We start from the raw sequence: 228,942 nt of genomic DNA on the forward strand, positions 1-228,942 counted from the left end.
CCATACACACCCCAGGAGCTAGGGCTGGAGCAGAGCTGGAGGCAGAGCAGGGCAGGGTGACACTCCTTCCCGCCCCTACCTTCCCCCCCCCCCCCCCCGGGGGGTTGGCTCAGGCCCCGCTGAATGTTCCTCCATGCCCTACTTGGGGACCACTCCTATGAGTGGAACAATAAAAATGTAGCACTAACCCACAAAGGAAGTCCAACCTTTGCCCCACCCTGATCCCAGCTGCACTGGTAACTCGGGGCTGTCTTCGCTGCAGAACTAAATCAGGTGATCAGGCTGACTGGGAGCGGTCACACTGCAAAGCCATGCATGTGTTTGTGTCCTCACTGGTGCGCTCACCCATGTGTTGCTAGGATTTCTAGGGGCGCACCCCCGGCTCTTTGTGCTGCAGTACATGGAGCTGCTTGATGATTTTCCCAGTGGAAACTGGCAGAATGTCTGTGTCCTGGCCGTGCAGAGGGAATTATGGGAAGGCACTGGAGAGGACTGTCTCCTCCATGCAGCGTGGGCAGGGTGCTAGCATGAGAAAAAGCCTCTCTCGGACTTTAGCCTCCAGCCCCAGCTAGCATGGGCTGAAAACACTCGGGTGCTGGGGTTTTGTGTGGACAGGAGGGCCATGGTTGGGGTGACACCACAGTAAAAGCCTGAGTGAGCTCTGCCATGAAGGCATAATACCTCTAATGGTGTGTCTAGCTTACATATATGCCTACCTGCCTTCGGAGCATAACCATGATCTTTGTTTGCGTTTCACTGAGAGGCGGCTCACACCTTATTTCCTTGAAGTTGGCAATATTAGAAGTACAGAGTAGATCAGCTTGGAATCACCCCTCTCCTAAGAGAGCAAGCAGCACAGCCTGTGTCTTTTATAATTCCCTGGCGGCAGAGGCTGTAGAAGTCTAAGCAAAATCCACTGCGGGGCCTGCTACGGGGGTAAGTTGTAACTAGTGACGCTTCAGCCTGTACTCAATAGGCATTAGATCTGGAATGACAACTGTATCTCAAGAGTGATGAGGTGGCTTCTCCCTTTTGACTCCTAGTCCAGCGTCCTATGCACTAAACCTTGCTGCCTTCTACAGTTAATATTGTTAGAGATGCTGTAATGTGTAGAGTCTACTCAAAAAAGTGTCTGTAAAAACAGGCCCTACTACCTTGATAGCCCTGATCCTTGGGTGTACCCAGGCTGAGCAGCTGCCAGTTGCCTCTCTGTTTAACAGAAGGCTCTGCAGAGCCACCATGGTTGTGGGGGGGGAAAGAGCTAGATTTTCTTCTGGTTCCCACCTCCCCCTCATTAATTGCTCACCAAGTTCTGATTGCAGGATCTGCATCCTGGGTGATGCACAGCGAGGTCGCACCTAGTGTGCCTTTCGTATCCCAGCGTGTTTGCTGGGGCTGCCAGTTAGAAAACACAGGACTGTACATCTGTATGCAGCAAGCGGGGCAGACCTCTGCCTGTGTCAGTGTCTGTCACATTCCTGCATGTAAAACTCAATTTGACAAATTATTGCAACAGTCCAGGGGCCCCTTCTACACTCAGAGCAGCTGGATTAGAAAAGGATCCTTAGACTCTCTCTCTAGCCTGGACCACTGTGTCCATCTGAATAGGCTGTCATGGTGTGAGTGCTACCACCATCCTAACGAGGATAGCTAACGAGAGGAAAGAGCTGATGTTAGCAAAGCTGTACGCTGGAGCATCTCCTTGACTGTAGAAACTCCCACCTCCCATCCCATGCATGAGTGAATGGGCCTCACTTCCTCTCCTGCCATTCACCATCACAGGGGTCACCTCCCCCTACCCCCTTTACAAACGTACAATGACCCTGCTGTTGCCATGGCGCCAGTTCCTTACAGGGAAAAGCCCAGTCCAGGTCAGGGGGAAAATGTATCCACTGTTGCTCTTAGTGTGGTAAACAGCTGGAAATAAGGCAAACCACCATCAGCCAATTCTCCATCGTCCACAGATCAGAGTGTCGTGGGACCAGCCAATTCTCCATCCTTAGATCACAGCTGGGACCTGCCTCTGTCATGCAGATGCCCCTAGAAAGTTCTTCCTTTCTCTAACATACATGTAATGTGGCCACAAGGTGGCATTGCCTTCCTGCCTCTTAGACTTCTTGTGGCTGGCGTCTGGGCTGCATTGTGTGATGTGGATTTCCTGGCTGTAAACATGGGTGGAAGTAATTACTGTTTATTTTGGCAACATTTAAAACAAAAGGACCCTTGATTCTCCGTTAGCTACTGAACCTCCCAGGTGAAAGTAAGAACAGAAGACTGGTCAGAGTGGGTCAGATCAATGGTGGTCCTAGCCCCGTAGCCTGTCTTCTGACAGTAGCCGGCACACAACAGGAGTGCACAGAACGGCAATTTATCGAGTGCTCCATCCCCTGGCATCCAGTCCCAGCGTCTGGCCGTGAGAGATTCAGGGACACCCGGAGCATTGGATTGCATCCTGGCCCATCTTGGCTAATAGCCAAGTAGCTGACTCTCACTGATGTTTGTACAGTGCCTAGCACGATCGGGCACTGCTCATGGTTGGCCTCTTTGCACTCCCACAATGAGAACATCAGATCATCAGAGATGAGCTAGGTCGTTCCAATGGGCATGTTTTTCAGGATGTGCTTTTCTTTCCCATGACAGTACTTTCTGCATCTCCTACCTCGCCTCATTGTTGCAGGCTGGTCTAATCCATGGGGACCCACAAAACCATTTTCAAAGCGGGGTGCCCAAACTGAGGCTCCTAAATCTGTATTTAGAGAAGTGACCTGATTATTTTTTCCAGAGGCACTCAGCCCACCCCGATTGCAATGCAGTCAAACAGGAGCGGAGGGTGCTCAGCACCTGTGTAAAACCTGCTCACTTCCACTGTTTGCCTAAATACAGGCTCTAGGTGCCTCATTCCAGTCTCCCAGCTTTAAAAGCTTTTGTCCTGGTTTCCAGAGGGGCTGAGTACTTCCAGCTCTCATCACAGGCTGGAACGAGGGGTCTATAGGCGCTGCTGCACCCCCTGCCTGGAAGTGGTTTCCATCGTATACAGGCTTCACAGTTTGGTTCAAGGGCGCTCAGCCCCAGTTGCTGGCAATCATGCAAGGGTCAGATGATGTGGGGGGAGGATCAGACAATAATTTAATAGATGTTGAGATTCAAAAAGTTAGTTTCATAACTGTTAAAACACGAATGGTCAGCAAAGGAACTATCCTTAAATCAAACCCTATGAAGTTCTCAAGCAGCAATTTTCTTTCTTGGCCTAGCTGCATATTTCACTGAGGGATTGAAAATAATTTCTGTTGGACTGTGGGTGGACGGTAGAACTGACGTTTACCAGTAAAAAATCGAATCCTTCCAAGCTTGGGTGTAGGCAACGGACAAATCCAGCGTCCAAGCCTGAACGCAGCCGGGCCCCTTCCCAGTGGGACACATGATCCATGCCATGGAAAGGCCAGGCTGGGCAGCTGTTTTCTGTGATAAGTAAAGCTACAGACGGCTTGAGTATACATTTATTCTTGTAGAAAGTATCTGCAGGGGAAGCGCGGAGCACTGGGCTGAGAGATCTGGGTTCCAAACCCAGTGTTGTCGTCTATGTGACCCACACGCACTTCCTTTCTCTCTGCCTCAGTTTCTCCTTCTTGCCCTTTCCCTGTCTTGTCTTTTTAGGGCAGGGTGTTTGCAAGGTGGCTGGGGCTCTGCCCTTGGTTGGAACTTGCTGTACCACCACTAATAATCCTGTTTTTGAAAAGGAGCTGGCTGATTTCAGCCCCAGTTGTGTTTACAGCCCTTTTCCCCTGGCAAGGGGCTTGCAGCTCTCTGGCCTAGATTCTCCCTCGCTGCTTCAGTGGAATTGCACCACTGATGAACTGGACGTTGACCAAGCCTCTGATGGAGATAAAAACTGTTCTCCCTGTGTCCAGAGGGGACAGCAGAGGCCATGAGACGGTCAGAGGGTGGCAGGGCCAAAGCCAGGAACTCCGCTAACCTGTTCCTCACGCTGTGTAGCAGGGGAATGCTGATGAAACCGACCTCCAAATGCTTTGTGAGCGTGGCTCCGGAGCATCAAAGCCTGGTCACCCAGTGATCTCCAGGGGCTATCCAGATTATTAGTCCAGACCCAGCTAATTAGCCCAGCCCCAGCCCCAAGAACAAGCACAGGTGGCCCCTGCAGGCTGTGCCCCAACGGAACAAACCCCCATGTGTTTGGAGGGGGAGAAGCTGCCCTGCTCATGGCTCACCCCCGAGGTCAGACTGCAGCAGGCCCGGGCACCAGCCCACCTCCGAGGTGCAGGCAACGTGATCTCATTCTACAGGGCCCAGCTCTCCAGTACCTGAGTTGTGCTGCCTGACCAAGGGAAATAAAAGGACCCTAAAGAATGAGCCGACCCCTTCCTGGTTTCTGGTCTGGTCCCAGCTGGAGAAATGACTCTGTGGGCCAGAGGGGATTTTGCAAGGACCTCTGAGGAGCTGGGCAAAGGAGGGTACACAGCCGGCACCGAGGAGGCAGCAAAGCAGGGAAGTGGGACTAGGAGAGGAGGGAAGGCTGGAAAGGTTGGGGGGGGGGGGGGGGAGCGAAGGGAGAAAGGAGTCTGGCTGCTCAGCACCTCTGATGATCAGGCCCCTTGTTCAGGTGTCTAAATGTGTAACGGGCAGCCTCAGCGTGCGCTCTGGTGTCTGAGAATTGTGGCCTAAGTGACTTGCCCAAGGTCCCGCAGTGAGTCGGTGGCAGAGCCAGGAACAGAAACCAGATCGTCTCAGTCTCCCGCTCTCACAATAGAAATGTTACTAGAACCTCTTAGCACAAGCCAACCTCCAGCTATTGGGGGCATAGAGAGATTATCCCATCGCTGCCTCGGCCAGGGGATCTTCTGGCGTGGGCTGCTCGGGGCCACAGCTTGTCTGGACCAGGGCCGTGTGGCCGTTCCTGTGCTGCTCTGGGGCTGCAGAGAGATCTCTGGCCTAGCTGAAGTAGGAGGCCTGATCCGGCGTGTGGAACGGTGCCTTCTGGCCTTGAAATCTCTGGTCCCAACGGACTTGTCGCAGCCTGGCTGGGAATGCGGTGGAGCAGATTTTCTGGGTCTAGCAGGAACAGAGGCTCAGACCTACAGAATTGTATCCCCTGCCCCGTTCCCAACCTCAGCCAAAGGTCAGCGTGAGCTTTAAGCTGTGTCGGGGGTGGAGGGGAGCCAGGTCAGGTGCTGATGCGTTTTATCTGAACTGGGACCAGTTGCTGACCACTCCCATTTAATTCCACTGCACTGGTAATTGCTCAGCACCTCTGCAACAACAGGCCCAGGGAGTCGGGAAGAACAAGGGCTAACGAGGTGCTCCCAGCTCCTCTCATCAGCCGGGAGAGCCAGAACCGCTTGCCCCGAGTGAGGAGGATGCCTGCAGAATGGGGTTGCAGGGTGAAGCTCTGTCTCAGCTTTCCTGGTCCCCCTTCCCAGGCGAGGGCATCCCAGCCCTGAGCTGGAGGTTGATGAGCCTTGTGGGTGTGTGAACGATGCAGGACGGACGGGGGCCTTTAGGAATCAGCTGCAGTAGGGCAGCTCTCCTTGCCTGGTCACCAGCTGCTGCTGGGGAGCCTGCCTTGTGGCCAGCCTTCCAGCCACACAGCCACAGGTGCTGCAGCGCCGGCCCCAGAAAGAGAGTTTGTGTCTGGTGTCCTGTGGGAGCTCGGCTCTCACACAGGCAGCCTTGAATAAATTCCTCCCCGGGTGGGCGCAGAGCCAAGAGCGAGCCCACGGCGCTGGAATGCAGGAGCAGGGGGCACGCCTGCTTGCTGCATGGACGGTCTCTGTTTCCTGGTCTCTCCCGCTCTCTCTCTCACATATACTGGGGCAGACTCAGGGGCAGCCTGGCCGCCCGGCAGCCCTGACATTCCCCTTCCTCTCACGAGCCACGGTGTGAGCAGCTATTCTGTGCAGGCTGTGCGATGAAGGCTCCTTGTCAGGACTGGAGTGAAGGACTGAGTCCCCCTCTCCCTCCAGCGCAAGGGCAACGTTCAAGCCCAAGGCTCTGTTCTTCCTGGCTCTGCCACTGCTCTGCTGACTGACCTCGAGCAAGTCACTTCACCTCGCTGTCTCTCTGTTTCCTCCCCCGCCCTTTGTCCGTCTTGTCTCTGTAGATTGTGAACTCTTTGGGGACAGGAACTGCCTCTTACTACATGGCTGTCGAGCGCCCGGCACACTGGGGCCCCAATCTTGGTAGGGCCCTTTTTCGGACAAAGGTGCTAAGAACTGGCCGTTGCTCAGTGAGGAGAAACGCGGGTTGCCTGGAGGGCAGGGCCTGGACTTGACCCAGCAGGTCCCTTCCCGGCCTGTGGGAAATGACCTGCTCCAGTGTCTGCTATTATGAGGGTCTTACGTTATGTATATTACAGCAACACCCAGAGGCCCTGTAGCTACATCACCCCAGCTCACCAGCACTTCACAGACCATCCCATCAGCCTCTGCAGAATTTAAACGTTCATTAGAAAAGGCCGATAAGCATCTAGCCCTTCTGCGTGTGGAGGAAGGCCATGCTCTCTTACTGAGTCTGCAAACTGCCCTCATTCAGCTCAAGGAGATGTTAAAACTGAATCCTGCTGATTGATATTGAAATGCATCCTTAACTGTGGCACTGCTGATCCTTTTAGCAGACAGGCTCAGCTGGTCTAGAGCTGAGGGGGCAGATTTGGGGATTGGGGGGTGGAGCCTGAGTAAAGTATTTGGGGATTGTGGGTGGAGCCTGAGTAAAGTACCACCTGCCTGTTTCTTGTTACAATCTGAGCCTTGGCATCCACAATTTTCCATCACTTTCTCATGTACCAAGTGCTGAGTAATACCAGAACCATAAGACAAGACAGGACCGCGACAGAGCATCTAGTCCAGTCCCCTGAACTCAAGGCAGGACTAACTAAAAACTAGACCACTCCTGACAGATGTTTGTCTAACCTGTTCTTAAAAACCTCATAAACTATAAGGTCAGAAGGGACCATTATGATCATCTAGTCTGACCTCCTGCACGACACAGGCCACAGACCCTCACCCACCCACTCCTGTCATAGACCCCTGACCTGTGACTGAGTTATTAAAGTCCCCAGATCCTGGTTTAAAGATTTCAGGGTACAGAGAACCCACCAGCCAGTGAGCCGTGCCCCATGCTGCAGAGGAAGGTGAAAAAGGTGAAGCGATGGAGATGTTACAATGTGCGAGGACTCCATGTTTCGAACACTAACCTGGCTCTTTAATGAGGCCTGGGCAGCACCACACAGTTAGGCTGACATCAGGCAGTTTACGGTGACCTCAGTCTGTCGGCAGCTACGCTACAGGGGCATGCCCGCTGATGTGTCGCCCGCTATAGCGACTTAATAACGCCGCCTCCGTGATAGGCATAGCGGTTCGGTCGATCACGTAGCTAGGGTGACGCAGTGTCTGTGTAGACGCTGCATTACTTACATCGCCTGTTGGTGGCCCTGATAGCCAGAGCCAAAATGTGAACTAACAGCTGGCGTGAAACTAACAAGGATGTCAATTTCACCGCTGGTAGGTTCCCTGCTGTGAAACTGAGCCCAGGGCTGGGCTGTCAGCTTGAGGGAAGGGGGAGGGGAAGCTCCAGCTGTGAGCTCCGCACAGCTGTCTGGGCCCCACACTCTGGCTGTCAGTGCCCCACCATGCCCCACTTCAGTTGGTGCAAGCACTCCTAGTGAGGACACGCACCACCGGCAGGAGCGTAGCATGGACACCAACAGCCGATTTTACTGCTGCCATGGCTGTAGGTCAACCTAATTGAAGTCGACCTAATTTTCTAGTGTAGACAAGCCCCTAAGAGAATTATTTAGAGATGCTGCAAATGCAGCCAGCATTCCAGCCATGTGGAGGCAGACTGACTGCCTGGTGCCTCCTTCAAATGCATCCCTCCTGCAACCTGTGCTCCTCCCTCCAAGTTCCAGGTAGGTTGCTACAATCACTATGTAGTGGGCATGCTGCAGAAACCTAGACAGACTAGACCCCGAGCAAAACGATGGTAAAAGCAGGTGCTGGGGCTGTCTGGTGTAGTCACTGAAGGGCCTACTTATGCACTGGACAGGACTTCAGGCTCTCTGAAAATCCTTGCAGATACAGCACAGACCAATCCCACCGAGTCACTAGTCTACCAGCCCAGCAGCGGCTATTTTTTGCCGGCTGTTCAATTCTTTCACTGGCTACTCACTAAGCAGCTTTGGCGGCACAGGCTTAGCAAGCAATGCATTCACGGCACCTAGAACAACCAATGCCCACTCATGCGATGGCTGCCAGAAAAAACTTGGCACGTTGTTATGCTGGGAAAGGGGGTGGGAGGGGGAAATCGATCTCTGTGTTGGTTAACCGCAGCGGCACTTCCTCAAATATTGACTCGGTCGATTTCACACCACAAGGGAGGCGTGCGACCCACAGCTCCATGGAAAAATGCTTTCTTTTTTCCTCGTCTGTGCCAGCCTGGCTGCCAGTGCAGCCGGGCTGAGGGCATGGAGCAGAAAGATGTCAGACCCCGCTAGGGCAGGAGAGGTCTAGGAAGAGCAGCTCTGCAGCTGAACACAACCCAGGGTGGCGTACAGTGGCTTTGGATGGTGCTGATGTTAAGGAACGGAGCAGAGAGAGGAATTGTTTAGCATGGGCTGGGGGGTGCAGCTAGGCGGCAGTGGGCTGAAGCTGAGTGAAGAGGTGTATTCTGTTCAGGTTCTTCTAGTGAGTCCATCCCCGGGGTATCTGCGTGTCAGTCCTAGGCTGCAGATCAGGGGACGTGCACGCTGCGAGGCTATGCGAGAGCCTCCCAAGGGAAAGGGATTGGAGCCCAGTCGAATGAATAATGAATGCGAGCGGGCAGAACAGTGGAGGTCATGCTCTAAGGAGCGGACCTCCAGGGGAGTTGGGCCAGGGGCTGAATGGTCCCGTGGCGTGTGCCCCTCACAATGGATGGGTCTGCCTAGAAGGGTCTCGGATTAGACTGAGGCAGTGACACAAGCCAGAGGACCGTGGGCACAGAGAATTTTGTTGCAGGACTCCAGCTCTGTGCCCCTCCCTGCAATGGGCTCCCGGGGCTCCAGGATAACCTGGGTGGCCCCTTGGAAAGAGAGAAACACTCGTGCTTATGTTGCATTCAAGGTATTTATTTATTGGCAGCTGCAGTGTTGGGTGTTTGTCTTTAATGTTGGCAGCCTTCTGGCAAACGGCCGGCCTGTCATAAAGTTCTCAAATCAGCCAGCGGGTGGATCTGATTGTGTAGCACTGCCTTCCCCTCACCCCGTGCAACCATGGTCCCTCCAGCGGCCGGCTCGGCCCAGAGTCACTGCCCCGAGGGGATTGCCCCAGATATTCCGTCTCCCTTCGCTTTATTTTCCTCTGATAGACCAAACTCTGCTCGTAATGGCACCGGTGCCAGCCGGTCAGTGGAGCGACTCCAGCTTTAACGTAGTCAGTGTAACCGAGATCAGGCCCTGGCCCTCATGTCCTCATTCTGCCCCCGTGGCCCACGGAAATCAACGTCCTCCCCTGGCTGTTTGTGTCTCTGTTTGTGCTAAGCCTGTAGGCAGGGCTTGTGCTATTAACTTCCCAGGAACCACAGTCTTTTATGCTGTTCTTCTTTCCCGGCAGAGCCAGTCCCAGCAGATCCGGCTCCCTTTTTCTCTCCTTACAAGTGCCCTGATCCCCTCCCACAGTGACTTTTGTTCCTTTCCCCCCCTCCCCTCCCAGCCCCTCCTGGATCCTTAGACTCAATACGCAAAGGAGGGAGCCTTCCTGAGACGTGCCATGGCAGCAGGCCACGTTCCTCTTGCAGCCGCCCAGCTGGCTTTGCCAAGGCTCTGCTTCAGGATCGGAGGGCGATGGGTTTTCCATCCCCCACCTCCTCCCACGCCTTCGGACGAAGTGGGGGCACTCAAGCTCTGCTCCGGCCCTCAGTCTTCAGGGTGGAGGCTGCACCGCCTGCGGAACTCCTGCCCGTGTTCGTGGATCCATTTGTTTGCCACTGTAAGAGAGGAGGGGGACGTGCATTGAGCGAGGGCGGCGCCGGGCCCATTAAACGGGAGAGAATCACAGAGGGTGGTGGTGGAGGAGAAGCTAAGCCAGGCAGCCCATCTTCCTGCTGCTGGAGGGGTCACACCCTGCAGCGTACGGGGAAGGGGGAGTGGTCAGTGCTAAGCCAGGCGTTCATGCTAGTCCTGGCTCAGATACCGACTCGGGGCAAGCGTCCCACCTTGCTCAGGGCCGGCTCTGCAAGGGCTCTGTCCCCAGCAGGCTGAGCCGTTTTTGCAAATCTGGCCATTTAGTTGGGTGGTGCTGAGCCTTTCAGAAAATTCTGGCCTGACGTGCTGCCTGCCTCAGTTTCCCCATTTCTACAGTGGCGAGTGTGACAGAGACACGAGGAAGGGCCGCATACCCTCCTGAGTCAGCCACCCACTCGCCAAAGAGGGCAGCAGGAGAACTCCCCGATGAGCAGGTTATTCCACAATCACTCCCACAGGCATTTGTTTTAACCTCGTCTCCTGACGCAGCTGGTTGTAGCCAGCAGCCGGGACGGGCCACTGGGAAAGTACGTGGAGATCCACACAGGACTTGGGCTACCTCTGGCCATGGAGCTGTTGCCGCTCGGGCTCTGAAGCCTGGGGAGACGGGTAGGCTTCAGGGCCGGAGTGGCAATTCTACCCAGCTCTCCGAGGGCGGGAGGCTACGACGCGGGAGCCCCAGTCCATCAACCCAGCGGGCGCTGAGGGTCACTGCCGCTTGCTGTGTGGAGCCGCTGAGCGGGATCGGGCCAGGCAGGAGCCGGCAGCACGGCTCTAATGCGTGGTGGGTGCTGTGGAGCCGACGGGCGACGCGCTTGGTGGCCATAGAAAGCAGATCTGGAGCTGGGAATCCCTCCTGTGACACCACAGGCCTGCTCCCCCCAGGGTCTTTCCTAACCGGAGAACAAGGCCCACAGGAGCGGAAGGGACCTGCTGCGTCCCTGGCGCCAGCCCCCTGCTAGTGCTAACCAGCTGTGGGAGGAGCTCGCTCACTCGCGCCATCTCGGCTTTTGTTTAGCCCCCAGACTAGCTTTATTTTTAAAGCCGCCCGCCCCTTATCCCCCTTTGAAGGACATTCATTACTATGGCACCAATAACTGTCACGGGGCTGGGCAGAGCCTGGGCTGGCCCCAGGCAGATAATCAGCAACCCCTGGCATTTTCCCAGCACGTGCCCCTGGGCCATCACCAGGCACTTAATGAGTCATGAATGAACCCTCGGCCAGCTCCTCTGTCACCAGGTAGGATTAGTGCTGCAGCTGGGGAAACTGAGGCACAGCGGGGCAGTGAAGGGACTCGTCCAAAGTCACAGACACAGTGGGGACTAGATCCGCCCCCAAGGAGTCCTGACTCCCATCCCCCTCTTCTCTAACCACTAGACATTGCTGCCAAATGGAATAAAGGTCATTTCTGTGAGGGTTTGCCATTGAAACCAGCCCACTTCTGTACGCGATACAAACTTGCCTGTTAGCCAGCACCCAGAGGCACCGAGGCAGGGCCAGCTGCCCATTGGACTGAACACCTGGTGATGCTCTGCTTCGACCAGCCTCGGTCCATTCAGAACGACGCCTCCTGCCACCCAGTGGTGCGGCTTTCCTTGCTGACAGGAGGTGGGGGGAGGGCAGGAAGTGCTTGGGAGTGAGCATGTCCTGGGTGGAACCTGCGGGTGGGCGCAGCAGCTGGATCTTGCCAGGGCTATCATGGCCTAGCGGCAGCACTGACACAGCCCGTGGCAGGCTTGTCTGTCCTGCGTGCTTGGTCTGGGACATCCCGCAGGGGGCTGGAGTCAGGGCAGTCAAAGCGAAACTCCAGAGCGCTGCAATACAGCCCCCCAGCCGAACACGCCTGCTGCATGGCGCCCCGGCACATGGGGGACTGAGGGGCGCACCTGCGCGCTAACGCCAGGAGGGGCTGCAGGCAGCTTCCTTGCAGCGACTGCGTTTGTGCAGCACCTGACGCACTGGGCCCCGAGCCTGGCCAGCGCATTGGAGCGCTGCCGCAATACACACGACTCATCAGAAAAGCCCAAGGTCACAGAGGGAGACCCCCCGATCCCCTGCCATCTAGCCAAGCACTCAGACCACCCCTCCCTCTCTAAGGTGCACAAGAAGAGGCACCATCCCCCTTTTCAACCTCCACCGTAACGGCCCAGCCTCCAACTCTTGCATTTTCCACTGCTGTTTTCAGCATCTCCCCAGCTCTCTGTTCTAGTGGGATCCAAGCCCAGGATGCGCGGGGAGGACTTCCATTCCATTAGCACCGCTGTGGGGGGCGGTAGCAGGGCCCACCCTGCCCGCTGATGGGGAGTGAGGGGCCGGGAGGGGCGACAGCTGTCTGCTCTCTAACCTGTTACCACCATCCCACAGGTCTCTGACACGCCTCTCCAGCGCTGCCAGTGGAGCCAGTGCCAGGGCCAAAATTGCTGGACCGTCTGCATTGCCTGGCTTTACAAGCTGGCTCTTGGGCCCAGGCCTCCCGGCCCTGTCTGCGCTCTGGACAGCCTCCCCCGTCCCCAGGGCTGCAGCATGGAAAAAAATTGCTGGACAGAAAATCAGACAAGTGCTAATAACCAGCCAGCTCCTCTGGCCTAGAGTGAATCCTTGTACTACATGTCAGAGTGTGGGGAATGCGCCTCAGTTGTGTTCCTACACCCAGGGGACTGGCCTGAAAACCCATGGCAGCATATTCACATTGCTTTTGCTGGCCCATTTGAAGGAAGCATGCTCCTTGTGGTTGCGGACGCCCGCTCTAAATGGCCAGAAGACTCTGTAATGCCGTCCACTGCTGCTGAAATTACGATCCAAAAACGGTGTGAAATCTTTAGTCGTTTCGGTCTGCCAGAACAACTTGTGAGAGACAACGGCCCGCAGTTCGGCTCTCAGGCGTTTGAAAAAGTTATGAAAGCCAATGGGATACATCATGTCACTGCTGCACCAATGGATGAGCTGAAAGGTTTGTGCAGCCCATGAAACAAGATCTGCAAGGGGACATGCGTCCATTCAAAAGCATCTCGACACCTTCTTACTATCCTACAGAAACACGCCTCATGCTACAACCAAAGCCTCCCCGGCCTTTCTAATGATGGGACGACAGCTGCGCACTTGCTTTGATCTGCTGACACCCGCCAAAGCCCGACAAATTGTGCAACGTCACCAGCAAAACCAAGTCATTAGACGTGCACACAGAGCAAAAGACCGAATCTTTAGTGCTGGCCAGCCTGGCCTAGGTCGGAACGATGCTTCTGCAGCTAAATGGGTCCCTGCTACAGTCATGGCCCAAACAGGACCTGTTTCCGACACTCTCCAGACTGGCGAGGATCTCACCTGGCGGCGTCATGTTGATGGGGTGGTGCCAGGTCATACGTGTCCCAAGGACACATCTCCAGTTGAGCTGCCTGACCTCACCATTACAGGTGAGCTATCGAGTCGAGCGTCACCCGTCCCTGACTCCCCTTCTCCATCCACCGCTGCAGCCGAAACAGCCCCTCCCGTTCAAGCGGACACAACAGCCTCACCTGTTTGAGCTACGAGGCCTGAGCCCATCATTAGACCTGCACCAATAACACCTTCCGGTGCAAGAACACCAGAAGTCAGCCATAATCCACCTACAGAGAGAGATGGCCTCCTCGACGGCAGGATCTTTAGCTAGGGCAACCTCACGTTACGGGGCAGAATAATCCCCGGGGCTTAGCCGGAAAATGAGGCAGTGTATTCCCTCATTCCCTAGGTTAGTGATTGTTCTGTTCAATGGGCGTTTTCATTAACGGGGGAGGAATATGTTGTGTATTTTGTGTCTTGCTTAATTGCCTAGGTTGCTGTAACAACAGAGCTTAGCTTGTTGCCATAGCAATGGAGTTAGACTATTAGGGGATAGCTCAGCCAGTCCTGGCTGGTTTTAGTGTAGTTCAATACAGACTTGTCCTGGGTTTGCGTCTCTCTGTGCTCCGTGCTGCTTTCTCTCGGAATACAAGTACTCTCCAGGGATTTAACGTAACAACGGGCATACACGGTAAACCAGCCAGGCAGCAGTCTAGACGCATGCCTGCGGCGTGGGCCAAAGGCCACGCGTGGGAATCAGGGGCGCTGTATGCTAGTCTTGGCTCTTCATTGATACCATGTGGGTCCCTGCACAAGTCATGTCACTGCTCCATGCCTCAGTTTCCCCACCTGTAAAACGAGGATGAGGTCCGCCTTTGTAAAGTGCTTTAGGAGCCTTGAATCCCTAAATACTACCATGGGGGGGGGAGGGGCGTATTTGATTGTGATCTCTGGGTGTTGTGAGCCTGTCAGCTCTCAAAAGCTAAGTAACATCACTTTGGTACACTATGTGGATGGGAAACCTCCATCAACAACTAGAGCAAAGACGTGGTAATCCAGTAGGTGCTGCTCACTGTCTGTCTAGAGCTTTTGGATGAAGTGTAACACCAAGGTCCTGACCACGTGTGGCTGTTAAAGATCTTGTCGCTTTTTACATGAGTCAAGGTGTGCGCGCCAAATTCTACGTCTGGACATTACCCCCCCACCCGCTTTCCTAAATTCCCCCCGGCATGTCAGGCAGATACAGTATTCACCGCTTCCTGCCATGCAGCACTGCTGTGAACACTTAAACAGCTGCCAGGCTTCACCCCAGAGGTGGCTGCATTTTAGAAGGGGCGAAGTGATGTCTGAGTAACCCCCATGTCGACATCACTTTTTGCAAAGTGCCGGCACTTCTGGTGTGGTGGGTGCTCTCAAAGGGCAGAGCCTTATTCGTGATTTGAAGGTGTCTCTCGTCCGCTGCCTGCTCCCTCTGGCTTGTAGCTATTTTGGCGTTGCTGCCCCATCGCATCAGTACTTCCTTCCTGTTCTAGCACTCCCACCCTGGGCAGACCGGCTCGATGCCCTCTGCCAGGCCAGCCCCTGCCCGCGTCACACTCCATCCGGGTTTCACAGAAGAGCACCTGACCCGGGAGGCTAGCAGACCGGGCATTGCGACGATCTCCGGCGTCTCTTACCCCACTTGTCTCCCACCAGGACTGGGCAGCCCGCGTGGAGGGTATCCTCGTTCCCGGCTCCATTCCTGTGAAGGTTCCACCAAAACAGAGCTGCATTCTGGAAACGAGACAAGACACCTGCTGGGTCTGCAGCTCATCCACAGCCCCACGGTACATTCTGCCCCCAGGATGGCCACTGTCACACACACATACATGCACTGAAATGACCTGTTTGTGTCTGTGGTGCCTAAGGTACATGCTAGTTTCATTGCTCAGGAAAAAAAAGTTGGTGACGGAGCAGTTTATTTTATACACACCCTTATGATTCAGCCTGTTCCCATTGCACTGCAGGGGACCTCGACAATTGCTTTGAAAAGTTTGCAAACTGCCACTGCCATTTAGCACTCCCTGGGAACAGAGACCCCATAGCACAATGGGGCAACAGCTGTCTTGTGGCTAAAGCACTGAACCGTGTGTCAGGAGACCTGGCTCGGCCATGAACTCGTCCTGTGCTCTCGGGCAAATCACCTCTGCGGCCTCAGTTTCCCTATGTGTAAAATGGTGATAATAACGCTACTTCCCAGGAGTGCTTGGGGCTTAATTTGTAAAGGATTTTGAGATCCTGTGGTGAAAGAATCATAGAAGATGAGGGTTGGAAGGGACCTCAGGAGGTCAGCCTGCTCAAAGCAGGACCAACCCCCAACTAAAGGTGCAATGTTATTTAAACATTACCTAATCCACACACCAGCCCTGCAAGGGAAGGATTATCAGCTCCCTTTTACAGATGAGGCAGAGAGATCGAATGAAATTCAGACAAAATTCATCCTGGCTTCCTCAGGCACTTAATGAACTAGCTGAAGCAATCTCGGAACCCTTAGCAATTATCTTCAAGCACTCCTGGAACACGGTGAGGTCCCAGAGGACTGGAGAAGGGCAAATGTAGTGCCTGTGTTTAAAAAGGGGAACAAAGAGGACCCAGGGAATGATAGACCACTCAGCCTAACTTCGATACTTGGAAAGATACTGGTGCAAATTATTAAGCAATCAGTTTGTGAGCACCTGGTGGATAAAAGCATGGATTTATCCAGCCCAAAACATGCCAAACCAACCCCATTTCCTTCTTTGACAGGGTTACTGGCCTAGTGGACAGGAAGGAAGCAGTAGACGTGATATATCTTTAGTTCAGTAAGGCCTTTGACACAGTCCCACATGACAGTCTCAGAAGCAACCTAGGGAAATTTGGTCCACATGAAATTACAATGAGGTAGGTGCACAGCTGGTTGAAAGGCCATCCTCAAAGAGTCGTTATCAATCGTTACTGTCAAAATGGAACGGCGTCGCTACAGTGGGTCCCGCACGGATCGGTGTTTGTTTGTTCAGTGCATTTCAATATTTCCTTTAATGACTTGGATAATTAAGTGGAGAATATGTGTATAAAATGTGCAGGTGACTCCAGGCTAGGAACGGATGCATGCATGCCGGACAGGATTCGAATTTAAAATGCCCTTGACAAATTAGAAAATTGGTCTGAAATCAACCAGAAGAAATTCAGTTAATGATAATGCAAAGTGCTCCACTTGGGAAGGAAGAAAACCAAATGCGGAGCTACAAAACGGGGAATCAAATGCAGGGCTGCAAACCGGTCTTGGTGGTAGTCCTGTTGAGAAGGCTCTGGGGCTCAGACTGGATTACAAATTGAATATAAATCAACAGCGTGCTGCAGTTGCAAAAAAGGCTGCTCTCATTTTGGGGTGTTTTAACAGGAATGTCACATGTAAAAGACGGGAGATAACTGTACCACTCTACTTAGCCCTGGGGAGACCTCAGCTGGGTACTCTGTCCAGTTCTGGGCACCACACTTTAGGAAAGACGTGGATAAACTGGTGAGCCCAGAGGAGGGCAACAAAAATGATCAAAGGTTTAGAAAACCTGACCTACGAGGAAAGGTTAAAAGAACTGGGCATGTTTAGTCTTGAGCCAAGAAGCCTGAGAGGGGACCTGATAAAAGTCTGCCAATCTGTTCAAAGCTGCTATAAAGAGAACGGGGCTCGATTGTTCTCTGTGCTCACTGAAGGTCGAACAAGAAGTAATGGGCTTAATCTGCAGCAAGGGAGATTTAGGAAAAACGTTCTATGTAGAAGGGCAGTTAAGCGCTGGAAAAGGTTCCCAAGGGAGGCTGTGGAATACCCGTCACTGGAGGTTTTTAAGAAAAAGATTGAACAAACACCTCTCGGGGCTGGCCTAGGCTTACTTGTCCCTGTCTCAGCGCAGGGGGCTGGACTTGATGACTCTGATTCTAAGATTAAGTGATTTGCCCAAAGCCCCAGGACAGTGGTTTTCAACCTTTTTTCATTTGCAGACCCCTAAACAATTTTGAACGGCGGTGGGGACCCCTTTGGAAATCTTAGACACTGTCTGCAGATGCAGACCGCAGGTTGAAAACCACTGCCCTAAGAAACGGGGGGTAGCACTGGTATTAGGCCCCCCAGATCCCCACTCCCAGGTCTGTGCTCAGACCACATTTCTCCTCCAAAATATGTCTGATAACCCAGTTCAGAGTCCCTCCAGAATGTATCTCATCCTGCCTCCTCCCCAACAGGTGGCACTGAGTGGGAACTGTTCCTACAAGACAGTGATGGGGACCGGGTAGTGACTCTGCCCGCATTACACGGTGCATCTAATTTTGGAAGCAGACTCTGCGGTCTTGTGATCTGAGCAATGCATTCTCATAGGGCCAGGATCTCACTGACGCCAGGGTCCCTGAAGGCCCCTTTGTGCAGGCAGAGTGGGCTAAAGGGCTCCGTGGAAAGGAGGATCAGCGCCAATTAAAACCCCAAACTGTGAGAAACTCACCTGGCTGGCGGCTTCTCAGCCTGGGTTCAAGCAAACACATCCAGATTGCAAGGCCAAACCTGCCCCCCTGCCCCTGCCCAAGTGTCAGGAGAGACCAGCTCCAGAGGGGAACTTTGCAGCTCACCCCCAGCTATACAATGGGCTGAACCAAGCCACCAGATCCAAAGCTTTGGATACGGTCTCCCACAGTATTCTTGCCAGTCAGTTACAGACGTATGGGTTGGAGGAATGGACTGTAAGGTGGATAGAGAGCTGGCTAGATCATTGAGCTCAACGGCTAGTGATCAATGGCTCGATGTCTAATTGGCAGCCGATAACAAGCGGAGTGCCCCAGGGGTCAGTTTTGTTCAACATCTTCATTAATGATCTGGAGGATGGGGTGGATTTCACCCTCAGCAAGTTTGCAGATGACACTAAGATAGGGGGTAGATACGCTGGAGGGCAGGGATAGGATACAGAGTGATCTAGACAAATTGGAGGATTGGGCCAAAAGAAATCTGATGAGATTCAACAAGGACAAGTGCAGAGTCCTGCACTTAGGACGGAAGAATCCCATGCACTGCTACAGACTGGGGACCGACGGTTCTGCAGAAAAGGACCTGGGGGTTACAGTGAACAAGAAGCTGGATATGAGTCAGCAGTGTGCCCTGATTGCCAAGAAGGCTACTGGCATATTGGGCTGCATTAGTAGGAGCATTGCCAGCAGATCGCGGGAAGTGATTGTTCCCCTGTATTCAGCACTGGTGAGGCCACATCTGGAGTACTGTGTCCAGTTTTGGGCCTCCCACTATATGAAGGATGTGGACAAATTGGAGAGAGTCCAGTGGAGGGCAATGAAAATGATGAGGGGACTGGAGCACATGACTTACGAGGAGAGGCTGAGGGAACTAGGCTTGTTTAGTCTGCAGAAGAGAAGTAGGAAGGAGGATTTGATAGCAGCCTTTAACTACCTGAAGGGGGGTTCCAGGGAGGATGGGGCTAGGCTGTTCTCAGTGGTGGCAGATGACAGAACTAGGAGCAATGGTCTCAAGTTGCAGTGGGGGAGGTCTAGGCTGGATATTAGGAAAAACATTTTTCCCTAGGCGGGTGGTGAAGCACTGGAAGGGTTACCTAGGGGGGTGCTGGAATCTCCATCTTTAGAGGTTTTTAAGCTGCGGCTTGACAAAGCCCTGGCTGGGATGATTTAGTTGGGGTTGGTTCTGCTTTAAGCAGGGGCTGGACTAGATACCTCCTCATCTTCTATGATTCTGTGATCTAGCCACTCCTGATCTCCGGGGAAGTTTGGCTTGGGACTGGCGTGGCTCCTGCCCGGAGGAGGGTAGCTGTTTGGGGAGAGCTCCCCTGTGTGTCTGCGGGGGTGTGTGTGTGTGTGTGTGTGTGTGTGTGTGTCAGACACTGAGCTCCAGCCAAACTTTGTGGGATGCAAACCATTCTGAACAAGCCAAAGCTGCGCCCAGCTCCGTGTGCCATGCTCTACCTGGGACACCCCTGCGCTGGCACCTGTCTCTCTGGGAACAGGCTGTTGTTTGACACAGTCTGGGCCTAGGACATGACTGCAGTTCCCGTTGTCCAGCCAGAACAGCAGCATCCCCAGCCAGGCACTTGCTAGCGTGTTCGACAGTCTAACAGTGGATGTCCCACGGGAGGGAGCGTCCACGGCGGCCCCACTGGGATATGTTCTCTATGGAAATGGCAGGCCGGAATTCATGGTGCAGTGACCTCAGGGCATGGATGGCCCTGCCCAGCCGTGTCGGAGAGACTGTATTTCCGGAGATACACCGCCACTCACCTTGACCACAGGCACGCTGAAGTTGGCATAGATAAAGGCCGTGGACCCGCCGGCTTCCACCGAGCTCAGCTGAAAAACAAGGTTAGGGCCCACAGTGATGCTGCGCGATGCTCCTTCCCAGGGAGGCGCGTGACCCGGGAGGCTGGTTTTTTTCACAGGGGGAAAACTGAGGCACGGAGCAACTCTCTGATTTGCTGGAGCTCACCCTGCATGACTCTGCCCCTCCCTGCTTGTCTGTTCGTGTCTTTTATTGCCTCGCTCCCTGCTGTGCCACTGCTGCCTTTAAGCCAGTGTGTTGGCTTCTCTCGCAGACTTCTCTGTATTTTTTTTAACACTGCCTGGCTCACGCTCCCGGAGCTAACTCGGATCACAGTGCACATAACCTGCAAGGGCAGATTTAGGCTGCTGTGAGCTGCTAAATGGTGCATTTGTACCAACCCTGGGCCCAGGTTCTGCAGAATCTGAGCTTTCATTAGACATTTCATTAGCTTTCATATGTCCAGCCCAGAAGTCCCCAAACTTGGGAGGGGGAAGGGCAAAGAGGAACAGTCAGGGTGTGTGGCAGGGCCCGGGACAGCCCCCACAGGGAGCAGGGAGGGAGTGCCACCCAACCCCACCCTGAGCTCTGCTCTGGCCCTGCCCCTAGCTGTGGCCCCTGGCTCGGCCGTTGCTGCTCACCTCGACCCACAGCTCCCGGCCGTGGCCTCCAGGGTCTCTGGTCTCCATGGACCCCAGGGCCCCTGGCTGCCCACAGCTCTACACCCACCCTCAGCCCCCGGCCCTGACCACAGCCCCCTGACCGTGGCCCTGCTCCCAGCCCCAGCTGGGGGAAGAGTGGTGGGGTGTGGACAGGACAAGGGGGGCATGCGGTAAAAAGGTTGGGGACCACTAGTCTAGCCCTACTGAGAGGGAAGAAAACCTCCTGCATGTGATCTGATGGGGGGCTGTATCCCAGAGCTCAGAGAGGTGTGGACTGCCTTAATCCATCTCAATGAGGTGTTAACCCTGAACCCTAATGACTGCCTGAAACATTATTAACTCTTTCACTGCTGATAATTTTAATCAGAAACATCCAGCTGGTCTGGGATTGAGGACAGAGCTTGCCTAGAGCAGATTTGCTCTTAGCCTGACCCCTTCAGCTGGGAATAGAAACCAGGAGGCTCTCTGCTCTAACCACTAGTCCACAACACATCTTATAGCCTGACATAGTTGCAGGCGGCAGTTCAGCTTAGCGTGATCGATGGTCCCTGCGAACGTTATGCCGAGGCATCTTTTAACCACCCTTCACGCTCACTGAGAAACAAAAGCCTGCCCAGACCCCAGCTGGCAGGGAATACTCACATAGATCATGACCGTGGCCAATCTGTTACCCGCCTTCATTCTGTAAAGGGGACTCTTTCTCGACTGCATCAAAAGAGAACAGTTGTTCGTTCATGGATCCAGCCCCGGCGCACTATTCATTACAGAGCTCACCTTTACCAGCTCTATGGGACAGGGCTTTGTGCTCAAAGGAACCCCTTTGAAGCAGTTCAGGCCAAAAATAGTCAAAGCATATGCACTGGATTCTGTTCTATTTACCATCCCCGACATCAAGGCCTCACGTGCAAGTCTTTCCCACAATGGAAGCAATGAATGTGGAGCAGATTCCGATCTAAGTGACACTCGTGTTAATCAGGAGTCACTCCACTGAAATCAGCAGTCACCCAGGTATAGGACAGGTGCAAGTGAGATCAGAACCCAGCCTGTTGTTTAATACGTGGAGAACTGGCTTTAAAATGCCAATTCTTTTTCACTGGAAATGTGAAAAATGTTCATTATTTCAAAGTTTCCCATGGAAACGTTTTGTCGTTTTCACTGAAGTGCCCCAGGCCAAAACCGGGATATTTTCCAGTAAAATGTTTCAGTTTAAAAACACTGATTTTTTTTTTTTTTTTACCCCCAGCCAAGGATTTGTTTTATTGAAAAAAATTCCCCGTTCCATTTTTTCAACAAAAAGCCTACAAAAGACCCATCCGGCCTCCTGTCCTGTGGGTGGCAGATTCCTTCATGAGAACAAGGCCAATTGGAATATGTTACAGGAAATTCCAGCCCATAGCAGGTCCTCCACATGGGGGAGGGGAAAGGGTACTCTTTACCGGGGCCCGGAGGCTCTGGGGGGCCCAGCCCAGGCTGCAACCTCCATTGCCCCCATTACGGGAGGGGGCCCGTGTTAAAAGTTTGTACTGGGACTGAAAAAATTAGGTTTGGGCCCTGGCCCTAAGGCACCACTGATTACAGGTGATCTGGGCAGTGATGCCTCTTTGTCCAGCTTCTCTGTCACACCAAGAGACCTTGGAGTTCCAGAAGTGAAGTATTTTTTAAGTCAGGTGAAAAGGATCTTCAAAAGAATCCCCTGAAATAAACAGACTTATCAGTGTGATAGCCCCGGGGCGGTACTGAAACACTTGAAACTGCTATGTGACCCTGTGAGCCCCAACAAAGGCCGAGGGAAAGACTCCCATTGACTTCAGTAATCATTGGATCAGGCTCTATGTGAAAATCACCCTGCACCGGCGCTCCAGATTGTGCTCCTGTGTCACTGGCTTTGTTACTTACAGTGGCGTGGTCAAAATGAGGCTCGTAGTGTCCGCCTAGCCCATAATTCACCACCTGCAGGTACTCGGCATAGGGCGGCCGGACGTTCAAGCCAGTCAGGGCCGCAATCCTCTGATCCAATGACACGATCACTGGGTCGACGGTGTCTTTCAGCCAGGCACTGGAACGCACAGCAGACAGGATCAGAGGGTTCCTCCCAAACAGCTGGCAGCGGGAACCTGACACGTGGAATCTATTCTCAACGCCCCGTGAGCCAGAGTCACCCAGCCACGTCAGTCGAGTTCCACCAGGGGAAAGCTCCACGGGAAAGAATTGGGCCCCACATTTGTAAGGTACAGTAGGGTTGGGGTTATTATCCTTATGGGACAGAGAGGGAAACTGAGGCACAGAGAGGAAAAGAGCCAGATTTTTGAAAAGGGAAAATCCACTTGTGTGCATGCGCCTCATTCGCACGTGCAATAAGACCATGATCTACGGCCCACTGAAGTCAATGGGCGTCTTTTCACTGACGCGAATGGGCTTCAGGCCAGGCTCCAAGGACCAGACTTGTAAAGGTATTAGGCACCTATCTGCATCGTTGGGCGCCTAAATACCTTTACAAATCTAGTGCTAGGTGACTTGTCCAAGCTCACACAGTGAGCAGAGCCGGGAAAAAAACCCAGGTCTCCTGTTCCTGAAACAAAATCAGCCTCCCACCTGCCTACAAGATGCTGCTTGTGGCTGAATCCCTCACTCAGAGGCAGGTGCATGGCAGAGGGCTCAGCTGTTTTTTGAAGGTTGACATATAAAATGGATCCAGCAAAGAGATCTTCAGTTTTCTGGAGGTGGTTTCACTCCCTGCAGCCCTGGAAGCTGAGGGCTCTGCCTGGAGTATTTATGTACAAGGGCTTTGCCTTGTAATGGTCCTGCAGGCAGCATGGTTTGGATTAGAGCATGGAAACCTTATTCTTCTACCAAAGCTGTTTGTTGACATTGGCTCCGCTGTCATCCAGCCTTTCAGAGAGTTTCAGAATCTAATCCTCTGCCAGATGCTGTTCTCCGCTTTAGCTAGCCACCCACCAGAACCGGCACCCTGGATCCAAACTCTGCGGGGTGGAGGGAAATCTAAACCCAAATAGAAATTCCACACACGGCCCTATTTTATTGTTATTATATGACAGTTGTCAGTGCCTCATTGTGCTAGGCGCTGTACATGCTCACATTGTCAGCGAGCTCCAGATCCTCAAAGCCACTTCAGCACTAATTGCCTTTGATTCCAATGGGAGTGCAGTGCCCAGATACCTTTGAGGATCTGAGCCACAGTCCCTGCCCCAAAGAGCTTACAATAGGAATAGAGAAAACAGGCAGAAGGGGGGGGAAAAGGAAGGCATATTGCATCCCCATTTTACAGAAGGACAACTGAGGCTCAGAGAGGTTAGGTTACGTCTACACTGCAATAAAAGACACTTGTGAGCTACAGCAACCCAGCCATCCAAAGAGAGAATATTGCAAAGGCATCAGGCTCCCCCCCCCCAGCACTCCTGCCGTTCCCAAAGGCTCTGTGCCAACGCTGTTAAGATAGAAGAATGCCCATGTTGGAGCTGGCACCAGTTTAGCTAACTTGCAAATTCTGAGCCCAGACCGAGCCCCAGGCTGAACTACATAAACACCAAGGCTGCTGCCTCTGCAGCCGCTTTTGGTTTTCAGGGATGTGCAGAAAAGCGGGAGCGGCCTGACGATCATGAAGGGGCCAGAAAGTAAATCATCTCTCATCTCAACGGCTGCTTCTTGCCAATGGCCGTGAACTGCTGCCCGGGAGTGGAGTCACATTACACAGCTCGGGCGAGTCATCAGGGCAGAATGTGGCAGCAGGAGCTCGCCATAAGGAACACATCATCTGCTGGCTAACATGTAACTGAATCCCGCCCAGCCAGACGCCCGAAGAGCCTCATTTGCTGGATTGTTTTTTCACCGGCGTGATTTTCAGAGTCGTTACGAGGTTTGTAGAGAAACCAGGTTCACACCCGGAACATTAAACCTGGAGACAAGGCTCATCTTCCCTTTTACATCGGATCTTTATAGTGACCAATGTCGCCTGCTGGTTCGAGCAGGGGCTTAGGCGTTAGAATGGTTGGGTTTAGTTTTCCCTCTGCCACTCACTTACTGTGTCACCTTGGACAAGGCTCTGTGCCTCAGTTTACCCCATCTGTATGACAGCAGTAATTATACTAATTACTATGAGTAATTATACTAATTATACTAATACTAATTATACTAATACCTCTTTGCAGAGGTGATGGCTAGTGAATGTTCACGAAGGGCTTTCAGATGCTCAGAGGGGAAGCGCTGGGTATCTCAGTAGGGGTTTCTCAATCAGATGCTGTCTGCAATGGCAGTGAGTTCATCTGGCTAGGGGATCAAGGTCATTGTCTTTTCAATTAATGTATCTAGTTATCATTTTCTTCTCCCCATGTTTTAACCCTCCCCTCCCTTTTCTGGGTGCTGTCATGACAAACACCTTCTCGTTGGCAATGGGGTGATTTCTGCCAGTGCCCCTTCTGCCTTCTTTAGCAGCCCCCCGGAGTGGCGGGAGTTAAGAGTCCGCCCTCTCCTGCTGGCTGTGGGCCTGGGCGTGGAATTCCAGCGTTAAATGGGGTGTCTCGGGATGACGCTGCGAGGTTGCACCGTCTGGTAAGCCTGGAAATATTTACTGGGATGGCTGCAAATCCACACTGCTCTGGGCCTGGCTTCTGGATTTAACTCTTTCCTCCTGTGCAGGGAGCCGGAGTAACTGGTGGAACAATCCTTTCTGTCTCAGCGAAGCTTCCCTGAAGCTTCCCCAGAGCGTGATCGTCCAGAGTTCCAGCCGCTCATTCTCACAGAGCTGCAGACTGAAAAGCCGGTAACTGCGGGGGAGTCCAGAGACCAGATAAGGGATGTACAGCCCCGCACGCCCTGCGCTATCTCTGCTTGAGCGATAAAAATAGACGTGACGCCGCCGCCGTGGGAGGGGCTAGCCACCCTGAATACGTCCCTAGGGTCTCAGACAGGACCCTGCTCGAGGCAGCTAGCCCGTCCTGCTGCTCGCGCAGCCACACTCTATTTTTAGCATGCTAGCTCGATCGGATCTAGCGCGGGTCTGGCTCCTCGAGCTGGGAAGTGCCCCTCCAGCCCCAGTGTAGACGCACTCTGGGAGACAAACGTTCCCAGCTCCCAGTGTGAGGTGACTTCAGGGGTCTCGGTCCCTTCCATTGTTACCCCAGCATGTTTCCTGGCAGGCAGTCTAAGCCTGATTCCCTCCTTGCGTACGCTGAGGTCAATCGGGCGTGACTCCTGGACGGAGTTTACACTGGGCAAGCGAGATGCAAAGCAAGCCTCCTGTGTGAATTTGGGCACAAACGTAATTCCTCAGCTGGACAAAAGAGGGCAATCGTCCTTCCCTTGGTCATCCTATCCCTTGTCGATCTGTAAGATCTTCAGGGCAGGGGTGCTCTCTCCTGGGTGTGTCTACACTGCAATCTGGGATGCGACTGCAGCACATGGAGCCAGAGCTTGGGTGCCCATAGCCATGTCGCCGCAGCGGCACGGACTAGCTGCTCAGACACAGCGAGCTGGGCACACACTTGGGCAGCTAACCCGCGCGGCTGCAGCTTCATTGCTAGGGGTAACGGAGCTAGCCAGCTGCAGTCCCCCCATCGCGGTGGAGACGTGCCCTGTGTGTTCGTACAGCACCTAGCACAATGGGACTCTGGTCTAGTTGGGGCCTCTAGGCCGGACCTGCTGTCATATGATTAATAATAAGACGGGTCAGAAGGCATAGCAGGGAAACCCTTTCACCTGGGCCACCACAGCAAGGGAGTTCAACCCGGCATGGAATTCCAGCTGGGAGAGCCCTGGCAAACGACCACCGGGGCCGGGGGTGGGTTAATTACCTCTTACTGATCCGGTATTCAGCTTTCTGCTGCTCCTCTCCTGAGGCAACCACCGATCTCTGCAGCTGAGCGGCAGGGAGACAAGAGATAAGAAGAGAATGTAACCAACAGGGAAGCTGCAGCCGCAGCCCTCCGGCGGAGGCAGGCTTGTGCACTCCCGGCTGGATTAAGGCCGGCGCTGTGGATCTGTGGAGTCGGGCCCTGTGTCAGGATGGGGCCCATAAAGTCAGGGTCCAAGCTGGGGCGCTATTACCCAGCCCGTGACGGCAGGGCACCGACAGGGCCCCCGCATGGGAGGGGAAAAGGATACATTTTACTGGGGCCCGGAGGCTCTGGGGGTTATTGGCTGGCAGCGTCGCCCCGCAGGTTCTCTCCCCACTGATGGGCCGATCCAGCTGGCTGCTAGCTGAGTTGTAACAGGAACAGGCCTGCCTGTAACGGGGCCGACTCTGCGAGGTCCCACAGCCTCGCAGAGACCATCACACACCAGCAACGGGAGCGGGAGGAGAGCGGGGCCCAGCAACAGCCGCAGGACGGCAGCTGCGCTGACGACTCGTCGGCCCTGGATTCAGTTACTAAGCTCCACACGGACCAGTTTGCTCTGTTACCAAGGCACCAGATCCTCCTCCGGGGAGCCTGCCCAGGAAGCTAAATGTCTGTGGTTCACTTCAGAATAAACCGTTTAAACTCAGGGCTGCCGAGCCGGCTGGGTCTGTCCCTCTCTCTTTGTTACCTCTCCAGAGAGCGGCTTCTTGCTTTGGTTCCCCTGGCTGGGGCATAACTCGCCCCTAGCCCCCTGCCCTTCCAAGGAACCAGCCGCCCGACCATCTCACCCCCCGCTGTACGATCACTAGCGAATTTCCAGCCCCGTTCCACGCGGGGACCCAGCAATCGGTGCAGACAGCCAGGCCGAAAACGGGTTAGGCCGGCCGGTCGTTCATGTGTCTCAAATGGCTCCTGGGGTCAGGAACTTAGCTAGATTCATAGATCATAAGGCCAGCGAGGACCACAGAGCTCCCCTAGTCTGGCCTCCTGCAGGAGAGCTCTGGGCCGCTCGCACGCTTGTCTCTTCCACCAACCGACCTCGGGCCCATAAAAGATATCACCTCTCCCCACCGTGTCTCTCTGCTCCAACATGGCTACAGCCACCTTAGAACTTCCCTGACACAATTCCTGGCTGATCTTCTCCAAAAACACCCCGTCTTGAAACAGCTTTCATCTGCTCCCGTCCGCTGCGTGGCTGGGACCCAGGTCCTTCGGCCTGGAAGGAACCAGCTCCTGCCACTCAAAGCTAAAATCCCATCACAGGGGGCAGGTGGAGCTGGGGGCTGGAGTCACAAAGGCCTGACCAGGCGCTAAACTATCTCGGGAGGATCTTTAGATGTGTGGTTTGGGGTCGGCCCCATCTCTATCTGTCAAGAGACTCCCATTTGTCTGCATTCAGCTCGGCTCCCCCTTGCCCTGGAAAGGTGGCTCTGGCAGCCGCTAGGCGATGGATGGGTGTTTCTCCGACCCACACAGCTGCGTGAGTACATGTGTGCATCAGGTCTGCTACAAAGAGCCTCGTCTGATGAACTCACCCAGGGAGCTGCGAGCCCCTTAATCTTCTCCGCCTCCAGGTCGCTGACGAAGTCGTGGTACAAGGCTACGTATGGATGCAATCGGATCAGCTCTCTTTTCACCGGCTGGAGGACCAGGTACGGGCTGTCGTTCGTCTCGTACGAGCAGCGGAGGGCTGGGATCTGATACTGGGTGGGCTGAAAGGAAACCAGCCCCAGGAACGGGTGACGGGATGGCTGAAGACTCCAGCTTACAGGGGACTGGAACCTCACCTAGTGCTGGTGAAAGGTGCCGCATGCCCCCTCTTTCCCAGCGTGATTGCACCTAGGATTTGCAAAGAGCTTCCCCCGCAGTGCTGACGAGGCAGGAGAGGGGATCCCGGGGGCTGGCAATGGGTCACAGAGCCATTGAGCGCTGGGAATACTGGTTCAAACCTGAGCTTGCCCGACAGAGCCCCACAGCTGCTATTACGTGATGGCTAACTGGGGACCTGCTGGACCTCCCGCCAGTTCCTAGCCTGACAGCCACCGGCCGGGCTGACGGCAGAGACCGAGCTGGCGACCCGCAGCACTGAAAGGAACGAGTCTCCACCAGAGCCAGGCTCCGGCGCTGGGGGTTGTACCGGGCACAGAGGGAAGCACGCAACAAACCCTGCCCAGTAGGTTACATTACTGTGTCGCCGCACCCTCCACCACCTCTGGCTGCCTCCGCCAGGCCGGAACGGGCAATGAGAACCAGCTGACCCCGCTCACCGGGCAGGCGTGAGGCACATGCCACGGCTGCCCTGGGCAAGAGGGCTTTAGTGTCCGCAGCTGGGAAGCCCGTCTGGTTCACCGTCGCCCCGTATGCCGGCTCAAGGCTCCATACCTGCGATCCCAGAGTCTGGCACAGCTCTTCATAGAGGTCTCGGGTCTGCAGGTGAGTCACATTTGGTCTCTGGAGGCCCACCTGGGCCTTGGCGCGCTCTGGATTTTCCATCAGGAGCCTTTCATACTTCAGGACGTTCCTCGCGACTCTTTTGTTGCTGGGATCTATCGGGAAAGAACAACAGTCCCATTACCCCAGCTGTCAGCAGGTGGCTTCGGATGGCGCTTCGATACACGGGGACCGGTTTACTCCAGGAACACCGGCGCCATTAACTGAATTCCCCTGTCAACTTTCACAGCGTTTTAACAGCTATTTCCATGTCCCGCTCTGTGCCTATCTGCTGAAATACAAATAAAATCAGCATGCAGTGGTGTTGTAGCTGTGTCGGTCCCAGGATATTAGAGTGACAAGAGGGTGACACAGTATTTCTTATTGGACCAACGTCTGTCTCATTCACCGAATAAAATCGGAGCAGACTGTAACTAATCCCACTCGAACAATTGACCAAGGGTCAGGGTGGATTCTTGCAGCCTTCAAGTCAAGACTGGATGTCTTTTTAAAAGGCATCAGCTCGCTCGAACACAAGATATGGGCTTGACGCAGGCATGACGGGGCGATGTTCTCTGGCCTGGGCTACGCAGGAGATCAGATTAGATAAGTGGGCCTCAAACTTTCCGTTGGCGACCCCTTTCACACCACAAGCCTCTGAGGGCGGCCCCTGCCCCCCTTACAAGTTAAAACCATGCTTTTTTATATTTAACGCTATTTTAAATGCTGGAGGTGGAGCAGGCTGGGCTGACAGCCAGAGCTCCATCAAGTGCGGGGCTGATAGCTCGCGACCCCCATGTAATAACCTCGTGACCTCTCAGGGGGTCATGCCCCCGTTTGAGAACCCCTGATTTCTCTCCTTAATTAAAATCTGGGAATAATCCACACTCACCAAGGGATTAATCATGGGTGTCAGCGTGCTGTCCCCCCGGCCAAACTGAATTTCATGGTGAGAGTAGGGCTAGAACTCAGCTTCCCTGGCTCAAAAAAACCCCACCCCTGCCATTTAAGCTAAAGCAGCGCCTCTGCCAGAGAACTCTATGGGGCAGTTCTAATTCTAGCCAGTAGGGGTCAGTGGTGGGCGCACACAGAGCGAGATAGAGAGGCCACTAGAAAGGCCACAAGATAGAGAGGCTCACCGACTCAGCTAGCAATATTCAGGCACCTAGAAAAGTGTGTAACCACTAGATACGCACGAGAGCCAGGCCGACAAATCCTTGTGGCCTGATCAGCAGCCTGGGTGAAGGCCCTTTGTACCACTCCAGTGGTGCAAAGAGAATGAACGTTGCCCTCATCGGGCAGCTGAGGATTCCCTGGGGACTGGGCCAAACCCATGCACGGCAGCCAGGCTGGTATGACAGGATAGTGTAGCTGGCCTACGGTAAAGCGACCCTGGGGCTGCTCCAAATTGCACCTGGAGCCAGTTTAGTCCTGGCTGCCCCAGAATCGGGGGAGGGCTGGATTGCACCCCTCCCACCTCAGTGGTGGCGCGCGTGAGGCTCAGCCCAGCTGGTCTATTAACCTGTCGCTTATTTAGCACCGCGATTACGGAGCTGTACAGCCTCCTGTGTGAGAAAGGGATGAGTCTACATACCGTAGTGAAGAAATTCTCTGGAGAGGCTTAATGCATAAGAAACGTTTCCTGCCTAGGGGGGAGAGAGAGAGAGAGGAAACGTGGGCATCCTTGGTACGATGGGGGTACCCTGAACATTTGCTCGAGCCAGGACCCCCTCTGCCCTGCTCCGATCTGGCTCCCATCATGCACCACAGAACTGGGCACAAGCTGGCAACCCTCAGGCATAAACGCAGCCAGATCGGCTGCAGGGATCACCCCCATCATCAGTCCTGGAACCGCACGCACAGGGCTGGATTGACAGCTTACGTACCCCTCGGCACAGCATCTTCAGCACCCCCTCGCCTTCAGCTGACCTTCAGGTTTTCCACGGGGGGGGGGGAGGTGATGGGGGAGAGAGAGAGGGTGGCCAGGCCAGCTCCATGGGGGAGATGGAGTGGGAAGGGAAAGGGGCTGGGTCGACCAGCTTGGCCAGCTCCAGGCAGGGGGAAATATGCTTCTGGTGTGGCCAGGGCCTCCGCAGAAAGAAGGGGAGCAGGGCCAGCGTTCCAGCACTCCCGCGGGGCCCCAAAATTGGCCGGGGCCCCTAGGCACGGGCCCCGTTGGCTCGTGCGGTAATCCACCACTGTTTAGGCACTCCTAGATCGCCAGCACCCCTAGGCAAGTGCCTACTGTGGCTAATTGGAAATCCGGCCCTGCACACGCACCGGGGGCTGCAGACAAGCACACGCAGTCTTTCCGGAGTTCTGATTCCGCTCTGAGCGTCACGTCTCAGGCAGATTTCGGGTCTTAACAGCGCCGCGTCTGAGCCAAAGCCCACTGAAATCAGGCTTCGGATCAGGTCCTGTGAGCGCACGCACACAGCGCAGTGGGGAAGGCGGGGAAGACACGTCCCCTCGGAGCCCCACCAGCTTTGATTGGTGGTTGGGCGCCATCGGAACCTGCCCCATGGCGGCTGGCACCGGGTTATTCTGGCCACACCCCTCCCCCAGCCAGCAGCGCCCACTTCTGCAGCAGTGTCGCCTGGCTGCAGGTCCTTGCCGGCACCTTGCGTCATCACCACAATGCACCATCCTGGAAGCCCAAGACCTGCATTACACCAGCAAGAGTCATCTTATCCTGGCCTGGATCAAGCTCAGCGTAGAGACAGCTAGACAGCAGTAGCTGGAAGGGGGGCGAGGGAGGCAGGCTGCCCCTGGGATGGAGTATTTGAGGCTGAGTCATTCGGGCTGGCCAGGAAGGGTGAGATGCCCCAGGCCCCAGCAGCTTGCGGCTGGACGTTTGATCGGCTGCAGTTACTGGAGCAGGGCTGGGGAGGGATTTGAAGAGACGCAGTTGATGGCTTAGAGGCTCAAAGACAGCGTCTGCGCTGGCTGCCGGGACAATAGGACGCCAGCGGAAGGGGCGTCCGTCCAAGCATGGTAACGCGCCGATTGTCCAGCTGGAGGCGCCTAAGCAAAACGATCGCGGCCCCCATGCAGGCTGGGAAATGAATGAGCTGAAACAAGAGTTTTGTTACTGGAGGAAACGGGGGTTAGGAGGGTTGGCTGGCAGACAAAGGGGCATGGGCTGACTCTGGCTGGATGGTAGCTTGTTACTGAGTGGGACGAGGGGCCCCTTGGGGTCGGTGGTGCGGGGATATGAGCTTGTGACTGACGCACAAATAAGCAAAGCCATGGGAGATGGGCCTGGGCTGCAGCGCGCAGTTTGGGGAGACCAGATCCGGCTTTCATTTCACCCCCTATAAAGATAGGAGCCATCTGCAAAATTCAGGCCCAGATCTGCGTTTGGAACCCCCCCAAATCCCTGGGACCAGACTCTCCCCTGGGCGATGGCTGCGCTGTGCTGTGTTGCGGGTGCAAAGGGTCCTGGACTGGTGTAATCTGCAGACACAGAGCTAATGTAGCAGTTTCTACACGACCTGCTCCCACGGGCTGGAATAAGAGGGTGTGGCCAGGAAAAAGGAGGCGTGGCTAGGGTGCCCTGGCATGAACTCTGACTGTGCACAAGTGGCCCAGGGTAAGGAGAACACAGAGGTGGCTCTAAGACAAGACTAACCTCCGTGTCTGTGCTGTACTGTGCATGCCACAGCGCAGGAGCTCGCTCAGTGCAATCTGGGACGCAGGGGAAGGTCGTTCCCCCAGACTTGCCTTGAAATAGGAAAAAGCCAGGTGGTCCAGCGCGTCCTCCAGGCTGCCTTCGTCCTCTGTGTTCCAGGCCCCGTAGGAGACGCGGAAGAGGCTGACGGCTTCCTCCAGCCACGCGATGGAGTGGTAGTAATCTTCCATGTCATACGCCACCTGCAAGGAGGCAGACGAGACGCCACCGCCAACGTGGCATTACTGAAGGCTGGAGCAGGGCAGGGAGCGGTGGGGATGGGTGGAGGGGAAGAAAAACACATCCAGGAGCCAGTCTGTGCCCTAACATGACCGTGGTGGGGGATCGTGTTGAAACCCAGTTTGGTCTCAATGCTGCAGCGAAGCAAAGCTCAGCCTGAAGTCAATGGGCAAATGCCTCCATCCTATCTATCTTATTGTCACGTGTATTCCAGGAGCCCCAGGTGAGAGCAGGGCCCCATTGTGCAAGGTGCTGTACAGACCCATAGTCAGAGGCAGCCCCTGTCCTGTAGAACTTGCAATTTACATGGACAAGCCAGGCAAAGGCAGTACTGGTACTTCCTGAGAGGCAGTGTGGCCTAGTGAATAGAGCACTGGACTGGGACGTAGGAAGACTTTTGAGTTGTATTTCCAGGTCTGTCGCTCGATGTTGCGCACACTGCTCTGTGCCTCAGTTTCCCCAGGTGTGAAATGGGGATAATGTTACTGCTCTCCTTTGTAAAGCACTTTGAACTCTTCCGAGGCAGCGCGCTAGATAAAAACGAGGTATTATTGTTTGGCCATGCTTTTATACATAGCGGGACAGGCAAGTTAAGTGACTTGCCCAGTATCACGCAGGAAACCTGGGGGCCTCGCTAACACTTGAACCCCCATCTCCTGAGCACCCGTCTGGTGCCTTAACCACATGAGCCAGCCTTCTCTTCCCAGCGCCGGTTTGGCCTGTCGCTAAACGTCTTAGCACCACTGCTTGCAATGGGACTAGTGGCTGAGTAAGACACGCAGGATGGGACCGCCCTCAGTCATTTCTTTGCCTGTGAATGTGGGAGCCCCTTTCCCATTACAGCAACTGTTGCTGTGGGCATAACTCAGGCTACATCACTGCTGCGGCTAAGCCAGTTAACAATAATTGCATGAAGTGACCTTTCCATCCAGGTGAAGGACTGTCAGAGGCTAAGCACGGCTTGCTGTAAATCGAGTGACTTGAAATCCCACAGCGGCAGAGCTGTAGCACTTCCGCGGAGCCGCTACCTATGCGGACAGGAGGGGCTCTCCGGTTGGTGTAGGTAATCCACCTCTCTGGGAGGCAATAGGTAGCTTGACAGGAGAATTCTGCCATTGACCGGGGGTTCAGTGGGCATAGCTAAATGTCTCAGGGGTGTGGATTTTTCACACGCCGAGGGAGGTAGCTATGCTGATGTAAGTTACCGGCATAGATCAGCCCCTCCTGTTACAGTCTCCCTCCTGTAATTTCCCTCCTTTGCTCTCTTGCTTTTTTAAGAAGTATTTTGGGGGGTGTTGAGATTTGAACCATTTTCCATGTGCAAAACAACATGGAACATTTTACAAAGGGGCTATCAGGAGGGTTTATACAGTATCTGGTATGGCCAGCCCCCGGCGTTCCAAAATCAGGAGTCTGGCTACAAAAAACTACAATATAATCTTAAAAATAATGAGATTTGAAAAGTAACACACTTGGGATCCTTTTTGATAGGCCTTCTGGGTTTTGACCGGTTCAGGGGTCACATTTCCACCCTCTCCTTGGCAGGCGAGCTGGAAGGCTTCCGGAGGGCTGGAAACTTACGTTGTTAAATGAAAGCTGAGATTTTTCACATCGCACAACATGACTGCCAGAACTGGGACTGATCAAAAGGCAACAGCTGGCAACAGCGTTTGAGATTTCTTGTCCTAAGAAGTGGTAGGGTTTTGCAGTGACATTCCACTGATTACTATTCACCAGGGTAAATGTATTTGTCCATTACTTTGTCTTTTCTATGCTGATCCTTCATGTACAGTCTAGTGGTTAGAGCTGGGGGTTGGGTGCATGTACTCAAGGATCTATTGGCTCTGCCAATGACTTGCTGTGTGTCCTTGGCATAGTCACTGGATGCCTCAGTTGCATTCTTTTAAGATAGGGACAGTGACACTTTACCCAATTCACAGGGGTGATATTAATTTTTTTTTTTTTTTTGTATTTTCATAGTGTCTAAGAGCCTCAGGCATGACCCAAGACCCCATTGATCCAGGTGCTGTACAAAGGTCAATTGCCCCTCCAAAGAGCTCCCATCTAAGCAAAAGTCAAGAAGACATAACGCCGAAACAATGAGACAGTATTGGCCAGCATGACAGGCAGTGGTCTCAGCACACCCAGAGTCTAGGCAAGTTGGGAGGCTTAATTAACTGATCATAAAGTGCATTGTGATAGCCAAACAATCGCCTTTTGCCCTAAATCGATTGACGTGACGTGAAGTGAAGGGAAGTTGGTGTGTGTGTGGGGGGGGGGGAGGGGGGGAAGGGAAGAGAGAAGAAATCAGGAAATCTAGTTATGTCTCTGCTGCCCCAATTCTTCCCTTTACAGGCAGTGAGAAAAACCTGTTCTCCAGGATATAACTGACCTCCCAGAATGCTGTAATTAATCAGAGGGAGAGCGCGGGACCAGACGCCTCCTCGCCTGGTGTGACTGCATGAAACAGGATCGCGGCGCTCGCTATCCCTGTCTGCAAGGAATGTCTAAGAGATGAGTCAGAAAGGATTTCTTCTGCAGTATTTGAGGCAAGAAATCTCCAGTTTAATTTCTTATCACTATAACTTCATGATGTCCCCAAATGATCATGGTCACGTGTGTGTGTGTGTGTGTGTGTGTGTGTGTGTGTGTGTGTGTGTGTGTGTGTGTGTGTGTGTGAGAGAGAGAGAGAGAGAGAGAGAAATAAAAATAAATAAATCTATCTATCTATCAGCAATACATGAGGCATGGTGTGGTATAAAAGAGGCTTGATCGCCCCTTGTTTGGAATTTCAGGTTACTCATCGGTGGTATTATTTTTTGTATCCCTCCGCCTACTAGACCAGGCTTCCTTAGTATCATGAATCCAACTTCACTGGCCTCAGAAGAAGAGAAAGTAGTGCCTCCTAACATCTCAGAAACCATTACAAATTTGAGTTTGAACCTCTAGGTGAGTTTTAACCAATCACGTAGTAGATCTCCTTGATGTGGTCTAGATGAAATTAGCGTATGGTGGGTGCACAACTGTTTGAAAAACTGTACTCAGAGAGTAATAATCAGTGATTTGCTATCAAATTGGAAAGGTGTATCTGGTGGGGTCCCACAAGGGTCAGTTCTGGATCTGGTACTATTCAAAATTTTCATTAATGACTTTCATAATGGAGTCAGTAATGGAAAGTACTTCATAATGGAAAGTAGTGTATGCTTATAAAATTTGCAGATGACACCATGCTGGAGGGGTTGCAAGCACTTTGGAGGACAGATTTAAAATTCAAACTGACCTTGACAAATTGAAGAATTGGTCTGAATTCAACAAGATGAAATTCAGTAAAGACAAGTGCAAAGTACTTCACTTAGGAAAGAGAAAACGCACAACTGCAAAACGGGGAATAACTGTCTCGGTGGTGGAACTGCTCAAAAGGATCTGGGGGTTGTAGTGGGCCACAAACTGAATATGAGTTGTCAATGTGATGCAGCTGCATAAAAGGCTAATAGGATGCTGAGGTGTATTAAGAGGAGTGTTGTACGTAAGACACAGGAGGTAATTGTCCTGCTCTACTCAGCCCTGGTGAGGTCCCAGCTGGAGTATTGTATCCAATTCTGGGTCCTACAATTTTGGAAGGATGTGGACAAATTGGAAAGAGTCCAGACGAAAGCAACAGAAACAATGAAAGGTTTAGAAACCCTAAGCTGTGAGGAAAGATTAAAAAAAACTCGGCCTGGTTAGTATCGAGAAAAGAAGGCTGAAGGGCAACCTGATAACAATCTTCAAATCTGCTCAGGGCTGTTATAAAGAGGATGGTGATCAATTGTTTTCCATGTCCACTGAAGGTAGAAGAAGAAGTAAGGGGCTTAATTTTCAGCAAGGGAGATTTAGGTTTGATATTAGGAAAAACTCTCTAACTCGAAGGGCAGTGGAACTCTGGAATGGGTTCCAAGGAAGGTGTGGAGTCTCCATCATTTGGAAGCTTTTAAAAACAAGATGGACAAACACCTGCCAGGGATGGTCTATGTTTACTTGGCCCTGCCACAGCGCAGGGGGCTGGACTGAGGACGTCTTGAGGTCCCTTCCAGCCCCACGTGTCTATGATTCTATATTACCAATGCAAAGCTCTGCTTTCTGGCTGGCTCCTTGTCAACAAACTAGTTTGTTTGCAGACCTCACCCCCTCTTCAGAAAGTTAATAATGCTTGGTGCTTCCCTAGCGTTCTCCATCCCTGAGTCTCTGTGCACTTTACAAACATTCAGGCATGGTCGGTCAGCCCTGCCAGGCAAGGACGATTGTCCTCGCTCCTGATCGGGGCCGTTTTAAGACCTTCGTAGGGCCTAGGCACACTTGTCTTCGTAGGCCCCCCCGATTGAAATAACTCATTTGATTTTAAGCTATTAATAAATAGTTTTTTAAATAAAAATAAAAAATTATATAGAAATTTTTTTTCCGTAGGCCCTGAAAGTTTCTTAGCTCCTAGGCACTGTGCCTATTGTGCCTAATGGATAATACGGCCCTGCTCCTGATGCTGTGTCTGGTGCTTCTTCGGGGTAAGACTAGAGAGAGGCCTCGAGGTTTCTGACAGAGGTTTCTGACTTCAGTTTGGGTGCCTGAGTTCAGGCCCCCAGCTCCATTCGGGGCAGCTCAGATGGGAACCTGCTACCACACACTAGCTTAGCGATCAGAGCTGGGAACTGGAGCTCCCTGGGATGCTGTATTTGGTGCAAAGGGTGAAAGGACCCCCTGAAAGTGGCATGTGCTGTGTGGGTGGCAGGCCCTTTATCTAAATCGCATGTGGAGCCTTTCGGTGCAAGCCTGGCTGTGGATCTGTGACAGCGTAACCCAAACACGGCAGCGGCAGAGCATCGTATCCATCCTGGCACATTGACAAGGGACTTAACCCCCTTCTGTCACCGTGCTTGCATGCTGGTCCCAATACTTCCTTTGCCTGCCTTCTGCTGATGCGGCATCTCTTGCGACCAGCCCCTGCTGCTCGATGAGGTGTGCTCTAGGGGGACTTCCACCATAGGGGGGTCTGTTGGGGATGGGACAGGAGAAGGCTGGGGCCTGTGGATCCAGGACAAGGCAGCTGTATTGGGCCTACTGCAGCAGGCCGGCAGCAGAAGCAGCTGCTGGCAGGCAGGGGAAAGGATTCCACCCACCCATTCCCCACAGGGTCACCACCCATCCCTAACTGGGCAGGACAGTCCCAAAATGTGCATGTCAAGTCCCGGTCCCAGGCTGAATGACTCCAGGGCAGCATTCGTCCCAGATTCCCTGCGGCGCTGCTCTGCACCTGCCCACAGCTCAGGGACAGCACCAGCCTCTTCCTGGTGTAGGGGGGCTGAGGTAGGCCTTAGCCTCCCCTTGCCATGAGGCCCCGCCCCTTGCTCCTCCTCTTCCCCCTGAAGCCCCGCCCACCTGGCCAGGCTGGAAGCGAGAGTCGGGCTATAGTAAGAGCTTGGGCTCTTGGGAGGGTCCAGGGCTCCCCATAGCGTCCTGGGCTCCCTCGGCAGCTCTTGCCATGGGCCAGATCCGGCTTCCAGCATGGCCAGGGGTGGGATCTCAGGGGGAAGAGGCGGAGCAGGGGGGCGGGGCTCCTGCCTGTGTCCCGAACTCCCCAGCATACAGTCCAGTCACTGCAGTCGTGTGCTGGGGAGACGACTGAGCTGGGAGATAGGTTTAGCACAGACCTGGACAGAACTAGTCCATCAAGGGGCACTGAGTGGATCAAGGGACAATCACTTAATTGGCATCGTCTGGGCCTGAAAAGGCTCAGGGCCTACACACAATACAGACACGCGGTATCCTAGGCCAGCTTAGTGCATGTGACCATGTCTCCCCCTAGTGGCTGACCCCAGTGGTGACAAAGCCTCCGACTTCCCGTGGAAGAGAGCTCTTTAGGGCTTGTCCTGAGGTCTGTGAGTTCAATCCCCACGGCGGCCAGTACAGCTAACGCGATTAAACTGACCACTGAATTTGTGGCCAGGAAGCAAATTTCCTCCAGGGCCCATTGACAATGAGCCCGATGGGAGGGAATTTCATCCTGTGTTGGCTGCACTGCGTAGGGATCAGGTGGACAGGTCCTGTCCCATCAGCTGAGGAGGGACAGGGCACTGATGGACCTGGGTGTCTCCAGGGTCGTCATGATAACCAGAACAGCGGCCGCTCTTACTAAGCCACAGGGACTTCAAGCCTCTGGGGTCCGCGCCGCCACCAGCCTTCATGAGACGTGTAACCCACCTTAATGCAGCCTGGCTCGTTGTCCCCCTCTAGTGGCAGGGGTTCGTCCCTGCAGATGACTCCACTGGAGACTCTGTTTCATGCAGGTTGAGCGACAGCCCAGTAACCCCCTGGCCCATGCTCCAGCAACCCCCTGGCCCACACTCCCGCAGAGCTCACCCCGTGACCCCCCCCCTCACCTTGCCGATGAGGAAGCAGTCATCGGCAGAGAGCGAGACGAGCTGCCCGGGACTGTATATTTCGGGGAGGTCCGTGCCGCTGGCTCTGTGGAACACCCCTTTCACCAGCCCCTTCACGCTCAGAGCGTAGACGTCCTGCAGCCTCATCAGAGCCCGCGCTGCTCCTTCCAAGTCCTCGAACTCGGGCAGGTCTTTCTCCACCTTCTGGTAGTCATTCTTGAGTGCTGTAATGTCAGGGATGGGGGGAGGGAGTCAGCCGGGCTGCGGAGAAGGGAACGCCAGTGCCCCGAGAAGCGCTTACATGGGCTGGGACTAAGGAGGGGTTCATGGATCCTACAATAGAGAAGGGGCTGCCCCTTATACACCACCCGAAAGTACTTCAGTGCCACACAGATGGGGCCTTCCCCTTGCTGGCCCATCCATGGATACCCCTAGACTAGCTGGACTCTTGCCCCCGGCTCCCAGTCCTCTCTATCCGCCATCTCGGACTCTCCCCTATTGTCTCCTCTTATTCCCTTCTCATTTCCTCTCTTCGCCTTGCTCTCCTGCCTTGCCATCACCTTTCTACCCCTCCCCCCTCATTTCCCACCATCCCCTCTTCCCGTCTGTCCCTTCCCACTTGCAATCCCTCCTTCTACCCCCTCCTTTCAGCCCCCCTCGTTCTCGCTCCATGGTGATGGATCCAGGCCCAGGTGACGCCAGCTGAGGTTCTAGCCCCAACCCCCAGTTCCTCTGGACGCACGGAGGGAGATTCACGAAGGCCTTTTGGCGCCTAACCCCCATTGGGATCAATGGGAATGAGGCGCTTAAATGCCTCCGTGAATCTCACCCATCGCGCTCATCTGCTGACTCAAGCCGGTCCAGCGCTCTGGGTGCTTGGCCGCCGTGGGCTCAATGCCATCCCCTCTCCGGTACCTTGGGTGTTTTCACCGGCCTCCGTGCTGTACACCACATTCAGCCAATCAGACTGCAGCCTCTTGATCAGCGTGTAGGCGAGTAACGGGTTCGCCGCGGAGGCCCCAGCTCCGTGGTGCAAGCCCTGCACCTTGTTGTAAAACCTGGAAGGCATGAGCAGGGCGGTCCCTCACAGACACTGCAACCATCCAGCACAGCCCACGGCCGGGGGTTGGGCCATGGGCTGGGGAAGACAGACTCCATGGCAGTGAGATCTGGAAGCAGCCTCACTTGAAACCAGGTTGGGCAAAGCAGGGATCAGGTAGGCAGCACCTGCCCCCTCAGCTGCAGGTGGGGCAGGGCACTGATGTATCTGGGTGTCTCTAGTAGGATAACAAGACCAGAGCTTACTTTTACTAAGCCCCGGAGAATACAGTGCATAGGGGGAACGAGCTGTCCAGGGCTAAGCTAACATCTCTAAAGACTTCCATTCCCCTGGCCCCCTCTGCTTGAGTTCAGATCAGACCCACTCAGAAATGCAAGGAGTAGAAGGGGACACTTAGAATCCTAGAAGATGAGCGTTGGAAGGGATCTCAGGAGGTATCTAGTCCAACCTCCTGCTCAAAGCGGGACCAACACTGACTAAACCATCCCAGCCAGGGCTTTGTCAAGTCACACCTTAAAAACCTCTAAGGATGGAGATTCCACCACCTCCCTAGGTAACCCAATCCAGTGCTTCACCACCCTCCTAAGGAAAAAGCTTTTCCTAATATCCAACCTAGACCTCCCCCACTGCAACTTGAGACCGTTGCTCCTTGTTCTGTCATCTACCACCACTGAGAACAGCTTAGCTCCATCCTCTCTGGAACCTCCTTTCAGGTAGTTGAAGGCTGCTCACGTGAGCTTGTAATGCCTGGTTCTTTGTCTTTTTCATGGGCATATCAGCAGTTGCAATGGCCCGTTCCATTGTCTGGCTCACAGACCCAAGCCAGACCTCACTGCTTTGACTCCAGCTTCCATCTAACCTCAGATTTTCTGTTGTGCTCAGGTCCTTTAGCAACTGAGCAGGGAAAAAGCACATGGTGCTTAACCATCTTGACTCATCCCAGATGTTGGTCATGTGACCAGTCCTCATATAGAGATATTTTCCACTGACCTCATTATTAGACTCCTCAGCTCACATCCAGATGCTGAGATTATGTCTCCCTGCAGCAAATGCCTCTGAATCAGGAGTCACATGTTGAACCTGAAGCCTGACTCCTCCATAAGCAACAATGGCTGGAGAGTGTCACCTGGCCAGTCAGAGGGGCCAGAAGGAGCCCCTCCTCCAGGTGTGCATACTGTTAAATGTTGGGCTGGTACAAAATCTGAACCTGGAACTGGGAATGTTACAAAAGGCCCCTGTCATTATAATGGGGTGAACCAGAGCCCCAGAGCCAAACTCCCTTTGTGGTTGAAATCTAGATCCACATTTTGCAGCTTGCGCCCTTCTCTAGTCAAATGCAAATAAGCAACACGTATGTCCCCTACTGAGATATCTCGCATGCTGTTGTTATATACTACTGTTCCTAGAGGCCCCAGAGAAGATCAGCACTGCATTCGCTAGGCATTATACATACACATAGTCAGACAGCCCACAGAAAGAGCCAAAGAATAAATGGGAGACTTCCGCAATCTATTCATGGCCAATTTACAATGAGAGGGAAAACCTGTAGAAAAATATGCACTGTGAGTGGATTGCTCAGCTCTAATTTCTACACTATATTGCTTACCTCCTACGGTGCTCGGAGCTGTACAAGTCAGAGAGAGAGAGAGGAAAAGATCCATGAAAGCCTCAGGTGCTAAAGAGAACAGGAATGTATTTAAAATGATGCAAGCCCATGTCCGATCAAAAGCTTCTTAGGCAGATACCTCTGGCAATGTCTTTTGTAAGTGAGACAGCTGATTAGAGTATCTTTTACTGCATCTATGTTTTCCCTGGGTGGAAGGTAGGCACAGATGTAACACAAGGAAGCAACAGTTCAAGAAATAACAGAGTAAGTAAGAGTATGTTCTCTGGTCCTTAGCTGAGCAAACCTACCACTGATGTCTGTGTAAGTTTTGCCTCAATAAGAACTGTATTGAAATTAAACAAAGACCTCAAGATCCTGGCCCATATTCATAACTTCCATTCCAGGCTCTGGTTCTCCTTTCACACGAATTTGGTGCAATTTGTCCATGGAGTTACTCCTGATTTTGACTAATGCAATTCAGCAAGGTACATGCGCACACGTGGAAGGGAGCTTCGAACAAGTGAGAAGTCAGTGCCATTGGAGGTGATGGGAATGTTCCTGTGGTTAAGGTGCCTTGCTGAATGAGGCTCTTAGGGTTTGTCTACACGGAGCAGCAATGCGGACTGTGGGGTCTGATTTCTAAAGCGCATTCATACCCCTAGAGCTCACATTGCTGCTCCATGTAGACTGGCCTTAGTGTTTTTCATCCCAATGATAATTATAACAAACCAGACAGTAATAATTGCCTGAGAATCAGTTCTCTGTCTGACGATGAACCAATTCTCCTCTACTCCCTGGGCACTGAACTTCCAGTTTATAAGTGATTGCAATCCTGAGGCCCAGATCAGGCAAACTCCTACTGAAGCACCATCGTCCTCACGTCATTATTCGTTTTTATTTAAGGCTGGGATTTTCCCAAGAGCGTAACGACATAGGCGCCTAACTCCCATTGAGTTCCAGTGCAACCTGGGTACCTGAGCCCAGATCCTCAAAGGTAGTTAGGTGCCTAACTCCTGTAGACTCCCTGCAGGAGCCTGGCCTAACTCTGTCCATGGGCAAAACTCCCTTTGACACCAACAAGCCAGATTTTGATTCTTTAACTCCCAGTGGTGGGAAATTACTCCACTGAAGTTCAGGGGCGTTTTGTAGTCTCCACTCTGGTCCAATAAGAGAAGTGTCTAGGCCTCAGTCTTACCCCTGCCGAAAAGCACTGCTAGGACCCAGAAGTAAGTTCTACTCAGTGTGAGCAAGGCCTGCAGGATCCGGCCCTGGGCATGGACTGGGGAATGACCTCAGACCGCGGTTCTTCAACGGCGGCTCCGCCCAAGGAAGGACTGAGTTAAGATCTTGGGATTTGTCCCAGTAGTTGGATCTAGTCTGCTTACGGGTGTACCTCGGTTAGAGATGGAAAGGCTAGTCGGGGTCATTGGCTTTATCCCACTGGGGCCATGAGACAGATGCTCAGCACATTACTTAAGGGGCTACTGGAAGGCGCACGGGCCCCGATCCACACAGGTATTTAGGTGCCCAACTCCCACTGGAATCCCTTTGAGGAACTGACCCTGGGATCCTGCAGAGATGAGTGCGTGACAAGAGGCTGTATGGAGCTGAACAGAACTTCATTTCAACCCACCGCTCAGTCGCAAAGCGCCGTTCACGCCAGCTGACTCTGAGGTTTAATTCGGGCCCAATAGTTCCCCCCGCCCCAGCAGCTGGGAAGAAGCTTTTCTAGCCCTTCCCTTTTCAACACCAGCCTTTCGCTGGGCACGGCTTGCTGAGATCCCCACAGACGAGCTGCCATTTCCTGATCTTCAGGAAGAACTCCTGCCCCGACTCACAGTGGAACCTGGCCGCCGGGCTCGGGGGCTAACGTACCCCCCACGGGAGCACGCGACTCATCTGCAAGCCAGCTTCACTCAGCTGCTGGCAAATGGCACTGAATTAAGCACGTGTAACGCCCTGCGGCCACATGCATTGTCATCGTTACGTATAGTCCAAAGGCCCCATTGTGCTGTATAGACAGGGGAGCAGACATGGCCCGTGCCCCAGATGCCAGCAGGACTAGAATCCAGGCCCCAACTGCACAAGCCCTCACCTCGTGTGAATCACCCTCACCGTCAGTATCACGGACCAGAGCTAGCGGTGACGACAAGCGACTTCTACGGCTCTTCTGAGGTCTTCTGAGGTCTTGCAACACTGGAGATCTGCCCCAGTTCCAGCCACTATTGCGACCCCAAGTGTAGACCCTGCCGCTATGAACCATCATTTGCATTGACCGCTGAGCTCGTAGTGGTGCAAATCATTTCTACCCTGGGGGTTCACACTAGTGCAGTTACACCAGTGGCTGGCTCGCATGGGCTGAAAGCCCCAGTGCAGACAAGGCCCAGGTGTTACTTAAAGTCAATCAATCTATGCTGATTTAGACCAGCTGAAGATCTGAACATGGCATTTTGGCCACAAGGGCTAATGCAATCCTCAGCATTTAGCACTGGTACGGTCACTGCTGGAATTCTGTGTCCAGCCCTCATGTCCACACTTTAAGAATGATTTTAATAGATAGGAGGGGTGCTAGAGAAGAGAAGGTTAAGGATTGACTGTGATTACAGTCTAGAAGTACCTACCTGGGGAATAGAAATTTGATAATAGAGGGCTGTTCTTTGATCTAGCAGACAAAGGTATAACAAGATCCAAAGGCTGGAAGGGGAAGCGAGACAAATTTAGTCTAGAAATAAGGCCAAAATAATAATAATAATAATAATAATTAACATGGAGGGTAATTAACCCTTGTCACAACTTATCGAGGGTTGTGGTGCATTCTCACATCACTGGTAAATTTTAAATTAAGATTGGATTTTCTTCTGAAAGAAGGAATTATTTAGGAATTATCTAGGAATTATTTTGGGGACATTGCATGGCCTGTGTTAGACAGGTCAGATTAGCTGATCACAATGGTCCGTTCTGGCTTTGGAATCTATGACTCACAGAGCACATTTGAAAAGAGCTACTTGCTAACTCATGATTTTATCCCCCATCTCACGATATGTGGGGTTTGTCTAAAAGCCCCAGCTCCTGACGTAACGGGATCAGGAGAGAATCTGTCTTTTTATTTTAATATAACCTTCTAGCTCTCATGCTTGCAGAGAAAAGCTTGAAAATACATCCGCTAAAGGGTCAAATAAATGTACTGGTTCTGAGCCAGTCTCATGGTTATTTTTGGCGGGGAGGAGGAGAGGCAGATTCATGAGCTTTGAATGGCTGGGGTTGGCAATCCTGGAGCTGGGAAAGTCTCCAGGTGCACACGAATATCCTGGCTCTGACAAAACAACGGGAGTCCGGTAGCACCTTAAAGACTAACAAATTTCTGTGGGCATAAGCTTTCGTGGGCTGCAACCCGCTTCGTCAGATGCATCCACGAAAGCTTATGCCCGCAGAAATTTGTTAGTCTTTAAGGTGCTACAGGACTCTCATTGTTTTTGTTGTATACAGACTAACACGGCTACCCCTCTGGAACTGTCTCTGACACTGGCCAACATCAGATTCTCAGAGGAAGGGGTAAAAACACCACAGCAGCAGCTGTGGGATAATTTGCCTCCTGTCTCTTGGCTTATGCCCCGAAGCATAAGGTTTAATATCCCTTCCACCACATTTTTGTTATCATGAATTAGGATAATTTGGGAGATCCGTGTTATCCCCCTGTCTGGAGCTGCAGATCTGAGCCCGCTGCCAATATGACAGCTTTTGAGTTTGTTATTTCACGTGTGCGGTTCCTCTGAATGAGGCGTTTTAGAGCAATAATTATGAGGGATTTAGTCATGTTTGTCATTGGTGGGTGTTGTTGTATTTGGTGGCACAGTCCTGCAGCTCCCAATGCCGCTCCACGTCTGTTCCAAATAATGCCACAAGGTTCATCTCTAAGGAAATACATCGTTCATGAAATGTGCTTTTGTTTCCAGCTGTGTCTGACATTTAACTGCTCCATACAGGAAACCGCAGACCGGCTGAATGCTGCATTGTTGGAATTTGAGGCTTTCCAACATGAAGCCTCAGGCTGAAGGGCTGATGTGGTGGGACGGGGACTCCTTCTTAGTTAGCAAAGAAAGGAAAGGTTTATTGCAAAAGGCTCAGACTCAGGGTTTCCTGGGCAAAGATTTCTTCTGTACGAAGGACAACTTGGAAAGTTTCTAGACCTGATTCTCTGTTCACCTTCCACCAGTTTTACATTGGTGTAACTTCAGTGACTTGACTGGAGTCATTCTGCATTTACACCAGTGTAGATGAGACCAGGGCCATCCAAACAGGTCCTTGGGCACAGCTTTGGCCCTGATTGCAGTGGCATTGCCTTGCTTACACCAGAAATAGACTTGGCCCTTAGCCTGTATAGCCAGTCACCCCCTTTGCCACTGTCAATACAGGGGCACTGCTGCTGCCTCCTGTCCTGTCCAGCTGGGTCTGTGCAGCTGCATTGTAATGCTGGGCAACAAACACGACAGCCATGACATCTAGTTCATCCAGTTAGCCTTGTAGTCCACGTACACACACACAATCCCTGATGTGCACGCACACACAAACACAGGGTCAGTCACACTCCCCCTACATATGCATGCTGCACACACACTAATCCTAATGCATCTACACCCCCGTTCACTTGCACAAACACAAAAGCGGGCACACATTAATCCATGTACTCACTGGCACACTTACACGGGCCACTCATAGGCTCACACGTAGTGTACATACATCCATACATGGACAACCACACACTGAAGTACTGTCAGACCAGAGCCCATGAGTCTCGAACCCTGTGTAAGGTAAAAGAAGGCTTTGTTCCAGTGAAGGGCAGACGCAGGGAAAAGTTCCAGCACTGGGCTCGGTGAGGCATTTTGCAGGACGAAGTATGTCTACCCAGAGCCAGCCCCCCAGCCTGGGCAGACCGACGCATGCTGGCCGGGGTTAGCTAAAACAGCAATGGGGATGTTGCAGCACAGCGGCCTTGGCTAGCCGCCCGCATACAAACCTGCCTGACCCCTGGCTCTGCACTCAGGTGGTATAACCTGCTCAGCCGCCTGCATCGCAACGGCCACGTGTGGCAGCTCAAACAGAGCTAGGGCGTGTCTGTCTACCCTGGCCGGGAGGCATGTGCCCAGCTGCAGTGTAGACACACACACAGACACGGTACCTCCATCAGCTAATAATACAGCCCGAAGCCCTTCCGTAATGGGGTGCAGCCTGGGGTGTGGATCCTGCTGGGATCATATCTCCTGCTCAGCATATCCTGCTGGCATATCTCGCTTTATCAATCCCCTGCAACTGCAGGGGGGGTCGGCCATCGGCGGCACCTCGGCCTCGCCCGTTCTCGCCCTGCTGTGGCATGCAGTTTAGTCTCCCGAGGGCTGAAATGTTTTATTCTGATTAAAGTCCCAGGTTTCACACCGGGATATCTGGGCAAAACGTAATGGCCTGTGACAGACAGGAGGTCAGACCAGATGATCTAATGGTCCCTTCTGGCCGTAAACTCTGTGAAACTGAGACACCCTAAATCCGACGGGCAACAAGTAACTGTCTAGTACCCCCTAGTGGATAATTGCAGCATGCACCTATGCATGGAGGGACAACCAGGACAGGCAGGGAGTGCTGTTTGCCAGAGGCTGGGCATGGCAGACCGGCTGGATCACTGGATGGTTGCTTGTTCTGTTCATTCCCTCTGAAGCACCTGGCATTGGCCAGGTCAGAAGACAGGATGCTGGGCTAGATGGACCATTGATCTGATCCACTATGGCCGTTCTTATGTACCCCCACACTTGAACTCACACACACAGACGGTTCCTGAGCGCACACACTCATTCACTTGCACACAGGTATTCTTGCACACACACACACGGTCCTGGGCACGCACACCCACTCGCTTACTTGCACACAGGTATTCTTGCTCGCATCCAGACCTGTGCATGCGTGCCCTCGTTCACACACACTCAGGTGCACTCCCCACCTGGGAACCCTCTGACCGTGAGCAGGGACCATCCTTCTGGAGTGTTTGGAAAGGATCTAGCACAGAGCAGGTGCTACTGCAAACTAGCATTAATAATAATAATAATAATAACAGGTAGAGTGGATACAAACATTTGGATCTGCATCCAATCCGCAAAGACGGTAAACAATACAGCTGCATCCGCATCCGCAGAGGTAGATATCCGTGGCTGTGCAGGGCTCTCATAACCGGCACACGTGCGTTCACTCCCCCACATATGCACCCATTTTAGAAATCAAAGCCCAAAGGTCCCCTTTGCTAGCACGTCCCTGACGGGGTGGTCCCATGATGGCTAGCTAATCGAACAGCTGCAGGTGAGACAGAATCATGATTCTACAAAGCCCACCCTCCGCTCTGTGTTTTAGTGATTTATTTAAAATGTGCCTCCCCGGACGTTCGCTAGGCCCTTACACAAATTATCTGCAGAGACGCAAACCAAACACAATGCTGCTTTTCGCACCGCCCGTTTCGAATAACCCGCCTGCCTTGCTAAAAAGAGTGTGGGGTAAAGGCCCGGATCATCAACAGCCAAAGGGAGCCAGGTGCCTAAATTCAGTGGGAGTTGGGCTTTTGAAAATCCCAGCCCATAAGCTCTTTGGGGGCCAGGACCGTCTTCTGTTCTGTTTGTACAGCCCCTAGCACAATAAATGGGGTCCAGCTGTCCTGCCATTGAAGTGACTGGAGTTGCACTGGAGGCTAATAGAGATGGGGAGGGCAGGGAGAGGGAGTGGATTCGGGTCCCTTCCGCAAGGCCAGAGACTTTGCCCAGCCATGCTCAGTAACCAGGGGGCAGAGGGGACCCGGCAGCGGGGAAGTCCAGGCCTCTTTGCCCTGGCTGCAGCCCCTGGGGGTCTCTAACCTCGCCCCAGGGCAGCACCCAGCAGCCTGCCCGAGCCCTGCCTGATCCAGTCTTTGCCGGAGCCGGGTCCCCAGGCGAGCCGGGCTCAGGGGTGCAGAATCCGGGTGCGGCTCCGGCTGCAGACCCCGCAGAACGTGTCTGTTGGGGGGTGTCTGGATCGGGGCGCGCCAGCCTGGTGGGGGGTGGGGATCCCAGTGCGCGCCCTGCGCGCCGGGTGGCCCGGCTCGGACCCTCCTCGGGCTCCTGGCGCTGCGCCCCCGGGGCCCCCGGCCCACTTACCTCCGCAGGTCCCGCAGCCGGCGGCTCTCCTCCTCCAGGTAGGCGCCCAGCCGCTGCAGCAGCCGCCGCTCGGTGGCCAGCGCCTGCTGGATGCTGTGCACGGAGCTGTAGGTCTCGCCCTGCGCCCGGCGCAGGCCGCCCAGCCACAGAGCCAGCGCGGCCACCTCCGCCAAGCGCATCGCTGCGGCGCCGGGCTGGGGAGGCAGGGCTCCGGCTCCGGCTCCTCCTGGGCAAGGATCCGACGGACCCCCACGTCCGTGCGGGGCCCGGCTCCGGGATCTCCCTCTTCCAGCGTCCGGGTGTCCCCCCTGCCCGTCCTCGGCGCTGCGCCTTGGCTGGGAGAGCCCTTAGGGGGGCGGGAGGGGCTGGGAAACGTCCCGCTGTCTCTGGCTGCTGCGGGGCGGCTCCGGGTGATCAGCTGGCGGCTGGGATTGAGACGGGGGCGGGGGTGGGGAGCCCGGGCAGGATCAAATCTCCGGAGCGCAGGGGTTCGGTCCCAGGACTCTAGCTGGGGCTGGATTGATCCCACCCCCGGACCCGAGGGTTGCCCGCAGCTTCCTCTGGAGTGGTGGGTCACCGCTGGAAGCAGGGATCTGGCCCAGGTGGGCGGACTGGGGAAATTGCGGGTCTAAACCCGGCCCCTTCCCCAGCTGTTGCGCGTATCTTGTGAGTGAAGCCTGCTGGATTCCCCCGGTTGGAAGGCACTAAAGTCACGGAGGATGTTGTTATTGCAGGGGCTGGGTCCCATTTCCCTGGCCTCCTGCTGCTCGAGGCAAGGAGAAGCTCCCCCAGGGAGCTGGCTGGGTGCTCTGAGCTTCTCTTTTCTGTGCTGTGAGCTAGAAGCTAGGAGAGATCCCGGTGTATTTAAGAGCCACCCTCTAGGTTAGATGGGACAGCCTAATCCGGCAACTGACTGATCTTTGACTACTGGTGGTAGATATGCCAATGGCCGGTGAAGGGATGTTAGATGCGGTGGGTTCTGTGTTACTGCAGAGAATTCTTTCCTGGGTGTCTGGCTCATGAGTCTTGCCCACATGCTCCGGGTTTAACTGATCGCCATATCTGGGGTCATTGGCGTGCGCAGCACATTTAATTAGGGTGTGCACCCAGGCATTCAGGAAATCCTTAGGAGAGGTGTCAAACTGAACTCCGCTGGCGGGCAATATTTGAATTACCCGCTGGGGGAATTCTTGCTCCGTCCAAGTCTCCGCCAAAAAAAGACGCGAGACAGGGAATTTTGGCGGCACATCGGAAAGCCGCGCAGCTCCGTCCGCCGTAAAACCTCGCGCCCACCACACTTTCAGTGGCGGCTTTAAACTGGCACCAAGTTCAACATAACAAAGATTCGTGGGCAGGAGAAAAAGGGTATGTACGATTCACCTGCATTAGGGTGTGCATGGGCACACACGGCACAGCCCGTGCGCACACCTATATTTGGGGTCAGGAAGGAGTTCTCCGCTAGAGCACATTGGCAGAGGCTCTGGGTTTTTTTTTCACTTTCCTCTGCAACATGGGGCATGGGTCACTGGCTGGTGGATTCTCTGTACCTTGAAGTCTTTAAACCATGATTTGAGGACTTCAGTAACTCAGCCATAGGTCAGGGATCTGTTACAGGAATGGGTGGGTGAGGTTCCGTGGACTGTGTTGTGCAGGAGGTCAGACTAGATGATCATAATGGTCCCTTCTGACTGTAAAGTCTATGAGAACATAAGAACAACCATGCTGGGTCAGACCAATGGTCTATCTAGCCCAGAATCCCATCTTCCAACAGTGGCCAGATGCGGCAGAGGAAATGAACAGTTGTATTAATTTAGATGGAATATATGGGCCAACGGTGTTAACGTAACCTTGTTACTGTCCAACCTTAAACAGTGTTAAATAAGGTTCAGGATTTGATGATAACCGTCCTTTTGGGGAAAAGAGAAGACGTTAGTGGAGATGAGCTGGAGTCGTTGTTGGTGTTGCTCTCGTTAAAGTCCAATCCTGTTTCATTTTTGGAGATTCATCTAAACTGCAGCTGGTCAGGGTGGTGAGGTCATCTGGATCCCCCTCTCTGGCCCAGTCTGGCCAGGACATCTTTCAGGATTAGGACAAAGAAGGCCCATGGTCTCAGGAGATTGCAGGGTTGGCAGTCATTGTGATGAAGATTGCTCCAGTAGCCTCCATCTGTTCTTCCCTCTCTCCCCACCCCCAAGGTCTCTTTCTTTGAGGACTCCAAAAGGATATGGTGGGTGGAATAGCCTATCTCCTCATTGTTTTGTCCACCAATGATTTGCACCTAATATATCACACACCAACTTTCATTCATTAATTTCCGGTTCCACATCTTCAGTTTTTACGGAGCATGATTTTAACACGATCCTCGAGTTATATCAGGAGGCCTTTCTGTTTGGACTAATTCAGTGGTGCTGTCTCATTTTCGTACCTTTTCCCATCAGCACAGGTTAGTGTAGGCCAGTGTCACAGCTCGTGAACTTTCCCGTACATCTTACAGCTGAGCCCATTGATAGGCCCACTTATCACAACAGGGTCTCGATCCCCAAAAGTATTTAGGTGCCTAATTCCCATTGAGATCAATGGGAGTCTAAATACCTTTGAGGTTCTGGATCTAAAAGACTAGCCCCATGCGACTATCCCCGTCCCCACGACCAACGTTTGCCAGAAGCTGGGGATGGCTGACGGGATGGGTCACTTGATGGTTTACCTGTTCTGTTCATTCCCTCTGAAGCACCTGGCATTGGCCACTGTCGGAAGACAGGACGCTGGGCTAGATGGACCATTGGTCTGACGCAGTATGGCCGCTCTTCTCTTCTCTTGGATGTAAAGAGGATAGCTGCAGATTTGCAGGACTCTACCCATGCAGCTGTGGCCGAAGACAGACAACGTCACATCACTGATGACTGCCCTCACACCAGGTGGATGGTGGTCTGAGGACGTTGCACGTTGCCGATGAGGCTGGTGCAAACTGGCTTGGCAAGCTCCGTATCCAGCACAAAGAAATGCTCCAGGCCATGCCCCCTCCTGCTGGGCATGCTGCTGCCATGCCCTCTGTGTGTGGGCTAGTCCTGCTTTACACCACACAGAGAGTCCTCAGCTTCCCAGCTAGGGCAATTTATGGCTCCTTGGTCCCACCCTTTCCCTTTGTGGCTACTGCACATGCTTTTCCCCTTCCCTGGAGACTCAATTCATGCCCAGGCTTGAAATTAAGGAGTTAAAACCATAGGCTGGAAAAATGAATTAAAACTTCTTGACAGTGAGTCTCTCAGGCTGCAGAATAGCCTCCTCCAGGAAGTGGCATGATCCCCATTGCTTGGGACATTTCAAACAGGACAAAGCAAATGGGTGGAGTATTAACCACAGGGAACAATCCTGCACCAGCAGAGGGATGGACTAGCTAATCTAGCTGGTCTTTTCCAGCTCCATCTTCTGTCATCTCTGACTGCACAGGATAAGTGCATTGGCTGGATGTTTCTGCCAAAATAACCAGCTGTGAAATGGTCGTTGTAATTGTCATCATTAGTCTCCAGGGTGAACAGCCTAGTGAGATGAATGGGCGTAGACCACATCCATTAGCGTGAGTTTCAGGCTGTGTGCAGACTCCTGCAAACCACAGTGAATCAATCTACTCTCAGTTCCTATTTGTGTGGTTACCTTAAGGCTAGAAAAGTTTAGATTACAGAGTCCAATTCTGTAGCTAGGGCTGGATTCCCCTGTCATGGAAAGACAAAATTCATGGGCCTTTGCTGCTGTTCTACTCCTGGACTTCTATTGTTTTATTAATGTCTCCCCAATGCTGGACTGGACAGATACTGTCTTTTTGTTGTGTTTTTGTACAGCACCTAGCACAAAGTGGTCTTGGTTCATGACTAGAGCTCCTAAGACAACGATGATAATTATAATTAATAATAATAATAATGTAGAGGAATCACATTAACAATGTAGTAATAACAGCTTGTTTTACCCCATCTAGGACTATTTTCTTTTTTGTCCCTCTGCCTAATTATGCACGGCATACATATTATTCTCTCCAGTGATTCATTTTAATTGTGCTTCATGGGTGAAAAGTTACAGTATGTGGTTGACAATAAATCTATTAATTCAATCTCAGAATCTCAATCTCGCTGAGTCCTCTAGTTCTCCTATGCCACTAGGACAAGCTACTGAACTGAAGACAGGAAATGGGAAAAATTTGGTATTTCTCAGTCTATAAATTATCACTGAGTATTTTTCCTCTCATGTGTGTAGGATGCTGTCACCATAACTGCCATGATATAGCGAGTCACTGATCTTCTTAAACAGCAGGAGTTTATTAAGAGAAACAATTACAAATTACAGACCTGAATAAATAGGCTTCCACACAGCTTGATTTCCAGCTTTGTCTGCTTCGTTTACCACGGCCATACTCAGGGCCAGCTCTTCAGCTGCTCATTGGCGCTATGTTGATTTCAGCTGATGGACAAATCTAAGGACAAGTCTCCATCCTTCGAGGTTTTTAAGGCCCGGCTTGACAAAGCCCTGGCTGGGATGATTTAGTTGGGGTTGATCCTACTTTGAGTAGGGGGTTGGACTAGATACCTCCCGAGGTCCCTTCTAACCCTCATCTTCTATGATTCTATGATCTTGAACTCTGTATACCTCCTACAGAGATATTTAGTGGCTGAGTAATATGTTGCAAGTAGACATACCATAGCAGTAACATAAAGCATTCTGGATGACATCATGCTTTTCCCAGTGGAGCCTTCCATGTCTTTTATGAAGCTGTGAGAATCCTCCCTCATCTCCTCCTTCCTCCATGTAGTTTAACACCTTCAAGGTCTTCATTGTTAGAATATAGATATTAAGGCCTGCCTGTAAAGGCCTATGATTGTTTATGTATATTCTTATCTCTTAGCTACTTATAGGTATAGAAACAAAGAATCAAAATCACAGGCTGCCTGTGTATGGGCCTTCTCTCACTGTGACAGTCTGAGGCCTTGTACTTTGGCTTAGCAAAAACAAGTAGCAAAGCCATTGACTGGGAAGCGTGCGGTCACATCTGCACGTTCCAAACAAATTACATTAAAATAAGGCAATACCAGGCTGTTGAGAAGGCGAGCCAGTCTAACGCCTCCAGATAAAGGAAAGATCCTGGAATATTTAAAGACAACTTCGTTTGCTAGCACTCTGTCTGGTTTTTAAACACTCGTCAGCAGTTGTGGTTGTAGAATCTACACTTCGTATTGTTTGGTCATAATGGTACCCACGGTTCTATAATTTCTGTCGGATTCTTTGATTGTTTCTGTCTGTTGCATAGCTAACTGTAATCAGTTAAGGTGGTGGGGTATGATTGGTTAGAGAATCATGTTACAATATGTTAGGATTGGTTAAAGAATTATCTTGTAATATTTTAAAGAAAGTGATTGGTTAATATACACTATAAAAACTGAGGTCAAACAGGAAGTCAGGGGGAAGAAGGAAAATTACTGGTGTGAAGAATTGGGATTCTTGCTTGATAACCCCAATAAACCCAGGGTATTGCCTGCTGCTAGTCTCGACTTCTGCTTCTGTCAGTGAACCAAGAACTGAGGGAGGGGGCCCTAATACTCATCATGGCCACAAATCTTCCAGCAGAGAGACCTTGGCCAGATCTCCCTTCAGAGCTCCACCAGGCCACTCTTTAACGGTCTGGTGCTGAACGGTGAAAGGAGAAGCAGTGTGGCCTAGTGGGTCGAGCACTGGATTGGGACTCAGGAGCCCTCGGGTCTATTCTCAGTTCTGCTGGTGACCTTGGGCAAGTCATTTCGCCTCTCTGTACCTCAGTTTTCCCAGCTGTAAAATGGGAATAAAGTGCTATCTGCTCTACTGATGAAAAGCACCGTATTAAAGCTATGGATAAGGCCCTACTTAATTTGCAATATTGCAGATCCTGCTATATTAGGTTTTCATTGCAATTTTGACAGCAGCAGCCCAGCCACGCCCGGGGCTGACAGCAAGAGCCCCCTGGGGCAGCTGACAGAGGGAGCCCCTTCTGTCTGCCCTGGGCTCGGCAGAGCTCCTGCTGTCAGCTTTTTCAAATTACCATCAATAATAAGGGTCCATTATGACTTTTCTGCCCTTTTCCATGTCTTGTCCACAACTCAGCCACAATTATACGACAATCTTCCTGTGATTTAAGCAGGGCCTTAGCTAGGGATTATTCTTACTACAATCCTCTCGCATCCTGGCCCGGGGCTGAAGGAATTTCAACTCACTGGAGGCAAGAGCAATTTCAAGGCCCCTTTTCAGCAGGAGACAGGGAAGAGGAACTGGCCTGGCTGAGCAGATCCACACCCCACCCTACCAGGGGAGGAGATGCCAGATCTGCAGATCCAAGCACAGAACCTTTCCTTCCCCCTGGGTGTCCAGGGAATGATCTCGGCAGCAGTCTGCTCGCTCTGGCCCACCGGCAGTTGCATCATACATGATGCCGGCTACAGGGCCAGATCTCCTGTGCAGTTCAGGGCACCCCAACCACCTACTGCTGTGGGAGCAGGGGGTGCTCAGCACGTCTCAGGATCTGGCCCATCGACTTGTGTGGCAGTTGCAAGGTTTGGCCCTAGCGGCCCTCCCAGGCTCTGTGGGTCACTGGATGCCGCCAGGGGGCTCTTCGTTGGCTTTCAAGAAGACCAATGGGCCCATCTAGTGGACAGCGGGCAAACAACCACCACAACTGCAGGAGGAATCTGACGTCCCAGCTTACTCAGAGCTGCACCGTTTGTACCGTTGGTCGTGGGGACGGGGATAGTCGCATGGGGCTAGTCTTTTAGATCCGGAACCTCAAAGGTATTTAGACTCCCATTGATCTCAATGGGAATTAGGCACCTAAATACTTTTGGGGATCGAGACCCTGTTGTGATAAGTGGGTCTATCAATGGGCTCCGGTTGCGAGTTCAGCTGTAAGACGTACGGGAAAGTTCACGAGCTGTGACACTGGCCTACACTAACCCGTGCTGATGGGAAAAGGTACGAAAATGAGACAGCACCACTGAATTAGTCCAAACAGAAAGGCCTCCTGATATAACTCGAGGACCGTGTTAAAATCATGGTTGGTAAAAACTGAAGATGTGGAACTGGAAATTAATGAACAAAAAATGGGTGTGTGTCAACCTCACAATCTCCTGAGACTATGGCCTTCTTTGTCCTAATCCTGAAAGATGTCCTGGCCAGACTGGGCCAGAGAGCGGGATCCAGATGACCTCACCACCCTGACCAGCTGCAGTTTAGCTGAATCGCCCCCAAAAATGAAATAGGATCGGACTTTAACGAGAGCACACCAACAACGACCCCAGCTCATCTCCACTAACTTCTTCTCTTTTCCCCAAAAGAAAGGTTATCATAATCAGTGAAGATCCGCTCAGTCGATCCAGAAAGCGACGTATTAAGACCACCTTCTCAAGTGGCGTAGCGCTGTGTCGAGGGGAACGTGATTCCCGTTGGTGCACTGCAGTGAAGACGGCGCGCAGAACAGAAGCAGAGAAGTCGACGGGAGTTACGCAAGTTTTTTGCGTAGTTTGCGTAACTCCGGTCAACTGCCGCTGAATCTCCGAGGTAAGTGAAGACAGGCCCTGAGTTTGTAATCCTGCCTGAGTGAGTTCTCCAGTCATCCAGATGGTCTTCCAGGGAAAACAATTTCTAATATGAAAACAAGCAGAAAGAAAACCTTTTAAAGCAAATAGACTCCGCCCAAGCTCTCTTTATCCATCATAAAGAAGGGCCCAAACCCATTTTCTCCCCTGCTTAAGAAGTCACATTTAAAACCAAGATTGTCTTTGACCTTTCTGCATTCATCGACGTCCTCCAGCAGTGTTTGCTTGTCCAGGGCAGCAGCTGACGGGTTAAATACACAACAGCCGCTCTCATGACTGTGCAGGGTGGCAGTCACAAGACTGGAGAGATGCTGACGTTCTCACCATTTCCATCTCTGGCTGGACAAACTCTAAGCACACAATGACAATGAATGCTGCCTAATGCCCTGGGCTGGGCTGCAGTCAGCTTCATTCAGACAAAACAAACCAGAGCTCCATGGGGATTTGCAGGAAGGACTGACCCAGAGGCTTGGTCGACACTTACCTCCGCGATGCGGCGGTAGTCGACGGGAGTTAATACGCAAAGAACTTGCGTAACTCCCGTTGATCACTGTGCTTCTCTTCTGCGCGCCGTCTTCACAGCACCGCGCCGATGGGAACGCAGCGCTACGCCACTGGCGGAGGTGGATTAATAACGTCGACTTCGGGATCGACTGAGCGGGGCTTCACAGACCGCTCAGTCAATCCAGAGAAGTCGATCTGATGGCGGCGACTTTGCCACCGTCAATGTAGACCAAGCCAGAGTCTGTGGGACAGATTTTCCTTTCCAGCTGACCTCAGAGACAGAGAGGCAAGGCCAAGGCAGTTCAAAACTCCCTTTGCTTCTCCCTGATGCACCATCTAGGGCTTCTCTTACATCAGGGATATTCCCCGGTGCTCCGTTTTGTCGGCTCTACGGCCTTTTTGCGCCAGCAGGGAACCAAATCAAAGGAAATACAAAAACAAGCGGTGTGTGTTGTTGCCATTGCTCCTGAATCTCAGCACACAGAGCAGCAGACACGTCAGTGCCACGTGTGCATGTGTTTGAAGCGCCATTGCATTGAGCAAGCTGCTGCGTGGCTGTAGGAAAACATACTTGCCGTCCAAACAGTGACATGTCCCTAGAGATTGTCTACAATTAAGACTGCTGAGTTTAGGAGGTGAGCCTGAAAGCAGGGGGGGGGGAGGGGTGTCTCTTCTCAGGGTAGATAATATGGGAGCTAATGCACATTTTCTGCGCCATAGGAGCTATTCTAAACCACATTGCATACAATATCCTTCCACCCAAGGAACACAAAGCACTTCACAAGCATTAATAGATGCAGCTTCCTCTCAGCAACCCTGATTAATGGAGGAAAGAGACACACAGAGCTTGCGTGATTTGCCTGAGGCCATGCAGGGAGGCGGTGGCAGAGTCAGGAGCAGAACACAGACCTCCTGACTTTCCTGTGCCTTCACCACAAGCCCATCACTCCGCTGCCAGCGACACAGGCTGCACTCTGTGTATGCCTTGTACAGGGAATGATACGCTCTCCCGCCATGTAGCACCTCCCTCCGCACTGTAAATGGCCCGCTGCAGTGAATGAACAGCTTCCAGGTACGGAATCTGGATTAATGGGGTACCTTTGTGGAGCGAGAAACAGCCTGATTTTCTAGGCTTTCCTGGCCAGGGACACATGGAGTTTTCGTGGTTTCCCCTTTTAGGCATGACTGATACACCTGGGGTAGGCATGGCACTTTTACTCACAGTTCATAGACAGTGATTGTCACTAGACTCTTTACAAGTGTCTTTGCAAATAACCAACGTTATCACACTATTTCCTGTCATCTATTTCATTGACAAAGGCAAAATGGCAATGGCTTGTTTGGTTCTTCATATCTTTCTACTGTGGGAGTAGCCAAGGGTGTTATGTTCACAGCATACATACAGAGCTGTTAGAAGGTTGCAGTGTAACTCGACTTTGTTACCTAGACTCCAGAACCCTAACACACAAGAGCCAAAACCAGAGAGAGACAAAACAGGCTGCTCCCAAAAACCTGAGAGGCACAGTTCACCCTGCCTTGCTCCAGGCTGGCTCGTTTGCAGACAGACTGCTGAAGACCCCAGATCACACACTTCCCTATGGAGCCCCCAGCCTGCATGCAGGACCAGGAAACTCCTTAAGACGTAAAGTGATAGCTTGTGACTTTAACATGGTTTTAAATATGCTACCGCTATGACCCAGGCAGGATAAGAGCTGCTCAACCTCCATGTGTGTGTGTGTGTGTGTGTGTGTGTGTGTCGTCTGTCAATAACAGGATTGGGCCACGGATCACGCAGGGGCAGGTAAGGAGCTCTCCAGCAGAAGGCTAAATGCCCTGGGACCCAGAAAGGGTCAGCCCCAGTGGACATCCGTTCTCTTGGAGCAGGTAAGATTCCACCTCCTCGCCCCTTCCTTTCCTCCTGGTAGAGTGGCCGGCAGTTACTGGGCTACCTGCCCCTCTGATGCCTCCTGGGCTCTTCGATGCACCCCCTCAGGTCTCAAGCTGTCACCTCTCTCTGGGTGGACTCGCGGTTCTTCACTCTTAGACCAGGCCTTGGAATGCAAGCCCCTGGGATCCACCGTGATGACCTCAGGAGGCCTGAATTAGCTTCTGTGCCTGCAGTTCCGTCCCCTCTAGGAGCAATGACAGAGCAAAATCAGTAACCCGGCAGCCTCCTTAAAGCCTAGGATTTAGAACCAAAGCATTTAAGAGAAAATGGGTTTATTGTGTTACGATCTGTCCATACGCCTGCCTGCCTCTCCCTACAGCTTGCCCTTCCCTTGCTCAGGAAACACCCAACTCCTTCAGCCGCCCTCTGCAGAGCTTGTCCCCCTGGTAGCTCCTGGCAAATCACCCTTTCCACTCCAGAGTGGAACTTTTTCACTGCGCAGAGCCCTTTGATCTGTCAGTTCCCAGCACTAGCAGGACAGCAGTGTCACATTAGCCGGGAAGTAGGCCATTGTCCTGTGATTGCCCCCCAAGGTTTGCTGGGTGGTTGCTGCTCTATAGCTCGTGTGTGGTTTTCCTGTTCACTCTTAGCGGCCCCCCCCCCCCTTTGGCTAGATCAATGCATTCCTACGGAAAAGACACATACCCCAGACCCAATAACTTCCCTCACTGACCAGTACCCTCCAGTGTTCAGGACGCAATTACACCGGTGTGCTTGGATTGCCACCGAGCATCTCCGCCCCCATCACCGTGGCACTGGGATCACATTCTGGTCCCACCGGCACGGCCGGATGCTGACAAACGGGAGGGAGTTTAGAGGAAATGGTGAGGTGGTGAGAGGATAGACTGAAGGCACCGTACACATATGTGTACAGCACCTAGGGGTGGGCCATGCCCTTAACAGACACGAGCCGAAAGAGCCTGCAGTCTAACCTGGGTTGATCTAATACAGCAGAGACTCGATTCTCCCGTCACTTACCCCAGTGTCAAGCAGGAGTAAGTCTGCTGATGCCACTGCTGTAAAACTGGTGCAAATGGCCGGAGACTCAATCTCAAGGTCTCTCCTTTCTCTTGCTGCTTTCCCTCCCAGCAGAGCAGGTTTCACGGCTCTGCTGCTATTTTGCCCAGAACAAAGGCTTTCCAGCCAACAAAGAGCTTAGCAATCTTAAATGTGATGTCTAACCCCCCCAAATCAAGGCCTGGATCATGACATAGCTGCTCGTAGCCCTTTGTTAGCACGACCGTGCCAAACTCCACCCCTGTGCTGCTAGGCACTGAACCGATAAATACAGGCTAGCTGGTTAGAATCAACAGAAAATCAACATCCCAAAAGCCAAGCTCCATCATGAATGCCCTGGGCCTAGCGTTTCTCCTGCTTCTGGCACTGACAGGAACCATCAGTAAGTATCCCTCAAAAGAGATGGGTCCCCCCTCACTCCCAACTACTCAGACTGCTATAGTTTCTAAATCTGTGGGAAGGTACGTTCATGGCTTGGTAAGGGTGCGAGTGAAGCGTGTGTGCATGGGAGAATCCAAAGCGAAAGGACTACACAGCATTGTAACCCTGTTGCAGCCTCTGGGTCTTTTGCTAGCATTGTTCTGGGAAGGAAGCCTGCCTCTGTGAAAGCAGCTAGGGAGAGCAGACTCAGAAATTTGGAGGAAGACCAACAGGGTTGGTTTGTTTTTCATGCTTCAGGAAAATTGCTTTGGGGGAAGGGAGATTGTTCCACTGGGTCAAATTCTGCTCTTGTTTCCATCTATGTAAATCCACGGAAGTCAGGGGAGTTACCTGGAACTTACACCAGTACAACTGAGAGCAGAATACGGCCCACTTATGAACAGCACCTCCTGGGAACCGTGGCAAACCCAGACCAGGGAGTCTTAACTAAACTGGGAGCTCGCAGAGACACACTCCACTTGGTCCAGAACTAGAAAGAAATGGGCCCAAATTCATCCCTGGGGTCACTCAACTGACTCGTGAAGTCAGTGGGTGTGACACCATTGCTGAAGTTATTCCTGGAGCTCTCACCTCACCTGGCATGAAAAGGCTTGTAAACTAGAGGAAGGGCACCCAAGTGCTCTGACAATAGCGGCACTTGGGGCCAGGGGAAAAATGACAAGTCATCATTCAGACCCTGGCAACAGCAGCAGAGAAGGCCCCGGGCATTGTGTGCTAATCACTGGGATTGCACTGGGCTGACGCAGAGTCAGCTGAGGCAGAGACACTGAGTTAGCCTTTCCATCCTGCACCTACGCCACCATCGTCTGCAGCAGCAGCTTCCGGAGGAGGGGAAGGCACCAGAGCCGCTGCTCCCAGGCAGTTGAGTCTGTCTGTCTATCCACTCTATTGATGATCCCAAAAGTTAGGAAACTCTTCAGTTTGTGCAATCACGCCCTTGGTCTTGGACCATTCCAAGCTCTCAAATAGCTTTTCCTGTCTGCTTCAGACTTTCCAGAAAACCCTACCCTGGCATGAGATCAGCCTGTGACATTTCAGACAGATTGTTCTAGGTTTGGCGAAATAAGAGAGTTTGACATGTGTGCGTGTGGAAATGAGGTTTGTAAGCCGGCCAGAGGCTACAGGCCCATGCCAGGGGCCCCAGCTCCTCGAGTCAGAATCTCTGGCTTTTAAAAGGACCTCATGGATTCAAAGCCAAGGTTGAGATTGTGGGCCCAGGGTAACTGGGGGCTGCTGCAGGGTCGACTAAGGAAAGCTGGAGCGGGTGGAGTGCTAAGGAGCATTTATTCGGTTACGGGAGCCCCGAGTTAATTCCTTTACAACTTTTTAGCTAAAATAACATGTAAACACACACACTTCTACAGCGCCCCACAAAACCCCGATTTGGTGACATCAATGGTTATACAATGAATATTAATGCTATGGGAGGCATATAATTACACCCGCCCCTGTTTGTTACTTACCACGTAACCTGCCTGGCATGTGCATTTTCGCCATGAAGTTGGCTATCTTGACAGCAGGAATGACCATAAATCTCCTTAATGAACCAACCGTGAGGGAAGAACAAGGGGGGGGAGATATCCCGAGTTTTCTCTAACAGGCGTGCTGTCTGAGAAAGCATTTCTTATCACCTTCTTTGTCCAGATGGTGAGGGGAGGAATAGAAGGGGGGGGACATTATAACCCCGTTACCATGGTACCTATCGGACAGGTCATTTTGCCCTGCTTCAGCATTTGATTCCCTCCCCCCCCCACTCCAAAACTAGGGAGTTGCTGTGATCAGCGCATGATTATTGCTTGTGTAGTACATGGCCTTTTTAGCCCAAGCCAGGAGTCCCACGGAGGACAATTCGTGTCCAAAGCCTGGGCTCAATTCCCAGCCCCCCAGGAATATGGCCCATCGCTGACATCCTTTGTCCCCGTACCCACAGGGCCTGCCTGAGTCTGCAGACAGCCTGAAACGGTAGCACCAGGAGGTGTGACCTGCCCCATTCGTCTTATTGCTGAAATCTTCAGCCACCTCCTCAAGAAGGGGCTGGGCCTGGGGTTGGGGTGGGACCATGAGGGAGGGGCGGGGCCATGGCATTCCCCTGTGGGGGGAGGGGGTGCCCTGGATTGCTTTAATTCAGCCCTGTGTATAATGAAAGGGTCGATTCAACCTCTGGAGCTGCTAGAAGCTGGGACTGGATGACAGAGGCTGGCTCACTTCAAATTGCCCTGTTCTGTTCATTCCCTCTGATGCACCTGGCACTGGCCAGCCTCAGAGACAGGATACTGGGCTGGCTGGACCGTTGGTTTGACCCAGCACAGGCGTTCTGATGCTCTTATGCAGAGGCACGTTACTCTAGTTTAATGGTGTAGACGAGGGCTGTTGCCACCATATAGCTACTGAAGGAGAAGAGATCGGCTGAAGCTGTGAGTATAAGTGGTGGGAAGGGAATGGGTCTGGGGTTACATGCCTGACAATTGAGAGCGTTTATAGTGCATTTTGGTGGTAGGTCTCCAAGCACTTTACAAAGGAGGTTGGTATCCTTATCTCCGTTCTGCAGATGGGGAAACTGAGGCACAGAGCAGTGAGGTGACTTGATCAAGATCACCCAGCGAGTGAGCAGGAGCCGGAATGAGAAACAGAGGCCAGGAAAGGAAGGATGATTCGGTGATTACAGCACTAGACTGGGATTCAAGAGACCTGGGTTCAGTTCCTAGCTCTGCCACAGATAACCTGTGTGACCTCGGTCAAATCACTTAAACTCTCAGAGCCTCAGTGCCCCAGATGTAAAACAAGAATAATAAAACTTCCATCCTCTGTCTGCCTTGGCTGGCTAGACAAGGACCTTTACTGTGTGTCTGTACAGGCCTGGCACACGTGGCCCTGATCGTGGTTAGAGCTGCCAGGTTTTACTCTAATGGGAACTGGTTGGGAATTTTGTGATGAAATGGATATTCCCAGCAAAATGCGGATGAGCTGAAACCAAAACGTTTTGCAGAAAAGAGTCTGTTTCGATCCCTTTTTTTACTTGAAAAAATTGAAGGGGAAAAAAAAGGTCAAAAGAAAACGTTTAATCTTTTACCGTTCACAGCATTTTTTTGGGGGGGATTTCAACTCTTTGTCCTCATTCAGGGTGGGAAATTATTTAAAAAATTGTCACGGGACGAGAAATCCATTTCCCACCCAGCTCTACAAATCACAACCCAGTTCTCTAGCCACCGCGGCCCTCTGCCTCCCTGTGATACGGTAATGGCTGCCGCTTAAAACTCGAGGCTCAATCTGTTCAAGGGGCCAGGTGTCCTCAATAAGGGGCTGATCCAAAACCCACTGAAGTCAAGGGGTCACTTGCCACTGAGCAGACCCTCAGTGCATCCCAGTCATTGGACTGAAGCGTCCCATAATATGGTCTACTCAAAGGGACCAGCTCCTCGGCGACAAGCTCCCATGGACACAAGCTCCAGGCTATCCCGAGCGCTTCCTTCAGCTGCTGCTTTCTCTCTGCCCAGGGGCCCAGGAAGTCGCCCCCCTGACCACCTTGACCTGCGCCAACCGGAGAGGGTACTGCCGCCGCTTCTGCCTTGCTCACGAGGTGTACGTAGGCCACCATGGCTGCCCACGACACTACAGGTAAAAAATGTGCGGCGCGGCCCAGCTCCTCCTGGCCCGGGAGCGGCCCCCTGCTTGTGGGAGTCGGAAAAAACACCCCGGTTGGAGACCAAAGGGCAGGGGTGTGTGGGACGAGGGACGGGGGAACGCTGTCTTGCTGCCTGTGATCTGTACTGGCCCAACGGCCTCTGAGTGCACGTGTGATGGCCACCATCGTGGCTGGCCCACCGGGGATCGAGCTGGGCGCCTCCACAAGAACAAGCACACAGGGCTTGAGCAAGAGAACCAGGCTTCAGTAGCGGTCAGAAGCAGGCTCAGATCCTCTGCAGAGCAGCAGAGCAGTTTCAGGGTAGCTACACAACTAGAGGGTAGCCTCCTCTCGGTGGTCCACTCCAAGAGTGCCCAGTGAAGGCTCAGGCCTCCAGCCGTCACCTGTCTCTGGGCAGGGACCCTTCTGACGGCGGGGTTCAAGACTGCACAGCCCTCGCCGTACTCTGTGAGGCTCCCAGCAAGCCAATCTGCCTAAGGGCCGACACCCAGGCCGTGCTTTCTCTCCAAGCATACGCTCCGCAGTTGCAAACTACCACCCAGCTTTTTCTCAGCAGAGTGTATTTATTCTTCAGGTAAAAGCATGTCGGAGAAAACCTATAAAAAACAATCCGTTCCTACATGCTTACTGAATGCTCCAGAAGTCACCCATCAATCTTATGGGGCCCTGGCAGACCACCGTCTTTCCAACCCCTTCAGCAAGGACTGGGGGTCCCTGAGCCCAAAGATCCTGTTCGTTCGCTAAATGAAAAGGAAGGCTCCTGAGTCTGTTTAAACCCAGCCCTTTCTACTCAGCTTCCTGAAAACAAGTAAAGCCAGTCCCTCCCCTTATCCCCTGGCTGGTTTGGGGGTTGACCAGCCCCAAACCAGCCGTGGGATTTGCATTAATTGCCCTGAGTTATTTCAGGAACACACAACACACACCACTTGTATTGGCACATAGGGTCATGAATATGCTACACCTCATTGGCCCAGCTCAATCGAGTGGCTTTTTGAGATTTTCAGGCTTTCGGTGTTAAATACAAAACGGTCCCCAAAGATACTGCAGGTGGTTGCCAGAACCGTCACAAGGGGGGACCCATAAAACACAAGCAGCAGTGGGCTAGATAAGCAAGAGCTGTTCTTTTATTTCCAGATGCTGCATGCCAAAGGTCTACCTCGTGGAACGGACCCAGTCTAGAAGTGCCACCTAGAAGACACCTAGGTGGGTGCCATGTTTTTCCTCTACTCTCTGGTTGGGTTTGTGCCTCCGCCTTCCAGCAAGTGACACGTCACGCTGTAGCCAGGTTATTCTGCCATTCTCAATCCGAAGATTTGGGCCTGCTCCAACTCCCATTGACTTGAATGGGAGTCGGCTCATGCCCAAGAACTTGGTTCTGCCACCCTCGCTCCCCTGGGGCAGTCTCATTCGTTGCGAAGGACTGCTCCATGGGCGGACGGCTGGGCCAAACGGGGACGTCAAGGTTTAGTCGACTCTTCACTGACTTCAATGAGAAGCTGCATTTATTAATCTATCTGCCAGTAGCTCTGGTCAAGGCTCCAATGTGCTAGGCGCTGTCCAAACAGGCAGTGAAAGACCATCCCTGCCCCAAAGATCTTACAGTCTTTTGCTTAAAAACCTGCTGATATGACAAGGGACTGTTTTATTAGCATTAGGTTAACAATCAGGTTAGCCAGAGATGGGTGACTGTATATTTTCCACGTTCCTCGCAGAGGTTAAGAGACATGAGACAGACGAGTCATACCTTTGTCCTGCACATCGATCACTCAGACAGCTTTTAGGAAGGGTTCACGATGTAGGTTTGGGCTCAGATTCTGATGGGCTGTAAATCTGGAGTAACTCCACTCAAGACTTCAGAGGTGTTACTCTGCATTTGCACAGGGGTGGATGAGATCAGAATCTGGCCCTTCAGACAGACACAGAAAGATGTAGACATGGCATAGCTGAAAATACTGTAAAAAACGAAACCAAAACACAGCTGGTAGGAAAACAGCCGGTGCTGGGAGAGAAGGAAACAGGAAGAACTCTGGGGCCATCATCCATTCACACAGGTGGAAAGAGGAGAAGAGTCTGGGTAATGGGTAGACATGAGTTATCGAAGGACTAGACTAGAAAACACTCTTCACGGGAGAAAGTCAATTTTGATTAAATTTGGGGATTTTCCCACTGATTTGAAACGTCTTGTGCTGCCATGTACAAACATTTCATTTCAATCAAAAATGTTGACATTTTGATATTTCCAAATTGAGGATTTTTAAACTTTTTCATTCCACAACTATTTCAATAGTTCAACCTTTTTGTCCCAAATGGCAAAATATCAGAATTTTCCATGGATGGAGAATCCGTTTTCCAAACAGCTCTTAGAATCATAGAAGATTAACGTTGAAAGGGCCCTCAGGAGGTCATCTAGTCCAACCCCCTGTTCAGAGTAGGACCAACCCCAACTAAACCATCCCAGCCAGGGCTTTGTCACGCCGCAGCTCTAAAAATGGAGATTCCACCACCTCCCTAGGTAACCCATTCCAGTGCTTCACCTCCCTCCTAGTGCAAAAGTTTTTCCTAATATCCAACCTAGATCTCCCCCACTGCAACTTGAGACCATTGCTCCTAGTTCTGTCATCTGCCACCACTGAGAACAGCCTAGCTCCATCCTCCCTGGAACCCCCTTTCAGGTAGTTGAAGGCCACTATTAAATCCCTCCTCATTCTTCTCTTCTGCAGGCTAAACAAGTCTAGTTCCCTCAGCCTCTCCTCGTTAGTCATGTTCTCTAGCTCCCTAATCATTTTTGTTGCCCTCTGCTGGACTCTTTCCAATTTGTCTACATTCTTTTTGTAGTGGAAGGTCCAAAATTTGACACAATACTCCAAATGAGGCCTCATCAGTGCCGAATAGTGGGGAATAATCACTTCCCTCGATCTGCTGGCAATGCTCCTACTAATGCAGCCCAATATGCTATTAGCCTTCTTGGCAACCAGGGCACACTGCTGACTCAGATCCAGCTTCTTGTGCACTGTAACCCCCAGGTCCTTTTCTGCAGAACTGCTGCCTAGGCAGCCAGTCCCCAGTCTGTAGCTGTGCATGGGATTCTTCCATCCTAAGTGCAGGACTCTGCACTTGTCCTTGTTGAATCTCATCAGATTTATTTTGACCCAATCCTCTAATTTGTTTAGGTCACTCTGTATCCTATCCCTGCCCTCCAGGGTATCTACCACTCCCCCCAGCTTAGTGTCATCTGCAAACTTGCTGAGGGTGCAATCTACCCCATCCTCCAGATCATTAATGAAGATGTTGAACAAAACTGGACCCAGCACCAATCCCTGGGGCACTCCGCTTGTGACCGGCTGCCAGCTAGACATGGAGCCATTGATCACTGATGATTGACCCCGCTGATTTAGCCAGCTTTCCATTCATCTTATACTCCATTCCTCCAACCCTTATTTCTTTAACTTGCTATAAGAATATTGTGGGAGACCATATCAAAAACTTTGCTAAAGTCAGGGTATATCACGTCCACCGCTTTCCCCACATCCACAGAGCCAGTCACCTTGTCATAGAAGGCAATCAGGTTGATCAGGCATGACTTGCCCTTGATGAATCCATGCCGACTGTTCCTGATCATCTTCCTCTTTTCCAAGTGCCTCAAAATAGATTCCTTGAGGACATGCTCCATGATTTTTCCAGGGACTGAGGTGAGGCTGACCGGTCTGTAGTTCCCCAGATCCTCCTCCTTCCCTTTTTTGAAGATGGGCACTAGATTTGCCTTTTTCCAGTCATCCACAAGATGGGCTCTGTCCGCACAACTAGAACTGAGCCAACGGAGCCCATCAAAAGAATAAAGGTTGTAGGGTAGCTGGAACATAACCCTGTCCCCTGTTACTGATCCAGTGCGTTGGACTGTCCAGGATTGTAATAAATTTTGTGCCATTTCATGGGCCTCAGGCACTGATGTACCTCAGTCCCTCCTGTTCTCTGCCTGTAGCATACAATAATTTAAGCTCCTGATGGCTGTACTGCTTTGATCTAATTCTGGCTGTTGGTCTTGGGGTGGGGGTGGCTGAGTGGTGTTTAGTGCCTGTGATAGATAGGAGGTCAGAGAGATGATCTGACGGTCCCCTCCGGCCTTAAACTCCAGTTCTGGGGCTTGGTTAGGTTCTGTTGCCACTAAAACTGTGTAAATGGTCAGTAGTGGTCGGGGTTGTGGCTGGTTGCAGTGATGATCCTGCTCTCATTTACCCCCGAGCACAATCCCCAGCAAAGTCAATAAGGGTTGTGTAGGTTTCAGACACAGAATGGGACTACACATATGTATTGTGTGTCAGATCCTGGTCTCACGTACGCTGGTGTAGATCAGGGGTAACTCCACTGATGTCCATGAAGCGACAGCAGGGCAAATCCAGAGTCCATGTGCACAGAATCTAGCCCTGCATGGCTTGTAAAATGGCTTTGGACTGTCACGCTAGGCAAGCAGAATCGCTCCCACCGTGTCCAGCTGCATTGTGCCTCCAAGCGTGCATGCTCACGGCTCCCTTCTTTTGTCTGTTTGCTTGGTTTGCAGCCAGATGCTGAGGCAGCACTGACGCCATCCTCAACTCAAAGCACGCCTGACCTGGCTTAATGGGGTGGGGAGAGGGGCCGTGCAGCGGGGGGGCTGCCTTCTGCTCTGCTGAGCTTGGAAGACTGTCTAAAATAGTACTCACTGCACAGCCGAACCGGGAGTGAACCAGTCCCGCCCTCCAAATAAAAAACATCAAGCTACGTGAGGGTGTGTGTGTTTCCTTGCTCTCCTGGGAGCTTAAGTATTTGGCACGATTGTCGAAACAGGGTGAAAGACTCGGGAACAAAGAGTTAGAGCGCATTAAGGGGGGTGGGGACTAGAACTCTCAGCCTCCCGCGCCAAAAGGCTCTGTTAACAGCACAGCCTGACGCGACTGAACAACTCCTATTCCATCCAGTAGCCGGCAATAAAGATACACACATGCTAGCCAGTTCACGACACCCCAAGACCTTTGAGGAGTTCCTAGCAATCTCACCCCCAGAGGGCAGCAGGTAAGTCGCATTAGCCCCATTTTAGAGATAAGGCAGAAAGGGTTAGAAATGTCAGGATGCTGGTTTTGCTGGAGGACTCTTGGGAGGTCTGAGATGTGGACTGAGATCTTTTTGAGTCCTTCATTGAAAGGCCAGAGCGCCGCATCTTTAACAAAGGGAACGTTTCTCCTTCTAGCATCTCAGGCAGTTGAGTTAAGGGGTGATTAACAAAACCGAAAACCAGGCTGAATAAAAACCATTGCCCCTCTCGCTCTATTTCATGCCACTGGGATGTCAGGAAATCGACGAGGTTCTCCAGTTGCCCACAGCAGTTCACCACGCCAGCTAGGATGGTACGGGGAGTTGGAGGCAGCTGGGAACAGAGAGATATCAGCTGGAAGGCCCAAAAGTCTGACTCAGGAGGGGATTGCCAAATTTGTTTGAACCAATCCTCCCCTAGCCCTGGCTGGAAGCATTTACTCAGTCCTCACTCATTTACGGCTGCGTTAGAGGTTGTGATTTTCAGCCCTTAAATACACAGCTACTGAGGCCCTATCTCTGCTAGGAGACAGCTGTGTCCTGCTGCCACACTCCTCCAGGTGACACAGCTGAATCTCCCCTTCTTCCTGCTCTGCCACTTGGGGAACAGGAGACAAGCAGGACTGAGAACAGCACAACTGAAGGGAGTTGGATCACCTGCCTGGCAGCTTTAGCTCAAGCCGTCTTGCTCCAGCACCAATCATCTAGTTCCACGTAGCCCAGTCCCCACGGCGAATCAGCCGAAGAGCCAGAACTAGAAATGCTCTGACCCCAGAACAGCCCTGCCTTCCAACATAGCAGCTGCCACGGTGCAGCAGATAAACACACAAGCCCACCACGCAAACGAAACAGGCATCAGCAGAGAGTTTTATTCAGACTCATTCTTTTGGAGATCAGTGATGTAACTGCAGAGTTGTACAGTACTTGGGGCCTTTGGTTTTATAGTTCCAGTCTCAAGCAGTATCTTTGCACGACGCAGCACAGCATTCAAATAGAGACCGAGCCATCACTGTAGAGAGATTCCCGTTACTGGCACAAATGCAGGAGGGTGCTTTGTTAAAAGAACATCTGTTATTAGCACTGCACAGTGCAACTCTGGCCTGCAGTTTCTGTGTTCAGTGGGGTTGGGAAACGATGTGTTGCTTTCATCAGATAACAGCCAGCTCAAGCTACACCACCCCTTCCTCCTCTTTTGCAAGGGAGGGCTTGATTCTGCAGTGGCTCACACAGGCATTCAAAGCACCATGGGCCTGACGTTAATGGGGTGCAGATCAAGCCCTCTTTATGGAGAAGAATTTAACAGGAGGGCATGGTCCGTATTTTAGGTACAAAGAGGCTGTACATTTAGTTAATTGAAGGAGATAAGGAATTAATGAAACCAGCACAGCCTACACAGACTCACGCAGAGGAAGTTCCTTGCTAACAAAACATGGCCATGCCCAGAGAGAGGAAATGGAAACACCAGCAACGAGCCACATGCCCCTGCCACTTCAGCAAAAAGGATTTAATGCCTTTTGACGACAGGCTGTGGTAGTTGCTTGGACCAACCACTGGAGAGTGACATGGCTGCATCCGCTCAGCCAGTGAAAGGCCAGTCATCAGGCTGTGTTTCTAAAATGAAAGGACAGTTCAGTGCATACAAATAGCTTGTGTACACTGCTGCAGATGAACAGCTCCCCAGTACAGGAACAGAACTCACAGCCCTCTACTCCAAGAAGCACAGGCTGTTACCACTTCAGCGGAAAGCAATTCTTTTAGGTGTGGCTGTCGTAGGACTCAGGGCAATACACTTGCACACGTGTGATTCCATACAGCAGAAGGCAGCGGTGGAGGAAGGACATAAGAATTTTGGCACAGGGCGGCGATGCATCCACCCTGGCGAACCAGCGGTCACGGCGCCACAGAAATGATTACACTCAGCCACTGAACCAGCATCTGCCCGTTATTGATTTAACCAGACATCACTGGGTCAAGCAGAATCTGGGTCTATATTCACTGGCACCCTCCAGCTGCTTTGTGCAGCTGGAAACATGCAAAGTGGCCCGTGGGGAATGAGTGAATCTAGCCCTTTAAATTCTGCAGCCATTCTCTTGTTGGAAGTTGTTTCATGCAGGTACCACAGATGATGCAGTGACCAGTCAGTGCCACTCCAGAACTTGTGCCAGTTGCTACAGTTAGAGAACGGATATAAAAATAGGAAACAAGTCAATTCACCATCATCCAGAGGATCTAAAGGGATTTTCATAGAGCAGCAAAGACCCCGGAGGGACTGATTTCAAAATAATTGGCCTGATTTTCATCTTGTTTGCATCTGGGATCTCCATCAGCTTCAACGAAACGATGCCTCATATACACCAGAGCAGGTGAGATCAGAATCAGGCCTGCTAGCTCACCCAGGCAGATCTGGGGCTAGGTCCTAGAAATGCATGCAACTTTACTCGTGTGAGGAATCCGTTGAAGTCAGTGGCACTACTCATATGAATGGAGTTAAAGAGGTGGGTACGCGTTTGCAGGTTCTGCCTCTGTGAGGGCTAGATATGGACTGTTTTGCTAAGTGCCGACTAAGGTGAGGGAGGACAACTAAGGTAATTGCTTATCAACATACATAGTGTTATTACTTATTGATATTCCAGTAGCACCAAGACGCCCTAACTTGAGATCTGGGCCCCATTTGTTGTACAGATGCCTAGTAAGAGACAGGCCAGGCCCCAAACAGCTGACAGTCTATTTAGACAGGACAAAGGGGGGGAGGGGAAGCTTGTTGGCCAGTGATAAGGGCCACAGGAACAGGATGACTCAGAGGTGGAGTGTGTAGCGACCGCGACATTATTCGAAGCAGGGCGTCCACTCGTTCCATCTCCCAGTGGCAGAGAGTGAGCCCTGAGTCCAGGCAAGGTGTGTACATATACACCCATTTACATGCATCTTGGCCCTCCCTGAGGAAGGTATGTGCCCCTGTATTTTTACCTTATAAGGTCTTGTCCTATACATGCACTTAGACCGCCCCTAATATTATTTACCTTTTTACGCTGACACTCTGGGCTTGGGTTCCTTTCCACTGCATGTTTATGGTTAGGGCACTTGCCTTGGCCTCCAGCAGGACTGTTGCCTGTGGCTAGATATTGGTACATCCACTACCCCTGTCACTGGCCTACAAAACTGAGGCACAGAGAGGCAAAGTGACTTGCCCAAGGTCACCCAGGAATTCAGTAGCAGAGTCAGGAATGGAACCCAGGTCCCTGTCTACCACCACAGACACTAGACCACAGAGCTTATAATAACTATTTTCAGAAGGGAGAGACACAGGTTAATATAGAGTCTCTAGCACACTAATAACAGCAGCAATTCTGCACACCTTGGAGGTGACGTGCATAGACATGATGGAGAGTAGTACTGGCATCTGCCTCAAAGCGGGTGTCTGCTTCCCCCCTCCCCCCCAGGGCAGACGTGATGCTGTGGAGTCGATTTATTAAGGGAGGGATGTGTATGCTCCTGGAGCAGTATCCAGAGCGAACAGAGACAACTCACTCGCCCACACACCAGATACACCGGGACTCTCCCAAGGAGACAAAATGCTGAAGAACTTCTCCAGCTGACACTGCAAAGAGAGCTTTAAGGAAGCTGGTTGGAGTGTTCCCCAAACAGAGACTTGGCCAAGGTGCTAACCTACTATTCCTGCTAACATGGGATATTTTGTGACCACCTAAGATAGCACCCTCAGCAGCACAGAGCTCACAGCAGAAATCTTGCTGCCCCTTTCTCTGCCCCCAGAGCAAGTTTTTTTGTTTCAGTGCAATTCTTAATGGACAGGAGCCTGCATGAGAGAGACGAGGTGGCTGAGGTATTTTCTCACATCGCTGGAGTGACATACTTTTTGCTGGCATAAGTGCTAGTGTAGACAAGACCTAGGTTTCCTTAGTCCTAGGACTGCAGAGGTGTTAACTGCTCATTTCCTTTGGTTTCTTGCAACATGTGTTAACTCCTTATGCTGAACAAGCTGTTCCACCGAGAATCACAGCTAAACGCAAGGAGAACCTTTCCCAGAGTGGGCGAAGAGCTCTGTGCGGTGAGAGCTTGTCTCTCTCACCAACAGAACTTGGTCAGTAAAAGATATTACCTCCTCCACCTTGTCTCTCTCATATGCTGGGACCGACACAGCCACAGAACCATTGCACACAACCAGGCCAAATGCCCACATTGGCACCAGCTGAACGTGCCGCCTGCACCGGCAGTGTCAGCAGAAGGGCTGGTGGCGTAAGGACTGAGCAGTCCTCACTCTGGGCCAGATCCTGAGTTGGTGTCCATCAGCTCCACAGGCTACACCAGCAGGGGTTTGGGCCCGGGCGGTGATGCATCTGGGTCAGGGTGGGGCACATTGGTAGGATGGCAGTGGAGCGGCTGCCTGCGCTGTGGCCAAGGTCCCAACCCCCAGGGCTGACAATCCAGCACGAGCCACCCCCCCATGGAAAACGGAAGGTACGGCTCTGAAAGGTGCAGAGCGACCCACTCGGCAGAGGTAGCCAATCCAGGGCTGCAGCTGGTTACTGAGCCGACAGGGGAGGCCTGGATATGGGGGGGGGAAAATCGGGCCTTCGTTTCTGGCTGTCCGGCTTGACACGCCCAAGGCCTGACAGTCAGAATGGCTGAGCAGCTGGAACGGTGGGAGCCCAGGCCTCATGGTTTCAATCCCTCCTAATGGGCTGAGGGATGGAGATCTTCATTGCGCTTACTGCCGCCGTGGAGGGCGCTAGATGCAGGTTAGCTTTGGGCTGCCGCTCCGAGCGCCGGGGCAGCCGCTGCCGTCCCGCAGCTCCTCCTCGGTGAAGAGCTGGAAGGCGATCTCCTCACACGGGTGAGCCACCCCACACTCAAACAGGCAGCCAAACAAGAGCGGCGGCCCCTGGCACACGGCCAGGTCCGAGTAACCGCTCGGCCCTTTGTACAGGACCCAGGGAGCTTCCCACTCGCCCTCCTGCAACGGGGAGGTGGTGAGGTAGATGCCCAGGTCTACTCGCTTGCATTTACCCGTCGGGTGGGAGTAAAGCAGCCAGGACAGGGCCCGTCTGTGGGTGAGGGAGGGGGCGTTCCCACCCTTCTCACAGGCTGGGGAGTCTGGCCCATCCTTGGCATCCACCTCCAGACGCCCCGGTGTCGGCGTGAAGCTCACCACACTGCCCTGGCAGCCGAGAGGCGGCTGCTCACACAGCTGCTCGCACGGGGAGGACCTCTCGAATGTCAGCCCCCCGTCTGTGCTGAGCGCCACCGCCCGGCAGCAGCACGGCGTGCGGGCGCTGCAGTACAGCACGTTGTCGCCGTTCTGGCGCGCCACCTCGGCCACCTCGCACTCTAACGTCTTCATTCCCTGGATCAGCTCGCCCTTGTGCCAGTGCCGCCCGGCGTCGTCGCTATAGAAGATCAAGGAGTGGGGCCGGGTCGAGAAGGGCAGCGGCAGGCCGCAGCAGCGGACGGTAACGCGGTAGACGTAAGCCGGGATCACCAGCTGCCCGGAGCTGAGCTGCACCCCGTGCCCTGGCCCCACGGCAAACGTGGCCCAGTCCTTCAGGTCTTCCCCAATCACCGGCTCTGTTAAGTCCGTTAACGAGCTCCAGGTCTGGCCAGCGTCTCTGCTGTGAACGTAGCACAGCCGGGCGGCGTTCTGCCCGGTGAGGATCTGCCATCGCTCTGTGACATCCTGCCTCACACAGACGAAGAAGAGGAAGATTGTCTTGCTCTTCCGCTCGTACACTGGGCAGGGGTTCATCGTGCGGTGACCCGGTAATACGGCGCTCGTCAAGGACTCCATGGGCCCCCACTGCAGCAGGAGAAAGGAGGAGAGGACAGGAAGCTCAGAGGGGTAAGTGAGCGGGGCCCATTTCTCAGTACATCACAATGACCGTCCTGTACGGCTGCCTCCAGGACTGGATGGGTCATGGATCCAGCCAGACACAGCCTGGCTGCAATTAGAGACAAGACACATGCCAATCACGGCAGTTGCTAGCTCCATGGAAAGGGACAGCTGCAGTCCCTGCAATTGTATCGTTAAGAGCAGACAAGATGTTGGGCCCTGTGCAAAACGTATCCAAATACGTAAAGTCCCTGCCCCAGAGAGCTGGCAAGCTGTACACAGAGGCAAAGAAGCAGCAGGAGATTTTGAGAAGGGAGTTAACAGATTGCTGTGGGCAGGGGAGGAAAGTGGATGAGGGCTAGTGTCTGTGGGGCTTGCCGACATACCCCTCCCCCAGCATGCTCCTTAGGGGTGCCCTCCTGGAAGTTGCTGAGCAGCCTCAACTCCCTCTGGACTTCAAAAGACAGATAAAGCCCCTCGGCACCTCATCAGAGTTCTCCGCCCCTCTCAGGATCTAGCCTGGCGCCCGAAGCATCTGACAAATATCCCGGGGGTGAATATCCGGGGGTGCAGGTGTTCAGGAAGAGGCAGAAGCCTGGGAAGCACTAACGCTGAGACGCTTTGGTTGGGAGCAGACAGCAAGTGACAGGGGTCTGCAAAGAAACAGAGCTGCTGCCTCAGCGCATAAGGAATTACCTCGACCGAAGCCCCATTCTTCTGACCTCGTCTCAGCACCAGGCACTCAGCATCCTCGTCCCTGGTGGAGCGGCGCTTCTCTGCAAAGGCCAGGAACGTGTCCGTGGGGATATACAGCAATGCGGGGATCCGATAGGTGATCCCACTCTGTAGTTCCTGGGGGAAGAGAGTCACCTTCCCTGAGCTCATCGAAGCCTTGATCATGACGTCTCGATGTACCAGAAATAGTAGCTGGGAGAGAAAAGGGATCAACAGGGTTAAAATAATACTAGCTACAGGGCTTCTCAGCCACAGAGCTGCACCCTCCTGCTCAGAGAGGAAACATGCTAGGATCCTCAGAGGCAACCAGCAACAAGTCTGAACCATAACGCTGGGAGTGCATTAACTTGCATGCAGCAGAGCTCATCATACAGGGTAACAGCCCACCTCTGCCTGTGCACATCCTTGTTTCACTTCTTTTTGAAGCTATTTCTTTTGCTCCCAACTCCCCAAAATGGGCTTTTGTCCATGCTCTGAAACCTACCACCGTTTACTGCACACTTTTGTTGATCATATCGAGGGAAATGCGATTGTGACATTTTTAATGAAAACATCAGTGAAAACTTCTGTCTCTTCAAACACCACCACAAACCACAGCTCCGAGTGCAGAGCCAGAGAGAGAAATGGACCAAAAGAAAAACACCAATGAAGCAACCTAAATTAGAAGAGGGACATTTTACTTTTGTTAAAAAAAAAGTCCATCTCCTTTATACACAAATGCTGGACACAGTTTGGAGTTTGGAGCGAGGCAGGATGGCCATAATAGCTGGCATTTTAGTTTTTACTGACATGAAAATCTGAAGTTTTTTTTTTTTTTTTTACTGTCATGGTAAACTTTTTACTGACATCACTAAAAATACCATAAATGATACAGTAATGTCACAAAAGTGTGTACTCACTCATGCTATTCTGTACTCAGGAATTCAGAATTACGCAGTTGTTTTAGCTGCAGTTAATTGATCAATTGGATTCTTTAGGCGTGTGCAATAATAGACAACAGGAAATTAATAACATCATGGTCAGTGTGGTTTTACGATACAAGAAGTGATTCTGAACTATGATCATTGGTTTCAAAATACAATACGTTTTATTTCTACCCAATTTCACTGACATTTTCATTTATTTACAGTTAAAATTTTCCATTTTTTTTTACTGACTGCCCGTAAATTTACGGACGTTTGGCAGCCCTGCCTATAGGTGAGCCACAAGTCAGGAGATCTGGCTTCTTTTTCTTTCTCTGCCATAGACTCACTGCGTGATCTCAGGCAGCTGACTAAGGGATCGATCTTGCAAGGTGCTCAGTGCAGTTTAGCTCTTGCTGATTTCAGCGAGAGCAGGATCCAGTCCTGGAGTAGTTCTGAACAGCAGGAGGGAAAGGGGGAACAACACTGATTTAGGGCCAAATTCTGCTCAGTTATGCCAGAGTAATTTCTGGCTCTGGGTTTACACCAGCATCACAGAGATCAGAATCTGGCCCCCGATGTCGCCAAATGACAAACAGGCACCTTCCGCCAAGCCCAGACTTTCCCAGCACCTGCCCATTGCAATAATTCACCTTCCACCCACGCCCGCCTGCCGGAGAGGATCCCTGCAGGCACGGTCCCCAACGCAGTCCGACCTTGCCTTTCTGTTCTTTCCCACGGTGCATGCAGCAAACTAGACCCAGGGGAGCCTAAACACCACAGAGACGCGAAAGTCGAAGCTGTGACCCTGGCGAGGGTTAAGTCCTGAGTCCTTGGAGCAGGGCAGCAGCCAGGAGAGGCGGCTCCGGCTCCGGGAGCAGCAGGACAGCCCAGCAGCTCCACACCTGCCCCCAGCCGTGCCAAGTCCCCTCCGCCCCATCACACCTGCCCCCCGCACCCCGGCGCACCGAGTCGCCTCCGCCCCTGCCGCAGACCCCGCTCCCCACTCACCCGCCCAGAGGCTCCGGCGCTGTACGATGCTGGACGGGCGCAGCAGCAGCCGCTCCTTGCTTGTCCCCAGCCGGCACCCGTAGTACTAGAACTGCAGCTCCGTCGGAATGTACTACCTAGGTAAGACTGAGCATGCGCGCAGGGACCGCGCATGCTCAGTAACACCCACTGAAGCCCCTGCTGCCCTCACTCTGCCCTTACTTGGAGTCTGCTTCTGCTTCCTCCTCTTTGGCGGGGCTGAAAGGGGGCAAATAGGAGGGGGATGGGCAGCACCTGAGCAGGGGGCGGGATTTTACCGGCCTGGGGGGTGAAGCAGCTGGAGGCAGGGGCTGAGGGGCAGAATCAGGGAGGGGGAGGGGCTGAGGGGCAGAATCAGGGAGGGGGAGGGCAGGAGCCTGGGTTTAACCCAGGGGTGAGGTGCTGCCAGCCGGGGGCAGAGGGCAAAACCCAGCACAGGGAGGGGCAGGGGTAACAGTGACCCTGGTGGGAGGAGCCTCCTGCCCTATTCGCAAAAATGGGGGGGGCCAGAGGGGCTTTTTAATGTCCCCCTCCCAGGCCCACACAGCTCAGTGCCTGCTTCCTAGGACTTGGTGCAGCTGCTCTGCGTCCGATACAACCTGCGGCGGTGCTACAGGAGACCCAGGCTTGGTCTACACTTAGTCGGCGGGAGTTACACACAGAACGTGCGTAACTCCCGTCGACGGCCCTGCTTCTCTTCTGCGCGCCGTCTTCACGGCACCACGCCGACGGGATCCGCGTTCCCCTCGCCGCAGCGCTGCGCCACTCGAGGAGGTGGTTTTACTACGTCGCCTTCTGGATTGAATGAGCGGGTCTTGACTGACCGCTCAGGCGATCCAGGTAAGTCGATCTGACGGCGGCGACTTCGCGGCGGTCAGTGTAGGCATAGCCTCAGTGAAATATTTCACATTCACCCCCTCAAAAAGCAGGTGTCACCCGTTTTGAGTATTTAAAAGAATCCTGTATCAGATTATACGGCTACATCAAGTCTCAGAACAGTTCACAAATTGGTTTTATCTGCTGCTGATTCCCTAGCTTGCACTCCCTTCCTTCTAATCCATTTGAAATATAGCTTTGCTCCTTTTAAAATGTTGTTTTTATTACTGTTACCGCTTCATCATTTACCTTTGTTGTCATTATGAAAATGCAGCTCATTGTTATTAAAATAAATTAGCACAAATACTCATAAAATATGTATAAGTAAATAGTTGGTATTAGTTTTAGCAATGATAATTGTGTTCCTAGTATAGCACTTGCTATATTTTTTACTGTGATTTTTAATTTGGAATTTTTAATCCTAACTTTCTTCTTATTTTATTCTGTTGGATCATGTGACTTCCAGTCTGACTGATTTCCTGGCTTGGTGTCAAAACTTCAATTGAATTTGATTCACAAATGGGGATTGCCTTTTGCAACTGTTATTTTGCCTCTCAATCCAGCCCTTAGTGCCTTTTCACATGCCATTGCTTGTGTATAGAACTTGATTCTCAGATATTCAATAAGGACAGTATGCTATCTCATATTACAGCCTTCTCAAAGGTAAAATTCTTCTGTAATTTTTGCTAAACATAAAAACGACCATAGTGGGTCACGACCAATGGTCCATCTACCCAACAGTGGTCAATGCCAGGTGCTGGAGAGGGAATGAATGGAACAGTCAATCATTGAGTGACCAATCCCCTGTCGTCCACTCCCAGCATCTGGCAATCAGAAGCAACATCTAGAGCATGGGATGGCATCCTTGATCATCTCATCTAATAGCCATTGATGGACCTATCATAAGGAATGTATTGAATCATAGAAGATTTGGTTTGGAAGGGACCTCAGGAGGTCATTTAGTCCAACCCCCTGATCAAAGCAGGAGCAACCCCAACTAAACCATCCCAGCCAGGGCTTTGTCAAGCTGCACCTTAAAAACCTCTAAGGATGGAGATTCCACCACATCTCTAGGTAACCCATTCCAGTGCTTCACCACCCTCCTAGTGAAAACGTTTTTCCTAATATCCAACTTAGACCTCCCCCACTGCAACTTGAGACCATTGCTCCTAGTTCTGTCATCTAATACCACTGAAAACAGCCTAGTTCCATCTTCCCTGGAATCCCGCTTCAGGTAGTTGAAGGCTGCTATCAAATCCCCTCATTCTTCTCTTCTGCAGACTAAACAAGCCTAGTTCCTTCAGCCTCTCCTCATAAGTCATGTGCTCCAGCCCCCTCATCATTTTCAGTGCCCCCTGCAGGTCTCTTTCCAATTTGTTCACATCCTTTCTGTAGTGGGGGGTGGGAGGGCCCAAAACTATACACAGTACTCCAAATGAGGGCTCACCAGTGCCTCATCTAATCTAATTCTTATCTATTTCTATTTTAACCCAGTTAGAGTTTTGGCCTTCAGAACATAATGAACACACATCTACAAATCCAAAATAGCTTGACAACCACAATAATTAAAAAATCAGGAGTTATAGACCCTCAAGTCACAAAAGTACAAAAAACAAAACAAAACAAACAAACCAGAAATACATGATATTGGGTTATTTTTATGTGCCTCTTTGTTCCTGAGCCTTTAGGGTGTAGTAGGCCAAGTTCCACAAAAGCCGGAGCCTAAACACCTGAATGAATCCTGGCCTATCCTCATACTTTTCCTGTTACCTCTCCCAAACATTGGTAAACAATAATAGCAGGGTACAAATATATATCAGTGGTGTTAGAAATAACCAAACAGGTTGTCCCTGGGACGGACTGGGGAGACAGAACCCTTTATTGCCTGCTCATTCCACCTCGAGCAACGAGGGGGTTACTTTACAGTTCTTTTATCCATAACAGCATGTAAATGTATACATTTCCAGCAACTTCCCATAGACCCTTGTTTGGTTACATTGACACCTATAAAATGAATATTAACTACATGATGAATACAGTTATACCCACCCCCGTTTGTTGTTTACAGGATTGCCATACGGAGGGCAGGCACATCACCTTAAAACCTATACATTTTACACTAACATTCTTTGAAGTAAAGGTATGCCAGGGGAGAAGGAAGATAATGCTTCCTTCCCACCAAAGGCCTTGTGCAGGAATGGCGATAGTTATTTTGTTAGCCTGATCCCCCGGCACTGATGGCTAGGAAGGGAGGAAAAGAAGAGAGATAAAAGACTAACTAGAATTCACACCAATTAACAGAAACAAGGTTTGCCCGTGCCATGACGCAGTTCCCTGTTACTTAGGCCGGACCATTTTGCCAGCTTTTAACTCTTTACTCTCCTACAAATGGGACACGGTAATAGCAGGGTACAAAATCAGGACAGAATTGTCGTATTGGTGGGGGATTGGCACTATATGTGAAAGAAAGGATAGAGTCAAATGAAATAAAAATCTTAAATGAGCCAAACTCTACCATAGAATCTCTCTGTTTTCTTTCTGCTTTAAGGACTGGCTATATGGGCAAGTTATTTGTGCTATTAATTTCCACTAACACCTTTTGCTGCAAAATATCAGTTATTGTGGGTAGCAATCCTTCCTCAGCCTCTTTTGGGTATTTGTACTGCTTCTGGGGTGTTGGATCAGGTCCCACAATAAGAACACAGGCATCCACCCAGCCACAATCCAGTTTATTCTTAGACCATGCTTGGGGTTGTGCCTGTACTATGTTAGCAGCATCCATGGGATACCAGTCTGGTGCTTTAAGAGCTGCCACCCTGTGCTCAGCTGTGACAACTCTAGGAATTCCCAATCCAATCTACAACACCCAATTAGCTAAATCAACAACAGCCTGCATCTTCAGCGTACAAGTCATGCCCAAAATAGCTGCTTCTCCAGCACATGCCAAACCAAAAATCCCTGTCCATGTATTCCTTACAATGGTGTAAGTAAGGGGACAAGAGAGAGAGGCGTGTCTGCACTGGAACCTTCAAACCCCTCTAACCTCTGCTGGTGATTTCCCTTTAACTTGACCATTGCAGGTATTAAGCAGTCATCAATCAATGATATGGTGGCACCAGTAGCTACAAGCATATGCTGTCCGAACACCCCCTGTTCAAAATCCACCCAGATAGTGGGTCATCCCCACTTATCAGATGTTAAAGGTGCCGCATGTATCAGGGGATGCTCGGGCCCCTCCCTCCCCCCCCCCCCCCCATGCCTCCAAGGGCTTCTCAGGAGGTGAGGTCGGCCATTGACTCTCATCAGCACACTTCTCTGGAGTGTGATGCTCCCTCTCCTTTTGGCAAATCAGGTCAGCCAGATGCTTCTTCGATTTGCCATCAGTTAGGGCTTTAAGGCATATTGGAGAGCTCGATTCCACAGTACCCAGCTCAGGAGATGGATTCTCCCATGGTTGCGCCCTCGGCCATGCCCTCTGTTAACTCCCTTGGGGACTGAATCACCTTCCTTACTCCCTCGATTCTGAGAGGTGATCTGGGCAGCCACTTTTTCTCTCGTCTGCGCAGCAGCTTTCCCTTTGTGTTTATCAGGGAAGGCTTGACTCACTAGTAAATGGGCTGCCGGACCCTCTGTAACAGTGCCTCCCACATCATAGCTGGTAAATTAAGACTACCCAAAGCAACTTTTACTTGTGGACGTAGCCCTTCTGTGAAATGAGTTGAAAATCTGTGTCCATAAGGGCTCGACTTCCTCCTCAGGCCCCATAGCTTGCCATAGAATATTTTTACGCTGTAAATAGGCATCAGGGCTTGCCGCTCCAGAGGAAAGCGCCTCTCAATATGCTCACCAGGATCTACTACCTCAATAACATCCCTCATAAGGGTACCTTTTTGTCCTCGAAGCATATGGACAAGGGTGATCCTGTGGATATAGTGTACTTACATTTTCAGAAAGGCTTTGACAAGGTCCCTCACCAAAGGCCCTGAAGCAAAGTAAGCTGTTGTGGGATAACAGGGAAGGTCCTCTCCTGGATCAGTAACTGGTTTAAAAGATAAGAACCAGAGTAGGAATAAATAGTCAGTTTTCAGAATGGAGAGAGGTAAATAGTGGTGTCCCCCAGGGGTCTGTACTGGGACCAGCACTGTTCAACGTAGTCATAAATGATCTGAGAAAAGGGATAAACAATGAGGTGGCAAAATTTGCAAATTATACAAAACTACTCAAGATAGTTAAGTTCAAAGCAGACAGCGAAGAGTTACAAAGGGATCTCACAAAACTGGGTGACTGGGCAACAAAATGGCAGATGAAATTCAATGTTGATAAATGCAAAGTAATTCACATTGGAAAACATAATTTCAATTGTACATATAAAATGTTGGGATCTAAATTAGCTGTTACTGCTCAAGAAAGAGATCTCGGAGTCATTGTGGCTAGTTCTCCGAAAACATCCACTCAATGTGCAGCGGGAGTCAAAAAAGCTACCAGCATGTTGGGAATCTGTTCCGTTGTTATTGAAGAAATAGCGATAGATTTGGTGAGCTCTGCTTCCCTCTGCTGTTTGGTTTCCCTGCTGCTGAAAGTCACTTTCAGGGTGTATTTGTCTTCAAACCTTGAAGGGACACAGAAAGAGAACCCTGAGTTACCCTTCGGAGAAGGGGCTGCTCCATATTTGACACAGCTGAGTGGTCATGCTGGGCTGAAGGCGTGGCAGCCAAAAGGACACCCCTAATTTGCACAGGTGGTACATACTGCAGCATCTCACATTTCCACCCAGGAGTACAGCCCAACTCCCAATGCTCCACCTTATATGCACAAAGATGCTGCAACCTGCAGGATCTAAATTATAACTTGATATGAAAGGATTTTTTTTAATGCTCTTTTTGGGGTTACAGCTTTCTTAAAATAACCAGTAAACATCAAACTTCTCCATGGCTGTTGATTGCTCTGACCTTATTGCTATTTTAATTGTAACAGAGTGAAACTGACTCAGACGTTAATGGGCAAGCTCCTGAATTGTAACCCTGCTTTTTGATAAGCATCGATATGCATTTAAGATGCAGTTTTGCTTGAAATTAACTTGTTTTTTGTTTTCTTCACAGACAAATGAGTCCAGGATTTGTAGGGGAGATTCTAGTCACCCCAGGCAACTGGCACTAATCTCATTTCTCTTTCCTTTAAAGTGCTCAGATTCACAGACTCATAGTCTTTAAGGTGAGAAGGGACCATTACGATCATCTAGTCTGACCTCTTGCACAACGCAGGCCACAGAACCTCACCCACCCACTCCTGTAATAGACCCCTAACCTCTGAATGAGTTATTGTAGTCCTCAAATAATGGTTTAAAGACAAGGTACAGAGAATCCAGCAGCAAGTGGCCCATGCCCCATGCTGCAGAGGAAGGTGAAAAACCCCCAGGGCCTCTGCCAATCTGCCCTGGGGGAAAATTCCTTCCCAACCATTAATATGGCGATCAGCTGAACCCGGAGCATGTGGGAAAGACTCCCCAGCCAGACACCCAGAAAGAATTCTCTGGAGTAACTCAGAACCCACCACATCTGACATCCCATCACAGGCCACTGGGCATATTTACTGCTAGTAGTCAAAGATCAGTTAACTGCCAAATTAGGCTCTCCCATCATACCATCCCCTCCATAAACTTGTCAAGCTCAGTCTTGAAGCCAGCTAATGATGATAAAAATCTAGGCAGAAAGGCCCATAGCTAAGTCTGCAGACAGACAAAATTAAGCAACAGCCATGGAAGATTTCCACCTTCCACATGTGTTTCTAGAGCTGTTGTTTTTTAACAATATGTATCTATATGATCTTTTAAGGAGAACATTTGAAGCAAAACGCACCTAAGAAAAGAGTGGAACAGATTCTTATGATGGATCCAGGCCATAAGACTACCTTGGATATACATACCAAACCACTGGGAAATACTTCTATGGACTCATTCCTTTACCTTGTAAATGCTTTAAGTGCTAATGCGGCGGTAAACATTGTCTGGAGTTGGAAGGGAGAGACAGGAGATTGGGAAAGGTTGCAGACCTAATGAAGGATGAGCAATTACTAAGTTGGTATTGCCCGAAGTGTTTTCAAAGGCCGGAAAGGGAGCGATCCACGTGTTTGGATCTATGCCAGCATTTGTCATTGGGAACGATGACAGGTGGGATCTGTGACACCCCACCCCAACCGAGACAGGTGTTATTTTCCCAAAGATTGTACAATGGCACGGTCCTTGTATGTCTCATTCACTGTTTCTTTAACAGTGTTTAACCCAGACAAGGATGTGTACAAGCAATGGGCAGCTCTTCAGTCCATAGGTCACCTGGAAGGTGACATTTACAGAGATGTTGTCAATGTGCCTCCCTTGATGGTGGTGGTCTATCACACGCCAACTCAGACTTGGAAAACTCCACAGATGGCCTGTTGCTCTAAAAAAGGGCCTGGGTACATCTGTAGGTGCGATGTATTCAAGACAGACACTGTCAGGTGTGGATTACAGGGAGAGTTACAAAACGAATCATCCTCGTCATGCCTGGTGAGGCTGATGAAGTGGAGAACTCCAATGGAGAGGGTGTCCTATGCTGGAAATGGTCAATTTTGCACGGTAACCAATCAAAGAAGGTACCACTATGGTCCCTTGGAATGTCAGGTCACAGACCCAAATTTTTGTTTTACCCCAAAACAACCTACGTTAATTGGAAATCAAGTGATTTCCCCTATTCCCACCATTGAGAACATCACCACCATCCTGTCTGACCCAGCTTATCAAGATTTGATTATCCGAAGCACACCACCATTCCTTGTCTATATTCCCCCACTGGGGTTACCACTGAAAGCATTATTGTCTTGTAAAGAGACCCCCCTCACACAAATTCAGTGTAAAAGTAACAAGTATAAGCTGAAACCGAGACCCAGCCAGGTACAGATACTAATATTGGAGACTATATATCCATGGTACCCATGATTGTAAGGCACCAAGACATGGGAGACCATCATTATGATACCCTTCCTCCACCGCGAGCTGTAGAAGGGGGTGGTGAAACTATCCCCTCAACCATCTGGAACCATTTAACCTGAGGCCTGATTGGTCCAGCTGGGGTGTTGTGGCCCTTCCTCGGGCCCAGGCTCCAAGGAAGGCCACAGCGCTTTGGTACAGTTCTCTTACTATGTTTTTTTAAATTCGGGGTTGTGACAGGGTGCGGGGAGGGGAACCCCCTTGCCAGCCCCCTGCCACGTTGTCATAGCTAGCAGCAGGGCAGCGGAGCGGGTGGCTGGGTTGGGGTTGATTGCCTGAGGGGAGGCAGCTGGGCAGAGGCGCAGATTGAGCAGCTTCCCAGGGGAGTAAGTAGCCCACAAGTGGCAGCTGTCTGTGAAGCCCTAGAAGGCTTATAAGCCAGGCCAAAGGGTTTGGGAAGGGACAGAGGGGAAAGGAGTCTAGGGAGGGACAGAGGGATTGCCTGTCTCCCTGGCCTTGAGTAGCCCCCTGCGAGGACTGGCCCAGGCAGGGCACTGTATGCGGTGGGTACTTCAGACGCACACTGTAAATAAATCACTGGTGACAACAAATCTGTGCGTCCTCACCTCCTTTTTGGTCCAGAGGGGAAAGGAAGAGGGAGGCAGTAGCACCGGACCTGTTAGAGGGGTATACATTTACACTGAGCCTCTAGTATGGGGTCTTAAAAAAGTTTCCATGCAGGGATTTCATTTTTGGTACCGTAACTTTCAATTTCTGTTTAACTAACGCCCTCCTTTTGGTGTAGTTCCCCTTTCTGAAATGAAATACTACCATGATGGGCTGCTTTGGTGTCGTCCCTCTCCCAGGGATGTTAAATTTTATCATGTTATGGTCCCAATTTACCAAGCGGTTCAGAAATATACTCACCTCTTAGACCAGATCCTGTCCTCCACTTCGGACTAAATCAAGAGTTGCCTCTCCTCTTGTGGGTTCCAAGACTAGCTGCTCCAAGAAGCAGTCATTAAAGGAGTCCAGAAATGTTGTCTCTGCATCCTGTTCTGAGGTGACATGTACCCAATCAATATGAGGATAGTAGAAATCCCCCATTATTATTGGGTTTTTTTATTTTTATAGCCTCTTTAATCTCCCTGAGTATTTCCCAGTCACTATCACCAACCTGGTCAGGTGTTTGGTAGTAATTTCCCAGGTGACTGGGTTGGGGCCTAGTCTGGCATCCTTGGGTCAGTGCCCCTCACAAGCACATCTTAAGTGATCCATTAAGTTGGGAAACCCAAATTGTAATAGGGGGAGGAAATCGCAGTGGTATGATGGCTAATCTGCCGGGTTTGTTGGGTCTTGACTCAGCAGCCCCAAGTCTGGGGGCTGCAGCCTCAGCCCTGGGGCAAGCATTGGAAAGGGTCATGCTGTCCCAAGCTACATCAAGCTCCTATTGTAAGTTAAGGTTAGTTGCTGGGGTCCCGTCCCAATACCTGGGGAAGAGGAGTGTAAGCCCGGCTTGGAACACACCGCTGAACGGCTGCAGGAGTGGGCAGCACCAGATGCAGAGAAGTGAAGACGTCGACTGGAGAGCCTCAGGATCCCGGCATTAGACGTGATTCGCATCCTGAAGCTCACCTACTCTGAGCTCAGTGGGAAGGACTGCCTAGAGGCCCTCAGTCACACCTTTGGGAGCGCGGAGGGCTCTGAGGACATCTATTGTAAGTTCCTCGACACCAGACAGCAAAAGGGTGAGGAGGTTTCAGCCGATCTAGAGAGGTTTGAGACGCTGTTGCAGAGAGCTGTCATGAGGGGAGCAGGGACTGCTGAGCAAACGGACCAGACTAGAATGGCCCAAATTGTGAGAGGAATTCCGTATCGGAGCCCAATTCTACTTCATCTCCGGGTAAGGGGACAACTGGAAAATCCCCCAGGTTACTCCCAGCTGGTAAAAGAAGTCAGAGAGGAGGAAGAGAGGCCAGCGATCTCTGGGAAGCCCAACCTGCTGAACCAGCTAGCGCAGCACGTGTACAGACGGTGAGCACCAGAGAGGAACTGGCCCAGCAAATGCAGGTCCTGACAGAAGAGTTAGCTGAGCTAAGCACTACCATTGAGCGAGCTCAGACTTTCAGGCATAGGGAGCCCCTGGCTGTGGTGAGGGAGAAGTCAGCATTTAGAGCCACCATCCCACCCAAGCGAAGGGGGAAGGGACAATCCTTCTGCTACTGGTGTGGCCAGGATGGACACAGTGCGGTCAAGTGTCATAATGACGTAAATCCCTCCTTCGTGTATGGAAAGCTGAGGGACCATTGTGAGGGAGGGGGGTTCAAGGAACTTCCAGAAGAGCTTGGAAAGGGGTCACCCAGGCCCACAGGATTTGAAGCCTCCCCTGGAAATGACTGTCCAGCTGGGAATCCGTAGGGCTGTTAGGACCTTGAGCAGAGGTCCCAGTGAGGATCGAAAGGACAGAATGGAGAGCAGTGCTTGACACTGGATCTCAGGGGACTCTTGTGTGTCAGTCACTCCACCAACAGATGCTCAGTCACCTGCCTATACAGCCCCTGACAGAATTTGGTCTGTGTGGCCTCAGCATGGACAAATACCCCTGCGAAGGGTATGTTGTAGGGCACCTGGAATTTCCAGAGGAGGTGGCCAGGGCAGGGAAGAGTGGGAAACTGCTGCCTTAATATGCCCCAACCCTAGGGGGATCTCCAATGTGTCTGGGCTGATAGGGACCAACTCCGGTCTCTCCAAGGTACTCACTGACTACTGCAGACAACCAGCTGGGGACCAGTACCTAAACACGCTGATGATGCAAACGCTGTGTGCTGAAGCCAACAGGAAAATTGAGAGCACTAAGAAGATGTCTGAGCTACCAATGGGAGCCCCGAGGTACGCAGATGTAACCCCCATACTGGTGTTTGCAAGGGCAGAGTGAGAAGTGCCTGTCGTGAGTACCTGTTTAAAAGGCAGTAACAGGTAGTTAGCAATGGTAGAGCACCCGGCTGAAGGCGGGCTCCCTGAATGAGTGCTAATCCCCAGTGGAGTCATCACCCTACCTGCTGAAGCCCAGGAAAAGGTGATTATAGTGATGGCTAATGAAACAAGTCATGATGTCATCGTGAAGCAAAGGCAGAAGATAGCAGACCTCTTTGAGCCTGAAACAATTATGAGACCCCAGCCTGAAACTGAAGTTCTGGCAATAGATCCTGCAAGGTTTGACTTTGGAGATTCGCCGCTGTCTGAAGAGTGGAAGGACCACCAGAGGAAGAAGCTTAGTGAAAGATCCAGGGTATTCTCACTAGATGAGTTGGACGTGGCATGTGCAAGAGGAGTGGAACACAACATCAGGCTCCAAGACTCCCGACCCTTCAGGCAGAGATCTAGGAAATTTGCTCTCTCAGAAATGGATGATGTGTGACACCATCTCCAGGAGCTGCTTGAGAATGGCATAATTAGAGTCCCACAGCCCATACGCCTCTCCCATTGTGGTGGTCTGTAATAAAAGTGGAAAAATCAGGATGTGTATTGACTAAAGCACCTTAAATAGATACAATGTAGTTGACCAATACACCAGGGTGGATACTACCAGATCCCTCTGGGAGAGGAAGATAAAGAAAAGACAGGCTTCATCTGCCAATTAGACTTCTATCAGTTTGAACATGTCCCAAGGATTTTGGGTGCACCAGCCACATTACAACGACTTATGGAGAGAATTGTGGGAGACATGAATTTAGTACAAGTCTTAGTTTGTTGGTATGACCTGATTGTGTTTGGAAGAACCCTGGAGGAGCATGAAGAAAGACTTCAAAAAGTGATAGACAGGTTGGAGTCTTACGGACTGAAGCTTTCAAGTGATAAATGCCAGTTCTGCAGAACATAAGTGAAATACATGGGTCACATCGTATCCCAAGAGGGTATGGGTACCAATCCGGATAAAATAGAAGCATTCACTACATGGTCATGCCCAAGAAATTACAGAGAGCTCAAAACTTTTCTCAGATTTAGTGGCTACTATTACGGGTTTGTGAAGAATTATGTTGCCATTGAAAAGCCTTTGAATAATCTTACCAGGAGAAACCCATCCAGCAAGAACAAATCGAAGACCAAGAATAAAGGGAGGTCTCCAGGGCCTCCTGAGCTGAGACTCTATGGTCCCTTACAGACCTTTAGATCACGATGGGATGAGAAATGTGAAAGGGCCTTTTGAGAAATCCTTAATTGCCTAAGTTATGCTCCAGACCTGGTCCTTGCTGACCCATGAAAACCATTTGTCCTATACACAGGTGCCAGTTTGGAGGGTTTAGGAATTCTTGGCTTTGAAGTGGGCCATCACTGAGAAGTTTCGAGACTGTTGTATGGAGCTCAATTTCATGTATGGACATAAAAAAATCCACTGACTTATGCGTTAACAAGTGCTCAGCTGGATGCTACCAGGCAGAGATGGGTGGACAAATTGGCCAGCTACGAGTTCAGCATTCAATACCGATCAGGGACAAGCAATGTAGATGCGGATGCATTGTCCCGGCTCCCACGAGCATTGGACGTTGCTGTGATTCCTGTGGATGGAGTGAGAGCTATTTGCAGAGGGAGCTGTGAAGAGCAAGGGGACCAGAGAAGCCTTCATGGTTGTGTGGCAGAAACTGTGGGCCTGCCCCCTGAAAGGGTGTCATCTGCTGCAGTGAACTATATTGTGTTGGACCAATCTCCGTTGCCCATGCTCAGTGCTGCTGACTGACAAAAAGCCCAGCTGCAAGATGTTGACATTCATGACACACTACTTGTCGAAAGAGAGGGACAAAACCCTGCTACAATGATTCCATCTAACCCCAAGTGCAAACTACTATGGAGAGAATGGGGCAAACTAAGAGTGATTCAGAGGGTACTGCAATGGATCACCACAGACCCCTTACAAAAGCAACAAACACAACTAGTGCTACCAAAAGAGTTCAGAGCCCTGGGCATGAGGGCCCTGCGTGATGACTTTGGATATCTGGGAATGGAAAGAACCCTGGAGCTCATTTGTAGTAGGTTCTATTGGTCCTGGATGGCTGAGGATGTTCTCAAGAAATGTGAGATCTGCGCTTGGTGTTTTCAAAGGAAAGCGTTGCCCACCAGAGTGGTGTATCTGAAGAATATCACCAACAGCAACCATTGCAGCTGGGATGCATCCACTTCTTGTCTTTGGAAGAGGACAGGAAAAATCTTAGTGGTGATGGACCATTTTACACGGTCTGTGCAGGCCTACCCCACATGTGACCAGAAAGTTGCCAGTGTTCTTCGAGTGTTGTGGGAGATATTTCAGTGTACAGATTGCTGGCTCGGATACACTCTGAGCAGAGATGGGACTTTGAGAGTCATCTTCTGAAGGCAGTGCTGAGGATGGCTGGAATTAATAAGTCTAGGACCACTCCTTAACATCCGCAAGGTGATTCCTCAATTGTAGGTGATTCCTACAATGCCATAAGGAAAATGATTCAGGCATCATTCCGTATCTCTTGATGTTTGGGCGAGAACCAAGATTACCTGCAGACTTTTGTGCTTTGGCATGTTGAGGATGGAACTAGCTATAAGACACATCAAAAGTATGTCTAACAACTAAATTAAAAACTCCGGGATGCATATCGCTTCCCTACAGCTGCTGCCGCAATAACTCAGATAGAAACAAGCACCGGTATGATACTAGGGTGCGGTTGCAGGACCTCCAGCCAGGAGACAGAGTTCTACTACAAAACCTGGGTGTTGCTAGCAAACCCAAGATAGCCGACCGATGGAAGGCAATATCTTACCTGGTGGTGGAGAAGCTGGGAGATCTGCCGGTTTACAAGATTACACCTGAGGCAGGGCCAGGGGAAATGAAGACGGTACATAGAAACCTCTTAGTACTAGTGGGAGAATTGGTAGGCACCCCTGATGGAATGGACCATGACATGGGACCAGGGTGAAAAAGAGGCGCTGGATCGAATCAGCAACCCAACACGTGCAGTGGGCACCCAGGGGTTAACCCATCGATACAAAGCGCATCTGAGAGTGAGTCTGAAGACGAGGACACTCCAGCAGTGTACCCCTGTTGTTGGCACACCCACACCAACAGTGGGTCCGGGCTGGGACAATGATCTTGCCCCACCAACACTCTCAGACCTCATGGAAGAACAACAGACCAGTGATGACATGACTTAGCTGTTGGAAAGTGGGGCCATACAGGTGGGTGGTGTCCCTGGTACCCTGGATCTGTCAAGACCAGAACAAGAGATGCCGGGATCTGTTCCTGTAGCCGAGGGACCCTCAAAGGAACCCTCACCATCCCTACCCCAAGAAGACGTTGCCCCCGCACCTGCCACACCCATGCTCAATAGGCACGATAGAGTTATAAGGCCAGTTAACAGGTTAATTTATGATGCACAGCGAGGAAGTAATACACTTAGCTCAAAGACTTGAGGGAGCCATAGTAGGTTTCCTCAGACCCTTTGGTGAGAACTCATGTGGTTGGTATAAACTGGAGCATGTTTCGCCGGGATTACCAATTCTCAGATGGGGGGAGGATGTAAGCAGGGTATGAGTGGCCCTCCCCTGCTCAGCCGGCTGAAAGTGGGGGGCATTTTATTTGCATGGGCTCTGTATCTGTCTGAGTACAACTAGGTGCTCAGCATGATGGGAAACGGTCCGTTTGGCTGGGATCGGGTTAGAAATCACTTCACTGTTAATTGCAGGGTTAATGGGATGTTGTCGCCCTTGTTGTATGAACAAACGGCAGCAGAGCTGTGCTTAGTCTGTTCTGATGAAAGATGTACTCTCATGTGAACAGAACTCAACACAGGAGGCTTTGGGATGCCAGGCCACTGTGCGGCCAGGAGAGGACGGGGTCATGGTTTTAACAGAGCCAAAGATGAAGAAGTTTGCAATGGTCATGGGTCTCAGACTGCAAGGCTAAAAATGGCTGTGTGGATCATAGACTCTTAGAAGATGGGGGTTGGAAGGGATCTCAAGAGGTGTCTAGTCCAATCCCCTGCTCAAGCAGGACCAAGTCCAACTAAATCATCCACGCCAGGGCTTTGTCAAGCCAGACCTTAAAAACCTCTAAGGATGGTTCCATGATGATTCCACCACCTCCCTCAGTAACCCATTCCATTGCTTCACCACCCCCAGCCAGCAGCAGGGTCTAGTCTCGCCCAGCGATTGACAGCTGGCAAGCGCTAGCTGAGCCCGGCGGGAGCCAGCAGAGGGGGCCAGGCAAGCCCCGCCACGGAGAGGCGAACAGTGCAGGTGCTGCTCCAACAGTCGGTAGGGCAAGGAGAAGCGAGAGGCGAAGGAAATTCCCCACATACTGTGGGGTGGAGTGGGTTGGGTTCTGCTCATTGTGTTCATGAATTCTGTTCACACTCTTTCCCAAACCAGGAACCCCTAGATATTGACCCCGGCCCTTGTCGCTGCCACCTCCGTCTGGCAGAAGGGTTACACTATTTTAGCACCTGCTATATTTTTTACTTCGATCTTTAATTTGAAATTTTAAATTCTAACTTTTTCTTCTTATTTTTACAGCACAAGTTTATTCTGAAGGATCATGTGACATTCAGTCTGACCGATTTCCTGGCTTAGTTTCAAGACTTCTTTTGAATTTGATCCACCAATGGGGATTGCCTTTTGCAACTGTTATTTTGCCTCTCACTCCAGCCCTTAGTACTTTTTCACGTCATTGCTCGTGTGTAGAACTTGATTCTTAAATAAGGGAAGTATATTAACTCCTATTACAGCCTTCTCAGAGGCAAAAATGGATTCTTCTCTAATTTTTGCTGAAGAGAAGAATGGCCATAGTGGGTCAGACCAATGGTCCATCTAGCCTAGTGTCCTGTTTTCTGACCATGGCCAATGCCAGGTGCTTCAGAAGGAATGAACAGAACAGGCAATCAAGTGATCCCCTGTTGTCCATTCCCAGCATCTGGCAGTCAGAAGTTTAGCAACATCCAGAGCATGAGGTTGCATCCCTGATCGTCTTCGCTAATAGCCATCGATGGACCTACCGTGAGGAACTTATCTAAGTCATTTTTGAACCCCGTTAGGGTTTTTGCCTTCACAACATAATGAACACACATCTACAACCCCTAGAGAGCTTGACAAATCAGAAGTTATAGACCCTCAAGTCATGAAACTATAAGAAAGAAATACATGATATTGGGTTCTTTTTATGTGCTTCTCTCTTCCTGAACCTTTACGGTGCAGTAGGCCCGATTCCACAAAAGCAGGAGACTAAAGATCTGAGTGAATCCTGGCCTATCCTCATCCTTCTCCTGTTACCTCTCCCAAACATTGGGACACAGTAATAGCAGGGTACAAAATTTATCAATGGGACACAATAACAGGGTACAAAATATATCTGAAGGACATAATAGGTCATATTGGTGGGGGAGTGGCACTACATGTGAAAGAAGCATAGAGTCAAATGAAGTAAAAATCTTAAATGAACCGAACTCTACCATAGAATATCTATGGATAGTAATTCCATGCTTGAATAATAAGAATATAGCAGTAGGGATATACTACCAACCACCTGACTGGGATTGTGATAGTGACTGTGAAATGCTAAGGGAGATTAAAGGGGCTATAAAAATACAAAACAATAATAATGGGAGATTTCACCTATCCTCATTTTGGTTGGGTACACGTCACCTCAGGATGGGATGCAGAGATAAAGCTTCTGGACACCTTAAATGACTGCTTCTTGGAACAGCTTGTTCTGAATCCCAGAAGAGGAGATGCAATTCTTGATTTAGTCCTAAGTGGAGGACAGGATGTGGTCCAAGAGGTGAATGTAGCTGAACATCGCTGGAGGGGAAACACCAAAGCAGCTCACCATGGTAGCATTCCATTTCAGAAAGGGGAACTACACAGAAGTGAAGACGTTAGTTAAACAGAAATTAAAAGCTACAGTGCCAAAAGTGAAATCCCTGCAAGCTGCATGGAAACGTTTTAAAGACACCATATTAAAATGTATGCCCTGAATTAAAAAACATAGAAAGATGTCCAAAAAAGTGCCACCGTGGCTAAACAACACAGCAAAAGAAGCAGTTAGAGCAAAAAGGCATTGTTTAAAAAGTGGAAGTTACATCCTATTTGGCAAAAAATCAAAAGGAGAATAAACAGTACATATGTAATGCAGTAAGAAGCAATCACTACTTTTCTAAAGGGATTTCCAGCCACCACCATACTTTTGCAATATGAATCTTATTAGTAATATTTGATAGCTTAATGTTATAAGTAGGCCCAGCCTAGCTTGAATTTCATAGTCTACAGGTATGTAACCTATCATTTAAATCAGATTCTGTACCAGAATGACTGTACCAGATGACTGGAGAATAGCTAATAGACTGCCAACTTTAAAAAAAGGCTCCAGAGGCGACCATGGCAACTAAAGGCTGATAAGCCTAACTTCAGAACCTGGACAATTGATTGAAATTATTATAAAGAACAGAATCATCAGACACAAAGATTAATATGATTTGTTAGGGGAAGAGTCAACATGGTTTTTGTAAAGGGAAATCATGCCTGATCAATTTACCAGAATACTTGAAGGGGTCAACAAGCATGTGGACAAGGGTGATCTATTGGTTATAGTGTACTTAGATTTTTACAAAGCCTTTGACAAGGTCCCTCACCAGAGGTTCTTAAGCAAAGTAAGCTGTCATGGGAGAAGATTGTAGAGTTACAAAGGAATCTCACAAAACAGAGACGGAGCAACTAAATGGCAGAGGAAACTCAATGCTGATAAATGCAAAGTAATGCACACTGGAAAACAATCGCAAGTGTACATATAAAATGTTGGGGTCTAAATTAGTTGAAAACATCCACACAGGGTGGGAGGTTTCAAAAGTACTTGGCCATGGCCAATCTCGGCTCTTGATGAATGAGGCTGCCATTGCTTTCAATAGAAGCAGAGTTTGGCCAACATCCAGTGCTTGTGAAATTCTCCTTAAGTGACACTGGTCCCAGTAGCATCCCCGTGCACTATTAACCTCTCTCCACTCCACAGAGCAGGAATAAGCTGCTCTCCCTATTTCCAATGCGTTCCATAGATGCATTTTATTTATTATTCAAAAAAGAGGATGACAAATCTCACAAACTCCTCAGGGTCAGGCCCATCTTTTTGTTATGTTCTGAACAGGGTCTAGCATTGGGGCACCCCTGATCCTTGACTGAGACCCCTGAGGTAACACAAATAACCACAATGCAAAGATTCTGTAATCTCACTTTTTCAACATGAAGAACGCAAAATCCATTCCAACCAAATTACATAACAGCAAGAACAACTAGTTTTCAAAGACAAGATGTGCTGTTTTAGCCCACCGCTGTTTTTTTGAAAGGGGCCCACCTAATTGTTTTGAAACAATATTTTTTTAAATATAATTTGAAGATGAACAGGACTTTTGCTCTCCTGCTGATGGTCACAAAAATCTTGTCAGCTGGGCAGTTTCTCCCACATGCAGTTTCCAAGAGACAGTGACAGGGACTTCTGAGGAAGTGCTGTGAAATGCACAAACTGAAGGGAGACAAATGCAAAGAGACGGGGGCATCCACAAACCCTGGCTTTAGTTGTCTAGCCTCCCTATACAATGCATGGGGAGAATTTGGGACCTGAAAATGAGACCTACAAGAGCCAGTATGCTAGGTTGGTAGCTATCTAAACTAGCCAATAGCAGACACCGATGAGAGGGGTGTGTCCTAAGCCCCACCCTTCTCAAGGAGTTAAGTTGATGTCCAGGCTGGATGGAGGCACCTATCCCTGCTTGTGATCCACAGCTGGACACCCCTCTGCTGGAATCAGGTCCCTAAGCAGTTTCTTGCAAGAACAGCAGCAGTGCGCACTTAACTCCACCCAAAACGGCTGGGGAAGGGCTATAAACAGTTAAGTTCCTTTGTGGATCTGGGTCGAACTCTTCAGAGTTAGTGATCTCAGGTATGTATGTAACTGGGCAGTAGGCACCATGTTTTTCTAGACAGAAACGTGATCTTCAAGATGAGTGTGCTCCTTTAATCTCTCCCCTATGAAGGCCACAACACTGTTTTCACATCTGTTCTTTCCTTTTATTGAAAAAAAAAATCATTTAGAAAATGACAGTTTATATCAGGGACACACTGAACAGAGTCTCAATAGGAAATATGCCAGTTGGACAAACATGGAGGACATTCATGGCTCTAAAAAAGCCACTGCTTTTATTATTTCACCTTGTAGATAAACTTCGTGCTCTAACATACAGAAGTAGAATATTTGCCTTCTCCAATTTTTTTCCCTTCCAACAGATAAAAGGATTTTATATAAAACCAATCCCACCCACCCACTCCCCAACCAGATAAATATAAAAATAAAGAAAAAAACTTGTTTGTGAATGGACAGAGTTGTTTTACATAAAGGTTTTGTCCTGAATTCCTAACACAAAGATCCACTAAGAAAACGATAAAATGAAGTCAGCGAAATGTGAATGCTAAAATCCCCTAAACATTGCATGGCACAGAGCTACGGACTATAAAGCACTGCCGGGTAAAAAGGAGGAAGTCAATAGAGCATTGAGCAAAAACCTCCCTCCTAAAGGTCTTTGATAGGTCAAATGTCATCCAACATCATCTCAAAAGTGACAGAGCAACCTGAAAGGCAGGTTAAACACTATGACCACACAGATCAAGACCGATTTTAGCTAGGCATTAGCGTCAAGATCTCGGGTGCAAATTTAAAAATCCTGCTTTATCCAGAATCAAATAGGATTTCAGGACAAAAACAGAGGCAAGTAACATTCTTTGCTATTTTACTTTATTTATTGGTATTAATTTCGCATAATCCCAGCAGGAAGGTGGCAGTTGGAATCATTATTTTGTTTTTCTTTCCGTGGCCAAACTGTCATGAAGCTTGGAGATTTCCGGTTCGTAGGCCTCCATTACTAATGTTCCATTGTTATCGAAGAATTTAGCAATAGATTTGGTGAACTCTGCTTCCCTCTGCTGTTTGGTTTTCCCGCTGATGAAAGTCAGTTTCAGGGTGTAGTTGTCATCAAACCTTGAAGGGACACAAAAAGAGAACCCCGAGTTACCATTTAGAGAAGGGGCTGCTCCATATTTGGCACAGCTGAGTGGTCACTGGGTTAAGGACCTGGCAGCCAGAACGACACCCCTAATGTGCACAAGCGGCACATACTGCAGCATCTCACATTTTCACCCAGGAGTACAGCCCAAGTCCCAGCATGCAATGCTCTACCTATATGCACAAAGGTGCTACAATATGCAGCACCTGTAAATTATAACTCGATATTAAAGGATTTTTTAATGCTCTTTTCAGGATTAGAGTTTTCTGAAGTTAACATCAGAGTTAAAATAACTAGTAAAATTCAAAGTTCTCAATGGCTGTTGGTTACTCTGACCTTATTGCTATTTTAATTGTAACAGAGTGAAACTGACTCAGATGTTAATGGGTAAGCTCTTGAATTGTAACTCTGCTTTTTGGTAAGCATCAATATGCATTTAAGATGCAGTTATGCTTGAAATTAACTTGTTTTTTGTTTTCTTCACAGAAAGAGGAGTCCTGGATTGTAGGCTCAGGACCCATTTGTAAATGTTTGTGTCCTGTTGCAACCCAGTAAATAGCCTACGGGGATGCCCTGGGGTGGTTTTGGTCGGATCCTAACCCTGGGGGTTTGGGTCCTGCCCGGCACTCACCCCACAGTGGCAACTCCTGCAGCTGCTATGCCATGGGGCTGGCTGGGCTTGGTTCTCTGCTCCGGGCATTGCAACCTCCGGAGTTGCAGTGATGCTCAGGTTCAGCCCTGCCCCCCCGACTGGACCAAATTTGTGAGAGTGGAGTTGTGACCAGGCTCATGGAGCTGCAGTGTCGCTCACTCACATTTGGCCTTCAGATCTGGGCGGCCGGAGAGCGACAGCTGCTGGCCAGGTGCCCAGCCGTCAGCAGCAGCACAGAAGGAAGGGTGGTCTCCTGCAGGGCTCTACCCTCTACCGGGTTTTCCCCCCCATCATTTTTCAAAACCCCGATAGAGAGGAAAATCTGGGGTGATTCCATATGCGTGTTAATGGCAACAAAGCCAGACTCTAAGGTAGCAGGTCTCAGACATTCAGGTCTTTTGATATAACTAACATCATATTGCCCAGAAGCCACCTTGGATGCAATGCAGTGCATGAAACAGATGTCAGATATGACCCGTTGTATATGGCTTATGCCACAGTGCAGCAAATAAACACAGACACCAGCCATTTGGCTCCTGTGTTGCTCTGAGTAAGTCTGTACAAAGCTGGGAGATAGACTCAATAAGAAGCAGAAATGACATTCCTATTCCTTAATAACTACAGTAAGTGGGCAAATCTGAGGCCTCTGCAGGGCTCGAGTGTTCTGCCACTATGGTCCTTTTGGGCAATAGTGGCTCTAGAAGTAACAATACCTTTTTAGGCTGGAGGAAAGTTGCCATATATCATCCGGGTCCATCCCTGAAGGATCTTTTCGATGCGCTACCAGGAAGATGCTCTTCTCCTTGTATGAGGTATAGATGGTCAGGATTCCCATCATCACAAAATAGGTTCGGGAATGTTAAAGAAATTAAGAGAATATGAGAGCCGTGCAACTGCGACAACGAGGACATGTGAACAATGGAATGCATACAGAGAAATCATTCATTCATCTCCACACAGCATCCGGGGTGACATCTGACAAAATCATTTACAGCTTGGTTCTTAGTTGACATTTTTATTAGTATGAATGAACAAGTTAAATGCAAAGATAATGTATGATTCTTTAGCTCTTAAAAATCTTCCCAGTGCCTCAAGACCACAGATCAATGCCTGAAGTGACATGAATGGTGGGCAAGAGTTTACCAGAAACGCTCTTGAATGAGACTTACCAAGGAGTCAAACAGAAAAAACAAAAATAAAAAAACAATTATACATTAATACAAAAGACTAAATAGTGTTTTCAGTTACTTCGCTGAAATTTCATTGGCAACATCTATCTAAAGGAGGTCTTGTGAAAGTTTGAGACAGAATAAGGCAGTGAAAATAAACCCTGTGTGTTGTCTAGGGCAATGGCTCTCAACTTTTCCAGACTACTGTACCCCATTCAGGAGTCTGATTTGTCATGCGTACTCCCAAGTTTCACCTCACTTAAAAACTACTTGCTTACAAAATAAAACATAAAAATACGAAAGAGTCACTGAACACTATTGCTGAAAAATTGCTTACTTTCTCATTTTTACAAGCCATTGTCTGTAGGAAATTTGTTTGTACTGATTTTGCTAGTGCTTTTTATGTAGCCTATTGTAAAACTAGGCAAATGTCTAGATGAGTTGATGTATTCCCTGGAAGACCTCTGTGTACCCTCAAGGATACACATGCCCTTGGTCGAGAACCACTGATCTAGGGTCACACAGCAAGTCATTGGAATAGCAGGGACTAGAAACCCAAAATTCCTGACGCTCAGCTCTGTGTTCAGTTTATCAGCCCACACTGAGCCCCCAAGACTATCTCGACAATTCAGAGAGATTGCTGAATACACAGATGAGTTATGCATCCTTTAGGCATCAGCGTTGACATGGTTAGTCCAGACAATTCAGGACACTAACTCTTATAGCCAAACAGTAGAAACAAAGTCAGGATTCAGAATGGTAGAGAATACTGTTGTGAAAAATGGAATTACCGAAGTTATTCAATACTTTAGATTTAGTAACTGTTCTTTAAATTTAACTTAAATTTATGCTGCTGTCCTCCTCCCAACTTTTATGCTGCCTGTTATTTCTTGACGGGAGCCCCTGACAATTGCTTCTGCCTGCCACTTCACTCACAGCACTTGATCTGTAGTATCACAGGAAGCAGCTGGTGCTATCGGAGTCTGTATTTACAAAGATACAAGTTTCTTATGATAAAAAATGCAGAAGAGGACTCGGATGTTAAAATAAAATACTACAACAGAAACCCGGCCAGGCCAACTGCCTGTGAAATTCAGACAGGATCTACCAGTTTTACTTCTATGTCTGCTGAAGCAGGGAAACATAATTATAGCTATATTTTACTTGTTGGGGGAGACAAACATGTCTTTAACCCGCAGCACACAGTAAAGGATATGATATCACACAGAAAGCGAGAACAGGTTTAGATTCAGGAAAGGGATGCAGATAATCCCAAATCAAAGCCACGATGGCAAAGAGACAGGAGACCGTGCAGATGACGAGGCGGCCATCAATCAAACAGAAATTCTCCACATACTTGTACTTTTCCAGGAGAATCTGATGGGAAAGCAAAGGGCCCAGTTAATTGTAATTGGCTACTTTTACAGATGGCTTCTGAAAAAGAGTTGAATTAATTCTCTATCAATGCACTAATTTTAACAGCATAATTCAGATGATTTTAATTAAAGCATCAGAAGGGGGAAAACCAATTCAAATCCACGAGCATCACAGAAACAGCAATAATTGGAGAGAATGCTGCAACTTCAGACATTTTATATCTAATTTAAAGTCTTTAAATGTACTTATGTTCTTTAAACTTTTCACTTAAGACATTTTAAGGCTAACTAGCCGATTTCATCAATGCAAAACGACACACAGTAATTGAATTGGAAGCATCTCAGAAAACAAATGATCACTGAGTCATTCACAGCTCTTTGAGGAGACACTGAATAGGAGTCTGATCCGGGGAATGTCTGCATACAGAACTCTCACTGGCTTTCATGTGAGTTCGGTACAGAGTGAGGCCCCAAGGGGGAATCCATGAAGAGACTCAAGCATTGCAACACTGAGGGCATCTGGAAAAATCATAGAACAGTACAATCCCCCAAACTAGGTTAGGTGCCTAGGCTCCCTATACGGTGAACAGGGAGAGACAGGTACCTAGGAATGTGATCCACCAAAGCCAGCCTGCTAGGCACAGAGCCACCTAAATCCACCGAAGGCAGATGCTGACCGGGGGGGGGGTTGTGTGCTAAGCTCTAGGTGGGAGAATCCTGGTTCAAGTCCCCCTCCTCCTGAGTGGAAGAAGGGATTTGAACAGTGATCTGCCACCTCCCGGGTGAGTCCCCTCACCACTAGGCTACAGAGGCATTCTAATCCTTTCGCTGGCCCAATTAATATTGAATGCTCCATTGTTTAATTCAAGTGGAACAACTTCAGTAGGAGACACTGAGGTAGAGCACAACAGAATATCCTGGAACCTGGTGACTAGGGCACTCAGCTGAGAGATGGCTGATGCCAGTAAAAATCTCTTCTCCTGCAGAGGAGGAGGAGGAGGGGGACCCGAACTGGGGGTCTCCTAATCCTGGGTGAGTACCCTATCCACTAGGCTAAAGATCATAAGGGAAGTCTTCCCCTCCCCTGGCTGTTTTGTGTGGGCCACTCAGGCGGCTTCTAGCTGGAAGCTGTGCTCAGAGGCTGCCAGTTGGAAAGGCCCTTGCACATAACTTAGGTGACCAAACACCTGCCTTTCCCGGTTTGTGAATCGCTCTGGAGCTTAATTAATACCTTGGTGGATCCCATCTAAAGTGATTTCAAAAGCCCAAAAAAGGTCCATGAGGAGGCAAGTAACAGTAAGTTAAGGGAGAATATACCTTTTTGGCAGAATCATCCAAAGAATTTTTCACAGCTGATCCATCCCACTTGTCAATTTTTACTGGCTTGTCATCAATCTTCCACTGCAAGGCAAATTGAGAAATCAAGTCACTTCCAAGAACTCAGCATGTGTAAATATTTTATTTATAAAACACGTGTCTCTATACTGTAATGAAGATACGAGCCAAAACTATACTTAAAGGAAGTATCATTTGTACATGAACCACTGTCCAAAGATGAAAAATCTAGTATCTATTACACAATTTTGCTGCAGTGCTGTAAGTGGATTGTACCACAATCCAACATGAAGTTAAACCTTCCAACCATGCTTTTTATAAAGCAAACCTCAGATTTAGTAGATTTTATTGTTGTGGCCATGATATACCAAGTTTCAGAAGGGTTTAATCTGATGTCTCATACGGCACTGGAGAAATGACCCTGGAAAGTGACTATTTAAAATGGACTGATTTGAATTTCAGTTCTATGCTTGCCTTTGCCAATAGATGCCACTGCTAGTGATAGGAATTTTAATGATGCTGGATGATTTGTTCATTCTTTCCAATCAAACCTTCCAAAGAACTTGCATTTGCTATGAAACCTGTTACTCTCATGCACACACTCAAAGACTCTGTCAACAAAGGTGAAATTTGAGAGTCCCATCTTTAAAAAAAAAAAAATTCAGATCTGATGAGGACAATTTAATGGCACATATGAACAAGAAGAGATGACAAATTTCTCACTTAGTCCCTAAACTATTGAGGGATTTTTAAGAAAACAAGGAAAAATTAATCCCCCTTTCTTTAACTCAGCTATATGCTAGCCATCTACCCACTTGGTAGTGTGACCTAGTGGAAAGAGCACACAACTGAAACTCTGGAGACCAGAGTGCTATTCCCAGGTCTGCTAATTGTGTGCTGGGTGGCTTTGGGCAAGTTACTTCACCTTTCTGTGCCTCAGTTTCCCAATATGTAAAATGGGGATAATGACTCTGACTTCCTTTGTAAAGCACTTTGAGATCTACTGATAAAAAGTGCTACGTACGAGTTAGGTATTATTATTACATTCAAATTTTCCACGATTTGCCACCCAGAAATGCAACCCTGGTTATGATGGACCAACTATAACTGCAATTGTGAAATAAAAGAAAGTTAACTCCCTCTCTAAAGTTAATTAGTACAGTATTTCTCTCTTTTAAACTCCTAGCAATATTTGTCTTAAATTCATTTGGCAGTACTTTACAGTATTGCTTTGAGCCATGTGTATTTTAAATGGCCCAATATTTCCATGGGTCTTGGACCACATATTTCAGACCCAGATTCTGAACTTGTATTATTTCTCAAAGGTGACGTTCCCAAGGTGATTTACTGACTTAGTGCCAGAAGAGCACATTTCTCTCTCTGGTTCAAACAAGCTATTTTAAAATAAGACGTTTGTCCTGATTTACTCCTACCGGCACTGAAGAAAAAAAAAAATCATACGATTCTGCTCTGAGACACACAGGCATAGATTGCTGAGTGACTAGGAAACTTCAGCACATGTGTAAGTGCAGGAGCTGATTTTACAAGGCACAGCAGTAAAGGCCCTTTGTATTTAACTCAAAGGGCCAGTAGTGAATATAGCCCTTATCTTGGTGTAAGTTTCAAACAGAAGATATTTATGGAAGGCCCCTGGACCCCAATTTTTACAGCAATACTAAGTTTAGTATAGAATGAATCACAGCTGAGAAAACCAAAGCCTTTCCCACAGATTACAATGAAATACAAGTGTATGATTTTTAGATTTTTTTCTCCCCCTCCGTATTAGATCAGCCACAGGAATTTAGTTTCACACCTGTGTTTGGGGTGGAGGGACAGAGAGGGGAAGTGAAAAAGATTGGGGGTGGGAAGGATTTCTGAGTTTCTTTCTAGTAACTGGACAGATAGCCAAATCTCAAGTAAGCTTCACATCCCCACACCACCTCTGTTCCTCCTTCGTTATCTGTTGGCAGAAAGAGAACCAAAAGGAGCTTGAAAATAATTCAAATGCCCTGACTAGGGCTCTACCAAATTCAGGATCCATTTAGGTCAATTTCATGGTCATAGGATTTTAAAAATTGTAAATTTCATTGTTTCAGATATTTACATCTGAAATTTCAGGGTGTTGTAACCCTGGGGATCCTGACTCAAAACGGAGTTATGGGGGATCACAAGGCTATTGCTGGGAGGTTGTGGTATTGCCTCCCTTATTTCTGTGCTGCTGTTGGTGGGGTGCTCCCTTCAGAGCTGGATGCCCAGCCAGTAGCCACCGCTCTCCGGCCGCCCAGCTTTGAAGTATACAAAAGACCAGATTTCACAGGGGAGACCAGATTTCATGGTCCATGATGGTAGGACCCTAGTCATGACTGCAAAGAAGCATTTCCTATGCATTCTTCACCAGGATATCTAGGCTCCATTTCTCAGGGAGAGGAAAAGAAAAAAAAAAAAGCAAGCCAAAGTCTTTGTGGGAAGTTACAATTCCATATAGGCAATTGTAGTTTGATTACTAGAGCCTTAAGAACAGCCATACTGGAGGATCAGATCAATGGTCAATTTAGCCCAGTATCCTGTCTTCCAACAGTGGCCAAAGTCAGGTGCTTCAGAGGGAATGAACAGAACAGGTAACCATCAAGTGATCCATCCCGTCAGTCATTCCCAGCCTCTGGCAAACAGCAATCCCTGCCTATCCTGGCTAGTAGCTATTGGTGAACCTACCCCTACATGAATTTATCTAGTTCTTTTTTGAACCCCGTTATAGTCTTGGCCTTCACAACATCCCCTGGCAAGGAGTTCCACAGGTTGACTGTGCGTTGTGTGAAAAGATACTTCCTTTCGTTCGTTTTAAACCTGCTGCCTATTAATTTCATTTGGTGACCACCCCTAGTTTTTAATGTTATGAGGAGGAGTAAATAACACTTCCTTATTTACTTCCTCCACACCAGTCATGACTTTATAGACCTCTATCATATCCCCCTTAGTCGTCTCTTTTCCAAGCTGTAAAGTCCCAGTCTTATTAATCTCTCCTCATATGGAAGCTGTTCCATATCTCTGATCATTTCTGTTGCCCTTTTCTGTACCTTTTTCCAATTCCAATATATCTTATTTGAGATGGAGTGACCAGATCTGCACGCAGTATTCCAGATGTGGTAGTACCATAGATTTATAAAGACGCAATATGATATTTTCTGTCTTATCAATCCCTTTCCTAATGGTGCCCAACATTCTGTTAGCTTTATTGACTGCTGCTGCACATTGAGTGGATGTTTTCAGAGAACTATCAGCAATGATTCCAAGGTCTCTTTCTTGAGTGGTAACAGCTAAGGTCTTGTCTACACTATAAAGTTGACCTATGTTAGACTTTAATTAGTTAGCATTAATTAAATTAATTAGCATTAATTAGTGTGATGGCTGATGCCCACACTACCCTCCGAGGTCGGTGGTACGCGTTCTCACCAGGAGTGCTTCTACCGACCTAAGAGGGGCAGTATGGGAAGCTGAGAGCCCCACAAGTTCCTAGCAGGTTGCCCCCCTTCTACATCTTGTTTCCTGCTGGGAGCCAGGGGAAGCAGCCCGGGGCTTCTCCCTGCCAGGAACCCGGGGAGGCCACATGGAGCTTCTCCCCTCCCCGTTCCCCCACTGGGAGCAGTTGCCTGAGGCTTCTCACCTCTGGGGAGTGGAGTCCAGCTGCCAGCTTCATGTCCCTTCTCCCCTGCTCCCTCTCTGCAGAAGCCCGGCAGCCTTGTCTATTTAACAGCTAGGGGCGCAGGGCTTTTCCAGGAGCGGGTCCAGCAGCTCAGCTCTCCAGGGAAGTGGGAAGCAGCTGGGCTCTAGCTGCCCAGCTTGCTGGAGCCATGAAATTTACAAGAATGACAGCCAATGTAAGGAATGCATTGACACTATGTCGCCCTACTTACACTGACATAAGCCCTCCACTTCTCAGTGAGGTGATTTTATTATGTCTGCATAGCAGGGGAGTTGCATTGGGGAGCATTTCAGTGTGTACACCTCCACTGTTTTGTCGACAAAAGCTAACCTTTGTTGACAAAAATCTGTAGGATAGACCAGCCCTAATTTGGACCCCATCATTTTATATATAGTTGGGATTTTGTTTTTCAATGTGCATTATTTTGCATTAAAATGTATGACTGTTCCAAAAATTATGAAAAACAGCAGCTTCTTATGTGACAGATCTGTTGTGTGCGTCACTCAAAGGTCAAAATAAGCTACTACTGTTAGACCTGCAGAGTCCACATAGCACAGTTTGATCCTATTCTGTTGCCAACCTACAGACAAGAACTGTGAACAAAGTGTCAATTGCAGGGCCATATTCTGTTCTCTATTATACCCATACAACGCAAAGCAAGCAACAGCATTACAAAAAGCAGAAGTGTCACTTGACAAACAGAAATTTTGTTACTGGTGAAGAAGTTCAAGGGGAGGCTGAATTTTCAGGGCTGACAGAAAAACTAGTTTTTTACTTGTGACATTGAACAAATTTGATCTGGGTTATTGGTACAACAGGTAACGTCAACAAGCCATTTTAAAAGTCTCTTTTTGGAACAGATGTGCCCCCTTTGAGACTAACTGTGAATATCAGAGAAATTTCTCAAGCATGTCTGTGTGCCCTTTATAAAATTACCAGAACAGATATTTTAGCCACAGAATTGCTTTGCATTTCTGAAGCTACAATAACTAGTTCTCCCCGTAAAGTCAGAACTATATTCCTGGGCTTGTTCCTAAGATATAAAATGAAAGAAAAAAAATGACACTTGGAATCCAGAAATATTTAAAGGGAAGTTGTCTCAATGTTTCATGATTAAACATGTAATGCTTATTTATGTTAAAACTGATCTCTGAACATTTCAGCCACTGAACAAAATGTCTAAGAATCACCCTCATAAAATGAGAAATGTGTCAGAATTCAAAGGTGTCCATTATAAGACAAAGAGCAATTAGGGATAGATGATAAACATGGAGCTAAAAGTGAGTGTATTTAATACATTTGTTTATTGACATGTTTGTCTATAGTGCTCACTGCTTTAGTAACCAACTGCCTCACATTAATGAATTTAGCGTAAACCCAGTGAGGTAGGAATTACCCCCATTTTACTGTTTGTTTTTGCTTTTGCATCAGTGTAGCTTCCCTCGTCAGCCCTAGCACAGGTAGGCTGAACCAGTGTAAACTCTAGTGCCGTTTATCCCTGTTTGAAACCACAATGCATCTATCACATTGCCAATGCTCATGATTTTATCTTGAGTTTTGCAATATTTGGTGTTGGAAGCCTCAGACTATGGGATCCTGTGCTCAGTAGGAATTTCCATTTTTATTAGAAAAAGTAGCTTTCTAGCCCTCCCGGCTGCAGAGAAAAGCAGAAAACATGAACCCTAAATGCACAAAACCCAGAGGCAAAGGCAAACATAAAATCCAAGTTTATTATATTTTAACACTGCTTATGATATTTTGGAGGCTGGCTCATGATTTTTGAATGCTTGGGGTTGGCAATACTGCATCAATAGCAGGAATCTGCACTGGTGTAAATACACCGTTTTACAAACACAGTATAGCCAATGTCATCATTACTTGCCCAGGATTACTCTGGCTTCCTGTGACAGAGCTGGGAATAGGACTCAGGCCTCCCAAACCCTGTCCAGTTCCTTAATCACAAGGCACTGGATTTACCAGATCAGATCAATGGCTCATCTAACCTCGTATCTCACCTCCAGCAATGGCCAGTACCAGAGGCAAATAGAAAATCCCACAATGGACAACTGCAATTAAATGCTTATTGAGGAAATTTCTTCTAATCCCAGGCAGTTTAAATCCTCAAACTAGAAGGCTGATCTTCTTCTTCAATCTTACTTTTAGAGATGCGAGAGTTAAGACATTTTTAGAAGTTAGAGACAGACTGACATACTTATACGGCCTCTTATTTTTGTTGCTCTCCTCTGGATTCTCTACAATTTGTTCACATCTTTCTTGAAGTGTCGTGCCCAAAACCCAGCAGTGCTATCTTAAAAATCAATCCAACTCAACATAAGGAATGCAGAGCAGCCACTGTGTGATCACAGCCAGAGTGCTTGCAGCTTGTTCAGGACGCAGAAGCAGTGGAGAAGCCCTCCTGACAGATAGTAATTTCTTCTAAAGGCTAAGTACTTATGTGGCCCTCCTCTCACAGGACCCAAGAGCTCACAGTAACCCCAAGACTCATTTGTCAAACTACCATGTTCATTTAAATCCCTCATCAAAACTCATTCCTGCATCTCAGCAAGTAGTAAGTTAACACAAAAAATACCCCACTGTGGAAGGAATCTCAACATGTTCACTCAGAATAAAGTCACTGCATGATCTTTACCCTGGTCCTTTCCTTACCCCTTTTACTCTATTGTCATTTTCATTTATTAGATTGTGACATTTTTAGGAGAGTGATCTTGTCTTTTCACATATTTCTAAGAGGCGCATAGTGCAAGTTGGGGTGCTGTAGACATAAATTGGATGTCTTGCATGGTCATCCCAGGATAAGCAAGGATATAGTCTGCACAAGTAGTTCCAGTAAAACCCACTTGTATCCCACCCACAGCCTTCTATGAGAAGGACTGAATGAAAATGATACCCCAGTTCTTAACCCACTTCACTGTCTGGAAGCAAATCTCCTCAATAAGCAAGGGGCATAAAGGAGGAAACATCTAATTCTCCAGCTTATATTGGGAAGTAGTTTTACCAAGGGACATTTACTGCACAGAGCAACAGTGGAGCTCAGAGCAACCTTCAAAAGATGGTACATGTCAAATCCTTAAGAGATTACAATAGGTTATCATCACTGATATTTGACTCCCATCTTCTAGGTATGACTCAAAACACCAGAGGCCAGTTTCAAACACACCAGGTGTATTCCTCAGTCAAAGCAACAATTGCATCACAAACTACTAACACGTTTGACCCAAACTATAGAAATGTAAGACTGGAAGGGACCCCAAGAGGTCATCTAAATCTACATTATCCTCCTCCCCCCACCAGCATTGAGGCAGGATCAAATATACCTAGACATCCCTACAGGTGTTTGTCTAACCTGTTCTTAAAAGTCTCCAAGGACCGAGATTCCAAAATCTTCCTAACCTGTTCCAGTATTTAACTATGCTTAGCATTAGAAAGCTTTTCCTAATAACTATCCTAAAGCTCCCTTGCTGCAAACTAAGCAGATCATTTCTTTTCCCGTCTCCCCCCCAGTGGAAATACAAAATAATGGACTGTTGACCTATTACCTTTCCCCGTGCATTTACAGTTGCAATAAGAGTAATGATATCATCAGGGAGTATATGACTGATTTTGCTGTGTTAGTTTAAAAAAGGCCTCTTTATAAAAATCTTTTACATATCTGAAGGCTGCTATGTCCCTCCTCCTCGCTAGACTAAACAAGCCAGTTCTTTCAACTTTTTCTCACAAGCCATTTTTTCTAAACCTCTTATTTTTGTTGCTCTCCTCTGACTTTCTCCAATTTTTTCACATCTTTTTTAAAATGTGGTGCCCAAAACTGAACATGATACTCCAGCTGAGGCCTCATCCTGCTGAGTAGATCAGAACAGTTATCTCCACATTTCTAAAATCAACTTGTCCATTCATGACTCTAACCACCATAGTCACTACCCAGAAGAAAGGCAGGCAAAAAGAATGGAGCCTGCCCAAAACATCACTAGAGTCCAACTGTATCCAAAATTGAATAGCTACTGCCTTTCCAATCACCTTCCCCGAAAAAGGAAGATCTGAGACAGTGTGATCAATGGCAAACACAACAGCACCAAAAGAGAGGGCTTCAGACATTGAGGATGGAGCGAATTTCTGCATGTTTAAGGATGGTTGGCACCCTCCCCTCCACAGCAGGTTAGCAAGAAGAACAAGTCAGCACCGTAGGTAGTGAATGTCATAAATCAATTTCAACTCAACTAGAGGGATAGTCTGTCAGGTTGTGGCTCTCAAAATCAAAAACTGGCTGAACCTGATCTAGCTTATTGTCAAAGATGAACTGAAAGGCCTATTAATGGAGCAAGACAGCATGGGAGTAGTCAGCAGTTCTCAAGTAAAAGTGTGTGCGCACAAGCAAACAGAAATCCTGATAAGAATATAGACTATAGTTAGTGTTACCAAGTTTCAATGCACTGTTACTGAATGACTCAGTTTCTGCACCAACTGGACAGCCTCCATTTCAGAAGATAAAGATATTTATATTCCCCTGTGCATATTTGCTTTGGTTGCACTTTAAATAACTGCAATTCAGTGTTTACCAAGCACATTAAAAATAATGAGGATACTTCCAGAAGACATCACTAAGCTTAACCACAAACTGCTGCCATTTGAAAACTGAAAATTAAACACATTTGCTTACAGCAAAAAAACAGGAAGTATTTAATTACAAAAAAGCATACTCATGGCAACAGCTAATGCAAATGTTTTAAAGAGAAGACTGCTCCTCTTAAAAACCTATAGACTATAATATATCTCGATCTCAAACTTGATTGTCCCAATCCAAGCCAAACTCAAGACTGGTGCAGAGAAAGGAAGAAATAAAGATGTACCCTAAAGATTAAGAACCATGCTTATGAGAAGAAAAGAAACATGGATTCCACAAAGAAAAGATTAACTTAAAAATAAAGATTTGTTAACAGTGGAAGATGCTAAATTAATAGCTCTGAAGACCTCTCTCTACACACAAGAGGGATACACAGACAGCTGTAGGGCAGGCTTGCACCTGCATCATCTCAAACCTTGGTCTGGCTGAATCAGCGCCCGGTTTGAGAATGGAGCTCTTGCTTTGGTTTCTGAAGCAGTTATCAAAAGGGCACACAGATCATGGCCTGCTGCGGTGGTGACCTGTGATGCAAACACCTAGCCCTTCAAAACTGGGCTGAGATCAACAAACTCACTTCATATTAATAACCATAGACATTAGGCCAGGTCTACACTACAAACTTTTCCCAGCATAGCTATGTCTGTAAGGACACAGCTTACACCAGCAAAACTGCACCTATATAGCAGTACCAGCAATATGCTCCTAGTATAGACCTGGCCTTAGTTTCCTTTGTTTTGTTACTTCTGCATTTTACTTTATACCATATGCTGCACATGCGGGGCAAAAAGACAACACCGAAAAGGGACAAAGCAGAGGGACTAGCTACAGCTGTCCACTATTTCAAATGTGCATTTACAGAACCACACCTCTGTGCTGAGTAGGTTTGGATAGCAAAATGTTCTGTGAAGCAAGCATAGCAAAATATCCTGTGAAGCAGGGTTGATCATAAGCAGCGGCTGGAGAGGAGCACATTAATTGTGAAATGTGATGCTGCAGCAGAGGGTTTGCTTTCACCAAGAGCCCTTTTTCGACGCCTACACATGGCACATACGTGTCAAGAACACCATTTCAATGTACAGAGGCGAGGAAGCCTAGGGGGTTCAAACAGCCCACCTCCTATGCTCACAGTGGGGAAAAGGGAGCACATATGGGTGCAGAAAGCCCTGCTTCAATACTCACAGAGAGGGGGCCATGTGAGCAGAGGACTCTTTAATGTGGTCAAAGGAGGTCTCTTCTGGGACCATAGGGGTGCCAGAACTCCTGTGCCGAGGGTCACAGGACAAGCCCCAGCTGGATGTCTATGCCCCTGTACCAGGGCTCAGGTGGGGAATGCTCTAGGGGGCCTGAGCCCCCACCTCAGGGTTCAGAAGGGAGAAAGGAGAGGTCACGGGGTCAGGATCAGCCTGTGCCCGGTGAGAAGGATCCCCGGTGGAGCACAGGCGACAGCTCAGGGGGGCCAGAGATCCGCGTTCCTGGGAGGGCACAGGAGGCGGCTCTCGGGTGCCAGTGACCAGCCTGCGCCCGGTGAGGGGATCCGGCGGGGGGGGGGCGGAGGGCACAGATCAGTTCCGGGCCCCCCCGAGCCGAGCCGAGCCCAGCCCTACCCGCAGTCCCCGGAGGGGAAGCGCCTAGCCCCGGCCTGCAGCGCCTTAGCCCGGAGCCTCGTGGCCCCAGTCCCGGGGCACCGACCCTCGAGCCCGTTACCTTCTCCAGCAGCCCGTTCTTGCCGCCTTTCGCCGCCATCTTGTCACCTCCCCTCGGCCCCGCCCCCTCCCGCGGCTCAGGGCGACCTGTGCGCCGGCGATTGGCCCCGCAGAGGAGGCGCGCGCGCGGAGGCTGACGGGATTTGTCGCGCGCCGCGGCCGCCTCCGGAGCACACGACAGCTTCAGGGTCCGCCGTTTGGGGCACGTGGCCGGAAGCGCGCGCGCGCCCCGGGGCATCCTGGGAGATGTCGTTTTTTTGTAGGGGGCCCGCGCTGGTGGCGTCTTCAGGAGCGTCCTTGTTGCTATGGCGACTGAAGGGGGGGAAGACAACATGGCGGCTGGCGGCGCGTGGCCCGGCCTTTGATGGTTGGCGCGCAGGGCCCCTCCTCCCCCAGGGGCTGAGGCTCCCGAGGGCGATGGCAAGGGAAGCACAGGTACCGGCGGCACCCACGAGGGGCAGTTGGGGGGCCCTGCGCCGCGGCCTGCCTCGCTCTCGGAACGGGAGGACCCGGAGCTTTGGGGGGGTCCACTCGCTCCGACGCCTCACGGCAGCGGGGACCCCTCCCCCCACGCCAACCGCGCGCTGACTCCAGCGGGCCGCGGCCCCGCCCCCCCCGGTAGCCCACACCAACCCCCATCGCACCACGTCTCCCCCCTAGTGCCCCCCCCCACAGGCACCAACTGCACGCCGCCTCCCCCCTCCTTGGCACCGCCACAGCACCCACAACCGGCCCGGTCCCCCCACCCCCAGGCCGGTTTCATCACTTCCATGTTCCCCCTCTCCCCCCCCCCCGTGGGTAACCAGTGCCCGCTGCGTCCCCCAGGGCGGGCTATGCCAAGAACACGCCAACCCCTCGGTGTCCCATCCTCCCCATGCCAGTGTCGTGCCGACACCGTCGCATTACGTCCCATGCCAATGACGCACCAAGCCTATTACGCCATGTCCCCCCCCCCCACACATTTGTACCCTACCCCGACCGCACGCTAATTCCATTGTGCCACGTCTCCCCAGCCGGTATCCCATGCCAACGATGTGCCAGCTCCATCGCACTGTGTCCCCCCCAGTCAGCATCCTGTGCCGGGTCAACTGCCGCCATGTCCCATTCTCCCAGTCAGTGCGCGATTGCCATTGTGTGGCCCCCCCCCCAGTATCCCACACCGATGCCGCACCATTGGGATGGCTCCCCACCAGTCACCCATGCCAACACCTCCTTTAATGCCTCTGTCCTGCCTCCCCTCCATGCACAATGCTTGTGCCCCTTCAGTACCCTGATGACGCTGTCACTATTCTGACCACCATGGCCCTGCATTACCCCATCAGCGTCCCATGCTGACATTGTGCCAGCTCCTATAACACTGTCTCATCTCCTTGGTTAGTTCACAGCAATGCTTTGCTGGTCACCACCTCACCACTTTACCCTGTCATGCCAATGCCCCACTGACCATTATCACCCCTCCTTATTCCATCAGATCACTTATTTAGGTGCCTAAATATGGACTTAAGCGCTTAATAATTGACACCCAGGTTTTGAAACATTGGCTTATGTGACTTGCTCAAGGCCTCAGAACATGAAGATAACAAACGATGGGGGTAAGGAAAGGGAGGATGAGGGTTAAAATAGAAAAATATCGGGAGTCATATTCTATACTGAATCAAGCAGACACATTGCTATTTTTAAGATGGATTTAGTTGCCTAAGTTTTGGCACTCAAGTTTGAAAATTTTGGCTGTAATAGCTCCATCTCAGTTTACTTAAGAGTAGGGAATGCATACCATGCCCCTCTCACAGGATTGTTTTGAGGATTAACTAAGTAACCTCTGTCCAGTGCTTTGAGTAGCATTGTTAGTTGTGGCAGTAACAGTACCAGTGAAAGTGTTAATTGTTTTATCTGTGCCTTGATCTTCTTAGTAACTCTGTAGACAAGATGGCTACAACCAGGCTGTATAAACTAGACAGTGGAAACAGTTATGCAACCAACTGCTTCCCTGCCAGAAGCATTTTGCGGACAAGCGAAGAAGGTAACATTTTTTTGACTGCTAATAACTGTCACCCGCTGAATACCATGTCAGATTCCATAGAATTCCAGTTGTTAAAGATTTGGGGCCAGATCCTACACTTGTATAAATCAGTATAACGCCATTATTTTCAATGAAGCTACACTGACTTACACTATCTCAGAATCTGGCCTTTGGACTTTTTTTTTTGGTGTCTCTCCATCACCCATATGTTAAAATAAATGCTTTAAGAGATGAATCTCATTCAGACTAGAAATGCTAGACACTTGCTTCAGTTTGTATGCAAGAGAGTTCTTACATCTGCGCACACTTAATATAGGAAAAGTCCCTGGGCCAAATTCAGCTCTGATATAAGTGGCTTTTATGGGAACTGCATCCCTTTACACCAAGGTTGAATTTGATTAAATGTGATACTTTTAATTGTATTGTCATCACAGAAGGTAACTCAAGCATAACTGTCACTATAATGATTGTGGGGCCGGGGAGGCCAAAGAAAATAACCCATTTTTCATGACACATGTATTCGCTATTATGTGCATAATGGATTTATGCCAAATGAATAAGAATCCCTGCCCTGCCAAGCTTAGTCTAGTCATGTGTGAACACAACAAGTTAAGGCTGTGTCTGCACCAGAGAATTGACCTTTGGTAATTGACCAGATGGGACATCATAAGGGTAGGGACTAATAGTGCAATGTGTCCACACTGTTCGTGCACTTTTAAGTTTTGCCTTGTACTCATACTTGCATAAGACTATGCCATGTCAGTTGCATTGTCTTCTGGTTCTTTTTCAGAGTTCCTAGCATAGCTCCCTGAAGCAATGGTTTATGGGAGATTTCAACAGGCCTTGTGGGAGCCCAGGGAATTGTGGGAGAAATCAAACTATTTCCTGGGAAAATCCCACAATGTTCTGAGAAATGGAGCCATTTTCAAGTCCTTTTTGTCAAATGGAGGCCAAGAACAACACTCACCTTTTGCTTCTTGCTCAGCCAGAAGGGTTTCTGCTGGAGCTTTTGAAAAGTAATTGTGATGCAGATACACTGGGAAAAGGACTTGGAAATGACACTGGTTCGTCGAAGCTTATGGGAGTTTTCCAGGAAAATATTTGACCACTTTTCCCTTAATTCTCCTTCTTAACACCCAGAAGGCCTTTTGAAATCTTTCATAAGCCACAACTTCAGGGAACTGTGCTGGCTATTGTTAGGTATCCAAGTGACAATGCAGCTGCAATATTGCAGAACAGCGCTAGTACATATGTGCTGGGAAAAGCTGCATCTGAAACAGCATGTTTAGTTAACACATTACACCATTGGTACATGCACTAGTGTTGGCTTACATATTCCTTTACTAATTTTTCAATTCTGTAGTGTAGTTGCAACCATTGAGTCAAAAACTCTACTCAAGCTCTCTTTGGGGTAGTGCAAATCTGCACCTCCTGCAGCTAAGGGCTGTGCCTTAATGGCACATGCTAGCCCATGGACTGTAAAGTCTTTCGGGCAGGGGCCATCTTTTTGTTTTGTGTTTGTACAGCTCCTAGCACAATGGGTGTCGGTCCTTGTCCAGGACTGGAGCGCCTAGATGCTATAGTAAGACACACAATAATAATCAGAATTTGCAATGTGAACAAGCACAGTCTAAAACTATGTTTAAATGTACCTGAAAAGGTTCCAAAATGTCTCTTGATACAAAGTGGACAGTTGTATAATCTCTAGGGCTTCATTTTAATGAGCATTCTAATAGGAATCACAGCCTGATGATCTAGAGTAGGACAGGAACAGTAAAGCTGCAGCCAGAGTTTCAGGGAGGAGCATATGTCTCCTATCATTGTTTTTAGCTATGCCCTATATTTTTGTGAGGTTGTTTTGGATGAGTCAACGTCTATGAAATACTTTAGAAATTACAGAAAAAATCTTGGATTTACTTAACAGTAGTAAAATTCTACTTTTCTGCGTCTGACTGCAGCCTTGATATTTGTGTCCTTATCTGACAATACAGTTGCTTCCTGATTAATTATTTTATACTGAAATATTTTATAGAGAGGTCATTTTCAAAAACTGGTGATTTAACCATGTCACATCAGATCAAATGCCCAAGTGCCTAGCTTATGCCTGCAGAAATTAAATTTGTTAGTCTTTAAAGTGCTACAGGACTCTCATTGTTTATTCTAAGGTTTGTTTGCCTACTTCGATGTCTATTGTAATCTTGTACTTCCTTATGCCAGGGGCTGGTCACTGGCTGGTGGCTCACAGAGCTGCCCAGAAGACCAAGTTTGAGGCAGTGATCTGTGCGAAATCCCTTCAAGAGAAAAGAATTGTAGGGGAGATCCCACAGTACATGGCAGAGCTCCAACACCATGGATACACAGATAAAATAGTTCAAGAGAATATCCTAGATGGGCCATTTTTGGTGAGTGCAAACCTCACTGAATGATGAGGCAAAATACTTGGAATTATCCTTCACAGTTACATAGTACTTTTCATCTCTTGCTCTCAAAGTGCTTTCCCAGCTAACTGAGTAAGTGTCACAACAGTCTTGGGAGGCCAAGTCTAAGCAACTGGTATGAAATACCTTGGTGGTCTTGTTACCACCAGCTCCATTAGCATTGGGGTCAACTCATTCTTTTATCCTGGTGTCTATACCATTCAGGCTGTGTGGGTCACACAGGTGACACATTAAAAGCTGAGGTTCTCTTCCTTCTGCATGGACCAGGTGGCAATTTTTGGAAGAGTTAGGGACTTGCCCCTGTATCTATAGCCAAGTTTCTCTGCTATCCCTGTTGTTCAGAGGTGGTCTGCTTGGCTGCCTCTTGCACCCAATAGGTAATTTCATTTCTGTGACAGTGCATGCAGACATGGATCAAATATTACTTAGATTGTAAACTTTTGGGGTTAGGGACTGGTTCTTTGTTCTGTCCAGCACAGTGAGGTCCTGGCGCTACTGCAGTATGACTAATAAATAAAATTTAGAACTCTCTACTGTTGGAAGTGCTGCAGAATCCATTTGACCAAAAATCAAGACAGATGCTAATTTATGCATGGAAAATTGACCCAATGCCATTCCCTACGTCCCTATTCAGCAAGTGACCCGATCCCTTCTGGCCTTCTTCCCAGCTTCCCGCCCCTCCCAACCAACACATGCCTGCTAACTCCTTTCCCACGTCAGCTTCCCCCAGCCTATATGCTAGTTGTTCCACAGGGAAGTTTCCTACTCTGCTGTCTCAGTCACAACACCCTCTTCTCTACTCCCCCTTCCCTTCAGGAGCACTCTGACTTCTTAATCCCTGCTCTCCTTCCCAGTTAGCTGAGGCTATTCTAAAGGTTACATCTGGTGCTCAGATTTTCAACCAAAATAGCATGAATGATGGTCTCGCACAAAGCTCTATGGTCACACCACATTCCCTCCTAACTTCATATACACTATATGGCGTTAAGGCCTGAGTTGTTGTCACAATCCAGAAAGCATGTTAATAGCTTTAAGAAATTAGTTTATTACATTTCTGTAGCCAATTGGCTACAAATACCAAACCTATACAGTGATACATGATCCCCACATATTAGCAATCATTGCCAGCTGATCAGACATGTCTTCTTTTAGAGCCCTTTATAAGACCAGTGCAGACATACAGGAACAGAGGGAAAACACCTATGCTTTTCAGCTGCAGAGAAGTGTTAGGGCTTTCTGCAGAACCAAGCAGACAGGGACAGCTCATGATATTCATTGCTCACTGGCAGAAAGAAATGACAATCCAGCAAGTTTGCAAAGTCTTAACCTTTAATGATTTTACAGGATGCGATACAAACTTTGTGCTTCGTAAACATGTAACCTCAAACTTTGAAGAAATAGCAACTCTCTGGGTTCAAACAGCAAGACAAATGATTACTGCAAAAATAGTTTTTATCTTGTTACCGCAAACTATGACCCTCCCACAGCAAAATACACCAAAGTCTTTTTGTTCCATTTTAAAATCTAATTGTTATTGAAAATCACTTGTCTATACAGATAGTTAATGTGCGGTAAGTTGGGATGTATCTACGGTGCACTAACTGCTTAGAAACTGAGTCTATCAAAGTGCACTATGGGTCCACACAGCCAGTTAGTGTGGGGCAGGCTACTGCGCTGTCAATTTACACCTCAGCTTGCCACACACAAACTGCTAATATAGACCAGCCTTCACTAAGAATTTTATAAACCCATTAATACAACACAGAACTAACAAGGAATAAACTGTTTAATGTTTGCTAGCAAAGGAATATTCCTGTGCATAATTCAATATTGCGATGCTCATCTGAACCCCTCTCCTCTTGAACCTCTTAATTTCCTACTCTAAAAATCGTTGTCACCATTCCCACCTACCCCTATTGACATTCCTCATCTCTTGCTATGGTTCTGTCAATCTTATCATCCATTCCTTTTCTCTTCTATTCTTCTTTCTGTCTCTTCAGGGAGCACTGCTTCATCTTTACTGAGCTGGCTATTGAAATTGTCCCCTGCATCCAGGAACGTTGCCAGAGGATACATGAATCACTGAGAACAGGAGGCAGTAAGGAAAGCAGTGAATGTCTTTAGGACAGCATTTTGCATCCAAAGTGAAACATCAGCATAAAGGCTGCAGATATTGCCCTGCCTGGAGTGTAAATGAATGAGCGTGGAAGTGCATGATGCAGCATGTTAACAAATGCTCCAACTAAAAGCCATTGTTCTGTAAAATTTTACTAAAAGGTGCATTATTTTGCCATGGACCTTAGAGTGATGTCTTGCTTCAGCTCTGTTTTGTCCCGTTATTACGTGGAAGGCTGAATCATAAACCATAACTCAAGACTTCCATATATGGTATAGGGATGAGATGCAATAAGATGTTTCCAAGAATATATGTTTATCTTAACCCAAGTGGATTAAGCTAAACAGGAACAAGGCATTTGTTCCACATTAAGATGTCCACACATGGAGTTAATCCTTGTACAGACAAGGCCTTAGTTTCAGTATCATGGATGATAGGCAGAAGGGGGACAGAAGGCTTCAGAGTGTTTGTTCTTCAGAGCAGAAGACCTGAACATTAGCATCCATCATCCTTCATTATTGGCAAAGAGAACTGGATTGTTTGTAAACAGGCAACACAAAGTGCCATGAAGCTATTGTGATTTATTTTGACTCTTCCCACGCTGGCTAGGAGAATAACTGGTGAAAGAATACACTCTGATGTTCCGCACAATTTGTATTGGCTCTGCTGTTACCCTTCCTTTGCCCTGAAACACAGGGTTCTCTCTGGACTTTCCCTCGCAGGTGAAGGAGGGGCAGGGGTCAGAGCCAGCCTTAGGGAAAATAGCTCCATGGGCAAACTTGTGTTTTGGCACCCCAGACCCTGCTGTCTCCCCAGGACTCCCACCCATCCCCCTAGGCCCCTGCTACCTCCTCCCCCACCACCCATTGCCCAGAGCTCCTTTTCATGGCCTCGCACCCCAGGCCTGCCCAACACCTTACTTCTTGACCACAGTGCCCACCTGCAAGGCCAGCCCTGGCTCAGTTACCAGCGCTGGGAGCTGCTTCAGTTGGCGCGTTGAGAGGGAAATGAGGCTGGGAGCTGCTGCCACCAGGGACTCGGGCTCAAGGTGCCTGCGCAGTATGTGCGTGCACATGCAGCAGGATCTGGCGGGGGTGCATCTCACCTCTCACTGTATGCTTCTGTCCGTGCGCTCTGCCCTGCATTCAAGGCCCCAAACACGGAGGGACCTGCATACCTGGCTACTGTAGCCTGGCTCACCCAGGCCCCCGCCAGGAAGGAGTGTTGATAGCGAGCAGAGGGGACTGCTGCTGTGCTGAGGTGGTGGGAAGTGGCAGCACCTCCTGCCTTTGCCCAAAATTGCTGTTGGTTCCTTCCCGATACAACCGAACCCGGCTGGCATGGGACTGATCGCTCACCAGCACATGGTTCCTGCTCTCCTGCACAGCGATAGCATGTCACCTGTCAGATGTTGTCAGGCAGTCAAGAACTGGGAATCCCGCATCTCTGTACGGTTTTTCCTTTTGGAGCATGCAGCCACATACCTTGTAGACCTGGCACTTCAGCATATGTCCATGGGTGATTTTACATTGGTGTAGCTCCTGTAGAAGTGAAAGCAGAATCACTCGTCCCTAAGGCATAATCGAGATAATAAACCCATTTTATTCCTTGTCCTGGTTGTTCCTGAGCTTTTATTTTTCCAGATACTGAACTATTGAATGTCGAATTGTCTAGCTAGGCTGCTGGGCTAACCCTTTGGTTTGTTTTCCCAGATTAAGCTCCACTGTGTGAAGATCCCTTCAGATCTGTGCTCTGTGGATATAAGCGACAAAAATCTGGTCTCAGTAAGTATGATATACTCTCAAAAAGAAATGTGACAAATCACCTCAAATCTGGGGAGTGATTCACTATGTTAGCTCGTGAGTGGCCATGCTGCAGGCAAAAAATGTGTGAGAATGCATACTTTACTTCCCTGCCACAACCAGGCCAGACAACCACACACTTGTAGTGTAGCTCAGTGATTCTCAACATTTTTGTGGACAAGACCCATCTGTAAACCTTGATGGCCTGTGGTGACCCAGTAAATAGCTTTAGTGCAAAAAACATCTGGCTTATTAAATATTTCTTAAATACCCATAACACATAATATACATGTTGCCATAGTAAGTATTAAATAAGTATACTAGGCGTACTGTAGTGGCGGCTCCTGTGTATAGATGGCTGGTGAAAATATTCTTGGGAGTAGGGAAGCTGAGTGTGTGTGGATGGCAGGGTATGGGGATTTGCTGTCTCTATCCCAGTCCAGTGTGGAGGGGAAGCCCTGGGGAGTCAGGGGGTAGGTATGATGTTGGAGAGTGAGCCTGCTCTGTACTCACCCTGCAGCAGTGGCTCCTGTTTCATCAGATTGGGCCTGGCTCTCCGATATGTCCCACTGGCTCTCGCCACTTGCAGATTTTCTGTGGCAGGCTCCCCTAAATGGGGGTGATGGTCTAAGCCATCTGATCACCCCAAGAAAACAAACTGGAGCAACTGATCACCCAAGTTAACTCTGCAGTGATGACAGACCCTCAGAGACTTTGCTGCCTATTTTCAGAATACACAGCATGACAAAGTGGGAAACAAATACTGGGAAGTGCTACAGCTTAGAAGTTGTGACAAAAAAAGACCCAGCTATTTCAAAATGGGCAGGAACACTTGTTTTTCTTTCTCTTCTTTCAGGCTAAAGAAGATGACTTTGAGCAGTTTGATTCTGTTGCATATATCAATGCTACAGAAAACCTATTGACATTAGGTAAGGAGGTACATTGCTGAAATGTAGATGCATCTCTTAGACGCAGGCGCGTGACATAGGGAATCTAAGCATCTCCGAGCTCATGGCTAGAACCTCACAGTTAGGTTTAAAAAAGAATGCACAGCGCCTCTGTGTAGAATTGCTCCCCACTATCCAGTAGATTTCCTTGTATCAGTTCTTATAATAATCTCTAGCTCTTACATAGTGTTTTTCATCAGTAGTTCTCAAAATGTTGTACAAAGGAGGCCAGTACAATTATCCCTATTTTACAGATGAAGAAACTGGAGAACAGAGCAGTAAATTGATTTACTTAAGGCCTTCCAGCAGGCCAGTGGCAGGACAGGGAATGGAAATCAGGTCTTTTGAGTCCCAGGTATTCAGAACAAAAGCATATTCAGGCCTGACAAGAAGCCTGCTCTGATTTAATAGCAATTGCAGAAATTACAAAATCTGGTTTAGTGTTCCACATATGTAAGAAAGATGCAATGTAATCATATTTATGAGGAAAACAGAAGATGCAAGCAACCAGCACTAGAAGAAACTGGTTCGAGTTAGCACAAAACTTGTACTGGCTGGAGTGGAGAATTGATATGTATTAGTCTCTCATTTCCATATGTATAAGAAAAGATAACAACAAGTTATATATAAGTCAGCCTAATAAAGGGACGTTGAAGCTGTGAATTGTCTGGTGCCGGAGGCCACTGTGGTGAGATCATCGTGATGTGCTTCCCACTTGTAAGTAACTGATCACTGCTTGCTAGACTTTGTCTTAAAGATTTGTTAGACCCACCTGCAGAGTGGTGTATTTCAATCCAACACAAGCCTAGTGCTGTCTGATCAGTTATTAATTTGGAGAAAACCAAAGAAACTAATTTCAGTCAGGAATAAAAAAATTAAGCTAAATATTTCCTTCAGTGGTTCAAGGATACTCCCAGCTCAGAGGTCAGGAAACATGTGAAACTGAATTACATCTTTGAAAAAAATCAAATTATATTGGGCCATCATGTATTGTAAAGATTGTGTTGTGTTGGGGTGTGGTTTGTATTTTCTTTCAAAAGTATTCATCAGTAATATCAAGAATTTCCAGACTTGTTATAATTAATTACAACAACATTTTGGAGGGGATATTAAATCTTATGCTACAAGATTAAAGTACATGTCTCTGCTCTTGGAGATCAGGATGAGACCTAATGTGGGGGACAGATTGCCCCACATCTGCCTACTGTGGGGTTCTTACGCCTTCCTGTGAACCATCTGGCACTAGCCACTGTCCGAGACAGGCTATTGGACAGAATGGACCTTGGGTCTGATTCACTCTGGCAGTTCATACATTCCACTGTACCTGTTCAACCTTTATTAGCTTTACAATAGCATGAGCATAAGAAAACACTGGGGCATGGTGGGTCATCTTTATGGGGAGATGTCTAGGATAGGCCAGGAAGGATTGAAATGTGGATGGTTGGCCATGCAAAGGAAGACTAAGGCTTGGTCTACACTTCAAAGTTATATCAGCATAGCTACATCAATCAGGGGTGTGAAAGAAACCCACCCTTGACCAGCATAGCTATGCTGACATAACTGTGTCCACACAGGGGGTTATGTCGATGGAAGAGTGCTTCCATTGACGTATCTAATGTAATTTGGGAAGGTGGTGTTCCTACCTGTGATGTAGGCTGCTTCAACACTGTGGGGCGATGTTGGCATAGCTATGTCAACATAGTTGTGCTGATATAGTCTCTGCAGCGTAGACAGCCTTAAATGTGACAAAACTTTGGGAAACTGAAAACAAAGATGGTCAGGCAAAATCATTGAGGGATCAAAGATGATCAGTTTATGGATGGGGTCTGTGAAGGAGCACACTAGAAGAATTTAAATACCCAGCGCGGTAGGAGTTCATGTAGGGTTTCAAAAACAAAGATGGCCGTTGTGAACTGGATCCTGAAATATATTGGGAGCCACTAGAATGATCTGAGGATGGGATGATGTCGCTGCTGTGGAAAGAGAAGAAGCAGTATTCTGTACATTTGGGAATGTCGGGAGTTGGAGATGCTACAGGGAAGGGAGTTGCAGTCATCAAGATAAGAAGCAACCTGGAAGCATGGATGAAGACTGCAGCAGAGCTGGAACTGAGACAGATCCATACATGGTCGATGTTGGTGAGGCGGTGAGAGCCGCATTTGCAGGCATATTTAAGGATATGCAAGATTCGCTCCTGACATGAGCAATAGGAGAGGGGTTTGGAAGAGAAGCAATGGCTGACATTATTTTGTTGGAAGTGGACCAGTGTTCCTGAACACTTTAGGTCCCAATCTAGTCATTGATAGCACCCCAAAGGATTGCCTGTGACACTCCATGTGTTATCAATTGCAGGATTGGCGTCCTAGTTGTGACCCATGTGGAGGCCATCCCAAATTCCCAGGACTCACCATAAAATCAAACTGCAGTCTCAGTTCTTTACATAACAAAAAAACAAACAAAAAGACAACGTTAACCCCCACTCTACACTCCAGTGACTCTCGTAATGCATTGGGTACCAAAACTCTCACGCTTGATTGTTTAAAGATGCTAGCAGTTTGCTTCCAGGTCTGCCAGTGTTTGGTTTCAGCTTGTTTTGCTCAAGATTGGGAAGTGATGCTGAAAATAAACATTAAGCATGTTACAAAAAAGAGCACTGGATAGCTCCAGCGGCAAATAACAGGAGAGAGAATTTTTCACATCTAGGTCACAGGTTTGACTGTCCCCCGTTGGTAATGACTAAAAGTTGTTACTGTCTGATGGCTGTTCATTGGTCCTTCTATGAAATGATTTTGATGGCCTCAGTCCCATTCCTATTGGACAACGTAACATGCCACTAAACCATCACTAGAATTAGAAATGAGACCAGAGAATGAATGGCAGTGGAGACTGAACTCACAGAGGTGGTCCCTCTAGCTCAAGGTTGAGGCATAGTGTGGCTTTCACTGCCACTACTTATGATGCACCTGATGTTTGTATAAACAAGAGACTTTGGTCTCCAGGGTTGTTAAGCAAGGTTCTGTGCTTGGTGTCTCCTTGTGGTTCCCTCATGCTATATCTTTGACCTTCACCTCATCCCTATCTGTTTATTTTTTGTCCCCCTTACTCAGTTAAGTCCTAAGTGCTGTCTCATCACACATGTGAGGGGCAGGCCTTCTGTTGCTGGGTAGGTTCTACCCACTTCTCAGGAGTTAGCAGTCAGTGCTTTTCACCAACACTAAATTCACTTATGTGGGATTTTCAAGGCAGCAGACAGGAGTTAGATGGCCATTTCCCATCGACTCTCATTGGGGGCTGGACCCCTCATTCTGTTAGGCCCCTTTCTTTGTTTTTAAAGGCTGGAATTTCAATACAAAACCCTATAAATGGTCATTGGAAATAAAATCTGATTTTTTTTTTTCCTCTCCCAGAAAACCTTGGTCCCACTCTTTCCTGCCAGCTTGGTACCTTGGTGTATTCCACAGCAAGATGTCAATTGTTCTTTCAATGCAATTCATTTCTCTCAATTTTTTTCTCTTTTTATCCATTTAGAAGCATTTCGTAAGTTTTCTGGACTCAGGGAATTAGAACTTTCCTTGAATGGACTAAGAAATCTTAAAATCAGCGCTGGAGACTTTCTGCACTTGGAAGTAAGATCAGAGGGAAGGTGAAAACCGTACTCAGCTTTTACTCCCATATTTAGAATTGTCATAGCAAGGTGTAACATATTATTATTATTATTATTATTGAACATTTCTTATTAACATTATTTAGCAGGGTATTTAAATTTCATTGTGGATATTGTAAAGGAAACTTGAGTGAAAAGGTGAAGATGTGGACAGAAATGTAATGAGGAATTGAATAAGGAGATTTGAATCTCTTCAGCTTGGACACAGATGTGATTCATATACTCCATTGGTGACAAGAGTGAATGTAACTATTAGCATTTCACACATGATACCCATATCAGCGATTAGTGGGATGAGAGGGTGATGCCTTTAGAATTGCTTTGAATTCCCAGGCTGGCTGTTTATGTGCATCTTTTTATTCAGACACTGTTAATGAGGGATATTGAACAGATTTTTATGATACTTTTATGGGAAAATGTCATTTTTATACCATTTTTCAGTGTTTAACAAAAGCCACACACCTGTGTTCTTTACAGCTGTTATTTTAAACCAGGTATGATGTTCATGATTAGAGGAAGGACATGGTGTAATCCTTAGAGCACAGGACTTAGGAACAAGGAGACTTTGGGTTTATTTCTGGCTCTGGAAGAGGTGTGCTAGGTGACCTTGGGCAAATCGAGGAACCTCTCTGTGCCTCAGTTTCTCGATCTATAAAATGAGGATAATCAGAACTCCTGCATGTTGGCGTTCCCCTGAGACCTCTTCCATTTCCACGTCAAGCTAGGCCTACACTCCACATGCTCAAAGACGTTTTGAGAGTGCTCTGAGATCCTCCAATAGAAAGTGCAGCAGTAGTGCAAGGTGTTATAAAAAATATTCCCACTAAAGATGACTAGAAAACTCTTTCACCAAATCTTCTTTTTTCAGTCATTTCCCTGACAATTTCTATTTCCCTGCTTGCACCGGGACTGTTGTCAGCAGTATCAGATGCGTTGGAGTAAGGGCTCAATGCTGAAAGAGGCTGAGCACCCTCCACCTCCACTGCAGTCACTGGAAGTCGAGGTTCCCCATCACCTCACTGGATCAGACCCTCACTGAATATTAATTACTTCTTATTATTTATTATTATCTTCTATAAATAGGAAACCATCAATAATTCCAGCGGAGGCCAATGTAAGAGAGTTTTTTGTTATATTGGGAATTTCTTTTACATTTCTCCTAGATACTGGATCTTTCTTACAATAATTTGTCTCCTGAGGATGTTCGGACGTTGGGAGTTTTGTCTCAACTTAAAGTTCTTCACCTAACAGCCAATGGACTTAGTTCTCTTCCTTCTGACCTGGCAATCTCAGAGCAGTAAGTCCAGAAAGAGAGAGAATCATGAAGCATTATTCATTTGATCTGAATATATAGACAGACTCTCACTATGCGTTATCCAGTCTTTCTGCAATGTAACTACGGCCCTATCCTGTTTAAAAGACATGCTATTGTGGGGAAGGTGAGGATCATGTATCAGGTTACATTGTTAACATGAATGTTGGGTGGCTGATGTCATGGCTGGGAGGCTGGGAGGACACTTCTCTTGACAGCAGTCACTTCTTACCTTGAAAACTGAAACTTGTTTGGTTTTTTTCTGGGTAAAAAGCCATCGGTGAAACAGCCTTGTGGCTGATGGCAGAGTGAGCATGGACCCCTCCCCGGGAAATATGGAGGTGGCCAGCATGTTAGATTCCAAAAGTACACAAGTTTATTGTGGAAAATCTCACTTGGTCAGTTAGCTGAGGAAGAGCTGGGTGAACTGCTGGCTTCTCTCTGTCAGTCAGCTCTGAAATGGAGCTCAGCTGGCGAGAGGTGGAGATGCCCACAGACCAAATATTCCCTTCCCCCTGTCATGGGTGATTGGGGTGGACAGAGCCCACTTTTACTAAAGACTTGCACACAAGGGGCTGCACACTCTGGATACAGTTCAGCAAAGCACTGAAGCACGTGCTTAGCTATAAGTCTGTGAGCAGTCCTGTTGACTTCAGCCCCATGGGGACCAAGGCATTACCTGTCCCCTGATCAAGGTGGGAGAAGAACCTCCCGTCCATCCCAACACCCAAGTATTGGGTTTTTTTAACAGCTGTCTCCCCTAGAAATCTAGGCCCTGCTCCCATCTGTCTCCTTGACCGCTGCATGCCCAGCTGCAGCCACACATCCTAGGGCAGAGGCAGAGGGCCAAGCCAGGAACCTTTGTGTTGCAGAATCTTATCTGTGCACTCCAGCAATTCCTCCTGTGTCAGCGTGTTCCTCTGTAACTTAAAGAGGCCCAATTCTCCGAACTGCTGGGTGTCTCCTGGGAAGTTATTGAAATCAAAGGCCCTCCACATCTCTTAAGAGGAACCTGTCATCTGTTTGTCTCTGGTTTGAATCCAGATGAGGTTGGTAATTACCTAAAGTTGTTACCATCTAGCTGTTTGGCTGGCTGTGGGAGGAAGGCATGGTGGCCTAGTGGATAGAGCACTGGATTGGGACGCAGACGACCTGGATTCCTGCCTCTGCTGCTGAGTGACCTTGAAGCAAGTCATGTCCCTTTCTGAACCTCAGTTTCTCCATCTGTTTAATGGGGATAATGATCCTGGCCTTCTTTGTAAAGTGCTATGTAAGAGCTAGGTATTATGTGTGAAGTGAATTGGTGATGTCATTCCAGTGTGGAGTGGTCCTGGCAGTTCTCTCCATAACCGTCAATAACTGGCCCCCCTCATTCCTGAGTGCCATCTTGTAGCTGGACACCCTGATGCTATGGTTACCATCCCAATTAGCCTTTTGAGCCTCTAAGGACTCCACAACAGGCTCTTTAGCCCTAATAAAACCCCTCCTTGGGACTGGCTTCTCACCAAAACACAGTGCAAATAATCTGTAAGAAAAGTCCCAAAACATGGTCCATTTATCATCCCTAGTCCTTAAAATCCCAGAACGTCTGGTACATTGAGATAGCACATCCCAGCGTCTGCCATCTTCCTTCACATCCATACTCATCTTCAGTCCTTTCCTGTCCTTTTGTCAGGACAGGTATTGTAGCCCTTCCAGCTGGAGTTGCAGTCCTGATCTTCCCAGCAGCCTCTCTGCTGGGAGTTCATCCTCACCAGGGGACCACCCATCACTCCGCCAGTTCTATTAACCTCTCATCTCAGAAAGGCCATCACGTAGGCCCTTCCACTGCTCCCCTAGCCTTCAACCCCCTCTGCTTCCCAGCGTGGAGATATCAGTGGGTAAGCCATCCTGCTACTCCCCTGCATTCAGGCCTGTCTAGTCCTTGGCTCCAGGTTGGAAGTCAGCAGGTAACTCCCTCTGCTGCTGTCTTCATCCTTCTCTAGTTTGGGGAAATCAGCTGGCAAACCACTCATCACTCGCCCACCTGCCCAGAACCTCCTGCAGCTTCCTTCCTCCCTCTCTGATTCATAGCTTCCAATGCCAGAAGGGATTGTTGGGCTCCTCTAGTCTGGCCTCTTGTATAACACAAGCCACGAAGCTTCCCCAAAATAATTCCTAGAGCAGATCCTTTAGAAAAACATCCAAACATTTAAAAATTGCCAGTGATGGAGACTCTACCACAGCCCTTGGTAAATAGTTAATTACCCTCACTATTAAAAATGTACACCTAATTGCCAGTCTGAATTTGTCTAGCTTCAACTTCCAGCCACTGGAGTGTGTTATACCTTTCTCTGCTAGATTGGAGAGCTCCTTGTTAAATATTTGTTCCCCCTGTAGGTAATCAAGTCCCCCCTTAACCTTTTCTTTATTCAGTTAAATATATTGAGCTCTTTGAGTCTACCACCATAAGTCATGTTTTCTCTTCATTTAATCATCCTCATGGCTCTTCTCTGAACCCTCTCCAACTTATCAACACTTTGCTTGAATTATGGGCACCAGAACTGGACGCAGTATTCCAGCAACAGTCACACCAGTCCAAATGCAGAGAAAAAATAACCTCTAGTCCTACTCGAGATTCTCCTGTTTGTGCATCCCAGGATTGCATTAGGTCTTTTGACCACAACGTCACACTGGGAGCTCAGGTTCAGTGATTATCCACCACGACTCTCAAATCTTTTTCAGAGTCACTGCTTCCCAGGATAGAGTCCCCCATCCTGTAAGTATGGCCGACCGTCTTTGTTCCTGGTTTTATACATTGCATTTAGCCATATTGAAATGCATATTGTTTGCTTGTGCCCAGTTTACCAAGAGATCCAGATCGCACTGAATCAGTGACCTATCCTCTTCATTATTTATCAGTCCTCTAATTTTTGTGTCATCAGCAAACTTTATCAGTGATGATTTCATGTTTTCTTCCATGTCATTGATAAAAACGACAAATAGCATAGGGCCAAGTACTGATCCCTGGGGGCTCCACTGGAAACACATTCACTTGATGACAATGCCCTGTTTGCAAATACATTTGGAGACCTATCGTTCAGTTTTTAATCCATTTAACATGTACCATATTCATTTTATATCATGCTAGTTTAAATCAAAATATCATGTAGTACGAAGTCAAATGCCTTACTGAGGTCTAAGTATATTACATTAACACCATTAGCTTTACCAACCAAACTTGTCATCTCATCAAAAAAAGATATCAAGTTAGTTTGACAGACTCTATTTTCCATAAACTAATGAGTCACCCTGCCCTTTTACTATAGAATTGCTTAAAGAGATATGCACAGTTGTAGTGTGTCCTGCTCCTTAGCAAACAGAAGGACCATATGTAGTACAAAGGTTATATTTAGTTGTAAGTAATCAAATTAACATGCTTTAATGGTTATTGCAACCAATGAGAATGAACTGTTCCTTGGGAAAATATTTAAAAGTACCCAGGGAAAACATAATTAAAATCTGTGATTTAAATCAAGGGTTTCTGCCTGCTGATTTAAACTGTGATTGAAATCGGTGGCTGAAATCAATCCATTCTGCTGACTTCCCTCTCGCCCATGGAGGGGTGTCCCAGAAGTCAGGGTGAGGCACACTAGCGGGTGGTGAGAGGGAAGCGTGCATTGTTATTGTGCATGCTGTACCTGTTCTGTGGAGAAGCAGTCAGCGTCGTTGTCCATAACAAGAATAAGAAAAGAATAAATATGTAAAAATTCAGGATTGGATTTAAAGAGCAAACATCCGGGGAGAATTTCATGTAAGTGACAGTAATTATTTAATTCCAATCCCCCTAGATCTCTGTTCCTGTGGGTAGACCTCACTCACATCAGCAACACTGCTGAAATCAGTGGGACTTCTTTCCTCAGTGAGGATGACTCCCACCTATAAGGGTTTCGGACCCTTACTGAGCCCAGACCCGAAGGCCTAATTGTTAGGGGTACTAAGTACCATCAACTCCCATTGACCCCAGAGGCGTTAGGGTGATCAGCTCTTCACAGGATCAGGCCTTCAGTCGTTGCTTAGACACAGACGTCATTGATCCCGACTATGGGAATTTTGACTGTGTATGGACTTTAGGCCTATTCTGCTCCCTCTGATGCCCATGCCAAAACTCCCATTGTCTTCTATAGGAGCAGGATCTGCTTCTTAAGGACTGTTGCCTGCTGTCGGGCAGCTTCCAGCATGCCTGGGAGATGCCAGTGCTATCAGACCCCCACGTTCATAGTGTGAAATTGCCCTACACCAGTAAAAATACAGTCAAACCATTGAATCACAGTCACAAGTTATATGAAGGGTCCATTTATATATATAGTTTATATAGGGTTAATAGATGATTAATGGAGGCTTTGTTAAATGGTTAATTAATCGTTACCGATTGTTATAGAGTCCTATGAATCAATAGGTAATAACCATCTATAACACATTTAAATCTTGCCAATGCCATGCTTAGAATCATCTTGAACACACCTAAATCATGCCAGTAACATGCTTAGAACTATCTGTGACATATCTAAACGATGCCAGAAACATGCTTCACGCATCTAAATCATGCCAATAACATGCTTAGAACCACCTATAATACATCCAATCTTGCCCATAACGTACTTAAACAGCTATTAATAATTTATTAACTGTTTATAAACCATTTTAAAATGGTATTTTAAAAATGTGATGCGTTCTTTGGGAAAAGTCCAAGGCTTATGTTTCTGGTTGAATCACTGGATATCTGTTTCTTGCGTAGCAGCCAAAAACATGTTTTTGACTTGCCTCCACCTGTTTGATTTATTAATGAGATCCCTTTTGTATTTGCAGTGGCAGCACAGATTGTTTAAGATTTCCATCTCTAGAAATCTTGTTGCTGGATGACAATGATCTTTCTCATCCGAGCGTCTTTGTAAGCCTGGCTAATCTCCGCAGGTAAGGAAACCATCGTGCAGCAGATGTTTCTGATTTCTTTTGGCACAGTCTCTGATAGCTGCCCCTCAGCAACACACTGAAACTTAAAAAAAAGACTATGTAACTTAGGGTATTTTCCTTTCCACTTTGTCCAATCTTGGGAATTGTAGGTCAAATGAAAACAGTAGAGAAGTGACAATGACCTCCCTGGCTGCCCTAAAATAGATGGATAGGAAGTAATTCAGTATCATGTCAAGTGCTTTTGCTCATGTCCCAAGGCTCGAAATGATGGACGGGCGCATATAGCTCTTCCCATTTTCCTTGCATGGATTTAACAAACTCAGATTTAGTCCAGCTGAGTTCGGGAAGGCAGTGGGTAAAGTCCCTTTGATTTATTGTCAGTATTAGTTATTCATACAGCCTACTGGTCATGTGCAATGCAGTTTAGAGGTATCTGAGCCGAGGAGATTGGTTGATGCAGAATCAGGTCCAAGCCCTTCCCAAGAGGGGGCCAGCTAGTACAGCAGAATTACGAACACGGTGGTGTCGTCTTTACACATGCTGTGTGCTATGGGACCAACAGGATTTGAGAAGGTGTTTAAAGGGCGGAAGCAGGAGGAGAGTGGAGCAGGAGGGAAAGCTTGGAGGATGGAGGACAGCTGGGTGAAATTTTTCAGCTCAAACTTTTTCTGGTGTAAAAGGCAGATTTGTCGGCACAAATTTGTGTCAGTTTTGCCAAATTGTTTCCATTGGAAACAACAAAACAAAATCCAAAAAAATGGAAACGTTTTGCTTTGACATTTTAGAGATGAAACATTTTGACTTTTTATTTCCAACTTTCCTCTAGTTTTAGTTAAAAAAACCCCAAAATCCTTTAAAAATGGTCGAGAGTGAAAGATTTTGTTTTGAAGTGTTTGAAACAAAAAGTTCTGTTTGACCCGAAGCAGTTTTTTATCATGACTTTTTGATTTGCTGCAAATCTGAAAAAATGTTTTCGGTTCAATCTGAAATAATTTCCCCCCCAATTTGTGGAATCGCTGGCATACCGAAAAATTGGTTATTTGCCCAGCTCTAGTGAGGAGTGTGTGAACAAAGCCGGGGAGCTGGCAGGAGAGCATTTTATAGTAATACTCTGCACTTCTATCACACTGAATGGTCTCAAAGCCCTTTGCAAACATTAATGAGTCAAACATCACAGCACCCTGTGAGTTGGCTAAGTGTTGTTATCCCCATTTTACAGGGAGGGAAACTGAGCCACAAAGAGGTGACATGCCTCATGCAAGATCATTCAGGCAGCCAGTGGCAGAGTTGGGACTAGAATACAGCTCCTCTGACTCCTAATGCAGACGTTAACCACTAGCCAGTATTTCTTTGCAGTATTTTGGAACTGCAAGGGGCCTGGAGATGGCAGTTTGGTCTGAGTTAAAAGTGAGGCTCTATATTATTATTCTTCCTACGCATAGACATTCCTGTAGTAGATTTTCATATTGTCTGTGAAGTTCTGAAGAGAGGAGGAAGGACGGACTGGGTTGGGACATGGAACTAGATGTCAGGAGCCCTGGATTTTATACCAGTTTCTTCAACTAACTTCCTTTGTGAGGCTGAGCAAGTCAGTTAATCTTTCAGGGCCTCAGCTTCCCCATCTGTAAATTGGGGATAATCATGCATTCCTTCCTCACCAGGGGTTGTGAGGTTAAATTCAGCAATGAGTGTAAGCTGCTATGGCGGTACAAAGCGTTGTGTATTCTTACAGCCGGATCCCAATTATCAAACCCCAAGGATCAGCACCTCCTGAGTTAACCATCTGCCAGCCTGTCTTCTTGGCTGTTAAAGCCCAAATAACTGAACAAATGTGGTGTCACTCAGGCGATAGAGCCCAATCCTGCAAGACGCTGAGCCTTTTCTGTGAGCTGAGAACTCCCATAGACTTCTGTGGGAGGGAAGGACCCTCAGCACCTTACACGATCGGGCCTATGATTGTCACCTTAGTGTGTTTCAGCATAGACAAAGGTCAGTGGAAGAAGCAGATGTCTCTGAAACCTTCATGTCGAATTGTTATTGAGAAGCACAGCATCCACAGAGGCTCAGGGACCGTTTCCCACTCTGCGTGCTAATAACAGGGCTTAACAAAAGGTGTGTACATGTCGTGGTAACTTTCATTAGGCTTTCCTGTCACTTCCTCTTCTGATCAGTTTGAAGCAGTTAAACTTGGACAAGAATGGGATTTCGGAGGTCCCTTACCTGCATCAGATGGAGAATTCCCAGTTCTCCCTCCACCCCCCATCGGAAAAGATGGGCTCCAAGGTGGAGTCACGCAGCTGTCCATCTAGATTTGGACAGAGACATGAGCCGCTGCTGCAAGCTGGGGCAGGGTTGCAAGGAGAGCTGGTGATGGAGAAAGAGCAACTGGAATACTTAATTTTACAAAACAGCAAGGATCCAGACAGGACAGGTAACAGCTGCGCCTTCCATTCACAGCTCTCAGGGTCGGCTCCTGGTCCCGTTGAAATCAGTGGGAACGTTGCCATTGATTGCAGTGGGAGAAGGATCGGGTTTCTTAATCCACTGCTGAGCCTTTCCAGAGCCATGTATCAGAGAGACTGCATGACATGGTTAAAACAGCAATACCTTGGAGGATTGTGTGTGTGTGTGTGTTAGGGGCTCAGAGGTGGAAGGGGGGGGGAGAACAGGTACTTCAGAGAGAGTTCTTCATTATGAGGTCAGATTAGGTGATCTTAATGGTCCCTTCTGGCCTTAAACATCTATATGGGGTGAAATCCTGGCCCTACTGAAATCACCAGCAAAACTCCCATTGGCTTCAGTTGGGCCAGGATTTCATCTGTGGATTACAGTGCACCCAACACGCCCACTATGTTGAGACCCTGATCCTGCATCCTTGACATAAATGGATGTTGTGCCATTAGGTCCTGAGCAGTACTAATTGCTATACTTGTTGGCAGACTCAGCCAGAGGCTGTCTTGGTCATGAAGACTGTCAGACCAACACCGCATGCATCCCTTCCAATTCCCGTGGTTATGGCATGGGCCAACACAAACCAGAGCTCCGTTATTATTTATTATTTATCTGTATTACCATAGTACCCAAGATCCCTTGTTATGGACAAGGACCCCATTGTGCTAGGTGCTGTACAAACACAGAACAAAAAGAAAGTCCCTGCCCCAAAGAGCTGGCCATCTAAGTCCCATGTCGTTATATTTAGAAGCCCATGATTTGTTTGTGTTTTATTACAGAGGTTATTTTTACTTCTATCTCTCGAGAACCACCATTGCTGGTAAGAACTGTTTGCTGACTTATGGTTTAGGATGTGCAGTCTGAAGTTTTTCTCCTTCTCGGGTTCTTCTCTTTAATAGCGTTAGCTTCTTTCTGCCTTATTCTTTAGAAACCCTTCTGGGAATGCTGAGGCCTTAGCAACCTGAATGATTTATGATCAGTAGCTGCCATAGTCTGGAGTTTTCTGCAGCAAATTTTCACATAACCAGTGAATGTTTCAGCTCTTAAATCTGCTGTGTAAGTTTAAAATGAAGCTGTAAAAATGTTGCTGTATAATGCTCCCTGCAGAAAGTGGAAAGTGTGTTCTAGCAGTTTCAGTATCAGATCGAGAGGACTCCAAGGTTCTGTCCTAGCACAGCCAGTTTCTCACTCAGTTATCATGGATAGTTACTTAGGCCATAATTTTCAAACTTGGGTGCCTGAAGTTATGCTCTTAAATCCATATTTAAACACTTAAATATAAGTGGCTGGATTTTCAGAGTTCTGATTCCATCCAGTAGGGGGCAGTTCATTTAAAATATTAATCAACAAAGTTTGATGTATTGAAAAATTCTCAAAAATTCCATGCAAAACTCCAGCATTAGTGCAACATGCAAAACCAAGTTCTCACAAGGCTCCCTGAACTAGATCCTGACTCTAATGGATTAGTCTTCATCTAAAGCTGATTTAATGCACATTTGTGTTGCTGTTTAAATAACACATTTGGTCCTATTAATTATCCCAGTAGAAGCATTTTCTGAGGAAAAGACCCTCTCTGTTAATTTCCACTACTTCCAGGCACTTACAGAGTGCCTTTCATGCAAAGATCTCAATGGGCTTTACAAACACACAGCAGTGAGTCAGAAAAAAAGGTAGTATTGACACCAAAATGGTCGTGCCATTCAGTGGATGGGGCAGATTTTCCTAATATGATTCCACTGTCCTTTCAGGCAAGCTCTCATCAACAGTGATAAAATACTGAAATTTAACCCATTCATTGTTAGACTTCAGCGTGAACACCCCCTTTAGATTGATTAGGGCTGGTGATGGGGTGTTCACCCTGCACCAACTGTGAAAGATTCAGGTGGCTCAGAAGGGCCTAATTAACTTTATAGGCCACACTTCGGGGAGAGTCAGGCTTGACTGAGAAGCACCAACTGACATGCAGGAGCAGGCTGAGCTTGTATAAAGCAGAGAGCTGAGAGCAGAAGGGCGCTGGAGGGAGAGTCTGCAATCACTCCCTGTGCACAGAGCAGTGGATAGGAGGAAACCCAGGGGGAGCAAAAGCCCTGAGATTCTGTCCCTGACGGGGGTTTACCAAGAGGAGTTGTGGGGAAAAATAGCCTGTGGAAGGCAGAGTGAGAAAAAGCCCAAGGAAAGCAGTGAGGATTGAGACAGTGCAGTCTTTGGCGGCTGATTTTAGGATCCCTGAGCTGGAACCTGGAGTAGTGAGTGGGCTGGGTTCTCCTACCAGCCACTCGGAGAGTGGGACAGATATGGAATTACGTAAGTCTGCCTGAGACGGCACATGGGCAGGTTATCTGGTGGGACTTGGCTGTCCTGGAAGGGAAAAAACAGTATGGTGATCTGGCTGAAGGGCTGAGTCACAAAGAGAGAGCACCCCGAATCCTGGAGAGCGAGAGGGGGCTGTGGGATGAGCGAGGGCCAGACAGAAGGGGGCAACAAACCGGGTGAAAGATAATCCCAGACCCTGCCACGAGGAGGTACCAGAGGGTGGGTGAACCTGTCACAAGGCTATTCACAGCTGTTATAGCTATTGGTTTTCAGGCTATCTATAGACTCAAGCAGATACGGTTAGAGTTTTAATTTATTTTAAATGAACACTTAGATTCTGGAGCATAATATGCAACCAGCAGGGAAAAGTACCAGCTGGTTGTGTTGTCTGGAGCCCGGCCAGTGTGAACCCTGTAGATATAATGATCACAACACACCTGACTTGTTACTCTCTCTGTGCCTCAGTTTCCCCATTCGTAAGTGACTTGCCCAAGATCTTGCAATGAGTCAGTGGCAGGCCTGGGGCTGGAACCCTGGAGTCCTGAGCCCTAGTCCTCTATGTTAACCGTTAGGCCTTGTGCATTCTCTCTCTCACCTGCTTTCATTCCATGAACACTTTGTTGATCTCCTGCAGCCAGTGTGGATTTTTATGGTAACTGGGCTGGATTTAGAAGTCACCATGTCCTCGAGATCCCCCTGCTGAAGTCCAGTGTCTGTGTCTTTCTCTCTCTCTCCCTATTCCCCCTCCTTCTGTAAGGATGTTTCCATGGAGGGAAATGACAGTTCATGTCTCGCCGACTCTGGGACTCTCCCTGCCAGTTCCAAGAACACTTTGATCCAGGAGTTTACACTCCCCCTTCCGGAACTGCGCTATCTCAGCCTGGCCAACAACAAGGTGAGTCAGCCCGGGTGCTTACAGGCTGGAGCTGTCTGCAGTAGTCAGGGCTGAATCTGGGCCTATCAGGGGACAGGGAGAGCCATTATTTCGCTTCTACATACACCCCCCTTGGTATGCTTTCTTGATGGAACTGGAAATACCCTCAGGGAGGGTGCTAGGTCCCATCACAGAGATTTGCCTTGGCCAGTGGTGTTCTGCTGCTCCACAGGATTGTAAGAAGCTTAGAAATCTCTGTCCCCTTGTTCTATCCTAGACACTTGCTGGCCCCTCAGAGACTCCACTCCTGGCCTGGTGACAGACTCTAAGACTGAGGCTGTGGGAGGCCGAGGTGGTGTCTATGGGCATTGCCCCAGAGCCAGGAGCTGGAGTCACTGTGTCTGCCTCTCTCCTCCATCATGCCTCTGGGTGTGCTGGAGCAGCACAGGTAGGAGTGGGAACTGCAGTACCTTTGAAATCAGTGTACCCCAGCTCCAGCCCTCGACTGCTAGTGGGCGCATAGCCTGCTCCTGCCCTGCCTCCTGTGAAGCGTCTGGCACTGCTGGTGGCTCTGTGCTCAGAGAGTAGGATTGGGTTGTGCCAGCACAATGGAGGGTACCTTCTCCCTCCTCCTCCACACCCTCACATCCCCACGTGTGATCAGCTGCAGTAGCAGAGCACTACCATGACACCATGGTGCTAAGGGTGGTAGAGGAGGGCAGAGCGATCTAGTCTGACCCTCTCTCGCCTGGGTGCTACCTCAGTGCTGGATCTTTTGGGTCAGACTGCAGTATGGCTCGTGCTCCCCTGATCTTCTTCTCATTAAGTGGAATTTTTGTTCCTGTTATGAATTCTGACTGGAGGTACATCCGCCTCTTTGCTATGGCGGTGTGGCTCATAGAGACTGCATTTCCCAGCATCCAGTGATCCGAGCAGCTGGACTACATGCCCACGTTAGAGAGGAAGGTGGCTGCCCTCCAGTCCTGCTTTCAGTGTTTACTTGGGAAGAATACTGGGTGCACAGTACACTAGCTCTGCCTCTCAGAGATGACAATACCTAGCCCTTACCTAGCACTTTTCAGCCATAGATCTCAAATCACTTTACAAAGGAGATCAGAATGATTATCCCCATTTTGCAGATGGGGAAACTAAGGCATGGAGCGATAAAGTGACTTGCCCAAGGTCACCCAGCAGGCCAGTGGCAGAGCGGGGACTAGAATTCAGGATCTCCTTAGTCCCAGTGCAGTTTTCTAACCAGTAGGCAGCACAGTCTCACCTCTGTGTCCCCAGATTGCTGCCTCGGGGTTTCAGACCATTGAGTACCTGTATGATGGTGATAAAATCTGAATCAAAGAGAATGCCTCAGCACACACTAACAGGGAGTGCTGCGGTGTTGTATTTTATCTTGCAGATCGAAAATGAGGAGGACCTGTTAGCCGTGGCTCTTTTTCCCTCTTTGATGGAGCTGACTTTCCATAGCAACCCCCTCACCACCCTTCGGAGCGGTATGGTACCAGCCAGAACCCCTCCGGGCTCTGGCCCTTTACCAAGAAGGGAAACACGTAGGAGAACTACACTCTCAAACACAACGAGGGGCCCGCTCCTGCTTCCCCTGGAGTCAGTAACAAAACGCCCCTGGAGGTGCAGGATCAGTTCTCAGGCTTTGCTCCCCAGTGCGGGGTCATTTGAAAAGGGATCGTTTTCACGCACTTGCCTTGGGTTTGCTGCTCCAGCGCTCGTTGTGCTGACAGCTGGCATGGACGCAGCGGCCAGCAGTTGAGATGTTAGAGCTACTGTTAATTTAAACTGCTGGTCCTGCCTGCTCAGAACCAACCCGTAAAGCTTTCCAAGCCATGGGAGAAATCCTGCTGCCCTGAGTCTCCATGACTTCAACAGGGCGATAGGCATAAGTAAGGCCAGCAGGTTTTCTCTCTCCTGGGAAGTGTCTCTGTGGCTCAGGTTGCGGCTGACCCTTGGGAAAGGTTGGCAGGGTGCACCGTTCCCCGCACAGAGACGAGCCCCAGTTACAGCCCTTGCGCTCTCCTGGACACTGCTTCTGTAGCTTTAAGCCACTCCAAGGGTTGCAGGGAGGGAGGAGGCCAGGCCTTGCCTATGCCCACACACCAGCTAGCAGCGCTCGCTGGCCTGGGGGAGCATGCCCTGCCATTCTAAGGCATGCGGAGCTGGAGCCTAAGAGAGTTAGGTGCACAACTCCACTGAGTTTCAGGGAGTTGAGTACGTAACTCCTTTAGGTTCCTAGGATTAGAACTTCAGTCTCCTGGGTTCCACTGCAGTGACCATCAGCTGGGCCACACTGCCTCTTGCTGATACCCCAGTGAGGACTGGGGCAGAACCTCCCCGGCTGCATCTTGTGGTGCTATGATCTGCCCCCAATGCTTTTACAGATTAAAGCTGAAATCCTGCAGCAACCGCTGGAAGCCAGAGGAGGTGCTGGCTCACTCTCTTAGTGCATGAGACAGTCCAGTGTTCTAGAAGAGAGCTTGCTTTAGGCTGGCAGAACGCTATGACAGATACAGCTGGTTTGAAAGCAATCCTCTTGTTTTGCAGGTGATCCACCTTTGCTAACCAGTTTCCTTCAGCACAGACTGGGGATTAAGCTAATTAGAAGAAAGGTTTCAAAACTGGAGAAACCACACATTTTTATTCCAGCCAAGGGTAATAGGAAGGTATGACTGGATCAGCCCAGTAAATGCAATCTTGCAATAAAGTCAATGGTAACACTCTCATTGAAGTGCCTGGGTGCAGGATTCTAATACACCTAGTTCAATAGCATCTGGCTGACGTGCATTTCTAATCACTATACAATCTGCAGGGCACAAACATTAGCGCTAGTCTTGTGACCCATTCAAAAAACACGTATACTAAGCACGGTCCAATTATTGAGGCCTGGATGAGATCTGAATCTCAGTTCAGCTTTAGGGATTATGTACCTCCCCGGTGGTACATCTGAACCATGTCCAATGCTTAACAGCATCAGAGGAATTCACATCAGCCCAAACATTCAGATTATTAGAACCCCCAAAATATTGCAGCAAAAAGTTGCAATGCTTAGGGAATTATGGTCCTCTCTGGCAGAAAGCTGGAGCTGCATGTTGATGCGGTTTGTGAAATGAAGGACAATCCTCACCCACAAACCACTAATGAGATGGTTTGAAGCTACACACCAGCTGTTGGTTCATTCCAAATGTTGTCAAGATATTGCTATCAAGAAGCACTATACAGAGAATCTGACAAGTTCCTAGCCCTGGTGTTTTGACAGTCCAAAGAGTTTACCATCTAAGTAACCATATAGTCTGCACCATGGCCCCAGTTTAACAAAGCACTAATGCACGTGCTTAATTTTAAGCAGGTGAGGAATCCCATCTCTATTAAGCACTGCAACTGGGTAATGTGACTTTTTCAATATAATTACATGGGGCCCCTCCATGTAGTGAACCCTGCAGAGTGTTCGGGACCCTGCCCCTTGAGTCAGATGGCTTTGGAGGAGCACAAGTTGAGACGTCTCAATCCCATGGATTCAGGGGATCCATAGAGATGGGCACCCCCAGATGATCTCTGAAGGTCGGAGTTGGTCTGTATGAATGACTGCCGCTCTGCTGGCCCCTTTCCTCCTGGCATATGCTTCATAGACTTTAAGGCCAGATGGGACCCTGATGATCACATAGTTTCACCTCCTGTGTAAAGCAGGCCATAGAATTTCTCCCAGTGATTTGTGCTCCATAGCTCCCGCAGGGTCTGAGCTGCCGTTGGCAAAGTCGTCTTGTGACTGCTCAGTAGCAGCCATGGGGTGGGGGACTCACAGGAGTTACAGATGCCTCATGCGTGATTTGCTCCTGCCTGCATTTCTTGCAATAATGAATAAACGTCACCTCAACATCCAGCAAGTGCAGCCACACCCTGATATATGTGCTGTGCAGCAAGAGCATCACAAGGGAGTTGACTGAGAAGATAATTTGCTCCCCACATCCTGGCAGAGCCTAGCACATACATTTCACTCAGCTCTCATAAGCTGAACTGGAAGCTATAGAATAAAAACATTCCAGAGATAATGGCAGTTAAATTCTGTTGTGGCTGAGCAGATATCACATTGATTGCACTGGCCTTTGCGGATGGGGCTAAACTGTATTTAACCAGCTTAAAAAATGGATCAAGCCATGTTATAACCTGATGCTGACCTTGGCTGTGTCTGCGTTCAGGCCCTGCCTATAGACATAAGTTTATTGATGCCAAAGTCCCTTCCGGTACGGGTCAGAAATCCTATAGGGAGCTCAGTATTTGTCAGAGCTCAGAGAGTTCTGGAGGTTCATCCTTTGCTTCTCTTCCAGATAACCTCACACGTCCCAAAGGTTCCAAAGCAGCCTCTGATGCTAGATGCTCCTCTTGAGTCCTTCTTTTGGAAACTGTGGTCCGACACAGAGGGAGGTAAACCAGAGGAGTCTGAAGAAGGATCACAGAGGTTGAGCCTGTCTGACCCTCTTCCGCCGATCAGACCATCTTCAGCACAGCAGAACCAGGAGCCTTATGATGAGGCCAGAATGCTTGGTAGCCAGAGGGAGGCGCTGGAGAAAGAGAAATGTGATGCCAAACTTGGTCGTGGCAGAGCTGGAGAGGACACTGACTTGTTCTTTCTGACTCAGGTGTGTGCGCATGTACTGTGCGTCTGCCTAGTATTAAGCCAGCCTCACTTGTGAATTCATGATTGAAATATCTAGCATTCGAGATCCAAAGGCTAGTCCAAATGACCTTCGTTTTCTAAAAGAAGGAAGCGTCACATGCATGTAACTGAAGGTTGTTGCATCAGAATTCTCCATTTACAAGCCAGCTGGCCATGGAAACACAAACAGAAACAAGCACAATTACATGCACTGCTGTGGTGTTAATGGAAACCAACAATCAGTTTTCTACTTTCCTGGTTTTGATTGCATTTATAAAGGTAACAGAGTTGCAGGTGGACTGGATGGTTCGGTGTTTGGTAACTGACTATAGAACACAGCACTTACAGTTACTGGTTCAAATCCAGCCCAGGTCATCAAAAATCATTAACATCTAATGGCTTTTTGCTGCTGTGTGTGAAAAAAGTTTTCTGTTCCCACTGGGAAAGTGACCACATCACAAAAGCCATTGGCACTAATTGGTTCCCTTATTAGAAGTCTCAGCAGAGCCCGTGTTCAAGGGATGACGTGTACATGGAAACTGAATTCCCATCTCTCCCCTTGGGGGGTTAGTCCAGATCTGGACTGAAGTGCATTGGCTGGGCAGAAGGGTGAAGCTGTTATTGCAATCCGGATAACTAACACTAATCCTGACAGGCTCCACTTGTGCTATGCCCTGTATCACATTGCACATGCACAAACCATTCCCTGCCCAAAGAGCTTACAATCTCAGCAGGCCACGTCCTGTTTTGAACCTAGTCTATGGATAGACTTCAGCCTGCTGAGCCATTGCATTCCCTTTCAGAAGTTCATAGGGCAGCTTTTCAAACATCCTCTCCCTGAACCATAGCCCTCCAATTGTGTATGTGAGTAAACTTGGTTAAAGCATTAGAGAAGCCAAACGCTGAATGTCCAGAGAGGAAAGTGGTCTAGTGGTTAGTTCCCAGCATTTCTAATGACTCGCTGTGTGACAATGAGTAAAGTCCCTATTGGTCTTGGATCTTGTCTGCACCAGGATTTTTCTAATCTGGAAACAATAAGGTTGGATGGTGGTAAAAACACCTAAACTAGCCTTACCTTATCTGAAAAATCCCAGGTTAGCAGGGATCATACAGACTTTTCCAGGGGTGTTGCAGCTCAATTAACGTTTGGGGACTGTTATGATATTAGATATTCTAGTTTAATGACTAAATTGTATTATTATTGCTGTGCACGGGAACAGGGTATCAATTAGGAAACCTAGATGCACCAAATTTGGATATTTAAAGACAATTTCCATCTTCACGTAAGCCCAAGGAACCCCAGGGAGCACTGTGGTGTGCAGTTGTTGATGTAGCTGAAGGTAGAATTCAGGTCTGAGAGATCTGCTTTTTACTGTCTAGAGTTTTGTTGGGGGAAGGGCATTTTTGGTGACTTACTTTGCAATGAAAAGTGCCTGTGTAAATCCTTTCCCCTTGATGTCTAAAGCTGAATGATGGGGCTGACATACCTAGCTCTATTTGGAGACATGAACTGGAGGAAAGACCAGGGCAAAGAAAGAACAAGCCCAGGACAGCGAGCAGCTCCATGTATATTCCCACAAAATACAAAGGCTATGAAGAATTGCTCCATGTGAAAATTGACTCAGATTTTATTGAGCCAGTTGGTAAGTCAGTAAAGCTGATTTCTTTTTTTCTATGGCTCAGAAATGCTCGTTCTGAAGGTCAGACTAGATTATCCTAATGGTCTCTTCTGACCTTAAAACCTATGAATCTTAACCTGCCCTTGAACGTTAGATCAGCATGTGTAAATGGGAATCTGAATAGGCAGTGGTGAGAACCATGTTCCTAAAGTGCCTGTCCTTGCCTCTGAGTAACACTGGTCTGAAACTGGTGCCTTTGGTGTTTTCTGCAGTACGGGTAACATTCCCCCTGTGCAGGGGGCCAGTACATGGCCTTTGTATCACTTACGTCACTCCTAAGATGTAAGAGGCTGGCACAGCTTGCCTTTGGACGTTACCCTTGTGACAAAACATTATCTAGCCTGTGTCCTAAACTGGTGTATAGTGTGAATTTTAAATGGGTGCTGAGTCCTAGTCCAGAATGGGCTGTATTTTAGTGGGGAATGAAGTGTATAGTTCTACTGTGTCTTGTGTACATCATTTGCATATCCATTGGTTAATTGCAGTGTGATGCTTTGGGATGAAAGCAGCTAAAGATTATTTCTTATCTGATTAATATGGGAAAGCTCTTTGAAGAGATCTGTAAGTGCTAAGTGTTACTATAATTGTCAGCCGCAGCTGGGAAATAAGCAGGTTTTCATCCCTTTGTTCCTAGGAATACAGCAAAACGTCCAGGCTCTGGCGCATGCTCTGAAACAGCCCCTCGTGTATCGTGACTCGAAGGCAAGACTTGATAGTGTGCAGAAGCCGTATGTGCCCAGAAAAAAGAAGGTAAAACATTTAGACCTGGATGGCAGGACAATTATTTTTGTTCTCTGTATGTGTCTAGAAACTGTCCAAGCCAAAACTTTGGATCCAGTCCCTGCCAAACAGCAGGGAAGTTTGACTCGGAACTTGAGAACGAGCTCAAATTGAAACCTTGGATCTGAATGTTTCCCAGTCAGCTCTGGATCAGAATTTCTTATTAAATCCTTCACCTCTTTTCATGTCAGGCTTCAAATTTTTGGCCCAATGCTATCAGATACCTTCAAGTCTAAGTGAGTGGTTCACACCTACCGATATGTGGTATGATATAATATAAGCTTCCCTTATGCTTTAATGAAGAGTTTCTATTCAGGGCCTAAGCCGTGCCATTCATTCAGTTGCCTGTACTCTTTCTCCACCATGGCTGCTCCAGAGCACCACCTTGCCTTCAAAGAATGATTCCAACCTTAATCCTGGCGTGTTGCCTGCAGTTTGATTGGGAACTGCTGGGTATGGGCTAGTATAGCTCACCCCTGCTTACTCTGGTACCCAGGCACAGCTGCTCAAAAAGATTGGCATTAGAATCTAAAAGAGATTAGATCTAGCATTAGTGAGGAACTGTCCATCTCCAGAATATTGACAATAGCCCAGCAGGATGGGGAGATGCTGTGGAGTAAACGCTGACCGTTCAGTAGAATGGTGTAAGAGCCACGCTACTCAGTAATTGCGCATCTCACAGCATTTTAGGTACAAAGATTAGCTGAGAAACATGGAGATGATGTTGATGCTGGTGTCACTAAGATTGGCACATATGAGACTCTTCTGTGACCAGTGTGCTCAGTATGCAAACTGAGCCCAGCAGTTCAAATGGATAGGCCACGTATCCAGAGAAAGAGCATCTTGCCTAATATTGCAGGGTAGGAGGATAGTGGAAAGCGAGCGAGGACATGGACATTAACACCTGCTTCGGTATTGTCTGCTTTCCTTGTAGAGGGGGAAGCCAGCTGGTCCTCCGTCTCGAAAGACTAAAGCAGAGGTGCTGGAAGATATCCTACTAACCATGAGAGGCAACATGAACATCATAGAAGTTCCACTAGGTATTTCCCCCCTGCATTTCTGATCGCTACTGTTCACTTCCGTGCAGAGGTTGTGATAGGACAGACCCGTGCAGATGGTGGAAACATCTGCATTGTGAAGTATTTGAAATTAAATTTGTGCCAGTAACTGGTGCAGGCCAGTGGCCAAGGGCAGTGGATTTGGAAGTCGTTACCTATGTTCCACCCCTGATTTTCAACGGTGACCTTGGAAATGTCACTTCTCTGCCTCAGTTTCCCCATCCCCCTAGGAGGTGCAGTCTCCTGTAGATGTTGACAGCACTCAGCATGTTACAGAATCTGACCTGCTACAGCCAGGGGGCGCACAGCCCTCCTGGATATCTGGGAGGCTGGTGAACAAGGAACTAACCATGGACTAGGCCCTGCTGGCATTTGTTTCCTCAGACAAAATGGAAAAATGGCTTCCCAGAGTAGAAAAATACAAAATCCGGTAGCCTGGAAGTTGCTCTGTTAGTGACGGGATTGTACCTCACTCAGGTGGTTAAACACCACACACACAAAGCAGAGGCACCGGCAGAGCCCTTCACTAGCTTGTGTTAAAGTTTCCATTCTAAAGTCCATTTTTTTAGGTTTTACAATAGAACAATAACTTAGAACAGGGACCGCCAAATCAAGCCCTGTGATCGACCTTTACACCCCTCCTGGCAGGCAGTCACCCCCATTTGACAGATGAGGGAAAGGTAAGTGACTTGTCCCAAGCCAGAGGAGGAGTTAGGATTTGAACTCAGGCATGCCAAAGACCCAATCCACTACCCACGCCATTTAAACACCTCTATCTCCAGAGCAGAACCTCTCATCCGAAACTCCACTTTCTTCTTTTGTGCTGCCAACGCATCAAAACCTAACACAGGAAGAAGAGTTCCTGTTTGGAAGCGATTTAGTGAGTGAGGTTCTCCAGACTAGGTAGCTGATGTCCAGCTATCTATGGACTAAGCCAGTTTTGCTGTATGGGCCCAGTCCCTGTTGCCTGTAGTAGGAGTTGTGGCTGAGTTCAGAGCATAGGATCAGACTTGACAGTGCTTTCCGTGGCGGAGAAGGGAGGGAAGCAGGAAAGATTAAAGTAAGAGTAAAATTTTAAAAGACCAATTCCAGGAGAAAGAGAGTGAGATTGTGATTCTGATCTTCCCTAGCGTCTGTTTTGCGAAAGAAGAAATCCAGCACGAAGGAGTATCAGGAGGCGCTGATGCTGATGAAGGAATTCCACAAGAAGTACAAGGCTGCTTTGGTGACATCCAATAAGGCGATTTGCAGGGAGAATGGGACTGTACCGGCACCAGTTCAACGCCCCGCTCAGGAATCTTTGAGTAAGATCAAGGAAAGTAAACAAGACTCTCTGACTCAGGATATTGAGGAGAGCAAGAGCCTTAAACATTACCTCTCTGTGGAGAGAAGTCCATCTCCTAAGAGAAGCGTAGTGACATTTGCTTTGTAAACTTGTCTGTGGAGAACGGGAACTTCCAGCTTCTGTGTTTCTTTCTAGATCTATTTTTTGGAGTTAGTTTTATAACGAGGTTAGTGCACTTTGAGTAGCAAGGGTTGAAAGTGCAGCACGGTGAAAAGGTTTGTGTGTAGCGTTCAGCCAATCTCAAGCTGCGACTTCCCTCTTCAAAGGCTAGCACAGTTGTGCTCTTGCATCCATAGTTACAGCTGCAAGCAGTGAAATAAACAAACAGCTCACAGAACACATGGTCAGTTATTGCCCGGCTACTGCTACCTGTGAGGCATCTGCCTCTGCAATGTGGTTACTAGACAGAACTAGGAATCCTTGCAGGTGTTGCGGGCACCTGTCATGCTGCAGTGATTGATGGGGGCAAGTGTAGCAGAAATCCTTTAATCACAGTAACATCTCACACAGGGCGCAGTTTAATGACAATAGATGGGTAACAGCAAGGGTGGCTGAACACACTCGCCCATCAGCCTCGTGGTAAAACGTGTGTCTGTGATCGCACAGTATGTGGGGGTGCGTGTGTCCTTTATAAAGTGGTGAAAACAGAGGGAGGGGCAGCAAATCGAGCTGGGTTCACATCTGTTGCCATAGTAACCTCAGGTCATTTTAACAGAGCGTTAATTATTCATGCCTGGTTAAATTTGCATGGATGAGTTCTCTTCCCATGCTCCTTTCATACTCCCCCCTCCCCACCTCAAAATAACCCGTCCCCAGGGATTATGAACCTAGGAGACACATATTAACGTACTTGTATTTCTAGAATAGACTACGCGAGGGGAGGATCCACGCCACGTAACGGGATTATTCGGAGCTAAGAATAGATAAGAACTCAAGACAAAATATTAAAATACGCATTTTCTAAGCAAAATATTACACTGCAGCACATTGTTTGGCATGTTTGCATGGGTCACACCTGTAGCATAACTCTTCACTCAGGCACCCATTTATGGGTTGTGTAGCACATCTGCCCCAGAGCAGCAGGGGGCCTGGATTTGTGGCGGGTGTGAAGCTGGTATCCTCTTCATTACTAAGGCAAGTGTAGTAACTCATCTGACTGCTGGAAGCTCATCTATAATTCAGATTTGAAAATAACAGTTCTTCTTTGAAGGCTTGCTCATGGCCATTCCCAACTTAGGTGTGCGCGCACCACATGCACCGGTGCCGGAAAATGTTTTCCCCCTCGGGGTACCTGTATGAGCTAGCGCCCCCTGCAGCAGCACTCACATGTGCCCGCATATAGGCATCACTGGCTCCCCTCTCGGTTCCTTCTTGCCACCAGTGACGGTGCTCGAACCGCTCTTGCCTTCACAAGTTCTCTCACTGAACTTAGTGGTTTAGTCTCTGTTCTAGTGTACAGTTCATTTCTTAGTTCTAGTTCATTAGTTATTAGAGTCCCAGGGTTGGGGCATGCCCCGTTCCCCGGAATTTAAACCCTGAGTTTCGTGAACTTGGTCCTCTCCAGACTCACCGGGCCCCCCTTCGAATCCATGGCTTCGTGCTCTCTTACATACCTGTCCTGGAAGGTGGCCATCCTGGTGCTATTACATCTGCCAGGTGAGTGTCCGAGATCAGGGCGTTGACATCAGAACCACCTTACACGGTGTTCTATAAGGACAAAGTCCAACTACGCCCACACCCAGCCTTTTTGCCTAAGGTAGTCTCTCACTTCCACTGTAACCAAGATATTTTCTTACCTGTCTTATCCCAAGCCTCACAACTCCAGTGAAGAGAGGCGTTTGCAGTCTCTCGATGCGCCACAGGCCCTGGGGTTTTACATCGATAGAACTAAACCTTTTTGCTGGTTGATGCAGCTCTTCGTGGCAGTTGCAGACCGAATGAAGGGGCTACCGGTTTCTTCTCAGTGTCTCTTGAAATAGCTTACAGCCTGTATCTGGACCTGTTATAAGCAAGCTGGGGTCACAGCTCCGGTGGCCGACAGCCCACTCAACGAGCGTGCAGGCATCATCTGTGGCCTTCCAGGTGCACATCCCTATATTGGACATCTGCAGAGCAGCTACCTGGTTGTCGGTGCATACCTTCGCGTCCCACTATGCCTTGACGTAGCAAGCTCAAGACGATGCTGGCTTCAGTAGAGCGATGCTTCAAGGGTCACATCCATGAACTCCTGCCTGCCTCCGGAGACACTGCTGGTGAGTCACCTAAGTTGGGAATGGACATGAGCAAGCACTCAAGGAAGAAAGAACGGTTACTTACCTGTAATTGTTATTCTTCGAGATGTGTTGCTCATGTCCATTGCACGCCCGCCCGCCTTCCCTTCAGTCACAGTTCCAGCAAGAAGAAACAGAGGGAGGGGGAGCCGGCGGGGCCTATCTGCAGGCGCGTGTGTGTGCCGTCGCAGGGGGCGCTAGAGCTGGCTCGTACGGGTACCACTAGGGGAAAACGTTTCCTGGCACCGGGGCATGTGGTGGGGAATGGACATGAGCAACACATCTCGAAGAACCAGTTCAAGGGAAGTAACCGTTCTTTGCCAGCCATTCGCTCCTAACCCGTGCAAGCACATCTGCTGCTGAGGTCAGCTCGCTTGGAGTACAGCAGTAGCCCCAAACGATTTAAAAAAAAAGGTTCTACACGGCTCGGAACTGAGAGCTAGGAAAACAATGCGTGGGTTTTGTCAAAGGCCACCCATCCTATTTAAAATTAAAGCCCCTCCCTCCACGCCAGAGGTGCACGGGCATTGCTATGGAGCACCACTGTCAATCTTGGTTTCAGGACCACCCCTTGCTCCAGGGGCTAAGGAGTGGTTACCGAGCCTGGTGCTCTAGTGACAGTCTATATTAGACAGCAGTTGCAATCTTCAGCAGTGTGACTGCCTGAAGGGGCTGCGTTCGTATCTGGACTCAAGTAGTTGGTGAAACACTCGTCAGTGCAAGAGGAATTTAACTGTCAGAGGCCAATGTTGGACAGAAAGGACGGGGCTTGTGGGGAGTGACTTTTGAGGAATGATGAAAAACAGCCCAGTGGTAGTGCGGGTCAGATTCATCGCTGACGGAGGTCCAGACAGCCGGGGCGAATCTGCCTAACCAAAATCGAAAATGGTGCGAATGCTCAACGTGTGCAGCGGTGGAAGACTGTAAACCCCATGGAAGGGGAGGCTACTATTTCCCTTTGGCCATCCGAGACTACACGACTGCATCCAGGGCTGGGGTCCCCGTTGGAAAGGGGCTGGGGAGAAGTTGGAGGGGGCACTGACGAGCTATTAAAAACTCTGAGGCACAGCTGTGAGACACGGAACAAGCACAATCCTTTTAGCTTCTCAAAAGAAGGGGGAGGGGGGACCTAATTACCGTGGATAAAGACCTTCACTGAGACGAGGGCAGCTATGAAGGGTTCTTTCAATCTAGCAGAGAAAGGTGTAACAAGGACCCGTGGCCATTTGCAGCTTGAGGGAGACAGAACCTATATATCTGTGGCTGGGCCAGCAGGGGAAAGGAAACCTTGGCCCGTTAAGATTGCACTCCCCTAACCTCCTTATGGGCTGGGGGAAGGGGAGGGGAACGCTGTGGCTGACCGGTTGGACAGAAGCTGTACCATAAGACTGTTGGCTCCCACAACAGCAAGGGAAGGTTTAAAAGTGGCCCCGGCTCTGCAGCGCAGAAAAGCGCCCCCTGCCCTGGGGATCAGAGGACCAGGTTTCTGAGCTTTCCTGGGGGCATGCTCGGTGCTTTTTGCAGGTTGGTACCTTCCTGGAAGGGATGCTTTAGTCCAACAAATTACAGGGCTGGAGGCAGGGGTAATCGGGTGAAATGCTATGGCCTGCGTTAAGCAAGAGGCCAGCCCAGATGATCCAAAGATCCATTCTGGCCTGGGATTCTATACCTTAGCCTAGGCAGTGTACCAATGGCCCAACGCCAAAACCCCCCTCTCCATCTCGCCTGCAGCCGCGGGATGGTATCATTACTGCTGGGCACTAGCAGGAGCTCAGTAAAGTCTGTCTTTAATTCTCCTTCCACCTCTGTGAAGTTACCCTTGCATAGCCAGCAAGCTTTCTTGTTCTCCTGGGTATTGCTAGTGGTGATCATAGCCTAGCTCTGACTAGAGTGGGAGCAGGGTAAGACGTTTGAAAACGCTAGCCCTGAGATATGTGGAAGCCACAAACCTTGTCTGCACTACAGAAAATGTTGCACGTTGTTTCCCAGCAGGGTTCACAGAAGTTCAGCTCTTCTGCTGTTAGCAAGGGGAGGGGTTCCTAACACACAAAGGCAAAACTTGCTGGCTGGACTGATGCTGTCAGTGCATCAGCCCCACCTTCAGAGCTCTCATCTGCAACTTACCAAGTGCAGGACAACCAGGCACTCAGCAGCATTTCCCTGCAGCACTGGCCAAAGGGTTACTCAGGTACTTGAAAAACATGTTTTGTTACAGCAAACGGGAATGTTCAGCAGCTGGTTTCTTGCATACCATTCACTAGCAAACTTATTTAGGCAGGGGCTGTAACATGCTAGAATAGCCAGGGACAGGCTTGCTAGTTTTCACGTATAGCAACTTCAGAAAAACCAGGTCATTCACTGTAAGAACTTTGTTTTATTCTATTTTAACCTCTGCCTTTGTCCTGGGGTTAGAGCCCTCTTCTCTGCTGTTAAAATGTACAAGATATTGTATGACTGACACAGTTGTAGGTTGAGAATTTTTCACTCTGCTTGAAATAACAGAAGCCACAGTATGATAGAACCATGTCCCCACATGTTATTTTACCCACACATTATACACATGCAAGTAAATAAGCTTTAAGTAAACTCAGATGTGTTTTATGATGTTCTGATGAAGCCACACTGGTTTAGCTGAGACCCTAGATGACTTTGTCTTTTACTGCACTGGTTTTTGAATAGCAAGTTGAGGATACACCAAAGCACAATAATTTAAAGCATATTGGAAAAAAATGTAACAACATCTATATTTGTTTTAAACAGTTTAACAGTAAATACCAGAAAACCAGGCATACACATGAGCTCATCAGTTAAAGATTTTTTTTTCTTTGCATAGTGAATAGGTAATTCTATATCCATTTGATGCGCTGCAGTGTTTTAAAGATACGGGGAAGAAAACAGTTTGCATCAAATTCATCTACAACATGGAGAGAGATCATTCCGGCTTGTGAGCTACAGTTCAATCAATGGACGTGGCAGAGTTTTGAGCTGATTGTGAAGAGCTATCAAAGATCCTGTAAGCTAGATCAGTGACTTTCCGGACCTTCATGTCCACATGCAAAAGCTGAACAAGGAATGGCCTTTAGTTTTCATCTCTTGTCCCCTTTAAAAATGGGAAAGGATGGGTTGTGATGAAATATTTCCCCACTGCACAGGACAAGCTCCTTGTCAACCTTTCACTTGAAAACTATGAGATGGCAAAGAGGTCCTGAAAGTCCAGCAGAGAGCCCTGCAGGGTTATCCTTGATGCATGGCTAAAGGCCAGGTTTTAAAATCAGTTATAGTCTTTAAGGCTTCTACCTCCCCTTTGCTCTCATGGGCAAAATACAAAGCAACGCTTGTTTAAGCTGTACTTCATGACTAATCCATACTGCATGTACAATACCATTTGAAGAAAAAATACTGACAATATAGGACAGCGTTATACAATCATCTTTTGCACAATCCATTCTTTTGGCACTTTTCCTTCATTTGTTTACTGATGTCTGTGGTCACAGACCCCCCAACAGAACTTTAATACACCTTTCCCATGTAGAAATCTCCAGAGTCAGAGTTGGTTTTCAGTCCTGTGGCATCTTTGGCAGATTCAGTCATTCACCTACTAAATAAATCCCCTAACTGCACCCCTTGTCACAAGGAAGTGCAAAGCAGTGCAATTACTTAACCAGCAACCGGGCCCCACAACTGTGCCCATTTTACCTTACAGGAGGGCAGTAAGGTGAAAGACTTTCACATTTTGGCAGAATTGGTACATGCCTGCACCTTCACGCAAACTGCAGGGATTAGGTTCAATCCCTTAAAGAATGTTAGATCAGAAAGGAGGAGGATGCAAAACCATTTCCAAAATATAGATATTTTTAATAAATACTTGTTTTTGTTTGAGTGTCTCCATACATGTGGAGATCTTTGACTCCATCCATGGTTCTGATGTCTCTATCGGTGTTGCTGTTTTACTGATGTGTCTCAGATGGCATTCAGTGGGACAAAGGAAGTGTAAATTTGACCTTTGTTTGCTGGGAACTTCTGTTGTTTGAAGTGAAGTTGTATACAGTCCCCCCCCTTTATTTTTACACAAGCTTTCTAGTAAATAATAAAAACACTGTTTATGTCAAAGTGGTCAAACATTCTCATCTGCCAATCAATTAATTCTCCAGCCTCCCAAGCCAACTACACACAGAGATGCACAATGTAGGCATCTGATCCAAAGCTCAGCAGAGTTAGTGGAAAGACTCCCACTGACTTCAGTGGACTTTGGACCAGGTAGTATGGACCCAGTCCTGCTCTCACAACTTCAAAGGGAGTAGGATTGTGCTTATTTTAGCAAATTGGAAACTGTCTTTTTGATCTTTAAAGCAACTAGATGGAGGATAAAATTATAAATTGCAGTTTTCTTTTAAGAAAGGCTAAAATTAATCGACTAAAATCCTGCACGCTGTTTTGTGGACAAGTACCCTTTGAATTATTATTAAAACCAACCCTGCTACATTACTTAAAAGATGCTACTGCATGCGAACAGGAATACCTTACTTAAAAAAGTGACAAAGATTTTTAGGATCCACCGTTATTCCACATGAGGATCCCAACATCAAAGGCCTCCTTAAATAAATACTGATGCAATGGACCAGCCACTGTAAGGTCCAGATTTGCACCCACTGACTCAATGGGAACTTTGCGATTAGTTTCAGGGTCTGGGGTCAATCATCTCACAGTTTGCAGAGTAGGGCCCTTGGTGTGAGCAACCCGTGGATAATAAAGGATGTAACAGACATTCTAGAAGGGTTCTTTTCTACCAACGCTATGTAAGCTTGAGGAACCACCCTAACTGAGGCAATGGCTCCTGCACTTCCACTGAGATGCAGATTTAAAATAAAAAAAGAGAAAATTAACATGAAATTAATAAAAAACCCACAAAACAGGACACTGGCTTGGGGTGGGTAGGACTCTCAAAGTCTCATTCTAAGTTGATACATTCAGCTTGTAAAACCCACATATCTGAGTTTCTCAAAAGTTCCTTTGTTTTAAAAAAGGTAGCAGCCCAGTCCTAAGAAGCCAACAGGGAGGGGCACAATGAAGGAGGAAGGAAATTGAGTAAGGAAGCCTATTTCAAGGCATTCACTTGGGGCGGAGGAGGTTGAAAGAGAGACTAGAGAGGGAAAAAAAAAATCAAGAATACACGTGGATAGTGTAAGAAGTTTTAGCTCAACAAAAATAAAGGAAATTCAGGATTAGAGACTGCTCTTCCATCCTGAACTTACTCTGCAGTTCATAAGTACTGATGAGGTCAAATTCAACTCTCAGTTACTCACACCCATGCAAACCCACTGACGTCAATCAAGTCAATAACTCATCAGTTTCCTTCAAATTCACTGCTGGCTTAAATGAGTGCAACTCATGTCAAGTCACTGGAGCTGTACCTCTTAAATCAGCTGTGCATTTGGCCCAGCGAGGTTGCAAATGTGTAACTGAGGGCAGAATTTCTTCACCAACGAGGGTCCAATAATACCATAAGCCATGAGCTACACCAGTTAGGCACAGCAGTCCAGGTCTAAGCGAGCGTGGAAAGCCAGCATCAACTTCCTGGCTTCACATATTAGTTTAATACCCAATAGTTTGTGTGTGTTAGTACGAGATATATATTATGTCATCATTACTACAAGATTTCTCAAAAAGAAAGTGTCGATCTGTTGAAATACAGTATTTAAAATATATAAATTTTATCCATTAAAATATACCATTTTCTTTTTCTAAAAAAAATCCAGTTTAAAGCAGTAAAAAGCTTCAGGGTCCTTGGAGTTATATGAATAAATGGCAAAAGGGAGACAAAACCAACTCCTTCATTACCAGGAAAGCAAACCATTCATCATCATTTAAAATGGAAGAAGAGAGCAAAAGACACTGGACGAAAGGTTAATAGATGAACAATTAAAATCCCTTTACATCAATCTCATTTGTATGCTGCATTAAAACCTCCCTGCACGTCACAGCTGCTTGGTGTACTGCTGGTGCAGTGTATTTCAGGTAGCTCTTTAAAATTTTTGAGCCTGTTACTGGTGGTAATCAAGAAAATTATTTCACTCAGTGAAAAAACTAAGGACAGATATGAGGTGGAAGGAAGAAATACAGAGGTCCTCTGGGAAGGAAGCACGCCCATTAACAGTCAGCATGGACATTTAACTTACCTAATGCATTGATCTATATTCCTTGCAATTGGTCCAAGAGAAAAAACTAACACACTCCATGAAACAGGCAGACAGACAGACTTCACCAGATTGTGGCATTAAGCTCAACAGTGAAAACCCTGTGGGAATTCTCACTTTGAAAGGTCTTCACATGATGATTGCCACAGGTGGGGTGGAGAGCGCTTTCTCCACTGGATAGGGTACTGGCCTAAGTCGAGAGTCCTGTAGTCCCTGGCTACCTACCTCTACCACCTCTACCTCCCTGCATGACCCTAGGCCAGCTGAAAGGCTGATGAAGTGCCAAATGACAGGATGCCACTGTTTTTTGAGAGCCCAGCTTGGGATATCTAGGGCCAAGAGTTTTAAAGATGCTGAGCACCCACAGCTCCCAATGACCTCAACTGGAATTGCAGGTGCTCAAAATTAGCAGCTGCTTTTGAAAATGTTAGCTTTCACATCTGTGAAGTGAAGATAATGGATACTTACTGCTACAAAACGCTTTGAAACCTATGGGTAAATAGTGCGCTAAATGCTAAGTATATTACTATTACTGCCATGCACACATTCCCCAGCCCAGCCATGGCTGATTTATGCCTAGGGATCCTACGCTGCCAGTGTCAAACGGATTTATTTTGGTGGCTTTCTTTATTACTGATGCTTCTCTTCCCAAATGCCCACGATGAGTAAAACAATGTTTATTGGTCTCACTTTCATTCCCAACTACTGTCTCAGAATGGAGGTGGCAAAAAAGCAGCTCCCTTGTGTTTCCAGATGCCACCCAACGAGAGTGGGTTGGAAATATTCACTTTGCCTTTTCATTATAGTTAAGTTTTCTGTGATGTGACCAACATCTATTAACTAGTTTTCTACAGAAAATGCATTGTTAAATCCATAGTTTGCATGTTTCCTACATTTCATTTGGCCTCATTAAAATAACCGCTGATCTACGCTGTCTAATGTATTTAATTTATTGTGCCCCTGGAAGGCATGTTACTGAATTATATCCACTACCAGTGTGTCCATTTCCTCCTTATTCACTAGGACTAAAAGGAGAAACCATGACTCACCTTCATTCTTAAGTGGTCCCACCCATTGTTGTAAGTTATGACAAACCAGGGAGTTTACATCACTATGCTGTAACTTATGGTCCATTCATGGTATCTGTCTGCAGCATAAGGAAGAGAGTGAAACAGGCACAGGAGTGGGGTGTTGGTGAGAAACAGCCTAGATAGCTTAATGTAAATGTGTTTTCAATCCCTAATTTCTGTCTGACATGGTGCTGCAAGCTGGACACTGGATTTATAAAGTCATTATCATTGAGCTCATATACTCTTGGTATCACATTGCCTTAGCAAGATGGCCACCACCAGCATTTAACTCAGAAATGTCACCAATTACAGTTAAGTATATTTCAACATATATGTGGTGAGGATCAGTTGTCTTTCAGACTGATTGACAAAAGGAGACAGGTGAATTTTTGTTTTTAACCTGCAAGGACCCTGGCTTCAACATGAACTGGATTTAAAATGTCTGTCTTACCATCAAAAAGAAAAGAAAGGAATTGTGGATGGAAGTATGACAAGAAAATAGTTCTTCCTATAGGATATTTTGATAAACCTTGTGTCCTCTACAAAAGATAACATTGTCCGTAAGTGCTACTTTGCACCAGTAGTGCTCTTTGACCGCAAGAGATATTGATCTACTCTTCCTTTCCGCCTATCCACTGTCCTGTTTTCACTGTCAAAAATTCGCTGCAGTTGTAAGGCCAGCCTCCTGTCTTCCTCCTCCTGCTGCAGCTTCTGTTCCATCTCCCTCACTAAAGGATCATCTGTGGCCAAGCCCATCTCGCCAGCTGTCTGCCTCAGTCTTTTAACAGAACCATTCTGTTCCAAATGCTTTGTTTTACAGTTTCTCTTTCGCCCCCGTCTCAGTGAAGGGGGCTGTTCGCCAATAACGTTTTCAACAGAATTGCAGGTGCCGTTTTGTACTTTGATCAATTCACTGTTGTTCAGGTATTTAAGCTGCTTTTTTCCTGCTGTCTTGACAGAAACTCCTAGTGTACTGTTTCCTGGCAGCGCTGGGTTGACTCCAACTATTCTTCTGGCCATTATTTTTGCCCCGACACTAAGACAAGATTTGTCCAGATATGAATTTGTTTTCACATCAGACCCATCTGAAAATTGACTGTTCAGAGAGGTTCCATTTGATCTTGTATCTAATTCAGAGGAATTGCAACCCATTTTTAAGGCCTGTGAACCTTTTTTCTTGTTACCAGCCCTTTCGAGCTTCACTTCACTGATAGAAGGAAAATAATCTAACTCTGTGTTTGTGTGTGCTGCAGTATCAGGTGGTATTTGATCATTTAACATTCGTGGCTGGTCTTTACTGGAATTAATAGAATTAGCAATGTCAGGAACCAGAAAGTCCTCTCCGGTCTCTGAAGCCAGAGATGTAAGGGTGGCCTTACAGAGAGTCTTTTTGATCTGGCGCTCCTGAAATATTTGCTCCCATTTTTTCAGGATTCTGGGACTGGCTTCATAGGTGGTTGGTTTCTGCAGGCTTCGGTTCAGGTTCCTTGGAGTAGACTTTATAATCAAAGGACTCAAGACTTTTCCATCAGGAAGTCTCTTTGGAGGAGTGCATGGTGAGCAGACAATAGGTTTGAAATGATTGAGCTCTTCTGAGATACTGTCATTGCTCTCAGGGCTGATAGATCGTTCCGGCTTATGCAGGGTTGAGAGTGACGAAACAGAGTTGAAAACCAGACGCTTTTCTGCTGTCAAATCTGGGGCAGAGAGACAGCGATTGTTTTGGGTGGATGACAACACTCCAACGACGGGTGTCGATGCACTGGTCACTGATGTAACCTGTAAGACAAGTCATCGAGTTTAGAAAGTTGGTCATTGTAGTGATCTAAAAAGAGGGGCCAAAGAAAAACAGATGAATCTGCAAGAGATCAGAAAATTTTGCAGATCACTTAAACAATTAACTAGACCAGCAGTTCCTAACCTTTAAGTAATTGTACCTGTTTATCAGGCCAAGAGGTCTGCTGTGCCAGCTCGCAGCCTCTGTCACCTTCTTCCTCTCTGGCCACCAACTTCATGTTCATAACAAGCACTATGTCCAGCCTGTGGGCTGAACCCTGCAGTCCTGCTTGCCTTTCATTCAGGTGTACACATTCTAATCTGGAAAGCAGCCTGGGTGCCCCAGGTCGTACAGCAAGTCAGACTGTGGGGAGAATGCTGCTTGGGATAGAGTAAGTGACCGTGGCTGGTTACAGCACACTACATAGTCAACAGGTAAGCAGGGTGCACTAGAATTCAGTAGTGGCTGGCTCCCAAATTCATCCTTAGCACAAGGGCATCAAAAGAAGGGAGAGTGGTCAACTGTAGTGGTGGCAGAAACTTGAAGTACAGGAACAAAGAGAGGTTGATAACCACAGAACTAGACTAACTCAAAGGAAATTTTCCAAGGGTTGTGGTGGATTCTCCATCACTGGCAATTTTTAAATCAAGACTGGATGTTTTTCTACAAGATCTGCTCTAGGAATTTTTTTTTCAGGGGGGGAGAGAAATCCTGTGGTCTGTGTTATACAGGGGGTCAGACTAGATGATCACAATGGTCCCTTCTGGCCTTGGAAGCTATGACATGCATATTAGCAGCATGATTATACTGCAAGGGGCACGTTGTTTAGAGCAAGTAAACTCAGACATTTTCTTGTCATTACCTGATTTATAATAAATGCTTGATCCAGGATTTAACACACTCTTATTGCAAAAAGCAAAGAGAAAAAGCTGCTCAGCTGACTCTGAATAGGGTCAGTTAAACAAATCCTTCTGTGCATTATCTGCATAAAAAGTGTGGTTTTCCAGTTTGCTAGTGGTTAAACAACAATGGAGCTGGCAGCACACACTCCTTAAGAGCAGCATGATCAGTCACATTCAAAGCCATTACTAACACCGTTACATTTAGAAGTGTGAGGGTGTATAACTATAAATAATGCAGAGTAAAAATGTAAATGACAGTTTTCCTTTTCAAAGTCCAGGTGTTTTTATGTGGTGGTTAGCCCCTGGCACTGGAATGGCCTTTCTTTGATCAGCTTAGAGAGATGATCTTAACAAGCTTATGTTTCTGGAGTTAATACAGGTTGGAATATCCTTTTAGTGGAGCACTTGTTCTCTGGACAGGTCCACTCACACTCTACTTAAAAAAAGATCTGGGAGCTGGGAAGGCAGGTCAGTTTTACAATGCCTCATTCTGGACTTGATCCAACTCCCATCAACTTCAGTGGGAGTTAGATTAGGTCAGAGGTCCTTTTTCAGGACTATGGCCCATGGCTGTGACCTCAGAGAGGTCTATAATACTTTGGACCTCGTCAGTCAGACTAGTCAGGTCATCTGAGCAGGACCTACTGAGGATCTCACCATCTCGTGAGCAGGATTCCCCCCACCAAAATGGCTATTCCAAGGATTCCTTAGGCTTCCAACAGCTATTGGATTATTAGCATGATTTTCTTCCAATTGTGGGATGAAGCAGGACCTGAAGAGAAGCTGATTCAGTTCAGAAAGTGGAAAGTCCTGCTAAGGGAAACAGATGCAGGCAAAAGAGGGATGGTTTCTTATCCCTACTTGAAAGAAGTGAGGTACTGGGCAGAATGATGTCACCAAGATCTCGGGCCAGACAGGGAGATGTGGAGGAAGAATGTGGAGCTTCCCTTTGGGGACTGGATGCGAAGACTCAGAAGGATGTAAGGTGCAGCTGGAGGAAGGAAGGCTGTGGAGCAAGGGCTGAGTCAATGGCTGCAGAGGACACCCCATCCCCATGCAGGAAGACTCAGCAGAGTGTGGAAGGGAGGTAGGAGAAGAGCCAAAGGGCCATAGGTCTCATAGGCAGGTTCTGCCACTGAAGCCCTTTGAAATATACCACATCTCCTACCTTGACTGGGCTAGGCCTTCTGAAATGGACATGAGGGCTAAGTAACACTGACCAAATCCACTGGGCTCACCTGCTGAGTGAGAGCCAATGGTGAGCAGCGCACAGGCCAGATTGCACTATATGCTGCTGCTAGCCACCAGGAGCCGCAGGTCAGAGAGGCATGACTGCAAAGAGGCAGGAAACGGCCCAGTATGCGGCGATTAGTAGTGGAGTTAAAAGCACAGAGAGTGATGTCATCAATTGCATCTGTTGGGGACCCATACACTGGGACTGAGGTGTTCAGAGTCTCAGAAATAGTGCAAAGGAAGAAATCTGCCTATGCTGCCTCCAACTGAGTAGGAGTAGCCCAGTAATTAGGCTGGAACAGCAAATGGACATTTGCCTGAGCAAATTCTGGGTTGGATTTTCAGAGGTGCTTAGTAGCCACAACTCTTACTGAAGCCCATCTGTGCCAAAGGTACTCAGCACCTCTGGAAGTCAGGCCTCCTGTTCTCCTTCTGCTCGTCCTGTTACACCAGTTAATTAACAAACACTGACCTCCCCGACTTCAACAAGAACAAGACTAGATCAACTGTTCCTAGAGAGGAGATATTAATCAGTGATGGCAGACAAGAAAGGAGACAGAGACCAGATCAACAATGATAATTTTTGCTCCATTTTAAAACTGATTTGCAAGGGGTGGAGCATGGAATAACTTTTTACTAAAATGCAGAGTTTAAAAAGTAGTTCAGGAGTGGAGTGGAGACAGTTTATTTCAAGCTAGTAAAAGTTTGGTTTTTTTTTAAACAGCCAGTGAATCAGGTTTGAAAAGAAATCCGATTTACAAAAAAGGAGGTGGAGTGCCCTTCTAATTCTGTTATCACATGCTGCTAGCGAAAATTTGTGTGTGGTCCATTTTTCTTTTCAATTACTTCCAACCTGGACTGGCAGTCAGCTTGTGCTGTTAATTGTAAGGGATTAATTAGCTATACAGATTTAACATCACACCTCTGCTGACACAATTTTTAAAAAATACATAGCTAGATATATCTACATCTTCAAATAACTGTCACTGTATAGCCTCCAACATTTCTACATACAAACTTCTCCCTCATTGGATGTAATATTTTCCCCAAAACATCTGGTACCTTTGTTTTGTTGGCTGGGGCTGATCTCTGCCTGCTCTTTGATCGATCTTGAATAGTGTCATTGCAACTCTGACTCCTTTCCAGCTTGGAGGTCAGGTTCCTAAAAATCAGGGATGAGTAAAACATTAGACTATATATTAACTTAAAAACAACAAATTTAATGGCACCATCAAGATGTGCATGTAACGCAATCCGCTTATCCGCACCAGTTAGCTGCGACATGCAGAAGGTAGAAGTAGCCACCAAGGCAGAAAAGACAGTTACTAACCTTCTGTAACTGTTGTTCTTCGAGATGTGTTGCTCGTGTCCATTCCAATTAGGTGTGTGCGCGCCTCATGCACGGTTCCTGGAAGGTTTTTCCCTTAGTGGTACCCATAGGGTCAGCTCTGGAGCGCCCTGGAGTCGCATGTCCATGGTGTCTTATATAGGGCCATGCCGACGCTCCGCCGCCTCAGTTCCTTCTTGCCGGCAGACTCCGACAGAGGCGTAGGCAGGTGGGTCTTGGAATGGACATGACCAACACATCTCGAAGAACAACAGTTACAGAGAGTTAGTAACGGTCTTTTCTTCTTTGAATGCTTGCTCATGTCGATTCCAATTAGGTGACTCAAAAGCAACCCCTTAGGCAGCGGGGGACGGAATTCAACGAGACACTGATTGCAGAACGGCTCTGCCCACTGCTGCATCCTCTCTGGCTTGTTGAATGATGGTGTAGTGTGCCGCAAAAGTATGGATGGAGGACTACACTGCTGTCCTAGATTGGGATCTGGGCTAGGAAGGCTGCCGAGGTCACTTGGACACTTGTAGAGTGGGCTGTCAATGCAGGGGCCAGCATGTTTGCCAGGTCATTGAAGGTCTTAATGCATGATGTAATCCATGACGAGATTCTCTGGGAGGAGACCGGGAGCCACAAAGAGCTGGGGGGGGGGTCTTCTTAAAGGTTTCGTTCTTTTGATAAAGAAAGCTAATACCCTCCTAACGTCTAGGGAATTAAGTCTCTGTTCGTGGCTGCTAGCATGCAGTTTGGAGTAGAAGACCAGAAGGAAAATGTCCTGATTAGGAAGACTGAACGGCCTGCTACCCATGGGTGAAAGGCCGAGATCACTGCTAGGTGGACCTTCAGCGAGGATACTGATAACCTGTGATGCTTGAGGTGTAACAGATAGTCTAGGATAAACGGTATTGATGACACTTCCAGAGGAATACCTTTCTGCCAAGACCAGAGGGAGAACTTCTTCCACTTTGCCAGATAGGTAGCCCTTGTGGAGGGTTTCCTACTTCCCAGAAGGATCTCCCTGACCTGCTCTGAACACTCCATCTCCTGCTGGTTCAGCCATGGAGCTTCCAAGCTGTGAGATGTAGGGATTGCAGATTCGGGTGATGAAGACGGACCTGATCCTGCATGATCAGGTCTGGCATTATGGAAGACTGTTGGGGCCTCCACTGAGAGCTCGAGCAGAGTGGTGAACCAATGCTGGCGCAGCCATGCTGGGACTATCATAATCATCACTAACTTGTCTCTTTTGATGTTCAGAAAGATCCTGTGTACCCAGGGGTATTGGCAGGAAGGCACAGAACAGATGACCTGACCAGGGAATGCGGAAAGCATCAGCTATTGAGCCCTGACTGTGGCTCTGGGAAGAGCAGAACTGCACACATTTCCTGTTGGACTTTGTCGCAAACAGATCTACTTGGAGGAATTCCTCCCCTTTGGAAGATATTGTTCACCACATCCGGGCGCAGAGATCATTCGTAGGTAGATATCAACCTACCGAGGAAGTCCACAAGCACATTCTGGGACCCTAGAAGGTACGAGGCTTCTATATGGATTCTGTGAGCTATACAAAAATGCCAGAGGTCGAGGGCTGCCTGACACAGGAGAGAGGAACGAGCACCAGCCTCCCTGTCCATTTATATAAAACATCGCTGTTGTGTTGTCTGTTTTTACTGCGATGCATTTGCCCTCCAGATGTTCCCTGAAGGCTTGACATACTAACCATACTGCTCTCAACTCCCTCACGTTGAAAGGAATGGATAGGTCCTCGTGTGACCACTGCCCTTGAGTTCTCAGCTAGCCCAGAAGGCCCCCCAACCTGAGTCCGAAGCATCGGTTACTAGGGTCAGGATGAGATATGGGCTTGAAAAGGGGAATCCTGCACAGACCACTCCCTGGTCTAGCCATCACCAGAACGAGACCAATAGTGGTGCCGGGATTGACACTATCTTGTCTATACAATCCTGAGAGGGGCAGTAAATTGATGCCAGCCATGCCTGCAAGGGTCTGAGGTGTAGCCTGGCGTACTGAACCACCTGAGTGCAGGCTACCAGGTGGCCCAACAGTCTTAGGCAGGTTCTGACTGTGACCATAGAGTAACGATTCCATTCCTCTATGCTAAAGAGAATGTTCTGAAATTGAGACTCCAGAAGGAAAGCTCTGGTTTGGTTTGAGTCTATAACTGCCCCCTATAAACTCTATCCTTTGTGTGGGAGTAAGGACTGATTTTTGGGTATTGACCAGAAGGCCCAGACTGGTGAATGCTACCTTTATGAACTCTATGTCTGACTCCACCTGTTGGCTGGAGTTTCCCTTGACAACAAGTAGTCCAAATATGGGAAGACCTGAATCCCCCTCTTCCTGAGGAATGCAGCCACCATCACCATGCATTTTATGAAGACTCGGAGCAGCTGAGAGGCCAAATGGTATTACTGTAAACCGGTAGTGTAAACTGTTGATCATGAATCAGAGGAATCTCCTGTGTCTTGGAATGACCGACACAGGGAAACACACATCCTTCAGGTCGAGGGTGGTATCCCAATCTCCTGGATGCAGGGAGTGGATGATTGACGCCAAGAAGGCCATTCCAAACCTCAGCTTCTTTATGAATTTGTTGAGCTTTTTTAGGTCCAGGATTGGTCTGAGACCACCTTTGTTGGCTTTCAGAATTAGGAAAAACAGAGAATAAAAACCTCTTCCCCCCTAGCTCCAGAGGAACCTCTTCCACCCCTCCCAGCTTTCGGAGCTTCTGCACTTCTTGAATTAGAAGTTGCTCGTGAGAGGTGTCCCTGAAGAGGGATGGGGAAGGAGAGGGGCATGAAGGTGGGAGTTGAATTAGACTGAGTATCCCAGTTCTACCGTGCGTAATACCCACCAGTCTGAAATAAGCTGGGACTAACGCATGGTAGAATTGGGATAAGCGTTTTGAAAACAACAGAGGTGGAGAATCCAAGTTTTGTATTGGTACGCATCTTCAAGCACACCCACACACTCAAAAATTTTGTTTTGGGCCTGGAGGCTGCTTTGTGGGGCCCTCATTGGGGCCAGATGAGGACTGGAAGTGCTTTCCCTTATTGTTTCTGCCCCTTCGGTGACTAGAATCCTGCCTTTGATGGGGCTGGTAAAATCGGGGGAGTGACTGCAGCTGACAATGCCTCCTCTGGGCGCTGGTGTGTGCAGGCCCAAGGACTTGAGGGTGGCCCTAAAGTCCTTTAAACTGTGCAGTTTTGTGTCAGTCTGGTCCAAGAACAGCAACTAGCCCTCAAAGGGGAGGTCCTGCATGGTCTGCTGGACCTCATGGGGAAGGCCCGATACTTGCAACCACGAGCTGCGGCGCATTGATACCCTTGATGCCATAATGCAGGCTGCTGCATCTGCCGCATCTAGAACCCCGTAATAACGCTTTTGCTGTCGTCTTACCCTCCTCTAAGAGGGCTACAAATTCTTTCTTGGATTCAGCTGGAATAGACTGCATATTTTTGGATGGACCCCCAGGTTTTATAGGTGTATCTGCTTAGGACACCCTGTTGATTCACCACCCGGAGTTGCAGGCCACCGGTGGAATATATCTTCCTGGCAAAGAGGTCCTATTTTGGCCTCCTTGTCCTTAAGTGTAAGTCCCTGCCTCCCTTGCCTTTCCCTCTCTTTGCAGCCGTGACAACTAGGGAGCTGGGAGGGAGGTGGGTATAGAGATGCTCATAACCCTTATCAATAGCTTTTATCAGGACAAGGTCACTCTCGATAGGCCTGATGGGGACAATATGTTGGTCACTGGGTCCACTCCTCCCTCAGAGATTTCCTCAACCTAGATGCCTAGGTTTTGTGCAACACGGCGGAGGTGATCCTGGTACGCCCTACTATTCTCCACCACTGGTTGTGGAGAGGTGACCGCCACTGCTTCGTCTGGTGATGAGGATGATGATTTCCTTAATGGGACAGATTCCTGTCCTTTGGCACCCAGGGGATCTTGGGGTGCCAGACAATCGGTCTCCGCAATGGTGCTGGCGATGTCAGACTAGGTACCAACAGAGGTGCCGTACCCAGGCTCAAGATCTTGCTCAGTATCGGTATCAGTGTTGGGTTGAGAAAAGGTCTCTGACCTGGCCTGGAGGAAACCACTCCCCGGCCCCAAGGACAGGGACTTGTCTGGACTGGAGCACCTGGGGCTTGATGGAAGGCCCATGGGGTCCAGAAGGACCACTGTGATGGGGCCTGCCACTGTGGGAGCCATGGCATGGCAAAAAGGTGAACATCTCTTAGCCTCAGTACTGACTCGTCCCGGTGCCGGCTCCTCTGCAAGGTGTAGGACTCTGCCTCAGAGTCAGATCCCAACTTTTTTCTGGGAGACCATGGTGGCGTGGTGCCCCTCGGTGCCGGTGACCAGTGCCAGGGTGATGGTTGTCAGGACATTAACACAGGCTTCCCTTTGGAAGGCACCGACCTGCCTTGCACTGGGGCTACTGCCTCCGGTGGTCTTTCCCAGGACTGTGGCTGCTGTGGCACTGTGCTCTCAATGAGCTCCCTGGCCACTTCAGATGTCTCCGGGTGGAGGGTAACTGAATGTCCTACGCTTCCTCCAACTCCCTGGAAGGGGGAGGTAGTCAGCGCCAGACTCAACGGGCCCCTCTCCGGGGCTGGAGTTGACAGTGCCGCAGATCTGGGAGTAGTGCCCAAGTGGCCTGACACGGGTCACACCACACTATCACTCTTACGCCCCGATGGTTTTGGCGCGGGCAAGCGACTCCTATCTGCTTTCTTGTGCCTCTTCCTGGGGACAGGTGAGTGAGAGTGGTACCGTGTGCTCACGGTCCTCAGCGCTGGCGACTCCTTACAGTGCCGAGGGTCTCGAGAACTTGAGCCCTTCCTCAGCACCGGGTCATGGACAGAGGCTGGAGCGCTTCTAATCAATGCCGACGTGCTGGGTGCCAATTCTGATGGATGGGTGAAGAGCCGCCTCCATTAGAAAGAACTTCAACGTCTAGCTTCTGTCCTTCTGAGTGCGAGGACGGGACCCTCTGCATTCTGTGGGTTGCACCTTGACATAGACTTCTCTAACGAAATACTTAACTATTAATACTAACTATTTACAGGTACAATGGAACTGAAGCACTGGGAGAAGAGAACCCTTGCAGAGCAAGAGGCGATGGATTCCAGACGACTGTCACAGGCGGTAAGAAGGAACTGTGGAGGTGGAGGGTCGGCAGGGCCCTATATAGGACGCCATGGACGTGCAACTCCAGGGGGCTCCAGAGCCGACCCTACGGGTACCACTGGGGGAAAAAACCTTCTGGCAATTGTGCACAAGGCACGGACACACCTAATTGGAATTGACATGAGCAAACACGCAAAGAAGAATCAAGCTTGCACAGGACACCTCCCATCTACCACAGCAAGGGGAGCTTGGAGGCAGATTATGATAGATTTGTTTCCTGGAGCACTGCACTAACACACTCTTCCACACCCAGGGCTTATGGAAAAGCCACAAATTAGCCCTGAGTAAATGCATGATATTATGGAAACCCTTGTCCTTTCCTAGCCAATTCTCCCTCACTTGTTACACTTGATACAACCAATGAGAGTAAAGTGATAGGAGCAGCAGCCAACTCTTGGCATTGTGCGTTAAAGTGCCCTGCACCCTTTTGAGAGCTGTATAAACAAACATTTTTATATATGAACCTACCATATAGATCTTTATAGACTACAGAAAGAGACTGTAATTGTAATGAATTTTACCATACAGCCTTCAAAGGACACATACACAATGCACTAATCTTCAAGGATTCCATAGCAACCATGGGACAAATACATCCTGTTCATAATAATAGGTTTAGAAAAACTGACCTATGAGAAAAGATTTAAAAAACTGGGCATGTTTAGTCTTGAAAAAAGAATACTGAGAGGGGACCTGAAAACAGTCTTCAAATACATTAAAGGCTGTTATAGAGGACGGTGATCAGTTGTTCTCCATGTCTGCAGAAGGTAGGACAAGAAGTAACAGGCTTAATCTGCAGCATGGGAGCTTTAGATATCAATTAGCATTAATGTTAAGCACTGGAACAGGCTTCCAAAGGATGCTGTGGAATCCGGACATTTTTAAGAACAGTTTGGACGAACACATGTCAAGGGTGGTCTAAGATTTACTTGGTCCTGCTTCAGCGCAGGGGGCTGGATTAGATGACCTCTTGAGGTCCCTTCCAGCTCTACATTTCTATGGATGCGATGATTATATTTTACCAATTATTCAATACTAAAATTTTTTAAAACATCAAGAATTTATTTTGGGCTGCGGTGACTGTTTGCATTCGATTTAAGTACTTCAGGGATGTTTGGAACAAAAAAATGAACTGAGCAATATTTATGTTTCATATTTATGGACAGCCAGTCTGAACCAAGTCTGTTTCTTACCCTGCCAGGAAGGCAAAAGAATAGGCACTGCCTTTGGAGACAAAAGCCGATCGATGCGTTTGTTTGCTCTGGAATGGTTCTTCATTCTCTGAATCCGAGAGGCGCTCAGGAAACTGAAATTAATAAAGGAAGAGTCAGTTGTCATACACAAAAAAGTCACTCAGGAAATATTTATTCCCTGGGAAAATGTTTCAAGTCTCCAAAAGCACATGTAGTAACTACAGCTGAAGTATGTAAAGAACAGAATTTGAGTGCCAGCTGGTGTATATTGTCATAGATCTACTGACTTTCCTGGAGCTATAGTAATTTATGTCAGATGAAGATCTGGCCCAATGTTTTACCATGGGGGGGGGGGGGGGAGGGGGAATGAACTCTCATGTGCAGCTGTGGTTTAGGGAAGAAAAATTTCATTATCAAATGCTACAGGACTCAGAGCCTAAAATCAGTCATCCAGCAAAAGATACTAAGAGATCAATAGTTCAATATCAGCATAGTCTCAGACTTTAAGGTCAGAAGGGACCAAATATGATCATCTAGTCTGACCTCCTGCACAACGCAGGCCACATAATCTCACCCACCCACTCCTATAATAGACTCCAACCTATGACTGAGTTATTGTCCTCAAATCATGGTTTAAAGACTTCAAGGTACAGAGAATCCACCAGCAAGTGACACATGCCCCATGCTACAGAGGAAGGCAAAAATCTCCTAGGGCCTCTGCCCTGGGGGAAAATTCCTTCCCAACTCCAAATATAGAGATCAGCTAAAACCTGAGCATGTGGGCTAGACTCACCAGCCAGACACCCAGGAAAGAATTCTCTGTAGTAACTCAGAACCCACCCCATCTGACATCCCATCACAGGCCATTGGGCATATTTACTGCTAGTAGTCAAAGATCAGTTAATTGCCCAATTAGGCTGTCCCATCATACCATCCCCTCCATAAATTTATCAAGCTGTCTTGAAGCCAGCTAGGTTTTTTGCCCCCACTACTCCCCTTGGAGGGCTATTCCAGAACTTCATTCTTCCGATGGTTAGAAATCTTCGTCTAATTTTAAGTCTAAAATTCCTGATGCCCAGTTTATATCCATTTGTTCTTGTGTCCACATTGGCGCTGAACTTAAATAATTCCTCTCCCTCCCTGGTATTTATCGCTCTGTTGTATTTACAGAGAGCAGTCATATCTCCCTTCAACCTTCTTTTGGTTAGGCTAAACAAGCCAAGCTCTTTGAGTCTCCTCTCATAAGGCAGGTTCCATTCCTCGGATCATCCTAGTAGCTCTTCTCTGCACCTGTTTCAGTTTGAATTCATCTTTCTTAAACATGGGGGATCAGAACTGCACACAATATTCCAGATGAGGTCTCACCAGCGCTTTGTATAATGGTACCAACACCTCCCTCTCTCTACTGGAAATACCTTGCTTGATGCATCCTAGGACTGCATTAACTTTTTTCACGGCAGCTGATAGTCATTCTGTGATCAACCAATATACCCAGGTCCTTCTCCTCCTCCTGTCACTTCCAACTGATGCATCTCCATCTTATAGCAATAATTTCTGTTATTAGTTCCTAAATGCACGTTCTACTATTAAATTTTATCCTATTTCTATTACTCCAGTTTACAAGGTCATTCAGATCTTGTCTGATATCCTGGTCCTTCTCTTTATTGGCAATACCTCCCAACTTTGTGTCATCTGCAATCTTTCTTAGCATACTCCCACTTTTTACGCCTAGGTCCATAATAAAAAGGTTAAATAAGATTGGTCCCAAGACCGATCCCTGAGGAACTCCACCAGTAACCTCTCTCCAGCCTGACAATTCACCTTTCAGCATGACCCATTGTAGTCTCCCCTTTAACCAGTTCCTTAGCCACCTTTCAATTTTCATATTAATCCCCATTTTTTCCAATTTAATAATTGGAATAACTTTTATCATACTATACACTTTATCAACTATAAACTATTATATGGTACTTTCCACAAGAAGTTACTCTTTTGCCATGCTGCCATATATTCCCCTGATGACATGATTATATAAATTTGTAGATGTGTATTTCTAGAAAGAGAGGATGTGTGAGAAAGATGATACACGTGATGGTATGGTTTGCTATACAGGTTTTTTCAGCACGTGTTTGAAATGGTCATATTACTCATGAGCAAGGAAGCCAGAAGCGTGTCGAACAGGTTATTCTAAATGGTGGCCAATAAAACCTTAATTCCACATCATCCTGTATTCCGTATATGTCCCGGGTATTACAGAAACTATTTTAGGAATGCTTTAGAGTGTTTTAAAAATGTTACTGGGTCTATTTCTTGTATTCCTTCCCCGTAAAGCCAGGTGTCTAAGTCACCATGGAATCCAAATGCACAGAAGAGTTATTTAAACCTCTAAATGATCACCTAAGGTAGGTTTTCTATAGCTAAAAATACCACAACTGCACAGTCCGGTATCTCAGGTCCTTCTATGGCTAGAAAGAAATCAAGCAAGTTCTGTCAGGAAGCTACAGCTTCCAGTGACATACCAGTTTCAGGTGTGCAACAGTGAGAAATATTAAAAAATGACCTATTTTAAAGTCTATGTCTAGAAAAGTGATTACAGGGTCTAGGACTGAATCCTGTCAATTCTGGGTAGTTTTAATGCTATATTTGGGGTGGGAACTGCATAGTATTTACTTACACATTCTTGATTTATTTTAAGCATCAGTGGTTCATCTTTTTTTTGCTGTTCTTCCATTTTTCTCTTCCCCACTTCCATGTCTTCTAGAATTAGCTTGTGGATCAGATCCTCAGACGTTTTTTCTTCTTGTAATTTTTCTTCCCTCAACTAGCAATAAAACAAAGGAAACAACATATTTGAAATAGGCTGTTAATAGAGGCAATGTACAGCTGTTAGCAGAGGCAATGTATTTACTGAATTAAATAGAACTGGGAGCCAGAAAATCCTTCATTATAGTGCTGGTTTCTGACAATGAATTACTGTAGGAAAGTCACATAATCCCGCTATGTGCCTCAGTTTCCCCATCCATAAATAGGGCCATCAACTACTTGACAGGAGTGTTCTGAAGACTAGTTTTTGAGAAGTGTTTTGACATTAACACACGCTATGTAAGTACCAAGGCTATTGCTATCTTTACACATCTTAAACTGGTAGTGGTGTTGTAAGATCTAATATTTGACACCCCTTTTTCCTCACATCTCTTTGTAAAGCACAAAGACAAATAGTTTCATCTACTTTAACAGAACGACTTGTACGTGATCCTACAACAAAGGTGCAATGCGGAACACATGCACACAGCCCACTGCTCCTCAAGCAAAGACAGATTTCAGTTTTGTTCAAAGGGTTTATCATGAAGTATGTTACGTTTGTTAGACACATTGACGGTAACCTTTAAATTCATCTTCACAAAAGGTTACAGGGCTGCTCACATTAACAGCCTCCCACTACCAATATTGGGAGGTTAGAGACAAATGTTGGCAGGAACTTATATTTTGACTGCATTTCAACATCAATTCATATGGTAATAGGTCATGCTTTCCTGGTGCTGTGGGACAGTGGTTCTCAACCAGGGGTACACATACCTCTGGGGATATGCAGAGATCTTCCAGGAGGTACATCAACTCATCTAGTTATTTTTCAAGTTTTACAACAGGCTACACAAAAAGAACTAGCTAAGTCAGTACAAACTAAAATTTCATACAATGACTTGTTTATACTACTCTCTATACTATACACTGAAATGTAAGTATGATATTTATATTCCAATTGATTTATTTTATAATTATATGGTAAAAATGAGAAAGTAAGCAATTTTTCCAGGAATAGTGTGCTGTGACTTCTGTATTTTTATGTCTGATTTTGTAAACAAGTAGTTTTTAAGTGACGTGAAACGTGGTAGGGTATGCATGACAAATCAGACTCCTGAAAGGGGTGCATTAGTCTGAAAAGGTTGAGAGCCACTACTGTAAAAAATAAAACTTCAAGGATCTTACACTCTAATTACATATTGATATGACATAATGACAAGACAGTGGGTGGGGTTTCAGTCATGCCAACTCATGATTTTATTGCGAATCTTATGATATTTGCTATTTTTATTACATCTCCTGCTCAAGATTATGGAATAAAGCTTGGAAGTGTGACCCCAGTATATCCTATAGGCTCAAAATGCAGAAAGCACTTAAAGAAAACTCAGATTTTAAAAAAATTATTTTTATGTCATGATTTTTTACCCCAATCTCATGATTTTGGGGGTGAGGGTGAGGTCCAACTCCTGATTTTTTTTAATGCTTTTACAAAGCATGGCAACTTAAGTGCCCAAATCTGAAAATCAATCACAAGTCTGAAGTGCTTATGAAACTCCCACCCTGCATCAACATGACAGATCAGTGGGCTGCCTAAAGTCTGGGGTGAGGGAGCATTTGATATTTAATCAATAAATATTTGCTGATAGGATCACAGATATTGTTTAAAGCCGTAAGGTATTGCGGATGTACTGTGCTTTGATTTTCTATTCTCATGCTTCCTTTTCCTGAGTACTCTCCTTCCCTGCCACCACCTCTAAATTTGGTCTAAAATAATATGAAAAATGAAGTTCCTCCGTTCCAGTTTCTAGACTTCCGCTTTTGGTGTCTCTCCAGTGCTTTCAGCTTCACCTATATCTTGGTCTGTAGAGATTGGCTCCAGCAAATATCCTGATGGGTTGTGAGGATTTGTTCATCATTAATAGAAGACTTTGTAGTTTGAATTGACAGTTAACTGCCATATTTTCTTGCTCTCCTTTAGTCATCAGTTTGTTGCATATCCTCTCATAGTTATCAAGGTGCTTTTAGTTTACAGAACAAACAAAATTAGAAAACAAACATGCTAAAAATGGTAATGAATGCGAAAATTACTTGAGTGAAAAACTATTTTTAATGTAGAATATTTCATAACATACTAGCACATAGTATTTAAATCAGTGTAAACAAGTGTGCTAAATACTTGATACGCACAGAGACTCCACCTTGAAGAGTTTACAATCTATGGTCCCAGTCTTGCAACTGTTATCTGTGCATGGAAGAATCCAAATGAAGTTGGGGGAAGGAGTGCATACAGAGTTCTCTTTACAGGATCTGAGCCTACATAGGCAATGTATAAACCCTGGAAGGGGGGAGAGGGAAGAAGGGAGGACAGAAACAAAAGCAAATATTGTATGACCAAATGCTGAAGCTGAGGTTTGAGGGTAAATTTTTTTCGAGGCATGATTCGTTAATACTTCTCCAGAGATGACTAAAGTAATTGGTCTGAGTAATACAAACCATCGCTACAGGACTCCTAAGACTTTACTCAGTAATGGGAAGTGTGAATTAAAGAGAGTCTACTGTATTTGTTTTATGATGGGGGACACATTATCTCAGAGATTAACGAATCCTGTATACATTATTTAAATAGGGATTAATAAACCAGAATTTTTTAAAGTTATTTCTGGCAGTCTGTCTGAAATCCTACCCAGATATTACATCTCTTCTCTTGCTCTTCAAAATTTGTAGAAATCACATGGAATTATCTATTTGTTTTCTAATCTATATGATTCTATTCAGATTTTACTTTAACATCCAGGTATAGTGAGACACACAAGAATGTTTAAAACTTTCCTCATTTACTGAAACAGACAATAAGAGGCGCAAACATAACCTCCATCAACAGAAAACTCAGGGTATCTTGCTTGGATATTAAGAACAGCAACATTCTACAAAAAATCTTACTAAAGAAAAAAACATCTCTTGTTGACATACTTTTTGTGCTCTATTTTGGAGACCTTATATATCTCTCTCCCTCAAGCCAAAGGGTTAATGTTGGCATCCAATAACATATCTGTGCAAAGGTAACTCGGACCTTTGTTTCCATTTGACCTAGACCTATACAAAAGTTTGCTCTACAACATATGTTTACAAGCTAACGGCTCCAAATTTGGCTGGGAAGTGACTCTCCATGTACCCTTTCCCAGATATATCCATTTAGATGCATAGGCTTCTGCAACTAGGACGTTTCTCTAAAAGCCACCACAGCAGGAAAAACCCATATTCTAATTAATGGGACATTGACCAGAAATTTAGGCTCAAAATTCAAAGTGTACACAATACCCTAAAGACAATATTTTAAAAACTTTTGAAAGTTAAATAATTTTGTTTGAACGCAAACACTGCAGCACTGTGCTAAAGCATAGCTTCTCAACCTGTGGTACGTGTACCCCTGGGGGTACGCGAGACAGGCAGGGGGTATGCAGCGAAAAACCCAGTGAAGGGAGGCGAGTGGCAGCCGCTGACTTCTGGGGAAGCCAGGTGGCAGCTGCCTGCTCCCTGCCCGGTTCCAGCTCCCAGCTGGGGGGCAGGCGGCCCACACAGTGTGATTTGCCCCAAGCCCGCACCCCGCTAGGGATGGCCATGGGGAGCACTGCTATCCACTCTGGGCCGCTTGTGCCTGCTCATACCTCACAAGTTCCAACCTGTGTGTGGAGAACAGCACGTGACCCTGCCATCAGGCCATAGTGATTGGCTGGTGTTGACTTTTGCTCCTTTATGGAGGAAGGAGGGGAGAAACATCGGGGGGTTTTGTGATCTGCCACAGCCACACAGCACTGCAGAACTCAGAACTCTCCTGCTTTACGAGAAATACAGTCATCAAGCAGTAAAGGGGAAAAAGATTGTATTTCTCAGAGTAGAAAACTGAGTGTTGGGGTACTTATTAAAATTTTCAGAAGTTAGGGGATAGTTGCTACCTAAAAGGTTGAGAAGCACTGTGCTAAAGAATGAGAAAAACAAAAAGCGAAATGGACTAGCTTACTTATAAATACCCAACTTGTGAGAACTAAATGAGTAGATTTCTAGAAGTTTGTTTTAATAATCTCAGATGTTATTAGGAATTATAAGTAACAGCACTTATGTGAATGTAGCTACACCCTTTTAATATTCCAGAGGCCTTGATCACTATCCTCAGAGCTTCAAAGATTAATCCTTTGCAAGAAATCTGGAGAAAAAGGTTGGGGGTTTTTTTGTTTTGTTTTAAAAAGTGATCAGTTTTCTTGTTTCTTCATATGATGAATACTATTCCTAGATATGCTCAACACATGTTTTCAAAATCTGATAAACTCACATTTGACATCTTCTTTTCCTTCTATGAGCCTGTCCAGATTTATCTAGTCTTTAAAGGTGCACTTTTAGATGAAACAGCTCTCTCTACCCCTGCTGCTGAAAAGCAACATGTCAACACATGCCACAGGTAGGAGTTTCCCTACTGATTACAGAATTTGAGGAAAAACTGTTTGTTGTGTGAAGAGAACTGGATGCAACTATGAATCTACTAAATATTACAAAGCCTCCTCACCTTGGCAAAATCCAAGTAACCAAAGCAAGTTGCTCAAAACAAGAAAAACAATATTTTGCTTAGTAAAATGGAAAAATAAATATGTAACTTTACAGAGTGGCAGTTTATCCTGAAACAGTCAGTGACAAGAATATTATCTAAATCTGGATTATCTAAATCTAATCAGCACCGTTCAGTAAAATAAATGCCTATAATTAAATAAAGTGATACATTCTATTCAACTGAAAAGGGTTAGGACTAGGGAGCCCTGTTGAAATAAACAGGGTTCTGCACAGGTCCAGACAAGCTGACCTGCTTGCAGGATCAGAGCTTACGTCTGGGAAAAGTGAAAGTTTCAGAACGTTATGAGTAACCTCAGAACTGGGTGGGTAGCCTGGAAACAGTTATCCTACCTTAACTGCAGCAGTCACTGCTCCCACTAGCTAGAATGTGTCTAATAATGACTAGCCACATGAGATATTTTAAGGTTTAAGTTCATTCATTTCCATGATCTGTGTGCCAAATGTTTCTTTTTAAAAAAGGGAAACCACCCACACAGTTTATTTAAGTCCAAAAGGGCTAAATGGATTCTCCTCAGTATTTTTGAGTTAATCTTTTGGTTAAGACCAAGCATTGAAAGCTTCAGTTTGACTGATTAAGTTTCAGAGAGCATTATGAGTGAATGAAGTAGGGAAAGGGGAGATTTGTACTGCAACTGGCTCTACCTATTACATTCACCATTGCAAATTCTTCTATAAACCCTATATAAACAAAGATGGAGAACTGCACCAAGCAGGTACATTTTAATCTTTTGGAAGGCAGCCAAAGGCCTGGTGTACACTATAAAGTTAGATCAACCTATGTTGCCTTGTGTTGAGCTATTTGTGCATGTCTACCCTCAAATTTATCTCCACCAATGTAAGTGCCCCGTGACAGTGATGTAGTAAAATCACCTCCCTTACTGGTGTGGAGCCATGGGTGATCTATTGAGGTCAATGCAGTCCAAGTGGAACCTTAACAGTTCTTCAGCAGCTAACCCACAATGCCCCATTCCTTGGGACAGTGATCTGATCACAACTGTACATTCCAATGTCCACGGGTCACAGAGATATGAAGCCACCACTGCTTTAAGTCTCCCTGAGTATTTTTTTAAATGCTCCCCCTTACCTCCGCCCCCTCCGATTATCCAACTCAGTGGACACACCTAGCAACTGTCTTCTTGAGTGCAACCACTCAACCAACCATACCAGCTCCATGCACTAGATACTTCCTGTCTACTCTCAGCCAGAGTGTATTGGATCTCCTGGGCCTTTGGGGAGAAGAGGCTGTGCATGCAGAGCTATGGACCAACCACAGCAACAGTGATATCTGTGAGCAGATTGACTAGGGGATGCAGGCAAAGGGGTATGACAAGGATCATCAGAAATGCTGCGTGAAAGGAATGGAACTGTGCTGGCATACCAGAAGGCCAGGGAGGCCAACAATCGATTTGGTGATGAGCTGCAGACCTGCTGCTTTTATAATGAGTTGCATGTCGTACATGGCAGACTCCATCAGCACCCTGCAGACCAACTGTGGATAACTCCGGAGCCAGAGACCAAGACCCCTGTTGTGAATAGCCAAGAGGAGAGAGGAGATGTGGTGGGATGGTCCAGCTATGTTGCAAGCCAGGACCTGAGACTCTACCACAGTCTAGCCAGTTCCACCAGGTGAGTATGAATGAGCCCAAAGAAGAGGAAGGGACTTCAGTTAAGTGTGTGTATTCATTTTTCCTTGTTTAAATTTAAATGGCACTCAGTCCCAAATTAACAAGAGACAGGTATCAACTTTTCACTGTTTTACTCATGAGAAGAGGTAGAGGTACAAAGTTAGCATCTGCTTTTCATTCCCCTGTTGGTTTAGGCAGGGGCAGAAAGGGGGTGGGGTGGCAGTACAGGCAGATTAGTTTATATACATAGGAGTGTCACTTGTATCCTCCTGAGAGATATCTATGAAAATCTTTCACGGAGATACTCTGCAATCTTCTCCCAGAGGTTTCTAGAGATGGCTGCCTTATTTCTTCTTCTGAGGCAGGACACTTTCCCATGCTACTCTGTGTGGAGTTCAGCTGGCATTATTGCAGTAAACGAGCTAGCGGAATACAGGCCTGAAGTCTGAGGAGGAGAAGAAAGAAGAGGACTAGGGAAGCCATGTTCAGTGAGATCTTGCAGTACTGGCTTGCATCAGCCTGCAAACAGAAGGCCTGGAGGGACACCATGGAGAAGGAAAGAACAGACAGGAGAAAGGCTCAGGAATCCCACCAGTAGGAAAAGGGGAGGCTGATGCAGCAGGACATAATGGGTCTTCCCAGACAGCAAACACAAATGCTGTAGATCATGGTAGATCTACAGGTCCAAAAAAATCCTAGGACTTCCCACACCTTTTGCTATCCTTGGAGAACTCCATGGCAGCAGCTCCCTACAACCTCCCAACATGCCTCATGGCATCATGGGCTGGATCCTTCTCCCTACTACTCCACACTGGGGAAAAAGGAAAACCACAGCTTCACATACACACCAACAGTGGTGCTCATAGGTCAGTGTACATAGCCACAATGGACTACATTTGTGCACAGAAATGGACAGAAGAGTTTGCTGCCTTTCCAATTTAAGGTTCCATTCTGTTAATTTACATTAAAAGTTGTGGAATCAAAAATTCAGACAGGATGTCTCAGACTGGAAACCGTGATAGTAAACAAGATGCCTTAAACTGAAACTGTGATAGAAATGCTAAATTCAGGCAGGATGTCTTAGAACTACAAGAGAAATGCAAAAATCGTTGGTCTATGTTGTAAGATGTTAACTATCTTTGTAACTGCACCCAGCCATACCCTGTCAAATAGATAGCAAGTGACTGCATCTGACTCGGGACTCACTGGCACCAAAGAATCACCGGGACATGCTGGCACCGTGAGACCCCCACTGTGTGTTATAAGTACCCCAGGTGCGGTAAATGACCTGTAAGTATCAGAAACTCCACTATACAATCAATATGAAAAAAGGAATCTTAAAAAACCTATATAAGCTATCTGTATTTTGTACCAAGGTGAAGTTCCAGAGATCAGCACAGGGACGTGCTGTCTGCGCTTCCCTATAGCTATAGCTTCCTGTGTGTATGTCTCAATTAAAGTTCTGCTCGATCCAACCCTAAAAGAGAAGCTGCGTGATCTTTTCCATGACAAAGTTTACCTGTTTCTTACACTTTTTTGTACTGTTTTTGCCACTCAATTAAGTTCTATTTTTGGAGAATAAAATTATCTTTATTAGTTTAACACATGCTGCAGAATGCATAGCAGTAGGCAAAACCCACAGAACTCGTAAATGAACAGCAAGGACCACATAATCATTGATTCAGGAAAAACAGTAATTTGTAAATGTACAGCAAGCACTACACAATTCTTAGCAGTGTCCAACGCTCCAGGCCCACAGAACACTGCAGCACAGAACATTGTGGGACTGACTGTGCATGTGATCTTTCAAAGCCTCCCTCAACTGCATAGCACCACACAGTTCTTCTATGGCTCTTCAAAGTCAGCAGACAGCCGCTCCACCTCTGCCCTCCACCATGGCGGTAAGCCTTTGCCCCCTTTGCCTCACAGATATTATACAGGACACAACAGGCAGCTAACACCATTGGGATAGTTTTTCTCATTGAGATCCAATCTACCAAAAGCACATTCAACTATCATTCTGCACTTCTTGTGTTGGTAGTTGAATAGTTCCTTGATGCTGTCAAGAAGGCCCATGTACAGCTTCATAAGCCAGGGAGGCAAGGGGTACTCTGGGTACCCCAAAATCACGACTGGCATTTCTATATCACTTATGGTAATCTTTCCCAACCATCAGATTGTATCTGCTTGCAGCTTTCTGAACAGTTCTGCGTCCTTAACGATGCAAGTGTCTTGCACCTTCCTGGATCAGCCCACAGATATTGGTGAGGCATTCCTGGTGATCCACCAATGCTTGCATACCCATAGAAAAGTATCCCTTTCTGATGATGTACTCTGTCCAACATGCCAAAAAACGGATGTGTATGCATCTATCACCCTAGTTTGGGAATCTCATTGCTGCAAATCCATCCGCTATGGCCTGCACATTGCTAAGAGTTACAGTTTTACATATCGAGAGACAATAAATGATCCTACACACTTTCATGACAATGGCCCCCACTGTAGATTTTCCTACTCCAAAATAGTTTCCCATTGACTGGTAGAAAATAAGTGTTGCAGGCTTCACCATTCGCTTCCCAGCTATCAATCCAGCTCTCATTCTGGTGTCCATGCGCTGGAGTAAGCTCAGCACACAGATCAGGAAAATAGCCTTCTGCATCTGAATGTTCTGCAGCCACCGCTCATTGTTCCAAACCTGCATTACAATGCAATCTCAGTGCTCGTTTCTCTGGCCCGGAAGCAGCAATCCACCATCTGCAGCTGCTCTCTGAATGTCACTAGACATTGTTTTTTTGCTATGTGGTTCAGCAAACTGTTCTCCAAGAAACATCATGTCCACCATTGTTGCAGTACATCCAGCAGTGTGCAAGTATCAGAGGATTGTGGAGCCTGTATTTGCAGTGTTCATGAGAATAGTACAGAGGTCTGCCGGCTCCATGCTTCTGCCAGAGATGGCAGACATTGAAAAGTGCCATTCAAGTTTCAGAGATTTAAAAAAGGGTGAGAAAATTATGGACTATGGATGGCATTAGGCAACAGAGAAAGTTGCTTGACTCTCAGCTCCCAGAGAACTTGGGAGACTCATTTCTATCCTACAACCCATTGCAAAAAGTTCCCAAAAGGCACTGCATAGCACATAGGGTATCTACTCATGGTGCACAGCCCTTTTCATCGACACAAGCACTCCTGGCGAATACGCACAGCGCTGACGCAAGCAGCAAAGTATGTATGTGCATGAGTAATATACAAATTTTGGAGGCTGTACACAGACTTAACTTGTGTCAACCAAAGTTTGTAGTGTAGACATAGCCTAAGATGACAGTAGTTATGGACCAGATAACTGTTAACTGCCAATATTTCCCTGAACTGACTGAATGCTATGAAGGGATAAATGAGCTATCTTTTGAAAAAGAAAAAACCCTTGAATTCTCCATATAGGTAAGCAGACTTATCTGTAAGGATCCCAAGTTACTCTGGAAGAAAGTCAGATTAAACAGAATACTATACCTTCCTCAGCTGGCTTTCATATTCCTCACGCAGTTCCCCTGGCTTGCTTAATTTGATGGGTGCTCTGAATATAAAGTCTAAAAAAAAAAGAAAAAAAGAAAAAAGGGAACATACTTTAATGTATAATAGGAAATATTGTGCTCTATGCTTAAAAAGGGATAGTCAAAAGTTTAAGCTCTACTATGCTGAATTCCCGGGGCTGCCAAGCAGCGCTGGAGCAGCTGCAATCTGTTGCAGGTCTGTTTTCTCCCCACCCCAGGGTATTTTTAGTAAGAGTCAGGGACAGGTTGCAGCTTCTGTGAACTTTTGTTTATTGCCCACAACCGGTCCCTGGCTTTTACTAAAATACCTGTGACAGAATCATAACCTTAACACCTCATGGAGGTGTTATGGTTATCTACATTTTACAAGCATGTACACAAACAGAATAATTAAGCAACTTGCTTGAGATGTCTGTAGTAGGGCCAAAAATAGAAACCAGTGCCATGCTCTATTAGATCAAACTAGCAAGATCATCTACAAGTCTTTACCTACAAAGGCAGTACAATATCCTTATTCCTATACATCTCTTGCTTCCTTTAAACAAAGCTATTAATTTAAACATTTTCTAATTTGTTTAAATGGTATGTTACATTTATCAACGCACCAATGAGATCTACATTCCATTCAACTACACAAACATTTTGTTTTGTGAATTTCTCAGTTAGCTGTCTTATTAGCTATAATTAGAAAGCAAATTATTTTGTTTGCAATGCACTAATAACTTCAGCATTCTTAAGTCTCACACACAATTTATTCAACTCGTTCCCCTAGTACACTAAAACAAAGCCCAGGAAATAGAAGCAAGACCAAAGATTATCATATTGGTGTAGTCACTTTTAAACTTCCACAGTCTATTGAGTTCCTAATGTCAGCTTTAAAAAGTCCCCATCCTCTTTCGTACAACACAAGTCTGGACAAGTTACTATGGAGTCAGAAATTTTTAAGATTCCGAAAGGGGAAGCAATCTGAAAAACTACATACATGTTTCAATCTGAATTCACCTACTCATTAATATTCATTCAGGAAATATCCAGGATGCCTCATTAATATAAGCAAGCTAGGCCTCTTTAAAAAAAATTATGGTTTTGTTTTGCTTTATTTTCTTCAACCTTCCCCTATCTCCACAAAAAAAGGAGGAAAGAAAAAGTTTATGAAATGAAACAGAAACCACATAATTCTGTCTGCAAGTAACATGTATTCCTCAAACGTAACAGGGCACACATTGTCCAAAATAAAAAGTTCACAACTATGTAATTAACTTAACACAATAACAGTTTCCATCCTACTAACTAATGAGCTCCTACTGCTCTTTTGTAGATGCTTTTCAGCATCAATAGCTGTATCAATTTACTTGCTTTTACAGTCCTTTGCCTATCACAAAATTTCAGTCATGCTAAAAAACACACACTCAACAGACCTGGCTGGAAAGTGCAGGCACAAAAATCATGAGATGAGAATTTTAGAAATAAATGTTGGGTTCATTTTATTTTTCTTCTGGTCTTTCTGCTTTTAGGGAGCAAACTGCCAAGCTTTTCTAGTCAACCATTAATTTTATTAACTTTTAAAAATGAAAACTGAAATTTCTTCTTAGTCACATGACTTCAAGAGTTAGGACTTTAGAAAAATATCATGAGACTTGCGATAGCTTCACTAGAGGTGACAACACCAAGAAACTCAAAATTATGTTCCATGGAGATCTACTAGAGACCACCTATCCAGGAAGAAGAGGTGGATGAGGCTTTTTTCTTAAAAAAACCCCAAATTAATCCAAAACACAGAAGTTGGTAGTGATGAGAGACTTCAACTATCCAGACATTTGTTGGGAAAACAACACAGCAGAGCACAGATTATCCAACAAGTTCTTGGAATGCATTGAGACAATTTTTTATTTCAGAAGGTGGAGAAAGCTACTAGGGTACAGGCTGTTCTAGATTTGATTTTTCACAAATAGCGAGGAACAGGCTGAGAATTCAAAAGTGGAAGGTAGCTTGGTGAAAGTGATCATGAAATGAATAAAGATAATGGATTTCAAGAAGGCAGACTTCAGCAAACTCAGAGAGTTGGTAGGTGAGATCCTATAGAAAGCAAGTCTAAGGAGAAAAACTGTTCTAAGAGAGTTGGCAGTTTTTCAGAAACATTATTAAGGGCACAAGAGCAAATTAAAACCCATTGCTTTGGGAAGATAGGCATGGCAATAGACTGCCCTGGCTTAATCAGGAGATCTTCAAGGATCTGAAACTCAAAAAAGCATCCTACAAAAAGTGGAAACTGGGTCAAATTACAAAGGATGAATATAACAAACATCACAAGTATGTAGGGACAAAATTAGGAAGGCCAAGGCACAAATCAAGATTCAATTAGCTAGAGGCAAAGGGTAACAAGAAAAAACATTCTACAGATACATTAGAAGCCTGAGTAGGCCTGTTACTCAGTGAGGTGGGGAGAGGGTTGTGGGTGGGGGGGTGAGGGGGGAGACACACACAACAGAAAATGTGGAAGTGGCAGAAGTAATAAATGACTTTTGTTTCAGTTTTCACCAAAAAGGTTAGAATGACTGGACGTCTAACAATGCATGCCAGTGAAAGTGAAGTAGGATGAGGCTAAAATAGGGAAAGAATGAGTTAAAAATTAGACAAGTTACAGGTCTTTAGAGTCACTAGGGCCTGATGAAATGCATCCTAGAATATTCAAGGAGCTGATTGAAAGGATAGATGAGCCAGGAGTGATTATCTTTGAAAAGTCATGGAAACCAGGAGAGAGTTCAGAGGACTGGAAAAGGGCAAATATAGTGACAATCTATAAAAAGTGAAATAAGGACAACCCGGGGAATTACAGACCAGTCATCTTAACTTCAGTACCCAGAAAGATAATGGAACAAATAGTTAAGCAATCAATTTGCAAACACGTAGAAGATAAGGTGATGAGTCAGTATGTCAGTCAAGAACAAATGGTGTCAAACCAACCTGATAGCTTCCTTTGACAGTATAACAAGCCTTGTGGATAGAATGGAAAGCAGTAGATGTGGTATATCCTGACTTTAGTAAGGCTTTTGATACGGTCTCTCATGACCTTCTCGTAAACAAACTAGGGAAATACAACCTAGATGGAGCTACTATAAAGTAGGTGCATAAATGGTTGGAAAACCGTTCCCAGAGAGCGATCAGTGGTTCACTATCAAGTTGGAAGTCAAATGGGGTCCTACAGGGATCAGTACTGGGTCTGGTTCTGTTCAATATCTTCAGTGATTTAGATAATGGCATAGACAGTACACTTATAAAGTTTACGAATGACACCAAGCTGGGAGGGATTGCAAGTGCTTTGGAGCAGTGTTTCTCAACCTTTTAAGTAGCAAGTACCCCCTAACTTCTGAAAATTTTAATAAGTACCCCAACACTCAATTTTCCACAGGATTTTATATTTGCAGACTAACGTGAGCCATATGTTGGAAGAAGTGCTGAGTATATAAGGCCATGATATGACAGATGTCAGATCTAGTGTGGGTAGGGTTGCCACCTTTACACCAGAGGTGTGCAACTCAAGTATGTACCTGGGCTAGAGGTGATGTTGGCCAAAGCTAGGAGGCTTTGAGTGGCATGCCAATGCTGGGGAATATAAAGCGCTGCACCAAATTTTATGCCATAGATTTGAGAGCAGGAAGGGGTGAGAGAGACAGGGAAGGAGGGCAAGAGAGAGAGACAGGAAGAGAGGGTAACTGGTGAAATCTGGGACTGTCATAGTTGTCAATTTCACTGCTCAGCTAGAGCAGTGAAATTGACAAGTTTTCTGCACACTGGGCTTTGAGCCAGGGAGGGGGGCTGCCACCTGGGCAAGTTGCAGGCAGCTGCCGCCTGGCTGCCAGCCCGGGAGGTGGGTGACTGCCACCCAATCCGAGCTGGGGCAGAGGAGGCTTCCACGCTGGCTGGGACCCAGGGATGTGGGCAGGCAGCTGCTGCCTGTCTTCAAGCTGGGGCGCTGGAGGCTGTCCCTCAGCTTGGAGCTGGGGTGCGGGTGGCTGCCACCCAGCTGCAAGGCCAGCTCACGAGACACAGGCGGCTGCCACCGGGCTCCCATCTGGGAGCTGGGACACGGCGGGAAGCGGGGGGGCTGCTGCCCGCCTTCCCCAGAAGCTAGCAGCTACTGCCTGCCTCCCAGATGGGAGCTGTGACTGGGTGGAAAGCGTGGGGCTGCCGCTTGCTTCCCATCTGGGAGCTGTGACTGGGTAGGAGGCTGCCGCCCGGCTTCCCCAAAAGTTGGCAGCTGCCGCCCACCTCCCCTTCACTGTTTCCCTCTCCATCCCCCCACAAGTACCTCCTGCCTGTGTCTCAGGTACCCCCAGGGGTACGCGTACCACAGGTTGAGAAACTATGCTCTAGTCCGTCTAGCATAACCACCAGCTCTTGCTTCTTGAAAGTTCTAGGCTTTCAGTTTCTGCTTCTCAGCAGACTAAAGTCACATGTGCAAAGAGACATAGGCTGGATAGAAAAAACAACGAGAGTCCTGTTGCACCTTACAAACTAACGAATTTCTGCGGGCATAAGCTTTCGTGTGCTGCAACCCACGTCCTCAGATGCATGAAGTGAAAATCAGATAGGAGGTATATATATACACATCCAAGGGTAAAAACAACAAGAGGGAGGGCAAGTGCTAACAAAGCCCATTCAGTTAGAGTAGATGAGGCCTATTCACAATCGTTGATCAGAAGGTTAGAATGTGTGAACAGTGACAATTACTTGTAATGAGAGAACCATTCCAAGTCCCTATTCAGACCCAGTCTGATTGTGTCAAGTCTGCATAGGAGTTCCAGCTCTGCAGTTTGTCACTGAAGTCTGTTTTTGAAGGGTTTTTTTTTGTTGAAGTATGGCAACTTTCAAGTCAGCTACAGAGTGTCCTGGGAGATTGAAGCGCTCTCCTACGGGTTTATGGATGTTACCATTTTTTATGTCTGATTTGTGTCCATTTATTCTTTTGCATAGTGACAGTCTGGTTTGGTCAACGTACATGGCAGAGGGGCATTGCTGGCACATGATGGCATACATTACATTAGTAGACGTGCAGGTGAATGAGCTCCTGATGGTGTGGCTCATGTGGTTAGGACCTGTGATGGTGTCACTAGAGTCAATGTGCGGGAAGAGTTGGCAACAGGGTTTGTTGCAGGGATAGGTTCCTGGGTCAGCGTTCTTGTATGGTGTACGGTTGCTGGTGAATATTTGCTTCAGGTTGAGGAGCTATCTGTAAGCAAGGATAGGCTTCTTATATTCTCCCACACTTCTGCCACAGAAAAACTGTTATAGCTTCTGGGCATAAGAGAGACCTTATCTGGGAATATTTTGAAGAAATTCCTAGTTGATTATTTTGAACCATTTCTTAAGAACTGGCCTATTCTCATAAAACTTTGTGAAGAAAAGCATGATAAACCAGATGGAAGTATCTCATCCAAAGTAACTAACATTGGATTAAAGAAGAGTGTAGAGGATATGCTCAGTATATTGAAGCCTATATCCATAGCCTTAAACTTCAGAGAAACTGTTGCTGCATTGCTGATGCTGTCGAAATTTGGAAGGCACTTCAAGAGACATCGAAGAAATACTCACCAGAAAGTTAAGCTGCAGGCAATAAAGAAGTGAACGGATCAAACACTAACTCCACCTCATTTTCTTGCAAACATTCTCAACCCCAGATATAAAGGTAGATACCTAAGTTCTGAAGAAGATGATGCTGCCATGGCATGGGCATCTCAATATCACTCCTCAGTTATGCTAGTCATAATATATTTCAGGGCTGGAACGGAACCATTTAAACAGTACATGTTTACTGATGATGTTTTGAACAAAGTCACTCCCTGAATTGATGGAAATCATTAGCCAGGCACCTTGATACAGAGGTCCTTCAGTTGGCAACTTTTTACAGCAGTAGCTTCCGCTGCAGGCACAGAGTATTTTCATCATTTGGCATTATTCACTCAAAGCTAAGAAATCAACTGGGAGTTGAAGAAGCAGGAAAAATCGTATTTCTGTTTCAGTCGATGAATAAAAATGACAGTGTGAGTGGGGAATATGAGAGCTAGTTGTACAAGTTTTAATGACAGCATACGTTTCGTGTTGTGATGACTTGTCTGTTAGAGTTAATAAACTCTGAAATTTAAAAAAAAAAGAATTAAGGACAGCCGTCAGCCGGCAACTCAGTAGACTGCTGCAATTGCAAATGTGAAATATTTATTAAACTAAATCTTAAATGATACATAATATATATAAGTGCTATTGTGTTTGTGTGTGCTATTGTGTGAGATTTAGTTCTTACCATTCCTAATGTACTGCTGCTGCATCTGCAGCTTGACACGGGTACTAGGTATTATGTACTATTTCCTAAATTAATAAAAATCAATTTATCTAAAAAATTACACAAAGTATACCCTCCTAGATATTGTAAAATGCTGTATTGAGTTGTAAATTAACATGTTTTAGTGATCAGATTTACACCACTGTTTAAGAAATAAGTGAAGTAGTATCAGTGGGAAACTTGATTTAAATCAATGATTTTCTCTTGTTGATTTAAACTGCTTTAATTTAAATCAATCCACCCTGACTGAAAATGCACAAAGGAGGAATAAGGGAAAATGTGTATGCTGATTAGGGACTGAAACAGCCTTGAGAAGGAGATAGACACAAGGGTGAGGCAAGCATTAAAATAAAATAGGAAGGGGCTGGGTGGGTGAAAGGGAAGCACTTTGGGTCAGCAGTGGTGGAGCATATTGGCTGAGGCACCGGAACAGAAGAATTCATATATTTCAAGCCAGATGAGACTATGTAATAATCTCCAAAATCATCTGCCTGCAAAAAGTTGACAACAGTTAGGCAGCAAATATGGTGAGACTGCTACTTAGCACGCTGACCAATACTGTCTCCCTGTTTCCTTTTGCTGCCCATCTGTCTATATCCACCTGTTGTCTGTTTTCTTATACTTAGATGGCAAACTCTTTGTGGTAGGTACTGTTTCTCTTTGTTCTATGTTTGTACAATGCCCGGCACAATGGGGTCCTGGTATAAAAGCAGGGCTCATAGATGCTACTGCAATACAAATAATCTAGTCTGCTCTCCTGCAAAAAATAAGCCATAGAATTTCATTCAATGGTTCCTACTTCCAGCTTAATTTGCAGCTGAATTAGATCATGCATTGTAGAAGGACATCCTCTCTTGATTTAAAGACTCAAAGTGATGAAGAATTTACCACATACTTTTGTAATCTGTTACAATAATTAATTAGGGAGATGGTGCATGGGATAGTCTGGCTTGAGTTTTTAGATGATAAATTCTTCAGAGATGGGACCTTGGTTTATGTGCTGGTACAGCATCTAGCAAACTGGGGCCTCAATCCTCACTGGGGCATTATGGTGCTGCCACATAATTTAATATTTGCATTATCATCAAGGAGTTAGCAAGCAAGTGCACTTAAACTACAATGCTAGCTAGAAGGAGGCCTAAATTGTATCTAAATTAATTATTTGTTTTTACTGTGGCAAATATTACACAACATAATGGGTAAATTTGTCTGCTTAAAAAAATCCTTAGATCAGGGCTTGACAAATTTGCTTTGTAGCTAGGAGCCAGCCCCAAAATTAAGGAGCCAGACAATGTGGGCCAGCGACGGGGCGCCCTGGCTGGAACACAGCAGCCACTCTCCCCTCTTGGCCCTGCCCCTTCCCCCGCCCCTCTCCCACAACATGGGCCCAGTGGTGGGGCGCCATGGCTGGAGCACAGCAGCTGCAGTGCTCCCCCCTCCTGGCCCCGCCACATGGACGCAGTGGTGCCCTGGCCGGAGCATGGCAGCCACTCCCCCTGGGACCCAGTCCTTCACTGGGAGAAATACTAGGTGTCAGAATTAAATTCCTAGGCACCATGGCAACCTGGTGCCCGGGGTTTGTTGAGCCCTGCCTTAGATAGAATCTGTGCCGTCTATAATAGGCTGGTTCTGTACCAACATTATCTTTGCATGCTCTGGCCAGCATAGAATGAAATAATTGAAAGATTTCCCCAATTCAATAACCCCCACGCTAGGGCAGGGAAGTCATAAGCATCCTGCTTCATTACGCTCTTTCAGAAGTCATGGGCACTTTTATGAATGGCAATGCAGTGAATACAAACTGGCTGCCAAGTTTGTGAAGGCCTACTAGAACTGGGGGAAGGCTTCAATTTGTAAAGAGATATTCCTCCTACCTAGATAGGAATCATTTCATTTTTTGAATGCAATGGAAATAAAAGACACACAAAGCCCTGAGCAATTCTCAAGTGCTTGTGTGGAGAGGGAAAGGAAGGGGTTTAATTCAAGGTGTGTGGGGTTTTGTTTGTTTTTTGCTAGCGCTATAGTTTGTGAGATAAAGAACATAAGAATGGCCATACTGGGTCAGATCAATGGTCCATCCAGCCCAGTATCCTGTCTTCTGACTGTGGCCAGTGACAGGTGCTTCAGAGGGAATGAACAGAAACAGCAATCCCTGTTAACTATCTTCATCCTAATACATTTTTGCTGTTAAGTGCTGTGTCTTCAGCTGTCCCAATCTCTGGCTAACAGAGTGAGGTACCAAATGCTGTCTTCAGCTAGTAGTAATTGCCACTCATATAGCAACTCCCTCCTTCTGTCAATCTCCTACCCCTTTACCATGGCTCTATCACCCCCCTCACATTCTTTGAGCTGTTTCTCCCACTCAGTCCTTGTCTATCCTGGGAAATGAACAGTGTATATCAGTAGTTTTCAATGTTTTTCATATGTGGACCTCTAAAAAAAATTCAAATGGAGGTGCAGACCCCTTTGGAAATCTTAGGCATAGTCTGCACATGCCCGGGGTCCATGGACAATAGATAGAAACCATGCTAATAAATACAATGTTAAATATTATTTGGTCTTTGCATGGACAAAGCCATTCATGTTTAAAGCATATTAGCTGGACAGGGTAGTTGAGGTAAAATGTTTTCAAGCTACCTATTTTTCTAGTCTATACAAAGACACTAAGGGCAAAACGGTGTTTAACACCATGCTTATTAACACACTTGCCCAGCATAGAGAGGTAAAAACACAGATCTTGTCATTTGTCTCCCTTCTCAGACAGGATCATATGTTTCTTTGCTGCCACCCCCACTGTCACCATTCCTGCTTCCACAGAAGCATAGTGATACTGACATCTTCCTCACATATTTCATTCTGCAGAGGGATTTTTGTCTGGGTTTCTTCTGTTGGCAGCTAGCCTTGAGTTATGCACTCCCACTCTCTCCAGGAATTTCTCATCTTTGTACGATGGTAAAAGCTCTATTTTATTTTAGTATATACCCAAAATTAAGGTTATGTTAAAAGGGATTCTGTAAAACTTAGTTTTCGTTTCAACAAACAATAGAACACTCCCTCATCATCATCCTGGACACTTATCAGCTTTAACAATGGAAGCCTACAGATTACTATATACACAAGAAACCCAGATTACCACACTTACCGCCAGACTCAGGACCAGTCTACACTACAGACTTTCTTCAGTAGAACTACATTACTTGGGGGTGTGAAAAATCCACACCCCCAAGCAATGTCGTTATAACAACCTCAGCGCTGGTGTAGACAGCGCTATGTCTGTAGGAGAGCTTCTCCTGCTGACATAGCTACAGCGTCTCATGGAGGTGGATTAACTATGCCGACGGGAGAGCTTTCCCCATCAGCTTACAGCGTCTTCACTAAAGTGCTGCAGCTGCACCAATGCAGTGTTTTAAGTGTAGACCTGCCCTCAGTAACTACTCCAAACACACCAAGAAATCAGTTATCTACAGCCAGGCACTCAGATACCACAGGATATGATCAGAGGCATGGGTGCCAGGGTCATATAATTTTTGGTGGTGCCTTGGCCAGGGTGCTGGGCCCATGTCATGTGGGAGAGGGTTGTGGGCAAGGGGTGGGGCCAGAGCAGCTCCTGGCCAACCGCTGAATGTCGGGGGCGGGAAGGGAGACAACAGCCAGGCCACCCTGGTGCTGCAGGCCACTGCACTATGCACCTCCACAGCTGGCCGACCCCCAGCACCACAGAAACATTGGTGGAGCCGGCCCTACCATCCTCAATGCTGGTGGCGCACCAGCACCATAGGCCCATATAACTTGTCACCTATGATCAGAGGAGAAAGTCTGGGATACACACCTTACACTTAAAACTGCCTTCAGACAAGGACACTACACCAAAGAAGTAGATTGCATCATGGAACAGGCCACCCAAATACCCAGAAATAATTTGCTTCAATATGGGGATACAGGGGAACCCTGACAACACACCCCCTAATTGTTACCTACCACCCCACACTGAAACCCACCATACAAGGTATCATCAAAAAATTACAGCCCATATACTCGATGAGGACCCCATCCTGAAAGATCTTTCCCATACTCCCTCTTCCGGCCTTCCAACAACCAGGGTGGATAAAAATCAATTATGTTTTTTTTTTTTTTAAATTTTAAATTGGATTTTAAATTTAAATGGGATTTTTAAAAAAAATCAAATACTAAATTTCTCTCTCATTTAAAAATTAACAGTTACAATTAAATCTCATCACAAACATGCTAAACCTACACTTAATCTCATAAAAATGAATTAATGGCTCTAGTCTGTCCAGCCTAACTACCAGCTCTTGCTTATTGAAAGTTCTGGCGGGGCTTTCAGTTTCTGTTTCTCAGCAGACTAAAGTCACATGTGCAAAGAAAGACACAGGCTGGATAGGATTGTTGTTGTTCTGTGCTTATATGGTGGTGGAGCTGGGCAAAGCAAGGCAGAGGAGTTAGTTAAGACTGTCTTAAAGACAGAGACAATGGATGGAGACAGAGTAGAAAGAAACAGTGGAGTGAACTGGAAATAAAAAGGGAAACACACACACACACACCCATATTCCCCCACACTTTTGCCACAGAAAAACTGTCATTGCTTCTGGGTGTAAGAGAGACCCTATCTGGGAATATTTTGAAGATATTCCTTCCCTGGGTAAAAAAGGAAAACGTGTCAAGTGTAAGCAGTGCAAGGAGATGTGGGGCCTGGTTGCAAAAATGAAACGTGATAAAACAGATGGAAATATCTCATCCAAAGTATCTAACATTGGATTAAAGAGGAACGTAGAGGATATGCTCAGTATACTGAAGCCTATATCCATAGCCTTAAACAAACTTCAGAGAAATTGTTACTGCATTGCTGATGCTGTTGAAATTTGGAAGGCACTTCAAGAGACACCGAAGAAATATTCCCCAGAAAGTTAAACTGCAGGCAATAAAGAAGCGAACGGATCAAACATTAACTCCACCTCATTTTCTTGCAAACATTCTCAACCACAGACAAAAGGTAGATACCTAAGTTCTGAAGAAGATGCTGCTGCCATGGCATGGGCATCTCAATATCACCCCTCAGTTATGCTAGTCATAATATATTTCAGGGCTGGAGCGGAACCATTTAAACAGTACATGTTTACTGATGATGTTTTGAACAAAGTCACTCCCCTGAATTGGTGGAAATCATTATCCAGGCACCTTGATACAGAGGTCCTTCAGTTGCTAAGCCCAATTTTCACAGCAGTAGCTTCCTCTGCAGGCACAGAGTATTTTCATCATTTGGTATCATTCACTCAAAGCTAAGAAATCAACTGGGAGTTGAAAAAGCAGGAAAAATCGTATTTCTGTTTCAATCGATAAATAAAAATGACAGTGTGAGTGGGGAAGATGAGAGCTAGTTGTACAAGTTTTAAGGACAGCGTAAGTTTAGTGTTGTGATTTATCTGTTAGAGTTAATAAACTTTGAAAATTAAAAAAAAGAATTAAGAACAGCCGTCAACTCAGGAGACTGCTGCAATTGCAAATGTGAAATATTTATGTAACATTTAAGATTTATTTTAATAAAATATAACTGCTATTGTGTTTGTGTGTGAGATTTAGTTCTTACCATTCCTAATGTACTGCTGCTGCATATGCAGCTTGACACAGGTAATGGGTATTATGTACTATTTCCTAAATTAAAAAAAAGCAATTTATCTAAAAAGTTACACAAAGTATACCCTCCTAGTTATTGTAAAATGCTGTACCGAGTTGTAAATTAACATGTTTTAGTGATCAGATTTGCACCATTGTTTAGAAATAATGGAAGTAGTATCAGTGGGAAACTTGATTTAAATCAATGATTTTCTCTTGGCGATTTAAATCATGATTTAAATTACCTTGATTTAAATCAATCCACCCTGCCATCAACCCCCCAGTCTCATCATCAGAGGCAAGCTCCCCACAGACCAGGACCCGCTAGGACAAAGCAGCACTGGTCCTGCCACAACAACAGATAGATGCAAAACCTGCAGACATATCACCACTGCTATGATGATCAATACCACACACAACACACCTTTCAAGATCCATAGGCCCCACACATGCGTATCAACATGTGGTGTACCTCATCCACCAGCATACTAAATGCCCCAACAACTACAACGTGGATGCAGCCAGTCAATCACTACACTCTCAAATGAACTCACAGAGAAAAGTGATGGGAGAAAGGAGCACCAGATCACTTCTGGATGAACATTTTTCATGAAACGATTACTCCATGTCTGACTTCTTGGTCCTTATCCTCAGAGAAGCCTCATCTCCTTCTCCTGTGTTTTGTGCAGGGCCAAATCTGATAGACATACCCTAAGGTGTCTTCAGAGCACATATACTGCATCTTGCTTGTGGGACCTGATCCTACTCTATGAATCCTGCAGAAGCTTAGGCTTGAGTTCAGCACTGAGTGTTCAGTGGTTTCAGGACTCAGATGGCTGTGTAAATTCCCAGTAGCAGAAATGTAAGACACCATGGGAATTTAGGCACCTACCAGGTTAGGCAGCAGCTGAGTGGGGGTTTTTGAAGATCTAAATTTTGGATGTAAGCATCTAAAGTTAGGCGCTTAAGTCTTCCTCATGAATCCCATCCCAAAGTCCTGTCTACATTGTTTTAACTGTAGCAGAACACCACCAGTTTTAATACTTTTCCTACAAAGTCTCCTAAACTCCTGAAAGCTAAGCCCAGTCCCGCTTCAACACTACCATTTTGTTAAAGATCTACGAGTAGTCACTCAAGAGGGAATCATCATATTATGAAGATCTGTACAATCTACTAAAACAATATTGACATTTAAAATATCACCGAGCTAACATCCTCTGCAAGGCAGAGGGCAGTTCACACCTAAGAACTACCATTTCAGGTTCATTGAAGACAACACTGCATCAGCTACTCTCCAGTTTCATTTTGAATGTTTTCTACACAACCAAGACAGCTAACAATTTACTCATCTTTTTAGGAAAAAAGCAGATATACTCAAGAACAGTGTACAGGTTGGTTCACACTTCTAACTCAGGCGACATGGACTGAAGCTCAAGTGCGGACGCTCAAACTAGTAACATATGCAGCTACAGACTACAACTAGAGTTAGCAAAACTGAACTGGATTAGCAGAATAATGGATTAGCCATCGCTCTCCACTGTCATATGATGTTTCACAGCAGAGTATACAAACTCAAGATTGTCCTGATTGCAGCAGTTAACCCTACCTTAATATCTGAGACCCAGAAAGTGAAACTAGCTAATTTGTTTACACTGTCCAGTCTCCTGAGTGTAAACATCAACAGTGCATCTCTAATGAAGAAGTGTCAGTGATGAAGAGTTAATTTTTGAAATGATGAAGTGTATTTATAGACAGAACTTCAAGGAAGTTCTATGTAGTGAGTGTTCCCTCAACTGTGTTGCTGACTGCTTTACAGATGGACAAGGAATTAGCCAAAGGAAGTGATGAGTTTAGTGCTAGCAAACATTTTGCCAAGAAGAGACTCCCTTTGGCACTTAACTTCTCTTTTCTTAACACCACAGAGATGAACTGACCTTACTTTTACTGTTGACTCAGCTGATGCCAAAGAAAATACCTCAGTAATAATTTACTTTTGGACTATATTATTTTGCCAGCTACAAAATAATTACCAGTCTGCAATCTCAGTCTATAGAAAAATTTTCAACTCATGTACCCAAAGTTGTGGTAATGAGTTTTAAAGACTTTGCACTACTACTTAATCTGAAGTATATACAGAAAAGAGGAATAATACATTTATCCACCACCCCCAAGACTCCAGTCTGCCCTTCATTACCTTTTCTAAAATAAGTTCATGTTGTCACTATTTGTTAACTAAAATAGCCAATAGGCATTTAATACAGTAGTCATTTTATTTCCTTTCATTTCTCTCCCTTAAGAACAGACCTATTACAACTCACCAGAAAGAAACTTGTTAAAAGTTCAACATTGTTATAATGTTGGTTTAAGGTAACTGCCATGTACTTATAAGCTTAAATCTAAAGTATTTTGTCATGAGAGATCATGTCAATAAATCACACAATAACCATGCATTCACTTCAATAGTAAGAACCATTGGCTTCTCTCTACTGTTTATATTCATAAAGTAACTTTCTCCATGGTACTCAAGAACCTTCCATCTAGTGTTTTTTGCTCTGGTTCCCCGCAGCCCACCCACTGGCCAATCAACATTTACGATGACTTAACTAAAGTACAGAATGAGGGCAAATGCAGCTCAAGCACTATAAATGCTGCCTATCATTGATTCCAACTTTATTTAAAAGATCATAACTGCGTTTAAAAAAAGAACTAGATAAATTCATGGAGGACAACTCTATCAGAGGCTATTAGCCAGGACTGACAGGGACACAACCCTATGCCTTAAGTGTCCCTAAACCTCCAAACTGCTAAAAGCTGGGACTAGGCCAAAGGCAATGGATCACTCAAAATTGTCCTGTTTTGTTCATTCCCTCTGAAGCATCTGGCATTGGCCACTGTCAGAGACAGGTTACTGGCCTAGACAGACTATTGGTTTGACCCAGTATGGCTGTTCTTGTCAACTGGAATACAGTCAGTCAATTTCAAAGAGTTATTTTAAAGTACACTAGACCTCAGAGTTATGAACACCTCGGGAATGGAAGCTGTTCATAACTCTGAACAAAACGTTCTGGTTGTTCTTTCAAAAGTTTACAACTGAACATTAACTTAATACAGCTTTGAAACACTACTATGCAGAAGAAAAATGCTTTTACCTTTTTTTTTTAGTAGTTTATGTTTACCACAGTATTGTACTACATTTACTTTTTTTCTTTTCCTCTCTGAGGCTGGCTGATTGTGTACTTCTGGCTCCAAATGAGGTGTATGGTTGTCTGGTCAGTTTGTAACTCTGGTGTGTTTGTAACTCTGATGTTCTACTGTAATTCTATGTACTGCCCTTGACCCAGAGTTCACCTGTCAAAGTTTGTGGTATTCGAATCACACTTGTTAGCACTTCATGCTTTTCTCTTCCATGTTGCTATGAGACACACAAATGGAATGGGACCTATTTAGAGGACACAGTACAACTAATTAATTATATAGTGTAGTCCATAGTTTCTCAACCTGTGGTACGTGTACCCCTGGGGGTGTGTGGGATACAGGCAGGGGGTATGCGGCAAAAAACCCAGTGAAGGAAGGCGAGCGGTAGCCGCCGACTTCTGGGGAAGCCAGGGGGCAGCCACCTGCTTCCTGCCCAGCTCCCAGTGGGGGGCAGGCAGCCCATATAATGAGATTTGCACCAAGCCCACACCCCCCTAGGGACGGCCATGGGAAGCGCTGCTATCCACTCTGGGCCACTTGTGGCTGCTCATCTCTCACAAGTTCCCACCTCAGGACATAGTGATTGGCTGGCATTGAACTTTGCTCCTATATGGAGGAAGGAGGGGAGAAACAGCAGGGGGTTTGGTGATCTGCCACAGCCACACAGCACTGCAGAACTCTCCTGCTTTACGAGAAATACAGCCGTCCAGCGGTAAAGGGGAAAAAGATTGTATTTCTCAGAGTGGAAAATTGAGTGTTGGGGTACTTATTAAAATTTTCAGAAGTTAGGGGGTACTTGCTATCTAAAAGGTTGAGAAGCACTGGTGTAATCAACTGTAGGAACTCAAGGTAAGTGGTAATGACACCTTTCCCTCCACTCTTTCAATACACCATTTTAAGAAGTTATTCTAACATTAACAGGTCAGCTCTCACGAAATATTGATGGTTGGTTTGTTTGTTTGTTTTAAAGTTAATCTTGTCTCTTGAAAACAGCCGCATGGCCAACCCAGACAGTCTGAGAAGCTACCAGCTCCTGGAAAGATAAGATGCAAGAACTTGTAGTCTCCATAGGCCACAACTTTGTACCCTCTAAAGAAAAACAGCGAGAGTCCTGTGGCACCTTAAAGACTAAACACATTTATTTGGGCATAAACTTTTGTGGGCCGAAACCCACTTCATCGACTGCCCACGAAAGCTTCCGCCCAGATAAATTTGTTAGTCTTTAAGGTGCCACAGGACTTTCGCTGTTTTGCTAAAAACAGACTAACGGCTACCCCTCTGGAACTCTGTAAAGTTTGCTATCTGTTCTAGTTCATTGAAAGCTTGCGTAGCCTTCAGCCTACTGATTAATTACTGATGGGACAGGATATGTAACCCTGTAGTAAACATATCATCCCTCGGTATAGAGCTACCATGTCTGAAAGTCAGTCCAACTGGACAACAGCATGAATTATGTTGAGAAGCAGTAACAAGGAGGCAAGGCTAACACTGAGAAAACAGTCACAATACATTATGACAACAAGGTCTTAATCTACCCCAATTAGACTGACGGGGGGGCCAGAGATTTCACACATGACTGAGTCAGTGTTTCAGGCTCTCCATAGATTCAGGCAGACAGCCCTTTTAGATTATTTATATGGAAAGTTCACTATGCAGCCACGAAGGCAAGAAAACTTTTAAAAGGATGTGCAGAAAGCTATACTGAGCCCTCAGCTCAGTCACTCCATCCCTTTCCTGCACCTCCATTCAGCTGAATACCCCACAGAGGAAGAAAAACAACCCAGGGTCCCCCCCAGGAGCGGAGTGCCAACACGCTAAAACCAGGAGGGGAGCTCCAGCCGACTCGGTGCATGTAACCCCTGCAACCAAGCCGGGGTCACCGCCCAAGGGACAGACCCAGTGCCCAGCTGAGCTCCACTCACTGCTTACATGTCACCCCCCCCCCCCCCCCCGCCGCCTTCACAGCCCAGCGCCCCGCCCCCTCCCGGCTGAGCCCCGCGCGCTCAGCGCATGTTGTCGCCCCCTCCCCCTGGCTGTGGCTGCGCAGCTGTGAGGGGGGAGGGGAGGTCCCCCCCCACCCGGGCCGGTTGCCTGGTTCCCTCAGGAGGCGGCCGCACCTTCGTCCGGCGCTCGCTGCTCCCCGCCTCCTGCCGTGAGCGCGGCCCCGGGCTCGGGGCGGCCGGCGGCCCGGCTCTGCTGCCGGCGGGCCCAGGTGGAGAGCCGGCTGTGGCAGAGCGGGCAGTAGAGGCTCGGGCCCTGCAGGCAGCGCTGGAAGCAGGGCCGGCAGAGCGAGTGGCGGCACGGCGGCGTCACCGCCTCCACCAGCGCCTCCCGGCACAGCGGACACTCCGCCCCGGCCGCCACTTCCTCCTCGGCCTGCGGCCGCCGCCGCCTCCGACCCCGCCGCAGCGACGCCGCGGCCCGGCCGCCAGGGCCCGACGCCGCCATCTTCTCTCACCCTTTAAGGGACGGACGGAGTCGGAGCGTTGGGCCGCGGCCCCGCCCCCCTCATCCATATTCAGCAGGGCAGGGTCGGTAATATTCATGAGCCCGCGCGGGCTCGCCGGTTGTCCCCGCCCCCTCGTGAATATTCACCAGTAGCTATCGAGATGCACCGCCCCTCATGAATATTCACGACGTTCCAGTCTCCTTCCCCTAGGAGGAGGACCCCAACTATACCCGATGAACTGGGGAACCCCTCCCCCCTTGGGCCAGGGGTAGCCCAGCCTGCTCTGCCCCCCAGCACCCTATTGCCCCCCCACCTAGAGCAGGGTTACCTCAGCCTGCCCTTCCCCCCCAACTCCTCCAGCTGGGCCAGGGATAGCCCAGCACCCCACTGCCCCCCAACTCCTCCACTTGGGTCAGGGATACCTCAGCCTGCCTAGCCCCCCAACCACCCACTACCCCCCATCCTTATGCTCTCCCAAGACACCCCCCTCCCTATGTCAGAGGCTTTTTCCCAATTCCCCCTTGGGGTCTCTGCCCCAGCCCAGAGCACAGGGGCAGAGGCAGCAGAAGCCCTGTTCCCCACTCACCTCGGAAGCAAGAGGTTGGGGAAGGGCTGGAGTCAGGGTTGGGGAGCGTGTGAGGCCGCTTGGGGAGAGAGCCCAGAGGAGGGCTGGGATGGCAGTGAAGCCATCTCTGGGAAGGTTGTTGTGATGAGGGTGGGAGAAGGAAATGCAGGAAGCTGTCACCAATCCCATCTCCCTCCCAATTAGCAGCCCACTTCCCATCCTCTTTCAGCCCCACTCTTCCCCATTTCACCGCTCAGTGAGCTTTTACCCCCACCCTGGCTGGGCCCCAGCAGGGGAGCAGAGAGGTTGCCAAAACCCAACACTATGGCACTCCCTAGGAAGGGAAACAGAGAGCGACCCCCTGCTACAGGTCTGCTCAGTGCCCAATGAATGACATCAGGCAACACTCTCTTCTACTCCTGCCCATACTCTCAGGCCCTCATGTCAGTTTGCCCCTGCGAGCCAAGCCAGCCCTCATCACTACCTCTGGGCCTTGATCCAACCTGCCCAAGACCAACAGTAAATAATTTTACCCACCACCAGATGATGCTTAAGACACTAAACCAAAGGCTGAGCCACCGCTATACAGATCACTAGGCTCAACAGATGGACAAGAAGGTAGGCTGACAAATCCCTGCCCAGAACTGACTGTCATTCTACAAGGCTCTCAGAGAGAGACTCAGGGACCATAAACAAGAGGTAGAGATGGAGTGAGACACCATAGTACACATCCAGAGAGGTTGAGACATCCACAGAGGAGAGGAGCAATTGAAAGACAATTTCTACTCATGTCCAGAATAGGAGGGAGTGTGAAAGAAATTACCACACAATAGCTGAAATGTAAAGTGACTTTCCACTAGTAAGTGATGAGAAAAAACAAAACATGGACAAATAAAGCTAGAGACACAGAGAAAGACAGCCTGCCACCAAGTCAGGAATGGACAGCAACAAGATCACAGATTGAAGGTAAGGATCTTCCTCCCTTTGCAGATACCACAGTGAGCAGCACAGTATAAAGCTCTAGTGTTCTCAACTAACCAGCTGCTTCAAATTTCCATAGCTCTTTAGGCTACTTAGGAGCCTATTCTTGCTCTCATTTGCCATAGAACTACAGACTGCTGCTATCTTTACCATACCATATAACTCAGGCCTCTTACAGGCTTCCCCCCACCAAAGAACTTGAGCTACCCCAAAATCCATTCTTCACACCAATCTAACCCTCCTCTAACAAAGCTCAGGTTTCCTTCCCCCTAAAAAGATACCACACAACCTTGTTAATAATAAAGTCTTCTCTATTTGCCAAGGCTATTGTAGTTATTTACAGCTTCTCTTTCTAGGATCCTAGCCAGATGTGTCTTTTAAAGCTCTTACACAGCAACAATTAAATCCAATTGTAATCAAACAAAAACAGGCTAACCCATAGAGACCTCACTCCCCCAACCACTGCAGGCTCTCTAAATTCACAGGAACTCCATAGCCAAGATTAGCAGGTTATAAACTTCCTGCTGGGTTAATTGGCAGGCAACAAGATCCAAATGGCAATCAAACCTTATGGTTTAACCCTTGCTGGTGCTGGATACAACCCTGCAGTAGATAGAGGGCTAGTGAGTTCTCTTTCCAGGAATCACTATATGCAGTCACACTGCCAAAGAGTTAGGGAGATGGCTCTAAACCTCAGTCTCACTGCATCACAAGGACCCACCACAGAGCTTGGGCTGCTCAAAGCTCCACTCTACTGTCCCATGAAGTTCAACCATCTCCAAAACAAAATCTTACACCATTTATTTCATACAGGGCTTCCCAAACTCTTTTTCATCCACAGCCCCTAATCTTTCTCTTCAGCGAGGATGCAAGATGGTGGAAAATAAGGTCGTCTGGTTAACTGACTTAAAGTCCAAGATCAAAGGGGTGGGGAGTAGGGAGACAGTCATTCTAGAAATCTGTAAAGCAGCAGGCATAGTTACACTGCTATATAAGTCCCCAATCTTGCGATGACTAGGGGGTGCAACCTTGTGTGCCTTTTGAGATCAGTGTTAACTATTAGATGTGTGGTTGTATTGTATTAGTAATAAAACAATAGTAAGAATTAATGGATGTTCTTCAGATGCTTAACGTTAATGATCCTTCTGTGAATAAGGCAAGCAAAATTTGGCCTATGGAGCAAAGTGAAATGAAAACAGGGCAGAGGGGTTTTCATTGCTTGTTGATTTAAACAATAAGTAATAAGGGGAGATAGCTTTTAAATATTTTACTCATGGAAGGTGCAAAATTAAGGGGGGGGGTTATTGGGATGAGGAATGCAAAATGCTTTTCAAATAATTTTAGGTGGGGTTTGCAAAATAATGTCTGATGATCAGGGTGTGTGTAGAAACAGCCCTTCTGCCTGCAGATCTTTGCCTGTGCTGCACGTGCCAGCCTGCCCGGTAGGGAAAAAGCGCACAGCCAATAGCTTTGAAAGTAAACAACTCAGGCCCAGGCAGCTGAGAGTGGGCGTGTGCAGTAGGCACTGGCTGCTGAGAGAATCAGAGCACGTGTTGTGCAATGCATACCATTGCCTTGCTGCCAGAAGCCCCTGCAGCCTTATCATTGCTTTCAGCTGCCGGTGAGCAGATCTTTGGACATTGCAGTGGAAGCTTCTCCCTACTGTGCAGGATTTGAAGAGCGTTTAAAATTAGCTCCACTGAAAGAGCAGGTGGTTTTGAATGAGAGAAGGTTAAAGGAGACAGTCTGAAATCCATATTCACATGCCTTTCCCAGGAATCAGGGACATTTAGACCTGATTTAGTCTCTCAGTAAATTGGAGAAAAGAAGCTAGACAACTGGTTATCTGACTAAACACTGTTTGTAGCTTCAGATCCATGTGGCATAAAACACAAGCAAGGTACAAGGGGACCCTACCCACCCACAACTCATGGGCCAGCCAGGAATTAGCCTAATTATTTGTAGGACCATGAGCTGTTGGAAGGGGAGGAATCAGTCTGAATTACCTCCCCATCTGGCCTGCTACTAGAAGGTGGAGGAATGCTTCCTCTTCTCTCCGGTCCCTTGGGGAGCAATACAAGGGCAACTTGTAAGTAGCCATCTGCATGGGATTCAGGGTTTCAAGTAGCTGCTGCTTTCAAAAACAACAAGAGTTCTGTAGCACTTTAAAGACTAACATTTAATTTCAGTAGGCATAAGCTTTTGTGGGTTGCACCCCACTTCCTCAGATGCAGTTGGTAGAAACAACATAGCAAATACAGGCAACATATATATATTCAAAGGCATAGACAACAATGGGGTAGGTGGATGAAAGCCGGGTACTTGAGGCCTAATGACAACCATTGAGTAGGAGGTGAGAATGAGTGATCAGAGTAAATTACTTCTTGTAATGAGATAGCCATTCCAAATCAACTGCATCTGAGGAAGTGGGGTGCAACCCACAAAAGCTTATGCCTACTGAAATTAAATTTGTTAGTCTTTAAAGTGCTACAGAACTCTTGTTGTTTTTGCTGTATACAGACTAACACGGCTACCCCTCTGGAACACTTCTGCTGCTTTCAGTTAGGGCTGGCCTAATCACCCAGACACTGGGACTAAGGGGGGAGGCAAGCAGCTTGCAACCTGATGTTTCTGCTTCCCACAGTCTGCAAAAGGAACTTTTGGTTGACTGTACATGACAGCTCAGAGCCTGATTTCCTCTTCCCCCCAGAAGGACCAACTAGGGATGCAAATCTTCTCTCCTGGCACCTTGGAACTCTAGGTATCATTCGGTCTGCACTGACTAAGTTGCATTTTTAAGGCACAATCCATGGAAGGCAATGGACATGTGGCTGGCTTTGCCATGCAGTCAGAACAGCAAGTTGCCTGGGGTGAGGAGATGTTAGGGCCAGATTTCAGAAGGTATTTAGGAACCCAAACATGCAGCCAGGGGTCTAGTGGGATTTTAAAAAGCACCTAAGTGCTGGACTGCCATTGATTGCATGCATAGCCCTTTAAAACTCTGGCTTGTAGTGGCCAGTCTGCTTAACTGCAGAAATACCCTTGAACTGGCCCTGCAGGGTATTTTCAGTTGTAGAAAGAACACTTCCCAACTCAATCCCAGGGTTGGCACTGGATATTTTGATGCTTTAAGCACAGTAGGATGCCCTTAAAGGGGCAGAGCCTGCCTCTACCTGCTGTCCCAGGTGGAGATGGACACAGCCACACCGGAGCTATGTTGGGGCTGAGACTCCCAGTCCAGTCACTGTTGCTCTGGCTGTTGAGAGGGCAGTGGGACAGGAGCCACCCATAGAAATTCAGCATCCTAGGTGGCTGTCCATATGGCCTACTTGGCCTATACCCTAGATGTTAGGAATTCTGGGTTCAATCCCTGGCTCTTCCATGGTCTTCCTCTGTGATCTTCCCCATTACTTAGACTCATTTTCAAATGCAACCACCCACAATAAGTGTCCAGTTTTGAAAATTTGTGCCTTAACCTCTCATTGGTGTTTCCTCCTCTGTAAAATGGGAATAATGCTTACCTCACCCTGGTGGGAGACTTAATGCTTCCAATGCTTGCAGAGTGCTTTGAGAGCTTCAGGTGGCCAATTCTGTAGAAGTGCACTTATTATTAATCAGGTTTATGACCTTGTATGCAGCAGTCACACACCTGCATTGGAATAGGTGATCTACAAAAAACAGGATGTTATCCCATTTCTTTAGCCCCAGAATCATTTAGCCAAGACCCCCACACTATTTTGTAGTAACATGCACTTTAATCAACATAAAAATAATACAAGATGACCTTCTGCCTTCTCTCTAGGGGATCAGTCAAAACTGCCTTTGCCTTGGAAACAGCATGCCATGAAAATTAAGATTTCCCCTTCAAGCAATAGCAAACATGTTGTACATTTGAAAGCCACATAATTTGTGCTGCTATCTAAGGGCTTCTTCCTGAGCAGCTACCATTCCAACTTTGCCAATGATTAGCAGTGGGACCTTGGCTTGGCTGAGTCACTTAACCTTTCTGTGCTTCAATTTCCCTAGCTGTAAAATGGAAATAATGCTTTGTAAAGCACTCTGAGATCTACAGTAAAAAAAGCACTATACAAGTGTTGTCTTCTTCCTCCTTGCATTAATCCCATCAAATGGGGTCCACTCTGACTCCTTATTGATTTCAGAGGGATTTATGTATACCCACTTTCTCTCAGGATCAAGCTCTAACTGGGGGGAAAATGGACTCCAGTAGCTCACTGCAATGGTGGTAGATAAGAAAAATGTTACTGATTATAAGGCCTCAGGGCCTTCTCCTGATTGAGTCCCAGCAGCCACCCAGGAGATCCTTCTTGCACCCCAGTCCCTGCTAGTAACTGTTCTGTCTGAGGTTCTACAGCAACCCATGAGCACTAACCCACTCTTCTGCTTCCAGACAGCAACTACCTAGCCACTGCAACTCCTTTTACATGGGCCTGCTGGGCCCAGATTGGCTGCCCCCTACAGCCCTTCTCTGATTGGCTGCATCCCATGAAGCCTCTCTAGGCAGCTTGGAGGACTTACTTCCACTCCTCCTTTCTGGGATGGGGTGTGGTAGGATGCTGAGGTCTCGCGCAAGGGGCCTCAAAGGGCCTGGTACACCACATTATGCTTACTCTTCCTGTACCTGAGACAAGAAGGTCTGTCCCTGGGCAATGAGGGATAAATACAGGGATCTGGAGTGCAGACCTCTAATTCCCCGCACTGCTTTTATTTTATGTTATCGATATTGTGCTCCTCTAAGCTCCTCTTTTATTGTCTTATGCACTAAATCAAGATGCCTCTTTATATTTGTCCCTCTGTCTGGCTTGGTATTGGCTACATAAGGAGCTGCCCCATTTAGAAGTTCCACACAATAACTACATCAGCAGCGGTTGCATTTAGTAGTGATCAGCAGTAAGAGCCAGGTGCTCTTGTGGCCTTTTCTAAGCTGAATTTAGGCTAAATCATAAGTTCAGAGCAAGAATCATGTTTCCACTTCAATGTTTGTACAGCACTGAGCAGACCATGTGCCCAGTAAAATAATTGTCTGCTCTTGAATACAATCCTAATGTTTAGGGAGTTAGATACAATTCTACTCATTTCCCTTCCCATGTTGGAAGGTTTTGCATAATGCCTTAATATAAATTATGGGTGCAGTGATGGAGTGATAATTTTGGTTATTTCCTCACCCTGGCAGCTGTCAGTCCAGAAAAATATCCAGTGATTTGTTTCAAGTATGTAAGCAGTAGGCAAAGAGCCGTAGTTTGGTGACTTGAGTACAGGCTTAGCAGCCAGGACCTCCTGAATTCTAACCCCAGCCCTGACTAATTCCCTCTGCCACTTTAGGCATGTGTCTGAAACCCCCCTGCCTCAGTTTCTTTCTCTGTCAAATAATGAAGAAAATATTTCCTTACTTCACAGAGGTGTTGGGAGGATCGATGCGCATGCTTGTCAAATACTTTCAGGCAAGGAAGAGCTCAGTAGGTAGGTCTTTCTATCAAAATAACTATCTAAGCTAGGTCTGCCGGTCCCTGTTCTGTTTTGTCTTGTACTCTTTGTAGATCCATTCTTCTTTGGGCTGGAAGCTCTTTGGGCCAGGTACTCCCTGGCTGTTTGACACTGACTATCACCTGCCTTTAAAGCTATATAGACAACTGGAAAGAAGTATCTGATGCAGGTGCTTCATGGCACAAGGCATCTCTGTTCAATATGAGCATTTAGTCTAACTCCCTGTAAGAAAAGCACACTGGGGCATTTCAGAAGTGCAGGAAATTCTAATCAGTTGTACAATGCAACATGAAACAGTCACCTGTACCATTCAATGCAATCAGTTTGAATTTTACATCAGTGCTGGAATTGGGAGGTGACAGGGAGAGGGATAGCCCATAATCTGAATTCAGAATTATCATCTCAGCCTCTGGCTAAGGGGTGGGGAACCACATGCCACCTGACTCTGGGCTCAAGCAGTGAATAGTGTCCAAAGCACAACCTAATCTGATGGATCCACTAAACCAAAGGCAGCACTGTGCATTACAACAGCTGCCCACTGTACAGTGATGTATCTGTGATATTCCCAGAGTTCAGGGAAGTCACTCCTGGCCTGGAAGCTACAGGCCGAGGTAAAGAGTGTGTTATAATATATTTAGCAAAGGAAAATGCAAACCACAAAAAACAAAACAAACAAACAAAAAAAAAAAAACCAGGTAAAGAAGGAGGGGAAAATACATTCCTTGGTGGGCAGTGTTTGAATATTTAGTGGCAGGGAAGATCAGTTAAGAGGAGAAAGAATGTCGCTGGCTTCCCCCTATAGATAAATCACTCCAGCCATGATCGCCTTAAACCACCAGCAGCATGAATTTGCTCATTATCATTCAAGTTGTGGGTGAATAAGGAGAGGGAAATTAAAAGTCAAGGGGGTGAATGTTGGTGAAAACTGTGAGCTCGGGTGGGAGTGGCTGTTCTGACTCATCTACAGGGGTACAGAAGTTTTCCACGGTGGTTGTGGATGTAGCTAGTGGGTGGAGAGAGTAGCCTTGCTGGCTCCCAGATCTGCCTACGTGCAGCACACTGTAAATGACCTACATATGCTTTCTCTGCTTCTGTGCTTGTGGATGGGTGATAGGTGCTAATTAATCTACCATTGAAGGCTCAGGGAAGATTAATACAACAGTAGACTGCTGCTTTGGGGAGTTATCTGGGACTTTTCCCTCTTTGGGCTGTATGGCCATGCTAGTCACTCATTGAATCTCTGTGGTGGCCCGTCAACTTATTGGATGGTCCAGTGGTCAGGGCACTAGGACTTTGGAAATCTAGCTTCAGTTCCCTGCTCCACCAGAGACTTCCTGTGTGACCTTGGGCAAGTCACCTAGTCTCCCTGGCCCTCAGTTCCCCATCTGTACAAGGCGGACAACAGCCCTGCTCTACCTCACAGGGGGGTTGTGAGGATAAATACATTAAAGCCTGTGTGGTGCTCAGATACTAAGGGAACGCAGGCTGCAGATGATGCCTCCAAGATGTTCCTCACCGCTCGTGCACAGCTGGGGCTTATTCAGGTAGGTTTGATTATTATAAAGAAAAGCCAGCACCGTGACCACTTTTGAAAGGCTTATGGATCAAGTGCTACAGAGCGTAGCCGGGGTTATACATTACTTAGCGTTTTATTAATGGGGAGAGATACGCCAGCTCAGCTGAAGAATTCAAAGGCTGCCTTCACCCTGTCTGAGGGGCAGGGCTGAGGGTTAATAAGACCCCGGACTGAAATATCTGGGCCTTGTCCTTCACAGGTGGTGCAGGGGGAGGAGAGCTACAGTTCCACAGTCAGAAACATTGGTAGCTGTAATGCAGGCCCCAAGAATGTCTCTGAGCATTTCAGGATTCCATTTTGCCAGGTCTCTCTGCATTAGTAAAGTCCCTAACCGGCCTTATTTCAGAAGGGGCACCCACAAAGCCACATCCATGCAATGCCTGCTCCAGGCTGGTTTCCACAGTGCCAGGGGGCTTTTCTGAAAGAAAATCATAAGCTGGTGAGTGGGTCATTTGTAGTGGGAGTGGGTATGTTACATAAAATGAGGGGAAGAACCAATTTGCTTTGCCTCATGTATCTTCTGAAAAGCAAAGGGACATCTGAATAAGTTGTGAAAGATAGAGCATTGGGTTAAGCCCAATTTCAGACTTTCAAATGCAAATTGAGGCAGTGTGGCCTAGTGCATAAAGCACTGGACTGGAACTCTGGAGACCTAGTTCTATTCATGGCTCAGTCACTGGCTGCTGGGTGACCTTTTACTTCCTTATTATGTGCCTCAGTTTCCCCATCCATAAAATGAGGAGGATGATTCTGCCTCCTTTGTAAAGCGCTTTGAGATCTGCTGATGTAAAGTGCTAGATATAACCTATGGATTATTGTTTTAAATCTGTTAAGATTGCACCATTATCCATCGGAATTCCCCATCTTCCTCAGTGCATGACGGTCTTAAAAGAAGCCATTTGCCTCTGGCTGCTCTAGGGACCTGTACATCTCTTTGCTGCTCCAATAAGTCATACAGAAGGAGCACATCTCCATCTTGTCCAAACCCCTGAATAGAACAGCAAGACAGAACATGCTTTGAAAATGTAAATGATTATGTCCTTGGATGAATTTCAGCAAACCTGTAAATGGTATAAATTGGTTCCACTTCTTCTCCCATCTGAACATGAAACATATTTGCTTTAAAGCATAGGTTTGGCTTTTTCTCCCCCACCAGAATCTCAACATTACTTTTACCCAGATTTCTTTAAACCCAGTTAAAAACAGCAAAGGAAATAGACATAACGCATAAACTCTTCATGTTCCGTGCCTGCAACTAGCAACAGCTAGAGCACGGAGTAGCTCATTCCCCCTTATTAACTATTCTCAAATGGATCAGCAGAGTGTATGGTGGTGCAGTCTTATAACTCGTTTGAGAGAAACAGGCACCCTTTCGGAACTGAAATCATTTTGTAGCTGCGGTCTCATTTACTTTAGCCATCATCCCATGTGTGCTTATGGGACGTGCCCTTGCGGAGTTGTTTTTGGTACAAGGTTCAAAAGTTGTTGAGCTGGACAGAGTGCATAAAGGAACTTGCTTTTGCATTAAAGAGAGAATTGCTCTAGGAGTGCTGAGTTGCTCCAGCCCTGGTAACAAATAATAAGCAAAACTTTACTGAACTGTCTCTGCTCATCGTTATTGTTGTTATAGCTGCAGATGTGACATTTTTCATGGGAAGGCAATAACTCCAGCTAGGATCCCTTTTCTTCAGCTTCTGTCAGAACAAAACTCTTTATGCCTGTTGCACTGTCTCTAGCTAAATCCTTCATCAAACAACTCCCCAGGGTGAAAGAAGTCTGAGGGGGAACCTGGACATGAACTAGGAGGTGTAAGGGGCATGCTTTGTGGGGAGCGAGAACTACAGACAAAGAAGGAGGTGCTGTCTCATATACCTCCTAGGACTTCCTGTTCCAGAGGGAGACAATCTCACACAGATCAGCTGGTCTGTGAATCTCCAGAAAGGTTAAGTTCTGTGTGGATTGGGGGGTTCAGATCCACAGGAGGATTGTTTGCGAGCACTGCAGCGGCTCAGGTGCAAGTTTGAGCTGTTTGCTAGGAGAGCTGAAACGTAAAAGACCAGAAGTTTCCATGACAGCTGGGAATGGCAGTTGTGGGAATGTCCAGTGGGGGGAGATGGGTCCTGCTGGCTCCTGGGTCTAGCTATGATTTAGCTTACTGTAAATTGCCAATACAGACTTTGCCTGTTTACTTGAGTCTGCATGTGTGATGTGCTAACCTGCCTGTCTCTGAAGAAGATGGAAGAAGGGATATGATAGTATCAGCTATTTTAGATACAAGCAATGACTTCTGTAGGAAGATGCCCTGTTCTCTCCAGATCTTAGTGAATTGACTGTAATCATAGACTTTAAGGCTAGAAGGGACCATCATGATCGCACACAACTTGCTACCCCAAATGGGATTACCTTGCCACTTCAACTTGAACGCACTGGATTAGATAAAACAATAAAACATGTTTATTACCTACAAAGAGAGAGATTTTAAGTAAGTACAAGTTATGAAGTATAAAAGTCAAAAATGGTTATGAAAAAATAGAGATAAAACACTAACCTAACAAAGTACATTAGAGTCAAAGCAAAATGTTCTCACCTCATGCTTTCAGCAGTCTTACTGGCCAAACTTTTTAGGTGAGGACCTCTCACCCAGAATCCAGTTGCTGCTTCATTTATCTCTCCAGCTGCAGTGAATGCAATGGGCAGGAAGAGAGAAAAGGCTGTCTTGGGGTGTTTGCCCCTGCTTTTTATAGTTTCAGTTCCCCTCTTGAAAAACATTTCCAGCTGGGAGGAAGGCGACGGGCAGTCTGTGTGAAAAGAAACTCCATGCTGTTTCTTTGCCAAGATGTAGATTTTTTTTTTTGCTTCTGCCCCTTTCCTGCCAAAGAATGGCCACTTACCAGCCTAATGGTCCATTAGCCTTGTTTACACCTGGCTGAGGCATCAGCTTGCCCTTTATCTCTGAGCAACTGGTCTGGCCACTCCCCAGATTTATCTGGAAAACATACTTTTAGTCATGATTTCAGCTTATTTTTATAAATTCACATAGAATGCTGCTATGTGCATTTTACCATGATATTATTGAACATAAAATTATGAGTTTTTAAAGGATAACTCACGAGGCATACCTTGTATGAACATTATTACAGTAGGGTGTGAACACGGGGTATATTCTGTCACAACCATGAATAAGCAACTCTCTTGAAAGGACGCAAAGAGTTTCAAAATGTTAATATCTTTACAAACCAACCAACCCCTAAGCACTGATTGGTAGTTATCCCTACACATAATTAACTTGACCTTTTAGCATTTTTTTACAGCAGTTAATTTGGTTTAAGTATATTTTATTCCTAATTGATTAATTTATAAATGTGTGGCTAGATTAGGGAATAAAACTTGGTGTGTCTTTATTCTCTATTGTACAAGTTAAAAAAAATTATGCATTGCCTTCCTACATGTATTTATTGACAGTTTATTCCAGAAATCCCACATATCCACATTCTTCTACAGTAGAACCTCAAAGATACAAACACTTCGGGAATGGAGGTTATTCATAACTCTGAAATGTTCATAACTCTGAACAAAACATTATGGTACAGTACCCTGCAGTCAGTGTCTTCCAGCCAAGGCTGGGAGAGACCTCTGCAAAGGTAGCAGCTAGCAGCACTGCTTGGTTTGCAAGATCTCCCTGCCCTATTCCTGTTTCTTGCCTTTGGGCTGAACTGGGGGGGGGGCCTGCCCCCATCCTTGGCACTACAAGCCCCAGCCCTCAGCTGCCTGCCCCTGGGACTCGCTCTGCTCTGTGCACTGCTCGCCAGGCTCCAGAGGCAGCACGTGGCAGGGGGTTAGTGCCAGCTCGCTGCCAACGCCCGTCCCTCCCCTGTCCCTTGCACTCCTAGAGGTGCTGGCAGGATCCAGGAGTCCAGCCACGGGCAAAGCTTGGGCTGCATCGGTGCTCAGGCTGTGGCCCTTTAAAACATCTGCAGTGTGCAGGCAGTAGCCTCAAACTTTGGCTCCCACTGCAGCTCCAGGCCAGATGTTGGCTAAAACAGTAGCAACTCAGTAGCTCGCTGTGGCAGGCTGCTTGTCCCCCTCCTATAACAGAGCATGGTGTTAAAAACAGCTTCCCCCTCCCAGTGGGGTGGGATGGCAGGGGTCGTGAAACAGTACCCTTGACTTACAGGAAACAGCACAGACCCCAGGCTGCTTCTATTCTGCATGCCGATCTTTTAAGTATAGTACTGTATTTACTTTCTTTTTTTTTCTCCCTCCACTGCTGCCTAATTGCTTACAGTACTTCCGGTTCCACATGGTGTTCGGTTGACCGGTCAGTTCGTAACTGGTGTTCATATCTTTGAGGTTCTACTGTATGAAATGTTTACTAGTGGATGGGTGGTCTTCAGTTTTCTTGTGTCTGCTCTTAATCATTCAACAGTGAATTGAGAGGGGACATTCACTTCTTCAGCATGAACAAAGGAGCCCTCATACTTCTAGGAGGAAAAGTAAAAAGACCTGCTGAATTTGGGGATCCTTTCGACACGGGGTCAGTCAATGCTTCATACTTACAACCAGAGCCTTCATCATTATTTGGGGCAGCAGCTTCTGTCTTTGTTGGGGTGGCAGCCTTGTCATGTCAGCATTTGGGTTCGAAGAAGAGAAGCAAAGAAGGCATTTCAGTTACTGTGTTGAATTTTGAAAGATAGCCTCCCCTCTTGTCACATTTTCCAACACACTTTTGAATCTCCGAGTCTACCTTAAAAAGAACCTGAGTATCCTCTCTGCAGAAGCATGAATGGTGAAGAGGATTTAAATGCTTTCAGATCCGTTACATTATCTGTGGCTTGGGAAGAAGCAAAGGGAAACCGCTCCTCCTCACTGGTTGCTGTGGTGTTTCTCCAATGTTTTTGTTGTGACTCTCTTCTTTCTATGAAGTGTCAGACTGTCTTCCTATCCGGCTTTGACTTGGATTCCAAGTACCCTGTCACAAAGTGGTCTCAACCCACCTGTGATGCAGCAGGTGAAGAAACTGTATTAAATCATGTGGTAGAGTCATGTGACAAAGACCCGTGGACAGCCAAAGGGGGACTGCAGCGTGAAGCTGCAAAATGAGAGGCTCCTGCATGGTCCCTGAGGAAGGGAGTCATGGCTGGATAGAAATCTTAGGCTGGAGGTTTTGTTTTCCTTTTGGGGAGAAGGCAAAGAAGGGAGGTCAGGCCTTATGCCTCCAGCAGCTCAGAGATCAAGAAGATACAATATTTCAGGGAGGAGGGGTTGTGCCCAGCTTAACACTAGGATGGAAGACTTTGTGTTTATTTTGAACTTAGCATTAATAAAACCAGGCTCAAGAAGGGCTGTTATTGGCCTGGTTGTGACCCATACGTGCCTAGGGTAGCCCATCTGAAAATGCCAAAGTCAGGGCGGGCTGCGAAAAGAAGAACAGATTCTCCCAAACTGTGGCTAACACTGAAGTTCGATTCACCAACCAGTCACAAAAAATGCTTCTGCTTCCCCACATTGGTTATCAAGAAGCCCCAAGAAAGAAATACACAGCCCCCTTTATTACATTTCAGTCTCACACATCCAGACAATTCTTTAGTATCTAAAGGTAATTTACATGATTGGAACACTGTCATGGATGGGTATAAACTGTTCAGGAAGGACAGGCTGGAGAAAAAAGGTGGCAAAGATGCATTGTATGTAAGAGAGCAGTATGATTGCTCAGAGCTCCAGTATGAAACTGGAGAAAATCCTGTTGAGACTCTCCGCGTTAAGTTTAGAGGTGAGAGCAACAAGGGTGATGTTGTGGTGGGTGTCTGTTATAGCCCACCAGACCAGGAGGATAAGTAGACGAGGCTTTCTTCAGACAACTAATGAAAGGTTCCAGATCACAGGACCTGGTTCTCATGGGAGACTTCAATCACCCTGACATCTGCTGAGAGCAATATAGCAGTGCACAGACAATCCAGGAAGTTTTTGGAGAGTGTTCGGACAATTTCTTGGTGCAAGTGCTAGAAGAACCAACTAGGGGCTGTGCTGCTTTTGACCTGCTGCTCACAAACAGGGAAGAATTGGTTGGGAAGTAGAAGTGGGTGGCAACGTGGGCAGCAGTGACCATGAGATGGTCGAGTTCAGGAACTGGACAAAAGGAACAAAGGAGAACAGCAGGATACGGACCATGGACTTCAGAAAAGCAGACTTTGACTCCCTCAGGGAGCTGATGGGCAGGATTCCCTGGGAAGCTAATATGAGGGGAAAAGGAGTGCAAGAGAGCTGGCTGTATTTTAAAGAGACCTTATTGAGGGCGCAGGAACAAACCATCATGATGTGCAGAAAGAATAGCAAATATAGTAGGTGCCAGCTTGGCTTAACAAAGAAGACTTTGGGAAGCTTAAACACAAAAAAGGAAGCTTACAAGAAGTGGAAGCTTGGTCAGATGACTAGGGAGGAGTATAAAAATACTGCTTGAGCATGCAGGAGTGACATCAGGAAGGCAACTGGGAAAGTGGAGCTGCAGCTAGCAAGGGACGTGAAAGGTAAAAAGAAGGGTTTCTACAGGTATATTAGCAACAAGAAGGTCAGGGAAAGCGTGGGCCCCTTACTGAATGGGGGAGGCAACCTAGTGACAGAGGATGTGGAAAAAGTTGAAGTACTCAATGTTTTTTTTGCCTCTGTCTTCACAGACAAGGTTAGCTCCCAGACTACTGCGCTCAGCACCACAGAATCGGGAGGAGGTGAACAACAGCCCTCAATGGTGAAAGAACAGGTTCAGGACTATTTAGAAGGGCTGGACCTTGACTTCAGCAAAGCTTTTGATACAGTCTCCCACAGTATTCTTGCCAGGCAGTTAAAAAGTATGGGTTGGATGAATGGACAATAAGGTGGATAGAAAGCTGGCTAGATCATCAGGCTCAATGGTTATTGATCAATGGCTCGATGTCTACTTGGCTGCAGGGGTCAGTTCTGGGGCTGGTTTTGTTCAGTATATTCATTAATGATCTGAAGGAAGGGGTGGATTGCACCTTCAGCAAGTTTGCAGATGACTCTATGCTGGGGGGAGTGATAGATACACTGGAGGGTAGAGATAGGATACAGAGTGACCTAGACAAATTGGAGGATTGGGCCAAAAGAAATCTGATGAGGTTCAGCAAGAAAAAGTGCACAGTCCTTCATTTAGGACAGAAGAATCCCATGCACTGCTACAGACTGGGGACCGACGGGCTAGGCAGCAGTTCTGCAGAAAAGGACCTGGGAGTTCCAGGGGATAAGAAGCTGGACACGAGTGCGCCCTTGTTGCCAAGAAGGCTAACGGCATATTGAGCTGTATTACTAGGAGCATTGCCAGCAGTTCGAGGGAAGTGATTATTTCCTCTATTTGGCACTGGTGGGGCCACATTTGGAGTATTGTGTTGTCCAATTTTGGGCCCCCCACCACAGGAAGGATGTGGAAAAATTGAAGAGAGTCCAGGGGAGGGCAACGAAAATGATTGGGGGCTGGAGCACATGACTTTTGAGGAGGGGTTGAGGGAACTAGGCTTGTTTAACCTGCAGAAGAGAAGAATAAGAGGGGATTTGATAGCCTTTTACTACCTGAAAAGGGGTTCCAGGGAGGATGGAGCTAGGCTATTTTCAATGGTAGTAAATGGCAGAACTAGGAGTAATGGTCTCAAGTTACAGTGGGAGAGGTCAAGGTTGGATATTAGGAAAAACCTTTGCACTAGGAGGGTTGTGAAGCACTGGAATGGGTTACCTAGGGAGGTGGTGGAATCTCCATCGTTAGAGGTTTTTAAGGTGTGGTTTGACAAAGCCCTGGCAGGGATGATTTAATTGGGGTTGGTCCTGCTTTGAGCAGGGGGTTAGACTAGATGACCTTCTGAGGTCTCTTTCAACCCTCATGTTCTATGATTCTATTATCTAAAACTAAAGGTTTATTATAAAAGAAAAGAAACAAACATGAAGAGAGATGTTAAATGGTCAAAGCAATCAGATACATACAAATGACTTCAACATTCATGTATATCAGATTCTTTGTGTATTGGAGTTTACAGGCTTGTACAATTCCTCTGGAGTATATCCAGTATCTGGATGGGTCTCGGTCCTTTGTTTCAAATCTTCTGATGTAAAGTCAGATCCAGAGGTAGGAAGCAGGAATTAAGACAAGATGGAGATGGTGCAGCAGCCATTTATAATTTCTGCCATGTGGCTTGTCCCAAACACAAGCTCAAGTCACAGCATATAGGCAGGGAAAAGCACTTGCGCAATTCCCCTGACTAGTGCCACAGTCAGTCCCTACGTGTCCTGATGGCTCAGAGGTGCTGCCCCTGGCTTCTGTCCCTGGGCTCATTCTATAGTTGGTGGTCCTCAATGAGTCATCAGTGCTGACACTAAACTGACTGGGGATGTCACCCAGTAGCACAGCACAAGTTTTAGATACAGAATATCAAACATATTCATAACTTACAGCACAAAGATGATAGATACATATAAATAAGATTATCATATTTTTCCATTGATACCTTACGTGGCATTTCTTGTAAGATTCACTGTAATTTTGCCATATTGATATAAATAATATTATAAATGGTCACCCCTAATTCAGACAGCATCACACTGGTGTAAACCTTTGTGTGTGTGTAGGGGATAAGTTATTGAGGAATCAAGGGGGAAACTGAGGCAGGGCACTGGAGCATTACCCCTAGCCATGAGGGGGTGTCTAACCCTATGACAAAACATATGACTGAGAAATAGCATAAGAGAATCACAGATGTTTTTGATTTAAATACCTGATATTATAAGAGTATTTTCACCACCTTCATTTTGATGTGCTTTGTTAGCTAGCAATGTGTTTCCCCATTGAAATGCAGCCACCTTTATGCTCTGCTAACACCAGTGCACAGGACAAAAGAGAGGGGAAATTCTGGCCAAAGAACCTGTAGTACCACAGGTAAAGAAAGAGTCACTTGTAGAATAATAAAAAGTATTGGAAACATTAATAGGCAAAATATAAGATAGAATTCTAACTGTTAGAATAGAGTGCCAGAAGTGAATTTACAGAGCTGAAGGAGTTTAATATTTTCTCACCAATGTCCTGCTCAATGCAGCGTCTGTCGTCATAGCTCTATATATGATGTCTGATCTCAGCTCAGGAGAATATGATGGCAAGTATTAAAGGGGCACATGCTGCTTCGCAATTTCAGGATGTTTCTAGAGAAACAGAGAAAAAGTATGTGCTATGGTCACTGAATTCACTCTAACCCTCACGTTTTCTATTCAGTGGCGAAGGGTTTGTGCTATCCACATCCTGAAGTGGCTTTTTTTTTTAAAACCTAGAACCAGAAAAGCCAAAATTTAGCTTACATCCTTTGTACAAGTGCCGTGGAGAAATAGAAAAGCGGTATGCATCCTTTATGATACAGCCTGCTTGTTTTTTAAATTTAAACAACCCCCTGAATTTATCGGATTGAAGATCAGCGCCAGTACAAGCTCAGTGGAACTGTTGCAGTGTCATCAGCAGCAGGGCTTTATACAGATGAAATTGCTCTAAAAAGCCGCTATGGGGAGTACATGCTTCGCAACCCAAAAGAATTCAGCCACTTTATTTTTAAAACAAGCCAGAGACAGACTAGAGAATGAATTCCTGCCTGCGCTAGAGTGCAAGTCTCTGCAGTTAATTTAACCCTTCTGAAACAGGTGGAGAGTTAGTGTTCCAGCTGAGGCCACATCTGCATTAGGAGCGCTTTAAACTAGAATGGCAAAGCACTCCTAGTATGGACGCAGCTTATCCTGCAAAGCTGTGCTTACTCTGCCCCTTACCAAATGAAGGTCCTTTACTCTTAAAAAAGAGGGAGAGCACATGGAGTTTTTGTACTCTTACAGTTATGTCAGCTAGGGGTGTGATTCTTTACCAATACAGATATACCAGTACAACACCTAACATGGAAGCAGTTGCATGGGTACAAGCATATTTATACCAGTATAATTGCATTCCCACTGGAGGAGGGTTATAGAGCATTAGCTAGACTGGTATAGGTCAAGCAGTACAACTTGCACACACACAAGCCCCCAGTGTCGAGTACCAGGAGCTGAGCTAAACACTAGAACTAGAGAGGTTAAATAAGATACTAGACTGAGAGACCGGAAAGGAAAGAGAAGGGGGCAGGTCCTCCTGTTAAATGCTTAGTATCCAAGCCTGGAAGCAGGAGTGCTGGAACAATTTTTATAGCGGGGGTGCTGAGAGCTATTGAACCAAAGTGTAAATCCTGCATATAACTCTTATGGAAGTTGCTATGACATTTGTGTCACCTGAAAGACCACACTTGACAAACTGGGTAGTGGAACGCTGAAGGAAATGGAAATTCCATAGCCAAGAATGCTCCCCGTCAGTCCTCGCAAGGGCTATCATTGGTTTCATCAGTCGATATCCCCATAGAGTGCAGCTCCCTCCAAGGGGTGTGGGTAGAAAAGTCTACGTACATTTCTGTGGCCTGAAGGTTTGCTCAGTGTGCGCTGCCCATTGGTTTATCCACATTCCCCACCTCAAGAGTGTTCTCTTTGCATCCTAATTGTTGAGTGGTTGTCATTTTATAATGTTACATTGAGTTTGTTTTATTTCCGTTGTGTTTCACAGAATGCCACTCAGTTTAAAAAAAACAGAACTTGCTTTAAAAAAAAAGGACCATAATTATGACTGTAATGTGCACAAAGGTAAAACGAAAGTAGGAGAAATTTTAGGATTAATACTTGGTATGTACTCAGTCCGAAAGCCAGAGCTGCAGTACATGCATTGAAAGAGAGTCTCCAGTAGATGTCGCTGTTATACAGAGCCAGGCTTTGCACTTGTTATTACTGCAGATGGTAACACATTCCCAAAAGCAAAGCATTTCCCATTTACAAAGCTATGGCCCAGATTTGGATCTGCTATACTGGTGGGAATCTGGAGTCACTCCTCTGAAGTCACTGTGATAAAAACCTGGTCCATAGTGTTCTCTGTTCCAAAATTAAAAGTGGAGTTACTAGGCTATTTCTATTGTTATGACTCAGATTAAGAGCAGCTGCTTGCTGCACTTCTCCTCTTGTCTTTAATTCCCTGATTCTTCTTTTTAAACTTTGCCTTTAGATAAAAAAGATGAGGGTGGTTGTGTTGGTGCATTGCTTGGGAGAGAATGCTGGAGGGTCAGCTATTGCTATCCATCCAGTGAGCACATATGCGGGAAATTTACATAGTTATTTAACCCATATCATTCCAGTAAATTGAGAACAGGATTTTGTGGGCCACTCTGTATACTGCCCAGACTGTTTGAGCCCATCTGTGTGACCCTGATTGGCAGTGTCACCAGCAGTATGGCTATATAATCACATATATAGGTACCCTGTTACTTGGCATAAAGGATGTTGTTCAGCACAGCATTGGACTACACATGACATCCTAAGACTACAGACCCCTTCATACTGAACTCATGCTGCCCTGTGCAGCCAAATGAACTCAAAGCTTTGCTTAGTGAGTCAGTAGAAGAACACCTTCCAGCACATGAAAAAGCCCTACCCTCCTCCTCTCTATAGATGTTAACATTATTTCACTTCTGTAGCTCTTCAACGGGGCCTTCACAGCAACATCTGCAGACTTAAATTCAGATCCAGAGCAGGATCACTGGATCACAACAGTCGCATTCAGGGGGCTTGTATAGATCCTCCACAGTACTGCTTGAATGCGTGACATGAGCACTGTACTGCATTAGGCATCAACCCCGCCCTTGGCACTATGCAGACACTGTATTGTAATATACGCCTCCATTTGTTTCCTCTGTCCAGAATGCTGGCATCCTCCTTGCTCCTGACTTTTCCTCCTTCTCCCACACCTCCCGAGTCTGCAGTCTGTGTATCACCACTTCCCCATCACTGCCTGTGTAATGCCACTGCCTTGACGCCAGCTGAAAGCTTATCTGTACCGTCATCTCTCCTTCTACTGCAGTTCCCAGTTCCGCGACCTCTGCAACTTCCCGTGTGTGTAATGCTGCCGTCCACCTCTGCACAAAGAAACACAACCACATCATGCCCGTGCCCCTGGATTCTCATTTTATTTCAGGATCCATTACAAGACCGCCCACTTTGGCTTTAGGTCCTCCATAGCCTCGTTCTAGTCAACTTACAAGGCCTTTCTCTCTCCTTCCCTCCCTGCTTATCCAGTGCTGACCTCCTCTCTCCTTTCATCCCTCTTCTTGAATGTCCTGTCATCTGGAACATCCTGCCTGCAGAGCTGGATTTCCAGTTAGGCAGAGTAGGCATGTACCTAGGGGTGCCAGCGTTCTAGGGGCACCTGAACAGTGGTGAACTACCACAAGGGCCAGTGGGACCTGTGCCCAGGAGCCCAGGCCAATTTGGGGGCCCCACATGAGCACCGGAACTCTGGCCCCGCCCCATGCTCCTCTTCCCCCTGAGGCCCTGCCCCCTAGCCAGGCAAGAAGCCGGAGCCCAGGGGTGAGCATATTCCCTCTACTCAAAGCTGGTCGCCCCAGCCCCTCTCCCACTCCCTTCTGCGCGGAGCTGGTCTGGCCAGTGCCTCTCTCCCCCATTCTCCCCCATCCAGTGCAGAAAACACGAAGGTCAGCTGTAGGCAGGGGGGGCACTGAAGATGCTACGCCTAGGAGTGCGTAAGGTGTAAATTCTGCCTTCCTGTGCCTCTCCACGTCATTGACTCATTGTAATTATAAATTATTTGAGTGTTGACATTGTGCTTGTCAACATATTCAGACATAAAGAAAGATAAGGGTTCCTGCGTCAAGGTCTTCACATCCTAAATCAGATGCAGATTAAATTGTTCAGACTCTCCGTTTATTTCGGTGGATTGTCTGAAACACAGTGTTCCTGCCACCTTCATCTCCCTAAGGTTATTTTACTTCAACACTGTAACTTGAGGTGGTTGAATTATTTATGGTGAATTATGTTTGTTGGGAATTTAACCCTTTTTCTGTTCATGAATCCTTAGCAAACTGATCTCGATTTCTGAAAAAAATTAAATCCTCGTAATTATTGTGACGGGTCACCTAGCCCACCTAGATTTCATTGCTTGCTTGTTACTTTGTCGGAACAAGCATCTTTGCACTTTCTCCCATGCTACCCCTGCCCACTTGAGAGAAGCTCCCTCTAAAGTTCCTGAAAACCACCTCATTGTCCCCTTTGAAATCCCTCCTTCAAACTCTCCTTTGCTGTGATGACTACAGAAAGCTCAACAACTGGTGTGCTGTGATCTCTGGCTCTCATGTTGACCATCTTATGGTTTCCTTGTGCTCCTTTATCTGTCTTTTTGGATCCACTTAAATCTTATACTTAGATTGAAAGCTTTTGGGGGCAGGGACTGTCTTTATGATGTGTTTGTATAGTGCCTAGAACAGTGGAGCCCTGGTCCCTGACTGAGGTTCCTAGGTGCTACCACAATACAAATAATAATGAAAATAGATTTGTTTTTGCTTCCTGATTGGGATAGATGAAGTTTCTGAAGCAGGACATTAACAAATAACAGGAATTTCCAGACTGGATCAGACCTATTGTCAAGCCAGTCTGCAGACCTATCTCTGTCAGTGTCCAGCACCAGATTAATCAGAGGAACGTGCAAAAAACCTGTAATGGACAATTATGAAATAATCTTCCCATAGGAAAAGTTTCTGTCTAACCCTCTGCAGCCAATGGCTGCCTTATGCCCTGAAATATAAGGGTTGACAGCCCTTTTTATCTTAAAAAAATCCTCTCTAAGATTCATGTTCATGCATAGATGCTTTTGATTGCAAGAGATTATAGATGTTTGTGTGAGGAACAGACATTCCCCAGACTTTGGCTTTAATTCACAGTGAAAGAGGGAATGATGTACTGTGTGTAACTTTATAAAGCACTTTGGCATACACTTCACATTAAAGAAGCTATTACAAATAAAGTTACACACAGTGATCAGAATATTGTGCTAGGGTAAGTGTGACGGACACACCACCCTTCCAGAGTCTCTGATGTCAGTGAAACAGAGATCAGAAGGGAATAATAGGATAGAATAAATTTTCAGGTTGGGTGTCTGGCTGGAAGACACTACTGAGGCTCTCCTATGAGACTAAGGGCATGTCTATACTACAACATTAAATCAATTTAATTTAAGTTGACATCCAGCTGCCACAGCAATTAAGTCAGTGGGCGTGTCCACACCACGCTCACTGTGTCAGTGGAGTGCATCCTCACTAGCAGTGCTTGCATCGATGCAGAGAGCAGTGCACCATGGGTAGTTATCCCACAGTGCAACTAGCTGCAGGGGGTTTGGGGAAGAGCTTGCAATGCCTCATGGGACCAAAAAGTTGTCACAAGGAGGAATGGGAACATGGCTTTGACCTCCCATGATGCAGTTTCCTCCCTCCCTCACTGATATCAATGGCAAACAACCCAGACTTTTGCGTGCCTATTTTTGAAAGCCTGGCTTAGTCGTACTTATGCCATAGCCCGAGAAGAATTGACCCCACTCAGCTGTGTGCTGTTACTGTAAGCATCATAAACACCTCACGCCTTATCCTGCAGTATTTCCAGAGCTGAGGCAGGAGCCGCTGCGCAGAACATTATGATGCCCTTCAAGCAGCTCTGTGGCAAGCCATAGAATTAAACAATCCTGGTTGCTGCCGGCAATCACGCAGCAGCTGAACATGGTGGAGCACCATTTCTGGTCCCAGTAAACAAACACTGACTGGTGGGATCACATCGTTATGCAGCAATAGAATGACAAGGAGTGGCTGCAGAACTTTAGAATGCACTTTCCAGGAATTCTGTACAGAGCTTTCTCCAACCCTGAAGCGCAGCACCGCTAAAATGAGATCTGGCCTGACACTGGAGAAGCGAGTGGTGATCACTCTGTAGAAGCTTGCAATGCCAGACTGCTACCAGTCAGTGGAGAATCAATTCAGAGTTGCTAAATTCACCATGGGATGTGTTGTGATCCAAGGGTGCAGGGCCCTTAATCGACTTCTGCTAAGAAGAGAGATGACTCTGGGCAATATGCAGGACATATTGGATGGATTTGCCGTGATGGGGTTCCCTAATGGCGGTGGGGCTATAGATAGCATGCATATCCCTATCTTGGCACCAAACAACCTTACCAAAGAGTACATAAACCGAAAGGGATACTTTTCAATGCTGTTGCAAGCACCGGTGGATCACGGTGGAATTTCACCGACATTGAAGTGGGATGATCAGGAAAGATGCATGATGCATGCATCTTTAGGCACACAGGTCTGTTCAGGAAGCTGCAATCATAAAATAATCATTGATGATGTTAAAATCCCAGTAGTGATCCTGGGAGACCCAGCCTTCCCCTTGCTCCCATCTCTTATGAAGCCAAGCACTGGCCACCTGGCTTGCAGTAAGGAGTGGTTCAACCATAGGCTGAGCAAGTAGAGAATGGTGGTGGAATGTGCCTTTGGACGTTTAAAGGGTCGCTGGGGCAGTTTGCTTACTAAGATAGACCTCAGTGAAAGCAATATCCCTATTGTTATTGTTACCTACTGTGTACTTCATAATGTCTGTGAGGCAAAGGGAGAGATGTTTCTGCAGGGGTGGGGCACGAAGGTGGATAGGTTGGCAGCTAATTTTGAGAAGCCAGATACCAGGGCAATAAGAAGAGCTCAGTGAGGAGTTCTGCATCTCCAGGAGGCTTTGAAAACCCCTTTCAGTAATGAGCCACAGTCATATGCGCCACTTATCTGCATTGTGCCTTACCATACCCTTTCCTCCAGTGCATCAGTTTCCCTGCACCTCCCCTTCCCTCCCACTCTCATGCTTGGACTACATAAAGAGTATTTCATTCTCAAAACATTGACTTTTATTGCAGAAGCAAAGAAACTGAAAGAGCAGGAAAATAATTGAACCTTGGGCAAACAGTGTGATAAAATTAGGAAGGGAGAAACCCAGTCAGCTTGTCTGTGAAAGCACAGAAGTCTTGTCCATCAAAGGTCTTCAGATGGCCGCCTTTTGTTCTTAGTAACCTCCCCCACCCATGAGAGGAAGGGATACTGCACCTCTCTCCCCCCTGCCTCCTGGAACATTGGGGGAAGGGGATTGGGATCAGGATGATGTTTGTAGACCATTCTGCAGGGGCTGCAGAAGGAGTCTAGTCTCAAGCTGCTTTTCTTGATGCTCAGCCAGACACCTCAATATGTCCCTTCATAATCCACAGCATCTCATCCTGCATGACATGCTCATGCTCCTGGGTTGCTCTCCATGTCTAGTTTTTCAGACAGACAATGTAATCCTCCAGGCTCTTACCATGTCAGCTGTCCCAGAGGCGTTCATTATCTCGCTGAACATGTCATCACGTGTTTTCTTTTTCCTTCCTCTCCTCCAGTGTGGAGGATGCGCTGAAGACCAAGCTTTACACTGAAAGGCATGCAAAGTGCAAGGCAACCATTGTCGGTGCACACCCTGCCTCTAGTACAGAGTTGCTGTTTAAAAATCACTCCCCTTGTTACATTGAAGTGCACACAAGAACATAATCAGTATCTCTAGGTATTCGATGAACCAGTTCGCTGTTCCAGCCATGGTGAGTACGGCCCAGCAGCATGGGTGACAGGCCTTGTGCTGCAACTTGTGGGCAACTCACAGCAGGAGCACAGGAGGGCAGATGGACAATGTTCCCTCCCCTTAGCAATCTGGGTGGTGCTTGGAGATCGGAGACTAGTGTTAAGCCTCTCAAAATGCAGTCTTTGTCTGAGGCAGCTCTGGGGTGGAGTGGGGTGTTGCAGCTACGAGAGAACAAAGGAAACTCTCCCCCCCCTTCCCTTAATGCTGCTGGTAATAGTTGCCCTGGTCTTGCAGATGCTGAGGTCAACGCTGATCCCTGCCACCCAAACCACCCCACCAAACTAATTGAGGGACCCAGAAATCACCACGGGTGGGGGAATCACATGCTTTATTGTCTGCAGTACAAGCACTTGTAACAAAAACTTCCATCATCTCCCCTAGGTGACCCTATGTGATATCCATCTCCTGAGGGTAACAGATGGGTACAGACCTAGTCTTTATGCTGCTGTGCAGTATACCGTAATGATACCAGTGGTGTTAATACTGGGGTGGTATGGGAAAGTGTCCTACCATGGTGGAAGAAATAAGGCAGCCCTCCCCAGAAACCTTCTGCAAAGGATTGCACAGTATTTCCATGAAAGTTTCCTGGGCCATCCCTGTGCACATACAGTCTTTACTGAGGGGTACCCTCTGCGTACCCAGAGCAGCCACTGGGAAGCAGATACCCACTGCACCTAACTTTTTTTTTTTCATATTAAACATAAAGCATTGGAGCATATACTCCTATAGTTTAATTAGAATTGCATACTCTCAGAGTTGCCTTCCTCGGCATCATGCTTGGCTACGATACTCTCCTGCAACTCGCTGGACTGCTCCAGGGTTAAAAATAGCTCCTGGCTCTTGGGAAGAATGGATCCCCCGCTTGCCTGTCTCTCATTCTCCTCCTCCTCATCCAAAGTGTCCGCCTCGTTGTGGCCTGAGATGGCCTGTGACTCCGACTCCGGGGAGATATCCACGCTGTGTTTGGGGAGAATAGTGGGGTAGCTACTGAGTATCTCATGCAGCTCATTGTAGAAGCAGCACATCTGTGGTGCAGAACCAGAATGACTGTTCGCCTCCCTTGTCTCTGCTGAAGGTCTTTGATTTTCACACAGGCCAGCGCTGTTGTGTGTCCTGGTCTAGCCCTTCTCGCCCAGTCCCCACATGATCTTTTTGTAGATGTCTGTGTTTCTTCGCTGGATCAGAGCTCTCTTCACAGCTCCTTCTCCCACAAACCAATAAGATCCACCAACTCCTGTGTACTCCAGGCTGGAGCACGTTTGGGGCACTGAGTTGCCACGATCAGCTGGGCTGGCAAGCTCTCCATGCTGATCAAACAGGAAATGGGAATTCAAAATTTCCTTGGGCTTTAACAGGGGAGGGGCTGTTTTCTGTGTACCTGGCTGCCGTGCAGCAGAATTGAAAACTATCTCCAGATTGGTCACAGCAGAGCATTGTGGGACACCTCCTGGAAGCCAATTCAAATTGACCTACACAGTCCTGTGTCTACACTGCCTCTCTGTCGACCCATCAGTGTCAATTTAAGTGCTACACCTCTCATGGAGGGGGAGTAAATAAGTCGACATAACTGTTGAGTTAGGTTGATGGAAGGGACCTGGTAGTGTAGATGCATACGTTATTGGTCGATGTAAGGCAGCTTCCGTCAACCTACGTTGGTAGTGTAGACCACATCTGAGATACATGCCTTCACACAGCCATTAGGACCTTCTACAGGCTGTGCTCCATCACAACAGTGTGAGAATGTCCTCAGAGATCGTTTCACTGTGAACATGCAGAGCGATGCTTTGCTCAGATGCTGATTATCAGCCAATATTCCATGTCACACTTAATGGACTGTTCTGTTCCGACCTGCATTCACCCACTCATTGAAATGGAAATGGAAACAGGAAAGAAGGTAGCAGAGCAAGGTGAAATGTGTACTAAAACTTACAGCCAGAGGCTCCATCCCTCAAGCTACTATGTTGCTGATCCACTCCAGATGCTGATTGCCTTGAGCCATGGTGTCTCCTTCAGCTCCACACAGAACTTCCAAAGACGCTTGTCACTGATGCACTTTGGGGGTGGTTTTAGATGATCTCTTAGCTCAGTGGCACATCTTCTATAATCAGACTGCTCTAGTGAGGCCTGAAACAGAGCCAGGTCACACTGTTACCCCAAAAACAGGTTTTGGGGTGCCTCTAGAGTAACCTATTGCCCCCTTAATCTGTTCCTCTTAAGGTGTGGGTCTCCAGGATAGATAAGGAAATACCTGAAGGACACAGATACAGCCTTCCGATAAATGATTGACAGTCCATATTCTTTCCAAAAAGAAGGCACCTTTTTATTAATGTAACTAATAATCCCTAATACAATAATACCCAAAAAATCTAAAGAGAACACAAATCCCTTATTGCCAGTTAGAGCATTTTAAATAGGAAGAATGATTCTAGGTGGATGTGCTCTATAACAGACGGTCAATCTCTTACAGATCGCTGACAGCAGTCCTTACATTGTACTTTAAATTTTACATATGTAAGTTACACACATGCTAATGCTATACAATAGCATAATTAAAGCTGGCAGGCTTACTCCGTCTGCTGATTTCTACTGCTGTTGCTACTTTTCCAGGTCTGCATCTGTTCTGCTCTCCTCAGCTCCTGCTTCTCCGGCTGCTCTGCTCCTCCCCACTCTCTTCCTTCTTGGCAGCTCCTGACTTCTCCATCCACTCCTCTCCCAATCTCTCCCAGTTCCAGGATGGGGGCTTGGAGGAATGCAGATTGTGTAGAGGGAGCTCTCCTTCTGAACAGCATGGAGCTTAGACTGCCTGGAGCCGCTTGTGAGAGGGCTCCTGGGGGTGGCCAAGGAAAAGGCTGGCATGTCTACTATGTACGTCCTTCTGGCCTCCTTTTGCAGAGTGGCTGCATAAAGGCCCATGGAGCCTACTCCTGCCTTTGGCTCCGCAGGAAGGTTCAGTATCCACGCCGCTGATTCCATAACATCCCTCTGTTCATCTGCCCAGTGTCTGGCCTGGCTACTTGGGCCAAGTACTGGGCTCTGGATTTGAGTTTTTGTTGCCATGACATTATCTCCAGGGGCATTCGTTTTGCTTTTTAAAATGTTACAGTTCATTTAATGCAGGTGAAATATGCTAGATGGGCTGAACTCTAAATGCAGATCAGCCTTTGATTTACAGAAGAGGTGCAGCATGGGACTCAGCAAGACAAGTGGCTTCCCCATTGCCCTACCAATGTGCTTCACCCTTCTCACGGCAGACCACCTATAGGACCAAGAGGATGGTACGGGCTCCATGGCCCGTTCAGTGCTGGGTCTCCCTGCTGAGCCTTCCAACGTGGAAGCAAGTTAGTGCTAGTTGTGGTGGCTTTTGTGATGTGGATCCTTGTTCTCTGTGAATGAGATTGAGACTCTTATCTTCACGCTTCATGAAGTTCTCCTGTCGCTTTGATAACAAAGGGCCATTGTCCAGCCATCGGTGTTCTACGAAGGTGTCAGGTCCCTCCCACTCCTGTTTTATGTGCAGAGACAGTGTTGCAGGTTGGAGTCAGGATCAGTCCTCTATATGGTGTTCTTCTCTGGTGGCTGTTCTCTGGTCTGGAGAAGAATTAATAGCTGTCACCTGTCCGTGATATTAAAAAGAAAAATCAAAACACCCCAAGACAAAAATTTCCTCTGAGCCTCCAGTGTGCTTAAGCTGATGGTTTGCTTTCCAAGGGCAGGGACCATGTCTTCTCCAAGGCCCTGTCCAATGCAGAGAATATCGTGGGAGCTTAATTAGTAATCCCTTTAAGGGGGACAGATCACTTTAAGAATGAGGTTAAATGGGAAAGCAGGTGCAGGGTATAAATACTGACTGCACCTGAACCTCAGCGAGTGAGTGTTTAAATTTGCACTGTAGGGGGTGTGGCAGTGGTCTGCTCCCTGGGTGTATAGAAGGCATTGCTGACACCTGACTCCAGATTGTGCTAACTGATGTGGGTTTAGCTATTTGTAGGTTTTAGAAATGGAATAAGCCATCTTGCATATAAAATAGTCTTGAGAGTAGATCCCTTCCCAGCCTGCATCTCTTTGGGGAAGCAGGATGAATAAGCTTTTGAATCCTGAGGTGCGTTCCTGTCATGGAGAGGAAACATCTGCTGAACATGTGGATCCTGAACAATCCCCTTAGCACTGGTCCCCTGGGCAGCAATTAATTGCAAGTCAATGACAAATGCTATCTTTGGCACCGGGAAGAAAACAAAACCAGGTTAAAGCTGTTCTCCTCGTTGGATCTGTCAGCCTCCGGTTTAAATCGAAACGTTCTTATATGATGGAAGCCACTTGGTTGGACAAACTCTATGAAAAACACCTTCCTGAGCAATGATTGAGGCAAGTTCTGGGGTGAAAACTAACAAAGAAATAAACGAAAGGCAAACACACACACACTGGAGTATGGGCATCACACACACGCACACAAGCTAGAGCGTGGGAATTTCTTCCTTTTCTTCTATCTCACCTCATCACTTTCCACCCTCTTCCCTTCTGGACCTTTTCCCCGCCTCAATGGTTTGCCCCTGTCCCCGTCCTAATGGAGGAAAAAGCAGGAATATTTTTAGTAAAGGAGCAGCATGAAGAAAATTCATTCCAATTTTACTCAGTGCATAATTAACCAATGGAACTCATTACTACAGGATATGATTGAGACTGAAAAAGGATTTGACATTCCTATAGATGAGAATATATGGTACACAGCTACATTAGAGAGGATTTTAAAATGTTTTTAGGGCATGCAGCACAGTGGCTGTTTAATGGCTTCTGACCTCTGTAGTGCCCGCCCCTATTCTTTCCTTCACCATGTTCCTTAAACAAACTCCACACAGCCTGAAGTAAAATTAAAACATTCCACACCTGAGATTCAGTCCTTTGGTGCACACTGACCCTCCAGGTCCCTGCCCCACTTCAGTGTCTCTCTCCCCTGAGTTGGGGGGTTCCCAGCCCTCTTTCCCAGTGCTAGGTCACAGCCTAAGGTCTCTGCAGGGAGCCAGTCTTGCTCCTTGCAGCTGCTTCAAGCCAGCTATTGCATCTCAGGCTTCTGTTTCTTGCTTCTCCCCGAACAGTCTCAGCTAGTCTCTCAAGCATCTTTTTCCAGCAGCTTCCTACTGCCTTTTATATTGAAATCACCCGATTCCTCTTAATTGGGCTTATTTTGTAATCAAGGCTGGCTTAACCCCATGCTCTCCAGTCCATGAGCAAACTGCCCTTAAACCAACCACTACCAGAGTGGGATTAGAAAGGAACTTTCCCTGTGGACAAGTTACTCAATAAATGTCCACTACAGGCTACCTTACAATTTCTTCTGAAGCATCTGTCAGGGTGAAGGCTACCAACCTGGGAATTTGCTTCCTCAATAGAACCGAAGTTTGTTGAGTTTCCAGCACATTGCAAGTCCCATCTATGTATTCAGGATTTCTCGGAGGAAATGGAGTGAGCTGAAATGGGCTAGGTGTTCTCTTCTTTTTGCTGGGTTTGGGAGCTCTTTTCAGTATCATTCTGATGTGCTTTTAAATGTTGCATTGTGAGCACAGTGATTACAGTAGTGAACCATACATGCTGATTAAAAATATATATATGTATAATTTGTGGATTATTTGCCTGATGGCTCTTCACTGGACAGCAGCCCTGTCTTCTTCTAGCCTCTACAGGAATGAGTACACTATCTGTGTATAATAAATAATGATCATAGTTGCTGGTTTGCTGGCAAATGAGATGCTAGGTTTTTCTGTTTATGTTTTCTGCTTAGCTGAATGAAAACTGGTGTCTGTCTGGAGCTGTACGTACAAATGGAACTTTATCTTTCTTTGCACCTGCCCGGCGCAGGCAAACTGACACAAATAGGAAGGGCCAATTCCATCTTGCCTTGTTCCCATGCTGCAGTTTACGCAGTGTGGCCCTTACAATATTACTTGATGTGTTGTGC

At 47.5% G+C, this 228,942-nt stretch overlaps 5 protein-coding genes and 2 long non-coding RNA genes across 7 annotated transcripts; 2 read left to right on the top strand and 5 right to left on the bottom strand.

Annotated features, from left to right (window-relative positions):
* Window positions 1-9,721: 9,721 nt before the first annotated feature.
* Window positions 9,722-49,087, bottom strand: P4HA3 (prolyl 4-hydroxylase subunit alpha 3). The gene is made up of 13 exons (XM_067533203.1): window positions 48,756-49,087; window positions 39,842-39,984; window positions 38,927-39,150; window positions 32,330-32,479; window positions 30,201-30,252; window positions 28,559-28,722; window positions 27,712-27,888; window positions 26,132-26,196; window positions 22,221-22,380; window positions 20,967-21,029; window positions 19,626-19,694; window positions 15,005-15,101; window positions 9,722-9,975 (listed from the first exon to the last, which is right to left on the bottom strand). The coding sequence occupies exons 1-13, from the start codon at window positions 48,932-48,934 to the stop codon at window positions 9,905-9,907; spliced, it is 1,614 nt and encodes a 537-aa protein (XP_067389304.1). The 5' UTR covers window positions 48,935-49,087; the 3' UTR covers window positions 9,722-9,904.
* Window positions 49,088-62,465: 13,378 nt separating this feature from the next.
* LOC137143506 (uncharacterized) lies at window positions 62,466-68,532 on the top strand. Its single transcript, XR_010917179.1, has 4 exons — window positions 62,466-62,683; window positions 63,764-63,884; window positions 65,047-65,115; window positions 68,468-68,532. It is a non-coding gene; the product is annotated as an uncharacterized lncRNA (long non-coding RNA).
* A 1,328-nt stretch (window positions 68,533-69,860) lies between these two features.
* Window positions 69,861-75,731, bottom strand: NEU3 (neuraminidase 3). Its single transcript, XM_067533194.1, has 4 exons — window positions 75,518-75,731; window positions 74,107-74,788; window positions 73,707-74,037; window positions 69,861-71,144 (listed from the first exon to the last, which is right to left on the bottom strand). The coding sequence occupies exons 1-3, from the start codon at window positions 75,719-75,721 to the stop codon at window positions 73,724-73,726; spliced, it is 1,200 nt and encodes a 399-aa protein (XP_067389295.1). The 5' UTR covers window positions 75,722-75,731; the 3' UTR covers window positions 69,861-71,144; window positions 73,707-73,723.
* Window positions 75,732-96,375: 20,644 nt separating this feature from the next.
* On the bottom strand, window positions 96,376-112,197 carry SPCS2 (signal peptidase complex subunit 2). The gene is made up of 5 exons (XM_067533270.1): window positions 111,962-112,197; window positions 101,901-101,984; window positions 100,424-100,584; window positions 98,752-98,886; window positions 96,376-97,361 (listed from the first exon to the last, which is right to left on the bottom strand). Exons 1-5 carry the CDS (start codon window positions 111,998-112,000, stop codon window positions 97,175-97,177), a joined length of 606 nt encoding a protein of 201 aa, XP_067389371.1. The 5' UTR covers window positions 112,001-112,197; the 3' UTR covers window positions 96,376-97,174.
* Window positions 112,198-112,267: 70 nt separating this feature from the next.
* On the top strand, window positions 112,268-147,446 carry XRRA1 (X-ray radiation resistance associated 1). Its single transcript, XM_067533196.1, has 18 exons — window positions 112,268-112,395; window positions 113,871-113,980; window positions 116,198-116,382; window positions 120,247-120,318; window positions 121,193-121,265; window positions 124,812-124,909; window positions 126,111-126,244; window positions 131,108-131,212; window positions 133,384-133,643; window positions 134,443-134,483; window positions 136,734-136,871; window positions 138,262-138,355; window positions 139,419-139,537; window positions 141,197-141,508; window positions 142,991-143,168; window positions 143,839-143,954; window positions 144,919-145,024; window positions 146,173-147,446. The coding sequence occupies exons 2-18, from the start codon at window positions 113,887-113,889 to the stop codon at window positions 146,472-146,474; spliced, it is 2,427 nt and encodes an 808-aa protein (XP_067389297.1). The 5' UTR covers window positions 112,268-112,395; window positions 113,871-113,886; the 3' UTR covers window positions 146,475-147,446.
* A 2,911-nt stretch (window positions 147,447-150,357) lies between these two features.
* Window positions 150,358-197,780, bottom strand: RNF169 (ring finger protein 169). Its single transcript, XM_067533200.1, has 6 exons — window positions 197,450-197,780; window positions 180,129-180,205; window positions 170,249-170,395; window positions 167,575-167,687; window positions 160,896-160,995; window positions 150,358-157,700 (listed from the first exon to the last, which is right to left on the bottom strand). Exons 1-6 carry the CDS (start codon window positions 197,778-197,780, stop codon window positions 156,489-156,491), a joined length of 1,980 nt encoding a protein of 659 aa, XP_067389301.1. The 3' UTR covers window positions 150,358-156,488.
* An 8,717-nt stretch (window positions 197,781-206,497) lies between these two features.
* Window positions 206,498-209,091, bottom strand: LOC137143439 (uncharacterized). The gene is made up of 2 exons (XR_010917160.1): window positions 208,993-209,091; window positions 206,498-206,823 (listed from the first exon to the last, which is right to left on the bottom strand). It is a non-coding gene; the product is annotated as an uncharacterized lncRNA (long non-coding RNA).
* Window positions 209,092-228,942: the final 19,851 nt, after the last annotated feature.

This window comes from Emydura macquarii, unplaced genomic scaffold, assembly GCF_026122565.2.
Source record: "Emydura macquarii macquarii isolate MOO-44397 ecotype Brisbane River unplaced genomic scaffold, CSIRO-AGI_Emac_v2 contig_3328, whole genome shotgun sequence".
Classification (NCBI taxonomy): Eukaryota; Metazoa; Chordata; order Testudines; family Chelidae; genus Emydura; species Emydura macquarii.

Excerpts from the sequence above, each read along its gene's own strand:
- NEU3 (XM_067533194.1), bottom strand. The coding sequence starts at position 75,721 with ATGATCAAGGCTTCGATGAGCTCAGGGAAGGTGACTCTCTTCCCCCAG. Across the intron at positions 74,789-75,517 it reads AGAATGGGGCTTCGGTCGAG|TGGGGGCCCATGGAGTCCTT; the intron begins GTAATTCCTTAT and ends CTCCTGCTGCAG. Across the intron at positions 74,038-74,106 it reads ACCGGGGCGTCTGGAGGTGG|GGGCCCTGTCCTGGCTGCTT; the intron begins ATGCCAAGGATG and ends TCACCCACAGAC.
- P4HA3 (XM_067533203.1), bottom strand. The coding sequence starts at position 48,934 with ATGCGCTTGGCGGAGGTGGCCGCGCTGGCTCTGTGGCTGGGCGGCCTG. Across the intron at positions 28,723-30,200 it reads CAGAGAATTTCTTCACTACG|ATCCCAGCAACAAAAGAGTC; the intron begins GTATGTAGACTC and ends CTTTCCCGATAG. Across the intron at positions 22,381-26,131 it reads GAATACCGGATCAGTAAGAG|TGCCTGGCTGAAAGACACCG; the intron begins GTAATTAACCCA and ends TGTGCGTTCCAG.
- SPCS2 (XM_067533270.1), bottom strand. The coding sequence starts at position 112,000 with ATGGCGGCGAAAGGCGGCAAGAACGGGCTGCTGGAGAAG. Across the intron at positions 98,887-100,423 it reads CTCGCTTTCTGTGTGATATC|CTATTTTGTGATGATGGGAA; the intron begins ATATCCTTTACT and ends ACATTCCCGAAC. Across the intron at positions 97,362-98,751 it reads CTTTCCTCCAGCCTAAAAAG|GTTTGATGACAACTACACCC; the intron begins GTATTGTTACTT and ends TGTCCCTTCAAG.
- XRRA1 (XM_067533196.1), top strand. The coding sequence starts at position 113,887 with ATGGCTACAACCAGGCTGTATAAACTAGACAGTGGAAACAGTTATGCA. Across the intron at positions 124,910-126,110 it reads GAGACTTTCTGCACTTGGAA|ATACTGGATCTTTCTTACAA; the intron begins GTAAGATCAGAG and ends CATTTCTCCTAG. Across the intron at positions 136,872-138,261 it reads TCAGCCTGGCCAACAACAAG|ATCGAAAATGAGGAGGACCT; the intron begins GTGAGTCAGCCC and ends TTTATCTTGCAG.
- RNF169 (XM_067533200.1), bottom strand. The coding sequence starts at position 197,780 with ATGGCGGCGTCGGGCCCTGGCGGCCGGGCCGCGGCGTCGCTGCGGCGG. Across the intron at positions 170,396-180,128 it reads ATGAAAGCCAGCTGAGGAAG|TTGAGGGAAGAAAAATTACA; the intron begins GTATAGTATTCT and ends TTTTATTGCTAG. Across the intron at positions 160,996-167,574 it reads TCTTTTGCCTTCCTGGCAGG|GAACCTGACCTCCAAGCTGG; the intron begins GTAAGAAACAGA and ends CCTGATTTTTAG.